This window comes from Capricornis sumatraensis, chromosome 18 (assembly GCF_032405125.1).
Source record: "Capricornis sumatraensis isolate serow.1 chromosome 18, serow.2, whole genome shotgun sequence".
Taxonomy (NCBI): Eukaryota; Metazoa; Chordata; class Mammalia; order Artiodactyla; family Bovidae; genus Capricornis; species Capricornis sumatraensis.
Window position 1 is genome coordinate 16086054 of NC_091086.1, and position 288358 is coordinate 16374411.

The following is a 288358-nucleotide window of genomic DNA, read 5'->3' on the forward strand; positions in this document are numbered from 1 at the left end:
TTCCAGTCGTGAAACTGAAGGTCACCTTAATCCTCTTGAACACAAAGGGCTGCATAATGTGCCCCCCTGGGGTGGAGTGGGACACAGCAGGTTCTGCTGCACGGGGCCAGGTGTGCAACCCGCCTTCATGGATTCAGATGGAACGGAGCTACAGAGCAGTCGCCTGGTGGGGCTTCCGCCTTCCTTCTTTGTGATGTCACTTGTAATTTGATGAGATTATCTTGCTGCCTGGGAGTGAGGGAGGTTTGGGGGATTGAGTAATGTGGTGATGCTGGGCTCTTCTGAGTGAGTCGCTTGCCTGACTTGGGGCAGGGAAAAGCGCATGGCGGAAAATGAGAGATATATGCATCATTTATCCGGCCGTGCCTTTGCCCAGGCAGGCCTACAGGTAACACACAGGATTCCCTGATGCCTTCCGGGCCTCATTCAGGGTCCCCGTGCTTTCTCCTCTCAGAGCCTGATTAAATGAGGCCTTCTTCACCTGTCCTGATTCACCCAGCCTTGGAGGGTTGCAGCTGCAGGGCAGTGATTAGCAGCCAAGCATGGTGTTCTGTTTTCCCCCTGAGCCTTCTTGCCCCAACCCCACCTTTGATCATGGCAGTAATGGTGCCTTTGAGGCCCCTGGAGTCCACAGCCCTCAGGACAAAGGTCACCAGAGCGAGGCAGGCAGCTGGGTGGGGTGGGCAGTCAGCAGCCTTTTGATCCTCCTTTATTAGCAGCTTGGAAGTTCCACCTGGAGCCCTTGCACCCAGCCCCTGCTCCGGGCTACTTCTGTCTCAGATTAGCTGAGGGCTGGGCAGTAAACTGAGGGTGGGGGTGGGAAATCCACGCATCAGAGCTGGAAGATAGAGGGGCTCGGCCTATACGGCAACACAGCCCACACCGCTTTCTCCAGCCGTCCCCTTCTCTGTGTCTGGACTCTGACAGCTGTAAAACTGGGATAGAAAGAGTGACGTGGTTTTGTGAGCAAGCTGTGAGATACTTAAAGCATATAGGGCAGGTGGTTCATATTAACTGAACTCTGCCATTAATTAGTTCATTCCTTCAAAAAACGTTAGCGGCTCATTGTATGTACAGTATTATGCTACACAGGTACTTTGGGGTCACACAAGACAATACAGAATACTCCATCCTTCCAGAGATACTAGATATACTGTAAGGCTCGGTAACAACGCAAGGCAACGTACTCTGTGTATCAGAGTGAGTGACATAGCCAATAGGTGCTATGAAAGACCGGAAAAGGTCCTCCTTTGAGTGTGCATGTATGTGCGCATGCACGTGCAGGCACATGCGCTGCTTTCTGTCTACGCCACAGGGTGACACGAGTCTCCCTCTGGACTAGTCGATCATGTGATCATGTGGTCATTTGCGCTGTCATCCATTTAGCGTCTGTTCCTCCTGGAGAATGCAAATTCCATGAGAACAGAGGGCATTTGTGATCCCCTTGTTCTTAACACCATGTTAATGAATAAAAAATATTTCAAACAGAAGTATACCAATACCATTCAATTTTTGTTCCGAAGGTATTTTTAAAGTGATGCCATTTAAGCCAACTTAGTTTGTGATCAGTTTTTTGTGCAATACAGTCAAACCATTTCCTTTTAAAAAATCTATTTGTACTTTTCTGAACTATTTCCTTTGAGATCCATTCACAATGAAATGGTTCACCACACATTTTTATGCATAATGCATATCAGATTTTACTAATCAGAGCTTCTGCGATTGTGATATTTTTAAATAGCTATTTTATGTACTGATTTTCATTTTGCCAAGTCTCTAGATAGAAGTGTTATGATGTAAATTTGAATCTTGGGTTAGTTTTTGTTAAGTGTAGGGCTATTGTACCACGTGTTGTTCTAGTTTTATATGGATATGTATATAATTTGGTGGACTTCCTTGGTGGCTCAGATGGTAAAGAATCTGCCTGCAATGCAGAAGACCGGGGTTCGATCCCTGGGTTGGGAAGATCCCCTGGAGAAGGAAGTAGCAACGGACCTCAGTATTCTTGCCTGGAGAATTCCACAGAGGAACCTGGTAGGCTACAGTCCATGGGATCTTGAAGAGTCAGACACATCTGAGTGACTAACACTATCACTAATACTGGTGATTTGAAATCACTAAATAGACACACTTTCCACTGTCTTAAATCATAATGCCCTGGGGCTCCTGATTCACTGAATCCATTGTAGGGCTTGGGAGGGTCAATCCGAGTGAGGGTCCTTATGAGTAGAGGCAAGTGGCAGAAGCACAGAACTCAGGGTGCCTCATGGGCACTGGCGTGACTTCAGCAGTTACCGTCTCCAGAGTCCAGGGACAAGGCCACACTTCCCTGCTCTTCCCTCTTCGCAGCAGAGACCAGAGAGGACCCAGAGATCGCATCTGAAGCCTGAACTTTTCCCATGCACATGAAGAAACACTAGCTTCCTCTAACACAGTGGTTAAAAGCAGTCTCTAGACTAGCAACAGTAACACCTGAGAGTGTCTTAGAAATGCATTCTTGGGCCCTACTCCATATCCGTGGATTCAGAAATTCTGGAGGTGGGGGCTTCCCTGGTGGTCCGGTGGTTAAGAATCTGCCTTCCAATGCAGGGGGATGCAGGTTCGATCCCTGGTCAGGGAACTAAGATCCCCCACGCTGTGGCAACGAAGCCCGAGTGAAACAATTAGCCTGCATGCTGCATTGAAGACCCAGTGCAGCCAATATATATATAATAAAGTTCTGGAGGTGGGGCTCAGCCTTCTGGATTTGAACAAACTCTTCAGGTGACACTCATGCTTGCTACAGTTTGACAGCCATTGCCTTTCCTCAGCTGTCCTCATGGCTCTGAAAAGGGATAAGAGGAAGACATCCAGAAAGATCACATATTTATCTAAAACGAAGCTTAAAAATATCCTTCAACCAAGATCAAATCTCCCATGAATTCCTCTCTTGGGTTCTCAGCATAACCAGAAAATGAATAAGAAATTTTTGTTCATTTGCTGAGGAGTAGAGAAATCTACAGTTTTGCCCACCTGAATTATAGCAGATAAATCTTTACCTCCCCATTATAATTTCCAAATAATATTCAATATGAATTAATTGAAATTTGTATTAATTTCTTGGGTGTCCTCAACAAAACTGTTAGCAGAAACGGCCCAGGATTGGTCAGTTTCACTATGAAGTCTATCTACCCTTCAGTAGGATTTTGATCAGTCTGTCATGAGTATTATCTATAGAAGCACCTGTGATTGATTCATGTCAATGTATGGCAAAACCAATACAGTATTGTAAATTAAAATAAAGGGAAAAAAAATTTAAAAATAAATAAATTAATTAAATTAAAAAAATAAAATAAAAACATAAAGTAAAAAAAAGTTAATAAAACATTAAATTTAAAAAAAAAAAAAAGAAGAAGCAAAGGGCAAATGCCTTGATCAAAATGTGCTTAAGTTCATGGCAGGATAAAATGTCCTGCTTTGGGAAAGGGATCATGTCAGTCTTCACCCTGTGGCAACTGAAGGGGCTTTAAAAGTGCCTTGTCCTTTGTAGATGCTCAATATGGATTTGGTGAATTAATGGATGGAGAATCCATGTGGGTTCTATAGCTTGAGAATGCCTTCTGGAAGAGATGACGCATGAGTTGCATAGAAAAGAGTGAATAGAGAAAGAATGAAGGCATTTTAGATGGGAGGAGAAAGGGATACATAATGGGCTGAGCAAAAGCTTGGAGCTCGGTCTAAATGAGTGGGACTAAGTGGATAGCACTGGAGAAAAAGCAATTTCCCAGGAGGTGACACAATGTGAATGAGGTAGTGAGTTAAGTGAGTGCTCATCCTCTGATACGTTCCCTACGGGCACACAGTGGAGGATAAGATAAAGGTGGCCCCTGAATCTTCCCTGGTGGCTCAGTTGGTAAAGAATCTGCCTGCAGTGCAGGAGACCCAGGTTCGATCCCTGGGTCAGAAAGATCCCCTGGAGAAGGAAGTGGCTACTAACTCCAGTGTTCTTGCCTGGAAAATCCTATGGACAGAGGAGTCTGGTGGGCTACAGTCCATGGGGTTACAAAACTCGGACACAACTTAGCAACTAAAGCACCACCAGGCACACAGAGGGGGATAAGATAAATGTGGCCCCTGAATCTAGTAAAAAATGGAAACAGGCAAAACAGGAGTGTGAGAAGTGTGTTGATGAGTGAAGTACAGGGACACATAGGTAGGTCCCCTTACCTAGACTTGAGGGGGGTAGCTGGATCCAGAACTTCCTAGCTGAAAAGATGTCTAAGTTATGACCTTAAAGACGGGTGGGAGGGAAGAAGGGGTGTGGTGTGGGGTGGGGCTGGATGGGCAAACCCGGGGCCAGATTCCAAAAGGCCAGCTACGCCATGCTAGAGTCTCTGCTTCACCTGGAGGGACATGAAGAGCCCTCAGGAGGTTTAAACAGGCTGGAGGTCAGATCTGTTTTGAAAACCGCACTGTGGCTTCAGTAGAGAGAAGAGCTGAGAGGCAGATGACTGATGATGGTGACTTTAATTAGGGAAGCAGCAATGGCAAAGGACAAATTTAAAAAGCTTGCTGGAAAAACAACCTGTGGTAGTTTAAAACGTGTCTGTGAATTCTTTGACCTCACCACCACTGAAAGGCGGAACGTGTGCTCCCATCCTTGAATTTGGCTGGGCCCGAGACTTGAGTGGAGGTGATGCACAGTGACTTTTGAGACTAGGTCATGAAAGTTACAGCTTCTGCCTGGCCCTCTGGGGACACTCACTCCCTAGTACCAGGCACTGTGCCGTCAGGGAGCTACGTGTGGACGTCCAGGCTCCAGCCCAGCTGAGGCATCGACTGCCAGGAACATTAACTGGAGAAGTCTTTGAGGTGACTACCTGGCTGGGCCCCATCAATTCTAATGAACTGATTGGTCTTGTTTTAAGCCATTAAGTTCTGGAGTGTTTTTGACACAGCAGTAACCAGACCACTGCCTTGGTATCACCCAATTAGGGAGATATCTTTTCATCTCCTTCTCAGCTGTACTCACCATGATTTTTGGCTTCTGTAGCAACAGACATTTACAGTAAGTGAAAATAATCTACAAAGGCACGTAATAGAATTGGGGGAGAAGATTTCTGTCCATCAGATATTCTCATTAATAGAATAAGTACATGCTTTAGGCAGATTGGGCTTTCCAGTTGGCACTAAATACTGGAAAGTATGTGGATGCTTTAGGTAAACTATTGATCACAGAGAAACACTGTTTTTCAAAGAAACTACTGTTTTAAAGAAATGGTCAATGTATACTGAGCATACTTTTTTTTTTTTAAGTCTTCAGAGTCCTCAATTATTTTGATGTAGAACATTATACACACCAGTTACCTCAGTATTGAGTTGCCCATCAGTAAGACTTCTGGGAAGAGGTCAAAGAGCCCGGTTTCAGAGTCCACAGAAAACCACAGCCACCGGCGACTCAAAGCAACAAGGCTAAGGAAGGTCATGGCTCCTATTCATTGTTCACAAAATTCTTTTTTTTTTTTGGCTAATGAATAGTTGTTAGCTAACAACCAAGGCCACATTCACCCAGGGCATTTTAATGTTCTCCATGGATGCTGGAGAAGATAAAAGATAAGTTGAGGGACAGGAAGCATGCCCTATTATTTCCCAGGACTTTGAAGACAGAGAAATTCAAATGCTTTTCTCTTTTACAAAATACCAGACTCATGTAAGATGTAATTAAGATTCTATGAAGGCAGAGAATTTTCTTTAAATGAAGCTTATGCTTCATAGAGCATAGGCTAAAGAAATTCTTTTGATATTTCTAAATAGGAGGAGGAACTCATGTGTTTATATATATAGTTCTTCAGCTAGGTGCAAAACTCTGAATGTAGTAATAACAGTTAACGGTTATACAGCACTTACTTTGTGCAGACAAAACTGCTTTGCCTTTATTACCTCATTCCATCCTCACAGCAAGTCTATGGGGTGGTGCTACTATTATCCCTGTTTAACACACAAGGAAAGTGAGGGGAAACCCTGGCCACACGGTGAGTCAGGGAGCCCCCAATGCCCGGGCTCTGTTGAGCCCCTTCTTTCTTCTCTGAGACACAGTGTGGCACAGCGGGGCGGGCAGCAGACTAGGAATCTGGATTTTAATCTCGGCTCTACCTGAGACTACTTTTGCCAGTTTGGACGAGTCATTTCCTCGACCTGAAGGGGAAACTTAGAAGATTCCTCCTACTCTGAGAACTTCTGGTTCTGTGAACAGTTCTCGCCTCAGAATAACATCAAGTGAGAGTTAGCCCTGGTTTTAGAGGCAGCACTGAATAGGGAGTCTGCAGCGCTCCAGGAAGATGGCTGGGAGGTCGCAGCACTGTGGAGCCCTCAGGAAAGGCATGACCCCTCAGGGGCTGGGCTGCAAACCTTCCAGAGACAGGTCTCTGCAGGGAAGCTCTGACCTGCTGTCATGATGTATCTATTTAAAAAATAAAAATAAAGCATCCAAGGAGAGAAAAGAGAAAATCATTAACAAATGAGACAAACTATAGGACCAAGTATTATGGCTTATATAGAGAACTGAAGAATACAGAGAGCGATATGAGGTTATATTGACTTTTATTTTGAAAAGCACCTAGATTGCCAATGACCACAGTGATAACCATCTGAATTTTGGCTTATTATCAGTTCTGAGAGTTAAATCCTGGTTTTGTTTGTCCTGCTGAGAAAACTCTCAGGACACTTTCAATTTCTTAATTTTTGAAAAAAGCTTGACCCTACTGAACCTTGAAGTGAAAATTTCAAAACAGTATGCAGAGTGACACAGGCACTATTATTTTACAGCTAGAAAAATGAGGGCTCTGGTGTCTTGTCCAGGGTCACAGGGAACAATGACAGCAGCAGTGAGAAAATCCTGGACTGTTTTCCAGGATGGTAGCGTAGGGTTTCAGACCTCCTTCATTCAGTAAGGCTATATTCTGCAAGTAATTACTCCCTGAAAATTAGTCAGATGGCCACTTACAGTGACATTCCTTCCTGCTAGTGCTTATTGGGTTCCACGCTGGTTCTGGGAGCTGGACTGGAGCCCGTGGCCATGTTCCTTCAAGGATCCTCAGCCCTTTTCACAGAGAAGCCTCCTTCCTTCAGGAGCCAAGCTTTCCACTTCCTGTGTCTAGATCTTCATGGCGGCACAAAATATGAATGTCTCAAGGCAGCATGCCAGCACTCAGTGAACTTGGAAATTCAAGGAGGAGACCAAGTGTTGATTCGCATAGTGCCCACTGGAATACAATGCCTGATTTCCTAGGAAGCCAGTGAGTCACTGAAGGCAGACCCCCTCCAACTCAGACCCACAGGAAGTTTGAACCCAGGGTTACTCAGCCCACAGGGACTGGCTGAGCGGCTGGAAGGTCCGACGGCTGACTGTCCTCTTGTTTAACAGCACTGTGTGGGACTGCCTGTCGCTGGGGGTGTGGCAGAGCAGGGCATCCAAAGTGTATGCGGTGACCTGTCCATTGGTGTGCAGTTTCTTGTTAAGCTCATCAAATTTGGCCAGGAGAGTGGGCACGTCCTTCACTTTTTCCCTCACTTTGACCAGCTGAAAAAAAGCAAGAAGAGTGTATAGTTACATCCCTGCAAGACTTCTTCCTTGTTCTTTTTATCCTCCAAAAAGCAGAGATATACATGCCAAAAAAAAGTAGAGCCTGCACTTAAGTGGTAAAAATGAGGATACTGGGGCAGAGGCATGATGATGATAAGGGATCCCACAAGCGTCAGACAACATTCAGATTAGTACTCGAAAACCATCCCTGATATTTTATAAAAGGGGGAGGGGTTCAAGTGGCGCACACTACACAGTGAAACATACAGGGAAAGGAGGGCAAGAGTGTGGAATCAGGTGTGTCCAATTTAACAGTAAGAGCAGGAGGCAGGGCCAGATGATGTAGGGCTTTCTAGCTCGTGGTAAGTTTTTTGGAATTATTCTCAAAGCCATCAGAGGGGCCATATGAGGACCTATCTGCTGTAGATTTAAAAAGGCTGTATGGAGAACCAGAGGTACAAGGATGTGGGGACTAATCCAAGAGCGCCCATCATCAGGCAGGTGATGGTTCAGACTGAGAGACGTACAGAAAAGATGGAGAAGTAGACGTACATATTAGGAATCTGTTTTGGAGATTAATTGTTGAAGGGGAGAGGGAGGCATCAGCGATGGCTTTCCAGTTTGGGCTTTAGTAACCTGGTGGTGGGGGTGCTCACTGTCTGACACAGGGAAGACGGGAGGGTGAGATTTAGGGAGGGAAGACCTAGAGCTGTGTTTTAGGCAAGACTGAGGTGTCTGCCAGACATCCAGGGTCTGAGGCATGGGGGCAAGGTCTAGACCAGGGGTGTGAATATTAGCATCGTAAGTATATGAATGGGATTTAAGTCTGTAGAAATGGGTGAACTCAGAATTAGAATGTGAAACTACCTTCTGAACGAAATCACCATTTTACTTACGTTAGTTCTTTTTAATGATATAACAACATTCTTGATATTGAGAACTAGCTCAAAAGCTGCTGGAGTTTTAGGGATCAATTCACTTCTCAAGCAGATCCCCAAGTGGCCTCATAGCAACCAGGGGACACAGTGAACCAGAGGGTGAGCTTTCTAAGTAAATCAGCCTTATAGGCTTAGAGGGGGAAAATCATAGAAAAACCATCAGTATTTTCCAGTGTGAAGTTTGTCTAGATGCTTTGAAGTGAAGTGAAAGTCGCTCAGTCGTGTCCGACTCTTTGCAACTCCATGGACTATACGGTCCATGGGATTGTAATCTGGGCAGCATATTGATGGGCCAGGTCTAAGGGAAGGGCTGATTAACTTGAATGCTAGTGAGAACGTGGAAGTCATGTCAGTGCTGCACACACTTGCACACGATTGTGTATGTTAAGGCCAGCTTACATCTCTGGTTTCCCTGCTTTTCTAAACATATTCCAAAAAGGCTTAGGTAAGTCACAACCTACAAAGAGTGAAGATCTCAGATAGATCTTTACATTTAATCATGACCAGTTAGCTTCTCCACAGGATCCCTCTGCCAGCCTTCAGCTGGGGGTGAGGGCGGGCACAGGGCTGGGACAGCCGCCGTGTGGCGGAGGGGAGGCCGCTGCCACTGTGCTCTGCTGCCAACCTGCCATCTCGGGTGCCAGCTGAGACCCAGCCAGGACCCAGCTGCCCAAGGCTGGGGAAGAGGGAGAAAGACGTGGAGGACCAACCAACAGGTCCCTGGATTAGTCAAAATGACATCGCCAGTATCATTACCAACAAAGTGATCCCTGCCAATAATTAATGATTTCTTTACCGTCTCTTTCCCCCTTTTAGGTTATATATGACTAGCAATGTACAAACTACTAGTTTCAAATGACTTGCGATAACTCCTCTTTCTGTACTTAAGCCATACTTTAAAACAAAAGTATGACATTTGGTTCATTTTGCTCTCAGTGTTTCGAAATTGCTTCTTTTTATTTAATTTTATTTTATAATCTTGCAAAACAGTTATATGGTTCCCTCAGTTGGTTTGTTCAGGAGCTTAGAGAAGCTTTACTCTGGTTTCATATCTGGCAGGTCTAGCACCTCTTCTTTCACAGAGTTTTCTCAGCTATTCTCGCTAGTTTGCTCTTTCTACTAAACCTTAACTACAGGAAAAACCTGATAGTATTTTTATCGGAATGTTACATTATCACGTCAGCTTGGGAAGGGCTGACTTTATGAGCTTGCCTCTTCCTATCTAAACACCTGCCATATCATTTCACTTGTTTAAGTAGGGGAGTATTTTTTGTTTTGTTTTGTTTTTCTTTTTGAGGATGAGAGATTACAGCCTACTGTTTGCCTGTGGGATGATTCACAGTGAAGGCAAGCGATAGAGATGATGCTCAGAAGAAGGTGATACCACTTCTGGGCTCAGGCCCTGGGCGGGGTCAGAGGGGCTGGGCTCCCAGGCTCTGGAGCGGGGCCCGCAGTCGCCACGGCTTCAGGAGGGAAGACGGGGGGTGCGGGAGAGGGGCAAGGAGGTGTCATTGTGGCAGCGGGTCTCCTCTGATTGCTTCTGTCACCTCTGCGTGACAGGAAGCAAGGTCATCAACTCAGAGTAAGGAATAGGGAGAAGGAATTGGATGCTTGAGGAGAAAGGAAAAAAAAACAAAAAAAAGAGCTGACACTCATAACACAGTGTGGGGAAACGAACAATGTAGAAGAAACGAGTTTTCCTAGAATTTCAGAGGACACGTCGTGTTAGAGGGGAAGTCTTTGCACTCACGTGTGGAAGTCTTACAGCAGGAATGACAGAGAGGCGGCCGGGTTTACCAGGCTCTGTAAGGAGGCGGCCTGCAGGGTTAAGGCACCAAGCGGGCCTCTGAGAGTGCTCCTGTGCCTTCACCTGAATCCTGCAGAAACTGCACTTACCACTTCTTCTGAGAATACATGTCTTTTCACAAATCTTGACCAATTTCCCTCTGTGGCATCCTTTAATATGTCTATTAGAGTTTCCAACATATTTGACTGGATATGGATCATAATCTGAATAAAAAGAAGAAACAAGAGAAATGAGACTGAGCCCATAATCAGCACTGAGAAACGGCCACCTACTCCAGTGGTCTTGCCTGAAGAATCCCAGGGATGGCGGAGCCCGGTGGGCTGCCGTCTGTGGGGTTGCACAGAGTCGGACACGATTGAAGTGACTTAGCATGCATCCATGCATTGGAGAAGGAAATGGCAGCCCACTCCAGTGCTCCTGCCTGGAGAATCCCAGGACGGCGGAGCCTGGTGGGCTGCCATCTATGGGGTCGCAGAGTCGGACACGACTGAAAGCAACTTAGCAGCAGCAGCATGAAAGCCTATGCTTTTCATGCTATTTCCAAATCATTTGTGTGCACAGGTTCAAAAGAGCTTTGATGAATGCCCACCAGCCAAAAAACATGTTTTCCAATAGCTAATAAAAACACCACAGCTTCGGAACTTGTCTCAAGGCAGAAACGGAGAGGACAGGGATCCTGCACCCTGACACACTTGGGTCAGAACCCTGGCACTGGCAGTTACAGCTCAGTGAGTCTTGCCAGGTGTTCGATCTCTCTTTCAGTATCTTTTTTTGTAAAATGAGGAAAGTACCTTTATAGCTCACATTTTGTGTTACTGTGAACATTAAACATCAACACACAGGAGGTCCTCAGTAAACATTACTATGAGTTTCTTCCTATTTCCTCTGTAGTCAGAGAATATGACAATCAGACAATCTCATAAGACTGGCTCTGGGGCAAAAGATTCCTTTACCTTTTTAACTTTTTTGGTTAGGAAATTGCAAGCATAGAGATTGTTCAAGCATAAAGCGAAAGCTGATTAGAGTCTTAATGAGGCCCTCCTATTTACATTATAGTTATCAAACTGGGTACTGTACTTGGCTTTCAAAATGATACCACTAACTACTTTCCATCATATACAATTAACATACTGGAAAAAAAGAACACATTTCCGCTGCACCCCATTACCAATGTTCATTGGTGTAATTTGAAGAATACGGTAAAGTTTAAAGAAAATGAGAATAATTCAGAATTCACCAACTAATGTTAGCCATTGTTTATAATCTCATGTATTATCCTCCAAATCTATTAATTTCTCCAATTCTGCTTCTTGATCAATTATTATGAAATGAATATTTTCCCATAGCATCAGGAAGTTTTAGAAAAAAATAAAACCTCATTTCTTTAATGATGAATGCATAGCAATCCATCATATAAGTAATGCATCAAACAGAGCAATACCATCTTTATCAATAAATGTTCAGGTATTTTAAAAAATTGTTACTTTCTTAGACTTGACTCCCATAAGTGAAATTATAAAATCAAAAGGTATAAACATTTTTAAGGCTCTCTATCTTTAGGAAAGAGATTTTCTGAAAGAGGAGTTCCATTTTTATACAAAAGTAGCTAAATTTTCTTACTAGTCCATTTTATAATATTGTATGCTTGCTGAGCATACAATCAGGATGAGGGGTTATCTTTGGTTCTACAGAACAGAATGAAATGACCCCACGTAGCCTAACTCCAAAGGACCTGATCTAAGTTTAGTGTTCAGAACACAGGCAGAATTCTTTGTCAGGACAGAACACTCCATGGGTTTCTCACAGTCAGGTGGAAGCACTGACTGCCTTTAGTCCAGACTGTATTTTCAAGGATCTCTGTATAACCAGCGGCGTGGGAGGACAGAGAGTGTTTAATGCAAAGCTGGTATACTTACTACCCATTTTAAGAGATTTGAGTTTTCCAAGTTCATGGTTCCTCTCTTAAAACGTAAACCCCTGTGTGTGCAAGAGACGCATGGACCTCTTCATGTTGCTCTGTGGGAACTGGGCTCAAGCAGCTGAAGCAAAGATGCTCATCCTCTGCCCGCTGCTCTTGCCCTGAGTTGTAAACCATCCTTCATCTCTTGGTGTCTCATGTTCTCTAACAGCATCCAGGAAACTGTGGCAGGCTGACTTACTAGCTTGGAAGTGGAGTAAAATCTCTAAGTCTTAATAGTTCTCAAACTGTTTTGTTAATAAAAACCAATCCCAATTTGGTTAGCAGTGGTCTCTTGTGTCAAAGCCAAGGACAAGTCTTATCTTGTTGATGCTACATCTGCAGTGGCTGGCACTGAGCAAACTCTCAATAAGAAATAAGAAAGGGAGTCTAGGTCCCCAAGCAATTTGCAAGGGTAAACCTCCTGGAGCTCATGCTAGAAACTACCAATGATATGCATCTGGAAGATTTCAGCTGTTCTTTCCCAGCTTCTCTCTTGCCTCCAGCAGCTATCTCTGATTCAATAGGGATTTCAAGAATGAGGTTCAGTACCTTGAACTGTATTGATGAAGGGCAACACAGATGAGGTGGTTACTGATGAAAGGCAAAGAGAAAATTTAAAGCTAGGAGCTTGTCTCAAACTGAAGTCTCAGGGTACAATTAGAAAAGCTAAATCAGGGTACAGTGCTTTGCTTTCATCTTACAGATTTCAAACAAAAGGCTAGGAAAATTGAATTAACAAGGAGCAGGGGGAATTTTGGTTACGAAAAACTACTCAAAGAACAGTTCCTGCCCCTCTGGTTTTCTGAGACCTCAAGAAATGTTAACAAGTCACTGGACACCTTTGACCAAAAAAGGGAACAGAAGTCCTGAACATGCAGAAATTTGCATTTCTTTTTTCAAGTTTGCTATATTTGAAGTAGAACAGCATAGTGTGGTAGAGATTGCTAATTTTCTAACCAGTATCCATTTTCCCTTTTTTTTTTTTTGATAACTGATGCCGTCATGTATAGAACTCAAAAACTGTATTTCTCAGGTCTGTGTGCAACTAGATGTGGCCATGGGTTTAAGCTCTTGCTAGTAACATGCTAGTGCAAGTTGTTGGGTGAGACATTTGGGAAAGCATTCTTTTTTTCTTTTTGGAGGATAACTGCTTTATAATAAGGGACCAACTTCTCTGTCCTCCTGCATTCTCCTATTTCTTGCTGAAACAGATGTAATGGATGGAAGTCATGTGCTTAGGATGGTGGTGTGGAGATACAGAAAGAGGCCAGGTCCCTGATGACATTATGGAACGTCATACCAGACCTATAGCGACCACCTCTGGTTTTCTACTTGGAAGAAAAGGAAAGCCTCTTATCTGCATAGACTTTTGTTATTTTTAGAGTCTGCCTTGCTTCCAATCAAATGCAATTCTTAAACATATTAAGTGAGATGATGCCACATAGGGTTTTATAAGAAATTATAATAAGTCCTGCCTCCTTTCCTACTTGAGCAGCCTAGTAGACTTCCCATCTGAGCTAGGACTTTAGGGCGGCCTTCGTGAGTAGAGAAACAAACATTAAAACATTCACTTGTGATAGATAAATGATAAAAGCAGTGAAATTTACCCCTTGGAAATTCCCCTGCAGAGTAATTCAGTTCCAAAATGGGTGTAGATTTCTGCAGAGATGATTAGAATTCAAATAAAATTGGTGCAAAACTCCCCTTTGGTGGCCTCTGCTACTTTCAGACATATTTGGAAGTGAAAAGCAGTCCTCTGACATTGAGCAGCGATGCTCCAGAGGCGGCTCTGGTTCTTCTGGGATTGATGAGTTTAAGTTCAGAAAGAAGGTCAGGGTCAGCACGCATGTGCCTCGGTGAGATCGCGTGCTCCGTCAGACCTGTGTGAAACGAGCATGAGCTGGGAAATGGGAGACCAGGTCCTCTGGGCTGTATCAGCAGCAGGAGCAATTTCAGTGAAAAGAAAATTAGGGTGAGGAGGAAAAATTAGGTAAGTTCAAATTCCAACTGGCAGCAAGAAAAGATTTTAGTCTAAGGCATGAATTTTTAAAGATCAGGAAAAAAAAACCAACTTCATTTATTTCTGCTGATACTGACTGAATGGACTCTCTATTCAGCCTACTTGTCAGGCTTCCATTTCTGAATAATTAACAAATCGCCCTTATGGATTCTAAGTAGATGACTCAGCCTTGGAGAAGCTAGGGCCCAATAAATTATTTTTTAAAGACCTGCTCTAATAGCAGAGACCCAAAATCTGAAAGATTTCTAAACATGAGAATGGCAACCATCTCTTTTTCACCATCCCCAAGAAGAGGAAGCAAGCTTATATTGAAATAGGAGAAATTTACAAAGGACATTGGAAGAATTGCCTGAGTGACAGTTTTTAAACAAGAAAACTCTCTAAGTGTCTGGACAGTGGATAATACCATGACCTAGTTCATGGAGGGGATGATTCATATTCAAGATCAATTCAAGGTTTCTTGGCGCATGTATTGGCTGTCTCCCCTAACCCCCTAGCTCCCCCAGGAGGAGCTGCTGGGCTGCCCTGGCTCACGATTGCACTCCCTACCATGCTCTGGATTTCTCTTCCGACTAAGATGGACACTTAGTCCTTGGCAGACTCGTGTTTTATTTCTACCACGCCTTTCTCATTTGGGGAAAAAAAAAAATCATTACTAGAGTCTCATAACAACTGTGAGAGCGAGCCAAGGATTGAACAGATGAGGAATGTAAATTCAAGGACATGGAATATGTGTACCAACAGCAGATTCATTTTTAAAAATCCAGTCCTGTGTTCCCTTCCTTATGCAGGAGGAGCAGTTTGCTCCAATCCTAGATAAAAGGCGCACAGTGCTAATCTCTGTAGGTCTGGAGTGGTGGGGAAACCCTAGGCTTTGCAGTCAAACAGATTTGTTTAATTAGCTGCAAGAAGAACCTAGGTAATGTTCTTACCCTTTGAATCTTCATTTTCCACATGTATAATATGGAGAAATACTGTTCTAACAATGTTCTATAAAGTAAGCCAATAGATATAAGTACCTAACATGGTACCTTAGCTAAAATAAACGAAAATTCTGCCAAGCTCACTGCCTTCCATTTCTCACCAACCCTTAATGATCTCCCCCACTAACTTCAACTCTAGAAAAAGCTACTAATGATCCACGTAAACCTTCTCTCTCACACTCTCCTGGGTTCCTTTCCCACCTGATGCTGTGAACCACCTGGAGCCCTGGCAGTTCTGCAGCTCTCCAGTCGTGAGGTGAGTGCATCTGCAGTGCAGGCACTCTCTCTCAGAAGCAGATATTTACTTAGAGACCCAGAGCCATTCACATCTGGTAGTAAGCAGAGAAGGAAAAAAAAAATCACATATATGTCTGCTGAAAGATCTGGCTTCCTAGTCTGTTGGGCTTATTGGCTCAGATGACCTGGGATTCTGGACTCTGGACCGTTGCCATCTTGGACTCCCAGATCTGCTGCAGCTGAGAGCTTCACAGGCTGGCCCGCAGTTTCCGCTCCAGTGCCCTGTCTCAGCCAGGGCCTGCCTGCAGAAGGTGACGGCACGTCGGGCTGTCAGCACTCCTGGGTGTCGACGAGAGGGCTATTCCTCCCTTGCCTTTTGCTGACGCCTCTTCTGCTTCACCACTGATGCCTTGTAAACTCATTTCTGGGAGCTCTTTCTCCCTTTCTTATGACGTTCACCAGTTTCTATCAGATCCATTACCAGGTTTTACAGATGAGCTCTTAACTGAGCATTGACACTCATCCCTGCTCGGGGCTCATGCCCTTTGCTAACCACAAGATCTCTGTTAGGGTATTTTTCTAATATTTAGTCTCTTCTCTTCTAAACCCACCTCTTTCTCTTTTTTCCAGGCAGGTTCTCTGCTATCACTGTCTCCATCTTTCTGGTTCCCTAGGTTCATCTTTCCCTCCTGTGTAAGCATTCTGAAAAGTAAATATGAGGTCAGATATATGGTCTTCTTATCTCAGACTTCTTGCTGGAACTTGTTACCCAAAGTTTACCATAAAGGCTTATCTAGTCCTTTTCTTGAAAGTCATCTGGGCACGGGTCTGGGGATGACATTTGAGGGTAATTATGAGCAGAACTAAAAGCATGGACGCTTGGAGTTCCGCCCAATTCCTATTCATAGGTCCTAGGATTTGTTACAAATAAATAATCCTTTTTATCTAACATATCTCATTCTAAACAAATCCTACTGGTATCAGCAAACATCACTGAACACTGACTGCACCAGGTGTGCTGTGCTAATCACTCTATATGCATTATTTATTCAGTTCTCATAATGACAGACGGCATGATTACTAGTGTTATTTCAGACAAAAGGAAAAACGGGGTCCATAGAGGTTAAGTACCTTTGACTAAGGAATCAGAGCTAGGAGGAGAACTAACAAGCTAACCTGCAAACTAGAACCCTCAGCAAAATTAACCTCCCAACAGAGAATGCCCTTTCCCCTGCATCCCTCCAGCCCACAGCCCTGTCCTCCTTCAGAACCTACTCAGCACTTCTCTCCTCCCCAGGCTTTAGCTCCTGCTGGCTGGCCCTTCCCTCCCCAGCCTGGAATACCACTCTGGCTAGGACCTGCGATCCCAGCTCAGGGCATCTTGGTGTTCACACATTTCTGTTCTTCTGACAATGTTTTCCTCATCTTGGTCCCTTGATGTTTCAGGAGACTGTAAGTTCTCGGGGCTTTTTTTTCAACTCCCCACAACACAAATGTAGTCAGCGTATAAGCAGGGCCTCAACAGGGCCTGGCTGAGTGGGTGCTGTGTGTGTCTTTAATGACAGGAGAGTCTCTTAGTCTTTTCATTGCCCCAAGAAGGTGAGGATGACTCACTGGGTAGACAGGCCACGGCAGGCTGGCAAAGTAAGAATGAGAAGAGCGAGCATTTACTGAGTGTTTACCAGGTTAGACACCACTTTATGCACTGCGGATATGCTGGCTCCGTGAGTCGGGTACCATGGATAGGAGGTAGTCAGCATGCAGGCTCTTCTTAAGAGTCTCAGTGAAGAGACTGCAGAGCCCATCCCCTGTCTCTAAATCGACAGCCTTCTGTAGTCCTGTGTTACACCTGAAGCGTTTAGCCACCTCTTCTGATGAGCATGTCTGTGTTTCCCACCTATTTCTAAACAACTGGAAGCTCATGTTGACTCCTCTCACAGGGCTCTACTATAACTTTCACACAGTGATTGATAAATGAACAGAATGAATAAAGACCTTGGGAGATCAAAAGTCATTTGTTGTACACAGACAAAAAAAAAAAAATCCCTTTTCAAGCCTTACTTTAAAATCATAAACAAGTTACTTACATTTAAATTAGTGCAGATTATGCTTTCTGGGTTCATGATTTGAGAAAAAATGGATATAGCTTTTGCCACCTGGTTCTAGAAGGAAGAAAAACAAGTCAGACCCTCAAGTCATATAAACATTACTCTGCTGTAATAAAGATGATTTAAAGATGTCAAAATAGTCCTATCCATGGTGCCCCAGGGTTTTGAAGTCCACAGAGAAAAGAATGTTTTCTAGTAATCAAAAATGAACATTCTGTAAAATGTTTCCACTGTGGCATATTTCTTAATGTTTTAACAACCTGCCTGAGTTCCACTTTTTAGGATGGAGGCATAAAGTTGGCATGTCCCCTCTCTCATTGGAATGAGCTCTCAAAAAAAAAAAAGCAAGTTTGAGAAATAGAAATGCAAACCCATTTTTGGCCTAATTAGAACACAGCAGAAACCTCAAACCAAAGAAGAGGTTTGCATTGCCAAAAACATTGGAGATAGAGCTTGGGTGAGCTCTGGACGGAGGAGTAAGAGGAGGAAATGGCTGCATATCCCAGAAGAAGCGCAGAGTTGTCCTCAAAAGCGAGGGCACAGCAAGAAGTACTCACTTTCTCTTTACAATGGTGGTAGGAGAGTTTAGGACTAGGAGCAAGATCTCTGGATCCCTTTGATGGCAGATGTGAGGCTAACTAAGAATTTATACAGATCAATGGAATAAGATAGAAAACCCAGAAATAAACCCATGCACCTATGGGTATCTTATTTTTGACAAAGGAGGCAAGAATATACAATGGGGCAAAGACAGCCTCTTCAATAAATGATGACACTAGACAGCTATGTGTAAAAGAATGAAATCAGAACACTTCCTGACACCATACACAAAGATAAACTCAAAACGGATGAAAGACCTAAACGTAAGACCAGAAACTATAAAACTCTTAGAGGAAAACATAGGCAGGACACTCAGTGACATAAATCAAAGCAAGATCCTTTAAGATCCACCTCCTAGAGTAATGGAAATAAAAACAGAAGTAAACAAGTGGGACCTGATTAAACTTAAAAGCTTTTGCACAGCAAAGGAAACTATAAGCAAGGTGAAAAGACAACCCTCAGAATGGGAGAAAATAATAGCAAATGAAACAACTGACAGAGGATTAATTTCCAAAATATACAGGCAGCTCATACAACTCAATACCAGAAAAACGAACAACCCAATCAAAAAGTGGGAAAAAGACTTAAACAGACATTTCCCCAAAGAAGACATACAGATGGCTAACAAACACATGAAAGATGCTCAACATTGCTTATTATTCAGTTCAGTTCAGTCGCTCAGTCGTGTCCGACTCTTTGCGACCCCATGAATCGCAGCACACCAGGCCTCCCTGTCCATCACCAACTCCCGGAGTTCACTCAGATTCACGTCCATCGAGTCAGTGATGCCATCCAGCCATCTCATCCTCTGTCGTCCCCTTCTCCTCCTGCCCCCAATCCCTCCCAGATCAAAGTCTTTTCCAATGAGTCAACTCTTCACATGAGGTGGCCAAAGTACTGGAGTTTCAGCTTTAGCATCATTCCTTCCAAAGAAATCCCAGGGCTGATCTCCTTCAGAATGGACTGGTTGGATCTCCTTGCAGTCCAAGGGACTCTCAAGAGTCTTCTCCAATACCACAGTTCAAAAGCATCAATTCTTTGGCGCTCAGCCTTCTTCACAGTCCAACTCTCACATCCATACATGACCACAGGAAAAATCATAGCCTTGACTAGATGGACCTTAGTCGGCAAAGTAATGTCTCTGCTTTTGAATATGCTATCGAGGTTGGTCATAACTATCCTTCCAAGGAATAAGTGTCTTTTAATTTCATGGCTGCAGCTACCATCTGCAGTGATTTTGGAGTCCCCAAAAATAAAGTCTGACACTGTTTCCACTGTTTCCCCATCCATTTCCCATGAAGTGATGGGACCGGATGCCATGATCTTCACTTTTTGAATGTTGAGTTTTAACCAAGTTTTTTCACTCTCCTCTTTCACTTTCATCAAGAGGCTTTTTAGTTCCTCTTCACTTTCTGCCATAAGGGTGGTGTCATCTGCATATCTGAGGTTATTGAGATTTCTCCCGGCAATCTTGATTCCAGCTTGTGCTTCTTCCAGCCCAGCGTTTCTCATGATGTACTCTGCATATAAGTTAAATAAGCAGGGTGACAATATACAGCCTTGATGTACTCCTTTTCCTATTTGGAACCAGTCTGTGGTTCCATGTCCAGTTCTAACTGTTGCTTCCTGACCTGCATACAGATTTCTCAAGAGGCAGGTAAGGTGGTCTGGTATTCCCATCTCTTTCAGAATTTTCCATGGTTTATTGTGATCCACACAGTCAAAGGCTTTGGCATAGTCAATAAAGCAGAAATAGATGTTCTTCTGGAACTCTCTTGCTTTTTCCATGATCCAGTGGATGTTGGCAATTTGATCTCTGGTTCCTCTGCCTTTTCTAAAACGAGCTTGAACATCAGGAAGTTCATGGTTCACGTATCACTGAAGCCTGGCTTGGAGAATTTTGAGCATTACTTTCCTAGCATGTGAGATGAGTGCAACTGTGCGGTAGTTTGAGCATTCTTTGGCATTGCCTTTCTTTGGGATTGGAATGAAAAGTGACCTTTTCCAGTCCTGTGGCCACTGCTGAGTTTTCCAAGTTTGCTGGAATATTGAGTGCAGCACTTTGACAGCATTATCTTTCAGGATTTGAAATAGCTCAACTGGAATGCCATCACCTCCACTAGCTTTGTTCGTAGTGATGTTTTCTAAGGCCCACTTGACTTCACATTCCGGGATGTCTGGCTCTAGATGAGTGATCACATCATTGTGATTATCCAGGTCATGAAAATATTTTTTGTACAGTTCTTCTGTGTATTCTTGCCACCTCTTCTTAATATCTTCTGCTTTTGTTAGGTCCATACTATTTCTGTCCTTTATCAAGCCCATCTTTGCATGACATGTTCCCTTGGTATCTCTAATTTTCTTGAAGAGATTTCTAGTCTTTCCCATTCTGTTGTTTTCCTCTATTTCTCTGCATTGGTTGCTAAGAAGGCTTTCTTATCTTTTCTTGCTATTCTTTGGAATTCTGCATTCAGATGCTTATATCTTTCCTTTTCTCCTTTGCTTTTCGCTTCTCTTCTTTTCACAGCTATTTGTAAGGCCTCCCCAGACAGCCATTTTGCCTTTTTGCATTTCTTTTCCATGGGGATGGTCTTGATTCCTGTCTCCTGTACAATGTCACGAACCTCATTCTACAGTTCATCAGGCACTCTATCTAGGCCCTTAAATCTATTTTTCACTTCCACTGTATAATCATAAGGGATTTGATTTAGGTCATACCTGAATGGTCTAGCGGTTTTCCCTACTTTCTTCAATTTAAGTCTGAATTTGGTAATAAGGAGTTCATGATCTGAGCCACAGTCAGCACCTGGTCTTGTTTTTGTTGACTAGAGCTTCTCCATCTTTGGCTGCAAAGAATATAATCAATCTGATTTCAGTGTTGACCATCTGGTGATGTCCATGTGCTCATTATTAGAGAAATGCAAATCAAAACTACAATGAGATATCACCTCACACTGGTCAGAATGGCCCTCATCAAAAAGTCTACAAACAATAAATGCTTTAAAGGGTGTGGAGAAAGGGAACACTTTTGCACTGTTGGTGGGAATGTAAATTGATACAGCCACTATGGAAGATGGTATGGAGATTCCTTAAAAATCTAGGAATAAAACCACCATATGACCCAGCAATCCCACTCCTAGCCATGTACCCTGAGGAAACCAAAGTTGATAGAGACACATGTATCCCAGTGCTCACTGCAGCACTATTTACAATAGCTAGAACATGAAGCAACCTAGACGTCCATCGACAGATGAATGGATAAAGAAGCTGTATAGATACACAATGGAATATTACTCAGCCGTAAAAAGGAACCCATGTGAGTCAGTTCCAATGAGGTGAATGAACCTAGAACCTATTATACAGAGGGAAGTGAGTCAGAAAGAGAAACATAAGTATCATAGTCTAACACATATATATGGAATCTAGAAAAATGGTCTTGAAGAATTTCCTTACAGGGCAGCAGTGGAGAAACAGACATAGAGAACAGACTTATGGACATGGAGAGAGGGGAGGAGAGGGTGAGATGTATGGTGAGAGTAACATGGAAACTTATATTACCATATATAAAATAGAGAAGCAACGGGAATTTGCTGTATGGCTCAGGAAACTCAAACAGGGGCTCTGTATTAACCTAGAGGGGTGGGATGGGGCGGGAGATGGGAGGAAGCTTCAAAAGGGAGGGGATATATATATATATATATATATATATATATATCTATGGCTGATTCATGTTGAGGTTTGACAGAAAACAGCAAAATTCTATAAAGCAATTATCCTTCAATAAAAAATAGATTAATTTTTAAAAATAAAGTTAAAAAAAAAGAAAAAGAATTTACACAGATCACCCATATTTGCAGGAATGGTATGTCACTTATAGCAGCAGTAGGGAAGAGACTTTTCATTCAGAATCACTTCCATGCCTATTCCCATTGGCCGGGCAGAAACAAAGCCTATACGTATTTGTAGAAAACTCCATACATAAAGAAAATGCCTGCTACCCAAGACCATGGCAGCATGGCTCGGGTTTCTTCTGACATGAGTCTTCTACAGATGTCTGGTCTAAGAGAGACGTATGTTCTTCAGTGATGAATAACCAAAAAAGAACCAGCATGTGATCTATCTAGAGACAATATGAGGGGGGAAAAGAAAGGATTACAGCAAGAAAAAGAAAAGAACCAACAGATGAAGAAATCCCAACGAAAACATGTTTCCATGGATATAAAGGTCAGAAATGAGAAAAATGAACAAGCTCAGATGACTCAGAAGTGGGGAAAAAAAAAATCAGGCAGGCCTCAGATTTCTCCATAGCAACATTCCACTCTAGAAGAGAGAACAATGCCAAAGAAAACCTCCAGGAAAGGAAATATCTCTTCACAATTTTATTTCTGACAAAACTGTAGTTCAGGTAAAACAAAAAAACCAAAAAAAAAAAAAAAGACAAATAACTTTAAATACCAGGAACTCAAGGAATACTGTTCCCCTGAAGAATTTATTAGAAGACACACCATGGAGAGCCTTAGATTGAAAACTGTTCTCTGAGCACATTACAGAGCAAATGAATCATCTGAAATTTAAACTTTAATTCCTTGAGAAATTTCTCCGAGTGCAGCCTCCCTCATTGATTTTCCACAGGATTCCCCCTAGTCCCGTGTAAACAGCAGTGCATGTTAGGCCCTCAGCTATGAATGAAAACACTCTCTGGAGGCAGGTTGCCATGGCACCAAAGGCACTGGTCTCCTTATGGGGACTTTTTCCTACGAGAGTCAGAGGCGTAAAGAAAGAAGAGCAGGAACACCTGAGGAGCCAACTTGCCCGCCCCCAGTTCATTTATGTGTACCCCACAGCCTCACCTGGTTCAGAGCTAATGCCACTGCAAAACAGGATGCTCTCCTGGAGAGGATTTCTCCTTTGATTAGGGCTTCTTCTCTTAATGTGGTACAGATTTGAAAAGATTCAGGGCTATTCTGGGGAAGACAGGATTGCTGGATAAATGTCACAAACCTTTGAGTTTAGTAAGTTGATTAGTGGTGCTCCGTGTTCTAGATTTCCGTTTGGGAGAACTTCCTGGAGCCTATCTGAAGCCACTTAAAAGACAGCTCCATATCGAGCTCCATTTACTTTTTGTAAACAGGCTCAGTTAGCTACACATTAGCAGTTCAAATCTAAATGAACTCCATCTTTAGCTCTTTGCCCGTTTCTCTGATTGGGGGCGGCTCTGCCCGCAAACACTCGGATTACTTTTCATCCAGGCAGGCTGGTTTCAGACACAGGTACCAGAGCAGACAAGTGTGAAGAGTCAGCCTGCTTCAGCCACGTTAGAGGACAGAGCAAAGCTCAGCAACACACACAGCTTTTCCTGAGGAGGTTTCCAATCCAAAAATATCCATTTTAAGTCAAATGTGTGAAAACATGAAAACTTTTTTGAATGTAAATCATGAAAGAATCCCATGAAAACAGAACCCAAACAATCTAACAACATAAGCGATACACAAACCAGCAGACAGCAGGGGTGAAACAGAATTCTCTTCCTTTGTGTTGACGGTGGGTGAGGCTTATGAGAGCAGCGTCAGCTCTGTACCTACGTGTGTGTCTGTTATGACGTGATTCACAACTCAAATCCTAAAGGAACACCTGAATTTAATGAGAGAGGACAGCTCCCCGAACTGACTTGCAGTCTGTAACGGCTGACCAGTGTTTCAACTCGTCTCCCCACTGAGTGAAATGAGTTATTCTTGGAAAAGTCCTCTGGCCCTTCATAAGCAGTAGAGTTAAATTCTCTCCACTTCAGTATATACTCAGGGAGGCATCTTAAAGAAGGTCAGGAAGCTGGGTGTCACAGTGCTGAGGAAGTGATGCTCAAGTGTGTGTTGCACTGGCCTGTGATTCACAGGTCATAAAGTGGTAGAGTTGGAAAGGATCATCTAACAGTCTGGCAGTCAGCAAACTATGACCCTGGGGCCAAAGCCAGCTACGTAAGACTGGCTCTTACGTTTTTTAAAAGGTCTGTAAAACTAAAGATGATGATGTGACAGGGACCATAAGTGGCAGAGCCCCAAAGTCTAAAATACTATCTGGCCTTTTAAAGAAAAAGCTTGCTGACTCCTGGATCCAAACATTTCCTTTCACAAATGAGGTAAGTAATTTCAAAACTAGTTCTTGCTAAAGTTGAGACTAGAGTTCACAATGTTCAATTTCCAGGCTGGTTTCTTTTCCCTGTAACCAGCTGACCCTCTTGCTTTGGAAAGTCTATACTGCTTTATTTTTCAGGGAATTTTTCAATACTCATATTCTACTTTGCTTAGTGTTCCTTCATTTTCAGTATAAGGAGGTTTTGTTCAGTTAAAATGGCAAGAATGTGTACAATAATGCATGGAACCTGGGTCCCTGTATTTCAGTTACCATTTGTGCATTCAATAAGTAATAAAGAAATCGTCTATGTGCCAGAAACAATCCTGATATAGTGATGAGAATAGGGATCTATGTCATGCTCTCTATTATCAAATAATTTCTTTTAATGTCACATACATTTATTAAAGATCAGCTGTGAACCCGACACTGTTCGGTGCTGGCATATAATGGTGCTTCAAGGAGTTTACCCTCTATGGGGGATGGAATGTGCATCTCCTTGGTGTATCAGGCAGTGTTATGAGTGCCATGTCTGTGACTACAGATAGAGCACAATCAAGGGATACCACAAGAGCGAGACGTCACTTCCAACTCAGTGATCACAGAAGAATCCACAGATGAGGACAAAGCAGCCCTTGAGATCACCCTCGAAGGATGCCAAGACTTCCAGGGGAGAGGGCCCCAGACATGACTGGTCTGGCAATGTCCAGAGGACCAACTCTCCAACAGAGTTTGAACCCGGCATCCTGCTTCTTGCTCTCATTATCTGCACAAATGCCAGAGAAGACTGAAAGATGATGAAATTGCCTTTCCCATGATAGGACTGTCTGGCATGGCTAACTTGGGTTTTCTAAAAATGAACATATTTAAAATGGAAATATCTGCACCAGATGGAAAACAGACTTCAGAGGAACTGAATTTTATTTGTAGAGGAGAAAAAAAAAAATTAAATCCTCTGTCAAACACAACCCAAAATGCTCTAAAAGTTTAGGGAAGACAGTCTTACCAGTTTGTAGCAAATTGCAAAAGCAAGGACATAGGTATCTTTGTTGAACTTCAGATCTTGGTTTTTCATCTCAATCAGTACTTCCAATGCACCTGCCAAGAACCAGGAGTGGACCACCAGTGTTGAATGCATTCAAAAAGTTCAGAGCCCTCTACTTTGACTCCCAGAGTTCAATCTGTTTAGCCCCATGTATTGAAAAGTATGCTTCGGCACAATAAAAACTTTCAAAGTCATTGAATAGTTAACTAAATTGTAAAATAAATGATCAAATTATACAGGAAGAACTAATATTTTAAACCTATTTTCACTGCAGCATAAGTAAAAACCGGGGTGTTTAAGACATGACATGATGCAGCACGGTAGCCACATTTAAAGAATGGGGTCTCCATAATTCAGCCACTCATCAGGAATATAAGGGTCACTTTTACATGGCCCATTGGTTTTCCTAACTGCTTTACCTGCAAAGACAGAATTTTTCAGCAAACATAAATTGTGATACTTACTTTTATATTTGCCTTTGATAAATAACATATCCATCAAAATATTGAATGATGTGGAGTCTGAGAAGAAACCTTGTAAATGCTAATGAAGAAAAACAATACAGTTTGGTTAAAAGTTAAAATTATTAAGAGAATACTTACACTGCATCTTCTCTGTCTAGGACTTCCTTTTGTACAAACTTCATTCATTTAGCAAAAAAATTTAAATACTGCCCACTCTTTGGGCATCATGCCTTTGGCAGTGGGCACAGCGAACAAGAGGCAAGAGATCTCTAGGTTTCAGAAATGCAGTGAAGAACGTCTTTATGCAGCATGGCTCTGCCAAGCTTAGAGGAAAAGAACCAGGCCGATTAACCCTGGTGGGGATGGTCCCGGAACCTGAAATGGCAGCCGGAAGTGCGCTTGAGGACAGAGGCAGGACAGGCTTACGCAACTATGATCCTCTTTTGGCAAACAGTACACAGTTGATTATATACTTTTTGAAATGACTCACTGACACAGTGGTTCTCAACATTGTTAATGCCATGACAATGTGACACGTGCTGTTCAAATACACCATCAGATGTCTTGTGCCAGTCTGCTATTTTCTGAGAACCAATTAGCCAGACCCTGTTCTGGGCACTGAGACTAAAGAAACGATGGACAAGACAAAGACCCTGCCCTAGACTCTAGTAGGGCTTCTTATCTGCAGGGGCTTATTACATCCTGGCAGAGGAGACAATGAACAAGTGAACAAAACAAGCAAAAAATTAAAAATAAAATTTCAGGTTATCAGTAGAGGCCAAGAAGAATAGTGGAACAGGATAAGGGACAGAAAAGATGAGAAGTAGTCAGGGAAGGCTCTCTGAGACAAGCAGACCTCAATAAAGTGATGCTATATAGAGCATTCCAGTCTGAGGTCATGGGCCTGACATGTCTGAGAAAGAACAGGAGGTCCAGAGTGGAGTGAGAAAGGCGGAGAGGGGCAGGACCTGAAATACCACGAAGGGCCCCTGAGGGCACGGCCAGGGCTCCGAGTTCTATGATAAGTGGGGTGGGAAGCCACCAGAGCAGCTCTGTCCATACGGAGCAAGTCTCAAGTGTGAGCCATGTACGTGGCTCTAAATTTTCAAGTACTGTCATTTAAAAAAGTAAAGAGAAAGATATGAAATCAGCTTTAATAATATGTTACTTAACCCACTAAATCCAAAACTGCAACATGTAATCAATATAAAACATTATTAATGAGATACTTTCCATTCTCCTTTTATGTCAGGTATTTAAAATCCATCATGTACTTTCTACTGCAGCACACGTATGTCTGAACTAGCCACAGTCCAAGGGCTCCGTGTGCATGGGTACCTGTGGGTTGTGGCTCCCTCCCTGGCAGCACTGCAGGGTTCTGGGCAGGGAACATGACAAGGCGGGGGGAAGCAGGATTAGGCTTTATGGCATGTGACTCAGATTCAGTTAATTCTACTGCTCTAGGAAACTTAAACACATACATGAATGCTTCATACTCAGGTAGGTTATGGAGAAGGCAATGGCACCCCACTCCAGTACTCTTGCCTGGAAAATCCCATGGATGGAGGAGCCTGGTAGGCTGCAGTCCATGAGATCACTAAGAGTCAGACACCACTGAAGCGACTTCACTTTCACTTTTCACTTTCATGCATTGGAGAAGGAAATGGCAGCCCACTCCAGTGTTCTTGCCTGGAGAATCCCAGGGACAGAGGAGCTCGGTGGGCTACCGTCTATGGGGTCGCGCAGAGTCGGACATGACTGAAGCGACTCAGCAGCAGCAGCAGCAGGTGGGTTAAAAAAACACTTTACCTCCATTTTCTTTTGGTTTCATTGTTATACTCATGGCTCTGATTTATCAGAGTGAAACTTTAATTTTAGTAACATATACTTATTACAAAAGTCAAATAATATGAAAATATATAAAGTAAAAAGTGAGGATTTCATCTAATTCTTCCCCCGAAAGCAGCAGTTTAATGTATATCCTTCTAGATTTTTAAAACATATATACTATAATGTAAATGTGGTATGTATATTTATCCTTTTAGGAAAAAATAGGTTCAAACTAATCCATACTGTTCTGAAGCCACCTCTTCTCAGCTTAGTAATATTATGGTCATCTTTTTAATACCCGTGGTCCTTTAAATAGGGACAAGCTGAGAGTTGACAGTTCCTCCATGGATAGCAACTTTATATGAAAAAAAGTAAGAGGCAAAAGGACAACCTAGTCATAGAGATTCCTAAAATTATTAAAATGTCCCGGGAGGCCAGCCCTAGTCCCCTAATTTAATAAATGTTTCTGACCATGGATAGATTTATAATGTCTCTGAGTTCTTATAAAATAGAAATAATAATACTGCCTACCTGGTCAGGGTAATTGTGGCAAACAAATGAAACGAAATATGTAGACTGCTTAAGCACAATAATGAGGACAGGGTAGATACTCAGTGCATAATTACAAAAATAAGTATTGTTACTTTTGCTTTTAGGAAAAGAAGATCAGATTATGTGAAAGCAGAAATTTTGAAAACAGAAAACCACTTGTCAACATAGCCTTCAGCCAGAAGTAAAAATACAAAAACAGGAGAGAAGCACAGGGGAAGAATGGGAAAGGCAGCCGCCTCTAACTGTCCCAACTGAACGCTCCTCAAAGGAGGGGATGTCGGTCCCCGGTGGACATACATCCAAGGAGGGAGATACCTTGGAATCTGTACCTGCACCTCTTCCACACCTGGTCTCACCTCTGGACGGAGAAACCTACGCCTCTCCATAGGCAGTGACTCCAAGGACACCTTAAAAATGCAGGGGAGAGCTCATTTCCTCAACCTAGGAGCCTTTCTCTGAAAAATCTGACTCAGGAGTAACGTGTACAGAAGAGCTGCCCTTCCTAACATCACTGAAAACACCCCCTCCCTCAGCACAAGGAAATCACGGTGGCAGGGACAGCCACCGGGAGACAGTAACCTGGTCTTTGATGAGCTCCACTGCAGAGTCCTCAAGATCCAGCTCATAGCACAACCTCATGAAAAGCGGCCCAAACTTGTACTCTCCCAAAGTGATGTTCCTGTTCTCTGCATGGTACCTGGTAATCAAAATAATTCAGTGAGCCAAACAGTGGGACTTGGGAAAAGGACAGGCAAACTGTGGCACGCATTCTGCTAGGTGCTGGGGATGCAGCAAAGAGTGCAGTCCTCTCACAGTCTGGAGGGGAAAGCGCAGAATTAAAGATGATCAGAAAATCCTGGAAAGCAGGAAAGCAGAAGTATATTAGGCATTTAAATAAACAAACAAGGTTCATGAGAGTCCCACCACATACTCTGAAGTTAAAAGAAGTAAAATACAGATTGTAATCATTCTCTCAAATTTACCAGCAACCTGCTAGGACTGAGTGTGAGCATATGTCAGGGACTAGCAGGGGTCCTGCATCTGTAAGCCCATCAGGATGGCCCCGTCTCTTTCTGTGCTCCTGGAGAGGAACAAGGAAAAGAGTGGGGTGATGCTCCATCTCCCTCATGTCTGGCTTTGCCCCCATATAGGAGAGCAACAACAAATGGATGCATTTTTTAATCCAGACCTATCTCTCCTTTTTTCTTGGCTCAGGGAAAGGTATATGTGAACCATAATCACCTAGCCAAACAAATTAAATTTGAAATTTTAGTTTTAGAAGACAGCTAATTTCAAAGACAGTGATGTTTTATATGTACGTGGCCTGGGATTTCTACAGGTAGCCAGTCTGCCGGTTAGAACTGCAGAACTGAAAATTGTTCACATATCTCTCCTTTCAATAACCAACTCTTTCTGCTTTAGACACCAGGAAGACAATTTGGTGACAAAACAAGTAACTCATGATTACACGTAAATCAGATTTTAGGAAGATTCATTCATTATGTGACTGAATCCCAGACGCCATGGGCAGAAGCTCTGATTTTAACAGACAGAGAATTTTTTAACCTTCTGCTGAAATCACGGAGGAAAGTCATAATAGCATTATGGATAGTCCCTTCTAAACATATATAGTACCAAAGAGAATGATGAATGTACCTTTAAAGATACATTTCATAATCCAATTATAAAAGTTATAAAAATACTCATTGTTTCATTTATAGTTGTTATGAATCAACTTATCATAGCAAAACATTAGGGGTTTCCCCAATGGCTTAGCAGGTAGAGAATCCACCTGCAATGTGGGAGACACAGGAAATGTGGGTTCAGTCCCTGGGTCAGGAAGACCCCCTGGAGGAGGAAACGGCAACCCACTCCAGTGTTCTCACCTGGAGAATCCCATGGACAGAGGAGCCCGATAAGCTCCAATCTACAGGGTCGCAAAGAGCCTGACACAGCTGAGCAACTAGGGACACAATGCACATTAAAACATCAAGCTGTATACCTTAAAATGTAAATTCATATATGTCATCTGAACCTCAAGAAAGCTAGAGGAAAGAAGAAATGAATATTAAAAGGCAGTATAATTAGTGATTAAGGTTTTAGGCTCTTGCTTCCAAAATAACAGTTCACATCCCAGCTGTTCTACCTACTGTGTCACTATGAGCAAATTAATTAACCACATTGTACCTCAGTTTCCTCATCTGTAAAATGGAGATAAGAAAAGGACTCAAAGAGTTTTTGTGAGGATCAAATGAGATGATATGCCTGGCACATAGGAAGTCTTCCACATACATTACCTCTTACAAAATGTAAGGCATGCTGAAGAAAATATCTTTAAATAATCAATGTATTTCAGTAAATAGTCTCAAGAGAGATGTGTATCAGATTAACAACAAAACTAAAATGAAAATTTTCCCAACTTAAATGACATTCACACTAATGAAAGTGCTAGAAAGTCACAGAGGTAATATGTCACCTCCTCTTGACAAGAGACATTCAATTTCGAGGATCTAAAATCCCCTATAGACCAAACAGCATGTGGTCAAAACCAGGAGGAGATTCAGTTGCTCCTTGTTTTTGGCTCAATAAAGAGCTTAAGTTGCAGCTCATTGCTCTTCTTCCCCAACGAGGGGCAGCCTGTCTCAGAAAGAAAGAAAATAGGTTGGTGAGGTGGTGGACCAACCACCGCCCCCCAACCCGCCCCCTGCAACACATCCAACTGTCCACAGATAGAGGGAAAGGACAGCAACTGGGCAGAGAGTTACTAGCATCAATAAACAAAAACAAGAGTGGAAAGAGTGTTTAGAATGTTACCTTATTTTGTTGCTCTTGTAAACATCTGATAGCTTTGGCTAGTAAAAAGAAAACTGATAGTAAAAGGAGCCAGAGGGTCTCAAATGATTCAACTTTATGAAACTGAAATAGCAGATTTAGGTTTGCAGATACAGTGTGACTATGAATTAGCATAATCCCTTTTGGAAAATAATCTGGCAGTCTATATTGACAAGCTTTAAAAGGTTCATGTCCTCTGGTCCCCGAAAGAAAAGTTTTACACGTAGAGTTTGCTCATCATAGTACTATTTATCCTGGTGAAAAATCAGAAATGATTTAGACATTCAACAGTAGGGGCACAGTTAATTAAAATACCTAACCTATAATGGACTAGTGTATAGTCATGAAAATATGATTCCTAGAGTGTTAACAAGCAAAAACATTTATGCTGCAATGCCAACTAGCGAACAAAATATCATGTTATATACACAGTAATAGCCACAACTATGTAAAATAAACCCTACCAAAACTGCAAAATCTTTGCATAAAAAAAAAGATTGGTGGGAAAACATATCAAAATATTAACAGTGGTTTCTTGGATGTGTTAGACAGGCCCCAAGGATGGCTGCCATCAACTCCTCATGCATATGGCTCCATCCATCCACAGGTAGAATCGTTTCCCTTTCCCCATAAATCAGGGGTGGCTAACTCGCCCTGACCAGGAGAATGGGGTGGAGCGAAAATATGTGCCAGCCTTGGGCAGCTCTGCAGGCCTGCAGCAGTGTGCTAGTGCCTCTCCGGCTGGACTTGAGTACTGCGGGGCAGGGGCCGGGGCGGGCGTAGGGACCCTGATGCATCGGAAGTGCCACTGAAGCCTTCTTGGACCTCCCAGCTCAGCCCACGGCATCTGACTGCAGTGCACAGGTGACTTCAGCTGATACTGTAAGAACTGCCCAGCTGAGCCCAGCCGCAGTTCCTGATTCACGGAATTGTGAGAAATAATAAGTGGTCATTTTAAGTCATTAAGTTCTGTTGTGGTTGGTTATGCAGGAGGAGACAATCAAAACCACAGAATGTGTAATATATTTCTTGTGTTTTTAAAATTTTCAATCAAATTTGTGTAATTCATGTCTCTTATAGACAAGTTTGAGAAATCAGAAAAGTATACATTTAAACAAACAATATCTATAATGTATAATTTCCAAAGAACCATGGTTAACCTAGGGTGTATATTCTTCTATCTACAAGGAACTCGTATTTTTCTCTGTACAGTACAAGTGCAGGTCCGTGTACAGAAATGTATCTTTAAAGAATGGTGAAAAGAAGCAATGAATCAGTTTTAGAAATAAAGCCTGTTGGTTTGGCGACATCCTGCTCCCAGAAGACACCTTTGCTGGGTTTCCTAAGAGTAGACTGTGATCACACATGAGTTCCTTCTGACATGGGAAAGCCTGATGAGGGATCAGAGACAGTAAAGAGACCTAAGCCCGGAGTAGCGAGGCTAGTCAGCAGTCCACTGAAGTGTCCAAGTGAGAGGAGTGAGGCCTGAACTAAGACATGGGTAATGGGGACAGAGAGAGGAAGGCTGGGATGCGAGACACCAGGCAGTGGACACAGGAGAGCAGATGAGACCAGGGGAAAGAAAGACTGGTCAGTATGAGAACAAACATAGCAAGAAAAGGTCTGTGTACACGGAATGTGAAGACTAGAGAACATGTGAGTGGACTCAGTGAGTAGTGAGGCTGGTGATCTCCTGGGGTGTAAATTATCTGCTTTTCCATCTTTAGCACCTGGCACGTAGTAGGAACCTAATAAGTTTTGTTAAATGAATGAATTTAAACATGTGGTGCTCAGGGCAGGCACCTGGACAAGAGACTTGGAAGTCGCCAGTGTAGAGGTAGGTGATAGCTGCAATCTTCCAGGTGTATGCGATTGCTCAGGAAAGGGAGACAGTGGGAAGAGAAAAGGCGGGCAGTATTCTAAGGAAGTGCCTCACCTGTAAATGACATGTTTAGCCAGCTCCACGTCGTCCCGGGATGCACACAAATGAAGTAGGGTTCTCAACTCCTCTTTCAGGATGAGCTTATTCTGGGTCAGTTTCTCTTCCAGGTTTCTCAAATAGGTTTCTGGAAGAAAGCACAGTGTAGAGGTGGCTATCACTTGGCTGACTTGGACTGTTCAGGAGTCTGACCTCAGGGAGGAGGGGAGGCCGGAAGCCAGCCCCTTGCAGAGGCCACCGAGCGGGGCTCACGGCCACGCAGCTCCATCACTGGCTGGTCTTGAGCATCAGAGATGGTGTGTGAAAGAGCACATCTGTGTCACAGGGCGCAGGCCCAGGCCTCACTCCAGACTCCCTGCACAGTCTCTGGGAGCGGGAGCACAGGAATGTGCATTTTTCACTACCTGGGTGATGCTTATGTAAAGTTTGAGAACTAATGTCCGAAGAGGCTTAGTCCAGAGAGCTCTATCTACAGGTGACCCATGAGGGGAAAAAAAGTAACCAAGATATCCAAACCATCAGTTGGTCGGGTACCTAGCAGGAAAACTGAAAGGAAAATGTGGAGATGAGTCACCCCACAGTGGAGGACTCCCACGATTCAGGAGCACCTCACATCGCTTCCACTTGATTCAGCTTCACCACTGTTTCATTCCTCCTGGTCCCTCTCTAATCAGTTGTTAGAAAGTGTGCCACGGTACTGTGTAATGCAGAGGGCAAACCTGTCCGCTAACAGCAGAAAACCGTCTTCTAGTGACCGAATCGTTTCAAGGTGATCACTGTCTATGTATCTGAAACTACTGTGGAGACAAACACCAACAGGAAGCGCTGCTTCTTGGCATGAGGAGGCACTGTATTCTTGGCAGAATGTGGGGTGAGAGGCAGGCACCAAGCAAGCATCTGCTTTCCAGAAGGCAGGGCTGTTCTCACTATCAGAAGCTGCCAAGAAAAGTCTACAGGATTTGTTCCAAGGCGCAGAGCTCTGAAGGAATGCTGCCTGAAGGACTGGCGGGATATACCTTAAAACACAAAATTGGGAAGCTGAAGTAGATATTGCTTTCGATTTACTAGAAAAAAAGGCCCCCTAGGTTTGGGTTAGTGCAGTAGACTCTCCAATCTTTATTTGCAGGATCTTGTAATGGCTAAAGGTTTTAGAATTGGGAAGACTTGGGCTGAAATCTCCCAGGTAGCACCAGTGGTAAATAACCCACCTGCCAATGCAGGAGACTTAAGAGACATGGGTTTGATCTCTGGGTCGGTAAGATCCCCTGGAAGAGAACATGGCAAGCCACTCCAGTATTCTTGCCTGGAGGATCCCATGGACAGAGGAGCCTGGTGAGGCGCATGGGGTCGCAAACTGTCGGACACAACTGAGGCAACTTAGCATGAACGCATGTGTGGGCTGGAATCTAGGCTTTGCCATTTGCATGCTATGGGGAGGTTTGGAGAGGCCTGTGTGTGAGACTTGATTCATGTGTAAAGTGAAGATCATGATGCTGACCTCATGGGATCATCCTGAGATAATGCAAGTAAAGTAAAGCCCTTATCACAGGGCCCAGCATGTAGTAACTGCCAGGAAATCACAGAGGTTATTGTTCTTCTTTCATTCTTCAGTCACGATTTATTCTATTAAATATTTCTAAACAATTTCCAACCTAAAAAGATTTTAATGGATGACTTTACATCTTGTTACTTCTCAATATGTCCAAAATTTCAGCAAATGTAATTTGTATTTTAGAACAACCAATAAGATTTAGGTGCTTATTGTATATTCGTATTCAGAGGTATCCTTCTTTGTGTGAGAGACACAGAGAAGGATAAGGTATGGTTCCTGACCTGAAAGAGCTTAGAATCTATTTGAAAAGACAAGATATATTTGCATAAAGGTATCTGAAAACAGTGACAGAGCAGGTGACACGTGACAGTATAAACATAACAGGAAAGAAGAGAGAGATCAAGCAGCAGAAAGAGACCAGGTGTGGTGGAAGCAGAGAAGCGGCAGAGCAGGGACGGGGCTGGGGAGAGTCGGCAGAGCGGACGGAGTCTGGCATCGCTCGTGCGGGAGTCAGCCTGAGACACGGCACGGAACTGCGGGGGAAAGGTGGTGAGAGGAGAACGTGACTAGACTAACGGGAGATTACACTGAATTCTAGAAAGGGCGAGATCAACTATGGAGGAGCTAGGAACCTGGGGGGAAGGGGGACGTTTGTACGTGATGTGGTCTATAAGACAGTAAGTACCACTGTGGGTTCTCATAAAGATGAAATGTGGATAGGACTTTATCTGTAAATACCTGACAGTGGAGTAGAGTGGCACTCATGATGTTAATTGCCTTTCAGAACAGATGCGTGACCATCACAGCCTTAGAAAGATTATGACAGCTGAGTAGCAACTAGACTGTGACATGAAGCCCTAACTGCACACTTCACAGAGCTCCAGACGACCTGGAGTAGGCAGCAAAGACTGAAGTCAAATCTAGATTGAGTCTACTAAAGTGGAGACTCAATTCTGTCACTCTTTATCTTCTTGCTCTGTAGATGATTTTGTGTAACAGTATGGCTAGCAAAGTAGTGAAGGAAGACTGGTTTCTGGAGGGCTGGACTGTAGAGGTGGGAGCAAGTGTTCATTAGGTGCTCACAACATCCCACAGTGAGAAGGAGGAAAGCTGAAAAAGTCAACAGAACATACAAAAGAGTTATTAAAAAAAGAGAGGGGTCTTACTCTGTTTATAAAAGAATTTGAATTACTGGGGAAAACTCAATGTGCAGGAGAAGAGGAAATGAATGCAACAAGATTTCTCAGATGCTGAAAGGGAACAGGGCCAGGGATGGTGGTGGTGTTTTTAGCTCTTTACAATAGAAAGTTTCAAACATACCTAAAAGCAGAGAGAAATCACCTCCCACATGTCCATCACCCAGCCATAGCAATCATCAGTGTTTTGCGAATTTTTTAAAGAAACCTGTTTTAGACTACTGATTCTTTCAGCACAGACTGGAAAATATGAAAATACATCATACATTTTCTGTTTCATTTGATTTATCTATAGATATGTATGTGTGTACTAGAGACACAAGGCAAATTGTAGTTTTTACTGAGGGTGGCATCAAAAGTGTGAAAGCCAGTCATGTGGCGCAGTTCTCCGACTTTACTGTGCAGACGAATCGGTTGGGGCCCAAGGTTTGGCGTTCCTATCCCTCTCTTACTTGCTGCTCACCCTTGAACCTAACTTTGAGAGGCACTGATCTGGAGGCTGGATGCAGCACTAGCTTCAGCGTTTCTCTGGGATCCTGGCTGAAGGGGTAAGAGGAGAATGGTGAAATAAAATACGCACATAGAGGCAGACTAGGAACTAAGAATAAACCATCTCAATTTCTTTTGAAATACAAAATCATTGACAGAGAGACTGAATAGGGATAAAGACAGAGGAAAGTTGAATGACAGATCAATGAAAGAATTTAATAGATTTGATTACCTTTGGTGCCAGGAAGATTACATGCAACAGCCACCTTCTTACGTTGAAATTCCTTTAATTTCACAATACTGTCTGTAAGTAGGTATCTTTTAGCTAAAAATCAGAGAAAGTAAAATCATTTTGACTATTGTATACTTAGCAAATAACGTGTAGAGTTTGACTGTCTCTTTCTAATAATTGATCTGATCTTCACTTAGTATAAATGATCTAAACTGGTACAATTATAAGTCACCCTCATAGGGAGAAAAAAATTTCCAAACTACCAGAGAATGCAAATCCTCCACGAGTCTTGTCTGTGTGTGTGAAAGGAGCTAATGATTGTGTATGGGGACAGGAGACAAGAATCTGGACTCCAAAAGACAGATAACAAAACAGATTTGGTTTAAACAGGTAGAAGCATATAGGATAAAAGTACCTATAGTGTGACCACTGGAATTCCCAGTATTGTCATTTTCCAAATGAGGAGCTGTGACCTCTCAGATCTGAACTCTCAGTATCCACTAGATACATCAGGATTCAGTCATCACAACTTAGCAGAAGTGAAGAGTTTGGGAAACATTATTTCTTTAAGATGCTGGCTTATGCATGAATTGGAGCATGGCCAAAGAATCGTCCACTATACGAACTCTGTGTCCAACAATAACACTGTAACAACAAAAATTGCTGCTGATTTCTATAAAGGTGAGCAGTGGTTACAGCAAGACTGCCTTCTGTTCAACCCTTCCTCTGCCAGTTTCTTCGAGCCTTGGGCAAATTACTTAGCGTCCTCCGTTGTTAATGAGGGCTTCCCTGGTGGCTCAGAGGGTAAAGCAGCTGCCCACAATGCGGGAGACCCGTGTTCGATCCCTGGGGGTCGGGAAGATCCCCTGGAGAAGGAAATGACAACCCACTCCAGTACTCTTGCCTGGAAAATCCCATGGACGGAGAAGCCTGGTTAGGCTACCGTCCATGGGGTCACAAAGAGTCGGACACGACCGAACGACTTCACTTTCTTTCTTTCGTTAATGAAGAGAACAGTACCTCTCTCACTAGGTGGTATGAGGAGAAGAGGAAAGAATGTATGTAAAATGTAGTAAAGCCTGACACAAAGTTTTAGATCTTTTATTATCATTCGCCAGCATTGTCAAATTTAATCATTTCCACAAAGATATCAAGGGATAATTCTGTAAATAAAGAAAGCTGCTCAGAGTCTTTCAGATTGTTAGTTAGAGCTGGACTCTATAGTCTTAGACCTCCTCCCATCCCAGACTCTACAGAACAGTAGGCCCAAGGCGGAGGGGGTGTTCCCGGGAAGCAGCACAGCTCCATCCAAGGGAATATTACAGCCCCAGGGTCAAGACCCCAGCCCAGCCGTCCTTTGATTCCCTGGGACACGGGTGTCTACGACAGGCAGAGACCACCACTGCACCCAGGAGCAGAGGGCGAGGGCATGCTCGGTTGCTCTCGGCCAGAGAGTGACTGGGGCGCTGTTATTTCTCCAAAGAGATGCCCACTGAAGTGTAAAGCTCCCTTCTGTCCCACCCATCCCCTACTTCAAGGCCCGAGGCCGCGGATACCTCCGAGAGGGCAGAGGCAGCAGGTAGAACCAGAGCCTCCCACCCAGGGATACACCAAACTCCGCAGCGCCTGCAGCACAAGGACTTGCTTCGGGGGCCTAAAGGCAGCCGCCATGCTGTTCCGGGCCGCACCAAGTGTGGGAGCCGGGGAGGGGGCGGAGCGTCGACCGTGACCCCACCCCTTCCTCTGCCCGCCTCCCCCGGATCAGCATTCCTTTTGGTATGCTCCAAGATGGCGGCCTCCGTGGTGCGGCGTGGGGTCGTCCTGGCGCGGAATGTGTTGCTGCCTCAGCTCTCTCTGGCAGGTTAGTGACTGCTTCTTCCGTGGGGCTGCTTCTTTAGGTCCCCTGAGAACTCTGTTCCCTGAGTAAAAGGAGTAATAGACTTCTAAGGAAAGAAGAAACCACTGGAGGTGTTTGGTACCACAGAAAGGGGAGGCAAGGTCCCTGACCCATCTCCCTCCCCGAAATAGTAAGTGTTTTCTTATCCAGAGGTGTGAGGAGCAGAGCAAGTTCTGGTATGAGAACTTCTGCGGCTGATTTCCGCGTTTATGTGTTCGGGTGGTGGTCTTTTTGCTGCCCCTGAGAAGCCCAAATGTGACCCCCTCGCCCTCCCTGGGGCTGTGAAATTTCTCTCGCTGTTGTGTTTTTAGAGGGGCGTCATAAACGTTCCGGAGAAGGCGATGGCACCCCACTCCAGTACTCTTGCCGGGAAAATCCCGTGGACGGAGGAGCGTGGTGGGCTGCAGTCCATGGGGTCGCGAAGAGTCGGACACGACTGAGCGACTTCAGTTACACTTTTCACTTTCACGCATTGGAGAAGGAAATGGCAACCTACTCCAGTGTTCTTGCCTGGAGAATCCCAGGGACGGGGGAGGCTGGTGGGCTGCCGTCTGTGGGGTCGCACAGAGTTGGACACGACTGAAGCGACTTAGCAGCAGCAGCAGCAGCAGCAGCAGCATAAACGTTCTCAACACCTGACGCGTGGCCAGACCCTGGTTTTCACTGGGTGGATGAATTTCTCATTACTAATCTCACTTTACCTGATGACCTTGGGCGCAGTTTGGTTGACCTTTCTTCCCCGAAGTTTTCCATTCAAACAGTAAATGCTAATAGTTTTGAAATACTTTGATATCTGGGTGAATGATGCCTCACGCAAAACCTGTTTAAAGGACCTGCTGATGAAGACATTGGGAAAAACTTTTTTTTTTAATTTACAGAAGCTAAATCCTGACAAGTGTATCTGATTATGTGATTCGGCTACAGTAATCACCATTGGTTTTTCCAATGCCTCCTATCGACTCTTTCTAACGTCCTCCTCTAGCCCCTGTTGAAAAGAAACACATACAGTTTTTCTCCACAGATCTTTAAATATCAACGTGAAACCTTATCATTGGCCACCAGAAGTTTTCTGAGGATTAGCTGGTTGACCTAGCTAATGAAAATGTTTCTTGCCACACTTTAGGTGAAGTAGTCTGCCCAGTACTTGGCTTCTCAGTAAGCATTAGGGTTGTAGCTGTTTACTAGTGTGTTCACTTAGGGTTGTTACTAAATGCTTTTCAATTTAAACAAGACCTTGTATTGTTAATCAGGGGAAGTATCATAGTTGCTTGGAATGTTTGGGACCAGTCATTGTAACCAGGGAATGGACGTTAAATAAAGGTGAATTGAGAGAATTTCCAGTTACCGTTTTGACCTAAGATTGAAACGGTGAACTTGAAACTTGTGATCGGTTACACCTGTGCTATCCCTCTGTCCTGGCCATGAGCTGTAAGTGGCTATTTCATTTAGTTTAAATTTAAAAATTCTTTTCCTTAGTCACATTGCTGGTGGTGGTTTAGTCGCTAAGTTGTGTCCGACTTGCAACCTGATGGACTGTAGGCTCCTCTGTCCATGGGATTCTCCAGGAAAGAATACTGGAGTGGGTGCAAGGGAAGCCCAACATTAGCTACATTTTAAGTGCTCAGTAGGCACCTGTGGCTAGTGGCCACTGTAGTGGCTAGCTCCTTTATTGCAGAAAGTTATATTGCACAGGCACTGGGTTAGACCACAGATGAAAGGAGTCTTGAAATCAGAAACTGGAGGCTGTAAGGCAAGTAATATAAGATGTTACTGTTTGGTCAGTAAGTTGTGTCCAACTCTTTTGCAAACCTGTGGACTGTAGCCTACCAGGTTCTTCTGTCAATGGGATTTCCCAGGGAAGAAAAATGGAACGAGTTGCCATTTCCTTCTCCAGGGGATCTTCCCAACCTAGGGATCAAACCTGTGTCTTCTGCATTGGCAGGCTGATTCTTTACCACAGAGCCACCAGGGAAGCCCCAAAATAAAATGCAGCCCCCAAATAAAATAGTACATTATTGACCTCTGGGGGTTTGAGAATGCTGATAAGGAGCTTTACTTTAAGTCGTCAAAACATCTTAAACCATTACAGGATAAAAGAGGAAAAAATTCAAACACACTCATGACAAATTGGTATTTGGAATATGTTGGAACTTCCATCAGTTCTCTGTACAACAGATAAAGGCAACAAAAATAATCAACAGGATGGAAGCAAGATTTATTGAGGTAAACCAAAAAAGGGGTTTCAATATAAGAAGAGGCTAGAGAAGGAAACTTGTTGAGCACTTACTACATAGTGCACATTAGGCAAAGCACTTACTATTGTATATGTCCTTGTTTAAATTATGATACAATATTTCCCCATTTTACATATGAAGGAAAATGCTAAGAGGCCTGGTGTAACTTGTCTAGATTTTCATAATATTTATGGAAGGCTAGGATTCACGTTTAGATTTTGTGACTCTAAAGCCTATCTGTTCACTATCACATTGCTTCCCTTTGGATGGGAAACATGTTTGGAGACATTTTACCAAAAGCCAAATTAACTATACAAAAAACAAGCTTTTTATCAATAAGTATTTACTAAGCTCCAAAATCCTGGTCTTTGGAGGCAGAATTAAGTGAGGAAATATTCATTTTTCAGTGGATAGTTATCTTTGAATATTGTTGCTCTAAAATTTGACTGCCTATAGGGTAAGCAGGTTCAAGATGGGTTTATCTGCTTGGGTGGCATAGTTAGAGTGGAGTTAAATGGTCTGAGAGAGCTAAACTTGTGAGGCTGATAACATCCTATCCCATTGCTATTTCAGTATTGTCTGAGGGTCAAAATCATCATCACCTGGGAACTTTCAGAAATGCAGATTCTCTGTTCCCGCCCCAGGCATGCTGAATCAGAATCTTCTTTTAATCAAGATTCATATGCACAATAAAGTTGGAGAAGCTGATCTAGGTTTTCCATTTTCATTGTCCACTCAACGTTCTTCCTGACTTCATAGAAATTCTTTCTGGTTTTAATGTTAATATACAGACCTCTCAACTACCAACTATCTTAGAAAGATGGATATCCTGATTTAAAAGGTTTACAGAAAATCGAATGTCTGTCTTAAGGTATAGTAATTTACTATTGCTGCTGTAACAAATCACCACAAATTTGATGGCTTGAAACAACATAGACTTACTGTTCGGTATGTCAGAAGTCTGGTACAGAGTCTTACTGTGCTAAAATCAATCAGGGTTTTGAAAGGGATGTATTCCCTTCAGGAATCTTTAGGGGTGAATCTGTTTTTTCTAGCCTTTTCCATCTTCTGGAGACCACTGCATTCCTTGGCTGATGGCCCCTTTCTCAAACGTCTTCAAAGTGAGCAGTGGCAAGTCAGGTCCTTCTCGTATCACTCTGCCCTTCATGCACCACACTAACAAAGTGTCTCCCTCTTCTACTTTTTAAGGACCTGTGATTACTTTGAATCTACCTGGGGACTTCCTTGGCCATCTAGTGGTTAAGACTGTGCTTTCAGTGCATGGGGCACAGGTTCAATCCCTGGTTGGGGAACTAAGATCCCACATGCCCCGAGGTGTGGCTAAAAAAACAAAGCATTGAGTCCACCTGTATAACCCTGGACAGTCTCCTCACTTAAGATCAGCTGATGTGCTGACCTTAATTCGATGTTGTTGTTGTTTAGTTGCTAAGTCATGTCCAACTCTTTTGCAACCCCATGGACTGCGAACCACCAGGCTCCTCTGTCCGTGGAATTTCCCAAGCAAGAATACTGGAATGGGTTGCCTTTTCCTTCTTCAGGGCATCTTCCTGATCTGGGGATTGAATTCTCTCATCTGCTGCCTTGCAGGCGGATTCTTTCTGCTGAGCCACCTGAGAAGCAATCTTAATTCCTTCTGTCACCTTAATCCCCCTTTGCCATGTACCCCAACATTCACAGGTTCTGGGGATTAGGACATGGATGTTTTTGGGGGAGACATTCTGCCTACAACACTGGATAACTCATTACTGTGTTTGCCGCTGGTTTCTATTAGGAAAATTTTCCACTTGCCAAGTTTAAATTCTTTATCCTTATACCCATTTCCTTTCATTCTGTCCTCAATGGAGATAGAAAATGATGTGTGCCTAGTTGCTCAGACAAGAATACTGGAGTGGGTTGCCATACCCTCCTCCAGGGGATCTTCCCAACTCAGGGATCAAACCCAGGTCTCCCACATTGCAGGTGGATTATTTACCATCTGAGCCACCAGGGATGGTAGGCAAACAGTTAAAATTCATATATTTGAAAGTTACTGGGCTTATCTTTCGTAAATTTACTAGTCCTGATTTATTTTGTTTCAGTTATCTGATGCCCTTGAACAGCCACACACAGGACATTCTGGGACTACTGTCTCCCCACCATCATCTCCCTGCTTTATGTCTCCCAGTACCAAAATCATGAACATAGTTCTAGATAACTGTTTTTTCTGACTTTAGAATAAGGAGGGCTGATGTCTTATGCTAGAATAAAACATATGTTAGGAGAAGAAATGGAGAATAAGTAAGAAAATGTAATAATAGGTAGAGAATATATAAGTCATTGGTGTCCTGGAATATATTGCTTAACAGTTCCCTCCTTGGGCTTTCTTTGGCCTCTCTTCTTTTCACAGCTATTTATAAGGCCTCCTCAGACAACCATTTTGCCTTTTTGCATTTCTTTTTCTCGGGGATGTTCTTGATCAGTGTCCTGGAATATATTGCTTAACAGTCCCCTCCTTGGGCTTTCTTTGGCCTCTCTTCTTTTCACAGCTATTTGTAAGGCCTCCTCAGACAACCATTTTGCCTTTTTGCATTTCTTTTTCTCGGGGATGAACCTCCATCCATAGTTCTTCAGGCACTCTGTCTAACAGATCTAATCCCTTGAATCTATTTGTCACTTCCACTGTAAAATCGTAAGGGATTTGATTCAGATCATACCCGAATGGTCTAGTGGTTTTTCCTACTTTCTTCAGTTTAAGTCTGTTGAACTTCAATTTAAGGCCTTACAAATAGCTGTGAAGAGAAGAGAAGTGAAAGGCAAAGAAGAAAGAAAGATATACCCATTTGAATGTAGAGTTCCAAAGAATAGCAAGGAGAGATAAGAAAGCCTTCCTCAGTGATCAGTGCAAAGAAATAGAGGAAAACAACAGAATGGCACAGACTAGAGATTTCTTTAAGAAAATTAGAGATACCAAGGGAACATTTCATGCAAAGATGGGCACAATAAAGGACAGAAACAGTATGGACCTAACAGAAACAGAAGATATTAAGAAGAGGTGGCAAAAACACCGCAGAACTATACAAAAAAGATCTTCACAACCCAGATAATCATGATGGTGTGATTACTCACCTAGAGCCAGACATCCTGGAATGTGAAGTCAAGTGGGCCTTAGGAAGCATCACTATGAACAAAGCTAGTGGAGGTGATGGCATTCCATTTGAGCTATTTCAAATCCTGAAAGATGATGCTGTGAAAGTGCTGCACTCAATATGCCAGCAAATTTGGAAAACTCAGCAGTGACCACAGGACTGGAAAAGGTCAGTTTTCACTCCAATCCCAAAGAAAGGCAATGTCAAAGAATATTCAAACTACCGCACGATTGCACTCATCTCACATGCTAGCAAAGTAATTCTCAAAATTCTCCAAGCCAGGCTTCAATAGTATGTGAACTTCCAGATGTTCAAGCTGGATTTAGAAAAGGCAGAGGAACCAGAGATCAAATTGCCAACATCCATTGGACCATCAAAAAAAACGAGAGTTCCAGAAAAACATCTGCTTTATTGACTATGCCAAAGCCTTTGACTGTGTGCATCACAACAAACTGTGGGAAATTCTTAAAGAGATGGGACTACAAGACCACCTTACCTGCCTCCTGAGAAATCTGTATGCAGGTCAAGGACCAACGGTTAGAACCCGACATGGAACAACAGACTGGTTCCAAATCGGGAAAGGAGTACATCAAGGCTGTATATTGCCAGCCTGCTTATTTAACTTATATGCAGAGTACATCATGAGAAACACTGGGCTGGATGAAGCACAAGCTGGAATCAAGATTGCCGGGAGAAATATCAATAACCTCTGATATGCAGATATCACCACCCTTATGACAGAAAGCAAAGAAGAACTAAAGAGCCTCTTGGTGAAAGTGAAAGAGGAGAGTGAAGTTGGCTTAAAACTAAACATTCAAAAAACTAAGATCATGGCATTCAGTCCCATCACTTCATGGCAAATAGATGGGGAAACAGTGGAAACAGTGAGAGACTTTATTTTTGGGGGCTCCAAAATCACTGCAGATGGTGACTGCAGCCATGAAATTAAAAGACACTTGCTCCTTGGAAGAAAAGTTATGACCAACACAGACAGCATATTCAAAAGCAGAGAAATTACTTTGCCGACAAAGGTCTGTCTAGTCAAAGCTATGGTTTTTCCCATAGTCATGTATGGATGTGAGAGTTGGACTATAAAGAAAGCTGAGCACAGAAGAATTGATGCTTTAGAACTGTGGTGTTGGAGAAGATTCTTGAGAGTCCCTTGGACTGCAAGGACATCCAACCAGTCTATCCTAAAGGAAATCAGTCCTGAATATTTTTTGGAAGGACTGATGGTCGAAGCTGAAACTCCAATACTTTGGCCATCTAATTTCGAAGAACTGACTCATTTGAAAAGACTCTGATGCTGGGAAAAATTGAAGGTGGGAGGAGAAGGGGACGACAGAGAATGAGATGGTTGGATGGCATCACTGATTCAATGGACATGAGTTTGAGTCAGCTCTGGGCGTTGGTGATGGACAGCCTGGCATGCTGCAGTCCATGGAGTCACAAAGAGTCAGACATGACTGAGTTGGACACAACTGAGCTGACTGAACTCGGCTTCCTAGGCGGCCGTAGTGGTAAAGAATCCACCTGCCAATGCAGGAGACATAAGAGACGTGGGTTCAATCCCTGGGTCTGGAAGATCCCTTGGAGGAGGGCATGGCAACCCACTACAGTATTCTTGCCAGGAGAATGCCTTGGACAGAGGAGCCTGGAGGGCTACAGTCCATAGGGTCACAAAAGAGTCGGACATGACTGAAGCATCTTAAAATGTTCGTCCCCTCCTCAGCTTATGCTTATGTAGAGAAAAGGGCTGTACTTGTTTCCCACAGAAGGGAGTGATCTACCTGGTTTTAGAAATTGAAATTCAGTTTGCATAGAAATGCTGTCATAAATTATGAATAGGTTATTTGAATTGTGTGTTTTGGCTCTGTGTCAGATTGTTAGAGCATGCAGAGACCTTAAATGTCACCCAGCCAACTCCTTCACTTAAAACTACAGGGTCTGGTCTGTTCACTCCTGACCTGGTGTACAGCTGCACACCTAATGCAATGCCATCAGTGCCGTTGGATTTTATTCATCCTTCTTGACAGATGCAGGAATGTAACTGACAATTTAGAACATCGTTTCTGTGAAAAATGTGTTCTAAGTTCCAAGCATCTAATCATTTATAGTTGCTATTTTAAAAAATATCTTTATTCCCTTTTGAGGCAATCTTTGGGAGCTTCTATTATTATTGCATCATTGCTTAAGCTTTAGACCTCAAACTTCCACGTATTATTCTAGTGAAGTCTGACTAGACTCCCTGCTGAAGACAAGGGAGGTGCTGGTTTGGGTATAAACACACACAGGTGTGTTTGTATTTGTTTTAGTTGGGAAATGGATAGAGAATACCAGCAGCGTCCTAACAGTGTGTGTGATCAGCTCCCATGCCTTCTTGTTGTGTTTGGTTATGGTCTGCTGTGACCTTTAGGTGGCTGTCTGCCATTCATTCCTTTTTAATTTTTTAAAACAGCTTTATTTAGATTTAGTTCACATTCATCTAACGTGGCCAATTTAATGCTTACTTAGTTTTTTTGTTACATACACAGGGTTGTGCAGCAGCTCTCACCACAGTCAATTTAGGAGATTTTCATCACCTGAAAAAACGCCATACCTCATTAGCAGTCATGCCCCATTTCCCCCCAGGTTTTCCTGCCCCTCTACCCTCTTGATCTAGGCAACCAAGACACCTCTGTCTCTATAGATTTCCCTATTGCAGACATTGCATATGATGGAATTATGTAACATGTAGTCTTTTGTGACAGACTTCTTTTTCCTTAGCATAATATTTTCAAGGTTCATCCATGTAGCATGTATCAGTACTTCCTTTATTGCTGAATAATATTCCTTTCATAAGAATATACCACATTTGTTTATCCATTCATAAATTGATGGATATTTGCATCTTTCCTTTTTGGCTATTATGAATAATGTTGTGTACAATTTTTTGTGTGGATCCGTGATTTCATTTCTCTTAGGTATATATGTAGAAGTGGAGTTGTTGGGTTACCTAGTAACTCCATGGTAACATTTTGCAGAACGGCCAAACTTTTCCAGTGTGGCTGCACCATTTCACATTCATACCAGCAATGTATGAGCCAGATTTCTCTACATCCTTATCAACAGCTGTTATCATCTGCCTTTTTGATCATAACCATCCTAAGTGGATGTGTAGTTGTATTTCAGTATATTTTGCATTTTCTTAATGGGAAGTGATATGAAACATCTTTCCATATACTTATTGGCCATGTATTTATGTGTGTGCTATTTATATGTGTGTGTATGTTTTAGAAATGTTTGTTCAGATCCTTTGCCCATTTTTCTGTTGCGTTGTCTTTTCAAATTTTAAGTTGTAAGAGTTTTTTTTTTTTTTTTCCCTTGTTGGTTGTTCAGTCACTCAGTCGTGTCCAACTGTTTGTGACCCCATGGACTGCAGCATACCAGGCCTACCTGTCCTTCACCATCTCCTGGAGCTTGCTCAAACTCATGTCCATCGAGTCAGTGATGCCATCCAACTATCTCATCCTCTGTCATCCCCTTCTCTTCCTGCCTTCAATCTTTCCCAGCATCGGGGTCTTTTCCAGTGAGCCAGTTCTTCACATTAGGTGGCCAAAGTATTGGAGCTTTAGCATCAGTCCTTCCAATGAATATTCAGGACTGATCTCCTTTTGGATTGACTGGTTGGATCTTCTTACAGTCCAGAGGACTCTCAAGGGTATTCTCTAACACCACACTTCAAAAGTGTCAATTCTTCAGTGTTCAGCCTTCTTTATGATCCAACTCTCACATCCATACATGACTACTAGACAAACCATAGCCTTGTCTAGGTGGATCTTTGTCAGCAAAGTAATGTCTCTGCTTTTGAATATGCTTTCCTTCCAAGGAGCAAGTGTCTTTTAATTTCACGCTGCAGTTGCCATCTGCAGTGACTTTGGAGCCCAAGAAAACTAAGTCTGTCACTGTTTCCACTGTTTCCCCACCTGTTTGCCATGAAGTGATGGGACTGGATGCCATGATCTTCTCTTTTTGAATGTTGAGTTTTAACCAAGTTTTTTCACTCTCCTGTTTCACTTTTACCAAGAGGCTCTTTAGTTCCTCTTCACTTTCTGCCATAAGGGTGGTGTCATCTGCATATATGAGGTTATTGATATCTCCCAGCAGTCTTGATTCCATCTTGTGCTTCATCCAGTCTGGCATTTTGCATGATGTACTTTGCACAAAAGTTAATAAGCAGAGTGATAATATTCAGCCTTGATGTACCTCTTTCCTTATTTGGAACCAGTCCTTTGTTCCATGTCCATTTCTAACTGTTGCTTCTTGACCTGCATACAGGTTTCTGAGTAACCTGAGATTCTGAGTAAAAGTCTCTAATCAGATAAATGATGTGCAGCTATTTCCCTCCTGTTCTGAGTTATCCTTTCACTTTGTTGATGGTGTCTTTGAAGGATAATAAGTTTCATTTTCAGTTGTCATTCCTTCTTTCTCATTTCTTCCTTGAGCTCTTGTGTACTGAGCAGTGTCGCGTGCCGGTCGTTGGACAGGCGTCATCTCGTGGGTCACCCCAGATTTGGCTTGTTAGACTCCTCTTATTTACCCACTGGGTGCTCAGTACTGTTGGCTGTATGTGAGATAAGGGTAAATGTGCTGATCCAGCTCAGATGGAAATTTTTTTAGGACTACCTAATGATAAACAGTCATTTAATGAGTTAAGCAACCATTCAGCAAGTATTTGGGGTTCGAAGAAGGAATCTTAAAGCTTATCTGGGCTCTTCGTCAGTGGAAACAAATGGCTCCTAGGTCTAAAGTATTAGGAACAGAATTAGCAGCAGTTTTACTAATAATGTTAGAAATTTGAACAGGTTTTCTGCCTTTTCTTCCTGTGAGAGGTTGAATGCATGGTGTCGTGAACTGAATTGTAAACCTGTGCAATATTGGTTACAGTTTCATAACAGATCTTTAATAGTCTAGTAAATGGAAAATGTGGCAAAGATACAGTTAATAAAAACAGATGTATAAACTGAACATGTATTGAAACCATGCCTGTTGAGGTACTTGTTTTTTTCCTCAGGTAAAAGACACCTACTTTCTGCAGCATATGTGGACAGCCGCAAATGGGAAGCGAGAGAAAAAGAAGATTGTCACCTGGGTAGGTACTCACCGTGCTGTTATATATGTCATTTCCAATCACTCCATGTTTGGTACTGTATATTCATGAGATAATTGAGAAATGCTTTTATAATAATCCAATCAAATAAGCCTATTTTAAGTCTTAAGAATTAGACTTGTTTCACATGTGGCAGAATTATTTTTTCTTTCTTGCAAATTTCTTTCATTTTTGCCGTGACAGTCTCTCTGGATTATGTAAACATTAGTTTGTCTTGTTTTCTGTTCATTTTTATCACATAGTTAGTTACCATGCATCCTGACTTTATTTCATCTGCAGAATCAGTCTTTATCATGATGGTTGAAAAATGATGATTTTCCAAATTCATTAATACCTCCACATTTACTAATTAGTACTCAGTATTTACTGTAAACAAGAAGCCTCCCTTTTCTCCCACTTCTTGCTCTTTCTCTGTTTAATACCAATATGATCTTGTAGATTGCTTTTTTTCTTTTAATGATTCATTACCATCCTTACCATTATTTTGTTGGTCAGATTCTCCCGAATTCTCTCACATTTGGCTAATAGAATCCCTTTCAAGCTGACTCCCAGTGTTCCATCTTGTACCTTTCCTGCTGTAACCCTGAAACCAGTCTCAACTAACCCATAAACAATGGGTTTGAATGGGGGTGAAGGGCACCCACCCTCAGCACAGAAATCCTCATATACCTTCTAGTTGGTCCTCCCTATAAGTGGTTTCTTCCAAGCCAAGTTTCTATCTACGGATTCAACCAACTGTGGATCATGCGTGTAATCCTATAGTTAGTACACGTTTAGTGAAAGAAATTTATGTGTAAGTGAACCTGCACAGTTCAAACCTGTTTTGTTCAAGGGCCAACTAAATTTCTCCAAAGAGCACTGGTTCCTTTTACTAGGGAATGCTATTGGAAACCAAGGTCTATGCACTAGGCATCCCCTTGCTACTGTGGAATTTTTGCTGCTTTGCCTATTTAGTGGACAGAGCTAGGAGAAATACGTATACATACACACGTAAACATACATATGTTCTTGTATATATATCTATATGAACTTACATGTACATATTTTACAAATGATGAGTTCATTCAGAAACCTCAGTTCATCTTTCTTCTTTGGCTTCCTGTCGTCTGTGTTTGTATCTTCCTTCTATACTGAACACACTGGCTCCCAGCAGGGCCAGTGTTTTAGTGTGGCTGTCACTCTTGGTACTGCTTGTTATCATTTCTGACTTCTACCCAGTGGAAAGTGAAAGTTGCTCAGTCATGTCTGACTCTTTGCGACCCCATGTACTATACAGTCTATGGAATTCTCCAGTCCAGAATACTGGAGTGGTTAGCTGTTCCCTTCTCCAGGGGATCTTCCCAACCCAGGGATCGAACCCAGGTCTTCCCCGTTGCAGGCAGATTCTTTACCGCTGATCCACCAGGGAAGCCCCTTAAGTACCAATAATGCCCTACAGTCATTTTGACAGTCAAAAAAGAAAAAATACCAGTATGTATTCTGAAATGTCCTGAGGGCCTTTTGGTACTCCTTTTGGGAACCACTGTTCTAATGATGAAAGCAACATGGGCTCAGTTAATTATATTGCAAAGCTTATTCTGATGTGCCATATATGAATTATATGAAAAGTGCTATGGAAGTACAGAAATGAAGATGAAGAATTTCATAAAAGCTATTATTAACACTTTCCTAGGTATGAAGGGAAAATTAAGAAACAGCCATTATATTTGGTGCTTTGGTATGGATCAGCTCTGTTATTCAGAGACAAACCTAGGAAATATTGTCATGGATTCTTGAGTGAGCAGATGCTCTTTGCCAAAGAATAAGCATAACAGTCTCCAGTGAATATATATCCCACGGAGGTAACTGTCTCCTCTCTGTTAAGATTAATGTACTTAGAAAAGCAGTACATACCAGCCACCATTTACTGAATACTATCCTGCCAGTAATCCTTTCTGTACATCCCAAGGCCCTATCAAGTCAGAAGTGATTTTTTCCTCATCCTGTATGTTACAGCACTTTGTACCTTGTGTGACGTGGTCAAGACTGTGCACTTGAAGCGAAAATGTCTGGGTGTTTTTCCCATCTCTGCCATCTTTCAGAACCTATGTCTCTTAACTGGGTTCCTGTACCTGTCAATTAGAGATGATGATAATGCCTGCCCCAGATCATACTCTGACATATAGTAGCTGCTGCAGAAATATGTGCAAGGAATAATTTGGGATGTGAAGTGAGATGAGGTTTTGAAACTCAAACTGCTTGGAAGAAAAGAGGCTAAGACAATATTTTCTTCCTACTGTGTAACAGAATATTCTTAAAACTTGCATTCATAGCTTTTCTCTAGTTGCGGCGGGGGGTGGGGGGGGAGCAGGCGGCACTCTGGTTGGCGGAGCAGGTGCGCAGGCTTCTCATCGTGATGGCTCTTGCTACAGAGCCTGGGCACGAGGGCGCACAGGCTTTAGTAGTCGCGGGGTAGGTGGGACTCCAGGGCTCCAGAGCACAGGCTCAGTAGTTGTGGCGCAGGGGCATAGTTGCTCCGCAGCATGTGGGGTCTTCCCGGATCTGGGATTGAACCCGTGTGTCCTGCACTGGGCAGGCGGGATTTTTCACCACTGAGCCACCAGGGAAGCTTCCAAATTCTGTATTTGACCCTTCTGGCTGGGATATGGCCCTGAGAATCAGGCGGTACACCTGGGACTGCATTCCCATGATCGGACAGTAGGTGGCAGTGTGGCTCCTCCGGAGACGCCAGAAGCCAGTGGAGCCGGGTGTTCGGGCATTGCCCTTTGGGAAGCGTTTCTTTTAGGACGTGCGCGTAGGGCTGCCTTCGGCATGTGGAGCGCTCTGATTGGGCGCTGTATTCTGGTGCGGGCTCGCTGATTGGGGGAAGGTTCAGGGGGCGATATGAGGCTTTTACTCCGCGCGTCCCCATTGGAGGGCATGGAGTGGGGTGCAGTGGATCGCGCTGCCGGGAGCGAAGATGCGTGGGTGTGGGTGTGGGGCTTTGGCTTCCCTCATCTTAAGTGAATTTGCTTCCACGAATACTGGTGGAGAAGACCTGGATTCTCTCGAATCGCTGTGCAGCTGCGGTGCCTCTGTTCAGTCTCATTAATGGTTTTGTGTTAGAGCTTTGGGTGAGGGATGGTGGGAATCTGTCCAGCTTCCCATCTGAGAGTAATTTATTATTGCGGAGGTCTAGATTCAAACCAGGAGTGCAGTATACCTATACTGTAGTCTGGAGGCGGGCAGGCCATGAGTGCACGGGTCCTCTGACACCAGAGTCGGAAGGCACCTTTTCTTCACTGCAGTGTGTGTGCCCGGCTTTGTGCTAAGCACTTCACAGGCACTATTCCATGTTACGTTCTCAACAGCCGGCTGAGGCAGCTGCTATTCCCTTAGAGTTGAGGAAAACGAGACCAGATCCTAACATTTGCTTAGGGCTATACATTCTGGAGAAGAGTAGGCAACCAACTCCAGTAGTCTTGCCTGGAGAAACCCATGGACAGAGGAGCCTGGCAAGTTACAGTCCATAGGCTCTAACAGAGTCGGACGTGACTTAAGTGACTTAGTACGCACACGTATACTATTCTTTTATTTTTCTGCTCAGAAATAGATTTCTTAGTGATTGCTGTAGTATTTGCAACTCTGCCTTACTGTCTTCTCTTGCACTGAAGCAGTGGCCCTCTTTTAAAAAATATTTTTTGATTGTAGTATAATATATATTGAAAAGCGCACAAATTGTAATGATGAATTATCACAAAGTGAACAAACGTGTGTAAAAGAACATTCCTACCGCTCCAGAAGCCCTTATTGTGGCTCCCATTCCCCTCTTCAAACCATTATTCTGACTTCTAATGAATGCCATTGGTTATTATTACTTTTAAAAATGTTTTGATAGAAAGTGTAAAACATACAAAGGTAGAGTGAATGGTATAAGGAATCACCTTTACCCATCACTTCTATTCAGCAGTTACCAGCGCATGGCCAGTCTTTACTTCATCTCTGCATCTGCTTATTCCCCCATTCTGATCTTGGATGATTTTGAGACAGATCTCAGACAATATATCATTTTACCCATAAATATTTCAGTACATACCTCTAAAAGATAAGGATATTTTTAATACTGTTATAGCACCTATAGTATTAATAATCATTTAAATATGAAATATCAACTCAGTGTTCAAGTTTCCTTAATACCGATACATTTTTTAATGATTATGCATATAAGGTCCAGGCAATGCCGCTGGTTATGTTTCTCCCCTTGTCTTACCTCTTTTTAAATCTTTTAATGGAAACATGCAGAGGTAGAGAGAATAGTATATAATGAACCCCCATGGTCTGTCACCCAGAATCAATGGTTATCAATTCCCTACCAGTCTTGTTTCATGAAGCTCCTACCACCTCACCAGATTACTTTTTCATAGATTCTTGTTATCTGATCATTTTATACTTATTTTGATATAAAAATAGGTAGGATTTAAAAATATATATATATAACTATACTATCATACTATTACTAAAAATTAGTAATTCCTTAACATTATTAAATATTTGCTCAATGTTCACATTTCCTCAAATGTCTTATACACTTATGTTTATAGTTTGTTGAAATGGATTTCAGATAAGGTCGGTACATTGCAATATGTTGACATGATTTTGATCTATAGGTTTCTCTTCGTTTATTTCTTGAAGAAAATGGGTCTTTTGTAGTTTCCCACATTCTAGATTTGCCGTTTTCATCGTTATGGTAGTATTTAATATGTTCCTTTAGCATCCTTATAAAACTGGCAGTTGAGAGAAAAGCTTGATCAGATTTTTTGTATTTTTGTTTTTTCTTTTGACATGAGTACTTCATAAGAAGTGTCATTTACTGTTATCAGGAGACACACAGCATTTGGTCGTCATGTTAATGTTAAAGGCCATTTGTGAACGTTGCTTAGATCCATTATTTCATTAGAAGCTGCAGAACGTTGCTATTTTATTTCTGTAATTTCGTCCTCATTTATTACCCAGAAAATTTTTGTTAAAGAATTTCTTTTCATCAGCAGTTTAGTTATCCTGAGTTATAGCTTGTATGGAAGAGGCAGCTTTGAAAATAATGAATTGACCACTTATCATCCTCCAAAGGTCATCAGTGAGGGTTTTAATTTTTTTTTTTAATAGCATGAATTCATGGACTTATGTATTCCAGGCATTTTAATCCATTGCAGTTGATATTTTTTATTGAAAGAGCCTTAGGCCCTGGGAGTTCTTGAACTTTGCAACTCAGATCAGAAAATTTCCATTTTAGACTGCTTCTGTACTTTGTCTCTGAAATTTCTTCGTTAGCTGTGCAGATCTCCTGGGGAGGTACAGAGTGAAAGTTAGCAGTATCAGCCAGGTAGCAGCTGTTGAATTACAGACTGGGGCTTGCAGTGCATAGGATTCAGGAGAAAATCATGCTGGGGAACTGGGTGGTAGAAGGGCAGGTCTCCTGGGGGAAGTCCCTGGGTTCCATGAGTTTGTTTGTTCACCCTGCCAGGGGCAAGGGCCTAGGTGACTTGAAGTGAATTGGTTCTTGAGCCCTACTGAATTAAATATTTTGTTTCTGATTTTTTTAAGGGATACCTTTTAGTTTTAGTTACTGCCTTTTTGTTTCTGGGTTGTTGTGTCTTTTTTGGCAGGAAGGTGGGGGAGCGAAATTCAGGCTGGAACCAAGCACTGTGACCTTCTCTCACGTTATCTAGACACTTCTCTCATTTGCTGAGGTTTAGTTTTTCTGTGTCATTTCAGCTGTGGAGCTTTTTGGCTTGTTGCCTTAGTTTTTCAAATCCTGCTTTTGGAGCTTGATGGAGATTTTCTGAGGCCTGCTTTCCTGTTCACATATCTGTGACATATATTCATTCACTAGATTTCATAATGACTGTCATTGACAGTTCTAGAGGTGGGTCTGGCCTGTGTACATCATCTTCCCTTAGTCTTAATATATATGTGTACAAAGCTTGTCTTCACATTTTTTCCTTTATTGTTTTACAGCCTCTGGTGACAGACAAATAGAAGAAAATCAAAATATTTATATTCAGAATGGTTCCTAGGTTAATTTTTCAAAATTCCTTCTATTATTTCCATACATGGTATGGGTCATCTATCCCTATTTTTCTTTTTAAATGTGGGAGACAAAAACAGAGTTTCAGCCTGTGTTTTCCAGATCACTTCTTTTAGGAAATAAAATAATGACTTGTACCTAGTTCTTTAAGAATTACATAAATTAGATAAGGTATGCAGATGGTCCTACATCCAGAAGGAGCTTAACATTGACTGAATGGTTAACATTGATGTACAGTTACACAGAAATCATGAAAAACTGAAACCATCTAATAATTTCTCACCTAAATCTCTCAGAGTTCAGTAGAGGATCCATCGTTCCTTCAGAGACCTTCCTCATCACAACTTTGACCCAGAGACTACCCTGCTTGATAAGAGGCTTCTTTCCTAGCACATTGCTACTATAGATTTTGTGATCATTAAAAAGATTATCATTTTCTTTCTCAGAATTTTATATAATTTGAAGCTGTGTTACTTTGATGTATACCAGGTTAAAATTATCTTCCTGGAAAAATGGACTTTTGATCGTTATGTAATGACCATCTAACCTGAAAAAGGAAAGCTTTTTACTTTAAATCTGTTATGTCTGATATTAATATAGCTGCACCAGGTTTCTTTTTGGCTACTTTTTTGCCTAGTACATTTTTCATACAGATATTTTTAACTCTTCATGTGTTCATATGATTTATATAGCTGGATTATGTATTTTTAAAGCTGATCTGACAATTGTCATGTTTGTAACTGGAAAGTTTAGTCCATTTACATTGTCATTTTATGATCAGAGGTTTATTTGGATTTATTTCTGCCATATTTTGTGATTTGTCCCATCTTTGTTCTTTTTTTTCCTATCTTCTTTTCAGCTGGTTGTGGAATTTTTGTTTTTTGCATTCTCCCCTCCAAAAATTATATCCTCTGTTTCTACTCTTTCAGAATGGTAGACTTTACCATTCTAACTCTGCATCTTTCAGACGATTGCTTCGTAACTTCCAGCAGACATGTTTACCGTAAATTCTAGGGTTAATCACACTCTGCTGTCCTTCAGTCCCGTCACATGGTCCCCAACAATATGTTACTAACATTAAAGTTTTGTCCTTTAAAACAGGTAAACACATAAGACATTATTATTTTAAACAATTTCCCCCAGACCAAATCAATTTTATTTACCTACCATTCTTTCTAGCATCTCAAGTCTTTTTTTAAAGGATCATTTTCTGTCTTCCAAAAACATGTCTTCTAAAAAGCACAACTTGTAAAAATCTTCTTTAGTGATATTTGTTGCTAATAAATTCAGTTTTTGTTTTAAAATGTCTTCATTTTTCCATTAAACTTAAAAGATAGTTTTGTTAGATACGTAATTCTCTTTTGATTGTATTTACTCCCAGCATGTTATTCTACTGTTTTCTCTTGTTTCTAGTGAGGAAACGCCTGTTGGTGTAGTTGCTTTTCTTTACCTTCTGGCTACTTTTACGGAGAAGGCAATAGCACCCTGCTCCAGTACTCTTGCCTGGAGAATTCCATGGACAGAGGGGCCTGGTAGGCTGCAGTCCACGGGGTCGCGAAGAGTCGGACACGACTGAGCGACTTCACTTTCGCTTTTCACTTTCATGCATTGGAGAAGGAAATGGCACCCCACTCCAGTGTTCTTGCGTGGCGAATCCCAGGGACAGGGGAGCCTGGTGGGCTGCTGTCTGTGGGGGTCACACAGAGTCGGACACGACTGAAGTGACTTAGCGGCAGCAGCAGGCTACTTTTAAAGTCTTCTTATTCTTCAGTTTAAGTGTAATGTATCATGGTGTGGATTTAATTTTACTTAATTGACTTGAGATTATTTTTGTTTCCTGAATCTGAGAATAGATGATTTCTATCAGTTCTAAAAAACACTTAGCTATTAGCTCATCATGTATCAACTCTCCCCATTCTCTTTATTAACAATGTCTTCTGGAAATTGAAGTTAATATATTTTAGACCTTACTGTTCTATTTTCTGGGCTTCCCTGGTAGCCCAGCTTAAAGAATCTGCTTGCAATGCAGGAGACCCCAGTTCGATTTCTAGGTCAGGAAGATCCCTTGGAGAAAGGATAGGCTACCCACTTCAGTATTCATGGGCTTCCCTGGTGCTCATATGGTAAAGAAGCTGCCTGTAATGTAGGAGACCTGGGTTGGGAAGATCCCCTGGAGGAGGGCATGGCAACCCACTCCAGTATTCTTGCCTGGAGAATCCCCATGGACAGCGGAGCCTGGCGGGCTGCAGTCCGTGGGGTCACAAATCAGACACAACTGAGTGACTGTAAGCACAGCACATTCTATTTTCTATATCTCTTAATGCCCTTTTTATACTTTTTGTTTTTATTAATCTCTGCTGCAGTCTTCTGTCTTGTAATTCCTTTTAGATCTTTCAGGTTGGTAATTCTCACCTTACTTGTATCTAATCTCCTCTTTAACTTACTGAATTTCTTTTTTACAACTTTGTCAACATATTATTTACATAGACTATACCACACATACTCAAAGTGTGCATTTTGACCAGCTTTGACATATGTGTGTGTGTGTCTGTCCATGAGCTCATCACTGTTGAAGATGAGCAGCATGCCTGTCGCCCAGCCCCACATTCTCTCCTCCTCCTCTGTAGCCCTTTCCTGCTCTTCCTGCCCACCTTCCCAGGAAACCGCTGGGATTGTTTGTTATCATAGATTAGTATGTATTTTCTATAATTTTATGTAGTAAAATCAACTCTTTAAACCACCTAAACCGCAGTTCTCAAGTTGGTGTCTCTCCTGTGGCATGGGAAGTGTGGATTAGGGCCTGAGAGGTGTGAGGGCTGACTGCGTGGCCTAGAATCCTCAGGGGACGGCATCCTCGCTCTTTCCCTTTGCAGGGTCCGTTACTTTCCAGTTCACCTTCTCTGCAGGTGTAACCCTAGGCAGCCCAGGCTTTACCCAGTGATCTGTGAAACAGCTTCCCACCTTACAAAGGCCTTGGTTCTGTCCCGTGCCCTGAAAGTCACTGAAACCACAGCTCTGTGTCACTGGGGCCTGCAGGTGCTCTCAGATGACTGCTACCCTCAGTAGTCCCTTAAACACACAAGGTTTGTGCTTCCGTCTTGCCTTTAGCCTCTGATGATTAGATCTATCTTCTTGAAAGCTCAGTTATATATTTGACAGCTTTTTCTAACATTTTATTTAGATGTTTTATTTTTATAGTAGGGAGAATTTTTTAAAGCTGTTCAGTCCACCTTATTGCTAAGATGGAATTCAGTTTAATACCATCTTCAAACTTAGCAGCAACATCTGAGACTTGTCTTGTGTTCCCTCCATGGTAGTTCTCAAACTAACTTACTCAAGTGCTTGCCAGGCTACCTCACAATCTCCTGGGGCTTTGTTTAAAAATTTGGGTTTTCATGGTCTCACCTCAAATCTATGGAATTAGAGTCACCTTCTGGGTGTGAAGCCTAGGAATCTGACATTTTAAAGTCTTAAAGCCTCTCAGGGTTTCAAATCCTTAACCAGGATTATACTTCGAATAGTGTGGGGGTCCTCAATAAAATCCTTTATGTCCTTAGACTATCAGTGAGTTTTTTTCTTCAAAAAAAAAGAACAGTTTTATACTAACATAAATTTCATTTTCTGGACATATTTCCACATTGTCTATACAGCTAGCTTTAAGCTTTGTTAAATGAAGGATTCAAATTTCAGACCCATTTTCCTTTAGAGTCTTTGTTGACCTCAACTGTCCACTGCAATGTGTATTCTTGAGGAGCTGAGTGACAGGCAAGAAGGCATCTTCTTTGGCACATCCCTTTGAATAAAACCTGGGCATCTGCTGGCCCCTCGCTGAACTGTGGCGTGTGGCTGTGACTGTCGCGCCCGCAGTCCAGAAGCCTGTGGCGCTGCCCCGCTGCAGGCCGCAGCTGCCCGGCTTCTGTGACCATCCCTGCTCCGTGCGGTTTTCTGCTCCATCCATCACACACTGCTATCATGAGAGGTGATTGGTGCATATTATATTTAGCAGTAAACCTTTCTCTGACTTACAGCATGCAGATATTATTCATCAGGTGCTGGCTCTACAGCTGTTGCCTTTTTTGAGGCCCCAGTTGATTTCACTTGACTGAAGATATCTTGGTGTAAAAGATTAAAGTGGAATCCTGACTCTACACTATAGAAGCCATCTCAGTCCAAGTGTTCAGCTGCATACTGTGCATTATATGAAACCCACGAAGAAATGGAGGTCATTTTAATTCGGCCAGTAGATCCAAATCTTGCATTTTTTTGGTTAAAATTTAAATTTTGAGTAAAGAGAGTTTATTCTTTATATTGTCTATCATCTCAACATAAGAGCCTTGATTATGAAGAGATCATAGAGGTTTGGTGTCTTGGGTATGCTGCTTAATGTCATTCTGTGAAGAGTTAGATTTAACAATATTAATTTGCCTTAGTGTGAAGAGGTTTTAGAGACTTCTTTGTATGTGTGTATTTGTGTTTTGAAATTTTTAAATCACGTGGTATCAACTCCTTTAAGATAGTCATAAGAAAAATTAGTAACTTTACATCATATCAGGTTTTAGTGGTTTTGCAGAGTTCCTTTCCCCTAATAGCTAGAGTCATTGAGAGCATTACCCCAGGGAAAGAAAAGAGAAAAATATTGGTTAAGTGCACAGCAGTAGGTCTTCAACAAATTCTTAGCAAGTGATTCCCTGTTGCCTTTTTGCTTAATGTTAATTTCTTTCACCAGGGAGGAAAAAAAATACTTGGAACTCCAAGTTTGAGAGTTGACTCGTCAACAGCATAGGTTTGAACTGTGCGGGTTCCCTTACACGTGGATTGTTTTTAGTACAGCTTTACACGATGCAGCTGGGTGAATCCTCAGATGCAGAGAGCCAGCGGTGGGCCTTGAGCATCTGCACGTTTTGGTACCTGCAGTGGGAACTGAAACCAGTCCATGAGGGCACCAAGGGATAACTACTTCTTTTTTCTTCCTCTCTTTCTTTCCTCCCTTTCTTACTGCCTTGCTTTATTCCTTTTATTTACTTAGAGATATTGAGTGCCTTTTATAGAACTCTTGCAGGAACTGAGAATATGTCAGTGAATTGTAAGTCCTAGCCTTCATGGTTTTTACTTCTAAGTATAAAAGAAAAAAACAAAACAAAAACAACAACAGCAAACATAGACCAGTGTGTGGGGGTGTTTGTAGATCATGGAAGACATTCTGGATTTTATTTTATTATTCTGTTTTAGTATTCATTTGTTTGGCTGTGACAGGCACTTGGAATCTTTTTGGTTGCCGCATGTGGGATCTTTAGTTGCAGCTTGTAAACTCTTAGTTGCAGCACGTGGGATCTATTTCCCTGACCAGGGATTGAACCCAGGCTGCCTCCACCGGCAGCGTGGACTCTTAGCCTCTGGACCACCAGGGAAGCCCCTCTGGATTTTATTCCAAGTGTGATAGGAAACTGTTGGCTGGCTGAGACAAGAAAATAACAGGATCTGACTTATTTCTTTTAAGAGGCTCAGTCAGACTGCCGTGTGGAGATGAGGTTGTAGCTGTGCGGACAGTGGTTAAGGTGACTGGTCAGGAGGTGAGAGGTTAGCTGCGGAAATGGAGAAACTCATAACTTTCCCATCTGACACTTATATGGTTTGCTGGTACGTGGTTACAGAGTATGAAAAAAAAAGGAATCAGCAGTGATGTCTTAGTTTTTGGCCTGAGTAAGCCAGTTAACATGCGGCCATTTACTGAGATGGGAAAGGCTTGGAGGAAAGCAGGTTTGGAGTGGAAGGTTGGAGAATTAAGAAGACAAGCAATGTTAAGACACCACATGGAAATGTCAGCTATGCAGTTGGAAGTGAAAGTCTGGAGTTACAGGCAGAAGTCAGGGTAGGCATATACGTGTGCAGTCAGTGGTCGGTGGATGATGATTGAAGTATGGGGAGGGAGAGAATGAGATACCCAGGGAGCGAGCAGATGGTGTAGAGTCTGCTCCTCAGGGCACGTCAGCATCAAGAAGTCAAGAGGAGGAGATCCTGTAAAGGAACCCAAGGAAGAGAAAGAGAATGTATCATGAAGGATAGAATGGTCAACTGTTGTTAGAGAAAGGTCAGGGAAGATGAGAATTAACCACTGGATTTAACAAAGTGGAGGTGGACTTTGGTGTCAGTAGAGTGAGGAAACCAAAGTCTGATTTGAGTGGGTTCAAGAGAGGATGGAACTAGGGAAGTGGTGACAGTTATATTGGGGAAGACTCCTTGGCAGCAGAGCAGAGAAGTAGCTGGAGAGAGACGGGAGGAGGTCACAGAGAATTTTTGCCGTTTTTGGTTTTTGTTTGTTTAATGAACTACATCCTTTGTTTCAGTCGGTCAGTCAGTTCAGTCGCTTAGTCATGTCCGACTATTTGCGACCCCATGAATCGCAGCACACCAAGCCTCCCTGTCCATCACCAACTCCCGGAGTTCACTCAGACTCACGTCCATCGAGTCAGTGATGCCATCCAGCCATCTCATCCTCGGTCGTCCCCTTCTCCTCCTGCCCCCAATCCCTCCCAGCATCAGAGTCTTTTCCAATGAGTCAGCTCCTCGCATGAGGTGGCCAAAGTACTGGAGTTTCAGCTTTAGCATCATTCCTTCCAAAGAAATCTCAGGGTTGATCTCCTTCAGAATGGACTGGTTGGATCTCCTTGCAGTCCAAGGGACTCTCAAGAGTCTTCTCCAACACCACAGTTCAAAAGCATCATTCTTTGGCGCTCAGCCTTCTTCACAGTCCAACTCTCACATCCATACATGACCACAGGAAAAACCATAGCCTTGACTAGACGGACCTTTGTTGGCAAAGTAATGTCTCTGCTTTCGAATATGCTATCTAGTTTGGTCATAACTTTTCCAAAGAGTAAGTGTCTTTTAATTTCATGGCTGCAGTCACCAAAGTGGAGGCAGAGTCTATAGACACAGACTCTGGTAGCCTGGTAGGCCTGATAGCATAGGGTTCCCATGACTGCTTCTGTTTATACTTCGGGAAATAAGACACAAACCGTGAGCTGAGGGTGAGAGGAGGAAGGGAAGGAGCGCACACACTGTTAAGTTCTAGAAGCTGCGAGAAGGCATGAGATAATTATTTTGGAGAGTATGTTGCCTGTTATTCTAGACCTTTTTGGACTCTGGGATAACAGTGTGATCTCAGGAATACCGAGTATGTGTATGGATGTGCTGGTGAAAGGAACCAGAATAGGAATAGCTGAGGCTGAAAATCACTCATTGTAGCCAGAGTGTCTTGCCATCTGATTTGTCCAGGGGGTGTGTAAAAGTCATTTCATAAATTCCAGCTGAAAACATTTTTGAACAGCTAATATCAGTTTATTTCTCTGGTTCAAAATGCAGAAGGAACAAATGTGTAAGCATTGAAGAATCTCCTTTTCTTGGCCACCTCCGTCTAATTCCTTTCCCTGGAGTCTGTCAATAATAACACTTTCTTGTGTCTTCTTCCAGAGATATTCTACAGGTCCATTTTGAAAAAGCTAAATCTATGCTAGGGTTTTTAAAGCAATCCTTTCTCCAATCAAGTAAATACTTTAAAAAAAATTATACTAATATTTCTCTATTCTCTTTAATTTACTAAGAATAATTTTTAAAAAGAGCATCCCTTTTAATACTGACTTCATAATGTTGACAGCCATCTGGCAGGAGCTGCGTCTGTTAGATTTTTCTTTAGAAATATGTATAGTTAACAAGGTTCTTTTTGCTTCTTTGTCTTCACAGCTGATCTAGCATCTTTGATGGATAAAACGTATGAGAGAAAGCTGCCTGTTAGTTCTTTAACAATATCACGGGTAAGAAAACTTACTTATATTTTCAAGGAAGGAGAAAGAAAGCAAGAAAGACTATTTATATAGATGAGGCTGTGTAAATAAAGACCATCTTTTATAGGAAATACTTTTCCAGAGTATTATATGTTTTTATAATTACTAATAGATATTTTATGATGAAGTAGTAAATTTCTTTGACAGGAACAAAAGGTAATAAATTTACCAGACTCTGATATCAGTGATCAGTGTTGTTTATCTAACTTAATTTTTCCAGGATATGATATGATACCATCATTTTTTTCAAAGTTGATAAACTTTTCAAAGTGGTAGTATTCTCTTGTTAATATGGGAAGTAAATTTGGTAATTGAGAAAGTCTGTAAAAGACTTTAATTTTAGGCTGCTACAGAGCATTAGATGGGAGAATGATCTTAGACTAGGAATCAAGAATAGAAATTGATCCATTGACCATTACTGACGAGCTTCTATGCCAGCTGTTGTACTGGTTTCTTAACATTATCCCACTATTCTCATAGCAGCCATATAAGATAAGCATTGTTATCTCCATTTTGCATGTAAGGCTCAGAATGATGACTTTCCCAATTTTACATGGTTCATAGGTGGAAAAATTGGGCTTTAAACCCAGATCTCTGTGGCATCAGAGTTCTCGTCTGTTGCCTCCCAGAAATAGACCTGATCTTGTCTTCATGAATTTCCTTTGTGACATTGGGCAACTGGGCCCTCTCTCAATTTGCTCATTCAGTATGGAGACAGTAGTATCTTCCTCACAAGGCTTATGTGATGCTAAACTGAGATCTAAGTTGTGAAAACTATTTCTAGAAATTAATGACACCATAAAATTGAAAAGATTGTTAAATCCATGAGAGGAAAAAGAAAGAAACCATCATCCCTTTAATCTCAGTGCTTTTTTCTGCTCCTTGATACTTTCCTTTTAGTGGGCAAACTGTTTAGCTTGATCATAAAGACCACTGGTTCATCCCTTGTATGATGGATAAAATCTCTGTAGCCATAATGCCTGCTGTTTGTTTAGGCTGCACTTCAGAGTGTGAAGAGCATTCATGTAAGAGCTTTCACATACATTTTCTCGTTGGAGCTTCACACTCTTCAGTGCAGGAGCCTTTATTCTGTGTATGCAGACGAGCAGCTAAGTTCCAGAGAGACTCTGTCATCTGTTTATGCCACACAGCATGCAGTCAGGAGAGCTAGTTTTCAATCTCGGGTCCTGTGTTTGAACCATATTTTATCTGCCCCTTAATAAGATTTCTAAATCAAATCTATTAAGTCCTCCAAAGAGGACTCAGAAGTCTCCCCTCTTTACTCTCCCCTCCATCCTCCTGAAGTCTTAACTTTATTCACTACATCCATTATTTCCTACTTCATCCTTTTTGCCTCTGAGTCTTTAGAGTAGAATTCATCCCCAGGCTTCCCTCGTGGCTCAGGCAGTATAGCGTCTGCTTGCCATGCAGGAGACCTGGGTTCGATCCCTGGGCTGGGAAGATCCCCTGGAGAAGGAAATGGCACCCCACTCCAGTACTCTTGCCTGGAAAACCCCAAGGATGGAGGAGCCCGGTAGGCTATAGTCCATGGGGTCGCGAAGAGTCGGACACGACTGAGCGACTTCACTTCACTTCACTTCACCCCCAGAAGAGTCTTTTCTGTTTCTCAGATTTAGAGTTAAGGAGCACGCTGGGGTATTTTGTGGGTCAAAAGGAGACTTGGTTGGTAGACAGTAACAAGTTGACTGGTCTGTAGCAGAACCAAATCAGATAGGAAAAATGGGTATAAGCCCAAGTTCTCTAAATTTAGATTTTCCTCTTTTGGGTCATGTTTTTTCAGCCATTAGAGTCTTCATCTTCTGAACTATTGTGTTTCCATGTATTTGGAGCTTGAAAACAGAAAGTATCAGGATTTAAAGATAAAATACAGTGACTAATTATAGAGTAAGAGGAGCCCTTTCTTGTTCGGAGCGGGGTTTGTGTTTAGTTTTCACAGTTTTTCTAACCAAGGGTGTTCTACATACAGAAAAAGAGAGGCCACTGTAGATTCTTTGCTGGTAGTAGGATAAAGTGGTATGAAGGGTGGAGCCACACTACCTGAACCCTGTCCTAATAAAACGACTGGTTTATCTTTAAGGTCAGTATGTGACTTAGGCGCAATGTATGACATAATTTGTATTCAACCAAAGGTTTCTTTTTCCATCTTTCAGTTTGTGGACAACATTTCATCTCGAGAAGAGATAGACCATGCAGAGTATTACCTTTACAAGTAAGTTTTTCATTTCATTTGACTGTATATTCTCATTTCACATCCCTTTTTAATAATGAAAGTTCATAAGTACTGTATATAATTTTCAGTATCTTGCTTTTAAAGTTTGTGCTTTGGCGATCTTTCCATATCAGTATGCAGAGAGCCTCGTCATTTTTTTTTTTTTTATAACTGCATCATATTCCATACTGTGAATATGTCACATTATTTATTTTTGGCTGTGCTTGGTCTTCACTGCTGTGTGTAGCCTTTCTTTAGTTGTGGTGAGTGAGGGCTGCTCTTTATTCTGGTATGCAGGCTTCTTGCTGTGATGACTTCTCTTGTTGTGGAGCACGGGCTCTAGGCATGCGGGCTCCAGTAATTGCAGCACGCGGGCTCCGAAGCTGTGGCTTGTGGGCCCTAGAGTGTGCAGGCTCCGCTGGTTGTGGTGCACGGGCTTTGTTGCTCTGAGGCATGTGGAATTTTCCTGGACAGAATTGAACTCGTAACCTCTACACTGGAGCTGGCTTCTTATCCACCGTACCACCAGGGAAGTCCTGAGTATGCTATTTAAACCAGTTTCCTACTGTAGGGCCTTTGTGTTGTTTTTACTTTTTGTATGATGTACAACACAGCCATTAATAATTCTTACGTAAGTAATTTTGCACACAGTTCTCATAGTATGTATATTTAATATATATATGTAGATGTAATGATACATATACATTGACATACATACATATTTAGTTTAAATAACTTTTGCCAAAGCTTGCCCAGTAGAGGTATTTTCATACTACCGAATTTTTGTTACTGATAGGAGAAAAAAATATGTCTATCTCTTCTCTCCCTTTTTTATTTAGCTGGAAATATACTTTTCAAGCCCCATTCAGCACTGATTTTCTTTGTTTTTTTTTTTAATTTTAAACTTTATTTTATATTGGGCTATAGCTGATTAACAGTGTTGTGATAGTTTCAGGTGAACAGCAGAGGGACTCAGCCGTACATATACATTTATCCATTCTACCCCAAACCCCCTTCCCATCCGGGCTGCCACATAGCACTGAGCAGCGTTCCATGAGCTGTACAGTTTATCCTTGTTGGGTATCCATTCTAACTATAGCAGTGTGTACGTGTCCATCCCAAACTCCCTAACTATCCCTTACCTCTGGCAGCCATAAGTTCATTTTCTAAGTCTGTAAGTCTCCTTTTGTTTTGTAGCTAAGGTCGTTTGTATCGTTTCTTTTTAGATTCCACATGTAAGAAATTCAGGTGGTATTTCTCCTTCTCTGTCTGACTGACTGCACTCAGTATGACAGCCTCTTGTCCGTCCACGTTGCTGCACGTGGCATTCTTTCACTCTTTTTAATGGCTGAGTAACATTCCATTGTGTATATGTACCACGTCGTCATTATCCATTCCTCTGTTGGTGGACGTTTAGGTGGCTTCCATGTCTTCTGTTGTAAACAGCACTGCAGTGAACATTGGGGTGTATGTTTCTTTTTGGATCATGTTTTCCTCCAGATATATGCCAGGAGTGGGACTGCAGAGTCATGTGGTAGCTCAGTTTTAGTTTTTTAAGGAGCCTCCATTCTGCTCCCCATGGTGGCTATACCAATGTACATTTCCACCCGCAGTGTAGGAGGGCTCTCTTCTCTTCACACCCTCTCCAGCATTTCTTATTTGTGGATTTTTTGATGATGGCCATTCTGGCTGGTGTAAGGTAGTTTTGATTTTGCATTTCTCTAATAATTAGCAGTGTTGAGCATCTTTCCGTGTATCTCTTGGCCTTATGTGTGTCTTCTTTGGAGAAATGTCTGTTTAGGTCTTCTGCCCATTTTTTGATTAGGTTGTTTTGATGCTGTTATGCATCATGAGCTCTTTGTAAATTTTGGAGACTAATCCCTTGTCAGTCATATCATTTGCAAATATTTTCTCCCAATCTGTGGGTTGTCTTTCTGTTTTGTTTATTGTTTCCTTTGCTATACAAAAGCTTTTGAGTTTAAGATTTGTATGGTGACACAAAAGATGCTGAATAGCCAGGCAATCTTGAGAAGGAAAAATGCAGCTGGAGGAATCAGGCTCTTGGCTTCAGACTATACTACAAAGCTACAGTCATCAAAACAGTATGGTACTGGCACAAAAATAAAAATATAGATCAATGGAACAGGGTAGAAAACCCAGAAATAAACCCATGCACCTATGGTCAATTAATCTATGACAAAGGAGGCCAGACTACTCAATGTTGGAAAGATGATCTCTTCAATAAATGGTGCTGGGAAAACTGGACAGCTGCATGTTAAAAATGAAACTTTTTAAAGATTTTTTTAAAGATTATTCTTTAATACCATACACAAAAATAAGCTCAAAATACATGAAAGGCCTAAATATGAGACTGGACACTATAAAACTCCTAGAGGAAAACATAGGCAGAACAGTCTCTAACATCACATTTTTTTTTTCAATCCATCTCTTAGAATAATGGAAATAAAAACAAAAATAAATGGGACCTATTTAAGCACTGTTTTCAACTAACACTATTCCAAAACTTCTACATTGCTGCGTTTGCTTCATTCTTTCTCACAACTGGGAACAAGTCCACTGAACCTCAGATATACTCACCCCTGTGTACAATCTATACCACTGAAAACTGGAATAACCTAAAGCTCATTATGTAAAAGATTGATCAGATCAGTTCAGTTCAGTCGCTCAGCCGTATCCGACTCTTTGCGACCCCATGAATCGCAGCATGCCAGGCCTCCCTGTCCATCACCATCTCCCAGAGTTCACTCAGACTCACGTCCATCGAGTCCGTGATGCAAATAAATTATGATTCATTCTTGTAGTTGATTTTTCATCTATCAAATAACTGTCGAAGTGATACCTTACAACTGACTTTTCATGTGATTCCTTATTGTGATTTTAAAGGCCTGATTTATGATTTGCTCCAATTCCTAGGCAGCAAGAAAAGATTCGGACTGAAATTTAAAATGTTTCCAGTAAGCGTTGCATTAGAAGTTCCATTTGATCTTAACACTGTTTTGATCAAGAGAGTTTTCAGTTATTTCCATCTGAGTATATTTTTTAAAGCCTTCTTTAGATTAGTGAAAATGTTTCCAGTTTTTTCATATGTGATATTGCTAAGTAGCAATGAGACTTCTTTTTGTTTTCTTTCTGAATTGGGTAGATTCTACCATCATTTTGGTGTTTTCTATTTAAATATAAATCTCAAGTAGATGAGATTCCTGCTGCTGCTGCTGCCAAGTCGCTTCAGTCGTGTCCGACTCTGTGCAACCCCAGAGACGGCACCCCACCAGGCTCCCCCGTCCCTGGGATTCTCCAGGCAAGAACACTGGAGTGGGTTGCCATTTCCTTCTCCAAGATGAGATTCCTAACCTTAAAAAAAATATTTTAAATCTCAGATTGCCTTTCAGTGTCCTAAGTTTAAATTCTAGGCCCTGAAACCATGATTGCAAGTGCCCTCCGACCCCTCCTGGGCTTCCCTGGTGGCTCTGATAGTAAATCTGCCCACCTTGCAGTAGACCTGGGTTTGATCCCAGGGTCAGAAAGATCCCCTGGAGAAGTAAATGGCAACCCACTCCAATGTTCTTGCCTGGAGAATTCCATGGACAGAGGAACCTGGTGGCCTAAAGTCCATGGGATTACAAAGAGACATGACCGAGTGACTAACACTTTTTTCCTACCCTTCATTAAGATAAACACAAGTGACTTCCTTGGTGAGCGCAAGGAATCTCCTTCCTTTAGTGGATCTTTGACACTGTAGGGCTCCTTTGGTAGTTGATTTTGCCTGTGGTGAAAGGTGCATTTGGGCTAGCATCTTTGTTTGCTTTGTTGATGGGAAAATGCAGAAAATAATTCCAATTTATAAATAGGAACCATTTTAGAATTCCATTCAGGACATAGTGCCATGGTCTTAGAAGAAATATGTCCCAAGTTTACCTCTACCTCTGAAGCATAGAACTCATTTCAGCGTGTAGTTACTGAGCACCCATCGTGTGCCCAGAATTTATCCAAAGTTCTAGGCATGTAGTGATGAATAAGTTAGACACTGTTCTTGTCTTCATAATTAAAGTGTAACTGAGAAATTTCAGTCCTCCCGAAAGGCCTTCTGTGATTAATTCTTCATATCATGTTCAGTTTTGTGAAACCTGGAGTCTTATTGAAAGTCACAAAATCTCTATTTCCTATTTTTAGTTAGGTCATGTAGGATACTCTTGTTCCTGTCCATCTTAAATCGAAGCTATTGTTTAATTTGACATTCCATCCTTTGCTTAATCAAAACTAGTGTTCTTACCATGACTTAATCACTCTTTTATTTCTGTTCTTTCTCTATTTTACTCTGCTTTTTTTTTTTTTAAAGAAACATCCTTGTGACTTGATGATATTGTTGTCTGTGTGTGAGACTTGGTACAGCACCATAAAGCTGCATCAGCTTTAGATGATGGAGGTTGGCCAGTGTTCGTTCATCAGCTAAGCATCATCTGCTTTCCAGCCTTAGAGGATATAAAAAATATAATAATGCCTCAGCAGAGTTACAGGTCAAGTTATGAACTCTTGGGGTTTCTCTCCTTGAATTGAAATCAGGAGTGTTAATCCTGAGGACCCCAAGAGCCTGTGGGATTTCCAGCAGTCTTCAGCATGCGTGGTTGCAGTGCCTAGCATTTTCACACTGGTGTCATCTCGGAGTAAACAGTGGAGGATATGGAAACATAGGAGCAAGTTATTAATCCTGCAACTAACACTCTATTGCTCACTGGCCTGGGGGATTTCTCATTTCCCAGGAGGTATCCTCCTTGAGGGGAACGCTGGCTGCCACTTCTGCCACTGGTGCAAATCGTTTCCTGCCTCAGCCTGTAGAGACCAGGCTCTGTGAGCAGAGTGTAATGGCTGCATCCCCACATCTTTGGTGATCAGATCTTCCCGGTGATTACATAAAGTCTGAGAGAAGAGGAGAAGTTTGAAAACCTGGAGTGGTCCATGGAGAACTGGTTGAGCATCTGCCATTAAGTCAGATGCAGAAGTAAGCAGTTCCAAGCCCCACAGTTCAGGGTGTTCCTGACACATGCCAGTGTGTTAACCATCCTCTCGTCCCAGCAGAGACTCAGCCTTTGACTCTCCTGAAGTACACAGGTTTAAAAGTTTGGGGTCATCAACATTAGAGTCCCAGGTATCTTTTAAGGAGAAATACAGAGGCTGCTCTTTAGATTGTGTGAAAGTGAAAGTTGCTCAGTCCTTTCTGACTCTTTGTGACCCCATGGGCTATACAGTCCATGGAATTCTCCAGACCAGAATACTGGAGTGGGTAGCCTTTCCCTTCTCCAGGGGATCTTCCCAACCCAGGGATCAAACCTGGGTCTCCCACTTTGCAGGCAGGTTCTTTACCAGCTGGGCCACAAGGGAAGCCCAAGAATACTGGAGCAGGTAGCCTGTCCCTTCTCCAGCAGATCTTCCTGATCCAGGAATCAGACCGGGGACTCCTGTATTGCAGGCAGATCCTTTACCAACTGAGCTATGAGGGAAGCCCCAGATAGCAGGAGGTGAGCAAATATTCAGCCACCCCTGTTTGGGCCCTAAGCCTCTTCTCTGAGGACCCACAACCTTTTGACCAACTTCTGCACTGCTACTTGTAAGTAAATGCAAATACTAAGGAAAGAAATCATGCTTTAAACAAAAGAATAATGTAAACTAAAGATGATTAAGTCAGTTAATTCTAGGAGCTGTATAGGTGGAGAATAAAGAAATTTTTTTCAAAAAAACTTGATTAATACTCTACAACAAACCCAAGAGTAAAAATGAGTAAAATAGTAAAAAAAAAAAAAGCTAAATTGAAGTAAATAAAATATGAAAGCTAAGAAACAAGAGAACAAAACCTGCTAAGAACTGTTGGGCTGTGCAAAATAAACATGATTAAAATAAGAGAATAAAAAAGTAAAAAGCAAAATAAATCAAGATAAGATTGACTTGAGCTGGGGATTTCATAAACTGTGTATACTGTGGTTGGGAGGTTAGGACAGCAGGCACAGGCCTGCTGTTGCAGGATACTCTCAGCAGGCTGAGTGATAAATCCCTTCATGAATGGCTTGCAAACTGTCCTCCGAGGAGCCCTCGAGCTGGTCCCTCACAGGGGCCTCGGTGCGAGGCTGGGAGAGCAATAGGCTGTGAGGGACAGGACAGGCAGCTCTGCCCCCAGCCCTCGGCTGCTGTTTCAGCCAGAAAAGCTGTGCCTCCAGCTGCTTTATGGATCATGTTGGCGGGAGAGAATTCAAGGGGGAGGTCTGTGAACCTAGATGAGAATAAAATTACATTTTTATTTTCACTCACCTTCCAGTAATATTTAGCATTGCCTTCCGTTGTGAATATTGACAGCAGACTACAGTAGTTAGTGTCTTTCTCATAAATAAAGATTTTTTTAATATCTTTTAATATTTTCTTATATCTCATTGGATTTGTTGCCAGAATCTTGACAAATTATGCTCATCACTGCCTAGAACTTGCATTTGTAATTAAACTGTTGCTGGCTAGTGTTATTTCCTTTATTAATGGAGAAGCACATGTGACCATATCTCAGGGACTTTTTGATGTTATGATAATTTTGTTTCACTATAACTGGTTTCCTTGGTAATCCTGTGTTTAAAACATTATGAGAAGGTGCCATCAGACTGCCTGAGAGTTCATGCTGCAGAAAAATGTTACAAACCTCACTGTGAAGACCGTTTACTTGGATTTATTCCTGCTTCTTCCCCTAGGCCTTTTGAAGTTTTCTAGTTCTTTTTTTTTTTTTTTTAATAATTCTATTTATTTATTTTTGGCTGTGCTGGGCCTTTCTTGCCACACTCAGGCTTTCTCTAGGTGCGGCGAGCAGGGGCTACTCTAGTTACAGTGTGCAGGCTTCTCGTTGCGGTGGCTCCTCTCGTTGCAGAGCGCAGGCTCTAGGAACAAGGACTTTGGTCGTTGCGGCACACGCGCTCAGTAGTGCGGCTCACAGGCTCCAGAGCACGGGCTTAGCAGTTGCTTCACACCATGTGGGATCTTCCCGGATCTGGATCGAACCCCTGTCTCCTGCATTGGCAGGCATATTCTTTACTAATGAGCCACCAGGGAAGCCCCTGTTGAGAAGAAGCCTTTCGTCTCTTATTTTAGATTAAACCTCCTAGAGTTAGGCATATGGGTGGGATATGTGTCAAGTTTAGATACAGGCAGTCTCTTGTCTCCCCACTGGAGCAGAAGAGGTTTGCTGAAACATGAGGTTTGGGGAGGCCCTGAGATGCTGTCCGAGCAGTGCTAGGATGGGCTTGGGCAGGAACACCTCTGCTTGACTGTAGTGTCATCACCTCTTGCCCCACTCCAGCCCCAGGTTGCAGAGAAGCCGCAGTGTTCCGCCCACAGTAGCAGCAGAGCTTGGCAGCCCGGAAGAGAAAGGTAAGCACAGCCCAGCCCAGGACAGCTGAGAGGAGGAGGCTGCTCAGTGCTGGTGAGCATGAGAAGGTGACTGCTGATCCATGCTCTACATTTGTTAAGCACAATTTTACATGTCCCATGTCAGTAAAAGGAATTCAGCGAATTTTCCCCCCTCCTTGGGCAAAACATTAATTTTTGCTTTCTGCCCACATGCCCTCTCATTGGCTTTTGAAGAAAAAGGGCTTCCTACCTTTTGCTTTACTATTAATTTATAGTGCTGTTAAGAGTCTGATCTGCATCTTGATGTTACTGACTCAAGAGACTAAGGCATGGAGATTCACTGAGCACACTCAGCATAGAAGGTGTGCAGGTAAGCCATGTCTGTCCTGCAGTGAGAAGGGAAACCACAAGGGCGAAATGTCAACAGCGGGACAGGGCTAGAAAAACCAAGGCAGTGCTTTCCCAGCGCAAGAATCGATAAGGGTTTCAGATGGGGCTGCAACTTATTTTTAAGAAAACTGAGGCAGAAGGAATTCCATGGAAACCAGAGTGGTGAGGGGGTGTGTCTTTCCTGGGCCACCTGATGAGCAGTTCTACGCTCAAGGCTCTCCAGGTTAGTGCATGGTGCCCACGTGCAGACGGGCGAGCCCTCAGGCAAGCTCTGGGTCTCCCTTTCAGGAGGTAAAATTGCATGTCATCGGTGAAATTGTGGCACCAGTAAAAGGTGTTGCTTTCATGGTTTATAACAAGCTTTAACAGTGGCTGTATTAGTATTTGATTACTGCATTAACAGAATGCAGAGCCAAGCCATAAAAGTTCCTTTTTCTGTGAGACATCCTCCTCTTCAGTGAGGATGTTTGCAAATTGCGTTTTTAAAGGCATATTTAGACTTTCAAATCATTTTAGCATGGTGGCAGTTTAGAGCTGCATGAAATTAAACTTGCTTCTTTTACTATTCATGCATCAATAATCTAAACTGATAATTTAATCTGCAACATAAATGGTCAGTCCTGAAGGATAAGTGATAGAAATTTCTAACATTTACTTAGCGTTTTCTATTTTAAGAATACATTTTTTAAAAAGGTAGCCTTTCAGGTTTTAGCAAAAATGTCAGGAATGCCGCATTAATTGTCACACAATAAGAAAAGATCTCTGCAGAGCTCCATGAGAAGGTCTGTTTTTCTCAGAATGCAGCTCTCTGTGTTGTCATGGAGAGTGGCGTGCCACCCATTAATGAGAGGAAATCAAGGTTGCGTAGCAGGCAGTATGCTGCCAACATTTTCATCCACGCTGTACCTGGGCCTCAGGCATCTTTCATCCATGGCTTAACTGACCTGGCATATACCAGGCGTCCCCAGTTGGAGACGGATGGCAGGTCAGGAACAGCTGGGGTGAGGCAGATGGCAGCCTGCACGTCTCCAGGTCCCAGGTTGGCAGCCAGCCTTGAAAAGGAAGGACCAAAATAGCTTCATTTTTCAATAAGCAAAAATATCCACATGGTTCTTTAGAAGGTGAGTACACTACCCCAGGCTTATGTTGTAAGAATCCATTTCTGCCTGTAGGAAGAAAGGAATGGGGGAGTTTATTAGGAGGGAACACTGTTCATGAGTTAAGCAGTAGTCATTTTTCTTTGAGGGCATAGAGATTGTGTTTTATAGCACTAAAAGGAAATTTAAAATCTTTCTGTTAGCATACTGCCAGATCTCATCATGTTTGAACGTTATTAAGGAAAGAGCAAAGAGCTCAAGGGGCAGTAAATGAGTCTTAGAGCATTTTTTATAAACAGTTTCATACTTTAAATAGCTAAGTGGTTTTTGCAGTTCTTATTTGCTCATCCTTACCGCAGGCCTGGGAGAGAGTTAACTGTTAATGGCTCTACATGAGAGGATACCAGATTGTCAGGAGCATCGTCCACACCTTGCCAAAGTCCCGTGGAGACTCCACTCCTGACTTTGCACTTCTCTCCCTATACTGATCTTGTTATTTCAGCCTGGAGCCTGGTAATAGGAGTGTAGAGGTAACCTTCAAGGGTGTTTTCCTGGCTTTGGTTCTGACGTTCCACCCAGCTTGCCCAGAGTGATCTCACACATTGCTCTCTGATTTCTCTGTGGTGATGAATGGGTCCCTGGAGACCCTTAACCTCGGAGTCCAAAGCAGTCCCTGCTGCTGCTGACATCTGTGGATAGGTCTTTGTAGAGACATATGCTTTCATTTCTTTGGGGTAAATATCTGTCTATGTGTGGAAGGCTGGAGCATGTGGTAGGTATACATTCCAGAGTGTTCATACCATTGTCCAATCCCAACAGCAATTCCAGGGCCTCCATATTTTTGCCAGCAGAGTTGACCATGCTAGCATGTGTTGTTTAATGGTATCTCACTGCCACTGTGATTTTAATTTGTGTAAATATTTGCCTGATATTGAGCATCTTTTCATGTGCTTATCTTCAGTCCTTACAACTCCTTGGTGAAATATCTGTTGGTCGCATCTTTTATTGAATCATTTGCTTTCTTATTATTGAATTTTGAGAACTTTTTCTCTTGTAATTTTGTTTATCTTTTTATTCACTAACAGTATTTTTCAAAGAGCAGTTTTTATTTTTGATGGAAGTCCAGTTTGTTATTAATAGTTTTTTCTTTTCTAAATTGTGCCTTTGGTGTCAAATGAGAAATCTTTGCTTCACCCAACATCACAGAGATTTTTCTGTTGTGTTTTGTTTGAGAAGTTTTATAGTTTTAGGTTCCATGATTAGGTCTGTGATCCATTTTAAGTTATTACATTTTTTTATATGGTATGAGGTAAGGGTCCAAGTTAAATTTTTGGCATAAGAATACCTAGTCCTGTCAGAACCATTTGTTGAAGACTATTCTTTCTGCATTGAACTATCTTTGAATCTTTGTCAAAAATCAGTTGAGTGTAGATGAGTGAGTCTCTTTCTGTGCTGTTTTGTTCCTTTGATCTCTATTCCGCTTCCTGTCTTTTCTCCCCCTTTGGCTGCTCTGGACAGCATGTGGGATTTCCCTGACGAAGGATAGAACGCTTGCCCCTTGCAGTGGAAGCACGGAGTCCTAGCCGTAGAGTGCTGGGGACGTGTCTCCGCTGTCTCCCCTGATGCCAGTGCTGCACTGTCTTTATGGCTGTCTTTTATAGTCAGTCTTAAAATTAGGTGGTGTAAGGCTTCCAACTTGGTTCTTTTCTTTCTTCAAAGTCGTTTTACCTAGTCTTTTGCACTCCATATCAATTTTAGAATCACTGTGTGTGTCTGTGTATGTGCACACATACATACATAAATATTTCATTAATAATAAGGAAATTAGGAGCAAAATCAATTCCAGAAATATGTATTGAATGCCTAGTATATGGTGATGGTTTAGTTGCTAGGTCATGTCCGACTCTTGCGACCCCATGGACTGTAGCCCACCAGGCTTCTCTGTCCATGGAATTTTTTAGGCAAGAATACTGGAGTGGGTTGCCATTTCCTTCTCCAGGGGATCTTCTGGGGATCAAATCTGGGTCTCCTGCACTGCAGGTAGTCTACTGCATTGCAGACAGATTCTTTACCTGTTGAACCACCAGAGAAGCCCAGTATATATTTAGAAACAAGACAGAAATAAGATAGCAGGAAGATTATAATGGTATGAAGTGAGATTGCTTTTGTGAAAGTCAGTAATCACTCTTTTTCCATTGAAGGCAAATTTAAACTGTCCTGACAGAATTTCGGATTTCAAGTCTAGAAGACAAATGATTCTCATCTCTGTTTATAAAAGGAAGTTCCGAAGCCAATAGAAGGTTTAAGAGAAGTACTTTTTAATTTGCCAGAACTGTGGTATGTTCAAAGGAAGGCTATGAATCACTACAATCAGAAGGTTTATAAATTGGCTGGGGATAACTAGATAAAATAGAGTGGGGCGAGAACTAACTTTATGGGGATTTACAGGGGCCTACCCGGAGTAAGGCAGGTTATAGAGAGAGCAGCATGCTGGCAGCATCATACATTGCTTATAGATATGTAAACTGGTACAACTTCTGTAGAGAGAACTTGGGCAACATTCCCTGACAGCTCAGTTGGTAAAGAATCCACTGCAATGCAGGAGACCCTGTTTCGATTCCTGGATTGGGAGGATGCCCTGGAGAAGGGAAAGGCTACCCACTCCAGTATTCTGGCCTGGAGAATTCCATGGAGTGTCCATGGGGTTGCAGAGTCCATGGGGTCACAAAGAGTTGGACATGACTGAGCAACTTTCACTCTCAAAATTATGAACACACATATCCTTTGACCAATAATTTCACTTCTCAGAACTCCTGACACACTGCATACATGTGGAATAATACCTGTTACAAACAGATTATGTCCATCAAGGCCTGTGTATATTAGTTTTTCAAAAAGTACTTTTAAAAAAAGCCTCAAGGTTATTCCCCGGAGGCTCAGACAATAAAGAATCTGCCTGCAATGCAGGAGACCTGGTTAGATCCCTGTGACTGGAGGATCCCCTGAAGAAGGGAATGGTAACCCATTCCAGTATTCCTGCCTGGAGAGTCCCATGGACAGAGGAGCATATTTTTGGGGCCTTCCCTGATGGCTCAGATGGTAAAGAATCTGCCTGCAATGCAAGAAACCCAGGTTCAATCCCTGGGTTAGGAAGATCCCCTGGAAAAGGGAATGGTAACCCACTCCGATATCCTTGCCTAAAGAATTCCACGGACAGAGGAGCCTGGTAGGCTGCAATCCATAGGGTCACAAACAGTCAGACACAATTGAGCAGCTAACACTTCTGCAAGAATGTTAGTTGTCAGTAGATTCCTGAGCAGTGTGTATCATAAAAGTATTTCAAGAACATTAGTAACAGTAAAATTTGGACTGAAGGAGATTAAATGTTGGAGGGAAATTTATTGTCTATACTTAAGGTGATAAAGGGGATTCCCTGGTGGCTCAGACAGTAAAGCGTCTGCCCACAATGTGGGAGACCCAGGTTCGATCCCTGGGTTGGGAAGATCCCCTGGAGAAGGAAATGGCAACCCACTCCAGTACTCTTGCCTAGAAAATTCCATGGATGGAGGAGCCTGGTGGGCTACAGATCACGGGGTCGCAAAGAGTCGGACGCGACTGAGCGACTTCCCTTAAGGTGATAAAAGGCCTGTCTTGTAGTAGTTGACAGTGGAAATGAAGAGAGATATTTTGCGCATAAGAAGGAAAAGTCAATAGAATTAGTGATAGGATGAATATAGTTAGAAAACAAGGTCAAAAATGAACTGAAATTGAGCCTCAGTTAATGAGGAAATGTCTGGTATGTTGATTGTACCAGTATTGTACAAAGTACATTTAGAAGACAGCAAGGGGGTGGGTTTTTCTTTTGCCTCTTCATTGTTCACATATCTGTTTCCAGGTTTGCTGCATCACATCTTATACCTACTGACCATAGATCTTCGGAGACAGACCAACTGCAAAACATACCTGCATTAGGGCCTGCCTGATAGCCTGGCACCGGGAGAGACTAGGTGCTCTCTAAAGTCCTGCTAACTCCCAGAGTCTGTGAAGTTAAGACTTAGCAAGACTAACCGGTTGTTGCTGTGTGACAGATCTGAGTTCTAGTTGTGGATGAAGGCCGGACTGCAAGTTCAGGGGCTCATCAGCTAGACCACCATGGCTCTTTGTGCTAGTTCTTTTTCCTGAGGCAGTTTAGGTAATAAACCAGAATATACAGTGTACACTAAATACCTCTTAACAAAGTGACCTGAATTTAACTAAACCCAGAAAAACCAAGCATATGCAGAGGTTCACCAGTTAAAAATACATAGTCACGGGGAAAAAAGTGCTGAAAAGACCCTGAAGGAATCACAGTGGGAGGAAAGGATCAGGACCTGTATTTTCAGGACCTGTTTCCTGGGTTGATCGGTAACTTGGAATTAATGAATTACCTGGACATCAGCTTCCTAGATGAGCAAATGATCCTGGATCCCTCTCAAGGGACCTTAACATATCTGAAACCTGTGTTTCTCAGTCTCACTGATGCAGAGATGTAGAAGTTGCTCAGTTGTATGTGACTCTTTGCAGTCCCATGGTCTGTAGCCTACCAGGCTCCTCTGTCTGTGGAATTTCCCAGACAAGAGTACTGGAGTGGGTTGCCATTTCCTTCTCCAGGGGATCTTCCCAACCCGGGGCTCCAACCCAGGTCTCCCGCAGGCAGACACTTTACCCTCTGAGCCACCAGGGAAGCCCATAGCGATGTAGACATTAGTATTTTATTACCAGGAGCTTCAGACTTTGAAAGTATCAGTTCAGTTCAGTTGCTCAGTCGTGTCTAACTCTTTGTGACCCCATAGACAGCAGCACGCCAGGCTTCCCTGTCCTTCACCAACTCCCAGAGTTTGCTCCAACTCATGTCCATTGAATCAGTGATGCCATCCAACCATCTTATCTTCTGTCGTCCCCTTCTCCTGCCTTCAGTCTTTCCTAGCATCAGGGTCTTTTATCGTGAGTCATTTCTTCGCATCAGGTGGCCAAAGTATTGGGGTTTCAGCTTCAGCATCAGTCCTTCCAATGAATATTCAGGACTGATTTCCTTTAGGATTGACTGGTTTGATCAAGAGCCTTCTCCAACACTGCAGTTCAAAAGCATCAATTCTTCAGTGCTCAGCCTTCTTTATGGTCCAACTCTCACATCCATACATGACCACTGGAAAAACCATCGCTTTGACTAGATGCACCTTTGTTGGCAAAGTAATGTCTCTACTTTTGAATACTCTCTCTAGTTTTGTCATAGATTTTCCTCCAGGGAGCAAGCATCTTTTAATTTCATGGCTGCAGTCACCATTTGCAGTGGTTTGGAGCCCAAGAAATAAGTCTGTCACTGTTTCCATTGTTTCTACATCTATTTCCCAAGAAGTCATGGGACTGAATGCTATGATCTTCGTTTTTTGAACGTTGAGTTTTAAGCTAGCTTTTTCACTGTCCTCTTTCACTTTTGTCAAGAGGCTCTTTATTTAGATTCTCTTCACTTTCTGCCATAAGGGTGGTGTCATCTGCATATCTGAGGTTATTGATATTTCTCCCGGCACTCTTGATTCCAGCTTGTGCTTTATCCAACCTGGCATTTCACATGATGTACTCTGCATATAAGTTAAATAAACAGGATGACAGTATACAGCCTTGATGTACTCCTCTCCCTGTTTGGAACCAGTCTGTTGTTCCATGTCCAGTTCTAACTGTTGCTTCTTTACCTGCATACAGGTTTCTCAGGAGGCAGGTCAAGTGGTCTGGTATTCCCATCTCTTGAAGAATTTTCCAGTTTGTTGTGATTCACACAGTCAAAGGCTTTGGTGTAATCAATAAAGCAGAAGTAGATTCAGAAGTAGTTCCAGAAGTTTTTCTGGAACTCTCTTGCTTTTTCTATGATCCAGCAGATGTTGGCAATTTGATCGCTGGTCCCTCTACCTTTTCTAAATCCAGTTTGAACATCTGGAAGTTCTTAGTTCACTTACTCTTGAAGCCTGGCTTGAAGAATTTTGAGCATTACTCTGCTAGCATGTAAAATGAGTGTAATCATGTGGTATTTTGAGCATTCTTTGGCCTTGCGTTTCTTTGGGATTCGAGTGAAAACTGACCTTTTCCAGTCCTGTGGCCACCACTGAGTTTTCCAAATTTGCTGGCATATTGAGTGCAGCACTTTCACAGCATTATCCTTTAGGGTGATGACTGAGCCAGACCTGCCTTTGAAAGTGTAAAGTTATAGCTTTTGTTTAGGTTCTCATTCAGAGCCTTATTTATTTAAATAGTTGAACTGAAGTTCAAATACTTTAACCAGGAATATCAAAAGAATAGCTAACAGATGTAAAATTAAACAGAAAGGATAGGGAATCACTCATTCTCTTCCCGATTTGGGAGGCAGGCTTCTTCATTTACCATCTTACCTGTAAGTACCATTGGCACGTTTCTTGGTATGAAAGTAAGGTATTCACTCTTTGTTTTCCAGGGAACTAATTTCTGTACTGTATATATTTGACATTTTCCTATCATGCTTGTCTGAAAAGCCCACAGAAATGCCTTGTGTATACATGGAATTTAGAAAGAGAGGGCTAAAGTTGATCTATTCCAATAGCTGCAGAAACTTCTGCAAATTAAACCTAAAGTCTCCTATGTTCCTATAACAAGATACATCCAAAGTTTTTTCTACAGTGTAGAGTCCTTTTAGCTAAAAATCTGTTTACTGGTTATTCTCATTAGCTGTGAAGTCATAATTACGGTGCCAGGAATTAAAGCTATAGGACAGAGAGAAAACTGAACAGATTTCATTTATTAAACAAAGAGACTTTGGTATGGTTTTGTATTGAGGTTTGATTTAAAGATAATTAAGGTCTTTTCAGGTGCTGGTGCAGTATTTAAGGGAGAGATGAGTAGATAAACAGAAGCTTCAGGAAGAGATTTTTGACAACAGAGGTTTCAGTTGATTGCATCATGAATTTTGAGGTCAGTAGCAGATGAATTCCCAAGTATTTCCAGATCCTGTGGGTGCAGACAAGAGAACATCTGAGAAACGAGGCGTATTTGATGTACATTCTCTTGAGTGCTCTTGGCTCCTGTCGTTTCCATGCCAGATTTCCTGTTATGTTTGTTATTTTTTTCAACCAGGCAAGAGTCTATTTTGAAATGTTCTTTTTAAATATAAGTGCTGATATTAAGACAAATGTATCACTAGTTTTATAGCTCATGGTGGGCAAAGCTGGGACTTAAAGCAGGTCTTCCCACCCCCAGCCACCAGAGCACGTGAACACTGTATGTATTGCATGCCGCCTGTTTTACAGCCAGCTCCAGGATGGATGCTGCTCGAAGGGGGGACTTAAATCAGTCATTAGTCTCTGTTGATAAAGCCCAGGCAGAGTTTTGAAGGGAAGGAGACCGCAATTATTTGTTAAAATGAGAACTTCGTGGAACTTGTACAGATAGGTTGTTATGATCCTCCATTTGCTGACTTACTAGCAGGTAGTGACCAGTGGCACTCTTCACGGTGTTTTTAGACTCAGCCATGATGGACTGCTGCTTTCTGAGTGTGCCCCCTACTCGGTTGTCTTTGCCCCTGTTTTCCCCTCCCTTCTCCTTCTCATCCTGCAACAGAATACAGCCTGTCTGTGAAGATCTGTCCTAAATTCAGCTGCATCCGTAAACTTGCTCTGATCTTCATCGTTTGATTGTGATTTCTCTGACCCCTTCTATAGAATGTTCTTTTCTCTCTTCAGGAGTGCTTATTTAGTTTTTTCCTCTGACTAATCAAATATATGTTCTTATTTTTCTTTACTTCAGAAACAGTATAATGTATTAGGTAAGAACATGACCTCTCTGGAGCCAGTCTGTCTGAATTTAAACACAGCTGTCTATGAACTGTATGATTTGGTGACTTACATTCTCTGTCCCTCAGTTTCTTTGTCCACAAAATGGGGATTAAAATAGTGCCTGTGGTTTAAGATAAGTATATGAGACTTGAAGAAGTGAATACAGTATGAGGTCCTTAGAACAATCTTGGGACAGAGGTTGATGTTCAGTTAACTAGGCTTTAGTGTTGATTGCAACATCTTGAAGAACAGGGACTGTCTCTTTCCCATACTTCTCTCCTTAGGGAAAATGTACTTTGACTCTAGTTTAGATTTCTAAGGTTAATATTCTCCCTCCATCTTCACCACTGCCACCCCCGAGGACATGAAGGTAAAAAGATTATCATGGCTCAGGGATAGGGAGGAATAGATGCTTTCAGGAGCATCTATGAACAAACAGGAGTAGTTAAACACCCAGATGGAAAGGACTTCACGTTTTTTGGAAAGCTGTCTAACCCTAAAATAGGAAGGGCTCATATATATATATATGTCCATGTTGCTTAAGCTTTACAGCAACTGAAACCAGAAGGGGGCAGCAGAAAGTTACCTGCTTCCCATCTGTGGCGACAAGGAGCCGCCCAAAGACGGTGATTTCCCATTAGGGACAACCTGCACCAAAACGGATCTCCAATATGATGTTATTGAATCGCCAATCAAGATGCAGATTAGACATAAAAAGAGAACTCTGTTCTGAAGGCTGGGAGCATGACAGAGAAACATTAAACAGTGAAATAGAAACTGAGGGACTGCTGCCAGTGATTTTAGCTCTGATACCTGTAGTACACAAGAACAGCTCAGAATGGATTAAAGTGCTTAATGTTGTCAGCATTCTCCATTCTTTATTTTGTTTTATTTGTCCCCACCCCCCACCCCGACCCCCTGCCCAGCAATAGAAACTTGAGTTTCTCTTTATGGAGTCTGTTATTATATGGAAAACCAGGCTAACCCCTGTGGCCTTACAGGATAGATTAGAACATGAAAAATTTGCCATATTTTTGAAAGTATATTTTGCTTATGAAAAAACTACATACTTTTTTCAGTTTTTATGAGGAAAAAAATCACTCACTTATTAATGTGCTTCCTACCACACTTTGTTACACCTTTCCATTTTATTTGTTTTAAAATACTTAACACTAACTCAGCTTTCAGCTATAAATTCAGTGTAATTCCAACTAAAATCTCAGCAAAAATTTTTTTGGAACCTGAGAAGATCCTAAAATTCAGTGAAAGAGTAAAGGGCCAAAAATACTAAGACACCTTTAAGGAGATTTAAGATAAGTGATTGCTCTTCAAGGTAGATAACAAGAATTAGTAGGAAGCTACAATAAATAAGAATGAGTTGTTGGATTAGACTTAGATAGACAGACTGGTACAACAGAATAGAGAGCCCAGAAATGTATTTATACACATGGAAACTTGAGGTATTTTATATGTATCACAGGAGAAGGACTAGTTAATAAATGGCATTTGAACAATTCATTATATGAAAAAAAGTTAATCTCAAAACATAAGTGCACACACATTTTTTTAAAGCTAGTTTAAAACTTAAATGGAAAAAGCAAAATATAAAGCTTCTATAAAAAAGTATAGGAACATATTAATATTTGTATGACTTTTTTGAATAAGACAAAAATACTGATGAGATTGATGAATTTTAATGAATTAAAGTTGTGAAGTTCTATATCACAAGAGATACCGTTAGCAAATTAAAAGACAAGCCAAAGATAAGGAAAAAACTCACAGTGTGTGTAACTGGCAAAGATGAGAATGCATCTATAGATGGATGAAGTAAGAAGACAGTAGAGAAACGGGTAGAGGATATTAATCAGCAGTTCACAGACTAAAAAGCCAGAGTGGGCATAAAGATATGAAAAGGTGCTCACTCATTATTAACTCTGTTGCAGACTGAAATGCTGCATATTCTCACACTTACCCAACGTGAAAATGAAGAGTTTTAACACTATCAGTTGTGTCAGAGAACAGGAGCAGTGGGAACTGACTGATGACTGGTGAGAGCTGAAAGCTGTGTAGCACCGTAAGGAGCAGATTGGCAGCGCGAGGTGAAAGTGAGGATGGCATGGTCTTCTGTGCGGGATTTCAGTAGTTTGATTGGACTTGGCATTAATTTTACAGATATGGTAACATGGAATATTGCTTCCTTTATTTAGCACTTCTCTTTCAGTAAACTTTAAACATAATTTTATTGACATATTTATGACTCTGCTGGGTCTTCGCTGCTGTGTAGGCCTCTTTTCTCGTTGCGGTGAGCACGGTGCTCTCTAGTTGTGGTGTGCAGGCTTCTTATTGTGGTGGCTTCTCTTGTTTCAGAGCACAGGCTCTAGGGCACAGAGACTTCCGTAGTTGCAGCAGGTGGGCTCAATAGTTGCGATTCCCGGGCTCTGGAGCACAGGTTCGATAGTTGTGGCACACAGGCTTACTTGCTCTGCAGCACGTGGGATCTTCCCGGATCAGGAACTGAACTTGTCTTCTGCATTGGCAGGCGGATTGTCTGCCAGTGAGCCGCTAGGGAAGCCTTGATGATTTTCTAATTGCATCTTTCTGTCTGTATTTTAGTTAGCATTCTGTTGTAAGAAAGAACTTGTCCTTTCCCTTCGCTTATTTATGTATTCGTTTATTTCTGTCATAAGGCCTCTTGATTGTATTTTACTCAGTTCTGATCCATTACTTAGTAATATTTCGATTGCCAGATTGTCCCAGATTTGGTCAGTAGGAGACCATCTCTCTTGTGTTGTTCTGTTACGTCTCTCGTTCTTTGAGCATTTTCTTATTTACTAGCACAGGAAGTATTGTAGTCTCATCTTATACTTTACCTGCCCCACTCCTGGAATTAGCCAGTTTGCCAGAGTCCTGGTTCTTTTTAGAGTAGAGTGGTATTCAGAAGTCAATATCTGGATGTCAGCTGTGCTCATTGCTATTGGAGTGTCATTGTACCCAGGGATTCTCGGTGGTCGCAGCTAGAAAATCAATCTATCCAAGTCTAACAATTCAGCTTTCATTTTGGTTTTATCCTTTACCTTATTTTGTAGCTCCCTTCCAACAGTAAATAATCCGATTCTCATTATTAGTTATTGGAGATGTTTTGCAGATATTTTCTCCTAGTGTAAGCTTTTCTCTTTAGTTTCTTAAGGTGAGTTTTGATGAACAGACGTTCTTAATTTTGATGAAATCTAATTTGGCAGTCTCCCGTGGTTATTGTTTTCTGAGCTCTAAGTAGTGTTGCCTGTCCCTTGTCATAGATACTCTTCTGTTTTCTTCTTAAAAACATTGTAATTTTAAATTGTAGTCTCAGTTTAATTTTATATCTCTGACTGATTCTTTGTATGGTATGAAATAAGTGTAAGCATTCATTTTTTCCATATGAATTTTTCTGTTTTCTCTCTTCTTTTCCATTGATTTGTCTAATTGACTCAGATGCTAATATCACATTCTTAATTATGTGTCCTGAAGCCAGGTACTGTGAGTCCTTCAACTTTGTTCTTTTTTCAGTATTATTATGGTTACTTAGGTTCATTACTTTCCATATACTAGAATTGAATTGTCAGTTTCTGTTACACAGAATTCCTGCTGAAATTCTGATCAGGATTTTGTTAAATCTATGGATCAGCAATATGCTTGTTGTTGTTCAGTCACAGAGTTGTGTCTGACTCTGCGGCCCCATGAGCTGCAGCACGCCAGGCTTCTCTGTCCATCACTATCTGCCTAAGTTTGCTCAAACTCATGTCCCTTGAGTCAGTGATACCATCCACCCATCTCGTCCTCCGTCGCCCTCTTCTCTTCTTGGCTTCAGTTTTTCCCAGCATCGGGGTCTTCTCCAGTACTGTTTCTACAAATATAGAGGCTGTCATATGGGTTATCTTCTCCATTCTGTTATAGTACTGAATTACTCTGATTCTTTTATAAATGTTAATCCACCTAGCATTCTTAAGATAAATAACCAAGAATGTGTTGTCTCGATATGTACTTAGTTTTTAATATTTGGTAGACACATTTGTGTCTTTGTTGTCAGTAATACTGGTCTAAATTTCTTTGCTTGTAACATCTTTGTGTGGTTTTAGCATCAGGATTAGATGATGTCATAAAATGTATTAGAAAGTATTTTCTCCTTTTATTGTCTGAAATTTTTATATAAGATTTATATTATTTCTTCCACATTTGAAAGTATTCACCAGTGAAGTCATCTGGGCCTGGAGTTTTCTTCTTAAGAAGATTTTAAATTATAAGTTAACATTTTGAACAGATACATAGCTTCTCAAAGTAGTTTTATTAGGCTTTTTTTTTTAAATATTGGTGAAGTTGACCTATTCTTACACGCATAAGTGTTCATATTTCTATGAACTTACCTTTTATCCTGTCTTTCTGCTGAGTTATTGGTCTCTAATTGATCTGTAGGACCTCTTGATGTTAGGGAATGACCTTGAATTGATTGATATTTTTCTTACTACTTTTTGGGTTTGTTTTTTAATTGCTTTATTTTATGATAGTTTCTGCTATGTAGACATTTTAATTTTTTATGTAATTCATTTGTTTTTATGACTTTTGCATCAGACTAAGAGTGGCACTCTGTCCCAAGAAATTTTTCCATATTTTCCATCAGTAAATGTATGCTTTTGTTTTTCATGTGTAAATATATAATTCATCTGGAGTTTATTTTGGTTTAATTGTGTGAGGTACGGATTCATACAAACATGGGCCCCCACACAAGCTTAAAGCAAATGGCTTCCTAGTTAACCTAATGCCATTTATTGAATAATCCTTTTTTTTCTTTTTTTTTGCCTACTGATATAAAATGCTGCCTTATCATACACTAATTTCTTATTTTGGTTTGGCCCTGTGTCTAAACTTTCTGTGTTGTTCCACTGATCCACCTTTTTATCCATTAGCATCACATTTGTTCTAATTAAAAGTCCGCAATTCTGTCCACCTCTGTTGAACCTCCATTATTCCCTTTTCTCCTGTGTTTAACAACCTTATCAACTGAAGTGTCTTTGAAAGACCTTATTTGAATATAAATTCCATCTTTCCTCTCCCTAGTAGAGAGGCTCAAGTGATGGTTGAAAGTCTCAAACAAGTGACCAGGACCTCAAAGAGCATTTAGGGCATCTTTGTGCAAATAAGGAAAAGACTGCCTCTTCTAGGTGGATAAATTAGAGAAAAGGCACCTTTTTCTTGATTGCGCAGTTGCTAGGGCTGATTTAGTCCCTGTTCCCACCTTTGGGCCACTTTACAAAACAAAACTGTACGTAACAATGTTGAAATGCACTGCACCGTATAAATCATGTAGTCAGTGAAAGAATTAGCAAGAAAGCACGTGCGTATTCCTTCCCCTGTCTTCTCCTTCCCATCTGAGCTGTTGGCTCCGGAGCTGGCTGGTTATATCCCTCAGTAACATGTTCCTTAAGTGGGAGTGCCGGAGACTGATCACGCTGACTCCCTGCCTTCAGGAATGCTCAGTCAGATTGGGATGAAGCTGAACAAACCTCTCAAAAGTCCATTTGACTACCCATCAATTGGAGTGAAATTGTGGGTCATCAAAATAAAGGTCAAATAGTAATTACTTTTTATCTGTGCAAAAGTACATTATTACTTCATTTTTTGTTTATCATCTTAATATGAGAGCCTGTAAAATTGAAAGGACAGATACTGATTTTGCCCTTCTTTTGTAGATAAAGGATGTAAGCTGGGGCAGAAACTTCTCCAAGGTCAGACAGCTAGTGAGTGACAGCAGATGACCTTGATCCTAAATCTTTTGAAGTTCTGATTCCTCCTCTCAGCCTGGAAGAACACTTACTTCTCATATCACCTAATCTCATAAAAGCATCACTTGTTAGCTCCACAAATATCCAGGCACGTTTAAATTTAAATTAACATGGAATTGTGGTGATGTATCTCATCCTCCTGAAAGTACACTCTCAGAAACACTCATGGGGTAAAGAGAATAATAGAATCTTGTTAGGGACAGAGGCAAAAGTTGCCCGGTATTTGTTTTGACTTGCTAGTAGATGTGTCTGTAAGCCTCTGGGCTTTGGGAAAATTGAAAGAAAGAATGATTTTTATATTCTGTTATAGTCCAGTGATAAACTGTCATGTTTATGATTCCAAAATTTTATTACATTTTAAGAAGCTTCCTTTTAGATTGTTTTCCAACGTAAAAAGAACATTTAACTCTGAATTGAATATAGGCTTGAAAAACAAGTCGGGAAACTCCTGAGGCTAGTTCCCATGCCCATGTTAGTTGAGGCTGGAGTCACCGTGAAAGTAATTATTAATGCCTCTATGTAATTCTTTTTTCCTCTCTCTTTTCTAAGTATTACTTTTCTTTGCAGAGTGTAATCGTTTGGACTCTACTGTAGATCTTCTTGGCCAAGTGCTTGGTAGTGATTCACATGGTTGACCTGGATATTTATTTGGAGAGTGGCATCTGAGTGCCTTTTTTTTTTTTTTTAAGATCTTGATATCTTATTACTGTAATATAGTACAGATTCTTTTTAATTTGTTTTGATATCTGCATCTTTGGCAGTAGTACATGTGATTTTGACTGCAGGCATTTTTGACTTTGGACAAACTGTGCTTCTGGAGAAAAACCAATCTAAGGTGAACTTTTTAAGGATAATGACTCTGTCTTATTTGATTTTGTATCCCCAGCACTTACCTGTGCCTGGAACATAGTTGAGCCTCAATAAGTGTTTTGCTGAATAAAGTCCAAAATCAAATTAATGTCATTTAAAACTCTGAACTACAGATACTTTGTCTTCCTCTGAACCCATTGTTTGAGCAAGTAAAGACATATATTCAGGCAATTACAAATGAATTTCATTATGAAACAGAATATCAGTCGAGGGAAGTGGTGTGGGTTAACAGCCCTGGACTGCGAGCTCCGTGTGGGTCCATCAAAGTGATTTTATGTTCTGATCCTTGTCAGGTCAGCTAGCCTTGCTGACTTCAGTTTTCTCATCTTTAAAGACAAAGTCATGTAAAGCAACTATACTCCAGTAAAAATTAAGGAGTACAAAAAATATTTTAAAGTCATGTAGGGAGAAGGCAATGGCACCCCACTCCAGTACTCTTGCCTGGAAAATCTCATGGGTGGAGGAGCCTTGTAGGCTGCAGTCCTTGGGGTCGCTAACAGTCGAACACGACTGAGTGACTTCACTTTCACTTTTCGCTTTCGTGCATTGGAGAAGGAAATGGCAACCCACTCCAGTGTTGTTGCCTGGAAAATCCCAGGGACGAGGGAGCCTGGTGGGCTGCCGTCTATGGGGTTGCACAGAGTCGGACAGGACTGAAGTGACTTAGCAGCAGCAGGAATCACTCAGCTCATATGTATAGAAACGCTTTGGAGACATTAACGCATTTTGTAGGTACCAAGGGACACCAGTGTCCAGATGCCTTTCCCTGGAGCTCTGAGCCCTGCTTTGAGAAAGTCTGGGGGCCCTTTGGCCTTAAATTGCAGCATGTTTTCTACTGTGAGGAAAGGCTCATGAACCTGATGGTAACACATAGCACATTTCTGGCTCCTGTTCTGCTGTAGGAGTTCCTTCTCCTGTAGTTCAGTGACATTTTCCTCGTCATTTCTCTGCCTGTAGCTAGGAGCTAAGTGGGCAGCAGATTCATGGAACACGAGAGGACACATGGTGCCACTTTAGGGACGTGTGTTCAAATCCAGGCCACAGGAAGTTGCTGTTCAGCCTCTTTGTTGGGGCAGCCATGTGTATACTCCATCTCGGGGTCCTTGAGGGACGCTCCCCTCTGTCACATCAGGAGCAGGCCAGAAAAGGAAGCTGTGGGTCTCCCAAGGAGGCGGCGGCACGGTAGATATCTAATTTTCTAGCTGCAGTGTCTTTTCAACTCTGTGAGAATAATAAGTAGGTCTGTGTCCTCTCTCAAATTTTCACTCTCTTCTACTGTTCTTCATGGTGTACTTTCACTATCTTCACATCTGTGGTTCACTCTTTAGCTTCTTCACCAGTGCCTTGTCTCCCTTCACATTCTGTGCCCTCTTCTCTTTGTGCTCTGGAATACCGTCCTAAACCAAGCTCTAACCTGTTTCCTATTTCTACTGTTTATATTCAAATTTTGTTCATAGCCAACTTTCAAAGAAGAGAAAATATTATTAACAAATTTCAAATTAGAATCCTGCTTTCACTTTAGTAGTCTAATCATTAGTTTAAAATGAGATATTTGACCTTAGTTAAATTCATAAATATTACAGTCTACTTGAAGTCATATTCTTAGTTTTTATAACAGAATCAGGCCTCTTTTCCAGTTAAGACACTAAATAGTGCTGTGTTTTGCAAGTTGTATTCATGGCTCCTTTGCTTTGCAATTTCGAGTTATAAAATAGAGATGTGAACATCATCATTCACTTATTTTATGACTCGATGAAGTGTCTGTCCAAGTAAACTTTATTAAGGTGATAAAACTCTGTGACTCATATGTTCTCATAGTCATCAGTAGATCTACTCTCATATACTAGATGTGAAGTTAGCCTTTCTACCCAGTAAGGGTCATTCTTCTTCTTCATGCCACATATTTCAAAAATAGCCCAGACTGTTTGTATAATTTGGTTCCAACCTAATTTTCCAGCCAGGTATCACTAATCCCTAACATAAAGCCTACGTTTATGGAATTAACTTTCCTGGCTCGTTCAGTTTTGCTTAATGAGTATTGATTGTATTTGATCTGTAAATTGGACCCTACTCTTGCCCTAGGGATTCACTTTTAAATGTCTGCCAGACCCCAAGCATCCAAACTCCATGATGCCATTTCAGATCACTCCAGCCAGCAGTAACCCTTGACTTGCCCACTGGTAGAAGTTAGCTTGCGCCACTCAGGTCACACTGGTCACACGGGACCTAGCTTTGTGATACTATCAATTTGTTGAGATTGTCTGCATTTTGAGTAAACCTTGTCCAATAAAACTTGATAATTAACAAAGGACCTTAAAAAGTATTCTACATGTAATAAGTGTTCAGTAATTGCCTATTAAATAAATGAGTATCTGCACCTCTTCTTTCATGAAATCTTACCAGAATCTTAAGCTGCAAGATGAGAGTCATTTTTTTGCAGTTCTCCCAAAGTGAAGTGAAGTCGCTCAGTCGTGTCTGACTCTTTGCGACCCTGTGGACTGTAGCCCACCAGGCTCCTCCACCCGTGGGATTCTCCAGGCAAGAATACTGGAGTGGGTTGCCATTTCCTTCTCCAGGGGATCTTCCCAACCCAGGGATCGAACCCAGGTCTCTCGCATTGCGGGCAGGTACTTTAACCTCTGAGCCAACCTGGGAAGCCAAAGAAGTACCCTGAATTTCATTTCTGAGCTCTCCTCACAGTCTAGCTGCTATTCCGTCTTATAATTTTTTTCTTCTCAAAGCCAGCCACCTACCTTGTTTTTGCCGTCGTCTGACTAACTTCTAGGTCCATCCATGTTGCTGCATGGAATGTTATTTCTTTTTTTATGGTTAAGTAATATTCAGTTGCTTTTATGTACCACGTCTTCTTTATCCATTCCCCGATGGGTTTCTTCGTCTTGGCTGCCGTAAATATTGCTGCAGTGAACATTGGGGTACGTGTATCTTTTCGTATTATGGCTTTCTCTGGATGTATGCCCAGGAGGGGGATTGCTAGGTCATATGGTAGTTCTGTTTTTAGTTTTTTGAGGAACTTCCATACTGTTCTCCATAGTGACTGTACAAATTTACATTCCTACCAACAGTGTAGGAGGGTTCTCGTTTCTCCACCTCTTCTCCAGTGTTTATTATTTGTAAACTTTTTGGTGTTGGCCATTCCGATCATGTGTGGGGTGATACTTCATTGTAGTTTTGATTTGCGTTTCTCTGATAATTGGTGCTGTTGAGCATCTTTTCATGTGCTTTTTGGCCATCTGTATGTCTTCTTTGAAGAAATGTCTATTTAGATCTTCTGTCCTTTTTTTTTTATTGGGTTGTGGTTTTTTTGTTTTTGTTTTTTTGTATTGAGCTGCATGAGCTATTTGTATATTTTGGAGATTAATCCCTTGTTGGTGCCTTTGTAAATGTCTCCTGTTCTGTGGGTTGTCTTTTCATTTTTGTTGACGGTTTCCTTTGCTGTGCAGAAGGTTTTAAGTTTAACTAGATCTCATTTGTTTATTTTTGTTTTTATGTTTATTATTCTAGGTCGTGGATCAAACAGGATATTACTGTGATTTAAGTCAAAAGATATTTTCCTCTATGAGTTTTGTAGTGTCCAGCCTCACATTTAGGTCTTTGATCCTTTTGAGTTTATTTTTGTGTATCATGTTAGAGATTGTTCTAGTTTCAGTATGTTATTTGTATCTGTTCAGTTTTCCCAGCACCACTTATTGAAGAGACTGTCTTTTCTCCATTGTATATTTTTGCTTTCTTGTCATAGATTAATTGGCCACAGGTGTGTGGATTTATTTCTGGGCTTCCTATCCCGTTCCATTGATCTCTATTTCTGTTTTCTTGCGCCAGTACCATGCTGTTTTCATTACTATATTTTTGTCATATAGCTGAGGTGTCAGGGAGTCTGAGTCCAGTTCCATTTTTCTTTCTCAAGATTGTTTTGGGTAGTAAGGGTCTTTTGTGTTTCCATATAAATTTTAAAAGTTTTTTCTCTTTTTCTGTGAGAAATGCCATTGGTAATTTGGTAGAGATTGCATTGAATCTGTACGTTGCCTTAGGTGGTATCGTCATTTTGACAGTGTTGATTCTTTCAGTCCAAGAAAATGATACATCCTCCGATCGGGTCTGTGTCATCTTCAGTTTCTTATAGGTTTCAGAGTAAAGGTCTTTTGTCTCATAAGTAGGTTTATCCCTAGGTATTTTATTCCTTTTTGATGCAGTGGTAATTGGGATTGTTTCCTTAATTTCTCTTTCTGATCTTTCATTGTTAGTGTATAGCAATGCAAGTACTTTCTGTGTATTAATTTTGTATCCTGCAACTTTACCAAATTCACTGGTGAGCACTAGTAGTTTTCTGGTAACATCTGTAGGATTTTCTGTGTATAGTATCAGGTCATCTGCAAACAGAGACTATTTTACTTCTTTTTTTCCAACTTGGGTTTCTTTTATTTCTTCTCTGATTGCCTTGGCTAGAACTTTCAAAACTATGTTGAATAAAAGTGGAGAGAGTAGAGATCATAAAAGCAGCCTTCCTTCATGTGCTGAGCACATGATCAAAATTGAGCTTCTTTACAAGCTTTTCAATGGATAGTCTTTATTTTTCTCATTTTATAGGTAAGAAAAAGGAAAATCAGAAGAAATTAAATAGCTTGCCTAAAAACACACAACAGCTCTCGAGGAAATAGCTGGCAATGAGATCAAACCCAGGTCAGAGAGTTGAAACCTGGCCATTTAACCATTATGCCATTTTTCTCAAATAGAGGTTAGTGAGTATAACATGCATGAGTGTATATGTTTGAACTTGCTGGCCAAAGAATTTATACATATGGCAGGTAACTTACCATGGTCCTGCCACTGTTGACGTCTGCTCTTGGCAGACATTCCTCTTTTACCATGGGCTTATTTCAGCTGTCATGACTTCACCTTAGAGTCTTCAGTATAGCGATATAATGATCATTGCTGGCAGACTGGAATAGCCTACAAATGGAATCTCTGTTATACTTGTCTAAAGGCCATGGTGGAGTGTAGGGTAATGGGCAGTGGTCAGGAAGGAAGTCCAACAAGAACTGTGATTACTATTCCTTGTTTTGCTTTGTGGTAGAGACATTGCTTTATAGTGGTTCTCTTGATACTGGTAAATACAATATGCGTATCACAGCTACTGCTGCTGAAGGTGTTTCAGTTTTTCCACTCTTGCTCTACTCTCAAGATCTAGTACAAAAATGCAATCCCAGCATCTGGAGTACACTAACAGTTTTTTTGGTCTTTTTTTTTTTTAACAAGTCTGTAGCAGGTGGGTAGTTTTTTAAAACACAGTTTCTTGATCAGCATTATAATTACACTAGTGTAGCAATCTACAGAAGCATGTGAAAGGTGCCACTTTAAATGTAAATACTTTAGTTAATTATTGCAAAAGGTAATATGAAACTTGGCATTTTGTTGCCCTGGAAACACAGTCCCAGCATTCCATGTATATTTTGAACCACTCAATTACTTGTAACAACATTTTGACTACTTGACTATTAAACTAGATTCTGATACATATTTTATTATGCAGTGATTTTACATTCTGTCAATGGATATTCATTTTATCTCTGTACTATTTTCAGCACAAAAGAAAAACAGATTTTAAAAAAATGTTTGTAGGTATAAGGAGCAGAAGAAGCCTTCTTCCCTTAATGCTTATATTGTGTTAAACTTTCCTGTCCATGATAGACACTTTTTAAGTGAAACCTTGTTTGACTCAGAACACAGCAGCTGAAAAGTTTGTGTGATTATCTTCTGATTACACGTCTGTAATTAGAAGAAATAAAACGGTAGGGGAAACAAAAATCAATGCATGGAAGACTGGATATATTACTAAGAAATACATGTCTTGGAGAAGTGTCTCCTTAGGTCTTCTGCCCCCCACCCCTTGTTTTTGAGCTGTTTGTATATTTTGGAAATTAATCCCTTGTCAGTTTTGTTTTCTCCCATTCTTTGGGTTGACTTTTGGTTTTTTTTATGGTTTCATTTGCTATGCAAAAGCTTTGAAGTTTAATTAGGCCCCATTTGTTTTTGCTTTTATTTCCATTACTCTCAGAGACAGATCCAAAAGTGTCTATGATTTATGTCAGGGCTTCCCTTGTGGCTCAGCTAGTAAAGAATCTGCCTGCAGTGCAGGAGACCTGGGTTCGATCCCTGGGTTGGGAAGATCCCCTGGAGAAGGGATTCTGGCCTGGAGAATTCCATGAGCTGTATAGTCCATTTTCACCTGAGGTCTTTGAGAGTCATTGAAATCATGATGATGAGATGATTCATATTCACTAAGACTAAAGAAAGCAAGAAATTTGTTGTCGCCCTTTGCTTTTTAAACCTCTTTAAAAAAAAAAAACAAGAAAACATGGTAGGCTTCTATATATCACACAGTAAATACTGGTGCATTTTAGAACAGCAGGTCCATTCTCTTAGATATATGGGGTTTCCTTGCATTTTCTCTGGTCAGAGTGCTTTGGGTTTTTTGTTTGGTTTTTGCTTTCGCTTTTAATTTTTATTGCAGTACAGTTGATTTGCAGTGTTGTGTTAATTTCTGCTGTAGAGCACAGCTTGTCAGCTACACATATACATACATCCACTCTTTTTCAGGTTCTTTTCCTGTGTCGGTCACTGCTGAGTATTGAGTAGAGTTCCCTGTGCTATACCATAGAGCCTTATTAGGTACTCATTGTGTGTATAGTAGGTCAGAGTTCTTCGATATCATCTCTTCGTTGTAGACTTTTGATCTTTGAAGTGCCATCATAGCAGGGACTCTCCAAGTCTTTGACCTTGCAGACCAACTCCTTGGGTGGATAAGCAGTGCATTCTGTGACTCTAAATAATCACAAAATCCCATCTCAGCTGAGACAGACAATTCTAAAATGTCTTCTCCTTAGCACCAGCACTCCGGTCCACACTGAATAAATAACAACAGTAGTGGAACACTGCTGTGTTTGGAGTGTCACAAAAATCTAGTTTGTATTCTTCCCACCACAGCTTGGGTTAAAATGAATGCACGTGAATCTACATGGAAGCAGGGAAACTACTATTCATTTGACTCAATTGGTTTGGGATTATGGGTGAAAGTAGCAGGCATGGTGGTCAGTTCCTCCCTAGCAGCCCATAGCGAGAGAAGAGAAAGACTTACCAGCGTGGGGGTGTGGAGGGGGTGTCTGTATTCATTTTCATGTAGGGAGAATGAAATAGTCTATTTGTGGACCTTCAACGACAGGGTTATGTTACAGATTCATAGTCTTATTTCAGCTGTCCAAGATAATCTAATTTACAGAGCTAGAAACTACGTCAAAAGGAATAAAAGACTTTCCCAAAGGCGTATAGTTATTTCTAATGGTGTGTAGTTGTATGAAGATTACATCAAAAATCATTACAATTATAAGTAGAATTGGATAGGAGGTAGAGAATCAAAGTTTAGATACCTTGTGGGATACCTCGTGGGTGATTCTCCTTCCTGTCAATGGGTATATAAACAACAGATAATTGCATAGATACTGTATTTATTCTTACATTTATATTTCTTTTGGAAATTATCTTTGGTACTGCCTTTAATCCTAATCTTATCAAAAATTACATGTCTGGTTGTTCTGTACGGGAACACACTACAGTATCTTACAAGAACAGTAATGTCCTCTAATGATTGATGGATGAATGCATTAGACTTTAAGAAGTCTTGTGTCTTCATCTTGTTCTTGAGATCTGATACTATACTCAGCATAGATGCTGAGTACAGAACTGGTGGGCATTATTACGGGAAAACGAACTTTGTAATAGACTCATTATTTTCAAGCTCTCTTAGACAGATGCCTAGAGTCAAAGACCATGGCAGAATTCCCTCTTCTTTGTGAGGCTTCTCTCTAAATTGTTTCCACTCCACCTCACCCATATATTTCTGCAGTTCCACCCACTGCAGTGACTTAGCATTAGGACTGCGGGGAGAAGAGAAAGAGGGCAGTACATTAAGGCTCAGTTAATATAATTTACATAATAAAATTGTCAAAGAGATCTCAGCCAACTTTACCTAATTGGTCCAAGCTCACTTTGCTTGTAATGAAGAAAGTGAAAGGACTGGATGGATACTTTGAAGAGCCCCTTTTCAGCTCTCTGTTTTTCTTACAGGATGCCTTGTCACTGAGTCAGCATGGGCCCTTTCTCCTACCTACCACCCCTCTTAAGTTTTATTTTACTCATTCTTCTATTTATACTTTTAGGTATTTACATTTTTGGAATGGCTATAGGTCTGCTTCTTAGCTATAAAATGCATATTATTCCATTTGATAGCATTTTCTCATGTGTGAATATATGTATAAACCTATAAGGAAATAAGGAAATAAGACACATAGTTCCATAATGTATGGAATGTATCAGATATACATGTCTGTGCAACCATTAGATGCATATAGTCATTGATGGGATATAATAGCAAATGGTGACACTTGATTGTCATTAGTGAATAAGAGTAGAAATGCTGGGATTGAGGAGCTTGCCAGGCATCTATTTATAATGTCCCATTCCAGAAGCAGGAAACAACAGTGGCTTTCATTCAGTACAATTCGTATCAAATGATTGTATCTCTAACTTCTGAAATCAGGAGTCAAATTTTCTAGCCAAATCCTCCTCCTTCTGGAGGGTAATCTTAATTAGAATGGACCTCCTGTTCTGTTGTTGATAGCCACCAGAGATGGTGGCTCAGCCGGTAAAGAATCCATCTGCAATGCAGGAGACCCAGGTTCTACCCCTGGGTTGGGAAGATCCCTTGGAGAAGGTTACAGCAACCCACTCCAGTATTCTTGCCTAGAGAACTCCATGGACAGAGGAGCCTGATGGGCTACAGTCATTGGTGTCACAGAGTCTGACATGATGGAGCGACTAACAGTTTCAGTTTTCTATTGTTGATACTCAGACTGGACCATTTAGAAGCTCCAATTATTGATAGAAAATTAAAAGAGACTTTGTCCCTAGAATCACCTAGTTATGGTACCAGGCAGTATGCTCAGTTGTCAAGAGCTCTGAAGTCAGACTGTCTGGGTTTAAATTCTGGCCTTGTTTTATATTAACTGTGTTTCCTTGGGTAAGTTATTTAACCCTTTGATGATCAGGTTACTTATCTGTAAGATGGGGAAAATATACTTACCTTATATCAAGTTGTTCTAATATATAAATGAAATAATCTTTAGAAAGCAATACAGTGACTGGAATAATAAAAGAGTTCAAAAAATGTTGGGTACTGCTTTTTTTTTTTTAATTAATAGTATTTTTGGCGGGAGAGTGCACACTGCACAGCTTGTAGGGTTTTAGTTCCCTGACCAGGGATTGAACCCAGGACCTCAGCTATTAGAGTGCAGAGTCCTAACCACAGGACAGCCAGGGAATTCCCCACATCTCCTACTCTTATTTCAGATATAAATGTGTATATTGAATGCATATCAACAAATGTATTCCATTTAGACATGAAAGAAAAGCTCTTCTCTACACCAAATCCTGCAAATTTCTTTGATTCAGTGAATAAAAGTGATGTTCACATTTCTTGGCAGCAGGTTCTTCGCTGAAGAAGAGAGTAGGGGTAACCAGAAAACAAAAAATCATTAAAGCATATCAAACAGCAGTCCTGACTTTTGAATGACCTAAATTCACTAAAGTTGAAATTTTAACTCAACCCTTTGAGTCTTTTTTATTCCTTGAGTTAATACAAAATAAAATATTCCTAAAGACATGGCTTGTATGTAATGTTACATCCCATGTGGCCCTTGCACAGAATGAAAAGTTCAGTCATATTTACTAGAGGAAGAGGTGGCATTATGTGTGATACCGTGCTGTAATGCAGATGGTTCTCCATTGTGTGCCCGGGAGGAGATGCTTGTTCCCTATTCTGATTTCACTAAACACTGACACGTTTCTGTTTGTTAGACTAGGCTGCCCCTCCGTGTAAAGCAGTCGTGTCCACACAGAGTTTCAGGAAGAGGGGACTGGTGTTTAGCTTTGTGTCTCTAAAGATGATAAGTTTGAAGATGATTATTGTATTTCCTAGGAAGCAAGGCTGTGATGGGATGTATGTTCTCAGTTTACCAGGCTTTCTGCAGATGTGCTCCAGGACATTGCCACAGAGGTTCCTTGCTGCTCTGCTGACCTTCAGCCTAGGTTAGATACTGCTTAGGTTGGTTTCATAATCTTGTGGGCTCCAGTCCTCAAGACCCTTCTTGACCCTTTTGTTATTGTTTAGTCACAGAGTCCTATCCAACTCTTTGTACACCATGCAGCACGCCAGGCTCCTCTGTCCTCCACTGTCTCCCAGAATTTGTTTAGATTCATGTCCACTGAATCAGTGATGCTATCCAACTATTTCATCCTCTGCCACCCTCTTCTCCTTTAGTCTTCAGTCTTTCCCAGCATCAGGGTCTTTTCCATTGAGTCAGCTCTTCACATCAGGTGGCCGAAGTATTGGAGCTTCAGCTTCAGCATCAGTCCTTCCAGTGAATAGTCAGGGTTGATTTCCTTTAGGATTGACTGGTTTGATCTCTTTTCTGTCCAAGGGACTCTCCGGAGTCTTCTCCAGCACCACAAGATGTAGGTAAAATGTTTTATTTTTTTGAAAATCAGAGCAGACAGGGTACAATGAATATGGCTGAAGTTTTATGCTTTAAGAACTTACTGCAGAATTATATAATGTACTCCTCTATAAGTAGGAATTTGCCAAGCTTGATTTACCTACCTTTCATTGCTGAGAGTAATCCTGAATAAAATTAACATGTGATTATCCTTTCTCCCCCCAGAAAAAAAAGAGGTAATATTTAGGGATTGTGCCTTAACAATACTGTTAACCCTTAGCGCACCATCCATGTAGGAGTCTTAATATGTGTGCACAAATGTTTTCAATAAAATGGTTTAGGTTGAGCAGATACAGTACTGTGATTTCCTTTTGGCCTTTGTTGAAGGATATTAGAGTTTAAAGAGTTATTAAGAAACTTTTTTAACCTTTTGTTTCATAATTTATTGAAAATCAGAAAGGTTAAGTATCTTCCTCAAGATGTTTGTTCCCTTCTTTTTTAAACAGATGAAATACATTTGAATGCTTTAAGTACATTTTCTTTATCATCATTACTTTTAGGTTATATGATCTATTGCCAGCCACAGAGAGCTCAAACAGCCTGTAGAAGTCTTCCGATAAAATGTGACAGATTGAACATGTGTGCTTAACCCTATTGCCTACCAAAACCTCCACAAATATGACCATAAAGGGTAAAAAAGACAAAAACCTACAAAATAAACAGAACGAGAGAGGAGGCAGTAGCGACCAAATCTTGAAAGCTAGAACCAGGTGAACAGAAGATAAGGCACTTCTTAGCAGAAAGAGAAAGCTGCAACTTAAACTGGCAGAAGAAATCCAAAAGCAAGGCAGTGTGTACCAGAGGACGCTAGAAAGGCTCACAAATAAAAAGCAGCAGGCACTTCTAAAGAAGAGATGTGGCCAGAACCAAGACAGCTGGGTTGGCGAGACGTTTTCCTAAGAAGCAGTGAGATGCCCAGATTGTTTCTCTCAGTGCCTAGCGAGAGATTGATTTTCTTTCTGGAGAGTTGAGGCAGAAAGACTCTGGACTTGAGGATACAAGGCTTATTTTGCCTCTCAGAGAGGAGCCTGGGAGAGTCCTCTCTGAGGGAACTGACCAATGTAAGGGAAAAGACCTATGCGTTCCTTGGCGGGGGTGGGGGTGGGGGCTCAAGAAAATAATGCTGCCAGGGTACCCTCCCAAAAACATGAGATTGGAAGGTAAGAACCTGTTTTCCTCATTCCTACATTTCTGCTGTGCCAAGTTAAAATTTAGTGCTCAGAGTGACACTTCTTTTTTTAAAGTAGGCTCTAAATGCAAAGCTGGCTACATCTGATGCTTAGCAACAACCAGCAGTCTGTTTCAGACACTATAGGAAAAACCACCTGTGTTGGGTTCCTTACACGCTCTTAGGCAAGATATTTATCCTCGTAGTTCCGAGTTCCTACTCTGCAGAAAGGAAAAAGTGTATAAAGTACTTAGGATAATGCCTAGAACATGCTAAGTGTTCAGTACTGTTTAATGAATAACACTGTTGTTCATTATCATCTTCTCATCGTCCATCTCAGTTAAAGATTTTGCACAAACTGATCCAGGAAAAGGAAGTGTCTCTTCAGTGTGACTCAATTAAAAACAAAAACTGAATACTCAAAAAACCAAGTGCTTTAGTATGTTGTAGCCTTTTATAAGCATTCATTCCTAGAAATAAAGTTAGTATAGTAAGTATATAGCATAGATATTGCTAACAAATCAGACTTTTCCTAAGGTTGTATGGGATTATGGGGAAGTCTTAGAAATGATAAAATTCTGTGGTTACTATAACGGCAGCTTGCCCCATCTTTCTAATTTTTGAGCTTAACACAGGATTCTGAAACACAGTTACAGTAGCTAGTTGTATGCACAATTTCTTTCTTTTCCAGTGTGAGAGAAACTATTGTGTATTTGCTTTTTCCAGATATTCCACTAACTCAGTGACCCTTGATTGTCATGTGTCTGTTGTCAGCTTGTTGGAAAGGACTGGTGTTGCCGTTGGGTTGGGGCCAGGATGGGAGCTTTCAGTCTTACCTTGTAGGAGGACCAAAAGGGGGCCCGTGGCTGCTTGGGGGCGGGATTGTGGGCTGAGGTTTCGGGTTAGGCAGTTGCTCAGTGGCAGATGCATTGCCGTGTTGCCCCTTTCTACTTCCTAGATGTAGATGGGTGTCATGTCCTATGTAAATACTGCTTGCTCCCCCTGAGAGTCTGCCCCACGCACAGGTCTTGCACCTCTGCGTGTTTCTGTGTATCTTCAGTAGGTGTCTGTGCTGCTCAGTTGTTGATGCCAGCCACAGGCTGTTGGGCGCTGAATGGACAGAGGACTCCAAGCAGGAATTCTATTGTGCTGTAACCCTGTGTTGCCAAGCTCATGAAAACCCGTCCAATGTCCGGAGAGCGCTAATTAGCTAAACTAACTCCTCGTTAGGTCACCCTGGACTCCCTTCTTTCTGCCTGGACATTTTTCTGTCATAATTAACATCAGATACGCTGCTACTAGTCGTTGGACTGAGCGGCACACCCTGTTCTGGTTGGCTTTGAGCCTTTGGGATTGGAAAAGCCTCTCTGTTCTCCCCCCGGTTCACCTTTCAGCTCCTCCTCTGAGACCATGTCTAGAGAAGCAAGGGGTCAGGGACCCTTCCCTCTCTCACCGAGACAGCCCGTCTTCCTCTGTTCCATCCCTGTTGGCTAGCAGCAGTCGAGTATTTGCCTCACACGTGCCCAGCGCTGTGCAGGTTGCGTCCTGTGTGGAGGGAACTGCTCCTGAGAGCTCCTGTTTAAATCAGTGGCGCTCAGCGTGGACCTGCTGTCGGTCACCCTGTCCAGGCTGTCTGGAAACGCTGTTGCAGCCATTGCACTAAGCAGTTTATAGGCCTTGTCTCTTCAGTCCTCATTTCAGGCAGGCGTTGTTTCACCTGAAGTGGGTACAACTTTTATTCATGTTTTACAAATTAGAATCCTGAAGTTTCAGAGTTTGTTTCGTGGGGTTATAACACAGGAATGGGGACTGTCTGCTGCCTAATCTTGTCTCTTCACTACTTCTCTGCTACCAAGGGCCATTCTTCATCAGGACGGCCACATTTAAGGCATGAGTAAGAAGCACTAGACAGAATGCCATCAAGTCCGGTATCAAGCACTTGTTGTCAGTTGCTAAGTCATGTCGGATTCTTTGCAACCCTATAGGCTGCAGCACGCCAGGCTTCCCTGTCCTTCGCTATCTCTCAGAGCTTGCTCAATTTCATGTCCATTGAGTTGGTGATGCCCTCCAACCATCCCGTCCTCTGTTGTTGCCTTCTCCTCCTGCCTTCAATCTTTCCCAGCATCAAGATCTTTTCCAATGAGTCAGTTTTTCACACCAGGTGGCCAGAGTATTGGAGCTTCAGCTTCAGCATCAGTCCTTCCAGTGAACATTCAGGACTGATTTCCTTTAGGATTGACTGGTTTGATCTCCTTGCAGTCCACAGAACTCTCAAGAGTTTTCTCCAGCACCACAATTAGAAAGCACCAATTCTTTGGCGCTCAGCCTTTTTTATGGTCCAACTCTCACATCTGTACATGACTGCTGGAAAAACTGTAACTTTAACTGTATAGACCTTTGTTGACAAAGTAATGCCTCTGCTTTTTAATATGCTGTCTAGGTTTGTCATAGCTTTTCTTCCAAGGAGCAAGCATCTTTTAATTACATGACTGCAGTCAACTATCCACAATGATTTTGGAGCCCAAGAAAATAAAATCTGTCACTACTCCAACATTTTCTCATCTATTTGCCATGATGTGATGGGACTGGAGGCTGTGAACTTAGTTTTTTGAATGTTGAATTTGAAGCCAGCTTTTTCACTCTTCTCTTTGAGCCTCATCAAGAAGCTCTTTAGTTCTTCTTCACTCTATACCATTAGAGTGGTATCATCTGCATATCCGAAGTTGTTATTTCTCCCAGCAGTCTTGATTCCAGCTTGTGATTGATCCAGCCTAGCATTTTGTAAGATGTATTCTGCATATAAGTTAAATAAGCAGGATGACAATATATAACCTTGTTGTGCTGCTTTCCCAGTTGCAACTGGGAACAACTGACTGGTTGTTCCATGCAAGGTTCTAACTGTTACTTCTTTACCAGTTTCTTTACCAGTTTCTCAGGAGACAGGTAAGGTGATCTGGTATTCTCAACTCTTGAAGAATTTTCCACAGTTTGTTGTGATCCACACAGTCAAAGGCTTTAGCGTAGTCAATGAAGCAGAAGTAGATGTTTTTCTGGAATTCCCTTAATATTTCTATGATCCAACAAATGTTGGGATGTTGATCTCTGGTTCTGCTGCCTTTTCTAAATCCAGCTTGTACAATTGGAAGTTCTTGGTTTACATACTGCTGAAGCCTAGCCTGAAGGATTTTGAGCATAACCTGTTATATCAAGTAGACTATGACAAAAATAATTCTTGCTTGTGAGCATATTTTTACTCTGCTTGATTCCAAAAAGGATTAAAAGTTGTCAACATACTTAATCCAATTATCCTTTGATTTTCATAGTAAACCAGTGATAAAGGCATTATCACCTCTATTTTACAGATGACAAAACTGACTCTTAGTGAGTCAGGGCTGGGCTCCAGTCAAATAGAGAGAGCAGTCACCTACCTTGTCAGGGATTTTCCTGGTGGCGTTGGTGATTAGTTTCCACAGTAAAGTGGTATCTGAGCCTCTCTCACATCCCAGATAACAGAAATTTTTATTGTTTCTGTCCCTACCCTTTTGCTCGCAGAATACCACACATACTACTATGGTTTGGCTGAGTTCTCTATCAGACAGACCCTTGAATACAGAGTTAAAAGGCACCCTAAAGTACTCAGCACAGGGCACACCTCTAGTAAATAAAGGTATAAAGCATGCCTTAAAATGATGTTCACCAACTTTCCTCCTCTGGAAAGTGGAAGGAGGAAGGCATAACTTTAAATCTGTAATGTTTATTTTTAAAATATATCCAAAGAAAACAAAAAGGACTATTGGGAAGAGGAGAGAAACATTGAATTTACTTTTCTATTGAGAGGCGATTTTCAGAAAATTGAGTACCATGTGTTAGGAAATAATCATTGTTATGTAAATGCGGGATTCCAGTATGATGATTATCAATTGCCTTCCGATGCCTGTTTTAGATGCTCGCAAGATGCTTGGTTTTGGTGATCCCAGTCTAGCCTCTCTGAAGGCAAGAAGTCTCTTTGCTTATCTTTGTCACTCAGTGCCCAGCTGAGCATCCTGATTCTTTGTAGGCTGGTGAATGATCAGATGCAGAAGAGAGCATTTTTGCCCTCACCACATGCCCTATTCTGTTGGAATAAGTGATTCTATATTGGTGTAGTAGCGAAACTATTCTCCCTAGTTTAACACTCAGCTTTTCCTTACTTATTCTCCTTTAAAAAAAAAAAATTTTTTTTAACTAGCTCCCTTGCTTTTTTGCCTAAGGTTAGTGAAAGAAAAACTGCGCCTGGCCACTGAAGGCTGCATGCACTGTCGCAGCCATGTCCCCGTGGGTCACCTACAGCTGCTGCAGGTGTATTTGCATTCGATGTACACTCGTAAACAACAGGCTCCCGCCCCTGCCAGCTCACTGTAATTGTTCAGCAGATGAGCTAATGACGTTTCGGAAGCTAGGAAGCAAAGATATTTTCATAGGTTGTTTCCCTCTCCTGTCCCACAAAGCACAACAGCCACGGTCTGGCACATGATCAGTGGACCCAGCGCTTGTTAGGATGCGGGAGATGCTTCCCCGAGTCTGTGGCTCACAGTGGCAAACAATGGAGACTTCTGCGATGATATTTTGCCTCCCTGGTGTTCAGACTTCTCCAGTTAAGCCTGTCTGGAATCGATTTAACTGTTATCCATCAAAGCTTTTTTTTTTTAATAAGAGGGGGAGTGAGTGGAACCAGAGGAAAGACTGTGTCTTTGCCAAGATGCGCTCTCCTCTCATGACTCATCCTTAAAGAAGCAGAGGGACTTTGAAAAGCTGTCTGCAGTTGGATTGAGACAGCTCTCCTGGCACTTTGAGTCATTTTAAAAAATTTTCTCAGGCAATAAAAGATGTTGTTCAAATTGTTCATTCCCTCCTTGTGGGCCAGCAAAAGAGCTTTTGTTTAACTGCAGTATGGTGGTTGTATGGATGGTTTGTTTTTGGAGTTTTATCAAGAAATTAGCTTCTCTCTGTTCAAAATTGGAAATCATTCTTATGATTGTTATCTTATTGCATTTGGTCATTCTTATATACTAAGAATTTTCTTGTGTTCGTACAATTTCAAATGTTCCATTATTTAAAAGTTTGGTTCTATGTATGGGAGTGCTAGCTTGAGCTAAATAGAGGAGATGCTTATTAAATGCAGTTATTCTGATTTTTATTGTTTGGCAGCACAAGAAAGAAGGGACACTTTTATTCTCTTCCATTCATATATAAATGAAGGTGTTTTAGTAATTGGTAGATTAAGGCTTCCAGAAAACAGTTGGACTAACAAATCTAAACCTCTGTTTTCAAATTTCTTTCTTTCTTTGTTTTTTTTTTTTTTTTGCTGCAAAAAGTGATTGTGTTCTTTTATGTTTCCAGAAACTGGCAAATAATTTCTTAATATCCCTGTAACTACTCCCAAATCACTCCCCATTTTTTGAAGACAAAAACTATATCTGCTCTAAGAATTGCCACTTAACAGGGGTTTGAAACCAAAAATAAGTTATGGCAGTGAACTATTTGTATGTTTATGATGCTTAGCAATAATTTAAGGAGTAAAAGGAAGTAGCAACATACAAAAACAATTTGTGATTTATAGAAAAGTTACTTTGAATGGCTGACTCTTAAATATAAATTGAATACAATGAAGTATTCGTTTGAGTAAAAAAAATCCTTGAGTAAAAAAATTTCAATGCTGAAATTTTTATTATCCTACAAAACGTGATCTCCAGTTAAAATCTACTTTTAAGGACCTTGACTTTAATTTAGTGATTGTATCCTTTCATCTTGAAAGCTTAGATGCCAGTTTGCAAGGTCTGCAGTCCCCATAATAGTCTGTACACTGCCAGCGCTGAGCGAAGTGACACTCGCCTGGCAGGGGAGCGAGGCTAGTGGAGCAGAGTCAGGTGTGGGCTGAGTGGGAGCTTGTATCTTTGAGTCTCTGTTCACTTCTTTGTATCAGGGCTATTTCTCCAGTTAATAGAGATGTGTAAATACAGTATGATGTTTTAGGAAGTGGATTAGGCATATTCTTCAGTCACTCAATGTGAGAGCTGGAAGGAGTTTCAGGGGTCTGGCCTAGTTGAGTTCCAGTGTATTTTGCTTGGCTCATAGAGTTTTCAAAAACAGTACAACTAGGAGGCTACTTTGCTTGATAATAATACAATCAGTTTTATACCTATTGTCTTACACGATTCTTCATGGACTTATATTGATAATAACTGACTAGCCCCTGCAGACATGTCACTTCATGCATGATCCAGATAATCCTGTCTCTTCATCTTACAGTCGTAAGAACTGAAACCCCAAGGATCGAGTGACATTACAAAGTTAGACAGCTGGTTCAGGGCAGTTCCAGAACTGTTTCAGAGCCTAAATATTTTATTTTTTTAGTAGGTTAGAGACCTTTGTCACACTGTAGAGATGTTTCTGAAAGATGTCTTACAAATAAAAGAATGGAAAGGCAGTGGTGGAATAGTAAGTACACAGCCTAGTTTATAGCACTGTTATCTGGCTTATCTTGGGAAAATCATTTCATCCCATTGGACACTGAGATTCCTCATCTATAAAGTAGAGAAATTAGACTAGATTCACATTACGCAGTACAGGACTTGATAAGTAGTGACTTCTCAATAAATAATTCAGTGAACAGGGGTTATTAAAGGTCCCTAGATTCTCTTAATTCTATATGAACTTTCCTTCCTTTCCCATCCCCAATTTACTTGGCCTAGATGGCTTTCAGAGTCTCTTCCAATCTTGAGAGGAGTCTAAGATTTTTATTTAGAATGTGTGTGTGTGTGTGTGTTGGGAAGGTCTTTGAGTCTGTATACTCCTGTTTTATTTTTCTGGGCTCCAAAATCACTGCAGATGGTGACTGCAGCCATGAAATTAAAACACGCTTACTCCTTGGAAGGAAAGTAACCTAGATAGCATATTCAAAAGCAGAGACATTACTTTGCCAACAAAGGTCCTTCTAGTCAAGGCTATGGTTTTTCCAGTGGTCATGTATGGATGTGAGAGTCGGACTGTGAAGAAGGCTGAGCGCCGATGAATTGGTGCTTTTGAACTGTGGTATTAGAGAAGACTCTTGAGAGTCCCTTGGACTGCAAGGAGATCCAACCAAGTCCATTCTGAAGGAGATCAGCCCTGGGATTTCTTTGGAGGGAATGATGCTAAAGCTGAAGCTCCAGTACTTTGGCCACCTGATGCGAAGAGTTGACTCATTGGAAAAGACTCTGATGCTGGGAGGGATTGGGGGCAGGAGGAGAAGGGGACGACCGAGGATGAGATGGCTGAATGGCATCACTGACTCAATGGGCGTGAGTCTGAGTGAACTCCGGGAGCTAGCTGGTGATGGACAGGGAGGCCTGGCGTGCCGCGATTCATGGGGTCGCAAAGAGTCGGACACGACTGAGTGACTGAACTGAACTGAACTGAACTCCTGTTTCGGGCTTCCCCGTTGGCTCAGTGGTAAAGAATCCATCTGCCATGCGGGAGACATGGGTTCGATCTCTGGGTCAGGAAGATCCCATAGAGAAAGAAATGGCAATCCACTCTCGAATTCTTGCCCAGGAAATCCCATGGTCAGAGGAGCCTGGCGGGCTACAGTCCACAGGGTCGTAGAGTCGGACACAACTTAGCAGTTAAACTCACACTCACACACACTCTCTCTCTTTCTCTTTTTTTCTCTCTCTCTGTCCTGTTTTTGGTTTCAATCTCCCATCAGCTTGTCTGTTCCCTGAACTTATTGCAAGGAGATGGCAGGGGGCAGAAGTGAGGAGTAGGTGGCTTTCCAGAATGACCACATTTTATTCCACTTCTCTGCCATCTCTGAACTCCACCTACCTTGAATAAAAAGGCAGTATTTCCTCCTGGCTTCATCTGTTTATAGGCAGGATAATACTTCAAAACCAGAGGTGGATTATTGTTTCAAATGTAAATATTACTCATGAGTTTCAACATACATTATTGGTAGTTATATAGTCCTAAAGGCCTAGTCACTATTGCTAAATCATCAAATGCCTACTGTTGTCGAACACACAAAAAGGGAAAACTTGTCCTCTGCCTTTGCTTAAAGGTTTAATATTGAAACCAGTAGAGCTACAGAAATAGAAACTAGCTATGAACTTGAGTTGTATAGCTGGAAGGAAATCCAGCCTTACCTTTTCCTATAAACAGAATCTTTTGAGATTTAACTTTTCCATGTATTAGAGAATCAAAATGTTTAAAACACTGAGATGCTTTTCTTCTTTATTAAAAAAAAAAATATATATATATGATTCTTAAGATACCCTGATTAGTGCTGAGCTTCTCTTCCATCAGAAATATCCCAAAAGAGATCCATAATCCCACACACAAAAAGATGTGTAAATCTGCTCAACATCAGCTTAACTCTTCTCTGCTTTTACGCTGGTGTGCACCATCCCCTGGGCCAGGCCTCTCTGCCTGCTCATTTCTTTGGTGGCAGACTTAATCCTGACACCTTCACTGAGCCTAAAATACTCCAGAAATTCTAAATTCCATATTTTGTTTGTTTTCCTCCTTTTGCTTCTGCACCTTCCCCTCCCTCAGAACTCTTCAGATATACAGCTTAGCCCTGCTTAATTAATGTATGTGATTTTCCTGTCTTTAGTGATCTTATTATTCACTATTTTGCAGAAGTTCTGTCTGAAGTTCCTAGCCAGAACTTTAGAAGACATCAGGAAATGTTGACATCTTTTTAAAACTGGCTCATAGATTTCCACTGAAAACCAAAAATACTTGCCATATCTCTGTCCAACTCAAGCCAGTTCCCACAACTCTGTGTGTTTTCATAAATAGGACTGGATCCAAAATCCAATTTTTTCAGCTTCCTGCTATTCTGAGAGAAAGGCCCTCTGCCTTTAGCTTCACCTTGCACCCCACCACCTCAGGCATGAAGGTAATCTGTGTGTCCAGCTTGCAAGTGGCTGGAGAAGCCCCACCAGACACTTCTGGATGCAGTTTCACTGACAGGTCAGTTGTTGGCCACAAAGATGGACATTGAATGGTTTTAGGACCTTCGCCAGGGGAGCACATCAGCAATCACCGTGAATACTTTTTTCTTTTCCAGTTCTCCCTGCAAATAATCCTCACCTGTTATCCATATTCATCACCTTTTAGAGGCTGATAAAAACAGTAGGCTTCAGACAAAGAGCAGTTGGCTTCATCTGACTGGCTCCTGTGCTTTGTAAACCATGAGAGAAAGAACAGCAAAGCATAGTCAGGCTATAGGTTTTCTCTTTCTGTATCTGGAAGGGCTTCTCTGGTGGCCCAGTCAGTAAAGAATCTGCCTGCAATGTGGGAGACCTGGGTTGGATCCCTGGGTTGGGAAGATCTCCTGGAGGAAAGTATGGCAACCCTCTGCAGTATTCTTGCCTGGAGAATCCCCATGGACAGAGGAGCCTGGCAGACTGCAGTCCGTGGAGTTGCAAAGCATCAGACTGAGCAACTAAGCACATCAGAAAGGAAGAGCTGTCATCCTTAAGATTGTTTGAAATTAGAGGAAACCGGGTGGACCAGCAGGGATAAAGTACAAATCATGTGGTACAGTGTAGCTACTTGCTAAATATTGACGTGGTGATTGAAAAATAGGTCTTTTATATAGGGTGATGTCAATCTGGCTAAACAATAGCCAGATCAGAGAGAAGACAGAATCATTTGGGGATGTAGGTCCTATTTGTCCTTGCATGGATGTGGAAAATAGAGTGTTTCTCCTAGAGTAGTTTCTCAATGTGAAGTGTTATTTCATTATTATCAGGTGAAATACAGGTGACCTTGTTTTTAAGCTCTGGGTCTGACAAATTTAGACTTCGACTTTGATATCTAACAAGTCCTTCTGTTATCCATCTTCACTTTTAAAAAGTGTTATTGTGCTGGATTTATTTAGCACTCCACATTTGTAAAATTCTATGCTTGTGTTAGTCTCTACCAAAAATCCACTTACTTTTTAGAATGGCAAACAGAAATATCAGATGTCTAATGGCTGTGTATAGGACTCAGAGGAAACTACTTGTACACTGAGTTTTAATTTTTTCAAATTCTGTTTTGGAAATTGGCAGAATGTAAATTACAAACTAATGGGGATTGCTTTTCCTCATAAAATTAATAACTCTAGGGTCAGAAATTAATAACTCTTTAGGAAGTATCTATATAAAATTTGCCTAAATTAGCCAGCAAACCCCAAAGAAGCTGACTCTAAGCGAGGCATTAAGAATTTTTCGGGGTAATAAAACGGTTCTTACAATGTGACCATGGTGGTGGTTATGCAACTGGATGCATTTGTCAAAAGTCACAAATACACTGAAAAGTGTGAATTTTACTGTTTGTATGTTATAGCTCTATAAACCTGTTTCTTAAAAAAGAAAAAAAGTGTTAAAACTTTTTTTAAAAGGCATTTTTATCTGCCTCAGAGGTAGATAATAAATTCATTGAAAATGTACAAGTCCCAACTGATTCAACATTTGCCAGGGGAATGTTTTGGAGGAGATTCTTGCTCTTGATGCATCACTTCATGCACAGTCAGGACATTTTTTGAAAGTTAAAATTGCCTGAAGTTCCCCTATGAAAGTAGGAATCTGGGATCTCAAGCAAGAAAGTAGTTTTAATCTGGAATATGGACGTCTCTATTATCAATTCCTATATTGGACTCCTCTGTTAACCTTGCAAAAGATATAATAGTCATTAGAAAACTGTTACATCAAAACTTGTTTTATTTGTGGTAGTTGAGGCCAACTAATAATTGATGAAAGCAGGATTTCCATCAGGATGGAAAAAAAAGTAATTATCCTAGTAGAATTAGAAAGTGGATGGCCATGATTGAATCAGATTCTGGTCTGAATAGTCACAGAACACTCTCTTGCTCGTTGGTTCTAGTTCAGGGAAGCACTCAAAACCTTTTAATAGTTACACACTTTGTGACATTGATAAGATTTCCAGTCCACACTGCAAGCCCTGGAACCAGCTGTGTTTTCTTCCTGGCGTTCTTCCTGTCCTCCTTTTACGCCAGCCCCACCCCCCTCCCGCCCCCCACCCCCCTCAAATCTCCATGTCTACCCAGCTCAGGGGCTGAGGTCTCCATCTGTAAAGCCTGTTGCCACAGGATACAGAATTCACTCGGGAGGAGGGAAAGCTGCATATGTATGTTTAAGGATGGTGGCTCTCATAATCAGATAAATGTTGTGGAAAGCTTGCTCATTCATATGGAAGAGCCAGCACTGCAGCTGAATGGTGGGGCCGCTGAGCTCCAGGCTCTGGCATCTGTGCATTAGTCCTGCTCAGCCAGGAGCGCTTTTATCTGTGATACTGAAGGAGCTGAGGCGCATCACCACTTAGGCCTACAACAGTAACCTTCAGTTGAACCCATAGAAGGAAGTCGATGGCATTTTTTTTTTTTAAATGAAATTGGTTACACATAGGAAATCTGGTGTGACTTGTACACAAAGTGAAGTCCCTCGTATGTAAATCATAATAAGTGTCTGGTGTGTTTCTCTTCACTCTCAACTTCACTTACAGAACTGCTCTCCTCTTCTAAGGTATCTCAAAGGGTAGCAAAGACTTTTGCCCCATGTCATGCATGCAATGTGACTCTGCTCTCCTTCCTTCCTGGTGACATCAGTCTTGAATGCAATGTAGTGATGGCAGATGCCCCGAAAAGTCCAGAATGTTGCTTGATTTTTGAGGACAGAAAGCTTCTCCGTACCTGCTGTTTGACTGGCCTGGGCAAGTTCTGGCTTCACCTGGAAACCCCACTTAGCACTGTGGACAGATGTCTCTTCAGCCATGGGATACCAGCTTTGGGAACTAATAGAGCCAGAGCTTGAGAGCATGCTTCATCCTCTCCTTCTTCTTTGTGTCCCTTCTTGCTTCCAAGAAAATACTTACATCCATAGAACTGTCAAGTTTGCTTCTGTTTTATAACTGGGAAGCTCAGAAGGTCTCTTGTGTTTGTGAGCACAAGCCTTGTTGGGGTTATTTGGGTTGCATCTGTTTATCTTTTCCACACTCACACGGTTTGCCTAGCTTGGCAGCCTGCTGGCGTGGACAATAATAAAGCTTCTGTCGAGGTGAGCAAACAGCTGATGGCATGGGGCACAGAGGGGACTCCTACAGTGGCTGCCTGTAATCTGCCAGGCTGGTGGTCCCACCAGGCAAGAACAAAAGCCAGTCTGTTTGCAGGCAATTTGGAAAATCAATGTGTTAGTTGTGTTCTTGTCTCTTTGCCTTTCCCTTGGCTGAAAGGGAGCATGCTGGCCTGGCAGTTTGCAGTCGTTCCAGGAGAGTACCCATTCCAGAGACTTACCTGGCTATCATATTACCACTGGCAGGTCTGAAAAGAGCCTGAGTGTTTCTGTCTGAACTGCTTAAAGAGTCACTGACAGAGAATTCTTAAACTCACCATCCAAAGTTGGACCCATCTCAGTGCTCTTGAGTGGTTTGTATTCTAGACGGTTGGATAAGTTGTGTGCTTTTTTTTTTTTTTTTTTTTTTTAATGCTGATGAGGACTTAAAAAGGAGTTTACTTGTTGCCTGGCTAGGAGATGTAGGAATTGCACTTTGAGCAGCGTATGTCATAATGTGTGTGTGCCTAATACATGTTTGCTTCTAACTCCTAAATTGATTTCAAGTTGTCACTTAGTTGAAAATGCCCTGGTCACAGCTGTGTCTGGATTATTAGGTCTCACAGAACAGAGATCACACCAAGTAGCCCTGCTCTAGGATGGGAAAGGGAGTTAGCTTAGTGAAGACCCATGTGAGCCTGTTGACATATCTTCCAATATTAGTTATGTGAGGATTTGAGTAACTTTCCCTTTAGACTTCTAAGAAGTAAAATGTGACAAAAGATTTGAGACGACTTCTCTGTTTCTCCATGTGTTAAAAGTTAGCCTCAGAAGGTTAGCGAAAGGCTGTACACAAATTTTCATCTCAGCTTTGAAGGTCTGTAGGTAGATTGTGTCAATCTTTGGTACTCTTTCAAAGCCTGAAAATAGTCTGCTGATCGTGAATAGAAGAAAAGGGTGTTTGGTTGGGTATGGTGACGGTGCTCTTATTTTAAAGTCCATCAGAAAGAAAAGAAATAACTTTAATGGTCACTTAATCATGGCATCCGGTCCCATCACTTCATGGGAATATATGTGGAAACAGTGTCAGACTTTTTTTGGGGCTCCAAAATCACTGCAGATGGTGACTGCAGCCATGAAATTAAAAGACGCTTACTCCTTGGAAGGAAAGCTATGATCAGCCTAGATAGCATATTCAAAAGCAGAGACATTACTTTGCCGACTAAGGTTCGTCAGGTCAAGGCTATGGTTTTTCCAGTAGTCATGTATAGATGTGAGAGTTGGACCAGGAAGAAGGCTGAGCGCCGAAGAATTGATGCTTTTGAATTGTGGTGTTGGAGAAGACTCTTGAGAGTCCCTTGGACTGCAAGGAGATCCAACCAGTCCATTCTAAAGGAGATCAGCCCTGGGATTTCTTAGGAAGGACTGATGCTGAGGCTGAAACTCCAATACTTTGGCCACCTCATGCGAAGAGTTGACTCATTGGAAAAGACTTTGATGCTGGGAGGGGTTGGGGGCAGGAGGAGAAGGGGAAGACAGAGGATGAGATGGCTGGATGGCATCACTGACTCGATGGACGTGAGTCTGAGTGAACTCCGGGAGTTGGTGATGGACAGGGAGGCCTGGTGTGCTGTGATTCATGGGGTCGCGAAGAGTCAGACATGACTGAGCAACTGAACTGAACTGGAGACAACCTAGAGCAGAAGATTAGGTTTAAATGAGATTGAAACAGCCGTGGGTAAAGGAGGTAATTGACAATTTTTTGCTTTTGAAGGAAAAATAGACTAAACGTAGCAACCACTGTTATCAAAAACATCTGTAACGTCTGTCAGCACCCTTTCTATCTTTAGCATTCATCATGTCCCCACCCCTTGTATTATTGTTAAACTGGTTTATATGGGGTTGGCCAAAAAGTTCATTTGGATTAATGTGAAAGATGGTACAGAAAAACCTGAACAAACTTTCTTTTGCCAACCCAGTATGTTATTTTTGTTGCTGTTGTTCAGTCGCTCAGTCCGACTCTTTGTGACCCCATGAACCACAGCACACCAGGCCTCCCTATCCATCACCAACTCCCAAGTCCACTCAAACCCGTGTCCATTGAGACGGTGATGGCCTCCAACCATCTCATCCTCTGTCATCCCCTTCTCCTCCTGCCCTCAATCTTTCCCAGCATCAGGGCCTTTTCTAATGAGTCAGCTCTTCGCATACTTCAAAGTATTGGAGCTTCAGCATCAGTCCTTCCATTGACTATTCAGGGTTGAGTCCTTTAGGATTGACTGACTTGATCTCCTTGCAGTCCAAGGGACTCTCAAGACTCTTCTCCAACACCACAGTTCAAAAGCATCCATTCATCAGGTCATAGCCTTCTTTATGGTCCAACTCACATCCATACATAACTCCTGGAAAAACCATAGCTTTAACTAGACGGCCCTTTGTTGGCAAAGTAATGTCTCTGCTTTTTAATACGCTCTGCAGTTTTGTCATAGCTTTTCTTCCAAGGAGCAAGTGTCTGTGGTGATTGTGGAGCCCAAGAAAATAAAGCCTGTCACTGTTTCCATTGTTTCCCCATCTATCTGCCATGGAGTGATGGTACCAGATGCCATGACCTTAGTTTTTTCTGGATGTTGAGTTTTAAGCCAGCTTTTTCACTCTCTTCTTTCACCATCAAGAGGCTCCTTAGTTCTTCTTCACTTTCTGCCTTAAGGGTGGTGTCATCTGCATATCTGAGCTTATTGATATTTCTCCCGACAATCTTGATTGCAGCTTGTGCTTCATCCAGCCTGCATTTCGCATGATGTACTCTGTATATAAGTTAAATAAGCAAGGTGACAATATACAGCCTTGATGTACTCCTTTCCCGATTTGGAACCAGTCTGTGGTTCCACGTCCAGTTCTAACCGTTGCTTCTTGACCTGCATATAGTTTTTCCAGGAGGTGATTAAGGTGGTCTGGTATTCCCATCTCTTAAAGAATTTTCCATAGTTTGTTGTGATCCACACAGTCAAAGGCTTTAATGTCGTCAATAAAGCAGAAGTAGATGTTTTTTCTGGAATTCTCTTGCTTTTTCTGTGATCCAGTGGATGTTGGCAGTTTGATCTCTGGTTCCTCTGATTTTTCTAAATCCAGCTTCAACATCTGGAGGTTCACGGTTCACGTACTATTGAAGCCTGGCTTGGAGAATTTTGAGCATTATTTTGCTACTGTGTGAGATGAGTGCAATTGTGTGGTAGTTTGAACATTCTTTGGCATTGCCTTTCTTTGGGATTGGAGTAAAAACTGACCTTATCTAGTCCTGTGGCCACTGCTGAGTTTTCCAAATTTGCTGGCTTACTGAGTGCAGCACTTTCACAGCATCATCTTTTAGGATTTGAAATAGCCCAGCTGGGATTCCATCACCTCCACTAGCTTTGTTCGTCGTGATGCTTCCTAAGGCATTATTTTTGTAATGAGATTATAAATGCCCAAACAGGGAATTTATAATTTTAAAATAACCATAGAAGTTAGCATAATGATCAGTGTTGATTAAAGCTCTTTTATGATTTGTTAAAAACCTATCATGGGCCACAAAATGTGTCAGGCACCAAGGAATCAGTGTTGAGCAAGGCAGTCACCCCCGCCCCGCTGGTCGCTGTCCAGGAAGCCTTCAGGCTACCAAGGAAGCATCAGCATCTTTAGGCAATACAGCTGGTATTTCACTTGACTTTAACAATTATAATAATAATAAAATTAGCTTTTAATTGGTTGTTACACTTAAAATCTCAGATTTTTCAGAGTAACAAGGAAGGAAGCTCAATTAGCTCAGCTACTGATTTTAAAATGTGAGGGAAAGCGTGAAATACTAAAAGGTATGTTTTCATTTCTATGCAGAGGATCTCATTATACCATATATAGGGCACTTATACAATGGCCTTTCTCTGGCCAGGTCACTCTCATCTTAAACATAATTTGACATATTTCTATCTCTCTGCTTTTAAAGGGGTTAATTCTGTAAGGAAAGATCAAGTGAGAAAAACTTTTCCAGCCAAATGTAAAGCATTCAAAAGAGTAGACAGGGCTGCATGACTAAATCTAAAACATATCTTCAAATCTTATTTTTGTCAAATCTCTCAACAGATCACTAATAAACAGCCTAAATTAAGTACTACTTCTCACTTGCTCTCTTTCTCTCAGCTTTTACTTTGGCAGAAAACCTAGTCAGCAGGAAACTATCCCAATACCAGATGGCAGGAAATAGCAGGTGGCACATTGAATAACTGGCCTCTGCAAACCCCCAGTATTAGCCTGTAGCCCCAACTCTCAAATATGGCACAACATTCTTTCACTTTAAGTTTTTGTCTTGCCTTTTGTATCTATAATAAGAAGACAAATTGACTTTTTTAGTTTTGTGGGGTCCAGAGATTGACCTGCTTCCACTTCCTGAAGGTTCAAAGAAAAGGTGCAGGCTTGAGCTGACATGAGATGATGTTCGAGGAACCGTCCAGGTCAAAACAGATAAGCAGCTAGAGGACAGCACAGCCCTTTATGTGGCCTCCTCATGCCCATCGCCCCTCTCCTCCCCTGTCACTCAGCCTCATGGCACAGACCCCAGGAGCAAGCAAAAGCTGCTCCAGCCAATGTGTGCCAGCTCATGGCAAGACTAGCATTTGAATTCCCTTCCAAGTTCCATTCCTTTGTGGGAATACTGGTACTATATACACCTCAGCTTGCACAGCTTAGGCCTTTAAAAACCATGTGGGGAGCAGCAGGAAGCAAGAGGAGGTAGACTGAAGTGCTGGAATGGAGCTGTGTGAAAGTCAGAATGATTGTGGATCCTGGAGGGCCTGAATGCTAAATTTTGCTTATTTCTTTAATTCTTTTTTTTTTTTCTTTCAATTCACTGAAGAGTGTCCCAATCTCTCCTAACTGCCTCAAGAAATAGCAATGTAACTCACAGCTGATTTTCCTCTACAATTGCTATGTTCTAGTTTTCATTTTTTGCTTCATCTGTTTTAAACCTCTAAAGTATGAGCTTCCATTGTTGTTATTCAGTCACACAGTTGTGTTGGACTGTCTGTGACCCCGTGGACTGACCACAGTCCGCCAGGCTCCTCAGTACATGCGATTCTCCAGGCAAGAATACTCGAGTGGGTTGCCATTTCCTTTTCCAATGAACTTCCATATCTGTCTTCTAGTATAGCATATTCCTGAAATCATTTTTCATAAATCTCATATTAAAACAAGATATTGAATTAGGGAATATAAATAAGGAGTAAAATTTTTATAATATTTTTATTACTGTTATTTTACCTTCTCTTTCCCATTTCAGATGTTAATGAGTTTTATCCTCAATTTTATTAGCTGTTGGCCTTCCTGACTTTTATGATCATATGTAAATTCCTCAGAGGGGGACCTGCTGATGGAAGATGGATTTTGGCGTTGACATCTAAGAGTTAAAACCAGTTTTTTCTCTTCTTGTGCTTTATTTAGATTTCGACACAGCCCCAACTGCTGGTACCTGAGAGACTGGACTATCCACACGTGGATTAGGCAGTGTCTGAAATATGGTGCAGAAGACAAAGCCTTATATACCCTTGTAAATAAGGTGAGTGGTTTGCTGGTATTTGCAGCTTATTCTCAGTATAGGCAAGATGGTGCCTGTACCATTACATGTTCCATTACATTACAGCAGAGAATAGTACAAGAAATAGCTTTTAAATTTATTTGCCCTCAGATAACAGAATGGGAAAGACTAGAGATCTCTTCAAGAAAATTAGAGATACCATGGGAACATTTCATGCAAAGATGGGCTTGATAAACGACAGAAATGGTATGGACCTAACAGAAGCAGAAGATATTAAGAAGAGGTGGCAAGAATACACAGAAGAACTATCCAAAAAGATCTTCACGACCAGATAATCACGATGGTGTCATCACTCACTTAGAGCCAGATATCCTGGAATGTGAAGTCAAGTGGGCCTTAGAAAGCATAACTGAACAAAGCTAGTGGAGGTGATGGAATTCCAGTTGAGCTGTTTCAAATCCTGAAAGATGATGCTGTGAAAGTGCTGCACTCAATATGCCAGCAAATTTGGAAAACTCAGCAGTGACCACAGGACTGGAAAAGGTCAGTTTTCATTCCAATCCCAAAGAAAGGCAATGCCAAAGAATGCTCAAACTGCTGCACAATTGCACTCATCTCACATGCTAGTAAAGTAATGCTCAAAATTCTCCAAGCCAGGCTTCAGCAATACGTGAACTGTGAACTTCCAGATGTTCAAGCTGGTTTTAGAGAAGGTAGAAGAACCAGAGATCAAATTGCCAACATCTGCTGGATCATTGAACAAGCAAGAGAGTTCCAGAAAAACATCTATTTCTGCTTTATTGACTATACCAAAGCCTTTGAGTGTATGGATCACAATAAACTGAAAAATTCTTCAAGAGATGGGAATACCAGACCACCTGACCTGCCTCTTGAGAAACCTATATGTAGGTCAGGAAGCAACAGTTAGAACTGGACATGGACCAACAGACTGGTTCCAAATAGGAAAAGGAGTACATCAAGGCTGTATATTGTCACCCTGCTTATTTAACTTATATCCAGAGTACATCATGAGAAACGCTGGGCTGGAAGAAGCACAAACTAGAATCCAGATTGCCGGGAGAGATCTCAATAACCTCAGATATGCAGATGACACCACCCTTATGGCAGAAAGTGAAGAGGAACTAAAAAGCCTCTTGATGAAAGTGAAAGAGGAGAGTGAAAAAGTTGGCTTAAAGCTCAACATTCAGAAAATGAAGACCATGGCATCCAGTCCCATCACTTCATGGGAAATAGATGGGGAAACAGTGGAAACAGTGTCAGACTTTATATTTTTGGGCTCCCAAATCACTGCATATGGTGACTGCAGCCATGAAATTGAAACACACTTACTCCTTGGAAGGAAAGTTATGAGCAACCTAGACAGCATATTCAAAAGCAGAGACATTACTTTGCCAACAAAGGTCTGTCTAGTCAAGGCTGTGGTTTTTCCAGTGGTCATGTATAGATGTGAGAATTGGACTGTGAAGAAAGCTGAGTGCTGAAGAATTGATGCTTTTGAACTGTGGTATTAGAGAAGACTCTTGAGAGTCCCTTGGACTGCAAGGAGATCCAACCAGTCCATCCTAAAGGAGATCAGTCCTGGGTGTTCGTTGGAAGGACTGATACTGAAGCTGAAACTCCAATACTTTGGCCACCTCATGCAGAGAGTTGACTCATTGGAAAAGACTCTGATGCTGGGATTGGGGGCAGAAGGAGAAGGGGATGACAGAGGATGAGATGGTTGGATGGCATCACCGACTCACTGGACATGAGTTTGAGTGAACTCTGGGAGTTGGTGATGGATAGGGAGGCCTGGCGTGCTCGATTCATGGGGTCACAAAAAGTCAGACACGACTGAGCAACTCAACTGAACTGAATCTTTTAGAATGGAGTTGGTATAAATTAATCAGCACATTAAAAATAAATATTCCTGTAGCTGTGGCTTTTCCAAGCATAGTGATTTAAAAATGGAGAGGTGAAAGGGAAAAGTTAGTACTCCAATCACAGAAACTCTGTTGGTGGGCATTTCATTCTTGATCCCTAAGTCTTGGGGTTTTTGCCTAGTTTCCTTTGGTGACATTTAGGGTAAAAGACGTGACCATTTTCTAGAGTACAGTCTCCAGAGCATTCATATCTCTTACACATTTTTGAAAAGACAGACTTCCTAGATTATTCAGAACATGTCTTCCTAAGTCCTCAATCCCCGGAAGCCCCTGCAATTAGACCTTTCTGAATGTTACAGTTCACCCAGCAACTGACTCTTCATTCCCCTTGTAGTATGAAATAAGGACAAAATAAACAAAAGTTAGAACGTTGTTATTGTGAATCTCAAGCTACAATCCTGGTTTGGCCTATAACAAGACTTTAATAATGTTTCTCTGGAACTGTATTATATCTGTAGTGTCACTGAACCTTCTGTTTTTTAACTCAAAAAGAAATACTGAATCTGTTTTGGGGAGTCTTTGTCCCTGTGACTTACTTGATTACCAGTTTAACTTGATATACATTGCGGACAGATTGTATGTGAGGTGTTGTGCTGGGCATGGCATTGTCGCAAAAATGGGCAACACCCTATCCTTACTCTTGGGAAGCTTATAATTGGATAAAGTAGATAAGCAGGTTCACTGATAAATCTAATATTTCTATCTTACTTTTTTTTATTACTAGTCTTTTAGTGAAGAACACACCAGACAGAGAGTCAGAAGACCCAAGGTATAACACCATAAATTCTACCAATTGTTCTTAACCTTAGGCAAATGGGCTTCCCTGGTGTCTCAAATGGTAAAGAATCTGCTTGCAGTATAGGAGACCTGAGTTCAGTCCATGAATTGGGAAGGATCCCATGGAGAAGGGAATGGCTACCCACTGCAGTATTCTTGCCTAGAGAATTCCATGGACGAGGAGCCTGGTGAGCTACAGTCCATGGGGTTGCAGAGAGTCGTACACGACTGATGAACTAACACTTTCACTTTAGGCAAATAGTAATTTTATTCTTTTGGGTCTTAGTTTTTTCAGCTCTAAGTCAAGTGAGGTGTACCAAATCAGTGATTTCCACCCTTGGCTGCCGATTAGAGTCATGTAAGAAGCTTTTAAAAATTATAGATGGCTTTCTCCACCCCCAGGATTCTAACTTAATTGGTCTTTCTGGAGCCTAGGCATTGGTATTTTATTTTAATTGGTTTTTTAAATTTTTTTTTAGATTTTATTTTTTAGAGCAATTTTAGTTTCACAGCAAAATTGAACAGAAGGTACAGAAATTTTCCATATGTTTCCTGTCCCTGCACTTGCGGGGACATGCCTCCCCCGTTATCAGCAGTCCTCATCCAAGTGAGCCATTTATTACAGTGATGAACCTGCATTGAAACACAAGTCACTCAAAAGTCTGTGTTTACTCTATGGCTTTGAACAAGGTATAATGACCCACGTCTACCATTATTGTATCATATGGGCTAGTTTCACTAGCCCCACCGCCCCCACCCCCTGATCCTCTGTGCTCTGCCCATTCATACCTCATTGGTGTCTTTTTAAAGCTTACATGTTGATTTTTGCAGCCAGGGTTGAGAATCACTGACCAGTTGATTCCTAAGTTTGTTTCCTTCCAGCTTTAATGAATTATCATTCTAAAATATTTTGTTTTTACCCTGCATTACGGATTATCGCAGATTGAATGATTGCTTTGATAAATTTAAACACTGCCCATGGGCTGCAACTTTTAAAACAGTAGCTTCTGAATGTCTTTGTTTGTTTGTTTTTTTTGGTATTTCAGCACATTTGAGGCATTCTGTACAGTCTGCTAGTAATAGTGACTCAGTTCAGCAGACTGACAACTGGGGTTTAGGATTATCAGAATTTCTCAAGGAGGATGGGTGTAATTGGAAAAAAAAATTCCTTGGATGTTTCTGGTGGTTGATGGGAGTGGGTAATCCTGCTGAAATAAGAATTTAAAATAAATATGTAACCACAGTTTAGATGGTTAGTAGTCAGACTTCATTGTGCATGAAAATCACACAGGAAGGCACAAAAATCTCTGGTTTCTTGGGTCTTTAAAAACTCAGAGACAAGAGATAACAGATGCTGGCAAGAAGAGGGCGAAAAGGGGGCACTGTTGGTGGGAATGTAAATTGGTACAGCCAGTATGGGAAATAGTATGGAGATCACTCAAGAAATTAAAAATAGAAATACCATATGATCCAGCAAATCCACTTCTGGTTATATATCCAAAGGAGGTGAAATCACTGTCTCAAAGGGATACCTGCAACCCCATGTTCATTGAAGCATTGTTAACAACAGCCAAGCCATGGAAACCTCAGTGTCCACTTACAGGTGAATGGATAAAGAAAATGTGTGTGGGGTGGGAGGCGGGCTAAACCTGGGTCTCCTGCATTGCGGGCAGATTCTTTACTATCCAAACTACCAGAGAAGCCTATACATATACATGCAGTGGGATATTTAGCCTTTCAAAAGGAACTTCTGCCATTTGAGATGATATGGACAAACCTTAAGAGCATTTTGCAAAGTAGAATAAGTCATTTAAAGAAAGACAAATACCTCATGATCTCACTTATGTGTGAAATCTGAAAAAGCAGAACTCATAGAAACAGTGTAGAATAATGGATATCAGGGTCTGGTGAAGGAGGGTGGAAATGGGGAGCTGGTGGTCAAAGGATCCAGACTTCCAAAGATGAGTCAGTTCTGAGGATCTAATGTATAGCGTAATGACTGTAGTTAAGAGCAGAGAGATGTTATGGGGAGGGAGGTGGGAGGGGGGTTCATGTTTGGGAACGCATATACACCTGTGCTGGATTCATGTCAATGTATGGCAAAACCTATACAGTATTGTAAAGTAAAATAAAGTAAAAAAAAAAAAAACAAAATTCCAAAGAAGGGAGAGAGAAGAAAGATTGCAGGAGGGGTGAGCAGAGCAGGCTGGAAACTCATCCAATACAAAATAAGGCAACAAAGGAGTAGGAAAAGTGTAATAGAAGGGCAGGTGGCATTATATATTTGTCCAAACTCATAGAATCTACAACAGTAAGAGTGGACAATAATGTAAACCATGGACTTTGTGTGGTTATAATGTGTCAGTGAAATTTCATAAACGGTAATAAAGAAGTCACTCTGTTAGGGAATATTGATAAAGGAAAAGACTATGCCTGTGTGGGAATTGGAGTTGTATGGAAAAATCTCTGTCTTTCCCTGAATTTTGCTGTGAATCTAAAACTGCTTTTAAAAAAGTAGTCTTAATTTAAAAAAAAAAAAAGGACAAAAAAAAAAGAGTACTGTATTATATTCTTGAAAGTTGCCAAGAGAGTAGATCTTAAATATTCTCATCACCACTGCCACTCAAAGAAAATTGTTATGTGAGGCAGTGAATGTGTTAACTAGCCTTATTGTAGTAATCATTTTGCAATATATATGCATGTTAAATGATCATGTTATACACCTTAAAATCACACAATGTTACATGTGAGTTATATTTTAGTAAAGTTGGAAAAAAAGCACACTAAGGACCAGAAAATGCTGCATAGTGTAATTAATGTGTGCCTTCTCTTGGGACTCCATTTTTGTGTTGATATTCATACTTTTTTAAAAGAATCACTGAACCAGTGGAGTGTGGTTGTTTTTTATTTTCTTGGTTTGGTTCGGGGTTTTTTTAGTTATGATGAAGTGTTAGAATTGAGCTTTATTTTTCACATCGGTTGTCTTGTATCAGACACCCACTCACAACTTTCTCACCCTGACCAGCAGTTCCAGTTACCAAACTGCATGAGTCACAGCTGCTATTTCACTGTCACAGGTGCTGTAAAATGATAGATATTTTAAAGCTAATGGGAACAAATTTTTTTCCTGAATAATACATAGGCATATATTATAAACTGAACTTAATGAATTTTTTCTCTTATTTTACTTTTATTTTTATTTTCATTGCAGGTCCAATATGGTATTTTTCCAGATAACTATACATTTAACTTACTGATGGATCATTTCATAAAGAAAGAAAATTACAAAGGTATGAAATCAAACCCGGGTCCATTTATAATGGATCTACAGTTCCCAAAGGGAAGTAAATATAGGCACTTTTTAAAAAATTTCTTAATGACATCTGTACATCACTCTTTCAGTCAGAAATAGATGCGCAGTTGATTGACCTTATCAGGTGGCCAGATAGGAGACTCCTATCCAGGTCTTCTTTCCTCTGAGTTTCTCACATGTATTTGTTCACATCTCTTTGGGCAAAGGACAGTGAATTTAGTTAATGCAAGAAAGCCGTCTGAGCTTCCACAGCTAGTTAAGGTTATATTAATTCAGCTATTAGCGTGACTTTGTTTTAAGCACAATTTGCTAACTTTGTTTTACTTACTCGCAGTTGTTCTAGCATGTGAAGTGTATAAGCCTGAAATCTTATACTGGAGAGAGTAGCATGCGCACTATGAAGGGAAGTCATTTTACCTCCCTAGGCTTTTGTTTCCCTGTCTCTGATGTAAGTGCAGTGTTCAAACTGCCATACAGTTGTGCTCAATTCACATGATAGCAAGATCATGCTCAAAATGCTTTGAGCTAGGCTTCAGCAGTACATGAACCAAGATCTTCCAGATGTCCAAGCTGGATTTAGAAAGGCAGAGGAACCAGGAATCAAATTCCCAACATCTGTTGGATCATAGGAAAAGCAAGGGAATTCCAAAGAAACATATTTCTGTTCATTGACTACACTAAAGCTTTTGACTGTGTGGATCACAACAAACTGTGGAAAATTCTTCAAGAGATGGGAATACCAGACCACCTTACCTGTCTCCTAAGAAGGCTGTATGCAGGTCAAGACACAACAGTTTGAACCGGACATGGAACAACAGACTGGTTCCAAATTGGGAAAGGAGTATGACAAGGCTGTATATTGTCACCCTGCTATATAAGTTAAATATAATTTATATGCAGAGTACTTCATGTGGAATGCTGGGCTGGATGCATCACAAGCTGGAATCAAGATTGCTGGGAGGAATACTAACAACTTTAGATATACAGATGATACCACCCTAATGGATGGCAGAAAGTAAAGAGGAACTAAAGAGCCTCCTGATGAAAGTGAAAAGGCTGGCTTAAAATTCAACATTCAAAAAACTAAGATCATGGGATCCAGTCCCATCATTCCATGGCAAATAAATGAGGAAAAAGTGGGAACAGTGACAGATTTTATTTTCTAGGGCTCTGAAATCACTGCAGACGGTGACTGCAGCCATGACATTGAAAGATGCTTGCTCCTTTGAAGAAAAGCTATGACAAACCTAGACAGCATATTAAAAAGCAGAGACATCACTTTGCCAATAAAGGTCCATCTAGTCAAAGTTACAGTTTTTCCAGTAGTCATGTATGGATGTGAGAATTAGACCATAAAGGAGGCTACGCCCTGAAGAATGGATGCTTTTGAACTGTGGTGCTGCAGAAGAGTCTTGAGAGTCCCTTGGACTGCAAGGAGATCAAGCCAGTCAGTCCTAAAGGACTCAACCCTGAATATTCATTGGAAGGACTGATGCTGAAGCTCCAGTACTTTGGCCCCCTGATGCAAAGAGCCGACTCATTGGAAAAGACCTTGATGCTGGGAAAGATTGAGGGCAGGAGGAGAAGAGGTGAGACAGAGGATGAGATGGTTAGATAGCATCATCAACTCAATGGACATGAGCTTGAACAAGCTCCAGGAGATGGTGAAGGACAGGGAAGTCTGGCGTGCTGAGTCAGACAGGACTTAGTGACTGAACAATAACAACAAGAGAGAAAGTGCATTGGTGATCTCTTGAGTTTTCTTTACCCCCAAAATCCTGTGGCGCCATGGAACTAACCTGAAGTGGCTCTTAACCTTCATCTACAATAAGGGGGGACCAAGGAAAGATGGGGATTGTGGCAGACCCTACAGAGCAGTCAGGTGGAGCCCTGCCAGTCTCCGTGGACGGGGAAGGGTGGTACAGCACGCTTGTGCTCTCAGCTACACAGACGGTGAAGAAGGAAAGAGGAGGCTGTGCCATTGTGTAAAGATACACTCTGGCTTCCCCTTCCACCAATTCATGTTCAAGCTTGGTTCTGAGCCTTTCCTGTGTTAGGGTAGTTACCGCAGGAACACAGATATGGACTGGTGGTCATTTTTCCTTTTTGACACCTTGATTCCTGTCATTGAGTTACATCCCTCGTCCCTCAGCCTTTTCCATTGCATCGGGATGCAGTGGTTAGACAGGGCACCCAGGACCTCCCTGCTTTCTCTTCTCTCTCACAAGACTTGGAGTTATTGACTGCCTAAAAAATTTGCTGTATATTATTTTTTTAAATACTTATTGTCCCTTGTCCATTTTCATTCCATTTTAAACATGCGTTTCCTAAATTGAACTAAAATTAAAGATAATTTTTAAAAGATAATTCTCTTTTGCATGTCTCATCTTCCATTCTCTGTGAACATCAGATTTTAAAATTCTTACTAGTTTATCACTGGAAAATTATGTAGTAGCAGTTTTCTCCCCTCTCTCTTGTTAAAGGGAATGTTGAAAGGGTAAAAGGAGTTTGGGGGTTCCCCCCTAAATTCAGAGTAAATAATGTTGAGAATTTTTGTAAATAAAGTTCTGATGAAGATTATTATTGTTTATGGCAAGAAATTAGAAAATATTATACCTTTGTTGTTAAAATAGGAAATATCAAAGTACATAAATAATTACGGAGGAACAGGAAATCTTATATAGATCAATCTAATTTCACTTCCCAAGCTGACTGAAATGAATATAAATTAGAGATGAATTTTATTTATTCATGTGTAATTTTGAATTCAGTATTGAACAGTTGGCAAAACATTTTTCTGAACTATATTTTTAGCTTTAACTTGTTCTTTTAAAATACTGGTTTGTTGGTAGGGTAGGGGACTGTTTGTTTGTTTATATCTCTTTGAGGCTCTTTTTTGCTACTGACTTACTGGGTGACTCCTTGATCTGCCTGTCCATCTCAGTTTACCCATTTACAAAAAGAATATAGAAATTCTTGCATTTGACCTCATTTAGAACCATGACAACACATAGAAAACCAGCTGGCTAGCAATAGCTACAAATGAGTGCTAACTCTTATAATTATGAGTATATGTAAAAACCATTTAACAGAGCAGCTGTTATTGAAAACATTATATGCAGGCACTATATTTTAAACCAATGTTAACATCTCTGATTTAACAACAAATAATAAGGGAAATTATTTGAACTTGATTTTCTTGTCTTCCACTTACGTTGTGGAATATTGAGGGGAAATAAATCAGATCTTGCTGAAGATCTGGTCTCCTGTGATCAGCATTCATGTGGAAACAAGAATCTTCTGTGTTAAACTCAAGGACTTAACAACTTATGAATATGCATTTCCTTTCCATTCTTTCAACTCTTTTAAATTGAACCTGATTGTCCTTTTTGTAGTCATCAGTTTTCTGTCTTTGAAATAATACCTAGGATTTAAAATTACCTTTAGCATTCGTCCTTTTTTTTCCAAAACAGAAAGTTCCAGAACATACAGTGGGGCATTCCACCCAGCCCTCTCTATCTCTTCTTACCAGGGTGACCTGGAAAATATATTTGTCTTCTTTCTGTACGCCTTAGCTCTTCTAGCTGATGGACATGCTGCCTTAAATTTGCTTCACAGTTTATGAGGCATTTTCATATGTATTGTTGGACTGTCCAACAATCTTGTGAAGTCTCTGGGACAAATGGTATTTTATCATCATGAAGGTGATACCGAGAAATCAAGTGGTTTATTCTGTGTCCTTGAGAACAGTGGTACAACAGCACCTGATTTAATACCTAGCAGTGTGTACAACAGAAGCTAAAGACAGGGGAAAGACCTGCTTTACAGAAGAACTAGGGCCACAGCCCACATTTAGCTTCATGATTCTTTGTGTTTTTCTATCATGCCTCACTTTTTGATTGCTTACAGTGGTGCTAGTGGTAAAGAACCCACCTGCCAATGCAGGAGACATAAGACATGTGGGTTTGATCCTGAGGTCAAGAAGATCCCCTGGAGGAGGGCATGAAAACCCTCCTGGAGAGTATTTTGCCTGGAGAACCCCATGAGCCTGGCAGGCTACAGTCCATAGGGTTACAAAGAGTTGGACACGATTAAAATGACTTAGCATGCATGCATGTATAGTTAAATACAGATTTGATGATGTTACCTAATTTCCTAATTTTTACATTGGTCTTCCTGTCAGATGCCTTATCCGTGGTTTTTGAGATCATGATGCAAGAAGCTTTTGAAGTTCCTTCCACCCAACTCCTCTCCCTCTATGTTCTATACCAGTGCCTGGCAAAGAAGACAGACTTCAGTGTAAGTGACCTGTCTTGAAACAGTACTAAGAGCCTTAGAGAAGCAAGCAGCAGCTGCTCAGTAGGGATGTGGGGGCCAGAGGAAAGCCCTGCCCTCAGCATCAGGGAAAAGATACCTGCTGTGAAGCCCTGTGACCCTGCACGACCAGGAATGAGTGTTCACCCATACATTTTAGGTCCTGGGTTCTAACAAAGTGGCATTGAACGTTCTTCCACTTGGAAGAATCTCAAGTGAAAGTCCTTATGTACATTCTGAAACATGAGCTATGCTGAGTGCGCTTCACACATTCAGAAATGGACAATTGATGATCAGTGAGAGGTGGACATGGCATGCCAATGAAGCAGTGAGGCAGCTAGCTTTAACCACAGCTTCAGGTATTAAATACTAGGGGTTTAATTTGTGTCAGTATTTTCCTAAGGTTGCTCTGGGTCAGTCCAGAATACCAAATTTTGGTTTCATCTCTTCATTGTTGTTGCTTAGTCACTAAGTTGTGTCCGACTCTTTGTGACCCATGGACTGTAGCCCTCCAGGCTCCTCTGTCCATGGGATTTTCCAGGCAAGAATACTGGAGTGGGTTGCCATTGCCTTCTCCAATTGTTTATTGCTCCCCTAAGAGTAACAGCAGTAATAACAGTAGCTAATACTTAAATAGCACTTATTTTACACTTCCTGTTTTCATGGTGTTTTAGATTTATTCATGTCATTCAGTCCTCTCAGCTCCATGCAGATGAGAACACTAGGGCACAGAGATACTGCCTAATAGTGGCTGAGCTCATAGGTGGTGAAGCCGGGCAGTCTGGCCCTACAGACTTTGCCCTTAACCTCAAATGTAACCTCAGAAAACACTGCTTTGGGTAGAAACTGGAAAGATCATCTAGTCTTGCCCCCACTGTAAAAAATTTATGGTGTGTTTTGTTTTTCTGAAATGAATGTCATAGCCTGCGGCATACCTCACATTCATTAGTTCATTAAATATATTTTGAGCAACTACTGTATTCCCTGTGTTTCACATGCTCGTTTTACGATGGTGAACAAATATCTCCTGCTTATAATCTAAGAAGAATATAGGTATTTAAAACAAAACAGGGAATTCCCTGGTGGCCCAGTGGTTAGGACTCGGTGCTTTCACTGCCATGGCCTAGGTTTAGTCCCTGTTTAGGGAACTAAGATCCTGTAAGTCCCGCGGCATGGCAGAAAAGAAAAACACTTGACTATACTGAGCACTATAAAGACTATATGGTAGGGAGTTTTTGTTTTTATTTTAAACGTAAGTTAGGGAAGACTTCCTTAAGGAAGTATTTCTTTAGTTAATATTTGGAGCATGAATAGAAATTAACAGACTAAAGAGGGGAAGAACAATCCAAGACAAGGAAATGTCACATGCAAAAGCCCTGAAGGAGAAAGAACATGGTCAGCAGAAAGGGGATAGAAGGTAGAGAGTTAGAAAGATCGTGTCACTGCCACAGAGAGGATTGTAGGATGAGATAAAAGTTAGAGGGTGGTCATGCAAAGCTGTTTCGTCTGGATCTTAAACACAGCAAGAAACCACTGAAAAGTTTGAAGCAGATGGGGTAACATGATCAGTTTTGTGCTCTGATCTAAGTACTCTGACCACAGCCACCCTGGCGCCCATCCAGTCTTAGCCACAATCTTCGTAGTCGTCTGAGCAAGAGATGCTGGTCATGTGGGGACCAGAACGTGCTGGGAGCTAGAGTAGCTGATTGCTGTGTCTAGGAGGCAAAGAACATGTTGGGGAGGGAAATAGATGTAGAGGTAAGGGGGAAAGCCGACCTCCGTTTCTGACTTGTGTGTGTTAAATGCTCAGTCGGGTCCAACTCTTTGCAACCCCATGGACTCTAGCTCGCCAAGCTCCTCTTATCCATGGGATTTTCCAGGCAAGAATGCTAGAGGGGGTTGCCAGTTGCTCCCCCAGGAGATCTTCCTGAGCCAGGGATGGAGTCCAGGTCTCCCGCACTGCAGGCAGACTCTTTACCGTCTGAGCCACCAGGGAGGCCCAAAAGAGTCGCTGGGTGTTTGCAAAAGGCATTCTGGGAAAAAGCTTCATTTGATGAGGAAAATCACTGATTTGGCTCTGAATGTGTTACATTTTGAGATACCTTTGAGACAGTCAGATTTCCCAAGGGAAATTGGCATCCGAATGGAAAAATCTGGACTGGAAATGTAACTTATAAATCCATATATAAATGTCTACACAAGAGCCACAGCCAAAAGGAGAATCAAGACTGTGTTGGGACAAACACTATGGGAAGATGGTCTGCATGTAGAATGCTCCCGAGAAGGTGGGTGAGATGAGGACTTTTATGAAGAGCATTTAACTTAGTGGTGTGACAGCCACATAATAATGGAGCCGGAAGCCAAGTTGAAGTGTGTTATGGAGTGAGTCAGAAGTGCAAAAGGAGACAGCAAGCAGATGTCTGACTGTGAAGGGGAGTACAAGAGGGAGGGAGAGAAGGAGGGTTTGCTTTGTATTAATGGGAGAAGCAGAAGCATGAAATGAGGAAACCTTGAAAATAGCTCCTTGTTTTAGTCCATAACAGTACATATGGTAGAAGGCTTGGAAGAGACCTAATATTTTATGTTAACACATCAGTGGCCTTTCATATAAACAGCAGTAGTTGAGTTTTTTGCAGACAATCATCAGAAAATGTCTAACACATTCGTTTGTTTTCATTCACCTCTGTCAAAGTCCTTTTGGAACCATCACCATTGCAGCCGCCATCACCACCCCCGATCGGTTCTAGCAGAGCAAGGATGCTGTTCATTTGGGCTTCAGCCCCTGTTGCATCCTGATACTATGGATCATGTTTTTCCCTAAAAAAAAGGAAAAACATCTTTAAGGTTCGATATTTATTATTCCCTGAGCCCCTTTTCAGTTTATGTGAAGGGAAATCAAAGCTGTGAGTGATTTGCTTTTGAAAGTGAAATGACCTCCTTAATTACCAACTCTCTTAACTGTGTGCTACAGAAGCGCCTGGGGAGGCTTTGTTTTTTTTCCCAAGGTCTTTGCTTGTTTCAAAGATTTAGTAAAACCTTAAGCAATTGCACTTGCATTGCACAAAGGTCATTCCCAAGAAAGAGGTTTTGGTGCCCATTAACACCAGGGGTGCCCCACTCACACCTGGCTGCAGGTGTAGCTTGCACACCTTGTTCATTCTCTGACCAGTTCAGGGCTACCTGAGCTTTGCGTTCTGTATTTCTAAGCCAGAACAAAGACTCAGGCTGCTGTGTACTCCAACAGTGCCAGCACCGAGATGATCAGGGCCCTCATTGTCCAGGGAGTTGCCAAGGCGCTCCTCGGGCCTGCAATCACAGTGAGCCCTGTCACTGCCATTGCTCCTCCGCAGCAGCCTCAGCAGTGCTTGTGTTTTTGCCTCCCCTTCGTTTCCCCATGTCTCAAAAGGCTTCAACTTTATTGAAGTGTAATGTTGCACCCTGGGTTGAAAGAAGTGATTGCTAAGTGTTTCTGATTGCCTAATTTATTTTTAAGAGGCATTAATCTATCTAAAAGCAGTCTAATAGTTGTATTTACTTGAACACTATGAAGTAGAAGGAGTCTTATTGCTGAATTGTTTAAAATTCAGAAAGCCTGCTCTGTCGTGTCATAGCAATGTGAGTACAGAGCCGACAGCATGGGTAATCTTTATTGGTTGCCTTGAGGCGGTGTTGATCCAGAGTAGGCTCTTTATTTTTGTTTTGCTTTTCTGATTGTAAAAGGAGCTGTTATTCACTGCCCCAGATTCAGAAAGGAATGGAAAGTACAAAGAGGAAAACCAGAATTGCTTGTAATTTCACTGCCTAGAAATCTGTTAACATATTGGTGTTTCTGTTCTGCATTTTTCATCAAACATATCTTTTCTTTACAAAGTCAGAATTATCATGTAGCTTTAGTATGAATATTTTGTTTCTTTTACCTAATGTTATAGCATATTCTTTTTCCCTCTGTCATTAATGCTCACATTTTTGCATACAGTAAACATTGCTTGGCTACACCATGATCTTCTGTATTCTGTTTCAGTGGGAAGAGGAGAGGAACTTTGGTGCCTCCCTGTTACTCCCAGGCCTGAAGCAGAAGAACTCAGTGGGATTGAGTTCCCAGTTGTACGGCTATGCACTTCTTGGTAAGCTGGAGGTCCTTACTAACATTGTTCTTTACGAATAGGAACTGATTCCTTCTTAATATAGTAAAATTATACTTCTTAATTATAATAAAATTATAATTTGATTTAGACTTGTGAAATTTCAGTACAGCTTTCATTTTTAGACATAAAACTGGACTTTGATGGCCTTAATAGTTATTAGGTAAGATGACAAAGTGGGATTTAAAAACCTTTCACCACTGGCAAGGTGAGAACTAGTTCTGGTGGCTCTTGATTATATTCAGTGGTAAGCAGTGTGAAGAAGGGATAAAGAAAGGAAAGTTCTGGTCCTCATTTAGGAGAACCAGCCAGTAGACTCTTTCCCAGTATTAAAAAGATCTTCCTGTCTTTGTAAACCCAAGTCCAGAAGGAAAAATATTGAATGCATATTGTGGGTATTGTTTTCAGGTGAGGGAAGAGGAATGCAGAGAGCACATCCATTGGCCCTTTGGGAGTGCACAGAGGGACTCGCTAGTGCAGTGTGACTGTGCCACGCACAGGGCGGCGGGCTTTGCTTTAGAGCCCCGACTGCATTGAAGCAGACAGTCAGGAGGGCAGGGCCTTTTGAGGAGCGGCCTTCACTCTCAGGGAATCTGAGTACATAACATTCAACCTAAAGTGAAAGAAAGTGAAAGTGAAGTCGCTCAGTCGTGTCCGACTGTTTGCGGCCCGTGGACTGTAGCCCACCAAGCTCCTCCGTCCATGGGATTCTCCAGGCAAGAATACTGGAGTGGGTTGCCATTTCCTTTTCCAGGGGATCTTCCCGACCCAGGGATTGAACCCAGGTCTCCCACATTGCAGGCAGACGCTTTTAACCTCTGTACCACCAGGGAAGCCCTAACATTCAACCTAAGTGTGCATCAAATGTGTCCTGATTTACAGAGTTAATTAAATTCATATTATTTCATTACCCTTCCATTCTCTCTCCTAAGCAGATAGGTATTTGGGAAAGTACCTTCTTCTAATCATATACTGTGTCTGCCTTTTACCTTTGTTTTCTGAAAATCATCTAAGTTACAGCAGTTTGACTGCTTTTGGAGTTACCTTCACCAAAGAAATGTAGTGTGGCATTCTTGGGTGCTGATTCTGGTAGAAACAGACTCAGAGGAGTTCATTGGGTGGCTCTCAGACTAACAAAAGAGTTGACCACACTTTTTAAAAATCACTTTTTCCAATGATCATGAGATCTCTTCAAGATCTTAATTTCAATTCTTTTGGATAAATACCCAAGAGTGCAGTTGCTGGCTCATATGACAGTTTATTTATTTATTTTTTTGAGGACACTCCCATCGTTTTGCATGGCAGTTAGTGCTATTTTGCATTCCCACCAATAATGCACAAAGGTTCCAGTTTCTCCATACTCTCACCAACACTTGTGTTTTGTTTCTTTGATAATAGCCATCCTGTCGAGTGTGAGATGATATTATGCTTTTGATTTTGGTTCTGTTGGTTGATGACATTGCTCATCTTGTCACATGTCCATTGGCTATTGTGTGTCTTCTTTGGAAAAATGTCTATTCAAGTTCTTAGTCTGTTTTTAAATCAGTTTATTAGTTTTTTTGTTGACGCATAGGTGTTCCTTATATGATTTGGAGATTAAAATGTATTTTATAAAATATATTGTGGAAACTAAAAGAAAAATCATTTTCTCTTACCATCTACTTTCAGTATTACAAGTTTTTGCATTTACCTTCAGAGGAGCACTCAGGACTGTTTCACTGCATGAATTGTCCAGGAAGTTGTCAGGGCTGAGAAAATATACTTTGTTGTTCCTGATTCTGAGCAGAGGCCTGAGTGCTTTGAATCTGGCAGCATCAGATTCAGATCCCCCTGCTCTCAGTGTGTCATGTGCGATGTAGCCTCATTTACCTCCGACATAAGCGGCTTCCTGGAACGTGACTGCAGCCAGCCCCAAGTATCTTAAAAGTCTAAAATTAGCTGTCACCTGATGAGCTTTGTCTGTTTATGTTCCACTACAGCTTTCCCAAATCCTCCTTCCCAGGAAAGATAAGTGAAGGTAGATTTAAGACCTGGCAGCTCAAGGTGACCTTGGTTGTTAGTTCAGAGAACATCTCTATTCCCCCAGGAATCCCAAGACAGCCCCCCTCCTCACTGGGGGACCCTGCTGTCAGCCAGCCATATCTTCAGCTCTAGTTACGATTGTTCGAGGTTCCAAGAGAAACACTCATGTCCTGAGACCCACAAGGATGACGAGGACTGTATAGTTAAAATGCTGATGCAGCTCAATTAAAAGAGTAAAGTGAGATTTTCTTCTTTTTTTTTTTTCATAAGGACAGTCAGTGGACTGTTTCGGAGCATTTTGAAAAATGTCAAACATTTCCTGGCAAGGAAAGCCTGTCAGATGTTGACAGAATTTTTCAGTGTAAGAAAGTTGTAAAATTTCTTTTATGGAGCAACATTTTGTCTTGAAACAAAAGTAGTATTTCAGTTGTTTGATTTGTTTTATAAGGGTAGCTCCACTTAGAGGCGGGCTTCCCAGGTGGTGCTAGCATTCAGGAACCTACCTGCCAATGCCAGAGATGTAAGAGACATGGGTTCATTCCCTGGGTTGGGCAGATCCCCTGGAGAAGGGCATGACAACCCATGCCAGTGTTCTTGCCTGGAGAATCCCATGAACAGAGGAGCCTGGTGAGCTACAGTCCATGGGGTCGCGCAGAGTTGGACACAACTGAAGTGACCTACCATGCATGCACACACACTACTTAGAGGCAGATAGAGTGACCTCTGTAAATTTCCCTCAGCCCTCACGATAGTCTCCAGCAGTCCAAATGAAAAAGTTTAAAAAGAAACATAAGTCCATACAAGTTTATATTGAAAAGTGTGTACCTTCACTTTTACCACGTTTTTCATCGTCCAGCTGAAATGTCCTTATTCACTGGATGGGATGAGTCTTGGTAGACGTTTGAAATGATCCTCCATTTCTCGAGCTGCCAGCTGAGTATTCACTTGTGTCTTCAAGTCCTCAGTCTCAGACGTAGTGGGAAGCCACGGCTAAGCCTTCTTCATTGTTCTTTTTGGCCACAGGGAAGGTGGAGTTGCAGCAGGGGCTGCGGGCTGTGTACCATGACATGCCCCTTATGTGGCGGCCAGGCTACCTCGACAGAGCCCTTCAAGTGATGGAGAAGGTGGCCTCCTCCCCGGAGGATGGGAAGCTGTGTAGGGAAGCGGTAAGTTACCCAGCCCTGATTCTGGGGGATTTAGCATCTCTTGTCCCTTATAAGTCAAGCTTTGGATTTGTTTTCATTGTCTCCCCCAGCCCCACCTTCTTTATCTCTATAGATTCATGTATTTACTCAATTAAAAAGGAATGAAAAAACCATAAACATTCTCAGTGTTACTGACAAGCACTAGAAAATAAGATTAACGTTGATTTTATAGTTCACTGTCTGTGAGGAAAACTGTTCTCCCAAGAAATTCAAACTAAGTTCAATAAAATAGTGTTTATTGCCCTCCACCACTACCACCACCAAAGTAAAAGCTCAGTAGAAGCTCAAGAGACATGCAGATTTTATTTTTTACTTTCGGCATTTCTGTATCTTCTTGTAGTCCTGAGAGACTGACTACCTGTCAGAGTTTTCCTAAACTTTCAATAAATGAGTTTCGGAAGTAGACATGGCACCATCTTTCTTTCTTCCCATTAAATCATTCTGTGGTGAATGCATGACGTGGAGGAGGTCTGGACCAGCTGTCCCTTTCAGAGTTCTAAAGCTTTCAGTTTGTCCAGACTAGGACCCCGTCCTCCCATCAGCCTCAAAGCTCATCCCCCGTGGTCACCTCGGGCTCTTCATTCTGCAGAGTTCCTAGACTTAGCTCAAGCCATGGGAAAGCATGTGGCAAGCTTATGCCCAGTAGGGAGCCATAGTGCTCACTCCTGTTCAAGCATCTTTTGTAGCCAGAGTCAGCCCTCAAAGGACATCAGTTATTTTGTTAACAGAGTGTGAAAGTTGACTTTGAGCTGTTTGTTTTGCCTTGACCCAATCACTCAGTCTCACCCCATGGCTTCCATTTTGGTCTCAGGATACAGAAGTCTGGTTCCTCTGCTGGCTCCTTATACTGATGTCTAGTGAGTCATTATGTTCTCTGCGAGACATTTATACCAAAGCACACACATTTCTGAATATATATTCATGTTTTAACCCTACTATAGTCAGTACTAGTGATTGAAGCACAAAATTAGACATAAATGCTCTGCCAGGGAAATACTTATTGCAGTTTGAGCCAGACTTGCATTCTTTGTGTTCTGACTTCATAGAAATGTGATTCAGATGTCAGCATTGAATGTGATATGTGTCAGGTTTGGCTATAATGTATTAGTGGCATTACAAAGCCTTGGAGTCTTTTCTGGATTTTTGTTCTTAGTTGACATGGACAGAATTCATCGGTATCATACTGGTGTTAATGCTGGCCTTGAGGCTGTTTCTGTCCCGTCTTTGATGATCAGGCCCTCCTCAAAGGAGGTTGCCCCAAAATGAAGGTGGTAGGGGAGGGGGTCAAAACAAAAAAGAAACCTTCTGTTTCATAATTTACTTACTTTTTAAGTCACAGAAATCCCCTGTTACAATAAATTTCATATATGCTGTCTGGTCTTTGTCAGCAGCTTATATAGATTGGCTGATCCCTAATCTCTGAATGTCCTGTGAGTCGAATTTTTCTCTGAAGGAGGCTCCCGCCTAGATTCAGAGGCTTTATCGTACTTTCAGAATGGCCCGTTGTTGGTTGTGGTCTGTAGTGTTTTTTCTTTCCCGTTCTTGCAATTCCAAACCAATTAAGGAAGAAAGACATGGAAGGGGTGTTACTTCATCGCCCATTGGGCATAATTCCTGGATTTCTACCTGGCTGATTAAAAGTGAAATCAAAAGCCACTCACTCACACAGATGATTCTGAGTTTGCTTATTGTTCCATTTGTTTTGTACTAAGTGTTCCATGCCATGTGACAAGGTGTTTCTACTGTAAAGTTACATAACCATTTCTGTTTCTGTAATTTAGTAAGAGAACTCTTCTCGCGATTTTTTAGGTCCCAGGCTTCCCTCCCTTTCCCTTCTCCAGCCTCCCTCCCTAGTGCTCTCAGGGCCACAGGGTATTTAGTCTCTGCCCCTTTCTGCTCCACAGCTGGATGTGCTGGACAGGGCACTGAAGGCTCTGACTGCTCCGGTCCAGGAGTCTCCAGAGGAGCAGCCCCAAGAAGGTGAGGAGAGCCCGGTGTCCGAGGAACTGATGGAGCAGCTGGACGTGGAGGAAACTGAGCGGTCCAAGCTTCCCCGATACCTGGAACGGTATGAGGTGAGTTAGGGCAGAATCGAGTCCCCTCAGCTGTGTGTTAAATGTGCTTCTCTGCCGTGGTGACAGACAAGCAGTCATTTCATGCATCAGTGTTGTACAGGAGGGCGTTGAAAACTTCATCAAAAATGATACTTTTATCTCTTTACACAGAAAGTGGTCTGAAACAAATGGAATTTTTATATCCCTTTTTGTACTTGAGTGAATCGGTCACAGTTTTGTTCCCTAAGGCAGCATGTCATTACCTACCACTCATCTCTGACAGGTGGGTAATAGCCTTCCTTCCCATAGCAAGCACCTGACTGCAGCCCTGGGTGAAGAGGAGCTGGAGATTGAACCCTCTCGATCTCCAGAAACCCAGGTAGAAACCCCAAAGCCTCATTTGAGTCTGCTGGAGATGAAATGCAGGTATCGTCTCTTGCTCGGCTTTGTAGCATGCACTAAGGCCCCTGGAAATGTCCTCTGGGCTCCATGGACCATGTTAGCAGGTTCCCACTGCTGTTTTTCAGGAGCTCTGGCACTCAGGCTGCTGTTAGTAGCCTTCAACTGTGTGTCTCAAAATGCTCTGTGGTTAGAGTCAGGGAGGAAGAGCCATGTTCAAAGTTTAAACCCCTGGCCTCTTCCTTGCTGTGTTTCTCGTCTGTCTAGAGCAAAGCAAAAAAACTGTGCCGCCTGAAGGAGAATTCATCATGTGAAGCAGAAAACCTCCCCTCCCTCCCCGCTGACCCAAGGTGGTGTCCTTTTGGTCCAGAGGGATATATACTTTGCCAGGCTGCCACATTTAAATCTTTGCAGGAATGGAACCAGCTTTGGGAAATCTATTTCCGCCTGTTCTAAGAAGGATTCTAGTACTTTTGGCTGTTTTCTCCAGTCTTCTCTAAGGTCATTGCTCAACTCCCCTCCTTTATAATTTAAAAACTGAAAAAGGAAGGTTAATCAATGTTTTCAGGGTACACAGAGAATTAGCGGCTATGTTAAGAATTTACATACTTGTTGTTTCCTCTTAACTTTGCCTAACTTTGCAGGTTTAGAAAAGCTAAAAAGCAAAAAACTCTGCTTAGCCCCATAGGTTATCATTTACCATATTCATATTGCCCACTCCTAAAACTTAGAACCTTTTCCTTGTTTCTTATATCTTTAATTTCAGAAAATAGAAATCTGTGCCTGCATTAAATTCTTAGCCCTTGCTCTTCCACAATCCTTCTTTTTTAATTCACAAAAAGAAAAGAGACCAGTATTTCTTGACTGCTTGCTTTGTGTTAGGCACTTTCTTTTCTTCCTGGTGCCTGATTTTTATTAGTCCCAGGTAATTTGGGGCTTATTTTTATATGACTGAACCATCACATGAGGCCTTTGGCTGCTGCTTGAAGCCCATGGACCCTTCCTTTCAGCCCCTGCTGTTAGAGCAGGCCTCATCACATACGCCAGTAAATCGCATTTATTTCGTGGAACATGGGGTATGTGGTATATGCTAAATCTGGGGCCATAAGTGGGTCTCTGATCTACATCTTGAAGCACTTAAGTAGATTAGTGGTTTTAGTACTTTACTCCTCCAGAAATATTACAATGCCGACCAAATCGAGCTGCCATTTCAGATGGAGCCATAAGCAGTCAGAGTGTCAAGGCCGACCTTTCATGAAGCACAGCACGGGGAGGCTTATAATAGTGAAAGCACTCATGGGAGCTGTTTAGTATGCCATTAGTAAGAAAGCCTTGACATGACTTCCATCTGTTGAAAGGAAAACTGGTTAGGCAAACATTTATCCCAGTTATTCTAAAGGAAAAGCTATGGATGGGTTCACTCCATTTTATCAGCTGCTTCTACCATTTTGTTTGCATCTTAGGGTCCTTTGTTCATGGGGTTTGCTACTTGGTGAGAAAGGAAATGGAGGTTCATTATACTTGTGCAGTCTTTGTGGTTTGAAACAAATTATACAGAGAATCACAGCATATGGAGTTCCATTTACTGTGTGTGAGTGAAGGGGAAGAAACCACATGTGGGGCATCTTAGCGGAATTGCTGCGCTGAAAGCAAAGAGCAGAAGCTATCAGTGCCTGGATGAGAGGCAGCATGACAGGCTTCCAGTAAAGTACCTTGTCCTGTGAGCAGAATATGTGCAGATTTTGCAATGACTTAATCTCTTCTCTTTTCCTCTTTGTATTTTTCACCTTCCTGCCCCTTACACATCTCCTTGTTTTTGTTTTGTTTTTGCCCTTTGTTCCAATAGGCCTTACATTCTAAGCTGCAGGCTCTGGGCAGAGTTGAGTCCGAAAGCCTTCTGACCCTAACCACCCAGCTTGTGAAGGAGCAGCTCCCCACCTGTGAAGCAGAGGATATCACCACCTATGAACAGAAGCTGCAGGAGTGGCATCTGGAGCTGGTAAATCTGATTCAGAGAGAAAAGGAGATGAGAGAGAAGGCCAGGCTCGAGCACGAGGCTCGAAGGGCAGCAAAGGCAGCCGCATAACCAGACCCTACGGGACCTCCCAGACCACCTCAGGATTCGTGGCGACAGCAGCCTCAGTGTCCTCCGTCCGCTGTCTCCCCTTCTTAAAGCACACCCCCATGGTACTGAAGCCACGTTGTTCACACATCGAGCCACGTAATCACCCACCCAGATGCCAGGGAGGCTATGGAACCACCAAAGTAGCAAGTGGCCAGACTGAAGCCACAGCTAAGTACCTTATCTAAGGGCTCTTGAGGCTTGTCGTGGAGTTCCTGGGAGACTGGTCGATTTTGAGCCTTGAAAGTCCCTGATACTTAGCGATGATAGTGGGAGAAGACGTGACTGAAGAACCCAGTCTCAAGCACAAGCTTTTGAAGGTTTCTCTGTCCCCTGCCAATGCCGCCTGCATGCGCTGAGATCTCCCTCCCTGGTCTCCTTAAGCACAAGCTCTCTTCCTGAGCTTGCCCTTCCCACACCTGAACTGGGAGAAGTTCAGTACAGGAGCAGACACAAGACCTTCTGGCTTTCGAATTTCAGAGACCCCAATGGCATGTAAAAACTTTGGAAGAGAGAGCTAGGCCTGGTTCTGCAGCCTCCCCAGCTAGGCTCCCCACCACTTACTTACAATGTGTTGTCTCAACTTCCCATCCAGTAGGTAGAGTGAGTCTTCTGTACATACTTGCACAACTTATGAACACACATTTCAGTTAGAGGCTGGAGAAAATGAAAGGTGGGATGGGGCTTGCAGTGCATTGGAAATGCAAATGATTATCAGACTGTCAGGAGGTGGAAAGTTCCTCCCTGGGGTTTCCTGTGGAAGGTGTCAGTGCAGCCGTGGCTTGCTATGTAATTTTGCCCTCGTGTGTACTGTATACTTTTATACAGGATTGTGCTCTTTTATCAAGAACCTGTGCAAATAAATGTTCTAGGATCATGTGGTGTATTCTTTGTCTTCAGAGTAAGGGAAGGGAGAGGTAGGGGATTTCATCGTCTTTATAGCTGCTGAGGCCTGGGATCACAAAGAGTTGGACTCGACTTGGTGACTAAACAACGACATAGCTACTATGATTTGGAGCAACATATTTTCAGTCTTCCTCCATCAGACTGGGGCATTCATGGTAATAAAAACAACCACCACCACAACAAACATCTGTCAAGGAGGCTCAGAGCACCAACTCCAGCAGGCCTGTGAGGGAAGTACTATTAGCCCATTTTTGAATGAGAAAACTACTCACTTACAAACTAACTAATGTGGGGTCAAGCTCACACGTATTCCCTCCATACACACCTGCAGTCAGTATCCAACACAGGGCCTGAGTCTTGCTCAGGTAGAGGATCATGGCCTAAAGTCAGTGCTGACATTCCGATTTATCAGGGGCCTTTTTCCCACTCCGTTACTTCATCAAGAGGCATGAAGCATCTGGTTGATAACTTCAGCTCATAGTTTTGCCTCCATTTTCCTTCTTATCTATCCTTGCTTTACTTCCAGTCTACAAGAAACCACCTCCCGTAGTCAGAGCCGGCCCGCCAGCCTCCTATCACTGACCCAAGATCTTAAGAGCTGGAAGTCCCATCTCCCTTTGATCATGTGACTCCTGCTGAACCAGCTCTTCCTTCCTTGTACTTACTTCCTACCTGCAAACCCTTTACGCTGTCACTGATCACCACCTGGATCTCCAGAATTCACACATTGCTTGCCCTCCCTCCAATCTGGGTCCCTGGATTGGCCATCCTGCTGATGCATCTCTATAATTTCTTCTCTTTCCCTTTATCCAGGCCCATTTGCCATGCACAGATCTCTATCCTTGGAGCCACATGTTATGGGGTTGAATTGTGGCCCCACCACCACCACCACCAGTGAAAAATATGTTGAAACCCTGACCCAAGTGCCTTAGAGTGAGTGAGTGAGTGAAGTCGCTCAGTTGTGTCCGACTCTTTGCGACCCCATGGACTGTAGCCCACCAGGCTCCTCCGTCCATGGGATTCTCCAGGCAAGAACACTGGAGTGGGTTGCCATTTCCTTCTCCAGGGGATCTTCCCGACCCAGGGATCGAACCCTGGTCTCCTGCAATGCAGGCAGACGCTTTAACCTCTGAGCCACCAGGGAAGGCCCTTAATTAGAAATAGGGTCACAAAGATATTCAAGTTAAAAGAATAAAAAGAATTTTGGACAAAAGATCGACTCAGAAGGAAAGCCGGGTAAAGACACCCAGGGAGAAGATGGCGGCACGAAAGGAGTAGCGCACCCACAAGCGGAGGATGGCGGGCCAGCGCCGGAAGCCGGAAGAGGCGATGGAGGCGTGGCTTCTGGAGCCGTCAGAGAGAGCGGCGCCCTAGCATCATATTGCTTGTGGACTTCAAGCCTCCGGTAATGTTCTGTTCTGTTAAGTCACTCAGTCTGTAGTCCTTTGTTGCAACAGCCACAGGAGACGGACACACGCCGTTTGTTTTCTGTCTGCTTCTGACCTACTAAGTTTGGTATACAGAGTTGTGAGATCAACCTGACTGGTTTCTCTATAGCTTTACAGGTGTCCTCTCAGCTCAGTAGCCTTTTCATTTCTCTTACTAACTCTCATTTTTACCTCAATAGCTTTTCAACTGGGTCTGCTTAAACCCTAGACCCTTGCCCCCCTCCCCCCTTCCCCCCAGAACTGTGAGCAGATGTTCTTGCCTCCTACTTTATCAAGAAGACATAGGTCACATAGTACAACCTCACAGCTCCCTTATTTCTGCAAGTCTACAGTCTTATCCAGGACTTCCTTCCCTTCCAGAAACTAAAAAGCCGTTATCCTGCCATCAGTCAAAGCTACCACCTTGTTATTCTTCCTTTTGTCTTCAAACTTCTTAAAAGGGTATCTCCACTTACTGGTTCACTGCTGGCTCATTAGATCCTGAGGATTTGGCTTTCATTGTGCTGCATCTCAGCTGCAGTGACCGTCTGCCGTCTGCTCTGTTTAGCGCCCCTGACCTCCCCCATAGAGGCTCGGTGACTATAGCAGGCAGTCTGTCTCTGTTCTGACATGGCTTTCCCGCACAAGCATTTGTGTGGCACGTGCTGTGTGCTGGGCATCGTAAGTGAGAGCCATGGAGTCTTCACAGATGAGTCAGCATTGGACTCTACCCTCAAATAACTAACAGAGGAGGCCAGCGCAGAGGCCCTTTATGATGGTGGTTGGTTTACTGAGCAAAAGTGCCTTTTGATGTATCTTGGATCTTCTGCTTGTCATAGTAAGGGAGAGGTTGAAAAAGCCCTGCCCTTGATAAACTAGTTAGTATCTTTAGAAACACAGAGTGCTGTGGGTGTTCACAGGAAGAGCACTTCAAGCCCAGAGTTAGGAAAGCTCTAATGAAGGGAAATCACCATCATCTGCTTTGTGCTTAGTCACATAGGTCTGGCTTATGCTGTCCTGGGGCAGATATGGTCTTCATCTTCTCTGTGGAGTCATGTAAAGTAGATCTTCAACAAAAGTTAGTTTAAACTGGACTGAAATGAACAGCCCACACCTACCCTGCACCTCCTTACCATGCCCACAAGCAAAAATAGAAAAAATAGAAGAAAAAGGCAGATTGTTGGAGTAAGAAGAAGCAATGATAAGGTACAAATACCTTAGTCTCCTCTCCTTAGGGATGTGTTACCTTGACACCAAATTTTGCATTTTGTCTTCATCATTCCTGGCTGGCTGTGAATATCAGATATGCATATAGGAAATTTGTCAATTTTCACTTCAGTCGCACAGTCGTGTCCGACTTTTTGCGACCCCATGGACTGCAGTACACCAGGCTTCCCTGTCCATCACCAACTCCTGGAGCTTGCTCAAATGCATGTCCATCAAGTCAGTGATACCATCCAACCATCTCATCCTCTGTTGTCCCCTTCTGGCACCTTCAATCTTTCCCAGCATCAGGGTCTTTTCCAGTGAGTCAGTTCTACACATTAGGGGCCAAAGTCTTAGAGTTTCAGCTTTGGCATCAGTCATTCCAATGAATATTCAGGACTGATTTCCTTCAGGATGGACTGGTTGGATCTCCTTGAGGTCCAAGGGACTCTCAAGTCTTTTCCAACACCACAATTGAAAAGCATCAGTTCTTCTGTGCTCAGCTTTCTTTATAGTCCAACTCTCACATCCATACATGACTACTGGAAAAACCATAGCCTCGACTAGACAGACCTTTCTTGGCAAAGTAATGTCTCTGCTTTTTAATATGTTGTGTAGGTTAGTCATAGCTTTTATTCCAAGAAGCAAACATCTTTTATTTTCATGGCTGCACTAACTATCTGCAGTGATTTTGGAGCCCCCAGAAATAAAGTCTGTCACTGTTTCCATTGTTGCCCCATCTGTTTCCCATGAAGTGATAGGACTGGATGCCATGATCTTAGTTTTTTCTGAATGTTGAGTTTTAAGCCAAATTTTTCACTCTTTTCTTTCCCTTTTATCAAGAGGCTCTTTAGTTCTTTGCTCTCTGCCATAAGGGTGGTGTCATCTGCACATGTGAGGTTTCTCCCGGCAATCTTGATTCCAGCTTTTGCTTCACCCATCCCAGCATTTCGCATGATATACTCTGCATATAAGTTAAATAAGCAAGGTGACAGTATATGGCCTTGACATACTTCTTTCCCAATTTGGAACCAGTCTGTTGTTTGATGTCCATTTCTAACTGTTGCTTCTTGACCTGCATACAGATTTCTCAGGATGCAGGTAAGGTGGTCTGTTATTCCCATCTCTTGAAGAATTTTCCACAGTTTGTTGTGATCCACACAGTCAAAGGCTTTGGCGTAATCAATAAAGCAGAAGTAGATGTTTTTCTGAAACTTTCTTTTTCAATGATCCAGTGGATGTTGGCAGTTTGATCTCTGGTTGCTCTGCCTTTTCTAAAACCAGCTTGAACATCTGGAAGTTGTCAGTTCACATACTGTTGAAGACTGGCTTGGAGAATTTTGAGCATTGCTTTGCTAGCCTGTGAGGTGAGTAGAATTGTGCGGTAGTTTGAGCATTCTTTGGCATTGCTTTTCTTTGGGATTGGAATGAAAACTGACCTTTTCCAGTCCTGGAAACTCAACAGTGGTTACTGCTGAGTTTTCCAGATTTGCTGGCATATTGAGTGCAGCACTTTCATAGCATCATCTTTTAGGATTTGAAATAGCTCAACTGGAATTCCACTAGCTTTGTTCATAGTGATGCTTCATAAGGCCCACTTGACTTTGCATTCCAGAACGTCTGGCTCTAGGTGAGTGATCACATTATCGTGATTATCTGGGTCATGAAGGTCTCTTTTGTATAGTTCTTCTGTATATTGTTGCCACCTCTTAATATCTTCTGCTTCTGTTAAGTCCATATCATTTCTGTCCTGTATTGTGCCCATCTTTGTATGAAATGTTCCCTTGGTATCTCTAATTTTCTTGAAGAGATCTCTAATCTTTCTCATTCTGATGTTTCCTCTATTTCTTTGCATTGATCACTGAGGAAGGCTTTTTTATCTCTCCTTGCTATTCTTTGGAACTCTGCATTCAAATAGGTGTATCTTTTCAATTTTAAAAGTAATCAAACTAGTTTATTAGTTATTTTTTCACTCTGAGTGAAATATTGATAGCATATTACTGAGTCTAGGGACACTATACTGCTAAAGCTTATTACAGCACACAGGGCCAGCTGCCATAACAAGAACTGTCCAGTCCACAATGTCAGTAATGTCAAGTTTACAAACCCTGCCCTGGGGTATGCAAGCTGGGCATCCACAGAAATTTTTGCAGTGACATAGATGAGGCCCAAGAATAATGTTTGTGTAAATGGTTCATTTACAAATGATGTTTCTTAGGCTAAAAAAATCATTATTTATCTCGTCTAACTGTATATGAGTATAAAATATGCAGTGATAGAGGGTGGGGCCATTATCCCTCCAGATAAAAGTCTGTTTGGGCAAGGATAAATGGTAATTTACAATGTCATGTTAGTTTTGGGTGTACAGCAAAGTGATTCAGTTTTATATATATATATATCAGTATATGTATATATGTATTTATATATGTATGTATATACATATGTATATATGTAAATGTGTATGTGTATGTATGTATTTATATATTTATATATATATAGCAGCAAATGTATATATGTATATTCTTTTTCATTACTAATTCATTATAAGATATTGAATATAGTTCCCTGCACTATACAGTGGGACCTTGTTGTTTATTTTATATATAGTAATTTATATCTGCTAATGGCAAACTCCTAATTTATCCCCCTACCTGTTTTTCCCTTTTGGTAACCATCAGTTTGTTTTCTATGTCTGTGAGTCTGTTTCTGTTTTGCTAATAAGTTCATTTGTATCATATTTAAGATTCAAAACCAATACAATATTATAATTAGCATCCAATTTAAAAAAAAGATTCCACATAAAGATCCCACATATAAGTGATATCGTACAGTATCTGTCTTTCTCTGACTTACTTAATATGACAATCTCTAGGTCCGTCCAGGTTGCTGCAGATGGCATTATTCATTCTCTTTTATGGCTGAGCAATATTCCATGGTGTGTATATTTACCCCATCTTTATCCATTCATCTGTCAGTGGACATTTAGGTTGTTTCCATGTCTTGGCTGTTGTGGGTACAGCTGTGGACATTGGGTTGCATATATCTTTTCGAATTTGACTTTTGCTGGACATATGTCCAGGAGTGGGATTGCTGGGATAATAGGGTAACTTCAGTTTTTTAAGGAGCCTCCACCCTATTCTCCATAGTGGCTACACCAATTTACATCCCCACCAACAGTATAGGATAGGAAGGTTCCTTTTTGTCCACAACCCCTCTAGCATTTATTGTGTAGACATTTTGATGGTGGCCATTCTGAGTGGTGTGAGATGATACCTGATTATAGTTTTTATTTTCATTTCTCTAATAATTAGCGATGTTGAACATCTTTTCATGTGCCTATTGGCCCTCTGTATTGCAGAAAGGTCTATTTAGGCCTTCTGCTCATTTTTTGATTGGGTTGTTTGGATTTTTGTTATTGAGCTGTACGAACTGTTGTATATTGGAAATTAATTCCTTATTGGTTGCATCATGTGTGAATGTTTTCTCCCAGTCCTTAGGTTGTCTGTGATTTATATGATTTTGTTTTCTGGGGGTCTGTACCTGGGACTAGGAGTCTTGAGTTCCATGAAGCTGCTTCCTCTCCAGAGTCAGCAGAACCTGACACCATTGCCACCAGTTGCGTGGCTGAGAGGGGGATGAGTTTGGAAATAGGTTCAAGCAAGCTTTGGTTTCAGTGAATCATAAAAGAAAGTGTGGTGTGATTTTCTTTTCATTCAGAGGTCATTAATAACCTTCAAAGATGAACTTTTCAAACTGAAAATGATAAGTTTTGAATCTTACTTTAGAAAACATGAAGAAGAATGCTTTTCAGCAAGCAAAGTGATGTCAGGAAAATCACCTTTTATTCCAAATAACAGCTTCTTCACTTAAGAATAACCTTTTCTTTCCCCATTGATTTGGCCTTTCGCTTACATTGCAGGCTGCCTTGAGGGTGTTATTACCTGTATGGTAACAAGGAAGTCCAGACTAAGGATGGTGACAGTACCCCCTGAGATTGTAGCAGTTATCACTGGGATCTTAGTTTAAAACTCTTAGGTTGTGTATTTATTATGCATAAACATGAGAATTCCAGATCTGAGCTGGACATGTTTATAAAGTGGTTTATCCTTACAAAAAGCATCTGAAAATAAATTCCATTATGAGCTTTAAATGGTAGATTGAGTACTTAGGGGAAGATTTATAAAGGATTTATAAAAGGGACATTATATCCTCTGATATACCCAGTGGTAACAGAACTTGCTTTGTGTTTTGGTTTCCAGGATGCTTCGTCTCTGCAGAGTTCAGCATTTTAGTTCTTAAAATGCTGAGGTTAGTGTGCCTAAGATTGTGTGTGGAATAAGCAAGAACGCTTGTTTCGTTTCCTCGGGTGATTGTCTGCTGGCCCACTGTCGGTGTCACTGTTGTCCAGGCTCTGAGTCACAAGCAGTCCTGTACCCATCTTGATTACACAAATTGTACTTAATAACTCTTTGTGGATGCCTGTTCCTACCTAATTAAGTCCTCTCTAATCCTTATATAATCCTGCAAGGCAGAGATTATCACCCTCATTTTGCAAAGGAAGAAACTGACTATGACTTGCCTAGGGCCACACAATTACCGAGTGGCAAGGACAGTGTTTGAACGCAAGTTTGTCTAATTACAAACCTCTTTTCATACAGCCACCCCATATAATCACTGTGCTGAGTGGAAACTTGTTTCTTATTTCATTCAGCCATTCAGCAAATATCTATTGATCATCTAGTATGTGTCAGGAATGACTAAAGTAGTCACTGAGGGTATAGAAGGGAACAAAACAGACTAAGATCCCTTCCCTTGTGTTTCTAGTCTTCGGAAGGAGACAGATAATGAGTGTATATGCCACGTGGTGATACAGAGAAAGCAAGGAAGAGGGAAAGAGAGTTCAGGTTAAGTGGCGGAGCTTGCAGGCTAATGTGGAGTGGTGAGGGAAGGCCTTTTTGAGAAGATGACATTTGAAAAGAGACCCATGTAGATGAGGTTGAGGATCTTGGAGTCTGCTGGGGAAAAGCGTAGTAGACAAAGACCCTGGAGAGAAGCGTGCCTAGAGTGCATGAGGAAGAGCAAGGCCTGTATGGCTGGAGCAGACCATGGAAGTGGAGGAGCCAAGGGAGATGAGGCCAGGGAGACCAGGGGCAAATGAAGGGATGGGTGCTGAAGGCCTGCTGCCCACGAGTGAGGACCTTGCCTTTTATTGCAAGATGAAAGCCACAAAAATCTGAAGGTTTTGTGCACTGGATGGCATGATATAACCTAGCATTCTTAGAAGATTACTCGACTTTAGGTGCAATGAAAAGCATAGGCTTGGAGGGCAAAAATAGGAAGCAGGAAACCAGTCATCCAGGGGAGAAATGACTGGCCTGGACAAGGGTAGCAACAGTGAATGTGAGAAGGAATGAGATTGGAAGTGTCTTGAAGGCAGAGCCCACAGAATTGCTAACGGGTCAAGATTTTTGACCTGAGCAACTGGAATGAAGTGTGTGCCATTTCCTGAGGTGGAAACGCCTAGGAGGAGAAGCAGTTTGGGGAGACTGGGAATGTATTTGGGAGCATGTTAAATTTGATTTGGGATATTTGGCAGTTGTGTGTATGAGTTTGGAGATCAGGGAAGTACAGACTAGAGAGAAATTATAAAAGCCATCAGTTGACACACAGCGTTTAAATCCATGAGACTGCATTTAAAAGTAGCGTGCATGATTGGTTTGAGTGGGGCACAGTCGAAGCTGTGAAATAGAACTGTGCCTATTTCTCATGCCCTATGATGACGTGCCACCATCTGTGAAACATTGCTGGTAACCCCCAGACAATTAGCCAGAACTGCTTACATGGTTCGGCAAGTAAAAGAACCCACCCGCAATGCAGGAGACATGAGAGACAGAGGTTGGATCCCTGGGTGGGGAAGATCCCCTGGAGGAGGAAAGGGCAACCCACTCCAGTATTCTTGCCTGAAAAATCCCATGGACAGAGAAACCTGGCGGGCTATAGTCCAAAGGGCTGCATAGTCAGACATGGCTGAGGGATTCAGCAGCAGCAGCTCATATGAAGGAACTGACTCACCAAAACTCAGTCTGCCTGTGTGGCTCCAGTGCACTGCCAAGAGGTACAGTGTAAGATCAAAGAGGAAATGGTGGGATCCAGGATTACACAAGAGACCAAGAATTCATGAGTCAAGAGTGTGTTGAAAGATGACTGATTATAAGGACAGAGAAGCATCTAGAATGAGCAATACATTTATAAAGAGAAAGAAAATGTAGTCTTAGTCCTGTAACACAACTTTGTTAATTTGCCTGCAAAATAGGGAAACAGAAACTGAAGAAAAGCTCCCTTCAAGGTGTGCTAGAACAGGACCAGCTGGCCTGGTGGGGGTGGAGGGGAGGCACAGAAACACATGGCCAGCACTAGGGGCTTCTCTGGGACTGAGGGTCTCTTGGAACTCAGGACTTCCTGTGCTTAAAGCAGGGCAGTCCTGGGCAAACCGGGTTGCTTGGTCACTCTTAAGTTCAGGCCAGAAAGACTTCCTGGAACCGAGCTGTTTGGCAGTAGAATAGAAAACTTATCTTTGTTTAATCTAACAGATGTAATTAAAATCGCTTGGTCATGATTTCCCACCCTGAGCACTCACATGCTTAACCCTTTAATTTCTGGAGGGATTTCAGAATGCCTTCTGGCATATAGTGACTTCTAATGGGACCCATCTACCAGCCCCATGACTTGGAGGCACAGTATAAGGTTATAAGGAGTTATTTGTGACAAAGGAACATCATTATGACTCCAGACAGGCTGCAGTGGGCATTTGAGGCCAAAGGACCATCTCTGCAGACAGACAGGACCAAGTACTGGCATGTTACTCTATGGGCAGGTCTTCTGTGGAGGGAGTTGAGGTGCTGGGGCCTCCCACCCTGCATCCTGCCATTCTGGGCAATCTGTGCTTCCCAACATCTCGTGAGCCTTCCTCTGAGCGGTTACCTCTGCCTGGAGTTTGCTTTGTCTAAAACAATGATGCACGTGCACCTGGCCTCAGTTTAGCCTAACATCTGGTGGTTTTCCTGTGGTCACCTACACTCATCCTTGGATTTGGGGAGTCCCCGTCACTGAGACCAGTTAGGGCAGGACTTAGTTTTGCTCACCTTTAAACAAACCCCATAGTCTTACCCACTGCTGTGTATGGAGTAAAGGTATAATCATCATTGAATGATTAAAGGGAATTCCTTATTATTATTTATCATCACTTTTCCTAAACAATTTCTAGTTCCAAGGTGTGAATCTAATCCACAGCATATTATGTTAGTTATACAGGGTTTATTTTGTAACTGAGCAACAAGCGAAGATATAATGACGAGTGTGATGGCTTTGTAGAGCTCCAGAAAGTCAGCCCTTGGAGGAATCATCCAGTTTGACCATCTTGTCAAATCTGCTCATTTTTTACAGGTAAGGAAGGAAATTCAGGACAGATTAATGACTGAGGTCACACACACAGCCAGGTATGGCAAACCTAGGATGAGAACTTGGTTTGGGGGTTTATATTATAATTTAGTAGGAAACCCTCTCAATATCTTCCTTCAGTTACATTGCTCTATTTACTTTTTCTTTGTAAGCAATAATTTTAACTCTATCTGATCTTCCAGTTTCTGTCCTTAGACCCCAAGGTCCTCTCGGGCTTAGCTATAAAAGATAACTCAACAGCAGTTGTTGGAGAAGGCAATGGCACCCTACTCCAGGACTCTTGCCTGGAAAATCCCATAGATGGAGGAGCCTGGTAGGCTGCAGTTCATGGGGTCGCTAAGAGTCAGACACGACTGAGCAACTTCATGCTCACTTTTCACTTTCGTGCACTGGAGAAGGGAATGGCAACCCACTCCAGTGTTCTTGCCTGGAGAATCCCAGGGATGGAGCCTGGTGGGCTGCCGTCTATGGGGTCGCACAGAGTTGGACACGACTGAAGTGACTTAGCAGCAGCAGTAACAACAGTTGTAAAAAATAGTAGCAGGGCCCTCTCAGAAGTTTACCAAAACCAGGGAACCCACTCTGCAAAGAATATAATCACCCTCGTGAAAGAACACCCCCACACACGCACATCTTTGTGGGCAGCAGATCCCAACTCTCCGACGCGCCCAAGAGCAATACACCCAAAGACAACACAGCACACACACTCACTTTTGTATTTTTATTGTGGAACTGATTTTCTTTTTTCTTTTACATCAAATATCCTCAATGGAAGAGGGGATATTGCACACAAATATCATAAAAGCACTACATATTACTTTCACTGGAAACTAATTTTCTACATTAGATATGACTGGATAGGATAGAAGTGATGCAGGATTATAAGACGTAATACCATACACAGCTGCGGACCGACACAAACACCATTCAGGACGAGAGAGAGGAGTGGGAGGTGCTTCTCGGCAGGGCCCAGGCCCCACCCTCCCAGGGGAAGGGCCGAGGGGCCTTCTGCTGGGCAGCCTGGTCTCAAGAGGCCCCATCTCAATGGCTCCTTTTTTTGGGGGAGCGCCAAATGAGTACAGAGAAGCTATTTTTCCCTTCCTTTTCAGTTTTTGATGCTGCCTTTTAAAATGAATAAAGTCACAGATTTTTTTTTCATAGTAAATAGTTTTAATACCAGGTGAATAACCTAATCGCCTTCAAAGAAGTGCTCATCCCTAGGCTGCTTTTGGTGTGTTGTTCAGTTGGTTAAATGATAAAAAGCTTTACAGTTCCTTTCAAATGGAAACAGGATCGTTTCTTCTAAATCTGAAGTGCAAAAAAAAAAAAGTTATTAATCTAACTCACCATATCATTACTGAGCAAGAACCTCCTGTGACAGGTGACTAAAGAGGCAAGAAAAGCAATTTCAGAATTGCAGAACAGCTCCTGAGAGCTGAAATTTGGTAACAGGGAAAATGAGAAGTGGTAAAATTTCCATTAGCAAATGATTAAACCTTATTAAATGAGTATTGGAAAGCTCCTAAACTGTGTAAGCTATTGGAGACACTTAAAACATTCATATACACTGGGGAAACCATTCACTATGATATGTAAGGTTAAGAAAAAAAAATTTTTTTGAACTCCATGGGAAATGGCATTTAAGGGTTGGGGGAGGGGTGAAGGGGAAGGTCAGTCATTGTATCCAGTCCCACCACAAGACTGAGAAAAGCATGCACAAGGATTGGGTTTTGAGAAAAGGGATAGAATTAGTTGAAATTGAAAATGGAGGATCATCTCTAACATTTAGTCTCTGTAGAATTTTAAGAATACTACCAAAAAGGTCATGATCATGAGTGCTATATCTCGATGGAATCCCATCATTTAAACAGAATGCAAATTGCTTCCACTCAAATATTCAATCTATACAATTGGATTACATAATCAGTATGAATAAAACTCCTAGAAGTCTGTGTCAATCTTTAGCTCTCACCATGAATGTACATGGTACATTGTGATGGCTGTTTCTAAACTAATTGTATATTTATGGAACTAGCAAAATTAGGTTAGTCACACAGGTAGGAAAGGTGTCTGGAAGGACAGGAGCAACCTATAATATAAATATTGGTTTTCCTGTGATATTTGGGCTCTGTGGTCATCACTGAGAATAATGGATGGAGAAAGGTACTTATCTATTTAAAGAGCCAGCTGATCAGTGACAGCTTTTGTGTATTTTTTCCACTAAATTCCAAAGCAAAAAAAGAAAGAAAAAGAGTGGGATAGAACGGTTATATTTGAAGACTGGCTATAATTCTCCTAAAATGTTTGGTTTTTTTCTTAAAGCAAAATTATGTACATGGTAAATTAATGTAGGAAATTGGAAAACAATTCCATCTTCTATCAAAGAAAAATCAACCAGAGGTCTGAATTTGGCAAGAAGGCTGGAAGTCTGTTTCTCTTCCAATGCATTTTGTGAACCAACTCAACAACTAGTTATTAAGAATTATCTTGAGTATCGTAGGTTGGCTCTTAAAACACCTTTGAAGTAGATGAGTTTATACTCATTGAAATCCATTTCTGTCAATGAGTTTCCTATCATGTGTTCACTTTTTGTACCCTTAATCAATGTGTTGTTCTTAAGGACTTCCAAGAAATAGGGTAATAAATAAAAGTTGCATTTCTAGAGAAGCCTAAAAAAAATAGATTAATTTTTTAAAAAAATTAAACATTTGAAAAATGTAATTCACAGCATTAAGTAGACTGCATTTGGTCCTCAGTGAAGGGACCCAGAAGAAGCATTGTTTAAACCCTCATAGTAATTAGCAGTGCAAAACACACACTTATCAGACAAAAATAAACTAAAATGTTAATTCTGAAATAAATAACTACATAGAAAATAAAACGAGGTGATTGTTGACTACTCCGTAGGTCTTAGAGTCTGCAGGAGACGCAACGCGACAGAGCCCAGAACAGCTGTCACCGAAAAGTTTGCCACATCTGAACACTGGGTGCGTTGATCTGCAACTTGAAACTTGACATCAGTTTTTATCATGAACTGGCTTCCCAGGTTCATAGTTCAGTGATAACAATGATGAACATGATCTCTGAACTCTACATAATAAACCGTAGGAGCTGTAAATTCATTTGCTTTCAATGAATTTTTTTTCCCCGAAAAGAAAATCCCAAAGCAAATTTTTTGCTAGGGTCCTTTGAACTTGTCTTGGTTCTTTTACCTCATGGTTGAAGATCTTGAAAGAAGTATGCAGGATACCACTGATGTACTTGTGATGGCCTAGAAAAGTTTAGCCATTCTGCCCCACTCTCAAATAGCACATACTCAGATTTTTGTTATGGGACTCAAGGGGTGGGAGTTATCACTATTCCTGGTAGGATGGACTTTTAATAAATATTATTACTGCAATATCAGACTTCAGTTTTCACCAGAACTTCAAAAAACACTACTCATTTTTTTGTCTTACGAAACAGTTAAAAAAAAAAAAAAAAGGACTGTCACTTGAAAATTTTCTGTGCATTTTCCTGTAAATGAAAACATCTGTTAAAAAGTTCATCTATGAAAAGTTCCCACATATCTTAAAAAAAAATTCTTCTGTACACTTGTTCCCATAATTATGCTGAAATTAATGGAAAATTAAAAAAAAAAAGCCACTGTAAGACAAAGGAAGCTAAATACTGTACACTTGCTGAGAACCTCTTCCACCATTAAGATTCACTGTTTTCCCAGTTCTGATCATAGAAGCCGTTTCAGTCTTGAACTTGCAGTAGTAAAGAAGCTAAGACAGGCTCAACTTGTTTGGCTGAGGGGCCTGAGGTGGTATTCAACACACAATGCTCAGCATCAGACTGTTGCACCAATCAGGTAAGCTCCAAGTACCCCTCCCACATGCACACACATGCTCCTGTAACTGGAGTATCTATAATCCTACACGGATGTTTTATAAACTTGCTGTCTCACATTAAAAAATAAGTGCATCAAGTATCTTTGTACATTCAAGTCACTTCCTAAGGCAAATTGTCTACCTATGTACTCCCAACTGCTTTGGTATTTGCTTGTTAATTGGGGTGGACTTGGGTGTCTCCGCATGCAGGTTAATTGACTCAGAGTGGACTAACTGTGTGCACAGATGCTGGGAACATGCCTTAGATCAATCTACTTGTGTGTTTGAAGAGTCTGAGAGTTCTGAATGGGGTTCAGACCACTTGTATGTCCAGTCTACACTCACTACACTATGTCAGTGTGCAGCCTTCAAACTGAAGGAGCTTAATTAAGGCGTGAAAAATCTCACATGCCCTCATAACAAGTGTTGTTCTTTTCTGTTTTCTTCCAGCCAACTTGTTTTAGGAAATTAAGACCCTTTTTGATGACTCAGACTGACACAAGTTGCAAATTTTGCAGACAACAGAATAGACAGAAAATGCAGACGTGACTGTTGGTTATTTTCTCCTCCCTGCCCCACCCTGCTCTCTTTCTCTCTGGTATCTTACCAGCACTCTCTACCATTACATCTCCTTCTCTTGCATTCCTTTTTCCTTCTCATTCTCTCTCTCTCTTTTTCTCTGTCCTGTGTTCCCTCTTTTGTGCACGCGCACTCTCTCTCTCTCTCTTTCTCTCTAAGACAAATGCCTCTACCTTAGCAGAAGTCAGTTGGGTTTGCTAGTGCATGGTTTCCAAATGTTCAGCAGAGATGAACTGGGGTAGGTAATTTTGCAGTAACTTGAACCCTAGTGTGGGAAGACTGCCGCTTCCCTTAGCAATCAGCAAAAACTGAGAAATATTAGTGACTTGTATCACCATGACACAGTATAGTGTTTGGCAGGTAACAGTTCAGCGACTTATTTAGATGAATTGACTTTTTTCTTTTTTTTTTAGAAAAGGTGGTTTCAAATCGAAGAATTTCTGGAAACAGAGTTCAAATCCTGTGGTGTGGCTGACCTTGGTTGTTACAGTTCGATCTTGCATGCAGGGAAGGATTCATCTTGCATAACCACTGTGCTGCTGCTTGCTAAAACCATGATGTTGAGGTCCTGCTGTTTCTCATGGGTCTCCTGGTACCATTCCCTCATCACTTCTGAGTCATGAGTCGGGATCAGGGTCACCTGCAGGGAGGGAGAAAACAGCTGCTGAAGAGCAGAACCAGAAATGGGGTGGGGAAAAAATAGAACAGCAGTAAGGTATTAGACCATTAGAAAAAGAAAGGGAATGAGAAAAATATTCTATTCTCCTTAGAAAATCCAAAGGACTTTTCAACTTACATTTTCTAGGAACCAGCATAAAGCTGCTAAAAAATTAGTTTTCCTGGGGCAGCTGAAGACTAGAACCAAAAGCGAGTCATGACTAGCCAGTTAGTTCACCTGTATCAGTCTTCAGTTCTTTAGCGTTATGAGAAGTTCTTCCGTTAACGTGGAATTTCTTGTATTTTCTTTAACACACTGATAGATTTACATTAAAGATACTGCATATTTAAAACAAAGGGGCTTTAGTTATTAAAACAGCCGAAAACCTTCTAATTGCGTGTTAACTAACATTTCATCGTGAGAGCAAAGATTTATGTCTTTAGTTTGTGTGTGTGGTTGGGCACAGAGGAATGGGGTGGGTAAGTGATTACTAGCTTAAATTCTACCTAGTATTCAGTAAGAGGCCACTGAGTGCTTCTCATTAGATTTATGATGAAATAACCAGGATTTCTATTTAATGTTATGAAAATACAGTTTACTAGATCACTATACAAAACCATAAGTAAAACTTAAATAAAATCCATAGCTGAACTAATGAGTGGTTTATGGCTCATTCCAATGTTCGGGAGTTGGGAGTGTCCTGCTGAGGACCACTTTCAGCAATGCTCCTCCTGCAGAATCTCATGTGGACAGCTGATTTTCTAAATGGCCATATCTCTAGCTTTTGTCTACTTGGAAAAGACGAGTAAAGGCTAATCTTTATCCATCTCACGTGTAAATATGACACTTGGTTACATTGCTTATTCTTGGTATGTGAAGGGTGTGTAATCTTGGGCCCACTCTGCAGATTATGCTTTAGGGTGGTAAAGTGGCATTCCTCCAAGTCCATGGTGGCTGGTGGCAAGAATACTTTTAGACCAGCTTGTGTGTGTGAAATCCACTGTGTCCAAGTGCGCACTGTGTTCCAGTGCGGCAGGCCCCCTGGGCACCTCATGGGGATCCACGGTGGTGCCTCATTAAACACGGTCCCCTCCCACTGCCTCCAGACACAGCTCCATGTGTTGTGCAGACACCGTCCTGGAACTCTTACCTGCATGTTGCTGCCCCACTGGGCTTTCCCTTCCAGCAAGGCATCCAGGACAGCCCGGCTGGGCTCCTCAGCAGCAGGGTCGTTCCCACTCACCACGTAGTAGGACGACCTCACTCTCTTGAAAAATTCAACGTCGACATTCTTACTATTGCTATGGTTGGGAATATAGCATAGGTCCAGGTACACAGGGGGACCTGGGGGCACAGCTGAGGGTTTGGACGTCTTGGTGGTTCCTGGCCCTTCAGTAAACAAAAACAGAGAAGGCCAGGGTCACAAAAATGCGAAGAGACTCATCTGTCCAGCACACCTTCCCTACTTATTCCCAAGAAGGCGCTCTGGGCCATGGGAGGGGGTGTGGGCATTACCCTCTCTGACAGAGGGCATTTGACACTGGCAGTTTGAGACAGCATCACCTGGCTATTTATCATCTCAGGAGAAATGAAGGATGGGGTGTTTCCCTTTGTGGACAATTCATTAGCAGTTAAGAAGAGTTGCCAAGGCTTTCCCCAAAGATAGAACCAGACGGTAACACTCCTAAAAGAGCTGCTAGTGTGTCTTTTAATTTGAAATGTGATCTAAGAAATAGATTTTAAAGGACAAAGGAAAGCATCTGCATTTGGTAAAGCACAGTTAAACCATCTTAGTAATTCACGTTAGGATTTCATTTAAAAGCAATTTGGCCCACAGCTGAATATTATCCCCTCACATTTGATCTAGCCAGTGGTCAGATCTTAATGTCATATAACCTCCAAGACCCTCAGCACCTCAGTCTCATGCATAAACTGATGAAACACTGTATTCTCTCCTTAGGACAGTCCTCTAAATGGTAGCCGTCTCTGCTTAGACAAGACTGGATACCAAACTTTAGCAACAGGAGGGTTCGGAAAGACTCTGCTTTCTCTAGCCAATCAGAACATACCGGACTGAGGTAAGGGGTATGTCACAGCCAAAATTCCCCCCAAGTCAGAAAGCCTGGGCAAAGTGAAGGTTCAGATTAATCTCAAAGTTTCTGGGTACCTTGTTTCTAGAACTGGCTTTCTGATTTGTCCTAATTAGAAGGTTGAAACATTAACGGAACTAGCATTGTAAGGCAGTGGTTCTTCCTCCTGGCCACATGATTAGAATCACTGAGCATGCTTAATACAGATGCCCTGGCTTCAGTGGGCTGTGGTAGGGCTTCACTGGCCAGGGTACCATCATTTTTTAAAAGCATCCCAGCCCATGCTAATGTGTATCTGGTTTGAGACCACTGCTGTGAAACCACTTAAAATACTAGCGAGATCCTCTATATTTAATTCTCTTGCCTTTCTCCATGGGATGTATAGAGACTGTCATCTCACAGTCAAAACCACCCATGAACTGGTTTATTTTTATTTTGGAGGGCAGGGGGTAGTGAGAATTGGCCAAACTGGTATTTGGATAAACTGAATCATTTCATGAATAGATTAACCAGGCATTATAATGAGCCTAAGCTAAAAGCCCTAAACGTATTCATGTGTAACTCTCCCAAAGAATTCTGACTTGTAGCAGAGGTTTGTGAATTACAGTTCATCTAATATTTTTAAATGCCTGCAGTTTCCACTTGCACCTTGAATCACTCCCGTTGACACCAAATGAGCATTGCTCATAGAAGCCCAAACTGAGAGAACCACTAGAAGTTGACCCAGGTTTGTTTTAAAATTAATTAATAGTGCAGTTTTGTCTTTTAAAAAAATCTGTTGGGAAGGCATCCTCAATGTAAATTCAAATTAACTCACCTTACCTCAAAATTATCTTTAAATGACCAAAAAAAAAAAAAAGTGATAAAATCAATTGTGTGGGCTATAGAGTAAGTTTCATGAGTTTGGTAGCAAATTTCAGTTGGGTTTATATCTGATTGAATGGATTTCATGTTTTCTCCTAAGTGCAAGGTCACTGTCAAGTCCTTTAGATCAAGATTTATTATCTGGTGGCTCTTTACTAATTCTAAGCATGAACAAATTCAGTTTGTTTTCCATGTGCAAATAAAAGGAAATCTGAGTCTTGAAATTGATGCTTCACGTTGCTTAAAAGTAAAAACTTGTAACTAGTACTTCCTAAAGTATACTGAATTTTAAAGTCTCAAAGGTTCATCTATCAGATTTTCCTTAATAAATCCAGAAAGTGTTGCTTATTTTTTGCTTTACATGTTTGTGAACTGTGATCTAAAACCCTCAGGTAACTATGTAAAGCAAATAAAATATATGAATTCAAATCCCTGTGATTGGTTTGAAGCAACAAAATGAAGCTGGGTCATCAGAAACCCAGACTCATCAAAAACCCAGACCATTGCCAAGAACTTGATAAGTCTTAAGAATCTTAAGTCAGGGATGCCTGCTCCTGCCAAGCTGAATTTCAACCTAAAACAAAATGTTGAGTCTGTATTAGTGAGGCAATGTGGTCAGAATGGAATAAGTAGTCTTGGATGCTCTTTTCTCAATTTGTACTGGGTACCCAGTGGTCAGTTGACCTCACTGGTTGATTAAACAGAGCACTGCCTTGAATGAAGATGCATCTCCAGCCAGGTGATTTTTTTAATTTAAAAAATGTTATCATTTTAATTAAAATATTTTTATTTTTAAAAATAGAACCTAAACCTTGGACCCATGCTGTGTATTCTAGGCTTGCCGTGGAACTCTAGTTCTCCCTAGGCCTGTGGGAGCTCCTGGCTCATGGCACCTCAGCTTGATTCTGGGGCCAGCATGGCTGAAGCTAGTGTCAACAGAATCTTCCTGAGGAGCCTGAAACACACATCCTTGGTTCTGAAGATTGAGACAAGGCTGCAGTTTTGCAAAAGGGAGCAAACCCAGGGGTCACATCTGGGAAATCAGAGCTGCCCTGGGCTATATGCTGAGCTCCCCCCAAGGCCTATGGGCTACACTGGGCGAGGCTCCCTACCTTGTGGCAAAAGAAAATGGTAAAAGGAAGGAAGAGCACTAAGCTGTGCTCTCTCACCTCCCCAGTACAAAGTCAGGTGGAAAGGCAGAGGCTGGAGCTAAAAGTAGAATTGCAGTGTCCTGTCCTGTTGGGATGCCAACACCTCCCACCTACCTGCAGTTGCCGTCTTCACCGATTTGGATGTGGAGGCGTTGGCAGCATTCTTGGTCTCCTTGTCTTTCTCTTCCCCACGTGCAGCTTTAACCTCAGGAGTGGTGGTAGTTTTGGTCGCTTTTTCCACAGATTCTTTCTTCTTAGGAGAAGCCACTCTGGACACCTTATCCGAGGACTCCTTCAAGGCCCCCGGCTTGGGTGACGCCGCAGAGGGCTTGGACTTCCCATCACCCTTCTTGACGGGGGAGGATGACTTGGTCTTGGTACCAGGCTTTTTGGTCTTGGTCTTCTCTTTCAGGTCTTTCTTCAGGGCTTTGCCCAGGTTTTGCTCGATGGCCAAGGCCTCCGGGTCCATCATGGACACATCAGGGTGGCGTGGAGAAGGGCTACGGTCCTGCATGGGGGCCGGAGGTGGATCCATGTGTTTGTAGGTGACAGTTTTATCTGTGGGGATGGTTTCCGACTCATCTTCAGAGTCAATGTTGGCATCAGCTGTGATGGAAGGGCACTCCTCAGTCTCTGGAGGGACGTCAGAGTCAGTCTGGGATGGGGCGGACTCGCTGACTGAGGTGGGAGGGGTTTCGTCACATTGTCGGCCCTGGGGCTTCCCTCCAGGAGGCGGCGGGGCGCCTCCTGACTGGGTGAGGGGCTTTTCCGATTCTTCAGTTGGCTCTTCACTGGCAAACCACTCAAGAGGATTGGGATTAATGAAGGAGGGTGAGAGCTCCGTCTTGGGATGCTTGTATTCGCAGGAGGACACAAGGCATAAGTCCACATCCTGGCGAGCCTCGGAGGGGGACTTCTTTTCTGCCGTGTAGCACTGGTCTGAAGTCTCATAGGCATACGAAGACGCCTGGGGGGCTCGAGTGATTTTCTCCGGGGTCTCATAACAGTATGCAGAGGCATCTGGGGATCGAGTGGTTGTTGTCGATGGCTCGTAGGAGTAACTTTCAGACTCAGGGAAACCGGCAGTTTTCTCAGTGGTCTCATAAGAGTAGCTGGAATCCCCAAGTGTGTGGCTGCCCTCTTCAGAATCATCATAGCCATTGCTGATGTCATCCAGGAGCCTTCGAGACCGCTCAGTCTTTTCGTAGCTGTAAGCACTCACTTCAGGGGTCCTTATGGTCTTCTCACTTATCTCATATGCGTACCCAGACTCTTCCGGGCTCCGGGTGGTCTTTTCAGTAATCTCATAGGCATAGCCACCATCTTCAGGAGTCTTGCTGGTCTTCTCCATGGTCTCATAGGAGTAGCTGCTGTCACATGGGGATTTGGTGATGCTCTCGGTCTTCTCATAGTAATAGCCACTCACATCTGGGGTCCGGGTGGTTTTCTCATAAGCCTCATAGTCATAACCTTCTTCGTCTGGGGACCTGGTGGTTGTCTCAGGCTTCTGATAGGCGTAGCTGAAGTCTCCAGGTGTCTTTCCTCCAGTATCCTTCTCCATGCCAGGTGTGGTCAAATCTCTATTCAAGGCTAGATGGTGCGGCATCGTATCAAATAACATGGAGGCACGGAAGCCATAGGGCTCTGCGGACACTGCATCCATTGGTGGGGGTGAGGCAGTGTGGCACGCTGCTGTGCTCTCTTTGACTGCAGAGGTAGAATCTGAAAAACTAGGGGAATACAAAGGAGAGGATTCTCTCGGGGTGAGTGGAGAGATATCAGATTTAGGGGAGAGCTTCTCAGCATCCAGACTTTGCACTTTTTCAGAGGTGAGTGAGGCATACAAGGATATGTCTCTGGGAGGAACAACATCGGACAGAGTATCTTCTTGGAGAGGAGATGCTATCTGAGAAGGGGTGTGAGCAGAAGAGGTGGATGGGGAAGCCTCCACCTGCGACACTGAGATGAGCTCAGAGAGATCATTATCTTGGGTGTAGGACGGCTCCTCTGTTGGTGGGATCTTATGGGATAAACTAGAGTCCTGCATGTCAGAAGGACTGTAGTCCACCTCAGTGGGCCCGTTTTCAGTGATATGAAGCATGCCTGCACCCACTGTAGGGTGATCGGGAGACTGACGACTGAAGTCCATAGCAAGGGAGTGCTCAGGGGACTCCTGGCCAAATTCAATAGACATTGAGGATTGTTCTGACCTGTGATCTTGAACTGGTGTCTGAGACTTGGCTGTTTTAGGGGAGAAGTCTGGTGGAGAAATTGACATTGGTCGTGGGCATTCTTCTTTTGATGGAGACATTTCTGTTTCCTGGAAAGTGGTGGGCGTTTGCACAACAGACACTGAAAGAGAGTCATCTACTTCAGTGGAGTGTGGGGATCCAACCTCAGCGTGCAGTGAGGGAGACACGTCATCTGTCGTTGGCTCTGGGAATGAGCTCGTAGCCACAGAAGCTGTGGAGACCGAGGCCACACCCTCCATATGAGAGTATGTGTCTTCGACTACCCCCTCATCGACAGGGGTAGCTGACTTGTCAGAGACGGTGCCTTCAGAAATGGACATCTTAGTGTCTTCTTTAAGAGATCCAAACTGACTGACATCTATTTGTGTAGGAGAAACATCTCCTCCTAACTTCCTTTCATCTAAGGTCAGTCCTGCTTGAGAACTCATGTCTTCAACATCATCAGTTTTCTTTTCTTGACCAAAGTCTTCCTTTATTGGTATAAAATCTGTGCTTTTCCCTTCCTGTTTGTCTTGGAAAAGCCCAGTGGAAGTCATGTCAGAAACTGGACTTATCTGGTCTGGAGAGGCTTCTTTTCCATCCTTTCCTTCAAAGGGGCTTTCGGTACCTCTGCCAGGAGCCTTGTCATCTGCACTTAGGAAACTTTCATATGTGGACTCGGATCCAATTAGGGGAGGGCTCCGTAATGGAGACAAAACTTTTTCAATAGGAGATTCTGAGTCAGGCACAGGTTCATCCATGGGGCTTATGGAAGCCCTTTCACTTTCATCTTTGGCATCACTGAATTCAAAGCTCACCGGGACTGCTGCTGGTTTCTCAATGACCTCTGTGGGAAGATGACTGGATTTCTCTTCAGTTGGAGATTGGTAGTATGGTGTGTGGCCAGCACTGCCAGTCACAGACTGAGATGGAGACACCACTTCCAAGGTCTTATCCTCAGGACTGGCACAGTGTTCTTCCACTACTTCTTGGGTCACCTCAGGAGACACTGGGGCAACTTCTGCCTCTGCTGAGACTTCAATCTCATTGGGTGTCAGGGAAAAGTTCACGCTACGTTCACCCAGGGGGGTCTTTTCTATGGGCGATGGCGGAGATGGACTCAGGGATGGGCTCTTGGGTGGACTGAGTTTTTCATCCAAAACTGGTGAGACGGTGTCTTTGATCTCCAGCGTGGCACCAGCTCTCACATCTTTCTCTTCAGAGTAGTAGGCATCGCGTAGAGCAGATCTGCTGAATTTGTCTTCCTCCATGGAGGAAGGTGGTGAGATGGTGGAGGCTGAAGCATTATAGTCCCTCCCATCAGTGGCATCTGTTTTTGACCCATCAGAAAGTCCATTGAGAGATGTCACAGCAGGTTTGGCATATTCCTGAGAATACAGTGAAGACTCGTATTTGGTGATGTTTACAAATTCTTGAGACGGGGACTCGGTCTCTTCATTGTTGGTCTCGTCACTCATCACGTCTCGGGGAGTAGACATCTCATCCATGGGGGTTGGCTCGCTGGATATCTCAATGGTAGACTGGGTGTAGCCGGAGGTGGCCGTGAATTCTTCAGGCTGGTCTTCCCGATTCTCCTCGTCAGAGGCAGTGGCCTCACTCTCCGAGCCTCCAGGTAAAGTCTCATCGTGAATGGAAGAGGCAGGTTCTCGGACGGGAGACTGGGCTCCCCCCGGCTTGGGGGCCGCGGTGAGGAACCCGTACTCGGCCTCGGCGCGGCTGGCCTCGGCGGCCTTGTCCACCACAGCCCTCACGTAGTCTTCCGCTTCCGCCTTTTCGGGCTCGTAGTCTTCCTCCCTGGCGTCCTCAGCTCGGTCCTCCTCTTCTGCCTCCTCCTCAGACTGCTCGGCCTCTCCCTTCTCCAGGGCCTCGTCCATGTCTTCTTCGGCTCGGTCGTCACCACTGGCCACAGACTCCCTCTTCTCCTTGACGTGCGCGTCTGCCTCAGCCTTGGCACTCTCCTCCTCCTCCGCCAGGCTGTGCTTGGAGGTGCTCACACGCACGTGGTCCTCTGCGTCCTCTTCCGGTTCCTCCGCCTCTTCGGTTTCTGCCTTCTCTTCATAGTCTCCGGTCTCAGAGGACTCCTCGAAACCTGCTCCCTCATCTTCAAATTTTTCGGTGTCCTCCACCCCCTGCTTTTCTACCGGCTCCAGCTCCTCGGGGGTCTGCTCACACTCCCCCTCCCCTTCAGTGGTGGTGATTCCCTCATCAGGGGACTCGGCGGGGCCTTTGATGACTTCGGTCTCTTTCTGGATGACATAGGCTTCGACGGGCTCAGTTTGCTTCAGTTTCTCTTCATCCTCGATCAGCTCCAGCTGAGGCTTGATGTCTTTTGTGACGTCGACCTCTTCAGCCTTCAGCTCCTCAAAGTCCTTGGTCAGATCCTCAGGGGACGACATGAGGGACCTCTCGGCCTCGAGTTCTTTGGTGGGGCCGGTGGTTGCTAACCCAGCCACGGCTGCGGCAGCGGCCACGGTGCCAAGGGCTGCAGCCGCAGCCTCTGCAGTCTTGCCTTCTTTCTTGACCACTTTAATCTTTCCCTTCTCCTTTGGCTTCCCAGCAGCCACAGACTCTTTCTTGACAGGCTCTTCCTTCTTGGGTACTTTTGGTTTTAATGCAGCCGGTTTTTTCGCTTCCGCTACAGGAGTAGGTGATTTCTTTGTGTCCTTAGGAAGTTTCTTAATTTCTTTTTTGGGTTCCTTTTCCTCCTTTTTAATTTCCTTCTTTTCCTCCTTCTTCACTTCCTTCTTGGCTTCCTTGAGTGGGGTTTCTTTCTTAACCTCTTTTTTGATTTCTTTTTTCTCTTCTTTCTTGATTTCTTTTTTGACTTCCTTTTTCACCTCTTCCTTTTTTGGTTTTTCCTCCTTCTTGACAGGTGTTTTGTCCTCCTTCTTAGCCACTTCTTTCTTTGGCTTTTCCTTTTCCTTCTCCTCTTTCTTCTCTTCGGGTTTTGGCTTTGTCTCCTTCTTCACCGTCTTCTCCTTGGCGACTTTGGGTTTGACATCTGTGCCCTGCTTCTCGGCGCCCTCAGCTTTGGCCGGGGGCAGCTCTTCTTTGCTGGGTGTCTCCTTTTCTGTCACTGGAGGTTTGGTCTCGGTTTTCACAGGTTTGTCTTTTTTCACTGTCACCTTTTCTTTGCTTTCTACTTTGGGTGCCTTTTCCAGCCCTTTTGTGACTTCAGGGGTTTCTTCTTTTGATTCCTTTCGCACAGTTTTGCTGGGGAGTGGTTTTGCGGCTGGTTTCAAACTCTCGCGGCTGTCAGCCCTCTGTTTCAGTTTTACTTGTTTCACAGCAGGGGTGGCCACCTGGCCCGTGAGATCCTTCTGGGTGGCCAGTGGCTGCTTCAGGAAGTCCAAATGTTTGAGCTTTTCCAGTCCTTCCAGGATATTGTATTGGGTGCTGTTGCCAGGAAAGAGAACTCGGATGATCTTCTCTGCAGGGTTCGCTGGATGCCACACGATCAAAGATGAGACTGACGTTAAATAGGAAATTGGGATGTCTATTTCTTGACCATTAGGCAGGATTAGTTCAGCCTTGTCTTTGTTGGTGCCAGTCCACTGCTGCATGAAATACTGCATCTCCTTGCTGTTCTTGACTGGGTTAAGCACATACATCTCCAGTTTACCAACTCCCATTTTTTGGAAAAGAATGACAGGATCGATGGTATTGCCTACACTTCTGAACAGAGGTTCTGGCTTCATGGACAATTTGTTTAGGTACTGGAGAGTGAAGCAGGCTTCTTCTATGCTTCTCTTCATCTTGATGTTTGGCTCTGGGTTTTTCAGATTTTCAGGTACATTGAGAAATACAACTCCTAAGTCAGGAGAGATGAGGTTTTTCATCCAGTCACTATTGGTGGTGGAGCCCTGAGACTGTTCCTCCTCGAGCTCTGCGATTTTCCGTTGGAGCATGCTGTTTATTCCAGGCAAATTGTCGTCCCCAATGTGGGTGAGCAGGATGGAGTCCACTCGGTCCAAGTGTCGGATGAGCTTCCAAAAGCAGGATTTTCTTTCTGAGCCTCCGTTGATGAGCATATTGAATCCATTCACTGCAAACAGTGCAGAATCGCCTCTCCCTCCTGGAAAAATGTAACAGCAGGGCTTGGAGAGCTTTAGAAATCCACCTGATGTGGGGGGTTCTAGGATGTCAAAGGGAGACGGGACTTCCACAGATTCCGAGAGATACTCAGTAAACTCAGAAAGTCCTTCCATTTCTGGCAATATAGATGCTGAGTTGAGTTTAATATTGATGAAGTCTTGGAGATTGTGTCTATCAAGATTGGAGTTTTTCCAGTCCCCTTCTTCGGGACAGAAAAGGGTTAAGCTGGCTTTGTTGGCAGGATGGGTGGTACTCAGTAATTCCCCAATCTGGGATTTTAAAAAAAAATCATAAGAAAAAAAGACAAGGTTTAAGTGACTGTCATCACTGATCCAGCCCCTCCATCTATTACTAGGTATTACAGGATCATTGGATGCACACAGGGCAAATGTCAGGTGTTGGTAGGTAAATATTTCCATACTGGTAAGCTAACAGCCTCTGTCCTGACAGCTCCTTCCATTCCCTTCTGCCTTCTCCCTGCTCCCTGCACCCCCCACCTCAGACCTCGTCACCATCTGTTCTTGCCCCGCAGGGGATCTTCAGAATTCTGCTCCACTTCTAAGGCCTATGACCGTCTGGATGATCAGTGCCTAGGTGGTTATGAAACACTTTGCACAGCACCCCTGGGTACTTGCCATGCAAAAATGCCCTTTTAAAAAGTAATAAACTATCACAGGAGAAGGCTAGGTGAGTCATTTCACCACTGATATAAAATGTTTTCTTTTATTCCACTGGGCCTGGAGCAGTCCCCAGAACTGACTTCCAGACCTGTGCCAGCACGCACGCTGGAGAGAGGGGGGCCTCAGGGGCAAAGACTGGGTGTCACAAGTGCCCATTCAACCAAGGAACAGATGAGAGCAACGAAGAAGAGCCAACAACATGTGAGTGACAAGGAAACCTGTGAATATGTCTTAGACTTGGAAACTGAGGCTTTCTCTGAAAGAATTTGGAAATCATCATCATAGCAAATGGTAGCTAGTAGAGCCCATTATACCATAAGTTCCTGAACAGGAGGAAACACATCTGTCTCTCTGTATCTCTTTATCTTCGTTTCCCCAGTATACCACCAGGTTCACTAGATGCTTGCTGAACTGTGCTGAACTTGGCCAATTCAGTACATGCTGTCCTCCTGAGGTGGACATTTGAGAAGTGACCACAACCCAAGAATACTTCTCAAGAACATTGATTGCTACCCCCCAAACTTGTTCTTACAAAAATGGATGAGAGACAGGACTGGAAGAAATACTGCTCAGATTAAAGATAGTCTTTTTTGTTAATTGCCTTTTCTAATTAAGTGCAGGCATACTGGAAGAGGAAGGAAGATATAGGAAATAAGTGACTATGCAGATAATATTAATGAAATAAGAGTGCAATTTCTAAGCCATACCCTACTAACTACATTTCCTTTTGATTAAATTATGTGTTTGGCTAATGAGGAAATACAGCAGAAAGCATATCTCTGGGATTTAGCAAGATGTTTCAAAGGATCTCTGAACATTGTGACAGTAGCTGAATTTATAGCTGCTGGTTTGCGTCAACCTGGAAAGCGGTCTGTGATGGGCTCATTTATGTCCTGTTGGTACTGATTTGAATGGTGGAGGCAGGCTTATCAGATCTGTGGATAGCATGAAAACAGGAGGCCTTGGAAATGTGGGATGGCAGAATTGAGAAAGTTAGAAAAGCTCTTGACATTGGAATGATGATGGCTAAGTCAACTCTTAATGGAGGCATTCTAAGGGATAAATGTAAAGTTCAATAAACCAGCTCAGAAAGCAGGATTGGGAGAAGCGGGGGGGGCGTATCAACAATATCCATAGAAAATACTCAGGGATTTTAGTTGACAGTGAAGTGCCTTTATCATAAGGCTTAAAGAAGCTTAAATCTCAAGGCTCCTCAGTGGTCTGGTCCCCTCCCAAAGTCCTGTACTTAATTGTGTATCAATGATTTTCTTCTTTTTCTTAAAGGGAGCTCCCCCTAAAAAAAATTATGTTAATTACAGAGCTCCTCAGAGCCTCCCTTCTTCATTGACATTTAATTGTGGATGGTGATGGTCAAAAGTTACTTTTAGACTTATTGAAGATTGTATTGAAAACTACAGAAGTCACTAACTCTCACAATCCCCGGAGTTTGGTATCCAGTGTGTGTCATAACGTTTTAGACAAACTGGACCAAAAACAAACTAAAATCGCTGGTTCCTTCTCCTTGGCCTCAGCCTCTAAATGCTAGACCTGGGCCCCTTTCTCTGCTAACACATTTCTCCCTTTAGATTATGTCATCTGTTTTCTAATGTGCTGATGGCTTCCACATTAACATCTCCAGCCCACTCTTTATTCCCCAAGCTCTGGACTCCTGTATGTAATTGTCTGATAATAGTGCCAAGACTGAGCTCCTGAATTTCACCCATCTCCACCTCTGTGCCTCCTTCCTACCAGCGGACAGTGATCAGAGAATGTAAGAAACTTTTAATATCTTGTTTTATGAAGAACACTGAGTAGAACTGAGAATGGTAAATCTGGAGGGGAAAAAAATTGGCAGTAAAGGGTGTCTAAGATCTAAGACACTGTCAGGTGGAAAAGGGATCACATTCCTTCCTTGAAGATAGGATGAGACATATAAGGAAAAACTTTCCAACAGAGAGACTGAAAAATGTCCCCAGGAGATGGTGACTTCACCATCCTCCCCTTGCAGGAAGGGATAGATTAGCCAGATGACTGTTCTATCTGTAGGTTCTGGTTTTGTAGTTGATCACCAATGACTAAGACTCCCCAAAGCTGAAGCTTAAAATGTACCCGATAATTCTGTTATTCAGCCCATTTATTTTTAGCTATTCTTGCTTTTTTTTTTTTTTAAGTGTCATTTTTGTTTTTGCCAAATTGTGTTTCTGGTTTCTCTGGAGTGACTAGTATGTTTCAAGGACTAAGTAAAAGGAACAAAAGTAGACACCAAAGGGCCTTTAAGATCCATTAGTTATTGAGTCATTCTGGCCTCAAAACCTTTTCCCAAGGCAACAATAAGGATCAGAGCTCTAAAAAGCCGCTAACCATTGGCCTAGTCCCATGGTTTCCAATCTACTTTGGCTATGTCATCCTTTCTCCAAAGTCCAGAATGCAAAGAAGATAAAGGCCCAGGTGCTCTGGTTGGATCAAGGGGAAGAAAGTAAATTCAACCGTATGTATTCCCCTTTTCCTGTCTTCCCACAGCACCCCGATACCACTGACCTAGTCTGTAAGGGAAAATCCTAGAGATCTTTTCATGTGTGTTAAGCAACAGTGTTCACAACACTGTGCCTTATTTAAAGACATTTGGGGTCCAGATGGGTGGGTTGTGATGCCTCCAGATTTAAAATTCCAGCAGTGACAAACCCTTTCCTTTACATATGTCCTCAATTCCATTTAACTGCCCAAAAGACAAACCCATGACACAGGGGTAGAAACTGACCTGGAACAGGAAGGCAGGAGCGGCACCCATGTGCACATAAATAAGCTGAGGGTGCAGGACTGAACCCAACACGGGGAAGCCAGTCAACGGCCCGCCTGCACATGGCACTGGGCCCTGGGGCTGGCTCCAGGCCCCTGCAGCCCTGTCTCGCCAAGGTGCTGACAGTGTGTGTGACCTCCTAGCTACCAGACAAACCCACAACATGAACCTGGGGACACAATCCTGCAAAAGACTCTGACTTTACGGTGCTCATCCACCCATCTCAGGGCAGGGGGCAGAGGGAGACAGTGCCCTGCCTTGGGCTTCTCAATGCCACAGAACAAGGTTGTGCCGGGCCATTCCTAGATGTGGGTGCCACAGATACAAGACTATCAAGACACGCAGCCTGCACTCCAGCAGCCCTGGAGGAAGACAGTGGACAGCTCTGCAGAGACACAGGGCGCAGGCCTCCCTTGTGAGGAGGCAATGGCGGGACCAGCTGTAGGGAGAGCCTGGGCTATCTGCCTTGGGACCCAGATGACATCACAGCTTCTGAAAGCCGGAGCTTCAAATGCCAAGTGAAATGTTCCTTTTTATTTTTCCCCAGTGAGTGCAGAAACACAGTGATGTCATCCCACCAGTCTTTTTACAAAAAGCCTCCAGGTGAGCCTAATGAAGCCTATTTACAGCTCTTGCCAGTGATGGAAAGCACACAGAGACCTCTCTGTGATTTGCGGGGCCCAAGGAAGATTAAATGCAGAAAGACAGATGGCCCTTCCCAACACCCCCGAGACTAAGAGGCTGCTCTCTCAGGAAGTTCCCAGGAAGATGGTTTTAAATAGATGCTGTAACTCCTCCTGTCAGCACGTCCCTCGACCTCTCACTGTAGAAGTCTGCTATCAGCTACAGGCAGCCCTAAGCGGCTACGCTGACAGCCTTGAGTTGTCGCTCTAACTAGGAGACAGAGGTGCGTTATTTTGGAAAGAGAAGCTTCCCAACCAGATAAAATTCTCAAGCAGAAATAACCAAATTAAAATCTTTGATCTGATTTGACCAAATAATACTATCATCCTGTTAGTTTCAATACTTCATCATGTATCACCTCGAGTAAGATATACTCGTTAGAAGTGTTAATGCTCAGGCTTCAGTCCAGCTACTCTAATCCTCTTTCTCTTGGGGCATGGATGTGTCCTATGGACGCACCCCATTTTCCTACCTGCCTCCTTTCTTGGGCTACTCAAGCAGCCCAAGCTCAAATACTGGAGCCAGGCATTAAGAGAAATCAGAAATAATTTGACCAGGAAAAGTAAGTTACATGCACTGAAAGAGACCAAGGCAGTTAAATACTACCCCTAAAGAGATCTTTGGAGTATTCTTTCAGAAAACAGGCAACCTGGGCTTTCTTGTGGACTCTGACATTCCGAGTTCCTCCATCATCGCTACCATCTGTAAAATGATGACTGTTCCAACCCCCACCTCCATCGGGCAATCAGAATGGTTCCAATTAATTATATACATGAGTGCTCTAAATTCCTCTGGTGATGAGCCACAGGACCCTGCACCACGTGGTTTTGCTTATTTCAAAGGAGTAGGACACCCCATCCCCTCCTCCTATCTCCCGTGAATGCTTTCAAAGATCAGCCTAAGGCGACAATAACCGAGCAACTGTAAGACGTGGATACTACCAGACAGGAGCCTACCTCTTGATCGGTGAAAATCTCTATGAAGTTCTGGAAGGAAAAAGAGCCGGACTGGAGAATGAGCTCTCCGGTATTCTCAAAGCACTGCCCCGTCAGCACGAGCAGCTTGTGTCGGGCGGCATCCGTGATCATTAAGCGCACCTGAAACAAAGCATGGGGCGCACTGAGCTGTGGTGGGCGCTGGCCTCCCACCCGCAGGACCGGGCTGGCCCTTGGAGCACTTCAGGTTCCCAACCAACAAGAATCCCGCACTTCCCGGTCTTCACACCACCCTGGCGTGTTGAACAGAGCCAGTGCCTGCAATCACCAGCTGCCCATGTATGCCCTTTTCCAAGTCTGGCTATGACTGAGACAGTAGCGGTAGCTGACTTTCTCCCCTCGGTTTCCATGTCTTTTCAAAGCAGTCTCCACAGCTGGCAACCATTTATTGCACAGTTGTGCCTGCTGGCAGTGTGCAGTCTGTGAGACACGAATATCTCACAGGCTGACTCACCAAGTTCAGGGCAGGTTCCCCAACTGCTGCCTCAGGAATCAGAGGGCTTCAAGGAAGGCTTCAAGGAAGGCCCCAAGTCAGCCCCTCCCACCCAGGACCCCTTTCCTGCCAAGCCGACACAGCTCCAAAAGCAGTCTCCACTGGCATCAGGAAGGTGCCTGACACTGAACTTGAACATAAACAAAAGGCCACCCTGATTGGGAATCTTTTAAACAGATTTGTGAACCATTTGCACGAAAGGACTCTCTGTTCTTTTAAATGGCAGGGAGCCAGCCTGTCCTTCAGCAGAACCACTGCTCCAAGCACCAAGGTTATGCGTTCTAAGCCCAACTCAGTTCAGCACAAAGTGACTGCCAGGCATCATGCGAGGCACTAGGGGAGGGATAAAAAGTAAACAGGACGTGACCCACTGTCCCCACGAACCCCACAGTCCAAGGAACCACACATGTACCGAAGTCACTGTTCCAGCCCCATCTGTTCCACAGGTGAACCTGGGCTCTGCAAAGAAATTCCTTATTTTTTCCTTCTCCATTTCTCACAGGCGATATGCCTGTACATATATTCAGCCTCCAGCTTTTTCCCAAGTTGTCTCTACTTTCTGATTCTAATAGCCAGGGAGACCACTAGTGCATCATTTGCCTCAATCTTGTACCTTCATGGATTGTCAAAGAGGTCCTGCTCAACCAGAGAAGACGACATGGGATCAAAGCAGGCTATGTGACAACAGCCAAAAAGGGCAAACAACCCAAATGTCCATCAACTGATGCATGGATAAATAAACATGGTGTACTTGTACACTGGAATAGTATTCTGTCATAAAAAGGAATGAGGTACTGATATAGGCTACACATGGATGACTCTGGAAAATACTATATTAATTAAGTAAACTCAACACAAAAGGCCACAGATCGTATGATTCCATTATCTGAAATATTCAGAACAGGAAAATCCATAGAGGTAAAAAGTAGATTAATGGTTGCCAGAGGTTATGGGGGGGATGGTGACTGCTAATGGGCTTGGGATTTTGGGGGGTGATGGATATGTTCAGGAATCAGATGTTGATGACAGTTCCACAATATTATGACTATACTAAACTCCAATGAACTGCATACTTTAAAAGGATGGATTTTATGGGTGTGAATTGTATCTCAATCTAAAAAAAGAAAACAATCTACAGTCACAGAGATGCTCAGTGTGGGCAAAAGAAAGGCCATGGATAGAGGAGGTGCCTGGGTCTGCGGCTATTCTGACATCCAAGAAAGCAGTTCAACCTCAAAGGTGCTAAATTGCAGTAAAGGCCCTGGGAAATGGAGATGCATCAATTCCTCTGGCCTGGGAGACCAAAGATTCTTGGTGTTAGCCTACTGATCTTACAGTAGGCTCTGAAATACCCAGTTACTCTCTCTGGCAAGAGTTTTATATGGTGGTAATAAAAACAAGAAGAACGGCCAGCACTGATGTTTTGGTTGCCATGTGCCATGCCATGTTCTACTCACGCGACACTTCTGGACACATCACTAAACGCAAGCGCTATTATCATCTTCATTTCACAAAGACAGAAACGGAGACAGAGATGGTCAATAACTTGCCCAAGGCGACCTGCTAGTGGGTGGCAGAACCCAGTCAGTCTGGCGGCAGAGCCCATATTCCTGACTGCTGTGCTATCCTGGCTTCCAACTGTGACCAGGGGGTGGGCAGGATGTGCTGAGAGAGCTTGTGTCTGAGAAGCCTTTTTCCTCCACATTTGGGTCACAGCCGTCTCAGCCTGAAGGCTTGCGTTTAATCACCCTGCGACATCCCAGCCAGACTCCGTACCAGCAGCACGCCTGCTGGGTACCCCCAGCATTCCATACCCCTCACCTCTACAGAACCCTACGGTCTGGCCAGTGTCCTCCACTCCGTCCTGATTGAAAGGGGCAGTCTCAGGTGGTGCTGATGCAGAGAACCAGCCTCTGGCTAGGGACACAGACGCATCCCTGGACCCAGCACTTGCTCCCCCCGGCCTTGTCCCTCTTCACCAACTGCCCCATCCCCTCGCATCAGCTGGGGCTCTGTCCACTGTGTGAGGCTCCACAGATCCCCATGCTTACCTCAGTGCTGACGGCTTCATCTGAGGGGTTGATCAGGACCACTGTTTCTAAAACGTCACTTCGGTGATGAAGGATCTTTTGTCCTGCAGGCACAGAAACACAGACAAAAGAAGAGACCTTTAGCTTTTTCCGGATTAAAACCACCCCGCCTGCCTCTGGAACAGCAGAGGCATTGCTGCTCAGGGTACCAAGGCTCTCCGCTGTCCTGGGAAACACAATGGGTGTTACTAAACAAGGGTGTAGCCCCGGCAGGCTCCTCCCGAGCTGGGTCTGTGTGGTCTGGGGCTCTGCCGGCTCTCACAACCCTCTAGTTGTCAGGCTTGATCGTCAGGCTGCCTGTGTGTGAAGGGCGGGTTTCATCTGAGACAAGGGGTGGATGCCAGGAAAACTCAACGGGGCTCTCCACATCCCCTTTCTCATGGTAATTGGGGATGTTTCTCCGTATCAGCCTTTCTTCTGGTGAGAACAGTGCTGAGATTAATTAGGAGCCTTACTGTGAAATGAATGACATCCAGAAACCCAAGCTAACAATTAGCCCAACAAGCAGAATGGCTGTCTGAGGAGGGTTATAGTCTGCTGCAGTATTTATTCATTAATTCACTCCTGGAAAACTACAGGAACTGTGAGCAAATAAAGAGGGAAGAACAACTCTCCCTTGGGACAGGGCGGACCAAAAAAAAAGCAAAGTGGATGAAGAACATGAGACCAAGGTGATGGGAGAATGAAGGAGCCTGTCTAAGAAGGGCTGAAATCCTTGCAGGACTTCCGGCTCCACATCCCTGGCTCCCCACACCTGAAAGGTTTCAGGAACAGCATGTGGCTGAAGCCCCCTCCAGCAGGGGTGGTCTGGGACCTACGGAGGACGTCCTACAAGCCTGTCCTTCCTCAGACAGTGAGATGAAAGGGGTCAGGCGGACGTGTGGTCAGGGTGGGTGATGCATGCACTGGCAGTGGGTGACGGAGCAGAAGGGTGTCCCTCAGCCAGCCAGCCGGGAGACGTGGCTGGGGGTAGACAAGGGAGGACAACAAAACTCTGGTGGCAGGAGGAGATGGAACGGAGTCTGAGGGAGACAGACGGCAGAGGACAGAATGACGGAAAAGCAGCTGCTTTCCAGGAAAACATCAACCACTCTTCCAAAAGTTAACACAGAATCTCTACATGGCCTAACAGTTCCATTTTTCAGTGGACTGAAGTATTAGGTTGGCCAAAAAGTTTGTTTGGATTTTTCTGTACCACCTTATGGGAAATCCCAAATGAACTTTTTGGCCAATCCAATAAGAACTCGAAAAGGTACTTGTATATCGATGTTCACTGCAGCCTTATTCAAGATAGCCAAAAAGTGGGGCCCACCCAGGTGTCTACCAGTGGATGACTGGATAAGCAAACAAATTATGGTTTCTCCGTTCAGTGCAGTATGACTCAGCCATAAAAAGGAACGAAGTTCTGATTGTTGAACCAATGTGAACCTTGAAAACATTATGCCAAGTGAAATTCACTAAAGGACAAATAACTATATGATTCCATTTACATGAACTACCTAGAACAGGCTAATTCACAGTCAGAGAGCAAATCAAAGATTTACCAGAGGCAGAGGAGGTGGGGATGTGGAGTGACTGCTTCATGAGCACAAGTGTCTCTTTGGGGTGATCAAAAAGTTTGGGGAAAAGCAATGATATTGCATAACACTGTGAATGTAACTAATGCCATCTAGAAATCGTTACAATGACAAATTTTATATTTTTATATATTTTACCAGAAATTCTTAAAAAATAACACAGTGTTATCAAAACCATTGAAGAGCTTACTTTAAAGGGGTGAATTGTATGGTGTATGAATTGAATCTCAACAAAGAGGTTAAGAAAAACAGAAAGCAGCTTTAGTTAGGGCTTTTTTGCTTCATATCATCAAGTACCAGAAGTACAACAGAAACAGAACATGTTGAAATACTTAGCACCATCACACTGACAAGTCCATCCTCTCCCATGGTCTTATCGCTGCTGCTGCTGCTGCTGCTGCTAAGTCGCTTCAGTCGTGTCCGACTCTGTGCGACCCCAGAGACGGCAGCCCACCAGGCTCCGCCGTCCCTGGGATTCTCCAGGCAAGAACACTGGAGTGGGTTGCCATTTCCTTCTCCAATGCGTGAAAGTGAAAAGTGAAAGTGAAGTCACTCAGTCGTGTCTGACTCTTTGCGACCCCATGGACTGCAGCCCACCAGGCTCCTCCGTCCATGGGATCTTCCAGGCAAGGGTGCTGGAGTGGGGTGCCATTGCCTTCTCCGCTTATTGTTGCTAACAGCTGATATTCACCAATAAAGCCCACATTAGAAATGGAAGCCCAAACTAAACAATAATGGTGTCAGGCACTGTCTCAAGCACTTCTCAAGTATGAACTCATTTAGTCCGCAGACAAGCCCTGTGACATGGGTGCCACGCTTATCTCCTGGTACTGCTGAGGACGATGGAGCCTGTAGACCTAGCCCGAAGTCGCAGAACTAAGACGTGGTCAAGCTGAGCCCTGCACCCAGGCTACTGAGTCCGCCGCTTCACTGCTCTGTGGATGAGGGTTTGGAAGGGCAGACATGGCACAGACACTGAATGCCAGGGGAGAGCTTGGCACTCAATGCCAAGTGGAAAACCCAGAGGAGTAAAATCAGAGATGTGCTCAAAGAAGCAAGCATTCAAAAAGCATCAGGAGAAGAACGTCAGCAAAAAGAAGCGGGGAAAGGGCGAAGACAGAACACCCACAAAAAAAAGAGGGTAAAGTTAAGGAAAAGTATATGATGTTTCACTCCAAACGCATGAACGTGAAAAATAACGTCACACAGTTTGAACAGGTGAAGGACTGAGCCTCGAGAAAAATAATTCAATTAAGCCATGGGAAAGAACATTTGTTTATCATGAATGTTCAAGTGTGTAATTTTCTGGACATGGCTTTCTGGCTTAGTTGTTTTTGCTTTTGACGAGCATGTGTATTTCAAGCTAAAGCAAAAGAACATCAAACTGAATAAACATCATAAAATAAGAAGAAAAACATAAAAACCCCTCCCTTTTCCAGGTCCTTCCATCAGTGGCCTTGAAACAAAGACTTCAGGAGCTTCAGGGACACTTAAGTGGAAATAAAACTAGGCAAAAGCTTAAGACTAAGCAGAAGTGAGTGTTCATCTCCTTGATCAGACTTTTGACTCTTTCCTGCACCCAAAGCCTCAGAAAGCATGTTGCCAGGGAAGGACAGTGGTCATGGCTATGTTCTGCAGGAGCCCTTAAAAGCAGATCGAGCAAGGCACCCAGAAGCAGCTCCCTCTGCAGAACTCCTCTCTTTCCTAAGAGATCTTACATGATACCCAGACCCTGCAGAGCACACCCTTCCCAGGGCAAGTCCAGGCACAGCCCAAGCACGCCGTGAGGACCTGACGCTGAGCTCCCCAGAAGCAGGTTCTTACCATCCTCAAGATGCTCCTCTCCTCTTTGGCTTCCTCACTTGCAAACAAAACAAACGCCAAGTGACAGCTGCCATTTACCTCTGTTCGGTCCAAGTCAGTTTGGGGGCCTGTTAACTCAGGAATTCAACCAAGGAAGGTTTTTCTGCCCATCTTTGGAAATACTGACAGCAATGACACAGACGTGCACCAAGATGCCATGCCTGCTTCTTCAACAAAAGCCTTTTTATAGGATCAGATTTGAACGAAGGAGGGGATTTAGAGACAGAAAGCTTCGAGCTCTCGTCACGGCCAACTGTTGGCCAGATTCTCGCCCCAGACGACCGGTGATGTCACCGGGGGCCGGGCCTTCCTGGCATCTGGCGAACCCCGGGCCCGCACCGCGCCCCCACCCCATGCCAGCTCTCCTGGCGGCAGGCGGCTCTGGGCTCAGTCTGCTGGGCCGCTCACAAAGTTGCATATTTGGGGAGTGTTTCACCCTGGGAAACAGGCCAGGCATTCTGAAGGAGAGGCCACCACCCTCGCCTGCAAAGGTCTCATTCAGCTGCTTCAGAAAAGAAGTTCCCAGGAAGAGAGAGAGCAGGGTGGCAGCCTCTTTCAGCCCCCAGAGCCAGCATTCTCCAGCAGCAGCTCACAGGGGTACCGTCAGGGGCCCAGATGGATGGTTAGGTCTCCTCAGCCCTCGTCTCGGGAAAGCAAAAGCAGGAGTTGGAGATGGACCGATGGGGTCACTTATTACTGTGACAAGGAAAAGTCTTTGAAGGCTTCCATACGAAACTCAGGGCAATTATGAAGGCTCTATCTGGGCGGCAGGGAGGGGCTGTTATGCGACAAAAAGGGGTCTGCTCCACCTTGGAACCAAAAGAGGAAGGCCCAAGGACCCCCGAAGCTGCAGGGCCCTCACACACAATGAGACTTTTGTCTGTGTGCTCCCAAAGGCTCTGCTTAAACTCAGTAAGCCTGTATGTTTCAGTTATTGTTGGGCCTTTTTTTAATTATTGAAATTCTGACTGACTATGTCTTTTAAGGATGGGCTGTTTCAGTGGTTTGTGTTTGACTATATCCAGGTGATGCGGAAATCTTGAAAGCAAAACGTCATTTTCTAGGTATATAATTTTCACATGCTTATAGGGTCTCGTCTCCACAGAACTAATATTCATCTAAAGACACACACAGGCTCTCTCCTGCTTTCAGAAAGGGCCAACTATGGCTAAATTAAAAAACACATGCACTATCTATCGAGGCACAGCCATATCCAAGCCCCATAAAACCCAAGAGCCCTCTCACCTGCACACAGCTGGCCCTTCTCTCCCACCACCTCAAATGTTGGCCTCAAAACAGCGGTCTAGGAGGCTGCAGCATCCCTGATGCCAGAGCAACACTAGCAATGGTCTCAGCAGCTGCTTAACGAAACAGCCGAGCACAAAGGATGGAGTGCCGGCTGAGCTGCAGGAGCACTAGGGGGGAAAGCCTTGTCAAATTAACAACTAGCAACGCTACAACCTCTCAAACTGCCTTTAAGAGGATGACAACTGCGTGTCTTGAGGATGAATATGTAATTTCCACTTCCATTAATGCTGACAATGCAGAACCTTGCTTTTCCTAGAAAAGCAAGACTGCTTTTCCTACAAAACGAACATTTGCAAACATAACCAAGAAATGGGTGTGAAGAATCAAGACTGATTCCGTATACTGATTTCAGTATGGAGTGGGTGACGAGGAGGGCCCTGCATCCCCGATACAGGTGGGCCAGTGATGGGGACGGGCCCTGCATCCCCGATACAGGTGGGCCAGTGATGGGGACGGGCCCTGCATCCCCGATACAAGTGGGCCAGTGATGGGGACAGGAGGAGAAGAGGCCCTGTTTCCACCCGCAAGTCCTCCAGCTCCTGGCCCTGGGGAAAACCAGAATGGACTCTTGGGTTACTGGTACCGGCACTTCTGCAAGGCCATGAGAAATGATGCCTCTCACAGGGGTGCCCGTGGGAGGACTCAAGGGAGGACCTGGGAGGAGACCCAGGAGCGCACCTAACCGAAGCCTCTCCTGGTTCACTGCGGCGAGAAATCACCTCAGACGGGGGGAGGATGTGACCGCGAGGCAGGCTAGACAAGGCAGCCCTTCACCCCCGCCACTGTGCTCAGTTGCTCTGTTGTGTCCGACTCTTTGCGACCCCATGGACTATAACCCGCCAGGCTCCTCTGTCCATGGACTTCTCCAGGCAAGAATATTGGAGTGGGTTGCCCTTCCCTTCTACAGGGGATCTTTCCGACCCAGGGATCAAACCCCGGTCTCTGCACTGCAAGTGAATTCCCTACCCTCTAAGCCACCAGGGAAGTGCCCCCTGCCACTGAGACACCCTTAAAACACAGAGGTGCTAGGAGACTCGGTATCGCCTGATTCCACAGTCCCCAAAGACCCACAGTGTCCGTGCAGAACACAAGAGCACCAGCCATCAGGGAGACAACACACACACCCCTTCCCAGGGCAGTAAAACTCCGGACACTGGAGAGGGCGTGTGATTACACAGGGGCCCTCACACATCCAAATCAACCCTTATCTTTCTCATCTTTGCTCTTTAGCTCTCAGCCTGGGGCTGGGAAGAGGACTCTTTCAAGGCTGGGTGTGTCCCAGAGGTAGCAGGGAATGAGGCAGCAAAGAGAGCGGGAGCGTGACCCGACCCTGCCAGCTGGTTTTCAGGTCACACGTGTGGGAGCACCTCCCGTGTGCTTCATGCTATCCCACCTGGATCAAAAAATATACCTAAATTAAAGCAGATCTGTGGAAGCGAGAACATCGCACTCTGATCAGCAGAGAGCCCATCATGAGAACACAGCAATAAGCCCTTCTGGTGCAGACAGCTTCAGAGTTTTCAAAGCATTTTGCCCTTTGGGTGCTGGTGCCTTGCCCACTGAAGTGATGGGAGCAGACACCCTGCTCCCCTCTTGATGGACCAGACATTCGAGGTCTCCTGACTTGCCCATGGCCTCAGACAGACAGGAGAGCAGGCCTGGGACCCACGTCACACGCTGTGCTGCCTCACGGCCAAGGCCGAACACAATCCTCTGCTCCCTCTCTTCCCCATCCACCTCGTCCAAATAAAGGTTTTCAAGTCATGATGCCAAGACTCTGGTTTGTGAGCGGTAAACAGGGAGCCTGGGTCAGCCCCTGGCCAGCCAGTGCCTGCCCACTCACCCTGCGGAGGGGCGCGCTGGCTCCCACACACAGCCCCCGGCCAAGCCCCTCTTTGTTTCCTATGAACAATTGGAGCCCAGTTCTCTCCCACCTTCTCCCTGATATTCCTGGAAATGGCCTTTCTTTTCTGTTGGAAATAAATTTGTTTTGTTTCTGCATTTGTTTCAGCTCTGATATATGCTCCTGAGTGTCGTGTCACTCTCTAAATTTTCAGTGTCTTTTTAAGGGAATAAGAACTCCAATTCCATTATAAATAAGGGTTCAGGAGACTTCATAAATATTAAAATTCAAATAAGTTAATCATTGCTTGGGAGCTTTTCTTTTTCGGAACTTTAGATATCTTTTACATTACAGATAACTCAGTTATTACAGAATGTGAGTCTATTCCTGTTTTTCTCCACATTTCCTGGCCTGAACTGGTTTTCTTTTTTGTTGTCATTTGGTTTTTCTTATGTCTGCTGGCCCTTCCACCCCATCATTCTCTCGGGTTCTCTGCCATCTTCTGTTGTATGTTTCTCTGTCCTTTAGATGCCCAGAAAAGCAAACAACCCAAACTGCCCAGATTTCCGAGGCTCTCACATCCCAAATATGTTCACCGCACAAAGATGTGTGCACCCTTGGCCCTGGGGACAAGGGGAGCCTTCTTTTGCATTCCCACCCCATCCTGTCCCAGCTGCTCACGCCAGGAGCACAGCTTGTGGGGAAACGGGGTGCCAGGGGCCACAGGTCTGGATCCTTCTGCAGGGTTCTCAGTGCACCCTTTTTCTAAACTCCCCTTCGAGGCTTTCTCCTACCCAATCCCGTTCTCCTCGGTAATCTTCCCTTTCCCCACTCCCTTTTCTAAAAGGTCTCAAGCCAGAGAGATGAGAATGCTGGCTATCAAGGCTTAGAAGTGGAAGAAAGTGGAAGAAAGGCATTTGTCTACTTTTTCTTTTTCTCTACTTTATGCTCCAGCTAAAAGAAGTAGAAATAAATCTTAGAGATGGTGTTGATGAAAAACCACCATAATATTGTAAAGTAATTAGCCTCCAATTAAAATAAATTAAAAAAAATTTTTTTAAAAGAGAGAGAGATGGTGTTGAAAGTCTGCTGGCTTCCTGGAAAACATCCACAGAGAAAACAGGAGTGCCCAATATTGCCACCAGCTGAGGGTGGTAAGATAACCTGAAGGTTGTTTCTTCACAATGTAGAGATGCTACAGATTTGGGAAAAAAAAAAAAAGCACACCTTGTGAAAGGCAATGTAGTAACCTGCTTGGGGCGCCAACTCCAGAGATCAACAGCTACCTAACACTCTACCATTTGCAAAGTGCTTTCCTTCCTGTTTGCAAATTTAAACCTTGAGGGAGATGTTCCAAGTCTATGGACCCGGTTCTCTGGGCTACCAGAGAAGGCAATGGCACCCCACTCCAGTACTCCTGCCTGGAAAAGCCCATGGACGGAGGAGCCTGGTAGGCTACAGTCCACGGGGTCACGAAGAGTCGGACACGACTGAGCGACTTCACTTTCACTTTTCACTTTCATGCACTGGAGAAGGACATGGCAACCCACTCCAGTGTCCTTGCCTGGAGAATCCCAGGGACAGAGGAGCCTGTTGGGCTGCCGTCTATGGGGTCGCACAGAGTCACACGTGACTGACGTGACTTAGCAGCAGCAGCAGCAGCAGCTCTGGGCTACAACAAGGTAAGAGGTTTGACTGCCCTGTTCTCAACAAAACCTGCTGCAGATGAGAAAAATGCATATGCTCCTCATGCATGAGACGGGAGTCCCTTCTGCCTCTAGATGTAAGGCTGTGTGCTGTGCTTACTTGCTCAGTCGTGCCCGACTCTTTTTGACCCCAGGGACTGTAGACCACCAGGCTCCTCTGTCCATGGGGATTCTCCAGGCGAGAATACTGGAGTGGGTTGCCATGCCTTCCTCCAGGGGATCTTCCCAACCCAGGGATGGAACCCAGGTCTCCCGCATTGCAGACAGATTCTTTACCACCAGGAAGATGCAAGGAGTCAAGGAGAAAACCTCCTACTCATGAGCCTTGAGAACTTGCAGTCCTGTGGTAGAAGGAATTAAAATGTCCTCTTCTCACAGAATGGGGGAGACTGAAGGAGTCCTGGTGATGTTCCACCTACTCCTCCCTCTAGGGGAGAGAAAGCTGAGCCTCAGCCCCACAGCCGGCTATCACAGGTGACTGATGTGTTCGTTCAGCTGCCAAAGGCAATTCCTCTGCATACTGCAGACAGTTGTTCTAGCTAGTATGTGGGGCAAATGCTAGAAAATTAACACTCCTTTTCACTGTGATGCACTTCATGGCTTATAAAATCTTCTTATTTGACTTATCTCAGAGCATCACAAAGATCAGTTCAGTTCATTCGCTCAGTCATGTCTGACACTTTGCAACCCCAATCACAAAGATCAACTATTATTACAGATCAGGAAGCTGAAGAAGTAAGTTGTTTCATAACAGTTAGCTGTCGTACCCAGCATCACAGAGATAAAATAAGCCGTTGAACGAGGCTTTCAGTCTGGCCTGTCTGATCCTGATCCCCACTCCTGTCACTGGGGGTTTACAAGGTCTGAAACCTTGCTGTTTAAAAACAAGGTTTATATAAGATACATTTTCCTTCGTATATTGTAGAATACTCCCAGAATTTTAGATCTAGGTTTGGGAATTATTTTTGTATTCAGGGATACCTGTCATGTGCCAGGTACCCTACCAAGAATTAGGTTCAACCGTAAGATAGTTAATATCAGCTACTTCTTAACTAAATGAAACTTTTCTACGGGTCAACAATTAGACCTCACTTTCTTGAAGTCAGAGGAGGTTTTGGAGAATGTTTTTTAATCTCACTGGTTCTTTTCTTTCCTTTGTAAGAGATGTTCTATTCCCTGTTTAAGACAAAGTGAATTACTTAGAGAACACATCTTTCTAAAGTTTAATTTGGGCAAATTAGTGCTAACTCCATAAACTAGTATTGAGATTAAAACATGGATGAGACCTGCCCTGAAGGGAAAAGAGTTTAATGGGGAGACTTTTGAGTTTTAACAGTGTCTAATTTGGGAAATGCAAGTCAGGAGAAGTGTCTGATACACAGCAGGAGCTCTATCAATATTTGATAAAGGAATGAATAATAAAAATGGCTAAGATATATTGAATACTCGCCCTGAGTCCAGCTCTGACCTAAGTTATTTATGTGCAGTTATCGCATTTAACCTGCACCTGAACCCTAGGAGGAAGTCATTACTCCCATTTTACAGATGAGAAAAATGAGGCACAAGGCATTTATGCAATAGCCCAAGGGAGAATTAATGAAGGATAGAAACCTGGGTAGTTAGTGTCCAGAGCCGAGGGTCTTAGCCAAAAAGCCATTTTAAGAGTCAGGCAGGAAGACGGCAGACATTGAGCTAGATTTGAGGTACGCTGAGCTTGACGTCTCTCCCATGGGAGAGTCTGTTGGCTCGGTACAGTGGAGAGCAGAAATGTGGATCTGATGCTAAAGCCATAGGTGGGGTCAGAAGCACAGATCTGGAAGGCATCAGTGTATTTTAAGCGATGCTCTGGAAGAACACAGAGCGAGCCTTTTTCTGAAAGGGGTCCTGGGAAGTGTCACTACTTAAAGAGCAGGTAAAATCAGGAAAAAGCTGGTGAAGGTGACGGAGAAAAGCCCCTCATGGGACCTGTAACTGCAGTGCTGTCCTGGTTTGCAAACTCCAACCACCCCCACACAAAGGGGAGTCAAGGCAGAATATTCCAGAGATGCTAAACTAATCCAGCAGTAACTAACACTTGTTTTACAAATTCAACCCAAAACACACTGCGCATCCACTGCCACGATACTCGGCCTATCCGTGGGCATGGCCTTATCTTCTGTCTGGGGGACATCCGCCTGCAGGCTGACAGCTCTCAGAATTTAATATTCCTCACAGTCGCCTGAGATGCTGATAAAAGGCAGCTTTGCAGGGCCCACACTCAGGCAGTCTGATGCAGGAAGCATGGGTGGAGCCTGGGACTCTAATGCAATCTCTCAGGTGATCTGACGGTTGGTTATGTGGTCCCTTGAGAAACAGTGCAGATGCTGAATATGCTATCGATCAATAACAACATAAGTGATCTTATTTTAAATCATCCTCTCATTGTTTTTATGTATTACTATCCTAAGGTCTGAAAAGACTCTAGAATTATTTCTCTTGGGAGTCAATGTGATCATTAAAGTTTCAAATAACTTTTCCCATGAAGCATCGATTCTCAGAATCATTTGACCGTTTTATCTGGCATTTAATTTGCCATCAAACTCCTGCCATTGATCAGATCCAGGGAAATGGGTGACCTTTCACCCTCTTCTGTTACTGTTCAGAACCAAATCATCACAGGACTCAACCTCAAAGCCAGCTGCCTTAAAAACGAAAATCAAATCAGTCCTTTGGGTTATTGGCTATTGAAAAGGAAACAGAAGGAGAAAAATACAAGTAACTGAGACAACCACACCTGCTACCTAATAATCACTAATCCCTTGGAAGCTCTTAGCCATACACCAGAGAGAAACCGCACGAGCTGAATGGTTCCCAGCAGTGTCCCAAGGGGCAACGCTACCTGCAGTGGCAGAGTCAGGCTGGGGATAGCAACCAGCTTGGTGATCAGCCAGGAAGGGGCCTCTGAGGCCCTGACCCGGACGTATGAGGCTCAAGGGACCTGGGATCTGGTCTTAGCTGAAGTGGTGCCTCAGCTGCCATCGTGTGTGATGGGAAGGTGGGTACGCTGTCGCATGTTGCAGCTGCTATGAGCAAAGCTGGTCACATCTGTTAGGGGTATGGAGACTTAGCCCAACCCAAGGGAGCCGTACTTTTGTTGCTTGTGTTAGTTCCGTTTATGTATACGCTGACTGCCTCACTCAGAAGCTGCCCAGGGAGACGTACACTCACCTCTGGCTGACCTGGGTCTTCCCTCTCCTGGGGCTGAAGGGCGGTGCCCAGCACACCAGGACCAGAGCTCGGCCGCCTCTCTGCCTTCCTGTTCTCTGCTCAGCTACGTGCCCGGTCTGCTGAGCCAGGACATGAAGGTGCACGTACAGCCTGGTCCCCAGCTTCTCTCCCGCAGATGCTCTGCTCACGCGTCACTGGCTCCAGGGCACACTCCTTCCACTTGCAAAGGTCTTTAAACCCGTGGACCCTAGCCAGGCTCTCACGACCTCTGCTGCTCTCAGATCCCTCACCATGCTCCCCAAAGGGCCCAGACCAACACCTTGGCTCACATGTGCTTCCCTTAGTTTGTTCCTTTTCTCATTCTAAGTGAGAGAGAGGCAAGTCTTCCCAGACCCCTCCCATGTTATCCCTTCTACTCTGGTGTGTTGTTCGAACAGGCAGCAGCAGCAGAAGAATGTCAGAAGTTGCTTGTGTCTGTGTTTTTCACAAGCGCACTCAATTTTGCCTCAGGGCTTTCAGCCATCCTCTCATGATTCGTTAAATAATTAAAACAGGGGATCACTGGGAAGATTTCACCTTGATTCTCTACTCATCTACTAAGTCTTCATAAGGTCACCATCAACAGGATCCCACAGCATGTCCCCAAACCACACCTGACCTTCTGGGGGAGACTGAAGGTGAGTGACTACCTCTGTGGACTTAGAAAAATTTAATGTAGGAAACAAGGAGTAAATTCAGGGCCCTATAATTAAATATGTACTTAGCAGAGATTCGTTTTTGACGACTCAATTCAATCTGGCTGAGGGGCATTTTCGAGGCATTGTTAAGTGTATTCTGAGCCAGTAGAGGCAGCTCTCCTGAAAGACAGTCCAAACCTTACCATGCAGAAGTGACTCCAACAGGTAGTCAGTCAAGCAGTTCTACCCTCTTCGATCATCTTTTAAGAAAGACTGAACTTCCAGTTTAGAATAAGTTCAAAGAGGAAGTCAGGCAAACTGGGGACTTTGAGAAAACTTGCTCTTAAGAAAATCTCCAGATTTTAATTTTGGTGAGAAGTAACAGGTTCTCATAAGAAAATTAGCATGCATAAAAATCGCCTTCTACATTCCTATCTTGTATTATTCTCTACTGGTTAATGTATTTATACACATGGAATATATGTAATTTTCACATGTATACTAACCAAAGTTCTTAGAATGCACTACTCTCTGTCCTTTCACAGATAAAATACTTTAAGTTGGGAGTATGTTTTGACCTTAGTGACCCTAGTCAAAACATACTCCCTGCTGGCTCAGACGGTAAAGCGTCTGCCTGCAATGCAGGAGACCTGGATTCAATCCCTGGGTTGGGAAGCTCTCCTGGAGAAGGAAATGGCACCCTACTCCAGTACTCTTGCCTGGAAAATCCCATGGATGGAGGAGCCTGGTAGGCTACAGTCCATGGGGTCGCAAAGAGTCAGACACGACTGAGTGACTTCACTTTCACCCTAGTGAAAAGTGCCAACAAGTAAGCCAGCTCTTGGAGAAGGGACAGAATAGGGCTCCCCAGAACGTCCTCTGCTAGAGCTCCGGGGTATAACTGAAAGCAAGCAAGCTCAGATCCTGCTTCAGAAAACAACACACTGAACACCTTTGTTTTGGAGTAGAGACTGTCCCTGGAGAAGCTAGAAAGGTGAGATGGGCACACGACGGTGCAGCGGGCTCCGTGGACTGAATGTAAACTGAGATATTGGGGAAAAATGCAAGGACTGAAAATTAAGGGTTGGAAAGGCAGGAGCCAAGAACCCCCGGGCCCTCCTTTGCTCACAGCCAAGTGGAGCAGCCTAAGCTAGACAGGGATGAGGGCAAAGTGGGTGAGCAGTGCTTGACGCTTTCTGAGGGTGAGCAGTCCGATGAGAGGAGATTCTAACCTTGTTCTGGTGGCTCCAGCTCCTTCGAGGACAAAAGGATTCTAGAACCGAGGAAATTTGTGATGTGGGTCCCGACTAGGTTTGGAGGCTTGGGAACCTTTTCTAAAAGAGACCAGTGCATTCTGGTACACTCCTAAGTGTGAGGCTGGAGTGTGCTGGTTGTGAACAGGGGCCACACAGATCACATGAAGGTTCCTGGCTCTCCCACAACTCAGGTTCCAGAATCTGCAGTACAAGTCTGGTCCTACATGGAGGGCAAGGGCCAGTGGGTTTACTGCAATCTGGACAGTTATTGCGCCAGCCACACTGAAGCAGAGACCACTGTTCATCCAGCCTCCGGGCTGAGCCGATACCCTCCCTCTTAGCCTGAACTTTTTCTAGAAGAGGGACCAGGATCCGCTGATGTCTTCCCTCTTTCAGAGAAAATTCTTCTGGGTCAGCGTGTGGATGCGGCTCTAGAAGCAGGTTCCTAGCTGCATTCAGACTAGATACAGCCCCAGATGAAGAGGATGCTCTTTCTCTTACATTTAGACTTTGCAAAAGGAATCTGCTCTCAGACAACCAGGACTTGGGGAGGGGGAAATGGGCCAGAAGAGGATTTCTGTATAGAGGCCTGCCCACACTGGCACTCGACTATGTAGCCAGTATCTTCTGTGCAATGCGGCTAAATGTTTGCTCCTGGGACAAAAAGCCTTCTAGGAAGCTTAAAACATCTGAAAAAGAAGCTTAAATGTATGTCACTTCTTTCTTACAACTCTTAAAGAATAAATATGATGCTTTAATGTGTTTTCTATACTGTTCTGGAAAATATCTACATTGCCTTGTTATCAGAGCAATCAATTCATTATGAAATTCCCTAAACGTCTGTTTCCAAAACTAAAGAATTATACCTTTTTATAATAAAAAATTAAGCATTATTGGGGTAAAGATAAGAGGTCTACTTATCAGTACTTCAACCCTTGGGATTTTGATGTCACTGATGAAGAAAATATATTTCTCTTCCCTAGTTTATTTTTTTTTTCAGCGTAAAACGTCTGTGCACTCTGATAAGCTTCATTAGAAAAACCATCATTTTATTATGTTGGTTTGTTCTTACTTGATTTAATGAATGACCATCACCCAAGGGTATCTAATGCAACACCAGAGTTACATGGTTTGACATGTGGAAAAAGATACTGGGAGAGTCTTTCCTATTAATGGATAATTATCCAAGTGAGCTCAATCGCAGGCCCTCCTCAGTTCATGTCTCAGTCTTGTGGTCTACAGAGAGGTGCCCTGAAAAGTCGCAGAGAGAGAACCAGCTCACACTTACTTATTCACATTTGCTGGAAGCCACGAGAACTATTCCAGAGTCTCATCTCGCTAACTATATATTCTTTCCAGCTAACAGATTTCAGGCTCTGGGAGAGATGCTGCCAAGAACATCACACATAGGCAGCCTGTGTTCTTCTCCATCAGGTTGAAGGAAGAGGGCGGTGCTGAGAGAGCAGAATGCTAAGCCATTTTGTAAATTCAGATTCCTGTTTTCCTTTGTTCCTCCTCTCCTTTATGTAATGTCTACATTTGGGCATTTCTGCATTGCCTCTGCTTTCAAAGCTTTCCAACTGAGCATTTCCCGTGGAAAAAAAAAAAAGGAAATATAGCAATTAGCATACATTATGTGTCTGTACCAAACCAGCACACTCACAAGCATGCCTGTGTGACAGACAAGTCGGCCCTGTTTTGTCTCGGTTCCTGGACCGCCCTGCCCTGTTCACAACCTGCCATTTGCCAACAAAGATGCCCGCCCCTTCCCCTCCTCTGCTCCCAGCTTTCCTGGCCGCTGCACAGCCCAACCAGCCTAACTGGCTCGAAGTATTTAATGAGTTTCTAATTCAGCTTTGGGTCTGGAAGTTGGCCAACTACTGATGCCAGGGACTTGCACTGCTCTCTCTACGTTATCAGAGGGTAGTCACAGAGACAAGTCTTGGCACCGTAGGGCTTCCAAGGCCTCACGTTATCATAAGGCCTTGCTGGCTGCAAACAATAAAGGAGCTAAAGACAGTCACCCCAGAGAGTCCAGGAAGGGGGAGGATCTGGAAGACACCTCCGGGAGCCTGGAAGTGATTTCTAGGGGGTGAACGCTGCTCTGTTATTACTGGACCCTAGTCCAGCAGGAGAGAGACAAGTCCACACTGAACACTTTGGGCCAAAATCACATGATCACATGCTTTTTATACACAGATGCCTATCATAGAGCAGGGCCCTGGAACACTCTCTACGATGGCCACCTAATGCAAAGAACTGACTCACTGGAAAAGACCCTGATGCTGGGAAAGGTTGAAGGCAGGAGAAGGGGACAATGGAGGATGAGGTTGTTGGATGGCATCACCAACTCGATGGATAAGAGTTTGAGCACGTTCCGGGAGTTGGTGATGGACACGGAAGCCTGGCGTGCTGCAGTCCATGGGCCCTCAAAGAGTTGGATATGACTAAGTGACTGAACTGAACCATTCCAGTGGCCAAGTCTCTGAAAAGCCAGAAATGGGTCTGCAGGCTGCCCGTCCCCTGGACGCTCGTGTGGGTCAAGAAACAGCAGCACTGCTCGGAGGGAGGTTCTGGGGGAGCCGTAGGCACCAGGACTCTGGGAGGAGCTTGGGAAAAGGCTCTGAGTCTCAAAGTGCTTGGACGTACCTCATAAACTGTGCAGTTTTTACATCATAGTTCCACAGACCATAGCTAGGATGTTTCAACCTATTCTACCCCATCTTTCTGGGTTTTTTCTGTCTTGAAGACTTGTCTGCTCCTATTTACAGGGGAGCCGCCTATGCTCCTTCAGGTCTTGGTGACACACCACCACCTTTGGGGGGTCTTCCCTGAAGGGCCTAGCCCCAAAGAAAGGAATTCATGCCTACAGTCATAACCACCACACTTAGCTTCCCCACATGGCCGGTGCAGAGGCCCACTCTGATGTCAGAAATCTGGTTTCAAGATGGGAGCTCGAGCTTTCTTACAGATGGATGCTCGGCATTTATTTATTATTCATCAGTGGAGATGACGGTGCCCCCAAAAAAGCTTCCTTAATGGAAATCATAGTTCACAGAGGACAGTAGTATTGATTGAATAATGGCGGTAGAATCATTAAAAAGAGGCTTTGCAAATGACGCAGCTAGGAACAGAGAGAGATTTAGACTACAGCTATAGTCAGATATTTTAAATAGCTGCATAAAGGTGTCCCACATAAGCAATGATTCCACCTATTCATAAATACCCGAGAAGTTGTTAAAAATTGGAACCTGATTTAATCTAGTCATTAAATAAATGACTTTTTATTTTACCTATAAATATGAGGTTTTAGATATAAGTAACTGATCATTTCAAGCATTTTAGAGTCAAGGCACATTTCCAGAGACTGGCTGAAAGAGGGTGGTTATCTCAAGAGGTAGTGAGACTCCCACTGTAGAGATGGATGTGAAACCAGGATTGATGGTCCACCAGTCAGCAGCCCTAGAGCAGAGGATCCTGGTGCTGGCTGGCCACGAGAAGCACACAAGGAGATTGTGAAAATTACACATGGCAGACCCCACTTGTTCATTCGCTCAGTCGTGTCTGACTCTTTGTGACCCTATGAACAGCAGCACATCAGGCTTCCCTGTCCTTCACTATCTCCCCAAGTTTGCTCAAACTCACATCCATTGAGTCAGCAATGCCATCCAACCATCTCATCCTCTGTCCCCACCTAGACTTACTAAATCAGAATCTCTAGAGCCAGGGTTGAAATCTGTGATTTAAAAGCACTGGGTGGAGACTTCCCTGGTGGTCCAGTGGCTAAGACACCACACTCCCAATGCAGGGGCCTGGGTTTGAGCCCTGGTCAGGGAACTAAATCCCACATGTTGCAACTAAAGATCCGTCATGCCACAACGAAGACCTAATATAGCCAAACAAAGAAAAAATTTTAATAAATATTAAAATAATAATAAAAGCACTGGGTGCTGATTCTGCTCACCAGGCAGATTTGGGAGGCTCTGCTCTAGGGACTGTTCTGGTGCGGGGGTGGGGAGAGGGCTGACCTCCCTGAAAGCTTCTTTTGTTGCTGCTGTTGTTTAGTCACTAAGTCCTGTCCAATTTTTTGGTGACACCACAGACTGTAGCCTCCAGGTTCCTCTGTCCATGGGATTCTCCAGGCAAGAATACTGGAATGGGCAGCCATTCCCTTCTTCAGGGGATCTTCCCAACCCAGGGATCGAACTCGTGTCTCCTGCTTGGCAGACGGATCCTTAAGTTCCAGTGATTTATAACCACATTTGACACTGTAACAAGAAACTCCTCTGAGAAAGTCCACCTCTTATCAACATATCAAGATAGTCATCTCTAAGGCTTTGAAATGGGAGATGATCTATGGGGCTTTTACAAGTTAGACAATAAAAAAAAGAGGTGGCATTCTAGAAGGAAAGGAAAAGATGTCCAGCCAGCAAGAGGCCAGGAGAGCAGAGAGTCAGAGTCTAGAAAAGGGCTGGAAGCCAGTGTGAGAACAGGAACAAATGACTGGGCAGAGGCCATGTGTTCACATCACGATCAGGTATAAACCCCACGCAGCACATCCTGGCAGAGGGCTGACCCTGGCATGAGGCTAGAGCCATGGGGCAGTGGTCAGCAAGAAGGGCAGGACGGCCCTGGCTCCAGGGCACACACCCCGGCAGGGAGAGGAGGGGCTCAAGGGAGTCACTGGACGGTTTAGGAAGGCTTCCCTACTAAACAGAAGATGGCATCCAGATGGGGGCTAAAAGATGGTGGGGAAATGAAGCAAGACGGTGTACAGCAGGGACCCCCACGCCCTGGAAATAGGTTATCAGGGATGAGGAGATCCAGTCCAATCAGAGGCCTACAGCCAGTAATCCAGGTCTGCAGAAACGTGAATTTGGATGGATCTATTCCAAACCCCTGTCTTAATAGATATAGACATTAAGGTTCAGAGAGGCTAAGTGACTTGTCCAGAGTCACAGGGCAAGATAACGGAAGAACCAAGAGTTGAGCATGGGTTTGAGTTGAGCATGAGTATCCCGACACCCAAGCACCTTCCTCTCCTGGAAGGACCACGGCAGAGGCTGAGGATGGTCCCACGGGACCTCCTGACGCCACGACTCTGGGGTCCAGACGCCTCCCTCCTGCACCTGCGTTCTATCACAGAGCAAATGGAAGCATCCTGTAAAGTGACGGTAAAGGCGTCTGATTCTCAGTCTAGATGTTGCTCAGATTCCTTACTGAAAGCCAAAGATGGGCTGCAAATAAGCTCAGTTCTTAGGTTACCTACCTGAACCAGTGATGGCCAAAACAGAGGATCTCATTCACTAAGGCTAACACTGTTGGGTCACACGTCCTCCATTTTGTAGAAAAATAAGACTAGAAATCATAACTGCCTTATTTACAAAACAATATGGCGCAGAGCCAGGGAACTATCCCAGAATGTCCAGAAGTCTCCTCTCCTCAGACTCCTCTTTTCCTGTCTTCAGAGACCCCTCGTGGCAAACTCAGGAGGATGGATGAAATGAAAATCCTCTCCCCCGGCACTGAAGGCTTCCAGCCGGGTGATGTCACCACCCTCAAGCTACACTCGCTGGGCTACCATTAATTACTCCCCCACCACATGCACTCATAAGACGGCAAGGTCTCAGAGTAAAGTGGGAAGTGTTTTTTAATGGCAAGGATTTGATATTTATGAAGTCCCCACTGCGCTGGGCCCCTCACAATGCACGTGAACAGCAAAGCCTCTGGGCTCCACTGAAGCCTTAAGGAGGAAGTTATATGATCATCCTAACGTTTCTTTAGAAATATTTCCTAATCACGACCGTAAGGTAATGCACGTAACCACAGGCAGTAAGGTGGTAAGCTGTTTACAAAGAGCTATTACCTTTTGTTTTTTCATTAACTTTTTTTTTTTAAGAATTTTTTTTTTTTTCCTTAGAGCCCTTTTAGTTCCATCTCTTCTCCAAGGAGTAAAAGGAAAGAAAAAGAAGATGCCTTCCTCCATCAAGTCCTGGCCCACACATCAAAGATTTTTTAGGTTAGTCACTTTGAAAAGATCTGAGAGGAAATGAAAAGGTCTTTAAATGGCCAGATCAAGAATAACCTTCCTAGGAGGGAAAAAACTTCAGCCTCTGTATTTGGTTCTACCCTTTCTTTCATTGCAGGCACATAAGGAATCTGCCTGCAAAGCAAGAGACCTCGGTTGGGAAGATCTGGAGGAGGAAACGGCAACCCGCTCCAGTATTCTGGCCTGGAAAATCCCATGGACAGAGGAGCCTGGAGGAGCTGCAGGTCATGAGGCTGCAGCAAGTCAGACACGACTAAATGCCTTTCACTTCACTTTTTCTTCCTAACTCAGACAGTCATCTTGTCATCGTACCAGCTGCGGCCAAGACAGGCCACACCCTCAGTCACAGAACGTTAGGTCTTAAACGCCACAGCAAATCCAGCGCCATCCACCGTGGAGGGACTGACGCTGCCTAGGGTATGTCTCAAACCTGAAGACCCAGAGGGTCTCTGAACTGCTGTCACTTCCGGTTCTTTCAACACCTGCTTTTTCATCAACAAAGAGCCACGTGTGACGTGGAGTGCAGAAATCCCCAGAGGTAGGTCAGAGGAAGTCAGGGACATCACCAGTCACATCCTCCACCACTTTCTCAGTCCGTCCGTCTGCTGGGCTCCTGGCTACGAGGAGGCAAGAGGCCCGTTTAGTTTGAAAAGACTCAGAGACGGAAGCATTTCAGTCCATTCATCCCTTCACTATAGCACCAGCGCTAGCACTTAATTAAGAGATTTCTTCCAAGAAATGTTGCCTGTATACCTGACGAGCCCTATGCCCTCTACAACAGATTTATAATAATATATTCTAGAAGAAGACTTCATTATAAGGGTACTGAACTGATATAAAAGCAAGCACCAGGGACCTTTATGAACCATTTCCACCAGAAGAGACTGCCAACAAAGGGGTTTATTTCTAAACAGTGTAATCAGCCAGTCTATCCCCAGCCCACATCCAACTCCTAGACAACAGTCATGGCTGCTGAGATAACTTCAGCTATTTCTAGCCCGGTAAAATAAATATAGGCTCAAAGAAAAGTATAACTTATAGTAAAAGAGCTAATACTATTGCTCTTGATTAAAGATGTTATTCTCCTTTCAGAGTCTTTTCAAAACCAGCTGGGAGACGGCTGCAGGAAGTAGGGTTTAGTTCCAACCCCCCACCCGCCCTTTCCTCTAATTCACAATAACATCTTCCCCCATCCTGCTTCCCCAACATCCTTGTGCTCAAAGTGAAAATGGAAGTATACAAGGAAGATGAAAGAATGGGTTCAAACCTTACCTTGCTCAGTTCAAAAACACGTTTTTCGCCCCTCACAAAAGCTAAACAGTCCTTACATTCTGACTCGACATGAAACCACAGGAAGATGAAGAAGCAGCAAAGGAGCAAACTGGGTATGATTCTGCTGGAGCCCATCCTCTACCAGGCGAAAAGCAAGGTTTGCTCTGGACAAAGATGGCAAGCGCCCCACTTCTCAAGTTCAAACATCCACGAGAACAGGCTGGATCTCACACTACTCATGAAAAACGGTTTTCCTGAAAATTGGACTCAGGCTCAGACACGAATTTGGTGTGAAACGCTAGTTCCTACAGGGCCTTGAAACCCCTACTGACTCTTCATAAATGCTCCTTTCGTTTCCATCATTCAATGACAGGAGCGCTCCCTTGAAAAGCCATCAATGCCAACTTTAAGAGAGGCTAGAAGGCACTTCTTCCCTCCAGGACGTTAACTAAAGCACTGGTATACTGATGTTTATCAACAACATAACACAACATGTCAACTTAAAACAAAGAATTTCATACACACAGCCAGGCTCAAAGATGGCCTGTTGTTAATTACTTACCAGCCCTCAGGAGGTGAGCACCATGCAATACTCTTCACTGTGTTAACATATCCTACCCGCCTATCCAGGAACTTCGGGTGATGAGAGACTCGGACTAGAAGGTTCTCCAGTAATGAAACATTAGGGGGTGACCATGAATCCCAGGTACAGGTAGAGAGCAGGTACAGGCTCTCGAGTCATTTTTTTCCAAGTTGAGGGAATGAATCATTGATTCCTTTTCAGGCTGGTTGTCTACTTGCTCCCAGAGCCTCCCCACTTCCCTGCAATCCAAGCCCTCCTCTCCCCAGTCAGTGCCCTGAGAGGGTGTGGGAGCCCATGGTTGGCTGTCCTCGGATTCCATCTCCGGGTCCCTTGCCTCCCACTTTCTTCAGCCCACAGCTGCAGCTGTTGACCTGTGTTTTGCTACTATTTGCATTTCAAATACATTAATAAAAAAACAAGAAATTAAATAACAAATCGGAGATTTGTGTCTAAAACAACAAGGACAAAGGCTTTTGATTAACCCAAAGTACCACAGAAAAGCAGCTCAGTAGCAGCCCTGATGGTGCTTGATGTGCACACAGCGCCTCTCAGCTGACTGTCGTGGGATTTCTATAAACATCACCGTCTTAATTCAGAGTGAAAAAAATTACATCTTTGGGTAGGAAAACTAGCTCAAGACAGATAAAGAAATGTACTGATTTAAATCCAGTTACAACTGAAGTCAGTCAATCAGTCATACATCTATTCAACACACATTTCCTAAGCACGGACCAAGTACTCTGGGCTTCCCTGGTGGCTCAGTGGTAAAGAATCCACCTGCCAATGCAGGAGACGTGGGTTCGGTCCCTGGGTCAGGACAATCCCCTGGAGAAGGAAATGGCAACCTGTTCTAACATTTTTACCTGGAAAATCCCGTGGACAGGGAAGCCTGGCAGGCTACTGTCACAAAAGAGTCAGCTACAACTTGGCGACTAAACACCACCAAGCGCTGCTCACTTGGCCCCTAGTCAATCAGGGTGCGTGTGGGGAACCCAATTCTTTACCCAGTACAAATAAGCCTAGAGAGAGTGATGAGGAGCCAGGAAGGCGGAAGGCCTGCTCTGAGATGCAGCTGATTTTCTGTTCTGACTCACTAGGTCTCTCTGGCCTTGGCTTCCTCATCTGTAAAATGGGAGTGGGTGGGGAGGGTGTCTGTACCGGCTGCTCTCGCGAGTCCCTTTCTGCTCTGACACACTGGAGGAGCAGAGGAGCTCAGGAGCTCTGGTCTTGCTGTGTCCCTGTGTGCGTCAGAGAAACACTTTCCCATATTATGCACGGAAGAGCCCAGCAACAGAAGCTGGAACCAGAAGAGCCAGAAAGGCCCTAAATCTTACCAGGTCCTGGTTTCCTGGTATACAAAATGCAAACAAAGACGATTCTTATCAGAGTCACTCCAAGGTTGGTAACATGAGCACCACACTGGAAAGCACTGTAGGAATACAAGCGACCACTCACATCCCTGAAATGTGACAATCATCCTCAGGGTCAGGAACTGACAGCTCATCTTTTCACTGTGCTTAAGCCGCTCTGTCATATTTTATGCTTATGCCTTTCAATTAGCACACAGTGGCTCTCACCAAGCAGCCATGCTACATTCCATGAACAGGTGACCTTTCATGTTTAAGAAGGTCAGTTTTTAAAAATTTTCTGCCTTCACCGACTGTCTCCTTGGTCCATAAGTAAATGTGAGCCTAGCCAGACATATTTCTGTTTTGTCTCCTGAATTGAATGCATCTCTCCAGAAGGGCTTAAGAAACTCCATAGAAAAGAAAGTCAGGCTGAGGAACAGAAAGGGGTGGGATGTCGTGAGTAAGGTCCCCACTTCCCAGACTGGCACTTCCCGCTGCTGCCTTCGCACAGCCTGGAGAACTGAGTGTGATAGCACACAAAGGCCATAAAGAAAATGCAGTGTTTCAAAAGCAGAGGAAGTGATAACCAGCGTGTGTGTGTGACAGCGTGTGTGTTGGCGGGGAGTGCTGCAAGCCTGAAAATCCTCCAACAACCTCTGTATTCTTCCTACTGAATATTCTACCGGAAAGCCACTCAGCAGTGAGGGGGAAACTCTCAAGAAACAAAGTGATTCAGGACATGTTTCAAAAGGGCCACCCATAGAAAAGCAAAGTTTCTGATTACCAAGGGAGAAAGGGGTAGCGAGGGATGAATTCGGAGTTTGGGATTAACAGGCACACATCACTATATATAAAACAGATAAGCAACAAGGACCTACTGTATAACACAGGGCTCCATACTTGTCTCTTCTAATAACCTATAATGGAAAATAATCTGAAAAAGATATTTACACACACATACGTACGTATAACTGAGTTACTTTGAGGTACATCTGAAAATACATAAGTCAACTATACTTCAATAAATAAACACACACATATATATATATGCCTTTAAAGGGAAAAAAAGGCCACCATAGACCAGAGAACATCACTGCTCTCCCAAGTCTGCTGATGCTGGGAACACAGAGTGGAGACCCTGAATGTGGCCTGTGAGCCTTGAAATGATGGCTTTGCAGTTTCTTGACGAGGGACATTGCCCTTTACAGACTTAAACACTCTGTCCTACTTACACAGTGGTTTTCACTGAATCCATAACATATTTTTTGTTGTTAGCATAACTACCAGAAACTTCCAAGAACAGGAATACATAAAACCACAACCTCTGTTTTCAAGCCATCACGCTCTCACAACATCATATTCTCAATCACCATTTTTGTTAAGTCAGTCCACAGCTCAAGAACCACCAATGGCTCCCCAGTGCCCTCAGGATTAAATCCAAGCTCCTCAGCCTAGAATTTAAGCCCTTTCCCAAGCTGTACTCTGTCAGGAGCCACATGAACAAGACATGGGATTAATTACCACGTTTGATGAGTTTAATATCCTAGTTGGTGAGGCCAGATTTTTGTATCTAAAATATTTAGAAAATAATATATGCTAGCATATAGTCAAGTGCCAGGCCAGTGAAGAGACACGATGGTAGGGACATGCACTCATTTCCAATTCACCAGACTGTCCAGCACCTCCGTTTTTATTCTTTCTAGAAAAATACCTAATCTGTGGTCCAACCTGGAGTCTAGAATAGTCTAGGTTTTGGACCCTGATGACACCCAGGAATGTGCCGTTCAGCTGGAACTGTCAGGGCAAAAGCTCCCCCGGTAAAAGATTCCCAGTTCAGAGGACACTCTCAAGGTGTGTGGAGGCTGACAGGAGCTGTTAGGAGGCCTGTCCACAGTGTGAGCAGGAGCGCACGAAGGGCGCAGTCAGAGAGCTCGGTCCTGCTGGGCCCCCAGAGCTGGGGGACTTGGGGCACAGAGGGCGCCCTGTGGGGATAGGCCACCCCCAGTTCCCCAAGCCTGGCCTCAGAGACTGGCACAACAGCTGCCTGGAGGCCTGTGCCACGCATACCCTTCCACCTGCCAGGGGCCCTGAGCTTATTTCAGAAAGCCCTGGTCAGCAAAGCTCACGAGCTCCGGCGGGCAGCGCACTGAAACCACAAGGCCCATGGCTCCCCGCTGCGTCCCTCTGACTCTTGCCTGTCCGTGGCCATCTGCATCGGCCAAATTAACTACAGGTTGTCAAACCTCCCTTCGTGTTGTAGAGACACCACCTCTATGTCTATTGACAAATAGATAAAGCTGTTAACAGCAAACTGGAATGGGACCAAAAACACTCAATTGATCCAAAAATATGTCAGCCGAGCATACACTTGGAAGAAAGTCACTCCGTCTGTGTGGCAGGACACACGGGCCCTGAGTGGGGATATCCCCATTCCCTGGCCCGAAACCCTGCCCCCTCGGCTCATGAGAACACTCCATGTACACACTGTTTCTGGAGTATTCGACGGGGGTCAGGTCCACTGCAATGAACACCCCAGGATGAGTGAGGAAGAGGAAACAACCAAGAAAATGAAACCCCTAGACGCAACATGCACAGTTTAAAAAGTAATAATAATTCCACACCAACATACTTGCTTCGGTTTTGCTTTTGTTCAACATATGAGAGACCTGCAGGACATTTAAATCAAGAACTCCTTCCCAACTATAGTTACAACCTGCAAGTTTTAGCCAGAATTTGTGTTTTGAACGTCATCTCAAGAAAAAGTTTGTTATTTATTTAAAATTTTTATTATTGTGTAGTTGATTTACAATGTGGTCTTACTTTCTGCTGTACAGCAAAGTGAATCAGTTACACGTATACCTATATCCACTCTTTTTTTTTAAGATTCCTTTCTCATACAGGCCATTACAGAGTACTGAGTAGAGTTCTCCGTGCTGTACAGTAGGTCCTAGCTTTTATTCATTTATTTGGCCTCACCATGCAGCACGCCATATCTTAGCTCCCCACCCAGGGATCGAACCCGCAACCCTCTGCAGTGGCAGTGCAACCTCTTAGCCGATGGACCACCAGGGGATTCATTGTGAAAGCAACAGCAGGGCTTTGGGAGGGAGTCCGTGCACATGGGCGCTGCCCCCAGGGTCCCACAGCTGAGAGCTGGTGATGTTCTGGGAGTTTCCATCCTTATCTGCTAGCCAAAGTCTACCTGTGGTCTCTAAGCTTGGGGTAAAGGATACCCCCTCTCTCTCGTTTCACGACCCACAGAAAGGAACCCAGGGAATAAAGAAGTAAACTGATTCTGACATCTTCAAGGGTTTATATTCCTAATTGCCTCTCTTGTTTATTCACCACCACCGCCCAAAGCCACACACCACCCACTCGTTGTGTGTGGTCCCGCCCACATTCAATTCCAAATCGCCCAGATAAATCACCACCACAGCAGCTCTGAGGCTGCAGTTCTGCTTGTCTTCACTTCCCTTTTGAGTGAGACTATAATGGAAGACTGGTACCCACAGAAATGGCAAAAGACGATTGCTTCTACCAAATATTTCCTGGCTTGAGCCAATTAAAAGACCTCGTACCTTCTCAAGATCAAGGGGGTGATTCTGGTCAAGTCAAACGTGGCCCCTGCTGACCTGTGAACTGGGGGGTGGGGTGGAGGGGGATGAAGGGTGGGCTTGGCATCCGCGCGCTCCCTGCCCCCTCCCTCCTGTGAGAACTCGAGGGATGGGCAGCACAGCCTGTTGCCATGCGACGGAGCAGAGATGACACGTGGTCTCATGTGTGTCAGTGGCACAGGAAGGAAGACCGATCTGTGAAAAAGACTCAGCAAATACCGGGTAGCTGAACAAATACTTGTCTATCGTCTGGCCAGAATCTAGAGAGCCAGACGCCAGACACAGCCACAGTGCAATTTCCGGACTGATTTCGTTTTCTTGCGCTCAGTCCCGGGACTCTGGACAGGCTTTCTTCACCCACTGCTGCATCAGAGTGCATCCAAGTTGTGGCCATTCGGTTAATACCACAGGGTTGGCTTAAGAGGACAAAAAAAAGTCTTTTTATTCAGTTCTCTCTAGGTTTAAGTTACTCCTCACTGCTAAATTAGGCACAACAGGTTGTTCCAGAATGTTTGGGTTCATTTTGGCCTTGTGGTCATTTAATGATGCTTAGAATAAAATGCCAGTGACCACCACTAGAAAAATCTCAGACCATAAGAACAGAGAATGCAAGTACCCTGTGTAACGTGCTAAAATCTTCAATGGATTCTGAGTCAGAAATTAGTAAATAATAAGATAAATAAAATAAAGCAGCAAACATCAAGACCTAGAAAACCATGGTTGCGTTTTAAATGAGCCAGTATGCTTGTGTTACATACTAAGTCAACACAATCACTTTTGTAAAAAACTAATTGGGAATAAATATCAGCCCGATACTAAGAAATGAGTGAAACCCTACATATGTAAAAGACACAAAAACGGCATACACTTAGCTCCTACTAGGAAAAATGAGATCCCATGTGATACACACACACACACAGCCAAATCCTAAAGTAAAACTTAACCCTGCCAAGATTTCCCTCCCATGGTGCACTCAAGTGGCTACGTCAATATTCAAGGGGAAAAAAACCCACACATAGAAAGAGAAGTTGCCTCTGAGGCACAAATTTAAATTCTTATTTTTGAATTTCACCTGTCCGACATCCTCCCTTCTGGCTGTGGGTATATGTAGGCTGCTCCCCATCTCCTGCCCTTACCCACACCCCACTTTCTGTCCCAAGCCACTTGTCTCCACGGCTCTGAATAACAGTTCAGAGGAGTGACAGAAGAGGGCACAGCCATCTCCAATGAGCAAACCGCCTAGAGGACATCCTGGGAGACTTCCAACAATCTGTTTGGAAAATCAAGTTCTCCCATCTTAGGAAGCTGGACCAGAATCTTACTAACAAGCTAACAATCTTTTCAACAAAAGCAACAAATTACCAAACTCTTTTCCAGGAATGCAGTGTTCACCAGATATGTCAAATGTAGCCAGTGAAGTAAATACAGTATTTTGAGAAGGGGAAATGGGATTTTGTTTACCAGCTCTGTTAACATGCTTAAGGAGTACATTTTCCCAAGAGGGAGGAAATCATGGGGTTAGAAGTAGAAAATTTCTTCCTTGTTAGTTTGAAGGAACAGTGATGCTTAAGACCTCACAGATCTTAAGTTCCTTAAGACCATGCTGCTTTATGAAGTCTAGGAAGAGCAGAAAACTGCTCTGATAAGCACTGGAATCTGGGGAGCTTCTTCAAAATGCAGATAACTGGGTCCCACTTGGAGGCTCTGGGACAAGACTCAGGAATTTGCAGTTTCATAGCTGCATTCTCCTGCCAAGTAAGTGTGGTGAAGATTTTAGCTATCCTGGCCCTTCTGCAATTAATTTGAAGAGGAAATACTGAAAACTAGCAGGGTAACACTGAGGTGGTAGTGGTGGTGATGTAGTCGCTAAGTCATGTCTGATTCTTTGCAACCCCAAGGGCTGTAGCTCACCAGGCCCCTCTGTCCATGGGATTCTCCAGGCAAGAATACTGGAGTGGGTTACCATTCCCTTCTCCAGGGGATATTCCTGACCCAGGGATCGAACCCATGTCTCATGCATGGCAGACAGATTCTTTACCACTGAGCCACCTGGGAAGCCGTGGCCAATTCCTTAGTCAGTGCTAGCAAAGACCTCCTTGCATGAATGCTCTTCTCTTACACACCTCCACTGGTCTCCCAGAACAGAGGGGCTGAGGAGGTGTCCCCTGAATCCCCAGGGGACTAAAAGGTGAGAGGACTTTGAGGAGCCCTGTGCAGCCTCAGAGTGAAATGAAAAATTCCACAGAATAAAGCTTCGTAAGTGGCTTCACTCAGCTGGCTATGTTCTTTGGTTCCCAGGAGCATTGCAAAAGAAATAAGTATTTCACGAACCAATTCCTATTTTTAAAATCTTCATACCCCTCATAACTACCATAAAATTTATTTATGATTAACATGGGTCACTTGCTATAAACTAGATAACATCTTAATATGAAATCGTTCTTCTATGTAAGGAGACTTACCATTTCCCTAATTTGAGCGATTTTCCCCTCCTCTGTTCCCAGGAGACATTTAGGAAACCACTGTCCAGAACACCCGTTTTGATTCTCACGTTAACTGCCCACTGAGGTCCGGTAAGAAGGCTTTGTTTTTCAGTCTATAAATCTGCCAGTGAAGACAGCGAACTGGCTGCTCCTGGTCCACTCTGTGGTCAGCAGGGTCTCCCAGGCAACAGCCACCAACCCCAGTCCACCCAACAGTCACCGATTCTCTCTCGTCATCACTCCCACGTCCTCCCCTCCCCGCTGGCCACCCCCACCCACCACTGATCGCCCGATGGTGGGAGGGGGGGACCGGCAGCCCTGGGTGGACACGTCACGTGAACGCCGGCCAGTCCATCACTCGGCAGGGTGTCCTCTGTGGGCCGCACCCTGGGCGCTGGGCTTCCCGGGACTGCGCCTGCCTTTCCCTCCCTTCTCTTTTTTTAGTCACTAAAAGGGATCCTTCCAGTAATTCACCTAACCTGGATATAAACAACTACAGAGCCAGTGACGAGGCACACGTGTTCTTCAAGACGTTGGCCCAAGGGCAAAAGACAGGCCTTTCTGCTACAACTTTAGAGAGAAAGGGGCAGGCAGGCTGATCCCAGACTGTGCTCATTAAAGAGGATTTTGATACAATATATGCTTCCATCAGCTGTGTATGCAGTATTCTTTAGCACATCCCCTCACCCATTATACTCTGCTTTTAAAAAAGAGTTTTAGGTGACCCAGAAAGGGGCTGACGCTGCGTATCAAGTGTATGTACTTTCTGTGCTTGGAATCCACTTGCCCTTGACCGGCAAGGTACTCAGAGGATCTGCCTTGGGGTGCACTTGTTTATTTTCACCTAGAAAATACTTTCCCCTGGTATTTGAAGGTTCTGAGAATTGAGGAGTAGGCCCTGGTGCCAAAGTACTGAAGTCTGAGCCCCATCTGCACCACTCACTGGCTGTGTGACCAGTATATGTATGTGTATATATATATGTATACTTATATTTAATACATATATACACAAATACACCTATAAATGAATCTTTTTGCTATACACCTGAAACTAACACCTTATTATAAATCAACTATACTTCAATTGAAAAAAAGAAAAAAATGAGAACCAAGGCAGGCTGACTTCATGGAGCAAAGGGGAACAAACACAGACTCCAAAGCCACCAGCTCTGTCTGCGAAAGGCAAGGATTCTTCCCTAGAACATGATTCACCACAGAAATCCCTAGAAAGGTGGCCTGCCTGGAAGTATTTTTAGATTTAATGAAAAAAGCAATCTAGTCCAAATTAGATGGGCGGGAGGACTATGAGATCCAACCCTGGGGCACTGTTCAGATTTTTGGGTTCTGGTGTCATGCAGGGCTGACATAAATTGACTTAAATGAGTTAATGAAAAACTCAGCCTCCCTCTTTGCAACAGGTATTACAAGGCTTTATGAAATAGTTCAACTGAACAAGCTCCTTCCTTGTAAATGACACCCTCTCCTTCAGAAAGAAGACTACGCATTTAACTTATGTAGCTTTCCCCAAAATACTCCCAGTGAGTTTCTGATTTGGCCCATCTCTTTATTCAGCTTCTGCCTTTCTGTCAGGATTCCCGGCAAACTGACCATATTTCAGGTCTAACTTAACTGAATGGAATTTAATGGACTTGTTTGGTCGTTCCTCCCTGGACCCATGTGGTACCATTATCATGCTTCATGCATAATAAATAAATGACATTTCTAAAGCAATAGGGGTGAATATATCTGAGATTTAGAGCAAAACCCTCTAAGTGCTCATTGGGCATTATCATAATTAGCCCATGATTTATTGTCATTGTTTAGTCACTAAGTTATGTCCAACTCTTCTGTGGCCCTATGGACTGCAGCCCACCAGACTACTCCTCTGTCCATGGGATTTCCCAGGCAAGGATACTGGAGTGGGTTGCTATTTTCTTCTCAAGGGGATCTTCCCGACCCAGGGATCAAACCTGCCTCTCCTGCATTGGTAGGTAGATTCTTTACCACTGAATCACCAGGGAAGCCCTAGGACACATCAGTCCCCCATCATCGATGCCTTGTGCCTCAGGAGAGCCGCCGACACGTCACTGCTCCTTGAAGGACATACTTGGAGTCTGAATGGAGTACTGTAGGTGAAGTTAGGCCACGTCTGAGTTGTGCAACATTCTCTCCCAAAATCTTGCTGATGATGCAAACACTGAAATAAGGACTCTGATTCATGCATTATATTCCATCAGAATGACAGAACAATCGTACTGGCACCCCATTCCACTCTGCTAATGAAAAACAGCAAGCTTTTAAGACCACCATCCATCAAGAGTAAAAAAGAATTCATTCAGAGTAATGACAGGTGCATGACAACGGAAACGAGATTTTTCTTTTAATTCTTTTAAGTATGTGGGCCGCTGCCAAAGATTAAAATCATTCTGTGTTTAATATCATTCTCTTTGTTTGTGTTCCTCTGAGGTTCAGTATTTACTTTTGGCAGAGAAATAAAAAGGTTGGTTGCAAGGGCTCCCAAGTTCCCGGGAGGATCTTCCCGTAACTTCATACTGTGTGGATGACCCTTTTCCACTGGGGTTGTTCTCATTCTCCTTAGAGGCCAATGCTCTCACTGTCCACAGTCCAAATGTGCACAAGGGTAGTTCTCAAAACATATTCACAAACGCAGCTGAGGAGGGAGCTTGTCCCAGACAGTGTCCCCCACAGCTGTGCAGAACGAGGCCTGCACCGACAGAGAGCGTAATTCACAAGGTGGCACTAGAGCGAGGCCGGGACGGGCCCTCCTCTAAAGCCACACACAAGTGCCCACGGGCTCTGCAACTCAGATGGCCAAGAGAAAGAGGCATCTGTGCTTCAGCTGTAAGAAGGAATGCATTCTAGGACTTCTCCCGCATAGCCTCTTCTCGCCCATTGCTGGTCATGGCCTCGACTACCTCTCAGAAGTATGACTTGGCTCATTTCCCCCTAGTACCCTACAAAGCTCGGTCTGAAAGATCCAAGCATATCGCATCACGTGTTCAGAAGGTCTTTATCCAGCTGTCTCCACTACAAGACATTCAGGCTAGAATCCAGGAAAAAAGAAAAAAGAGCTCTAAAACAGACACCGCTAGTCAAAGCACTAAAGCTCAAGCAGACTTTATTCCAAGGAAATCCCTCACAGTTTAACACACAGGATCAAGTCTCTCCTCCTTTTTTCTCCTTTAGAGACAAGGTCTAATAGGCTTAGTTGCTGGGTTTTTAATCTACTGTGGATTCAAAGGAACAAACCAGAAGGAAGAAGAGAGTTCCACCAAAACGCATGTCTACCTGAAACCTCAGGATGTGACCTTATTTGGAAACAGGGTCTTTGCAGATATTATTAGTTATGATGAGGTAATATCAGATTAGGGTGGGTGGGCCCTAACCCAATGATTGATGTCCTGTCGAGAAGAGAAAACAGAGGCAGATGTTGGAGTGATCCATCTGTAAGCCAAAGGCTTCAAGGTTTGCCAGCAGCCACAAGGAGCCCAGGGAGAGATGTGGGGCAGATTCTTCCTCAGAGCCTCCAGAAGCAGCCAGCCTAGCTGATACCTTGATTTCACACTTCTGCCCTCCAGCAGCGTGAAAGAATAAATTTCGGTTATTATAAGCCACTCAGTTTGTGAACCTTCCTTAGGGCAGGTATAGAAAACTAACACGGAAGAGTGTTTAGAAACAGCCTGCAGCATGAATCCAGGGGAGCAGACCAGATGGGTACGTTTTCTAAAAGGCCATGAATTAAAACACCAGAGCTGAACCTATCTGGGTGAAGAATCTAAAAAAGAATAGACAGATGTACATGTATAACTAACTCACTTTACTGTACCCCTGAAATGAACACAACACTGTATATCACCTACACTCCAATTTAAAAAAATTTAATAAAAAATAGGGCTTCCCTGATAGCTCAGAGGTAAAGAATCCACCTGCCAATGCAGGATACGGGTTCAATCCCTGGTCCAGGAAGATCCAACGTGCTGCAAAGCAACTAAGCCTGTGCACCACAGCCACTGAGCTGTGCCCCAGAGCCCGGGAGCTGCAGCTACTGAAACCTGAGTGCCCCAGGGCCTGGGCTCCGCAACAAGGGAAGCCACCACGACGAGAAGCCTGAGGACTGCCACCAGACAGCAGCCCTCGCTTGCCACAGCTAGAGGAAAGCCCACACAGCAACGAAGACCCAGCAGAGCCATAAGGAAATCAATAGAAAGCAAAAAAAAAAAAAAGCCATAGCTGAGACCATTTAGTGTGATGGAAAAACCAACAGGTCCTCTCCACTAGGACACTGAAGGCATAAAGACGTGATCCAACTGTAGATGTTCAAAATGACCACCTTGAATTGCTATTTTAAAGGCTCAAATCTGTTCAGGATGTTCAAACAGGGCCTCATTGCTCTGCCTCACCCGAGTCCTAAAAAGGAAATGTATTTCTTTGCTCCTTGGATTGCACTGAGTATTCTCTTTTATACGGCATCTCAGCAAGGCAATGTATTCTTCTGTTACTAAATTCTCAGGACCAACAATTCACATTTTCTTGTCTAGGAATCCTGGTCAAACTATACAACTTAACTATAGCAACATTTTCCACACTTAGTCAACAGTTTTGTTTCTACAGAAACCACACACACACACACACACACCCCTTAAGAACACAACAGAGGAAACCATCATTAGAACACCAACATATTGACACGTAGCCAACCCAACTTTTCACTATGGATTTCATACAAGAACCAGAAAATCTTATTTCTGAGGGAGAACTATGCAGTTTGGCTTAAGATGATTTTATCTTTCCTTCAAATCACTGAAAAACTCTATGCCTCAATCTACCTACCTCCACCCTCCCAACCTATTAAGAAATATAAAATAACCAGAAGTTAAAAATGTTTAGATATAGATTATAACCCATGTGATTATAGCCCATATAAAAATGGCCCATAACAGTTCTAATGTGTATGCCTTTGATTGTTATGCTGGAAAATTTCTCCTGCTCCACTTGGAGAGAACCTCTTTTTTTTCCCCCTGGAAAATCTGTTTTCCTTTATTTCAAATCTCTTTTGACTTGAAAAATCTGTCTCTGCAAATCATCTTTGAAAATCAGAAATGCACAGCTTTAACTACATTTTTAAATGATCCATTTAAGGTTGGATATTGTATTTGTTTACATGTTACTATTTGTCAGTTAGCTCCAATATCCTGGTTTAGAAACCCCTAGGTACAGTTCTCAGCTCTTGCTCCCCCATTTGTTAAAGGACATCGGGAGATCTCACAGAAAGCCTGACCCTGCTCCTCGCGAGGAGGAAGATTCCAAAAGGCAGGCAAGGCCCCACCCACTGGCGGGCATTAGCATCTCATCGGCATCATAAGCAGAGCCCTTCTTCCCTCGGAGAGACTTTAATCACCGCTCTTCACTGATTGGCCCTACGCCCCCAGTCAATAGGATAGCTAGGAGGGCTGGGGACCCACGGTGGGCACAGAGAGGGTGGCCCAGCCCCCTAAGCCAGCCCACAGCTTGTCACTCCCTTCTCTGGGCATGGAGCCAGGTTGGAGAGGGTCAGCAAACTGTAGCTGGTTAAGGCCCCCACACACCTCCTTTGCTTTTGCCTTGTCAGCATTCTAAGATTTAGGGCTGGGGGCTGCGTTCCAGAAATAATAAAAACCGCCCATGTGCAGAAACACGTGGCAGGACTTCCCAGCCTCGCAGCCTCCCTTCAGCCCGCGCTGGAGACAGGGGCAGACAGTATCTCATCAGGAAGGGCTTCTCTGGTCCAGGGCGTTCAAGATGCAGGGAAAGGTCAGCCAGAACCAGTCCAAGTGATGGATCTGCCGTCTTCCCCATGGTAATCCAGAATTAGGGTGGAACGGATTGCAAAGGGTAGTTTTTGTGTGTTTCTTTTTTTTCTGTTTTAACCAAGCCTCTTAGTAATATGATATCATTGCCTTGCCTTAGGCTTTCCTTTCTTTTCTTTCTTTTTTAAAGCTATGATCCTCTTACAAACCAAACATAAAATAGAGTCTCAGAACCTCTCCATATAAGGAGTTTCAGACAGGCTGATCCTACACAATGTTTCTTGAGCTCAATGGAGAAAGTCATTTTAGGGCACTTTCAAGCTTTCTGAGTCATGCGGAGTAGGGAGTTGAGGGGTGGCTCACACAGGAAAGAGCTTCACTTTTCCAAGCTCCAGGCCGGCCTCGAGTGGGAAAGGTCAGTCTGGCTACTGGTCCCTGCTTGATGCATTAATGATTTCAAGAGACCCGTTTGGCCACAGACTGGGCTGGCCTGCTGATAAAATGCCCCGGACAAGGGCTCTGAATTCAGGACTTTTCATTTGTTTCTAACTGGGCATCAGAGACCACTAAAAACCTGCTGAAGCATTTGTGTGAAAGTGAAGTCGCTCAGTCTGACTCTGTCACCCCGTGGACTGTAGCCCACCAGGCTCCTCCGTCCATGGGATTTTCCAGGCAAGAATACTGGAGTGGGTTGCCATTTCCTTCTCCAGGAATCTTCCTGACCCAGGTGTTGAACCCAGGTCTCCCACATTGCAGGCAGACGCTTTAACCTCTGAGCCACCAGGGAAGCGTTTGTATACATATATACAAATTGATGCTGCCATTCAGTCACTCACTCATGTCCAACTCTTTGAGACCCCATGAACAGCAGCATACCAGGCCTCCCCAGCCATCACCATCTCCGGGAGTTTGCTCAAACTCATGTCCATTGAGTCGGTGATGCCATCCAACCATCTCATCCTCTGTCATCCCCTTCTCCTCCTGCCCTCAATCTTTTCCAGCATCAGGGTGTTTTTCAACGAGTCGGCTCTTCACATCGTGGCCAAAGTATTGGAGTATATAAATAGTAAGTATAATATATATTTTTTAGAAAATACTAGATTCTAATTTTAAAAAATAGGTATGCAACAAGCAACAAAGGTTTACTGTATAGCACAGGGAACTCTAGTCAGTATCTCGTAATCTGAAAATAATCTGAAAAATACTATGTGTATGTGTATGTCTGCATCACCTTGCTCTGCATCTGAAAAATTGTAAGTCAACTACACTTCAATAAAATATATATATTAAAAAAAAAAAAAGCTGGTGAAAAAATCAAAGACTTGTGGCTACCAAGTCCTGTGCAAAGACCTCCAACCACTGACATCCTGGAGGGCTGTGTCGCAAGTGCTCAGCCTTACTGGCTATGCTCTGAGCTATATCGTGGTCACCAGGGCCACTGGCAAATCAAAGGAAAAGATGGGAGGAAAGCAGGAAAAAAGTTAGCAGACAGGAGGAGGCAATGTACAGCAAGAAAGGGCCGGGAGTCACATGGTGGGCGTGGATCCCTGGGATGTAGGGTACGCCCTGCCACACCGGCCGAGGGTGCCCTGGGAGACAGAGACACCAGAAAAGGCACGCGATGTCATCGCGCCCCCAGTAACTGAGTGGTCCAGGAGGCAGACGGAATCAGACAGTGTACTTCCCCCACCCCCAGGAGTGGCTGCCTAGAGCTGGTTTATTGCGTCATCCTTTCAACCACAAGGGCCCATACACTCCACTGGGCTTGAGACAAAAAGCAAAAAGAACCAGACGGACACTAGAAACAAAGCCAGGACCACTTAGGTCTCAGCCTTTTTCTTTTCCCTAGTTGTCTAAAGTTGGTGGCAATCTCTACCACCTGCGCAGGTAAAAAAGTCATTGCTTCCATAAGCACCATTTTAACCTCTTTTCAGATGCATTCTTCTCACCTGCAAATCACTGGATCTGTGCAAACTCCCTTTTTAACATGTTCTTCCACGTTATTTGTGTCCTTATTTCGTCACAAGGAGCTTAATACAGAAAGGATCTATTTTCCTTCCCTATTTCTCTGCAAAGAAATTTGTTAGTGGTATTTAATAATACTCAAAGATAGTTAACAGTTTTTCTTTCCATCCTGGGCACCTCTTTAAAAAGTTCTATAATACCTGTGTTCTTCCGAATGAAGTTTGCAATACTTCAGTGTGGCAGGAAATCACATTTGTGACTCACCAACCAGTATTTTTTAATAGAATACAATAAAATGATAAATACCCTAACAAACTGCAAATAGGAAGGACAGGTATTGTCTTGTGAGAATTTTATTATATTTAATTTTATATGTACATGTTTGGGCTCCACATATTTTTTATATTGTGGTTAAAGTAAAAGTCTATAGCACATTCCTATATATCTCTGAATATGTTCGTCTGGGTTAAACAATAAAATCTCCAGCACTGGGCGCTCCTTACACACCCGTGTGCTTACCGCATGCAGGTCTGCTGCCCCTAAAGTCTCAATTCTAAAACCACCTTGACCGCTGATGGGATGAATATTAATTTGATGATAACTGCAAATTTGAAAGTTTTCTTTTCCCTTATTGTTTATTACAGGATACTGAATATTGTTCCCTGTACTATACAATAGGACCTTGTTCTTTATCCAATCTATATGTAATAATTTGCATCTGCTAGTCCCAAACTCTCAGTCTATCCCTCCCCCGTTCCTTCTCCCTGCCTTGGCAACCACCAATCTCTTCTCTATGTCTTCCAGTCTGCTAACCTGAATTTTTATATAAGTGAAAAATATATTATTAAAGTACACCGGCTTGGTTCACATTCTGTGCCCTATCTCTGCTTTCAGTTTATGAGCTCCAAGAGAGAGTAAAACTGCCTTTTTGTTGTTGTTGCTTAACTTCAACTTCAATCCTTCTGGGGGATTTATGTCATAGTAACTTATTCTAAAATGACAGGACCAGGATTACATCAGAGGCATCTGATTCAAGGGTGTGACCCTAAAGGGGCCTCAATCTGTCTCAGCATTGACCAGACACCACAAGAGACTCACCTCATGGGGCTCAAAACTGTATCACAACGCCAAACTGCAAAAAGGAATCAATATCCAGCCCTGGAAGAAAACTCAAAAGTTCTCCAAGTTTGGTGACCTGCCCAAGGTTAAATACAAAATGTATTAGCAGAGCGCCCAGGAGGAGAAGCCAGGCCTCCACTTCCCAGCCCAAGGGCCATACACCTTGATACAGATTAAATACGGCGGCACAGACTGACCCTAAAGGTTGCCAGAGCAGGAGATAAGAGCTTAGTGAGTTTTTTCTTCTAGTGGCTGTTTTATGTATTTACTCTAAACTCCTTAACTCAAACTGACATCTGTGGCTTTGCGTGCTATGTCATTATTCCACTACATACTAGTTTGAGGTTTCTGAGGTTAGTGTTTGTAAGAGCTTTCCAACCTCCAACTCAAATGAGCTCTATTTTCCCCAGACACAGAACTTACTATTGAATCTCATTTCCAGGAGAATCACAAAAGCAACAGTGATTCGTGTCTCCAATGCCAGGCTTACCATTTTTGAAAATTGTTTTAGTGACTGTAAAATACCATGTGTCCACTGTGGAAAATGTAAAAAATACAGTAAAGGATAAGGAAGAAAATCAACATAACCTGTTGACCTATTATTCAGTGATTATCCATATTTAAAAAGTGAGTATATTTTGTCTATGGATATACAAAAATTCTTTCCACACAAAATTGTGATCAAACTGAAAAAAAGTTCATACATCCTGAACTCTTCACTCACCATTACACATCACTAAAGATTCTTTAAACATATGCTTTATAAAATGGGCCAAGTGGCGCATCTTACTGATGAATCAATATTCACAACTCTATTCACTATTATTGAGAACTTTGGGGTTTCTTTCCCAGCTTTTCACATATATAATGTGGCAGTAAGCATCTTTTTACATAGTTTTTTTTTTGTGTGTGTGCATGTATGCCTGTCTCTGCTTATTTTCCATAGAACAAATTCCTACAGGGAATTACTAAGTAAAGGGTGTGAGCACTGTTAAGATTCCAGATATATATTAAAAAATTCCATTCCAGAAAGGTTATTTACATCCAAATAACAGAATATGAAGTCCATCTTATCGTCTTTGCCAATCATGAGTAGTGTAATTTTTTAAATTATATTAAATTATTATTAAAGCCTTATAATTTATAGGTTAAAAAGTTGTACCTTGTTTGTATTTCTTAAATGATGGAGAGGTGGAATATCTTGTTTACCTTATTTTATGTTACTGGCCATTTTTTATCTCACTTTTTCTTGACCCTCCTCCACCCCTTGCTGTGTATCTGTGTACATGTGTTTAAACCGTTCTTATCTACCCATTTCTCTACTGAAATTTAAGGATTTACTTTTAATTTGTAAAAGCTCTTTATATAATACGAATGTTAAATTTTGACTATTTCAAGCAAATAATTGGGAATCACTTTTAATTGTTAAATAATTTAAAGTAACAAGACACATTGGTTTTTACACTGTCACCAGCATAGCAATAACTCATGCCACCTGCTGGTAAAAAAACAAAACAAAACAAAATAGAGGGCAGTTCTCCACATTTCCAAGATAGGATGCAGAGTTAATATGTTTTCCATGCTGATTATATTAAAGGGTTGGAAACAAAAGGCAAATGGCGGACTGAAGTGACTTACGACATTTTTATACATGTGGATCTTATGACTAAATCTTTGTTCACTAAATATTTTTAAAGTTACTTCACTTAAACAGACAGAAAAGGCTTTGACTCATATTAGTTATTATTAACAGAAAGCAAAGTTTAGTTCTCAATCATCTCAAAGCCATCTCTGGAGTCAATTTTAGACACAGGTATATACCCCTTGTTTTACAACAAGGAATTATGATAACTGAAAACCCAAATTTAAATATTAGATGAATGGAAAGATGTGGCCTTATTATTTTTTCTCCTACACCATGATATGTACTAGTTCTAGGTCACTTAAAATCAATATAGGCTTGATTTGGCCAAGTTGGTTAAGGGAAGGCGCTGCTACTTCATTTTGATGAAGATGAGTCTTACCAATTCAAGATCAGAAGGTTTTCATGTAATTCAAATGGAAAACATGGTCAAATGTGTGGTTTTTGCGAAGCCACAGTTATGGAAGCCACAGTTTGTTGCCTGTAAGTTTCCCCAAGGAAATTGATCCAGGAAATACAATCCTCTCCCAAGATTCTACAGAAACAGGCTGTCAAGATGATCAACTGCTTAAATGAGAGGGCCAACAAGTCCTTGATTTTACGCCTATGCATGGAGGTCAACAGCCAGGCTACAGGACCTACCACCAAATGGTCTGACACCCCTAAGAAGACAAATGGAAAAGCTTCTTTGTAAAAAGACATCCTAATGCGTGAACTGAACTGACTGTGGAACTGTGAACCATCATTCAGCCCCTGACAGTGCTGATGTAAACAAAAATGCCCGTCAGTCTAAGAGCCTCTGACTCAGTGTCACAGACACAGCCTGCAGTAACAGCCAAAGTACTCAGTGCTTTGGGTGGAAGAGGCAGAAATCTGAATCTCTCTACAATCTGTAACGACTGAATGTAAAATACTCAAAACCGAATTCATATTATTTCTAACAAATGTTTATTGCTTTTGCAAAAGACAAAAAAATGCATGTATTATTCACTCATCTTAGCAAACTATGGACAAGATTTTTCTTGTAGGCTGACTAAATGGCAACCCACTCCAGTGTTCTTGCCTGGAGAATCCCAGGGAGAGGGGAGCCTGGTGGGCTGCCGTCTGTGGGGTCACACAGAGTCGGACACGACTGAAGTGACTCAGCAGCAGCAGCCGCAGACTTGGACTCAGTAGACAAAATCTGTAAGTTTGTAGTTTATAATCAGGTGAGAATGCAAAACAACTCAAGAACATCCTCTAATTGGAAGGGAAGGGAGTGTCTGGCCAACAATTAAGTACAGAGAACAAAGCATTAGAGCAGGTCTGACTTGGGGTAACTGAGAATGTTTCCCTCCTCCTACCATCTCAGCTATGAGGTCTGGGGAGATGGGGGCAGTGGGGTGGAAAACAACTATTTATCCTAGAGAACCAAACCCACAGATGAGTCTAGATGACAGCACCATGCTGAGAGCTTGGAGAGGACACCATGAGGCACTGGGAAGATGAACCATCTGCCCCCACCCAGCCACCCAGCAAAGAGCATCTTGCCACCTAGAGAGAGGAATTTCAGCTTCCGAGAGCAACTGCCAATTTCCTACTAGTAATACATCTCCTATGAATTCCATTTACATTCAGGTAACTTGTGGTAAGAGCACTGTCCTGCATTTCAGATAATCCAAGGAGTACTGGAGGTGGGGGTGGAGGTAGCAATGGCAAAGTTCCATAAACTCAGGAGAGCAACTCAGGGGAAATTGAGAGCACTGGTACCCAGGTATGTCTAGTGCGGTAACTGGTACTTTACGTTGCAGGTAAAGTTGGTGTCTTCTCCCTTCCTCTCATTCCACACAAGGGCGATAGGACAGGAGACTTGATATTTTTCTAGAACACTTGCCCAGAACTTGGCACACCTAGATCCCCTTCCAATCAAGACAGTTGAACACACTGACCTTGAAGACTTTTGGTCCAACCCAGCTGTACTACTACTACATACATCTCAAAGTCAAGTGTGGTGCAGGATCTTGCTTCTAACGTATCATTCTAACAAGCAACAATCAGCTAGGTAATTGAACCTGAAAAGTCAGATGAAAAAAGAGAATTAATTAGCTTACCAGTGGCCTTTCAAAGCAAGATAAAAATGAAAATGGGAAGGCCCCAGGGCAACGTGGATGGAAAACTATCACTGGGCCAGCGGGCCTGATTTAGACTGGATTTAGCCTCCTTCACAGGAGGACTCTGTTCCAAAGAAAATGGATGCTAAGAAAATTCTGATGTCCAAATATAGAAAACTGAGAAACACTATAAGGGTTTGAAAAACTCCCAAGAAAAATCTGTGGGAACTTTCAAAATTCTCCCAATGCTTTGGCAAAATTCAAAGAGTGAAATTCCAGCGCCTATCTAATCCAGGGACCCTTGACCTCCTCAGTCTCACAGCTCCTGGGCCGCGCTCCAGGGAGGGACTCTCGACTGAGGAGAATCTAAGTCTGGGTCTGAGGCCCTGAGAGAAGTGGTGAGACAAAGGAAAAGAGGAGGCTGCCTCCTCTGGTCACTGGTGAATAAGGTCATCTCAGAACTATCGTCTGAAAGGAAATCATTCTGGGAGATGAAAAATAGCCAGAAGGTACCAGGCACAACTCTACAAGGCGTAGACACTACTGCTAGGCAATCCCACTGTAGAGATGGGCAAACTGAGGCTCAGAGCCATTCAGCCACCCAAGGTCACACAGCTAAGTCAGAGCCAGAGCTGGCGCCTGAAGCCAGCTTTCCTGATGCAGATTATCGGCAGTCTGCTCCAAAAGAGGAAAGGACTCCCATTCTCAAGTCTGATCATGATTTTCTTCCTATGCTTATTTTTGCTGGAGGCACTAGAAATGACTGATGTAAATTATGTTCTTCCATGGCCTCAGCTCTGGACCAAAGCATCCTTCACAACAGGTCTCTCCCTGACTGATTTATTTATTTTTTCCACATGGGCCTGGAACTAAGCTTTCCCCTAAGATGCAAGGAATGAGACTTTTAAGACATCCTCGATCAATGCCATCATGAAAAAGGGGAACATTTCAGGGGTGGGTGGGACCGGCCGCCTGCACACCCTTTCAGCTCCAGCCACAGTCTTTGCTTCCTTTTTTCCAGGAACATTTTCTACAGCCAGGGCCAGGCCATTGTGAGCTTTGAGAAGAATGATATTCTGCTTTGGTAAGAAAAGGAGCTGATTTCCCAGGCATGCTTTGTGTCCCAGACTCTTTCATTAATTGATAGAGCAGTGCTACTGAGCACAACTCCCATTCATGCAGTCAGCCCATGTCCGCTTCTACGCTCTCAATTTTTTCTTTTTCCTCCTTTTAAAAAATTTCTCCTATGAAATAACAGTTCCTGTTAACAAAATGAAGTAAAACCAAATTCTTCTTAATGAAAATGAACATGTCAGTAGGATTTCTCTCTTCATGCTAATCCCCTGTTTGACAGGCAATGACATCATCCCACAGAAGCCGGGGACAAATGTACTGTCTGCTGTAATTACAGGCTTAATATGCAGAGTGAGGGAGGTGGCTGTTGAGGTGCAGGCAAGCCCTTCCCACTGGGCCCTCTCTGGAATACAATGGGGCCCCTGAAGTCTTGCTGGGACAACAGTAAAAGCAGCAGAAATCAAAGCACTACCTGGGCCATGGATTCAGGCTTGATTTTCTGATGCAAACTTTTTGTCCCCACATGAACATTTAAAGAAAACTGCATTTTTCTGGTTCAGTCGAGTCATACTGGAGTGTCACAAAAGACAACATGTACAGACATAAAACTCTCACAGACATGCAGAGTCTAAAGGTAAAAAAAGAAAGCTGTAATTCACAAGGTTTTCACAAAGTGACAAAAAAAAAAAAAAATCTAAGATTTTGGCAGAAACTAGAAATTGCAGGAAGGGATTGTCTCCAAACTGAAGAGAGAGATTTATACAAATTTTTGAAATGTATAGAGCCCTGATTAAAGAAGGATAAAAATATTTAGCTCTAGGGAACTTCAAGTATACAGAACTGATAATATTATAAAGAAACCATGTTGTCTAGCTGCACAGTCGTGTCCGACTCTGCGACCCCATGGATTGTAGCCTGCCAGGCTTCTCTGCTCATAAGCCCAAACAAATCATGCTTGAATAATACTGCAGATTTTATAGAGTAGCAAATGTTACAGGCCATTTGAACATTACATAAAAATGAATCAGCGTTTCCTGCGAACATTTTTAATTCATTTCCTTAAACAGCAGATTAAAAGCATTAATCTTTAACAAAAATTTTATTTCCCCCCAGGCCATAGAAAAAGTTTATTAGGATTTGTAGAAGCATGAAAGGATTGGTTTGATGATAAACAGCATACCATTCTCATTCTAAATAATGTATATATATTTTGTACTCTAAACCAATATTTCACTTTACCAAATATGTTACACTAGTGTTTTTTTTTTAAGTAATTTTCAGATAAAAGTGCTTAAAAATGAAAAAAAGAGAAAATCTTCCTAGGAGGGACCCAGTCAACTCACCACGCCTGCCTGGTGGTGAGGGTGGAGGAAAGGAGACCTGCCCCACCCTCCACCTCATACACAACACACAGCAAGCACAAAGCAAGTTTACCAGAGGGTATGTTTCGTACAAATGACAGGTACAACTCGGTCTTAAAAATATGATTTTGAAGTATCCAAGATAACAAAATGGTACCACATCCTGTATGCATTATAGGTTTTCACAAATGAAGATTGTATCACTTAACTATTACTTTAAGTTGGAGTTAGGAAGGCTGGTGGGTTAATGTGGTAGCGAAAATGCCTGATATATCCTTATGCAGATTTATGAATTTTGGAAACATTCATGAAAATATATAAAATCAGAAAATTGACCATGGGGATTTAAAGAGATGGCCATGTGCCGAAAGGCTGGGGGATAGAGGGGTTCAGTGGGAGGAGGGGGAACCACACCAAAGGGAACGAAATGCACATTTTCGCACACTCTTGAACAGTACCGAAAGAATCCACCTGCCAACGCAGGAAACCCAAGAGACGTAGGTTCGATTCCTGGGTCGGGAAGATCCCTTGGAGAAGGAAATGGCAGCCCGCTCCAGTGTTCTTGTCTAAGAAATCCCATGGACAGAGGAGCCTGGCAGGCTACAGTAGATGGGGTTGCAAAGAGCTGGACATGACTGAGCTACTGAGCAACACTATTAATACTGTCAACAATAGCTAACACTTGTAGAGCACTTAGTATGCTCCATCCACCCTTTCAATGCTTTACATGCCCTAATACCACCAAATTTTCATAAATCGTCTTTAAAGACGAAGAACATAAAACCTCTGAAGGTAGGTTTACAGATGAGGAAACTGTGGCACAAAGAACTAAAGCATGAGGCAGAGCCTGCGTTTGAACTTGGGCACTCCAGCTCCTGAGTTTCTGCTCTTCACCATTTTACTGGACTCGCTCTTTCAATATCTGCCCCTAAGTCTAGGAGGCAAAGACCAGTAAAAGGAGTCTCAGTCCCTTACTGCACGGTAACCGATACCTTCGTTCCCCCCACTCCCCACACCTCCTTCAGCTCTCACCTTCAGAACTCCAGAGACGAGGGGAAGGAAACTATCGCCAAGCTGCCTTACAACTTGAGCTGAAATGCTTCTAAGGAAAAGCACTCACAAATAGAAGCAAAGAGAGGAAGAACTCAGAGGAGCCCACGCTGTGCACGGTGGATCTCACATCTTATCTGTACAAAGCAGAACCCCAGGTCCCATCTAATTCTCAATCAGAGGCAGAAGCTCTGACAGCAAAGACACATCATCACTTCCTAGGCCTGCATCCCATGTCACGTCCTGGGCCACAAACACAGAGTGGGAATATGCACTTGAATCCGACTTCCAGGGCCCAGTTATGGAAGGGTGAAACTGCCAGCACCCAAGTGGGCAGCGGGGATCACTAAGGAGTCTCTGCAACCCTCTGTTAGCAAATGCTGTGCCTCGACAGACCTTTCTTTGTGTTATAAGAAGAAGAAAATAAACAGAAAAAAATGGGACCTTTGAGAAGACTACAGCACAAGAAAAAAGGAGCAGTGTCTTGAGGCTTGGTGGAAAACATCTCTAAAGATGAATTTCCATAGGGAACCAAATAAAATTTTAGAAAATGACACGGCACAAAAGATGGCAGATATCATCTCTGTGAGATAACTGAGAACAGTAAAAATAAGAGTGGGCTGAATTATAGGTAGAGACTGAAAAAGAAGCCAGTGGAATTAACAAAAGAATTCCGGGAAAGATAAAATGCAACGGCAGAAATTAAATCAGCAATAGAGCGAAGAACAAATCCTGCAGGAACACTGACTGTGACGCACAAGGCAAATGTGAGGTGTTCTAGAACATGTGGGAAAAGATCAAAGAGAAAATTATGAGACAGAGGATAAGAAGTTATACTGTTAATGTTGTAAGAATTCTATATATTCTTAAGGCTGAAATCAGAACAGGCACAGAGACAATGATCAGGATATACAAAAGAGAACTTTGCACCTGAATAAAGACCAAAGTCTGCAGTCTGAAAGGGTTTGAGAGCATGTCAGGAAAAAAAAATAACGAAAAACATTCTGTCTCAACATTTCTTTACAACATATTTTAATTTCAGATAGCGTCAGAAGACTAGCCAAGATTTGGGAGTAAACACATGACTAAGAGAGTTAATCTGCATGCAACTGAATTTTTAATATCTTCACATAAAATCCTATATAAAAAAGAAAACCTGTTCTATACTAGACTTAATGAAAAAGTCAGGTTTTATTTTTCCCAATAAGGGACACTGGTTTCAAGTAATACATGGATGATTTGTTATGGTCATATCCTCCAGGTTAAAGAAAAATTATTTTTATACATAAAAGTTGAGATTTTAGATACTTCATCAAGTAGGGCCAAGGGATAGTAATTGCCACGCAAAAGAAGTAGACATTGAAACCAGAAGGTAAAGGACAAATGATCAGATATGTGATGCAAGAAAGTTACTTATAATTGATCTAAAAAAAAAAAAAGGCAAGAGAAGAAAACATCAGTAACAAATGCCTGGCCTAACACAGCCCTGCAATTACCAGGTGAGCATCCCTCCAGGAAGCACAGGGAAGATGCTGGGAAGAAGGTAATGAGTGAACCTCTAAGCACCATGTATATGAAGGATGTTCCTGAGGGACTCAGGAACCATAATATTTTGTAACACAAATCTTCAAATTCTGATTCAGAAATTTTAGTTGCTTCAGTTTCCTCCCATGGGGATTTTTGCAGCCCAGCAAACCTGTCATTAAGCCCATGCTTTTAAGAGGTCAGTGAATATTCAGATAGTTTCCTCTTATTTTCATTCTTAACTCAAAGTAGTGGAATCCTTACAAGGATGCTAATACCCTCATAGAAACATTTTAAAATCATGTCTATTTAATTGTTCCTATTCTTAACAAATGTGTTATGGTAACCTCACATTGACCTCTGCAAAAGTTAAAAAATATCTGTATACTCTAGAACCTGTAAAACTAGGCTGAATTGCTAATGTTGCATTCAAACGGAAAGATAAATACAGTGTCTAATGTTTAATATAAAATAAAGAGCATTCATCACAAATCTTAGCTCTATAATTCTCTCACTTTCCCCTTATAGGTCAATTTCCTCCTTTATGCCCTTATATAGCACCATCTTCTCTTCCCTGGTACTTAGCACAGATTGTGATACATATTTATATGACTGATTAATATCTGCTTCCCTACCTTGACTGAGAGCTCCATGGGAGACCCTGTAGAGATGTGGATTTATTTATTTTGCTTACTATTGTTAACCTTAGTATCTGACACAGAACCAACCCCATCAGACAAGCAGCATCTGTTTGTGAAATGAATAGACTGAGGGTTTCCCAGGTGGCTCGGCAGCAAAGAACCTGCCTGTCAATGCAGGAGATGTGAGTTCGATCCCAGGGTCAGAAGATCCCCTGAGAAGGAAATGGCAACTCACTCTAGTATTCTTGCCTGGAAAATTCCATGGACCAGAGCAGCCTGGCAGGCTATAGTTCATGGAGTTACAAAAGAGTAGGACACAACTTAATGGCTAACCAACAACAATATGTTTTCTTGCACTGCTCAGCCAAGCCAAGTTATTGTATCCTAAGAATTCCAAAGGACTTTACACTAACAACACATCTTGGATTTACACATTAGCTATGCATATCAACTTTGCAGGCACACCATTTTTTAAAATATGTAAATCACTCTTTTTCACTATGGGTTGGTATTATATTACAAGTACTGAGCATAAAAGTAATCTTAGAGATAATGAAACTGAAGTTCATAAATGCTAAAGAACTTGTCCACAAAAGCACAATCTACTTAGCAGTAAAATTGGGATTGGAACACATTTTATGTCCCCCGCTTCCATCCTCCAAGGATTCCGTCCATTGCTTCTCAAGACGCTGCTAACCAGAGCTTCTAGGCTACCAAGTTTCTGAAAGCAATCAACAGCTCATAAATAAATGTTTTGCCATACCTCAATATTTAAAGGAAATCTGTAATAAACTGCAATCACTACAAATTTTCAGATTTCTTATACAGCTTATTCTTCAAACCTAAGAGCTAATTATTGGTTCTCAAACCCATGACACCTCTTCATCACTGTCACACTAAGCCAGTACGATGTGCCAGGCACTGTTTCATGGTTCTTTACTAAGGGATATTAGCGTAAGGCCTTAGTTCTGACGTTATGACATAATTGCATTCCTTTTCTCTTATCAGTCAGTTGTAATTGGGAAAAAGCCATCTCTGACAAGTTAGAATTCTGAAAGATTAAAAATCTAGCCCTACAATTACTTGGTTCAAGGTCTTTGGTCTCATTTTTTTCAGTCAAAGTAGGTTTTTGCTTGGTTGGTTTTCTTTTCATTCTTCTTAAGCTGTAAGTTGAAGCTTGGGTTTTTTGTTTGTTTTGTTTTTTAACAACTGGTTTCATATTTTTGATGAGTCTGCTTACTAAGCATAGAAAATCCATTTGCTGGCTAAAGGATTCCAACAACAGAAATTTCCATCTGATGACAGAGTCATATTTCTAGATGACCCCAGAGTGAGTTAATTTGCCACATTATTTCATTTATATTTATCTGCTGGAATGTTATTCCAAAGACTCCAAATAGTCTCTGTTCTACATATAAAATAATTTTAAAAAAGACATGTTATAATAATATGTATAACAAATACACAATGCTTTTTTTCAAGACAATGATCTTGTTAGATGTTTTAAAATAACTCATACCAGCATTATTGGTAGAAAAGACGACTGTGATTGGAGAGTGGGGAGGGGCATATTAGGAAAAAGGGGAAGAAAAAGAAAAGGGAACCTGGGGAAATAGATGACATTAGATTGGGGAAAAAGGCCTGAGTGATACAGATGATAAAACAATAGAAGCTGATAAACAACAGAAGTAAAGGAGGTGAACCCCCATGAAATAGTCACTTTTTCACTACAAGGCATTTATTTGGCTGTTGGCATGTATCTTTAAGTGGAAAAGATGTTTTTCAAATAATACAAAAGCAAAATCATTCCTGTGTGCATGCTTAGTCACCTTAGTCGTGTCCAACTCTGTGACCCCATGGACAACAGCACACCACGCTCCTCGGTCCACGGGCTTCTCCAGTCAAAAATACTGGAGTGAATTGCCATGCCCTTCTGTAGGGAATCTTCCCAACCCAGGGACTGAACCCACATCTCTTCTGTCTTCTGCATTGGCAGGCGGGTTCTTTACCACTAGTACCACCTGGGAAGCCGCACACATGTAATTAATTACCTGCGTGCGTATAAATGTTACACAACCTTAGCTGCGCAACCTGTCTATTCCAGGGATCTAAAGCTATTTTGGATAACCTTAAAGTACAGGCATTAAGCCTTTAAAAATAATCTCACTTCTCATTTCCTTTACTTGGTTGGGTTTTTGTGTTTATTAGCTCATTAGGAGGAAAATGGTATAATGGAGAAGACAGTTTTCTATTTAAAAAATCATGTTTTCAAATCATGAGACACAGGAAGCAGAAAGGAAAAATGGTTAGGACTTAGGAGTGGAGTGGTTGTATATGTAACAGGACAATGTAAATGCAGTGGGCTAATGCGTATTTTGCAAAATCACATTTTTTTTTAAAGCTACCTAAAGTTTGTGAAGAATTGATGCTTTTGAACTGTGGTGTTGGAGAAGACTCTTGAGAGTCCCTTGGACTGCAAGGAGATCCAACCAGTCCATTCTGAAGGAGATCAGCCCTGGGATTTCTTTGGAAGGAATGATGCTAAAGCTGAAACTCCAGTACTTTGGCCACCTCATGTGAAGAGTTGACTCATTAGAAAAGACTCTGATGCTGGGAGGGTTTGGGGGCAGGAGGAGAAGGGGAAGACAGAGGATGAGGTGGCTGGATGGCATCACTGACTCGATGGACGTGAATCTGAGTGAACTCCACGAGTTGGTAAAGGACAGGGAGGCCTGGCGTGCTGCGATTCATGGGGTCGCAAAGAGTCCGACACAACTGAGCGACTGAACTGAACTGAACTGAAAGTTTGCGTCCTCTCTTTCTCCACCTCCCCTTCTTTCTATACAGCAGTTCAGAGTTCCACTTCAATATTTAGAATCAAAGACTCTTTTCAAGAATCAGTATAATTTCCAGGGAAATCGCTGTTTTATATAGAAAGACAATCATATTAGTATTGAGGTGTCCACTTGGACAACTCAACGTAAATGGTTTGCTCACTAATGTTTCAGTAACAAGAACTTACTTCTAATCAGCACACCCCTATGTAGACCGTGCAGTGACCGCTAGTGTTTTCCTCCCAAATCATCTAAGGAAAGCTCACCTGGAGTGTTTGGAGTTTGGTTTCCAAGTAGGAAGCAAAGTGCGTTCTCTTGTATAAGCGCAACTCTCTTGGCCTTTGCTTCAGTAAAATACTAATATATGCCCCTAAAGTACAATAGTTATTAAAAACTCCCTTTGAAAATATCATCATAATCAGAAGGAAAAGGGAACAACAGATTTCTAAGTGCATGTTTTTAATAAATAGTTTAAAAATATCCTGAGCTAAGGAAACAAATTTGGTTTAGGAATTCTAAGTCAATTCTAGATACATTTCAGGATATATATTAAAGAAAGGACTGTATAATTAGCTTCTAAAATTTGCAACAAAAAAAGTATAATCTTTTCTTATTATTGGAATATAAGGAATTATTGGCAAGTCTCTCTTACCTAGAATATTTGATTAACCACACCACCATTCTTCTCATCCATAGAGATATTATCAATAATGTTTTTGGTACAAAGCCTATTTCATTTGGGTTTAGAACACTCTATAAAGTTTGTCGTAAAAATAATAATTACACGTAGGTCATAGGGAGTGAATTAAACATTTTTTGCAAACATGATCAAATTAGAGAGAGGTTAAAACTGAAATTGTTACCTCAAAGGTATTAGGTACCAAGAGTCAACCACATGACACATTATCATAAAAATCACTTCTCCTTCTGGATAATCATGGCTTTCTGATCATGATTACCTGTATGCAAGCTGTACACTGTCAGTAATGATTTGAGCATTGCTTCCCAAGGGTGTTCGTATCTGCATGCACTGACTTGTGAAATTGTGTTGTGCTAATTGATGGTTCACAGGACAAGATATGCATAGCTGATCATGCATATTAAAATGCAGGCCATCCTCAATTATCCAGAACAAACAAGGTCCCTGGCGCTTTTAACACACACAACCTAGAGATGATCCCCAGAACTCAGGAGGTTCAGTCTTCAGCCTCCTCCCAAAGATGTGTGAATAAGAAAATAATCTGAAGCTCAACGCAGCACCAAACATCAATGTGGAAATTCTAATTTTAATGGAAAAAATGCAGCTATTTCCCATTTGGCATTACATAGACAACACACTCAAGAATTTGACTTTTGAAATACTTTCCATGCAGGTGTTTGGCACTGTGCAAACACAATTAAGTTCCGTCTTGTTGGGTCTGTCTGGCAAGGTACAGACAGATGGGAAAAAACAAGGGCCAAGAATTCACAAACTGGGACATTAGCTGAAGTGTCATAAGGCTGTGCATCTTCACCTAAAAATGAATAATCCTAGCAGATGCGACAGGCAGATTTTCTAAACTAAATTCTTTCACTGACATTTTAAAACCTGGGTTAAAAACCATTTTAAGCTAAACAGCAAATAGAACAAGTTCCCTTCTACATTTCAGAGTAGAGACAATTTAGTAAAAGTTCATGAATCACAGAATACGACATCTGGAAGGGACTCAGAGATCACTTAGTCCATCCTTTCCCAAATTGTGTTCTACAGAAATCAAGACCCCTGGGAGACAGTAGTAGCAGAAGTGACAGATCAAACAGGAAAGGACATTTACGGTTATACAAAATTGAACATACTTTAAGCTCCTCAAAAAATAAGATCTGCTATAAATTCTCAGGCTTATTTCACCTTGAAATTCTTTCCTGCTGGCTCTCTAGTAAAGTTTTACAGAACTAACAGCAGACAGAACAAAGTTTCAGATTCCCTAATCTAGTCTTTGTTGCTGTTTCATCGCCAAGTCGTGTCAGACGCTCTTGTGACCCATGGACTGTAGCCCACCAGGCTGCTCTGTCGATGGAATTCTCCAGGCAAGAATACTGGAGGGGGTTGCCATTTCCTTCTCCAGGGGATCTTCCAGCCCAGGGATTGAACCAGTGCCTCCTGCCTGGCACGCAGATTCTTTACCACTGAGCCACCTGGAAAGCCCCAGTCTAGCCTGGCCCCTTAGCTTTGTGAGAAACGGAAAGGCTGCAGAGCAGCTTTTCAGGGGGCGACACGGGCAGCGGTAACTTCAGGTGTGGCCCAGAACTGCTTAGAGAACTCGGAGGTGGAGGGTCAAGGGTTGGTCCTGGGAAGCAGCTCACAACAGACATCCCCTCCCTGCTCTCTCCCTGCTCTCTCAGAAGTGTCCATTCTGGCCTGGGGCAGTGAACCAATTACTTCAGATTTATTTCCATAAAACCTTTCACTTTCACAATCTCTCCCAAGTGGCTTGAGTCTGCCAATGGATAATTTTTCCAGCTCTCAAAGATGAAGACAATCTTGAAATCAGGCCTTTACATTCTGTTCAGCAGTTCTGTTCTCATAGGATCTTTTTGGGGAGACAGAGAAGAATCCTAAAACTTTCAATCTTTTCATAATTAAATTGAAGGCCTTAAAATGTAGCTCCCAAATAGGGTACAATTAATTCAGTATGAATCCAAAATTCCTTGATCACAGAGGGAATCCACTGCATTAGATCTGCTGTACTTATGCCTCAGTTTGTATAGGTAATACGATTTTAGTGCATATTCTTATGCATGTATATTTTTTAAAATAGCTTGAACAAAGAAAATTCACAGAAGGGGTCTCACTTGCAAAAGTCTCATTTGCATATTATTATACCCTAGCTTATTCTGTTTATCTTATTTTCATGCTCTGTTGTAAACAAGTCCCAGGGACAGTTTTACTTACACTTCTTATGGCCTGCAGAACTAGGAACTGGAACTGTGTCTTGCTGCAGGAAATACCACGTAAATATTTAATGACAGATTGGCTGATACTAGGGCATCTTCTCAAAAGACATACCATATAATGTGAAAAGATTATCTCCTTTCCAATCAATTAGAATATAAAGGTATGCGTGCATGCTTCAGGATGCAACTTTACAGTATGCTAAGTTGCTTCAGTCCTGTCCAACTCTTTGAGACCCTATAGACTGTAGCCCTCCAGGCTCCTCTGTCCACGGGATTCTCCAGGTAAGAACACCAGAGTGGGTTGCCATGCCCTCCTCCAGGGGATCTTCCCCACCCAGGGATTGAACCTGCCTCTCTTGCGTCTCCTGCATTGGCAAGTGGATTCTTTATCACTAGTACCACCCGGGAAGCCCTATGAGAAGGTAAGGTATCCTTCTCTCCATCTCTCTCCTCCTCTCATCCATGCACAAAATATTAAAAAGGAGGAGTTCCATCAGTCAGTTTTCACGCCTATTTTGCTGGTCTTTTACACAGGTCTCAACCTCCAAATAAGAATTTAGAAAGCAGAAAACAACTGCTCAAAGGCTGAGGAGCTCTGTACCAAGAGAGTGTCACCAGCCTGAGATGCAGAATTTATTAAACATCTCATCTTCAGTTTTATTGCTATCTATTACTTCTCCAAATGTGACATTTCCATTGACTGACACTTCAGCAACCAAAAAGCATCATATGGAGAAGCATCCTAGGGGCAAACCAAGATGCAGTGCCCCGAGGAGAGCAGTTGTCCCTTCTCCAGAATCTAAGAATTTGATCCAAAATGCTCCACTGTGCCTCACTTACTCAGACTCCAATGAAAATCAGTTTGATTAAGAAAGAAAGGGCCAGCAAAGGGCAGGTTTAGAGGGCTTTCCAAATGCAGGCAGCCCTCAGGACATTCATATTTTATCTCAACCCCTCAAGCTGCACAAAGCAATTTTTTTTCAGAGCCAATTCAGTTGGCGTCTTTAAAATGACAGATGCTGTAACTGGGGAAACTGCTGTAACCTCCCACAAAATGCCACCTTCCCTGGGCTTTAGTGTTCATTATTAATTAGATAATTTTATTTTTAAATCATAGGTAGGGTTGCATTTTCGGTCAGCAGTCCCCTTACCAGTCCTGACTGGAGGTGAGTCTTTGACACTGGTTGAAACAGCTTATTAAAACATTATTTTCGTCTCATGTTTGTGTTCATCTCTCCCATCCCCGTGGTCCGTTTTTAAGGGCTCTTCCCCAGGGACACTTCTCACTTGCTCACATTTCTCGAGGACCAAAGAAATCTGACTTCACATGCAATAGAAATCACCCATAGACCGCAGCCGAGAAAACCAAAGGCGTCAGCCCTGGGGCACGATGTTTGGATGCTTGCTGTTGCCCGGGTAACATTTAATTAGGCTCGGATTGCGGCTGGGGTGGGGGTGCAGGTACCTGGGTAACCTTTGTCACTGTGACTAAATCTGTGGTTGAACAATCAAAATGCAATGCCTGCTATGATCTCCATTTCTCACCCTCTCTCTTCTTTAGGAACTGGACTAAATCTGCCCTCACACCCCTCCATGTGTGTGTCTCTCTCACACACACAGGTCTTAAAGGAAGGAAGCACTATTTGTGTTCTTTTTAAGATGTGAACGACTTATTTTCCTAACTAAATTATGACCAGTGGGGATTCCTAGTTCTTCCATGGATCCCTTTACAATTCCTGGCTTCTTAATAAACACTCAAAAATATGACCTGACTTCTTAAAAAAAGATGTTCTTCTTAAAAAAAGCTTAAAAAGCTTCTTCCTCATCTTCCACCATTCTTTCTAGCCTGTTTTCATAGATGCTGAACAAAATACCCTACAGAGAACACACAAAAGCAAGCAGTAGAAACGTGAAGGGGCTTGAGCCGCTGGCTGTGGTGGCCAGCTTTAAAACACAAACGAACAGCCATCCACCACCACAACAAATCTAGCAGAAAACCGGGGCTCTCTGGTCTCCGGAAATGAAGACAAAAGCACTGACATTCAGCGCTAAGATGCCGTCCTTGGTGGGCTACGGGAGCAGCTGTTCTCGGATGCACTTAGTCAGATTTAACGGCGGGGTTATTGACGATCCCCCAAATGGCTACTGGGCCCAGGCAGCCAATTTTGTTCCCCTCCTGCCTGTGTTTGCCTGTGCTGAGTGGCTCCACATCGCTCATGAGGAACCGCTTGAGAGCCATTACAGCCAACAGAGTAAAGCATCCTTTTGACTTAAAAAAAAAAGTGAGATGAATGGGTATTTCTAGGATGGTCTGAATGAGCCTTCATTAACAACCCTGGGGAATGACAGTGCCTGCACAGGGCAATGAAACATCATTTTATTCCTCTGACCACACCTGCACCAGAAAGAGAAAAACAATCACGTGCACTATAAGGATCTATGAATATAAACGATCGCTAAATCTCAAAGTTGAGCCAACTGTAAACCTCACAGGAATTAGCGCCTAGTACTGCATACACTACCAAATTCTGGATCTTCTCCTCGGAAAGTCTGGACCTCTCACTGTTCCAAAGGAATGCGAGTGGGGGCAAGCAGGCAAGGTTTGCTGTAGCGTGTGAATGGGAGCACTGGGGCGGGAGCATAGAGCGGGAGGGGAAGGCTCCTGGGAAGGCTGAGGGCAGGGGGTGAGCAGAGAAAGGCGAGCAATTTGCATTAAAATGGGAGTCCCCCTTCCAGGCGGCCGGCAATGACCTCAAGGGATGTTAAACAGAGGTCTGGTTACTTCCACAAAAATAAGGCTCTTTATTTGCCATGTTTCTTCTAAGACCAGGATTCTTCCTCTAATGTCAAATGACGATGCAATGAGAAAAGATGAGCCCGATGGGCCTGTGGGCAAGTGTCTGAACCTGTGTGTGTGCTGAGAGGGAAAACAGGAGAATAAAGCATCTGCTTTCCCTCAGAAATCACAGGGTCCCTGAGGGTTAAGTCAGCCTCTCAAATGCAAGTGAAAGTATAGTTGTGTGCTTTATCTTTCAAAGGTTAGGAGCAGAGCTGAAAACACATTCATTACTGGCTGTCATAGAGGGCTGATGTATTCTAGGCACATACAATTAGGCTATAATTCTGTACAATGACAGACTAAACATACAAGTCTAGACAGAGAAAGAAGATGACTGCGAACATTCTTAGACCTTTTCTAAGAGCATTTTAGTATTTTCTTATCAGTCTACCAGCAAATGTAAATCCTTGCCTCATTAATGTCAAAGGGAGGAGGGGATTCACATGAGTTAAATTCAAAGGGCTTGATTTCAATTCTCCATCAAAAAGCAATCTTGAGGCCAGATATTTTTAGCAGTCACTCAGCACAAATCTGTGGTTTATTTACCTTCGGAGAAAAGGCATGGATTCTTAAACAGAACCACCCATACCCACATCACAAGGTCAATCATACCACATAAAGCTTTTTGTGAATGTGATCTAGGAGTTGTGAAACTAGCGACAAAATGTAAGCATGCCAAAGTCCCACTATTTGTTCAGTTGACTAAGAAAATAAACTACAAGAAATCTGCTTCTTGAAACTGGCAAAATCTATAGTCACTTGTTTGGAGAGAAGAGAAGAGAGAAACAAGGAATAGGAAGGATCAGAAGATGTTACCCATGGAGGTATTATCACAGCAGGAAAGCCAGCTAGCACCTTTGCCCACATCAGCATAGGCAGGGACAGGACCATTTTGCAAACAGTCTTCAACCATGCCCCGAGGTCCTGCTATGTCAGCACCTTAATGCATCTCCTCCATTTGCTCGACCTCAGCCCACCAGGCTCCTCCGTCCACGGGATTTTCCAAGCAAGAGTACTGGAGTGGGGTGCCCTTGCCTTCTCCCTCACACCCAAAGGACTTTCCTAAACTCAGCCATGCAAGGTTGCTGCCCCCTACACATAACCAGCAACCAGCCATGTGCCTTCTGACAATGCTGAAGGCAACTGTTTCTCTACGAAACACCTTAAAATAAATTTTTAATTATTACAAAAAGGAATCCAGCCAATATATAAAGCCACCACTTCCCCTAGATAATAATAATCAGCAGATATACAAGGCTCATAGATTTTCACCAAGGGAGACAATTTTAATACTAGTTTACATGTATTGTTTTACTGTGTGATAAGCACTGTTTCAAGATCTTGATACAAATTAATTCATTCCACCTTCATAAAAACTGTGAGGTAGAAGTGATCATCACTGTTTCACAAACAGACTGAGGCACAGGATGGTTAGGTAACTTGTCAGAGATCCTACAGCAAGTAACGTTTAGAGCTAGGATCTAGGCTCTGCATTATGTTGCTGGCGAGAATCTGGGTTAACAAAAATGTTTAATTATTATAGCAGACAGACGTAGCAAAATGATGGGAAAAAAAGACTGAAATTAATTTTCATTCTGGTATCCCTCGTCCTAGGAATCATTCGTATTTGTTTGTTGTTTTGAAATGATGTCTAACACAGGCAATCATGAGACACTTTCCATGTCCCCTCTCTGCTGTTAGGGGCAGACAGATCTAAAGTTAAGTTAGGGAGAGAAGCAAATAGGAATGGAGAGTGAAATAAACGCCATTCAGCATGGTAAACCTAGCTCAATTCTCATGATAAGATTTATCAAAATGATTTGTATTCAGCATGATTAAGGTACAAAAAAATACATAGAAAAATTTAAAAAATTTTTTATGACAGTATTTGAATTTGGACACATAAGGAAATATAAGACTGTTGCTCTATTGTGAAAAGACTCAATTGTTGAACTTTGGCTTGAGTGAGAACACTGGGCTGTGTTCATCAGACAACACCTAACCTTTTCTCTCAAGAGAACTGGTCTCACTTGAGTCCACCTTAGATGTGGCCAGGAGTGGTGGTATACCAGGGCTAATCAGCAGGGACCGGCCCCTGCCACACAGACATCTGTTGAAGGATTTTTAGGAAGTCGATGCTGCAACAGCTCTGAGAGAGTAAGATGGCCCGAGATGACCGGCCATTCCAAGAAACAGAGTATGCCAGAGGCAGACAGCACTTGGCGACCCCAGGGCTCACATTCTGGGGAACTGGAGGACTCCTGACCTCATCATTCAGTAGATGACCCTCACCTTCTGCAGAGAAAGTAACACATTCCAGTGTCCTGCTCAAAGGATATTTGTTCAAGATGACTAAACCATTCCATAAGACCTGCAACCTTCAAGAAACAGGCCAACTGAACCTCAAAACCATATTTAAAAACTAGTACACGGGTTGAACAAGGACTCGAGCACAAATCTGGTTGTGCTGCCGCACAATCTATTACCTGCCCTGGAGGCTATCACCAGCCTTTCATAAGGGATCTCCAATTCTTAAAAATAGCAACAGAGGTATTAATACCATGAGTGTAAAACGGGCAGAAGAGCGATCCTAGCTCCCCATCTACAGCTGGGCCTTCGTATCCACAGGACCCTTCTCTACAGATTCAACCAACTGAGGATTGAAAATACACACTTAATTCTAGAAAGTTCCAAAAAGCAATACTGGTATTTGCCACCGGCTGGCAACTATTTGCATAGCTTTCAGGTATTACACATTGTATTAGGTATTATAAGTGACCTAGAGATGACTTAAAGAATATGAGGCTGTGCACACACAAATATGAAGCCGTTTCATGTAAGACTTGAGCCTTAGCTGACTTTGGTATCCTCAGGGGTCCTGAATCAAGTCTCTGCAGGTTCCCGTTGCCACTACATTGTGTCAGAGAGGACAATGAATAAAATAGCTCTGCTAGCCTACACAAAAGGAAACAAAAACTGTTTGGACATGATGCAGAGTGCAATGCTATGCTAGTCTGTATGTGACTGTTAAATGCCTGCTCTTCTCACAAGAAGATAAGAGTAAGCACAGCAGTGACTGGTTTGTTTTTTTTTTTGTTCATCACTGTGTGTTCACCGTTCCCCATCCCACAGTGCCTGGCACACTGTAGGTGCTACCTAGGTTTTCTTTTTTAAAACTGGCTGAAGAAACAACTTTTTTTTCCCCTCTATTTTTCTGGCCACGCAGCATGAGGAATCTTAGTTCCCCGATGAGGGATTGAACCTATACCCCCTGGAGTGGAAATGTGGTCTCTTAATCACTGGACCACAAGGAAGTCCCAAAGAAGAGCTTTATTTTTAAAAAGATTTGACCTTCCTCTTGTTCCATGCCTAAACTCAGTTAACTAAGATTCCTGAAACTCTAAATGCAGAGGTTCAGCTGCTCCATTTATGGGCTTGAGGTATATGGTTCAGCTTCTACAAGTGCCAGGAGTGGGGAAGACACACAAGATGTGGATCCATTTAAAAACAGATCTCAGACTTTCCCATAAAACCCTTCAATCAGTTCCGGAAAAGCTAAAGGCTTCCTTGGGTCCATCCAGCGATCACCCTATTGATCTCTGCTCACCCCAATTTTGCATCCTCCTCCAAGATAACATCTCTTCTCTCTAAAACACACTCACTTACCTGAACTGAACCTGAAGTGTGCTTTTATCATCTGTGGTAGTCTTAGTTAGAAACCTTCACCCCACTCTGAAGGGGAAGGTTCACAGGGCCTCACCCTCATGGGCTGCATTCTAGATGCTTGTCCCTGCACCGTGCACTCTTAGGCTGGGGAGCGAAGCTCATACCATCTTCTTGGAGTTGGCAAGAATGGGAAGGTGCTGTGTGTCCAGGGGCCAATCTCTGGACACACAGCAGGAGGTTTCAGCGGGAAAAAGAGGGATAATGGGGTACATAGGCTAAAGCAGTGGTTTGGGGGACCAGAACTTCCTAGGCCACAAGAGTAATGCCAGGTCTCTGGTTCAAAATGGTTCATTCTTCAGCAATTCTTGCAGCCTTTCATTTTGCAATACACTGTCATTCTATAAAGTCAATCCAAGTATGAATGAACACAATGAGCACCATAGGATTCATTTACCAAAAAAAAAAAAGTCATAGTAAGAAAGCCAGAACAACCTACAGAGAGAGGATAAAAGCTTGAATTTTACATTTTGAAACATACTTGTTGGAAAAGGGTACTTTCCTTATTTTTCTTTTCATAAGATGATTTTAAAAGTCATGGAAATGTGTAAGACATAAAAATACAACATAACAACGAGATAAATAACCACATACTGTACCTTAATTTCAGCAAATCACATGCTATCTGATAGGCTCTGGACCATTCCCTTTTTTTCTCAATGCAAAGTTACTTAAGAGCTGGTTTTCATATGGCTTTGCAGCAATTTTAACTTTTAATGAACCAGCTCTTGTTAAGTTTTTCTTAACACATTTACTCAACTCCATGCTTGAAAGCTATGATTCATTTGATAACTGCAAAGTATGGGATTTTATTCTAAGATCAAACTCAAAGAGGAGAATGATTCCAGTCTCATGGGCATACTGCTGCAGTCAAGTGTGATGCGTCAAGAGGCTGACATCCTGTACATGGCTTCAAATCTCGGGAAGTACAAGGCTAGTGGAATGTGATCACTCAGTCATGTCCGAGTCTTTGCGACCCCAATGGACTGCAGCCCACCAGGCTCCTCTGTCCACGGCAATTCTCCAGGCAAGAATACTGGAGTGGGTTGCCATGCCCTCCTCCAGGGTATCTTCCCAACCCAGGGACTGAAACCAGGTCTCCCACACTGTAGGCAGATTCTTTATCATCTGAGCCACCAGGGAAAACCAAGAATACTGGAGTGGATAGCCTATCCCTTCTCAAGGGGATCTTCCACACCCAGGAATAAAACACGGGTCTCCTGCATTGCAGGCGGATTTTTTACCAGCTGAGCTATCAGAGAAGCCCAATGGAATATGATGTAATCAGGCAAAAGGGCTGAACTTCATTGCTGATTTTTTATCAATGCCAATAAAATTTGCAATCATACAGCAAAATCATAAAGACAGAAAAGAGTAGTCTCTATTTTACATAATATTTAGGTGATATTCAAAAACTAAAATGCCAAATGGCAACTGTGATAGATCAATGGCAGAACTTTCGAGAGACACACCCCAGGTTGAGTCTTTACAGACCAGTAACTGTTCATAATCCTCAAATGTGACCAAGTGGGAGAAGCATGGATCACCCTCACAAGAGGAAGACAAGGCGGGTGAGTCTGACTACCTCCTCAGTGAAGTAGCTGGTTAGCAGCAGCATCTTCATAAATGACGAATTTTTGTGTCCTTACCTTTCATTATCCAGTAGTATTCATTTTCATCTCTGAAAGAAAGGCTATCTTAACAGTAATTTGGAATTCCAAACTCTTTCACCCACACTAAGTGGGAGATAATGCAATGATGAAATGATACATATTTCACTGAGATAGAAAATTCAGAAACGCACATATTTCGTTTTCTTGAGAGGGAGGGTGCTTATGGAATTCTGGGAGCATCCAATTTGTATTCATAACTTCATGTGAGTAAAATTCACATTTAAATAGACTACAATCTCTTAAGCTCAGAGTACAGTGAGATAAGTATGAAATTTTTAAATTTACCCTGGAACTTAAAATCTTTTAAGACACCACGAAATAGAAACCCACACAATGACAACTTAAGAGTTAGCTGACTTTCTTAAAAGGTGGCTTCTTGCTCACCTAGTTGATAATAACAAACACAAGAGAATCCTTTAGCAATAAAAGGAAGTCTTTTCCATGCTCCAGGCAAAGCTTTCCAGCCAAGCGCCTGTTTCTTTCGAATTCTAGGATGACTACTACCGAACTGAAAGCCTCACCTGGAACTTCAGGAGAGAACCTTGCTGAGTGTCGAGATACAAAAAGTTTCAGTTCTTGATCCAGATTGCATTCAATCAGGTTTGTGTCCCATGATCGGATTCCTAAGGAAAGAAAGGAAGACAGATGACAGACCACCGGTTAGTCATTTCACTGTGGTTTGGAAACCATCACTGTAGCATTTCTCAGGCTTCAAGGAAGGGAGTGGAGGTTCTTTGGCTGAAGAGCTTGGTGACCAGCAGTGGATGCCCACAAAATGGGAGGGCAGGGGAGGTCTCTCCACCAGGCCACAGGGGAAGGATAACTAGCAGTGTGGACTGAACTTCTGCCCCTCATAACATGTAAATGCAGCTCTTCTGGAAGAGTAAAAGAAAACAGCTATTAGGAAAATGACAGGCTTTACTCCTGAGAGGGAGCAGAAAGGACAGGAAGATGGTGAGCTCCGTAGCAGTTAGGGGGCTACTAGACAATCGCTGGCTTTCCCATGGTCCACTTGTACATGGCTAGAAAACGGAGAATGAGGGTGGGAAGTAAATACGGGGGCTGGCATTCAAGTCCACGTGTCTGTTTTTAAAGCTTTTCGCAGTGTGCACGTGCATTTTGTAAGCACATCTGGTTACTCTTCTTTACTCCTCCCATTTTTGACCTTGATTTCTCAGCCCCTGGATATCAATCAAAATGTGTGTAATCTTTGCTAAGAAGGCAGATCTGGCCTATCTGTCCTCCCAGGCATTTACCTAACTAGCTTGGCAGACAACTCTTTCATTCACAATTGTTAGTTGTCCCGCATTTTCTTATCCAGAGGCAAAGAGATGTGGCAACTTTTTATACTTTATAAAATTCTACTGAGTTGGGGGCCGTGAACTGTCTATTCCCATAAAAGTTCACAAGGCTGGAAGGTGGGGTGAGGGGTGCTGACGCCCTACCTCCCTCCTCTCTCCTGACCTTCCAGAAGAGGTGGCTAGAGGGGAACCCAGAGAACAGCAGAGAAGGGAGGGCCAGGCAAAACTGAGGAATCACAGAACTCTGGAGTGTATTTTTATATCTTCCCAAATACATGGCTCGTGGGAGAACCATTATGTAGGCAGTATCCTTGACTCTACCCCTGCATGGAGCATCCTCAACCACCAGAGACAAACCTCTGGAAAGGCAATCTTTTACTCTCTATCTACTAAAGGCAGGGACTTGAACATGTAGGTGTATCACACAGGTGAACTATCTCTAAATAAACACTTGATCGTTTAATCATTTTTGCTGGTCATTAGTCATGCATACAGACTTGGGAGTATAAATGGCAGTATGTTACTTAAACATACCTCTTAAATCCTCAAAGTATATCTGCATTTACCCCTATTTAAATCTTGTTCAGTTTCCCTATTCTGCAAAGAATTGATGTATATACACAAACTACAAAGATTCTGTAAACTGAGTTGACTTTACATCTAAAATATCTTCAGATGATACACCAAACACCTTTCCGAATTATGAGAAATATTTTCAAATAGATGTACATCCTCTTCCTCTAAATAGAGACAGATATTTCTCATACAATCCATGGGAAGGATTCAGGTGTGCAAGAGTTAACATTGCTAAAGAGAGGCTAAATTATAAGGGAAAATTTTATGGGTCTCCCTGGAAACATTAACAGCCTCAATTTGCATTTGTGCTAAAGGAACACTTAAATTTTAACAAGAAAGGCATGTTGTGATTTTGTGAATCTTTTTCATGCAGAATTGATAGAGGTTTCCTTTTTGTTCCACAGAAAGCTTGACAGGTGAAGAGGTCTGAATTCATTAAAATATTTGACTTCCACATATATATTCTATATATTCAGCTAGTGTGGAAAATCATCAAGCCCCTGTCTGAACTGCTTAATTGGAAATTAGTGACCGGATTATCTGTGCTCCAGGTCTGAGCTCCACTTTGTCTTCTGGCTTGTCAAGTAGGGTCAAAAAGTTAATAACGAGACATACGTATTTAAATTAAATTCACACGATTCTTCTGCCTTTGTTCTAAGTTATGTCTAAATTGCTACATTATTTGAATGGCTTCATCTAGGGCTATACATAGACTTGTTCTAGATTGTTCTTTGCCATTTTTCCCTTGACTTCAATTAACTTGTCATGACACAGGCAATTAAATGTTTGTTTTTTCTTTCATAAACTTCTGCTTCTATGATTTGTAATTTAAAAGTGGAAAAAGTAGAAAAATCATTCAGTAATTTTTAAGTTCTATTAGCAAACAACTGATACAATGATTATTTCTCTTTTTTATACTCCCAGTGAAATTAAAAATTCAGGTTCTCTTTTTCAAGGGAGCAATTTCCAGCCAAATTACATCTTAAGAATGCATAATCACTACTACCACTTATAAAATAAAGGTTACAATGGATTTACCAGTTATTTTAGTTGAAAAGGAAAATTTTGGAACCAGGCCACTTTCTATACCAATTTTAGAAAGAAAATACTGTAATTACTTTGTACCTTCTACTGGATAATGTCAGCAAAGGGAAATAGTACCTCTCAATGAAAGCTGTTACAGCATTCCGTTGGCTTATATATCTCCCCTTTGTGCCTAAGAGGAAGCCAGCAGTGGGTCCTCTAAAGCTCATAGGACCAAAATAAAGTCTTCTTCGGCCCTTCTCACACTGACCCCTCCCTGAGTTCATGACTGGAGGGGACAGTGGGGTGCTGGTAAAGAAGTTCCGAAGAGGCTTTCAGAAGGAGGTCATTCTGGGCTCTGGTGAGGAGCAGAAAAGCCATGGAATTTTCTGGCCCTTTTTTTGACTATCCCCCCAAACCACGCCAGGTCGAGTTCTTCCCTGGGCCTTTGCTTCTCCAGCAAATCTGTCATGACTATGCCCTTACTGGCTTTCTCAAATGGGGGCAAAACAGCTCCACCAGTTGGAGGAAATCAACCTGCACTTCCCTCTTTTCCCAGCCATCCCCCACATCTTGAGGCTTGAGGGAATCTTAGTTCCCCCGCCCAGGGATCGAACCTGTCACCCCCTGCATTGGAAGCATGGAGTCTTAACCACTGGACCACTAGGAAGTACTTTTTAAACTGGGCCCAGAGAGCATCTGCCACCCCTGGGCAGTTGGCCTATGGCAAGGCACCCTGAGAACTCCCCTGCCTGACCCGGGGCTGTCTTCCAGCCCCAGAAGCTAGTACCATCTCTCTCTAGCTTGATGACCAACGGGGAACAAAGGACCTTTCCATCTCAGTTCTGATTCCAGGGCAGGCAGTGCACAAAGGGAAGGCTAAGTGCACGTGAAGTTGACAGATGAAAAAAAGAGGGGAAAAAAAGGTGTGTGTGGCAGGAGGGTAGGGGGCAGGAATCCCAGGACAAGTCAGGGTGAACCAAAAGGAAGAGCCACATCCTCTTACTTTACACAGGTTAGACTTCACCAAGTTTATTGATGATGCAAGCATTTTATAGGATTATTTAATAAAAGCAACATTTTTTTAAAGCCTCTCATTTAAAGGCTAAAATCTATATCCTGAAAGAAACAACAGATAGAAAGCATGAGGAAACGGCCATGCATTGCGTGTTGAAATGGTACCTGGGTTCCATCTGCTTACTGGGACCTATGAAAAGTTGATTTTTTTCCATGAGCTTTAGTTGCTTCCTCTCAGAAATAGACTTTTGACTATTTGTTGCCCAATTTCCTGAATTATTTAACTACAATCATAAAATTCTATTTGTAAAACTGCATTAAATAGTGATCTGAAGTCAGATTAGACTCATAAAGAAATAATTAAAACAAAGGAAAAGCTAAATTCAATAAGGTCTTCTTTTTTAGAGAAAAAATTGTCTTACTTTTTTCCCCTTGACCTAACCTTCAATTTGCTTTTTCCCCTTTGTTTTAAGCCAACAAGTTAATGTTCATAATTTATGTGTTCTGTGTAATGCAGGCTAGGGAGGCCCATCTTACACACAGTTCGTTCATCATTTCAAAGCATTGATGATAAATAACTTAGGTCTTGGCTGGCATCTTACATTAGAAACAAGCAAAAGAAGTGATTTATAATAAGTTATTTATTGGCAGTAAAAGTTGGAACTTATTTAAAAGGTAAACCTTTACAGAAGATTAACAATGACTCATCAATTTAACGACCTTAAGTTTGGGGATTGGCTTATATTTGGATCAGAGAACTCTTTTAGTAGGTAATGCCAGTTAAGCAGCACAAGCAGAAATCCATCTGTCTTTTGATTTTGAAAAGTATGAAGATGGATGGATATAATAAATATATCATTTCCCAACATTTCTTTTCATTCCCACCACCCCTTTGTTTTCCTGTTAAAACAAAATGGAAACAAAGCCCTAACTCTTTCCTGGGTTCTTAATTCTCTTAACCAATTTAGACTAAAAGTATTCAATAAATGACAATGCAATTAGCAAAACTTACATCTAAAAATCCAGGGCAGTAGATGTTACACACATCTATCTTTCTGATGAACAAATCCTGCTGATTCCCAATGTTAACCAGAGGAAAGTTACACTCTAACAGCAACTGAAATCAAACTGACAGTGTTTTTTACATGTTTTAGTTTAAAAAAAAATAAAATAAAACGAAGCAATGAAAACTTTTCACAAGGCTCTAGAATTAGTTTTGCAAGACATGAGTGTATGTAGTCTATGTCCCAAAATAAATTGGAGGAGGGGAGACTCTGCTAAAAATGGGGATGACTGTTAAGTCTCTGTTGCAAACTAATTAGGAAGGGGGCAAAGGAGGTGCCAAGGAGTGACAATGGTTTGGCATGGAGTCCTGCATAACTAACTAAATAAAGCTAGACCAGTCTGAGCAAAGACTGTTGCTTCAGAATTAAGAAATGACCAGACCCTACATTATGCATTTTGAATGCAGCTGAAGAAACGAATGATGGTCTTCTGTCCTTGTGTAACCAAGCAGGACCCTATGGGACATTTCTGGGACAGACCCCTCCCCTATACCCTCTGCTTTAGTTCCTCTCTGAAATACCTAGATATCAGTATCTGAAGCATATTTCCTGAGTTATTTTTCAGATGCTAAAATCACCATCAAATGGAAGAAACTAACTACTTGATGACCATCAGCACATAGTCCTCATTAACACAGTCTTGTGCTGTGCCTAGTCACTCAGTCATGTCCAACTCTTTGCGACCCCATGGACTGTACCCACCAGGCTCCTCTGTCCATGGGGATTTTCCAGGCAAGAATACTGGAGTGTGTTGTCATGCCCTTCTCCAAGGGATCTTCTCAACCCAGGGATCGAACCGAGCTCTCCTGCATTGCAGGTGGATTCTTTACCATCTGAGCCAGCAAGGAAGCCCAACGTAGTCTTGCTACCTCATCATCAATCTAATTCTCAATAGAGAATGGTGCATGAGCTGATCACACACTCTGGGACACCCTCCCTCACACTGCCTTTAAAAATGCTTTGCTGAAACCCTTGGGGGATTTCGGGGGTTTTGAGCACGAGCTCCCTGTTCTCCTTACCTCAGCATCTTACAATAAAGCTGCACTTTCCTTCACCACAATCTGGGGTCAGTAGATTGGCTTTACTGCGTGCAGGTGAGCTGCCTGGAGTTTGATTCAGTAACACTAGGTTTCAAGAAGCATGTACTCAGCCTCCTTGGTGGGCTGATTCAGGCCTATTGATGTACTTGCATTTCCGCCATCTTCTTACAGATTTATTTTCTGGGTTTCCCATAGAGCCTTAAATCATCAAATGGCAAAAATCCAAGTTGCCAGGGTCTCCAGACTCACAGAGCCTCCTCAGGATGAGAGGGGAGATAAGCAAGAGGGGCAGAAGATGACGCTTTCCCTGCGGAAAGGCTGCGGCACACAACCAGGGCCGAACCCCCGGAGCATCTCCATCTTGCTTCACACAACCGGCCCCATGGGCACCAGCCACCACAGCTGTGGTATCAGAGTGACCTCTGGAGGAGGAGGCCCTGCTGGAACCCGAGAGCTGAGGAAGCATCACATCAGGCCAGGGCAACAGCCAGCCTGCCCTGTTGCTAAGTCATCTCTGACTGTCAAAAAAGCTACGGGAGCAGTATTTCCACTTAGCACTGGAAGGCCCTGTGGTTTGAGCTGCATCCAAGACCCCAGGACCCAAGAGAGTTGATCTCCAGAGGAAAAGCAGCATCTGTTACTGTGCCTTAGGAAATGGCTTTGCTCATTCACTCGGTTGATTCTTAATGGGATCAATACTGCTATTTCAGAGTTCCCTGCAAAAAAGCTGACTAAATCAGGGCACTAAAAAACCAGGAAGGCATGCTGACTGAAAAGGAAACCTGAGGGGGCTTCTGGGGGGGTCCCAGGAATGTCCGTTTCTTGGTCAGGATTACACAGGTATGTCTTTTTGTGAAAATTCACCAAGCTCCTCATTTATGATTTGAGCCTTTCCCTCACTACATAATACATCAATAAATTTTAAAAAAAGAAAAGGGGCAGGAAGACAAAATTGAACCTGATCACTAAGTTCCAGTAGTGTGAAAAATAGCCGAGACCACGTCATAGTGACCGATAACTTGGGTGAATCTAGTTTATCCTCAAACAGAAGCAGCTTGAATAAACCCCCTGAGAAATAGGGCACTAAAAGGGTGATCAGCAGAGTAACAAAGCAGGAAGATAATTACATGGAAGGTGATTGCTGAGCCACCTCCCTGCATGGGGTGCTGCCCACAAGTGGATGACTACTGCCTTTGTATAAAAGCAAGCTCTAGAAATTGCTCTTTGATCTCCCTGTGATGTTAGCCTGGCCTGCACTAACATCATGACGGGGCCAGAAAACCAGTGATGCCGCAGTGCCGACATTCTGTCACTTATGAGTGGTGTGACCTTGAGCTGGTCTCCCTATCCTTCCTGCCTCTCTGGGCCCCCGTCTCCAAAATGGGGATGAGGGTCCCTCTCCTCACACCACATCGGGTGGTTATGCACCTTTTATACATAGAAACACACCTCCTGCTTTATCATTACTTCCCAGCAAAAGTGCTGACAAATAGTATTTTTAAAAAAATCCAAAGTCATAGGTTCATACAGCAGCCACACCCAGTCAGTCCATATGAAATTTTCCAAGGAGAAAATGTGCAGATAAACTAAATTAGTACTGATCAAATTCAAAGGACTATAGTTTGACAAATGAAGGGTTATTAGATGCTCAAATGAGGCATTTCACTATTGACCTAGCCTATTCTTCAATTTTTTTTTCCGAATAAAATAACAAGTCTGCTTTCTACTCACATTTTTTTCTTTCTTTTTTTAAGCCAAAAAGTAACACCAGTGCTTTAAAGTTAAACAAAAGAACCAGGTCTGCAACTCGAGTCTCCACCCTGCAGCCTTTTGTTCTGGGTACAGGCGACCGTTTCCAAATGCAGAGGCAGACCACTAGAGCTTAATTTTTTTTTCCTCTAAAACAAGCTTTTCTCGCGTCTTTCATGGGGAGTAGGGGGCGGGCGCGGGGAAAGAGGGCTGCGTGAACGCCCTTTGTCCGCCTCGGGCTGCCGTAGAGACCGCAGTGCGGACTGCACCACGCCCACCAGCCGGTGTCTCGGGGCAGACGCGCTTCAGCACCACCCCGAGAGAATAGAGCACGGGCTGGGGTTGTGGAGGGACCGGCGACCTCGGTCAGGGAGAAGGGGAGGTCTGCGATGCCGGGGTGGGGGGTGCGGAGGAGGGAAAGGCAGAGGACAGAGCTGACCACCCGGGGACTTCGCGCGCAACAAAGCCGGGTTGAAGCAGACGAGGGGCACGCTGCACCCCCAAGCGCCGGCGGAACGCACGCCCGGCCGGGCGCGCCCAGTGGGGGCGCCGCAGTGCGGGGGGCAGGTGCATCGGGCGGGGGCACTGCGGCAGCCCGGGTGGGGCTGCGGGGCGGGTCGGTCCGCGCGCCCGAGGCTGCGCCCGCTGGATCCTTACGGCCCCGCCCAGGGTTTCCCAGCGAACCGCTATTCGGCCTCTGCAGAGCGCGCTCCTACTGCCCGCACCGGGCCAGGCGCCGGCCCTACCCACCACCCCACCCCCAAGCCATCACTCCCGAGGAAAGACTTTTAAAAGGAGAAGCCCCACCCCGCAACTTGGGGGTCCCATTGTCCTTGCTGAAAGCTGCAACCGAGGCCCCAGGGGCAGTAGAGAGGCAGGCGCCGTCTGGGAACGAGGCGCAGGCGGTTCTCCATCTCTGCGTCCCGGGGGGGGGGGGGGGGGGGCGGGGGGGGGGGGAAGGGGGCGGGCGTGGCCCTAGGACTAGCCTAGTCATTCCGAGGGAAGAAAAGATGGAGAGGTTTTAAGCTAGCAAAGGCACTTCTCGGGGCTGAGGTGGTTGTGGCTAGAGGGATTCCCACGCGCGCCCTGGCACATGGTACTTCAGCCTCGGGTCTGCTGACGAGGGGCAATCCCAGCATTTTGCTGTGGCGGGGGGGAAGGGGGAGATAAAAGAGGTAATTGCAACGTTCCCCCCACCTCCCACACACACACACACCTTTGGTGTCCTGCGGTTGCGGCTTTATTGCAGCCTCTGCCCCTTTGACACCTGCATCTCATTTAGCGGGAGAGGCGGTAGCCAGCTGGAATCTGTAGAGCCAGCCTGGTGACGGATCCCTCAAGGTTAGGAGACTCTCCCACTGGGTCGCAAATCTAATAATTTGCATTATTCTCCGAAATGAACCTGGGGCGGGTGGTGGGGGGGAGCAATCTGGACAGAGTGTGGGAAGTGGCGGGGAAAGGCGTGGGTGCGGGGCGTGCCGGAGGAGAAAGGTGGCCGTCGTGCCCTGGGTGGGGTCGCGTTTGCGCGTCTCCCCGAACGCGTCCCCTGGGGGCGCAGGGCCTCTTACCAAGCTCGATGTTGCCGATGGCGCGTCGCAGGTGCTCCTCGGTCACAATCTCGCCGACGACCACCAGCAGGTAGAATTTGCTGTCGAGGAAGCGATGCGACAGGCTGGGCGAGGTGGTCGCCGCTGGGTTGGCAATGCTGCCGGACGGCTCAGGCTCGGCGGCTTCCACCACCACGGTCGCCATCCTGCCGGCCCGTTAAGCCTCGGCGAAGTGCCCGGCTCCGGCCGCTCCGCTCGTCTGCGGCAGGAGAAAGGATTATCTCCGAAGGTGCTGTTTCCGCTCCGCCCCCTGCGTCTCCCCTCCTCCTGGCGCTGCGCGCCGCCTCCCCCTCCGCCCTCTCCGAGAGCGCGCGGCGGAGAGGAGCCGGGAGTGAGAGAGGGCGGGGAGGCGGTGCCTCTTTTATATGGAGACTAGGCAGGGCGCAGGGGAGGAGGAGGAAGAGGAGGGGGAAGGACCACCCGGCACATCCTCGCGGGGTGGCTGCCTCCGCTCTTCCAACCGTTGGCCCAGGGCTGATGTCATCTGCAGCAAATCATCTCGCCCGCGGCCGGGAAGCTGGAGGGACGAGGTGTGTGGACAATGGTCAGGGTAGGGCCGCGAGTCAAGGGGCTGGAGGACTCGACGGGGGGAAAACACTCCCAACCCACGCCCCACCCCCAGCCTGCCGGCTCCAAACCCTCACCCCGCCTGTGCAGGAGAAGTGGATGGGTTTCCATTTTCAGAGTCGGGATATTTACCCTGTCCTAGGTGCACAGGCCAGGCCTCTGCCTTGGGTGCTGTCTGCGATGAAGCCAGGTCCTCAGGATCTGTGTTAGCACAGCGGACGTGGGGCTGAGGGTACCCCGCCCAGGAAGATGGAACCTGTTTTTTCTCTGATGTTGTGGATTTCGGAAGACATATTTACCACCACCTACACATGAAGAATACACCAAAGATGCAAAACCTCAGCTTACCATTGTTCAGTCTTTGGAACTTATTCTGAAAGACCCACTGGTGAAAAAGTACTGGCTTTGTAGTGCTCATGGGCAATGAGAAGAGTACAGATGCATTATTCCAGATACAGATTTCTGGTCTTAATAATATGCTGAACAGATAGTATCAGGCATAACAATAAAGAGAAGATACTGTCTCTATCCAGCAGGATTATAGTGACTATAGTGTACTTTTCAGTTCCTTGGGGAACACACAAGCAAAATTATTTCATGTAACAATGATGTCTTTTAAAATTGGGGATTTTTATTGCCTTTGTCTATGTTTAGAAGAACTCATAAAAAACGTTTAAAGGCAGCCCATCTACAACCATTTCTCACAAACACATTGAATATAATGAATATAACTTATGTCCCAGGAAGGGATTGGTGGTGGTGAAGAAGGAACAAAATGGTCAAACATGGTACTATCATCAAAGACTGGAGAACTAGAGGCTTAAGAAAGAGGAATGAATGGAAACTAGAGCAGCCAATATAGTTTTAATACTAGATTGCATATAAATAAAAGAAAAAAAATCACCTGGATATACTAAGATTTCCAAAAAGCCTATCGTCATAGCTGTTAACCACCCGGACTTATTGGTAATGTACTCTGCTCTTATCTCCTTCCTGAAACCCTGACATGGTTTTGGCCCCATCATATATGCAAGACTGATCGATGGGGACTAAAGTTACTGGTGAGGTGCTTTCACCAGTGATCAGTGACAATGAGTTTTCAGGTAAGATGGTAACAGAGAAAGCATTCAATTTCTGTTAGAGAGATAAGGCCATAATAGGGAGAGGAGATGTAGTACGGAGCGGTGTTTTCCAATTTCAGCCATTGAAATCAGTGTCAGCTAGTGATGGCCTTCCATTTCTCTGAACCATCTTTATTTTTATTTATGTAACAGTTTTCATGAGCTCCATTTCTTTTTTTAAATTTATTTTAAATGAAATTGCTGTTCTATAGGTGGAAACACTAATTACTATAAATAGAAGGTATCCCTAAAATAAACATAATGAAAATAAGTACCATGACAAAAATTCCTGCTCTACACTGTTGTTATTTGCTGAAGACTCTGACCCTGAGGTATACCCTAAGTTAAAAACAGAAAGTGTTAGAAAGTTATTGAAGACATACCAGCACCTGAGTTGTTCTCCATTGTCATAACAGAAGGTTGGATGAAAACATCAGAAGGGCTTTCCTACTGTGTGAGTTAGTGCAATTAAATACTATGACAATGAACCACTTAAGTCATTACCCACACTTTGAAAAAGAGACAAAATGGAAGAACACAGACTAGAGATGCTGACTGCTATTGTCCAACTTTGTAACTCTGGGCAAGTGACTTATTCTTATCTTCAGTCTCTTCATCTACATACTGAGTGAAGAATGCATTTTCAACAGTGTGAGTACCTCTGTAAGAGTACAGGATAAGAATGTAAATGCCTAATACAGTGATTGGAAGATAGTAAGCACTCAAAACATGATTGATGACCTGTTTTGGCCAAGTTTCTTGGATAATAGAATGAAAGCATCTTACAAAATGTGTAGGTGACATCACGTTGGGCACAACTACAAACACCTCCGAAACAAGAACTGAATGTTGACACTACAAACTAGAAAAGTAGTTGCTCCCATCCCCATCTCAAGAAAAAAAAGGTAACAGTTGTAAGGAGGAAGGGGGAAGCTAACATGTAAGAGTGCCAGTATTACCTGCTGCCACTTAACATTACCTAGGTATCCCAAAGGCCCCTCAGGCTCAACATGCTCCAAACCCAAATCATCTTTGACCTCCAAACCTAGTCCCCTCTCACTTTCCCTATTTCATCAAACATTATCACCACCTATCCTACCGTCAAGCCAGAAACCTCACAGGCATCTCGGACTCCTCGCAGACTTTAGCCCCATATACAGTTTAGCGTGGAGACTGGTCAATTTTACCTCCTAAGTATCTCTTCAGTCCTTCTACTTCTTTTGACTATCCCCAACCTAGTCCAAGCTACCACCTTCATGAGAGGTAGTAGGGTATAAGTTAGAAATTGGGTTCTGTAGTCACACTGCCTGCTTTCAAGTCCCACCACCAAAGTTTGTTAGCTTTGTGACCTTGGGCAAGATGCTTAACCAGTCTGTGCCTTAATTTCATCATTCGCATAATAGAGATGAGTGCCCACCTCCCAGACAGGGAAACAGCTTAAATATGCAAAGTGCTTAAAATAGGACCATGCCTATAATAAGTACTCAGTAAGGGTTAGTTGCTCCTTCTATTACTATTTGACACGTTACTGTGGAAAATTTCGAACATGTATAAAAGCAGAGAGAATAGTATAAGAAACCTCTATGTACCCATCATTCTAATCAGATGATTTTTACAGTTTGTTTAAATCAAGATCCAAATGAGATCTATATGTTTTGATTGACTGGATATGTCTTAAATCTCTTAATCTATGTGTTCCTATTCTTGTTTTCCTTTAAAATTTCTTGTTGAATTATAGAAACATTTGTTCTGCAGAATTTCACAGTCTGATTTTTGCTGATTGACTGTTGTATTTAACATGTTCTTCCATCTCCTGAATTATCTATATACTGATAGTTGAATGTAAATGCTTCATCAGTTTCAGGTTTTGTGGGGTTTTTTGCAATTATACCTCTTGGGTGATATTGTGTTCTTCCATCAGAAAGTACATAAAGACTGGCTGACCTTGTCCTGAGGTCTTGGCAACCATTGATGATCATTACCTAGATCCTTAATTTCATTAAATGTCAGAAAATAATATTCTAATTTTATTATCCTTTCTTCATTTGACAGCTGGAAGACTTCTGTTAGGAGAAATATCACCCTGTCACTTGGTTAGCCTGAGGTACACTTATGGAGGAAGGGAACAATAAACACACGATTCTTTGTCTTTATTTACTAATTTTGAAAATAACTAGTTCATCCATAACATCCTCCAATGGTGATTAATAACTTTTTGTATCATTAAGAATATAACTGGAGGTTATATTCATATCGATATTTTGATTCATATTGATATTATTCATATTGATATTTTAACTTTTCCGTCATTGGGCAGTGATATGATGAGAAATTTCCAGCTCACCTTAGAACATAGAATTAGCCATTTCTCTCATGAGGAACTAAGGTTCCTCAAGAGGGAAATGATACCTAGAGACCACAGTCCTAATACTGGGAGTCGCTTTTTGGTACTACCTTAGTCATTGCTTCTAGATATTTTCAGTGGACAGAAATAGACAATAACATTTTTTTCAAGATCAAATGTAAGTTCATACCAATATTGCCAATTCAGGAAGGATCAGAGATTTTGCTCAACCTCAATTTTGCATCTGTATTTCCTTTGTCTTACACCCAAAATTTCAGTTCTCAAAGACACCAAAGGTGATAGAATTAGACAAGCAGGTAATTTCTCATTTCTTTATCTGGAAATAGATACAAATTATACTCACAGTAATGCTGGGTCAAAATGGAACATTTTTTCCAACAACGACTACTAAAGGCAGTTTAAGCTTTTTGCTATTACTTTTTCCTTAGAATGTATCACAGTAGAGGACCAAAATTCCCAGTTGCCAAAAACACTGAAATGGTTTTTTTGTTGTTGTTGTTTTATTTTATAATTTGTAGATCACACTCTCAGAATAATAATAAAAATTCTCCTAATATCAATGGGATTACTGAAAGCAATTTAGGACTTTTTTCTTTTTTTTTGCAATTTTCTTGTTATTAGATATATGCCACAGAGATACAGTTTTAAAGTCTCTTGAATTAATTCCTTTTAATATATTATGCCACTAAATACATAAATAAGTTCCATTGTTATATTTTTTTTCAGCTTTTACAAACTGATTTTAAATTTTTTCTCTTATTATAAGAGAGATGGACCACCTTTTCACATGTTTAAGGGTCTTCTGCATTTTATTGTCTATGAACTGTCTCTTTATACCCTTTGCCGATTTTTCTATTGTATGGTTGGTGTTTTTCTTATTGATTTGTGCATATTCTTTTGCACATTAAGGAACTTTGCTTTTTTCTATAATATGATTTATGAATATCTTTTTTATCAGTTTGACACTTGATTTTTGACTCTATGTATTGAAGACCTTGCCATGGAGAATATTTTTTATGTAGTTAAATTTAACTATTTTTTCATTTATACTTTATGAGTCCTATGTTATATTTAGAATGACCTTTGCCATTCTGAGATTATATAAGAAAAATTCTCCCAGGGGTTTTCTAGTACTTTAAGACTTTATTCTTAATGATTTGGATTTATCCAGCTAAAGACTGGGAGATATATATCCACTTATTTTTCCTCAACTCCACAGCATTTTACTGAAAGAAGATTTTGAAGAATTTTGTAATGACTTGGTAACCTCTCTTTCTTCCCAATAGATTCTGAGTATGTAACAACAGAAAGTTTGATTTCACGCTTTTATTCCCTCATCTACCCTGCCCTTTAACCCTCTTCAACCTCAGCCCCAAGTTTTACCTAGCTATTGTATAGCAATTAAGCAGTTCTTACGTATGCATTTCTTGATGGCTGGAGGTAAGATTCTGCCTGTGCTGAGGTAAGGCCTACCCAGGGAGTGACTGAAAAGGAGGCTGGGAAGCTCTCGTCTGGTGCCTTTTCATTAAGCTCAGGCTCTTACCAATTACAAGCGCCAAGTGAGTCATACCAACACACGCAGAGGATGGCATCCTGAGGGGAACAGAATTATAGTGGAAAAAGCCAAGGCTGCCTGGAGACAGAGCTCCTCAGCTGGCACTGCAGAAAAAGCACCGGGCCCATAGCGAACAGCAAAGCAACAAGAAGCCGGCTTGCGCAAGGTGGGAAGCTGCAGACAGACGTAAATGCATACTCCCTTCCTGGACCACAGGCAGCGACCTCTCCTCAGAGACCACTGTCGTCTCAACAGCTGGACCCAAGCAGCTCACGGTCAGGGAAGCCATGCCCCTCTAGCAGAGGTGCTCTGGGGTAGGGGTGAGCAGTGCTGTCTGCGGACAGTGGGGGAAACCTCCAGACAGCCCCAGGCCCACGAGACGTGGCTCACGTGTCCTCTCCTGAGCACCATCAGCTGAGCACCCACAATCTGCCGCAGTGTTCTAAGCCCTGGGAGGGCACAGGGTTGGCTCCTGACTCAGGTCAGTCAGGAAAGGAACAAATGAACACTCCAACATGGTGAAAGGAAGCAGAAAGGAATGCTGTCGCTCTCTGTGTATTAGGCTAAGGCTACAGGATAAAGGAGAGAGTTAACCGTAGCATCCACTACTCTCCAAGCAGTCTCCTGTACAACACGCACGCCCCCTTTCAGCATATGCAGTAGGGTCACAGACTCTAAGAAGGTCCAGGTTGCTCAAAGGAACGAGAAGGGAGGAGAAGGTGGCATCCAGATGGGAGGACTAGGAAAACTCAGAAGAAGAAAGTGGCAGGAGGCCTCCAGCAGCCTGTGAATCTGCTCAACCTTGGGAGCGGGGAGGCCACGAAGGCCACTTATGAGGAACAAAGCAGGTGGGGTGGGGACAGTCGGCAGAATAATGCCCCGCACCACCAAAACATTCACATGTCAATCCCCAGAACAGGTGACTATATTACTTTTCCTGGCAAAAAAGACTTTGCAGATGGTGATTACGTTCAGAATTTTGAGATGGGGAGACTATCCTGAATTATCTGGGCGCGTAAGTGCTCACTTGTGTCCGACTCTTTCTTCGTGACTCCGTGCACTGTAGCCCACCAGGCTCCTCTGCCCGTGGAATTTTCCAGGCAAAAACATTGGAGCCATTTCCTTCTCCAGGTCCCAACCCAGGGGTTGAACCTGCCTCTCTGGTGTCTCCTGCATTGGCAGAAGCATTCTTTACCGCTAGGGCCACCTGGGAAGCCCAAGTGGGCCTGGTATAATCACAAAGATCTTTATAACAGGGAGACAGGAGTTTCTGAGTTAGAGAAGATGTAATGACAGAAAAGAGATGTGATGAGGTGAGAGAGCAAGTGAGAGAGATGAAGGAAGACAGACAGGTGAGACGTGAAGGTCTCTGCTAGTTTTGAAGATGGAAGAAGAGGACTACCAGCCAAGGAACATAGCTGCTTGACACCTTGATGTTAGGGCTTCTGACCCCTAAAGCTGTAAGATAATACACGTGTGTTGTTTCAAGCCACTAAGTTTGTAATTGGTTAACACAGGTGACACTATGGGAACCTAATTCCTGGTGCCATGCCTATCTGGAAGCTCCCATGTAGTCTGGCATCCTGGATGGTGGTGCCCCAGTCCTGCCCCACGCTGTGGGCTGGCTCATGGGGAGAACAGGGCTGCTTATGAAACTGCCTGACCCAGCATCAGTCATCTTCGTGCTTCTCAGAGAGTACAGTCAGGGTACACGGTGTTCACCCTCTAAACAGGTTGGAGCTGGACAAGAACACCTGAAAATCACTGGGATTTTAAAAAACAATACAATCAAAATTGCCCTTTGGAAAACCATGGGCCATCTCTCTCAAATCCCCCAGTCAGCAAGTATCCAATTTCCCGATAGATGGTATTCAAGTTTTGCCATTTCTGAAAGGAGTTTGGTTCTGTTCAGAATTCCACTGTTGCTTATGGATTTGTTACTTCAGAGATGGGTTCTTTCTGTGTGTATGTATAAGAAGTTTTTAAAAGTGATGGGGAAAAAGGCAAATTATATACAGACAAGCAGCACAAAAGAAAGTTTTCCAAGTTGTGATGTCAGTGCAGAAAAGAGTTAATCCTTTATTAAGTCACTCATACATTCATTCAGTCAGCGTGCCTTTAATAACCATCTACCATGTGCCAGATACTGTTGTAGATCCCCAGGAGGCCAGGATAAGAAAAGCATGCTTGATCTCTATCTTCAGAGAGCTTACTATCCAGATGGGAAGAAGTGCAGATACAGAAGTTCAGGGAACGGAGAGAAATGGCATCTTAAACACTTTTTAGAGGATAAGACTTTATTTTTGGGTGCTTCAAAATCACTGCAGATGGTGACTGCACCCATGAAATTAAAAGATGCTTACTCCTTGAAAGAAAAGTTATGACCAACCTAGATAGCATATTGAAAAGCAGAGACATTACTTTGCCAACAAAGTCTGTCTAGTCAAGGCTATGGTTTTTCCAGTGGTCTTGTATGGATGTGAGAGTCGGATTGTGAAGAAAGCTGAGCGCTGAAGAATTGATGCTTTTGAACTGTGGTGTTGAAGAAGACTCCTGAGAGTCCCTTGGACTGAAAGGAGATCCAACCAGTCCATTCTAAAGGAGATCAGCCCTGGGTGTTCTTTGGAAGAAATGATGCTAAAGCTGAAACTCCAGTACTTTGGCCACCTCATGCGAAGAGTTGACTCACTGGAAAAGACTCTGATGCTGGGAGGGACGGGGGGCAGGAGAAAAAGGGGATGCGAGAGGATGAGATGGCTGGATGGCATCACCAACTCGATAGACGTTTGAGTGAACTCTGGGAGTTGGTGATGGACAGGGAGGCCTGGCGTGCTGTGATTCATGGGGTCGCAAAGAGTCGGACACGACTGAGTGACTGAACTGAACTGAACTGAACTGAACTGAAGGAAGGTTCCCTGGACAAAAGGCAGCTGAAAGAACTGTGAATGGCACAGATTCAGGGTGGAGTGAGATGGCATCTTGAATGCCCTTGAACCACTGTGTCTTCATCCATACCAGGGAGTGAGAAGATGGACATGACATAAGAAATATCCAACTGGCAGTAAAAAGTGTGGAGAATCTGCCAGAACCAAAGGAGCATTGGATGCAAACCAGAGTCAGAACAGCCCCCACGTAACCCGGAATTTGTACTCCCTTCACAGTTTGTAGCAGGCTTCAGAAACATTGTCTCTCTAAATCTCCATCCTTCTGTTTTCCAGGATGCAAAGCTGTGGCGCAGGAAGGTCACTAGTACTACCCCAACAGATATTATTATAACCTGGGGGCATCATGACTATACTGTCGTTTCACAACCCTTTAACCTGTATGCCCTCCTGTGGCAAATATAAAAATCGACTGTTTTTTAAGCATTTGAAATTTCAAAATGTATTAATCACCAGGATTACAAATAAACCAAACCAAGGCATAACTGTAAAAGAAGGTTCTGTTTTGATCTGGAAGCTGCAGGAAGCAGGGGCACACAGTGGGCAAGAGGGGACTACTTAGATCGTGCTAACATTCTGAAGGCCAATGTGCTAATCTTTGAGCCACACGTGCTGCCCCCTGAGATTTTGACCCATCATTCCTGTTACCATCACCAATGAGATGATTCCAATAAGTGATTACTGAGAGTGAGGAAGATAGACCAATATTTGTGAATCTGACTTCTCATCCTAAAAAATAATTATTAAATATTCAATCACCATATTTGATAGGAAAATGTTATGTTACCTAAATATATATCATCTCCAGAAAGTTCACTAACATTATATCCAACTGTGGCACAGAGGTTTATCCTGTGAGTTTATGTTAAGGTTGCCTGACTTCATCCAATCCCACCTTTTATTAGCTGTGTGTATTAGACAAGCTACCTTACCTCATTTGTCTCAATTTGCCTGCCAATTCAGGAGACACCGGAGATTGCGGTTCAATCCCTGGGTTGGGGAGATACTCTAAAGGAGGAAATGGTAACCCACTCTGGTATTCTTGCCTGGAAAATCCAATGGACGGAGGATCCTGGTGAGCTACAGTCTATGGGGTCGCAAAGAGTCGAACACAACTCAGTGATTGAGCATGCACACACCACAGTTTCAGAGTTGATCTTACTTTTAAAGTACTTAGTTTTGCTGACGTGACAGATTTTTGTTGCTTTTTTGTTTTTGTAGGGCAGCCAGCAGCAGTGGAGAGGCCAAGGGGGGCCCTCGACTCCTGGGTAGCGGGTTGGCTTTTTTGGTTTGTTTTTGATAATACCTTAAAGTATTGCTGTTGTTTAGTTGCTAAGTCATGTCTGACTCTTTGCAACCCCATGGACTGGAGCCTGCCAGGCTCCTCCGACCAGGGGATGTCCTAGGCAAGAATACTGGAGTGGGTTGCCATTTTCTCCTCCAGGGGATCCTCCCAACCCAGAGATCGAACACATGTCTCCTGCACTGGCAGGCAGATTCTTTACCACTGAGCCACCCGGGAAGCCCTTTCTTAAAGTATAATAGTGAAGTCGCTCGGTCGTGTCCGACTCTTTGCGACCCCATGAACTGTAGCCTATCAGGCTCCTCCGTCCATGGGATTTTCCAGGCACGAGTGCTGGAATGGATTGCCATTTCCTTCTCCAGAGGATCTTCCTGACCCAGGAATCGAACCTGGGTCTCCCGCATTGCAGGCAGACGCTTTACTGTCTGAGCCACTAGGGAAGTATACACTATAAAAAATGTCACAGTATAAACCACCCATGGTTGTATTATCTTGTCCTTTAAGATTCTGAGGGGCCACAAAAGATAGACAAATAAGCAAAACAATATGCAACATATAATGCAGAAGACATATTTGATAAAGCAACCTGCGAGTAGGCTACAGACAGAAGCTAACTATTTTCTGGAGTGCCCCAGAAATGTGTCTAAATAAATAGAGCCCTTCAAACAAGGTTTGTGAAGTGTAGCAATACAGCCTTGGCCACTGCATTTTCCTGACAGTGAATCCTAATTCTATAATACGTAACAGCAGCCTGCCATCCAAAGACGGCAGTCACGTGATTGCAGGTGGCTTTCTGTTCCAAGGTACCAGTTATACTGAGCCTAACCTCTGAGCCAGAGATATTTGTTTCTGCTTCTTCTGAACTCCTACAAAAAAAAGAGAAAAATCTACTCTCAGAAGCTTTATTCCAGCTCATGAATACCCACGGGATAGACCAGGGACTTTGAGTGTGAACATGCGTCTTAGAGTTGCTGATTAACTGGTTTTCAGGATACACGCCTACCCTGGCTTCTGCCAAAACCTCACTCCTGGGGAGGTTTCCAGGGCATTTGATTGAAAGGCTTTCTTTAGTGTGATGTGAAGACAGTATTAGAGAGAACAGAAATGGAAAAACAGGAAACCATGACCATATGCAAAGAAGCCACCAAGATGTAGAGAAGCTGACATTACAATCTATGACTCTTATAGAGGAAATCATTGTTGGACGTGATCCGAGCTCATGAGAGAACCACCACTGATCCGGATGAAAAAAGTATTTCTAAAGAACATAAGACTTTAAACTTGAACATGTAACATTTCAAAATCAAATCAGACTTTAATCTCTCATTAGAATTATTTTAAACCCCAAAAAAACTTTAAAAAATAGTCTGAATTTTGGCTTATGTTTAGAGACATTATGGAATGTAGATTACAACTTCTAATTAAATATTTGTGCCAATTTATTCAGGTGGTTCTTTTAAACTTTCCATAAATATTTACAGTATGCCAGAGACTATTTCTAGCTTTTCCACCTTTCTTAGGATTATGTGTCTTGAGAGAGTTCATTTTTAACCCTTCACTGTACATATATGCTTATTTTACTGAAATGATAATATAAGCAAAACAGTCTTCTGGGTTAGGGTTAGGGGCTTCCCAGGTGGTGCAGTGGTTAAGAACCTGCCTGCCCTAGCAGAAGACCCAGGTTCAATGCCTGGGTCAGGAAGATGCCCTCGAGTAGGAAATGGCAACCCACTCCAGTGTTCTTGCCTGGGAAAACCCATGGACGAAGGAGCCTGGTGGGCTGCAGTCCATGGGGTCACAAAGAGTCGGATATGACTGAGTGACTGAGGACAGCACATCCTGAGAGAGTTCATTTTTAATCCTTCACTGTACATAAATGCTCATTTTATTGAAATGATAATATAAGCGGGAGAGTCTAGGTTATCACAAACTAGTCTCTAGCTCCACCAAGTAACTTTGATATTCATAAATGAGCCATACTCTCCCTTCCCTCTGGACCTTTGCAAAAGCTCCTCCTCCTATCCTGAACATCATACCCCTCTTACTATGCTAACTTTTCACCCATCAAGCCCTAGCATACAGATAACCTTCTCAAGGAAGTTTTCCCTGACTCTCCAAGACTGCCCTGGATCCTCTAGCCCCCCATGTTATCTTGTGTTTCTTCCTATCAGAGCCCTTATAGTAGTAGGTTAGAATTAGAGACTTACAAGTCTGTGTCTTCTTCTTACACCACTGGTTCTTTTTTTTTTTAATGATTTAATTAACTAATAATTTTTGGCTGTACTGGGCCTTCGTTGCTGCCTGGGCTTTTCTCTAGTTGCAGCAAATGGGCTAATCTCTGGTTGTGGTGCACAGGCTTCTCATCACAGTAACTTCTCTTGATGCGGAGCCTGGCCACTAGGGCACGCAGCCTTCAGTAGCTGTGGCTCCCAGCTCTAGAGCACAGGCTCAATAATTGTAGCACCGGGCTTAGTTGCTCCAAGGCAGGCAGCATATTGCATCTTCCCAGACCAGGGATTGAACATGCGTCTCCTGCATTGGCAGGTGGATTCTTTACCACCGAGCCACCAGGGACGCCCCTAGACCATTGATTCTTAAGGTTTTTGGACTGAGGCTGATTTTTACTCTTAAAAATTATTAAGGACCCTGAAGAGCTTCTGTAAATGTGGATATGACTATTGATATTTATTGTATTAGAAATTAAAATTGGGAAATTATTAAAATATTTTTATCAGTTCATTTAAAATAATAATAAACATTACATGTTAATGTCTAAGAACATAGTTTTATGAAAATCATATTTTTCAAAGCAAATATTTCAGAGAGAAAATGGCATTATTATACATTTTTACAACGGGCTTTCCTATATGCCTTTGCATTTGGTATGCTGCAATAAATTGTTTTGGCTTGAAATAAATGAGGAGACTCCAGTTTCATATAGATAGTTGAAAAAGGGAGAGTTATGTTTATAACCTTTTCAGGTAATTGTGGATATTCTTCTTTGATACTATGCTAAAACTCGACAAATGGTAGATTCTCAAAGTTTACTTTCAATATGTAATCTGAAAGCAAATCAATGAAATTTTTGTATTTTGTTACATACAAGTCCACTTGGTCTATTCTTCACTTGAGTGAATTTTTTTAATCATGAATGATTTTGTAACATACATTTTGGTAATTTGGAAAAGATAGGTTCACTGAATTATACACATCATTCTAATCTGATGATTTCATTATATAATAATATATATTAAAAGACCCAACTTGCTAATACCATTCTCATCAGACAAGCCTTTTATTATTGCGAAGCTGCAAATTCTAGTTTTCCAGAGCTCAAAGTTTCTTCTGGAAGCTCAAACTGTATTACTGGCAACCAACACTATAGTTAGTTTTGTTGAAGTGATAAGCACATGTTTCTCACTTCTGACAAAACTTCTGCCAAATACCCAACTTTGTAGTTTGTATGTCAATCATCAAGTGAAATTTTTGTACCACTAAAAAAGTAGCTATTTCAGCTTCCAACTCCAGCAATCACACAAGTGTTTTTCCTCTAAGACAACCATCATACTTCGACAGGCAGCAAAAGTGATTCATGCATAACTTCCATTTTATAACACAGAATATTAAACACGATATATTCCGAGTTGAAATTTAATGAAATCATTTTTTCCTACTTTGTCAAGGACATTCTACAGTGATAGTAGCAGGAGTTTCATGTGTTTTTGCTTTCTACTGTGCATGTATTTTTCTTCAATGATGACTAGTAGGTTTGGCACCACTGTCTTGATTCATGCTAAGGAACCAGCAACTATTTCAGTTACAAGCTGAAATAGCAGTCGTACTCACCATTACTGTTGCATTATAAGTGAAAGTGCCAAAACAATGGGAAATAAGCAAATGCCATCTTAGTATGCATTATTAATAAAATAACTTTGACCTTGAACATAGCCTGGAAGGATCTTATGGACCTAGGGGTTCCCTGACCACACTTAGAAACCTGACTTAAAATGTGAGTTTCTTGAGAGTCAGAACTGCTGTGTGTTCCCAAGACCTACCTAGCACAGTATTTGGCACATAAATAAAAACATTCAGTAAAGATTTGCTGAATGAATAACTCCGAATAGCTTAATTTTCTGTTTGGCTAAACACTTCTCTCCATTTGTACACAGAGTGTTCTGAACCTAACTTATCTTTCTTTGATGACTCAGGTTTCTCATTGTGACGATTAGCTGAAACACAGTGACAGCTCTTGGGATGTTGTCCTTGCAGTGAATTGTCAAGTATCTACTTCGTATGGGCAACTTTACCGATTGGTTCTTGGTTCTTGGTTTGGTTGCCTCCTTCATTACTGATGAGCTGTCGGCTATCACTTACTGATGACAATATTATAACTTTGAAGAAATATCTCAAACTCCCTCCTTTTTATGTAACATTTAATCAGTAAGTTTAGAATGCTAAATCAAAAAGGCCAAAATAGATTCTGAGTTGCCACTTAAATAAAGTGCATGAGCTTTAGTGTATACATTTTCCAAAATCTATTTGGCTAACCAGAGGCCTCTTTAAAAACATTTTTTTTTCTTTCTGATGGTCTTGAGCCAACACCCCTTGTCTCCCTGAGATTTCAGGATAGCTGAGTTTTGTATAGAAAAAGTTTTGCTGTATGTGTGATTGAAAAATTCCAAAATACACTAACATATAATTTAAGGTAAACAAATTGTGTTTGCTATTACAGATGAAGGTCAGATCTTATTTTGAGAACTCTTCAAATTGCTGTAATTAAAACAAATTCAAATTATCTGAACAGGAGAAGAGGAGCAGAAATACCAGAGTACCAGAAGATACAGAAGATCTCTTAAACAAAACTTGAACTTCATGGCTTGCTTCATCTTTAATTTTAATTTCTTTAATTTCAAACTTGTGAACTCAGCTTATATTGTATTACTTTATATCTAGCCATATTGTTTTGTCAGGCGGTTACAAATTAATAGCACTTCAAACTCATTTTAAAATGCCACTTTTAAAAGTGAACTCAAGGTCTCCCTGGTGGTTCAGGGGTAAAGAATCTGCCTGCCAATGCAAGACACAGCGGTTTGAGGTGCAACTACTGAAGCCGCCTCAATGAGAATCCCCCTCACTGCAACTAGAGAGTAGCCTCCACTCACTGCAACTAGAGAAAAGCCCTCGCAGCAACAAAGACCTAACACAGCCTCCCCCCAACAAAAAAACCAATCAGGTTTCCAAGGGTTGGGGGTCTATTAGCTGGTGGGAAATGCTCAACCCTAGATTTTGATGTAATTTAACAGAGCACTTGACAGTTGAGCTTCAATACTGCAGGTTGACTCAACAAAAAAGATGTGTTTTACCATGAAAGAATAATAAAGAGATTATTTTCTAGATCAGGATAAAGTTTAAGGGGCCCCATCTTGCCTGAACTCCTGTAAACCAGAAGCTGATGCAAATTCTTAGGGTACAAATATGACATGTCCTGGGTTGTGAAGCCCAAATCAAGAAAGCACAAGAGTTTGTATGGGTTTGATGCCAAAAGCTCAATTTTTAATAGTAGTCACATCTTAATTTTTACCAAACTATTACAATGTACATGGCACTTATGTCGTTTATGGGGATTATCTCATTTGAATCTTCAAATATCCCTATGAAGTGGGTGCCACTCATGAACTGAATAAATGTTTCTTGAGTGCCCTTATGGAGTTGTGACGTGCAACAGTGAACAGGGGATAAAATGCCTGCTCAAGTGGTGTTGACCTGCTGGTGAAGACAGACAGACAATGAGCAAATAGATCCTGCTCTCCAGTAAGCACTGTTGATGGCCTACTACGTGTCAACTGTCCTGCTAGGCACTCAGGATAAAGCAGTGACCCAAATAAACAAAAATGTCTGCCTCCACAGAGCTATATTCTAGTGGGGAAAAGACAGGCGACAAACTAAAGAAACTGGATTAAATAGTATAGCACACGTTAAGTATCAGTAAGAAAAAGCAGGGAAGAGAAATAGGGGAGAGATGGGGTACACTTTTAGATAAGGAGGAAGGAAAATGCTTGCTGAGCGAGTGTCAAATCAATGTGTAAACAAGACAGTTTCAAAGAGGAGCAAATTTTGTGAAGACAATAGTTCAGAATGAAAACGCAACCCTGAATTTGGGGGAGAAGCTCCTTGAGATTGTCTGGCCAAGGAGGGTATGACTGTATGGCTAAGGGGGATATTTGAGTGAAGACTACAGGGTGGAAAGAATGGTGGGGAGAGCCTTCCAGAGGTCTGAGACGGGACTGAGTTCAGGGTGTACTAGAAACAGAGACAGGGCCCGTGTAGCGCGCATGACGCACACAGGGAGGAGGGGTGCGACGCACACAGGGAGGAGGGGTGCGACGCACACAGGGAGGAGGGGTGCGACGCACACAGGGAGGAGGGGTGCGACGCACACAGGGAGGAGGGGTGCGACGCACACAGGGAGGAGGGGTGCGACGCACACAGGGAGGAGGGGTGCGACGCACACAGGGAGGAGGGGTGCGACGCACACAGGGAGGAGGGGTGCGACGCACACAGGGAGGAGGGGTGCGACGCACACAGGGAGGAGGGACACGACATACGAGGAGGAGCGCGGCGCACACAGGGAGGAACACAACGTATGATGAAGCTGAGGAGGCAGCAAGGAGCACATGCCCTCCTGAGCTCGTCTTCCAGGTGAAGAAAATGAGGCTCAGAGAAGTGCCGTCAAGGTCAACAGCGCTGGGATCCCGCTGGCTCTGAGGCTCTGTTTATAACCATCTGCATATGCTCACCCTGTGCCGGCCGCACACGGCTAGTCAACAGCTATAGGCTCCAGAATAGCTGTGTAAGCCAAGGTTACCTGCCAGGCCAGTTGCCCCACGGGGAATCTCAAACAGAAATACACCCAAGTCAGTGGCTCCCATGCAGGCCTACCCAGGGGAGGGCTGAGGGGAGGCCTGGGTGTCTAGTCTCTCACCTTGAACAGGGTCCTTCATTGCTAGTCTGGCCTTCTCAGCACCTGAAACCCCAGTCAGGAGGAGAGATCACTGGGAATCTGGTCATGTCTAGTCCCAGGCCAGGAGCCCTCCAGCTCTTTGGCCAATTTGTGCACACGGCATTAACAGGAGGTGCAAGTAGGACATCCGGCAGCCCCCAGGCCCTATCTGATCATCCCAAGTGGGGCTGTCCTGGTGCTGTACGCATGTGCTAAGGAGAATGAGCTTCAGAGGGCTGGAGGAATCACCTTTTGAGCCCCTGACTCCCTCTGGACCGCCCTCTGCGCTCTCAGAGCTTTCCATGGAAAAAGTCCTCACTAGACATTGAGTAAATGAAAACACTTTTTTTTTTTGCTCCAAAATGGAGGCTTCAGTTCTCTGTTGTTACTCATTTCCTTCTGCCTTACCTCTCTTTACTCACTGTAAAACACTGTGTAACCCTGCACGTGTGCTTCGGGGGCAGTCTGGCTACTGCAGGCAATTCCAAGTCTTGAATAGAAGACAGAATTTTTGGCCCTTTTATCTAAATCCCAGCTCCTCCTGGTGATGTTAGCTGTCTGTAGGCTCCCCACTCCCCCTGAATCAGGCGGTGGATTGGTAGAGATGCCAATCCCATAGAAAGACTGTCAGTCACGTGCAGCTGCCCCAAGAAGGCTAGGCTTCTTGCCTCTGACTTGGCTGACATATTTCTCTGGGGCACTGATTACACCCAGTCCTTTCTCCTTTTGCAGGCTTTGTATCCAGAAGTCCCTGATGTCCTTTTGTACCTTTCTTCCCAACCTTGAGCCCTGAGCACACGCTCTGAAATGACCTCTTTTCTCAACAGGTCTCTGTGAGTCTGCGATTCTGAAGTGAGCCCATGTCACTGTCCTCTCTGAATCTCCCTTTGGCCCTAGAGCACTGGGAATTAGGCCCACTGGCCATGCCAATCAAACATGACTGCCTTGTTGATTCCTGATCACTCCTTTTCTGAGGGGCTGTGTCATCAGCCCATGTTTTTATCCTTCTTTCATTTGGCTTCTGATAAAACTTACCCTGACCCTACACTTACCCAGCTGTAGCTCCACTTTGGGAGAGAGAATGGATACATTTTATTTTACATTATCTTTCAAACACAATGGCAACCTAATCTCAGAAATGTTCACATCCATAGAACAGGGTAAATAATGCAAGAAGTGTCTCTTTTATTCCATGATGGAAAATACAGTCTTTGAAAGGGAATAACCACCCCCTTGCAGGTCAGAGGTTATAAACAGAGGCTCTGAATTCATTCTGGTTCATGGATCCAACAGCAGAAATGGCCATGGGCAAGTTGCTTAACATCTCTGTGCCTTAATTTTCTTATCCCTTAAAAGGGGTGACAGTAACTTATTTCAAAGGAGTATTGAATGACATTAAAAAAAATCAAGTCCTTATCACAGTGTCAGTCACATAGTAGGTACTCAATAGGTATCACTATAGCTACAGGAAGCGCTGAGAGCATCTCTCCTGTTATCACCTTAGGACATTCTGCAAGCCTCGGGCAGTAAGGCTTATTTCTCTTCATTCTATTTTCACTGGACTGAGTCCCCACTACACCTTGATGATGAGCTCATCATGGACATATGAGTGTACCTTTGAGTTTCCTATCACTTAGCCCATACTTGGAAGTTATTTCTAGACTGTCATGTCTGACTCTTTATGATCCCATGGACTGCAGCCCACCAGGTTCCTCCGTCCATGGGATTTCCCAGGTAAGAATACTGGAGTGGGTTACCATTTCCTTCTCCGGGGCATCTTCCCAACCCAGGGATCGAACATGGGTCTCCTGCATTGGCAGGCAGATTCTTTACTATCTGAGCCAGCAGGGAAGCCCATCACTTCACCCATACTTGGAAGTAATTTCTAGACTGTGCATCCCAGCCAGCTACATTTTCAGGCTTTCGTGTTGGTCACAGTTGAGCAGAGCCTGATGTGTTCCATAAATTTCCAGCCACCTTAAGTTTCTCATGGGTTCTATGTTTGGATCCTTCATTAAACCCAGCACTCATGGTCATTGCTGATTTTCTCCCTGAAATGACCCTAACTTATCCATGCTCCATTTTTCTACATCCCCATTTTTGACCTTCAGTGTTTGTTTTTACTTTCTTGGCAGGCTATTAAGTAGTACAGGAATTCAGTCCAAATGATTTGCTATTTTTCAGAGACAGTTTGCACCCCAAAGAAAAGCAAAAAGTATCTTTTGCCTCAAGGGTTTATTTGCATTTTAAATAGAACTTGATTTTTAGAACATGTGTTTGGCTTGAGCCTATTTATTCTGTCTTTGTAAAATAACCTTGTGTGTAGGCATACTCAGTCCCTTCAGTCACGTCTGACTCTTTGTGACCCCATGGACTGTAGCCTGCCAGGCTCCTCTGTCCATGGGGTTCTCCAGGTGAGACTACTGGAGTGGGTTGCCATTTTCTTCTCTAGGGGATCTTCCCCACCCAAGGATCAAACCTGCGTCTTCTACATTGCAGGTGGATTCTTACTGCTGAGCCACTGGGGAAGCCCAAAATAAGCTTGTCTATTGTTACTTTTTCTATGCTCCTGAAAGCAATCTAAAAAGCTGTTTGAAAGCCTGTCTGCCCCGTTAGTGTATAAACATTGGGAGGCTAGGGGATCTGCAAACAGTATCTGGCTGATTCAGTTTGTATCTGTGGAGCTGGTACAGAGTCTGGCCCATAGGAGGTTCCCAGTAAGTGTTTGTTGAATGAATGTGTGGCCATTATAAAGACTGATTCTTCTATTAAAAAGAATCCTATACTTGAATATTTTGCATTATTTAATCTTCTGGTAACCCTGTGAACTGAGGGTCAATATGAAGTTTTTTTAGTTGAAGTGGTTTTCCCAAGGTCTGGGATGGCAGACACAGTCAATGTTTCTGCCGGGGGCTTCATGTTTGTCTGATATGTTGGATTCCAGATGCACGTTCTGGGGAAATTATTCAGTGCGGAAGTGTTGGAAGCTGTAAATATATAGACTCTAACCAAGTCCAGAGAAATTGCAAATCTAACACCAAATAAGTAAAGCCCCCACTGAAAAGCCGATAGGTCACTTGGGATAAATTTATAAGAGACGAGAAAAGATGATTAAATCAGAGCTAATAATACATTTGACATTTTTATAGAAATAGCCTGTGTACATGACAAAGGAGTTCACTGGTTTTATTAACCTCATTATTCAGTGTGTTGAGTTTACAAAAATCTGGAAAGTTGATAACAGTAATTAACTGGAGAAACAAGACAAACTGGAGCATGTAGGTGAACTGCAAGGCCTTGGGCCAAGGGCTTTTAACCACCTGGCAGAGATACTTGTTAGGAGACAAAAAGATAGGAAAGTAGAGAGGAAGGAAGGGAGGGAAGAGCGGAGGGAAGAAGGGAGGAAGGAAGAAAATGAGGGGGATTAATTTGATTTGCGGGGCTTCCCTGGTGGCTCAGACAGTAAAGAATCTGCCTGCAATACAGGAGACCTGGGTTTGACCTCTGGGTTGAGATCCCCTGGAGAAGGGAATGGCAATCCAATCCAGTATTCTTGCCTGGAGAATACCATGGACAGAGGATCCTGGCAGGCTACAGTATGTGGGGTTGCAAAGAGTTGGACATGACTTAGCGACTAAATCACCACCACCAATTTTATTTGCTTTCAGCAAATTTCTTTTCACCCATCTTATCTCCAACCTGCAGCCTAATGACTGGATTAGCCTTTATTGCATTGAAAGAGATCCTGGACTGGCCTGGTGGGCTGCACTGTGGCTGTAGCCTCCAGCCTGCCCTTGCCACTCATCTTCTGCCTCATTCTCCAGAGGACCCCAGGCTCCCTTCATCAGAAACTCAAGCAGACCAGAGTGGTGGGGATGTGGTAAAGCACTCCCTGGGGTCTGGTTCCAAATCTTTGCATTGTGTTTGCTAAAGTATATTCTACAGAGTACTCATCCCAAAAGATCCTCCATAGAAGAAAGACTTCAGAGGGCATATGATTGCGCCAAGAAATAGACCAGTGCACGGGATCATAAAAGATCCTCATAGGAAATATCAGGTGAGGTTCAGAGATGGCAGAAGACACAACCTATTGGGAATCTTCAAAGAAGAAAAGACTTCAAAGAGGAGGTAGCCTGGAGAAGAGCTTTGAAAGGTGCATAGATTTTAAATGATGGAGAAGGAGGATGTTGAAAGCAAGAAGGCATTTGGAAGCAAGAGGCTGCATGTGGCTGGATATAGAGGTTACGCATGCTAAGTTGCTTCAATCATGTCCAACTCTGCGACCCTATGGACTGTAGCCCCTCAGGCTCCTCTCTCCATGGGATCTCCAGGCAAGAATACTGGAGTGGGTTGCCATTTCCTCCTCCAGGGCATCTTCCCAACCCAGGGATTGAACCCGTGTCTCTTAATGTCTCCTGAATTGGCAGGTGGGTTCTTTACCACTAGTGCCACCTGGGAAGATCATAGAGGTCACACAGAGGATGGTAAAAGAGAATCCTGAACAGTTTAGCTGCAGCCCTAGTCCAGCAATGCTTGCATGCCACACTGAGACAGCTGGCTGAATTCCATGGACAATGGGCAACCACTACAGGTTTGTAAGTATGAGAATGATCCAATGGGAGCCTTGTTTTAGGCAGGATGGGAAGCTATGAGAGCTATGACCAGGATATGACAACAAAGGTAAAGGGGAAGCAGAGATGTCAAGTAACATTTCATCTGAGCAGAAGTCCAGGGGAACGGTAATAAGAGCCTACTTAGGGGAGGGGGAGGTAGAGGACACTGAGAACACATTGGTGGCTTCCCTGGGCCAACATTCCCCACGGTCTGTCCCCTGCCTGTTTGTCCAGCCCAGTATCTCACCAGACTGAGGCTGATCACAAGTTTCCCCCTGCCCATTTGTCCAGCCCAGTATCTCACCAGACTGAGGCTGATCACAAGTTTCTTTAAACTCCTTGACATGCCATGCTATCTCTCTTCCCTCCAAACCTTTGCATGTGCTGTCTCTTTAGCCTGAAACAATGATAAAGACAATGATGATAACTGACACCAGGTGCTCACTATCTGCCTGTCTAAGTGTTTTCTTTTCCAGAAAAAAAAAAACCCTCGTTTCTTGGAATAGTGCTATCCTTCTCTCATCTCTCATTGGGAGCTGGTACCACTATGGAGTACTAAATTGAGACTGAAAGTAGAGGGTTTCCAGTCATGCTAATGTTTTTGAGGCATAGATTTACTTGTAATTGAATTTTACTAGAAAGGTAGAAGATTGCTAGCCTGTATAATTGGGTGTATGTTTCCATGTCTGCCTATTTTTAGAAAAGTTACAACTAAACTAAATATGACCAGGAAATGATCTCACTGTATTACGAATATCTAAATGTAATCTTTCTATCTGCTTCATCTCCCTTTGTCTGTATCCACAGCATGTAAGTTTCTGGCACATAGTAAGAACATAATATGTATTTGTTGAATGCTTGAAAAACTGAATGAGAGAGCAAATGAATAAATGAATGAAATTCTACAGACATATGCTGTGGTCCCCAAGCCAGCTCTTAACCCTCAGCTCTGCTTTTTTTCTCTCCTCGTCAAATCTCCCAGGACAACAGCCACCCACTCACAGTGTGGTCTTCTTTCGGGGTCACAGAGAATACACCAGGACAAGGGTAGTGACCTCAGGACAACATAACTGCGGCTGCCTCCTGCCCACTTCTGTTTGCTGGCCAAAGGATGTAGAGGCGGCTGCAAAGGTCTACAGGTCGAGCTCTGAGAGTGAGGGTATGGAAGAGAGAGAAAGAGCCGTGCTCGACATAACATGTCACCAGATCTTATCGATGAAGGTAATTCTAGGACTCTCATTCTCAGACATTCTAATAGAGACTTGAACTTAGCCTCTGCTTTCCTGAGTTTTGTGGACAAAGACCTGAAGGCCAGCTGTCCCCTCTATGACCCCAGAGTTTCAGATTTCAAGTTCCTTAGCAGGTGATGCTGAGAGATGTGAGTTGGCAGGGCTGAAGGCACTTGACGTTGAAGACAGAGCGTGACCAGGTGGGTGAGGGGCTCAGAGACAAAACCTGGGCAGTGGGAAACAGAAGCTCTTGACTCTTATCAACTTCCTGCAAAAACCTGCCAAATAGCAACGTGCATCCTTCCGTGAATATGAAGATGTTAACCCAGAGGGAGCCAGTTTCGCTCATATATTTTCATTTCACTTCCCCAAGTTAGAGTTATGATTACCAGGAACCTGAAAAGGCAATTTCATTCCTAGTGCTAGATGAAGAGAAATTTATTGCTAGACTGGAAGTAGACGTTTAGTGGGAAAAGATTAGTAAGTTCAGAGAAGTACTTCTTTATATGGGAGAAAAAGCAAGTTTTAACGTGGTACTAATTCACTTGATCATTCCAGTAAAATAGAAAATAGCAGATTAATTAATAAATAGCCACTTTCAGAGAATATTGACTTGAACATTTTGGGGATATACACTTCCTAACTTGTGGGTATATTTGTGTGTGTGTGTTGCACATATTGGAGAAGGAAATGGCAACCCACTCCAGTGTTCTTGCCTGGAGAATCCCAGAGACAGAGGAGCCTAGTGGGCTGCTGTCTATGGGGTAGCACAGAGTCGGACACGATTGAAGCCACTTAGCAGCGGCAGCAGCAGTTGCCTATATATACGTTATTTTTGAATAGAATTTTTCATTATGAATGGAAATTAAAATTTTCATTTTGAAAATAGAATCATGTTTATATGCTATTTTGTACCCAGAGAAGATATAGACCTCATGGATCTGAAGCTTATGAAATTTGAGGCCTCTTTTAAGAAAACATAATAAAATGATGTATATAAATATATTCACAGCACCTTGGAAGGGGCTGTGCACATGAACAGTCCTGAAATCTAAGCTTCATTACCTTTTCAGTTCAACCTCCCTCTTTAAGGTCTTCCCGAGTGGTCCAATGGTTAGGAATCCGCCTGCCAGTGCAGGAGATACAGGTTCAATCTGTGGTCCAGGAAGATCCCACATACTTCCAGGCAACTAAGCTTGTAAGTCACAGCCCCTGAGCCTGTGCACCTTCGAACCTGTGCTCTACAAGAGAAGCTCACACACTGCAAGAGAGTAGCCCCCACTTGCCACAACTAGAGAAAATCCATGCCCAGCGGTGAGGACCTAGTGCAGCCTAAAGTAATAAAAATAAAAGAAATAATAAATTTTTAAAATTCCTCTTCTTTATGCCTCGGTTGGTTGGTTTTGTTCCCCTCTTGACAATACGTGGTAAACATCCATAAACTCCTTTACTGTCTCATGCCCACAGTGAGGCCACTGAGCACAGCTCAGTTCAGTGAGCACACACTGAACACCAAGTGTGCCTGGCATGGGAGCTACAATGAAAGGAAGTTGAGTCCTGGCCTCAGCTCTCATCCGTAAAGGAACTGTGGCAATGTGGCCCCTTGGCTGAGTCTCTGAATGGCCCTGTGCACAATTCAGTTACTTCGCAGGATCCTGAGAGTTGAGTCCTGGGAAGAGCACCACTCACCGTGTTCTCACGTATAACCCAACCCAATCATTCATCCTGGTGATTTATTTCAAGTCTAACTCTTATTTCAGGAAGATAAGTTATCCTATCTGCTGTCAGTTCTGCAGTAATATTGTCTTTTTTTTTTTTTTCTTTCTTTTTTTCTCAGCACATGTTCTGAGAGCCTTTATTCTCCCAATATGGTTGATGGAGCATGGTCCTGAGATCTATCAAAAATAGATGCTATTATGTCAGTGACATAAATAATGTAGCTTCAAAACTGGGGGAAATGGATTTGAAGGCTATAATTAAATATAGTTCAAATGTTGTTTAAAGTTAATGACTATAGCTTCAGTTTGAATCTTTAAAGCTCCAAATTAGAAGGCAATTAATCCTTTTCTGCTGTATTTCCAATACACACCATAAGGCAAAGGGAGTGTTACCCCAGTTAAGTGCAATGGCAGAATAGAGCAGATGTCAAATGTTTCCTATTTTAATATAGTAACTATAGTGGTTTCAAAGCAAACATTGGAATAACCCTCATTTAAGCACACATGGACATTTATCTATCTTATTATCAAATGCTATTGATTAATGTTTTGCACTCATTTTTTTTAAAATGCTGTAAAAGTGGGTAAATCCTTCTTAGCAACCACCCAGTGCCTTATGGAGTGCTGGGGCGGATTCGCGAGTCCAAGTTTGCAGGAATCCTCAGCTGACACTAGTCAGAGAAAACTGTCTCATGGGTATCACTCAAACTGCTGTGTGATGAGAACTTACTTTAAAATACCTCCAAGTAGGTAGATTTTCAGTGCTTTCATTGATTAGTCAGATTTTAATGGTCAAAACATAGAAAATTATTAATCAACATTGGGGACAATATAAAAAATTAGTATATACACTGAGTGGAATACTATGTGGTCATAAAAAAATGGCTCTTTATGTACTGATATCGAAGATCTTTAAAATACACTGTAAAATGAGAAGCAAAAAAAAAAAAACCAAAAACCCCAAGGTGCTGAATACAACAGGTTATTATTTTTTGGGAAAAAGTAACTAGATTTATACATGTCTTGCTTGTACAATAACCTTCTGTATCTGTGGGCTCCACATCAATAGATTCAACCAACATTAGATCGAAAATACTTGGAAAAAAAGATATTCAGAAATTTTCAAAAGGCACTACTTGAATTTGCCATGCACAGGCAACTATTTACATAGCACTTGCATTGTATTAGGTATTATCAGCAATCTAGAGATGATTTAAAGTTTACAGGAGGATTGCGTAAGTAAGTTACATGCAAATACTATATCATTTTGTATAAGAGACTTGAGCATCAGTGGATTTTGGTGTTCTTGAGGGTCCTGGAACCAATCCCCCAAGGATACCGATGGATGACTGTATATGGAAAGAATATCTCCAGAAAGATACACAGGAGAGGAGAAAGCCCAATGGCTAAGGCACAGAGAAGTGGGAAACATTTTGCTGTATACGTATTAGAATTTTGACTCATATGAGCATATGACCTATTGGAGAGTTAACCATAAAGTGTAAGTAACCATCACCTATGGAGCACCTGCCTTTGTTATGCTATAATTCAGATCTGGTCTCTGGGCTTCAAAGGCTTCCTGTGTTTTCTGTGCCTTCACTTGGAAAAAACAGACCATGGGGTAGGGATCGTCTTGACTTCCCCTTACAAACACGATGAGAATTTTGTCTGATAGCAAAATTAGCAGGAAGAAAAATTAGGGCACATAGTGTCTGGACCCTTGAAAAGAGGACCTTTGCTTTTTGGATCATCCATTCAGTTTTCCCTGGAGAGGGGAGGACAGTGACTGCAGGCTTCTCAGGCAGCGACTATAAGTTACCAGCAAGTGAAGTCCAGCCAGATCCCAGATCGCCTTTCTGAGCTGCTGTCACGACGAGCAGCACCTCACTGTCCCAGGGGCGGCAAGGGGAAGAGCAGTTGCTCTGTGACTTCCTCCAACGAGGGCTGAGGGGTTAACGGGGCCTGAACCTGTGAGTGTGGCTGGTCAACCCTTCTGGGCAGAAACCTTTGTCCTCTGGAGGAGTCAGGCCAGGAGGACACACAGTTACAGCAGCTCACACAGCCCTGATGCTGAGCAGAATAGTTTCAAAACGTAAATCTCTACAATGCAGATGGAAACCACAAGCTCTTTTTCAAAAACATCTGGAGCTTTGATATTGAAAAGTCCCACCCCCAAAAATCAAAATAGGACTGCAACCATCTGTATAAGTTAAGAAAAGATCTCCTTGAGAATAAATCAAAGGGCTTTATTGTTATTCATATTCTGTTTAGTGGATGTGGTGGTGACATTTTATTCTCATGATATCTTATTTACCTAAAATAAAGAGCAAAAGATGGCAGTATCAATGGAAAATAAAAGACATTTCAGTTCATCAATAACTGGACAGTGATAAAAATAGGCACTTAGAAGCCACGGCTAAAACGTGCTCTCAACGTTCTATGCTTGTGGGAGGAAATGGATTCTCTGGCTGGTATCTGAAAACTCCTCAGAGGTGGCTGTTCTTTAAAGAGGGCCCCTCAGATCTCAGGCTCTTCTAAATATTCCCTTCTTTCAATGCATCTCAGCCTTGCTCAGGAGCTCAAATATGAAACCAGCGTCGGCCAATAAACCTAAAAGTCCTGCTCCCTCTTCTCAGCATCAGCTGCTGACTAAGAAGACATCTGACCCCCAGATGTTGACACAAACCCAGAAACTGAAGTTCATGGCAATTAGTTGTTTGTCATTTCTTTCAATAAGAGTATAAGCGCCAGCTCTAGAAAGTTGAAGTCGAGAGGGTTGAAGAGCAAGGCAAGGGCCTTGGGGAAGAAAAAGAACGTGCAAGGAGAAAAAGAAAAGCTCCAATATTCTGCTTCACGTGAGCACCAAACATCCATTTTATCCCAGCCACTTCTTGAGCAAATTATCTAATCGCTACACCTCCGACTGCTCCCTTGTAAAAGTGAGATAAAACTCATCCATGTTGCAGGGCAGTTGTGAGGATGAGATAATCAAGGCCCATAAAACCCACAGACACTGCATGGCCTGGAGGAAATGCTCATAAATTGGGAGCCATTATTAGCATGCGGAGTTTGGGGAAGAAGCAAAGTGTCTAGTAGCCTTGCCTTGGAGTGGCCCAGTTATATGGGGGCAGGATCACATTCTGTTTTCCCAAGTGCAGGTCTGGCAACCAAATGGAAAAATCAGCAAGAGAATGGCTGTGTCTTCAACTTCCCTGGTGGTCCAGCGGTTAAGAATCCACTGTCCAACGCAGGGGACGTGGGTTTGATCCCTGGTCAGAAAACTAAGATCCCACATGCTGCAGGGCAGCTAAGCCTGCACGCTGCAACTAGAGAGTCTACGCACCACAATGAAAGATCCTGCATGCTGCAACTAAGACCCAACATCCCGTCCACCCATTCTCTGGAAGACTGCCCCCACATACAGGCCATAACTCCTGTGTGACTCCCGTCACCCCCATCTAATAAACATCTTCCTTGTTTATCTGCAGCTCCTTCCCATGCTGTCATCCAGGTTATTCCAGACTTGATTTGTGTCCAACACGACAGTAATTGACACAGTTATCGCACCATAAAACCCCAGGTCACATGGAGGTGAAGATGGGCTAAAGAATCTATTACTCTCAATGAAAATAATCTGAATAAATCATCCTGATTCTAGAAAATGGTTATAGGAAAACACATAAATACAGGCAACAAATTCACCCTTCCGTGTGATCGGATGACTGGCTTCCCTCCATTGAGGCACAGTGGCCTCCCCTTGACCAAGGCAGGGGTCCTCCTTTGTTGCCTTCCACAACAACAGCAGAGAGAGCTGTTTCGGCGAAATATTTAGGGACCCATAACATGTATAATCAGAACATAGATGGATTGCAGTTAAATACCTTCTTAAAGGGAGGAGATTGCTGCCATCAGTTTCCTAGGCTACAAGTGTCTTCCCCTGAGAAAACTGAAGATGGAACGTGATGGTGCAGCAGAGGATGGGTTTCCTGCCCTCGTCTGTGTGCACAGAGACACTGGACCAGGAAGGGGAAGAATCTGCCTGGACTTTGTAAAGGTCCTTAAGACAACTTGGGAGTAGTTTTAAGTTCAGCAGCAAATCCACAACTACTCTGTGTTTCGAGCACTCCATCTCTCTTGAACCTGATGTGAGTGGACATCACAGAGCAGGACAAAACAGCAGGACACGGAAACGGAGAGTGGGGTAAATATTACAGGGATCTGGGTTGCCTGGACCATAAAGACAGCTCTTCAGCTCCAACAGGGTTAACTTGCTTGGTGAGTTCCTTAGACTGTCTGAATTACTTCAGACAGTTCAGACAAGTCAGAGTCATCCTGGTGGAGGTATTTCTTTACCTTCCTGTTGCCTAGAACTGATCCCCCTGTTCCAGGATTCCTTCCAACCTCAATCGCTTTCACAAGGTGGGGCCTAATGATCTCCTGTATGTCACCTAAATAGCAGCAATATAAAGAATAATATCACTATTACATGTTTTATCCTGTTATATACATTATATATTTATTTATTATATTTTAGTATATTTTATATTAGTGTATATTTACAGTATATCTTATATCTTATTATGAGTCTTTCATTGCATACCAAGCATTTTCACGTATAGTTAGAAGCATATTATTGCATTGTCCACATTGCTGTTGCCCCTAAATATTTATACACATGGCCAGTTTAAAGGGTCCTATAGTTTATTTTACAAGCTGTTCTAAATTAGTGCAGCAGAAGGCCAATGTAAGGAGATAAACAGATCCTCATCCACCTCTGGCCAGCCATGCTCCAGGAAAACAACAGTTGCACAAACAGTTGCACCTCACGCTGGCATCCTACCACTTGTTCCGGCCTTGCATAGGGCTGCTTCAGCACTTTGACTTCTTACGGCAATTTTTGTTGAATTGCTCAGCAAGGGGTTCAGATTTGTGGGCTTCTTTTAAGGGCCAGTATCAATATAATTCCCCCTGGCTACAGTCTTGCAGCCAATAGGGGACATTGGATAAAAGGTTTCCAGTCCTGAGGGAGCCAGGTAGTTCCATGTTTTCAAATGGTTGGGGATCCAGCATCACTTACTGGATTGAAGGGATTTTCTTTTTTTTTCTTTCTTTTTTTTTTTTCCCCCTGACATTGTGTTTCAGTGTCCAGCAATGTGTTTGGTTACAGGAGCTCAAGAGTCCTTTTTCCCTATTAGGAATGTCGGTGAGAAAAATGACAGGTGTGGCAGTTGTATCCGTGTGGCTGGACATCTGACAAAATGTCTCTCTGTGCGTTTGCATTTGTGCAGGAATTTTCTTGAAAATGTAGTATCCTTTAGGAGAGACAGAATCCGTGACCTCTTATATAGCTATTATTTTTATATGAAGGGCCTCAGTTAGCTAAATTCGGTGAGACATCTCTAATGTTGAGGAGGATTATTCCTGGAAATATTCTCACAGAAAAAAAAAAAAAAGTAGTCGTTTCTGCCTCCATTTCCTAAGCTTGTCACCTCGTTGTCTTCATGGCTCTTAAAGGGCTACAGAACATTTGAAGCTTGAGCAGACAACCATGCCTCCCAACACAATTTAGAGAAGGAAGGCACTGTTAGCAGAGAAGCTGGCATTTGTGGCACAGACAGCCACCTCTGCTCGCCACCAGGATGGGCCCTCCTCCGTAGGAAAGTGGCAGCCACATCAGGAAAGCAGTTCCAGTTTGCTTAAGTTCTTATTTGTGGCAATGGTGTTGTGCCTTCATTTAAGAAAAAAATGGCCAAAAAAACAAAAACACAAAAATATGTCTTGCAAAACATGTTAAGCAAGTGACATATTTTGAATATAATAGTACACATTAATAGTATTTTTTAAAATAATTTTATTTACTTATTTTTGGCTGTGCTGGTCTTCTTTGCTGCAGGGCCTTTCCTCTGGTTGCGGCAAGTGGGCTTCTCATTACGGCGGCTCCTTTTGTTGCAGAGCACGGGGGCTAGGGCACGTGGGCTCAGTAGTTGCGGTTGCCAGGCTCCAGAGCACAAGCTCAGTAGTTGCGGCACACAGCCTAGTAGCTCCACAGCATATGGGATCTTCCTGGATCAGGAATTGAACTCATGTCTCCTCCATTGGCAGGTGGATTTCTAACCACTGCGCCACCAGGGAAGTCCCTAGTATTTTTCATTTTGGAAAAAAAAAAAAAAAGCAAAGTGGCATCTGAGAATCTTACAACACAGTGAAAACTTCATGCAAATTTTAAGAGTGAGTGTGTGTGTCATACATGTATGTTTCATGTATATATTGGCAGATGGGATTTTTCTTATTTATGCGAACACTGCACACAAAGCATTATTACAAGTATTTAAACGGCACATAGTTTACCTTCTCTAAACCTATGGGTGAGTGAGGCAGAAGAACGTTCTATGTTCCAGTAGGATGGACCTCCTGACATTAGGCAAAGTCTACTTCACCTCTATAGCACGGCTGACATCCTGGATGTATCTGCAATGAGCATTAGTACTCGTCTAACAGTGTCCTCAAGCGCAGGTGGTATTGATCTGCTTGAGTTCCAGCTCACTAACCCCAGCTGTTCCCAGTGTCAGGGGAGAAGATGCTGAATAACCAAAGGAAAGAGGTGACAGGTGGAGGGGACCAATCCTTTGCTCTCACTTAGGACGGCTTATGTGACCCTCAACTACAGCAACAACAAAAATCACAATGCAACCTGCCTGCAGTATTGATCGTGCTTTGGAGGTCACAGTAGGGCCCCACAGCATCTGTACATGACCCAGGCCCTGCATTTATCTCTGGCCGCTCCTCTTACCCTGGGATTCCAGAGACAGTTATCTTGCCTTTGTTTTCTCACAGCCAGAGACAGATGGAAGGCACGTGTTCTGGAGACCTCTGTGTGTTGTTCTACCACTTCCCTACGGGTGTCTCAGTTCCCTCATCTGTAAAGTGGACAATGTACAACTCACCAAGTGTGGTGATGATTCAGTGAGACACTGCCTGCATAGCATGTGGTGTATTGCCCAGCACAGGGTTACCATTCATGCCGGGAGAAGCAGCAAAAACCTCAGACATGCAGATGACACCCTAATGGCAGAAAGCAAAGAGAAGCTAAAGAGCCTCTTCATGCAGGTGAAAGAGAAGAGTGAAAAAGCTGGCTTAAAACTCAACATTCAAATAAGATCATGGCATCCAGTCCCATCACTTCATGGCAAATAGGTGGAGAAAAAATGGAAACAGTGACAGACTTTACTTTCTTGTGCTCCAAAATCACTGCAGATGGTGACTGCAGCCATGAAATTAAAAGACTCTTGCTCCTTGGAAGAAAAGCTATGACCAAACTAGACAGCATATTAAAACGCAGAGACATTACTTTTTCAATAAAGGTTTGTATAGTCAAGGCTATGGTTTTACCAGTAATCATGTACAGATATGAGAGTTGGACCACAAAGAAGGCTGAGTGCCAAGAATTGATGATTTTGAGCTGTGGTGCTGGAGAAGACTCTTGAGAGTCCCTTGGACAGCAAGGAGATCAAACCGGTTAATCCTAAAGGAAATCAACCCTAAATACTCATTGAAAGGACTGATCCTGAAGCTGAAGCTCCTATATTTTGGCCACTGAATGCAAAGTCCCTGATGCTGGGGAGGATTGAGGGCAGGAAGAGAAGGGGATGACTGAGGGTGAGAAGGTTGGATGGCATCATTGACTCAATGGACATGAGTCTGAGCAAATCTGTGGAAGATGGTGGTGGACAGGGAACCCTGGTGTGCTGCAGTCCATGGGGTCGCAAAGTCAGAAAGGACTGAATGACTGAACAACAATAACGACTAGTGTTGGCTGCTGCTGCTCTTACCTTTAGTCTCTGAGCTGATGATGTAGGGTCACATCCAGAGCTGATGGGGATTCCAAGGATGGAGAAAATATGAGCTCCTCAGATGGTCTTACTGAATGCTTCCATTTCTCTGCACACAAGTGAAAGACTGTTAGGGCTCTGTTCCACCTAGCTGGAAGCCTCCAAGGAAGGGCTGGAGTATCCATTGGTTAGTTTTCAAGGCCCTATTGGTTTTTTTCAGTCTGCCATGTTAAGCTTTATTATTTTATGTCTCACAAATTTTTTAAAAAAATATTTTTAGCTGAGAATTTGTTCTTCAAGCAGTTTTGTGTAGGACAGCATTAAGAGGGGAAAATACACGCATATGTATTCCCAAGCAATTAACTTGTGAAAATGGATATGAGCAAACCCAGAAACACAGTGCATTTTCCACTTAAAACGAGAAACTGATTTTTTGATTTAACATTGCCAATGCTGCCTTGTGGCCCAGTATCCAGAAGCCTAGAGACAAGCATCTAAAAATAGAACCGAGGTTTATTGGATGATTACTGTCTGTATCCTACGTAAACATGAAAGCTTCTTTCCCTCCGAGTGGTTAAATATGGAGAGATGCTGAGATAGATGAGTTTCACGTCTTATTGATGTGACAGGCGCTATCTCGAGAGGTACTTAATGCTATGGTAGATTAAGAGCACATTTCTTTAAATGTTCATAGCAGATCCAACAACTGGCTGTCTTCATCTTCCTTAAAAAATGCGCGAAATCCAAAGCTAATGTCCTGAAGGCCAAAGGACCCATGTGGATGTCTGGTTTCATAACTGGTGGCACAAAGCATGGTCTTCCCTGTGGCTCCCGCCTCTGTTCAGGGTAGGAGGCATTTAGCGCTCCCAGAGAATGGAGTGGGTAGTTTCTCCTCCACCACCCGTGCCTCTTGGTTTCATGCCTTTCTCCTATTTCTCTTGTTACTTTTAACCCCTTCAGGAACTTCCCTGGCGGTCCAGTGGCTAGGACCTCATGCTTCTACTGCAGGGGGCGTGGGCTCAATCCCTGGTTGGGGAAATAAGATCCCACATGCTGCACTGTATGACCGAAAAATGAGAAGAAAGAATCCCTCCAGTCTACCCCATCCTCTGTAGCCCAGACACACTTATATGGAAATCACAGTTTTCCCTGCAGCAGGAGAACTGGGGCATTAACACTTTCTGCTGCTCCTTTAGTCAGGCATTGGATCTGGTGCTTTCCAAACAAGGGCATATAGTGAGGTCACAGAGTCATGTGGACGTGCTATGGTGCTTTCCATGATCTCCTGATCATGGCACCTTTAGTGAAAGAAGGCCAGAGGTGCCCCAAAGGGGTGCTCCAATGCCCATAGAATCCTCATTGCTTCTAGACTCTTCTAGACCCTAAGGCATTTTGTGCCGACTGTAGGCCTCTCTTCCCTAATCTATGACTGATCTGAAGGTCACTGACCCCTCTTTGAAGGCCCTCTGGCCCCAGAAACTCCCTCCTCACCCCATACCTACCAGAGACCTAGGGTGAGCCCCCGGTGGTAGTGTCAGTTCTATGTGTAACGTAGCTTCCAGTTTGGGCAAGAGCCAACTATAGCATCTGACCTCTTGCTGATGATATTATCATTTAGAGGCACAGAATGAAAAAAGTACTGAGGTTGATCATCTATAGTAGCCAAGCCTCAAGTTCCCTCTGGCTAGAGCAGTCACCTCTAATCCTTGATCTGTGACCCTCTTCTTGACTTGGTCAGTGGCTTTGTCTGTGCCGTCCTTAGCTTGATTCTGACCACTTGTCCCCAGTTCATTGGTGTGGCAGTCTTTTTTCTACTACTAGGGACTTTCTGCCTGGACTCTAAATGTACCATTCTGGGCTTGGGCAAGAAATGCTCCCCTAGTGAGGTTACCTCTGAGTGGAAGCATTCAGTTCATTTCGGTTCAGTTCTATTGCTAAGTCATGTCCAACTCTTTGTGACCCCATGGACTGCAGCACACCAGGCTTGCCCGTCCTCCACCAACTCTCAGAGTTTGATCGAACTCATGTCCATTGAGTCGATGATGCCATCCAACCATCTCATCCTCTGTTGCCCTTTCTCCTCCTGCCCTCAAATCTTTCCCAGCATCAGGATCTTTTCCAATGAGTCAGCTCTTCTCATCAGGTGGCCAGAGTATTGGAGCTGCAGCTTCAGCACTGGAAGCATTATAAACAGTTTTTATTTTCTCTTAATAAAAACCATTCTATTTTATTTTTTTAACAATTTATATAGTCTTACACTCTCTCTTAATTGCCTTTTATTTTTGTCTTTAGTTACAGAAGGAATATATAAATACTGTTTTGTTACTAAAAAGAAATCTAATAACTTAGAGGTATTTAAAGTAGAAGGCAATCATTCCACTTCTCTCAACCCCCATTTATTATTTTCCTCTCCAGAACTTGCTATCAGTTTGGTGTGTATTATTCCAGAACTTATCTATGCTTTTACATAAAAATATTCACATACCTTAGTAATAAACTCAGGGGAAAAAATGAATGTTAACAAATGGTCACTTCTTGGCAGCCATGTGGCCCACCATCTTGGTTAGTCTCCACTATAATCTGTCTATCCTGAGATTCCTTGTCTTTTGGTTCAGGTTCCTACTCTGCTTTCTCGGGGTCTGATTGCCCTTCTGTGGATCCATTCTCCCGGCCACTTTCACATCCTTCAGAGCCACTGCGTCTCTCAACCTCACCCCTCTGCCATGCATATCAGCATGTTTGATGAATCATTCCCTGTTCATGTGGCACCAGGTTCCTTTCTAAGGAGCAGGCCAGGAGTCAGATATTAGACAAAACAGGCAGGGAGGCGGCCACCATCCTTCTCTGGGAATTATGCCTTATAACATACTTTGCATTTCATCACATACTCCCTATAGGGTGATAGCTCAATCATAACAAGTTTTAGGGGAGGTGAAAAACATTTTTACCACAACCTTCCATACTTTACAAATAATAAGATACTATGGTCAGTTTTTCAGCCCCAAGGGAGATGCTGTCCCCTTGGACACATAGCTGAACACCTGATTTGTGGAAAAATCCAACTGAGAAGCAACAGCTAAAAATAGAATTTAGAGAAGCAATGAGTCATGGCCTAAATGAACAAATATATTAAACGATATATTAAATAGAACAAACTTGCCGAAGGAACGCTGAGGCTGCTTAAGCTAATCTTCCCTGTCTCAGAATTGTAGATGTTAGAGGGGCTCAGGAATATTGAGAATCAACAACAGTTTTGGGGTAACTTTATTATTTGCATTTTTTTTCCTTCTTAAAGATGTAATCTGAACTCCCCTCTCCTTAACCCCAACATATAATTATTTTAGTCTTAAGATTGTTTCAGACTGATTTTTTTCCTCCCTTAAATGATCATAAACCTCTCTTAGAAATAGATAAACAAACTAGCTCTGTGGGCTTAACAGGACAGTAACATCTATGTTAATCCCTGATCAGCCGGGTGCTTGCCCCCTGGATGACCTTGAAGTAAAACCAGCTTCCCTACTCTACCTGTTCTCCAGTTACTTCCCCAGACAGTAACACTAGCCTGCTCTTCTGCCCTCCCTGGCTGCTGGGCAGGCTGACAAATGCAGAAAGGAAGCCCTTAGTGACACAGGCATGATTAGAAGAGACAGGTCATTTCAGACAGGAAGCTCTAAATCCTGAGTCTGGCTCCATCCTCATCGCAGAACCCAATCACTCCAAGTTGGGTTTGAGGCTCTGTGCTTGCAGCTGGGAAAGAAACAAAGATAAAACCAATTGGTCTGGCTGGGCAGACCAGACTAAACCACGTGAAACACCAGACAATGGTACTAGAAGATAAATGATGCCATCACCACGTGTCACAGGATGTGATCTCTGTACTTGGTGTTTAAAATATCTCCTCTGCAAGACTTCCCACCTCCCCAGGCTGTGTGCCTTCACAGGATGGCAGTTCTTAGGTCTCAAAGCAACCTCTGATTCTGGCCCACTGGTATTGCTTATTATTTCATATATGCTTGTCTTCCCTATTGATCTGATAACTCCCTGTGGGAGAGAGCCACATTTGGATTGTTTTGACTTTGGGGCTATTATGGAGAATGCTGCTACAAACATTTGCATGCAAGTCTTTGCATGGACACATTTGCATTTCTCTTGGGTACATAGTCAGGAGTGGAATTGCTGGTCATATAGTAACTCTATGTTTAACATTTTGAGGAACTGTTAGACAATTTTTCAAAGTGGCTGCTCCATTTTACTCTCCCTGTGTCTGAGTATAAGAGTTCTGATTTCTCCATATCCTTGTGAACAATTATTATTATCTGACTCTTTGATTCTACCATCCTAGTGGGTGTACAGAAGTATCTCAGTCTGGTTTTGATTTACATCTTTCTGGTGGCTGATGATGTTGAGCATCCTTTCATTACAGCTATTTGCATATTTTCTTTGGAGAAAAGTCTGTTCAAATCCTTTGCCCATTTTTAATTGGCTTGTATATCTTTTTAGTGTTGAGTTGTAAGTGTTCTTCATATATTCTATATACAAGTCCCCTGTCAGATATATGATTTGCAAGTATTTTCTGCATTCTGCGAGTTGTCTTTTCACTTTCTTGATCATGCCCTTTGAAATACAAACATTTTTAATTTTGATGACACCCAGTTAATCTATGTTTTCTTTCATCATCTATACTTTTGATGTCAGATTGTACTACTCCATTGCCAAATTTAAGGTCATGAAGATTTACACTTCTGTTTTCTCCTGAGAGGTTCATACTTTTTACTCTTATGTTTAGATCTTTGATCCATTTTGAGTTAATTTTTGTATATGGTTATAATGCTCTTTAACATGGCTGTTAACTATTTATTACATAATTGAAAGAGAGCTCATTTAGAACTGCATGCGAGCAAGGTTCAACTGTTTTGCCCACTCGCAAGTGAGTAGGCCCACATTGAGGGCCTACTATGTGCCAGGTACTTGCAAGTGGGCAAAACAGTTGAACCTTGCTCGCATGCAGTTCTAAATGTAGTGGGAGAGACAGACAGTAGCATTTCCCACAAACAGCAGTAAGGGCTCCGAAAGGAAAGTACAAGGTAGTTTAAAAGAGTTCAGCCTAGGGACCTGATCTGACCTGGAAGGCCAGGGGAGGCAGTGATCTCAAGGTAGGGTGAAGCCTGGAAAGAATGTTCCTATCAGAAGAAACAGCACTGGAAGGGGCGGGGTGATGGGAGGAGTCAAGATTAGAGAGACAGGCAGCAGACAGAGCAGCAAGACCCTTGATTCAACACTTCCTAGAGTAATATGCCCTTCCACATGCTGCATTTTTTCAGAGTTTTCATTCTAACCCTGGGAGACAGGGTCATTATGCGTTTCTTAAATGAGGGAACCATAGCTCAGAGAGGTTAGGTGACTAGAAAGTCAACCCAGCGAGCAAGCGGCAGAGCCAGGACATGAACCCAGCAAGTCTGCACCCTGCTCTTATCGCCTCTGCTCAGGTCTAGAGTCATCCTAATTCAGCCCTAATTCAGGCAACCTCCGAGGTTTGATTTTAGGAAAGAGCGGCCTTCACTGAGATATCTTAGCAAAGAATCTTGGAAGAACTAGTCTGGGAGGAAGAGGCTAGAGCACACGTGTATAGGGCCAGAGTCTCCTGGCCAATGAAAATGGGGAAATACCAGCTGCTCTGCAGGTCCTCTCAGGGTCAGTCACCCGAGCTTGAATGTCACTCACACATAGAAGACATGTTCTAAGACCCCTCTTAGAACCCCTCTGGGGTTTCATGGCCCCAGCTTGGAGATCACAGATTTTCTCTAGAGGAATTAGGTCTGACTTCCTTTTCTGCTCACTCCAAGGACTTTACAAACTGCACCCCAACACTGAACCACCCCATGATGACTCTTGCCTTGACCAGGGTGGCTGATTCTCCTGGTTAAAGAGAACCAGTCAACTGTTTATACTCTCCTCTCACCTCCACCTCTAAAAGGGCAGGACTGCTGGTGTGGGTGCATGAGCCTGAACTCTGCAAGAGCCTGGGGAAGACTGATACAGCAGGAAACTCTAGACTCAGATGAAATTTCCCACCTGATAACCCAGAAGCAGGCAGGCTGGTGTGGCCATATAGCCATAGTGGCAGCCAAATGCCCTCCTTCTCTGTAAGTTGCAGGCTTTTAGCTTTCGGATTCTGTCCAGCTGGAAGCTCAGGCAGGAATGATAAAGCAGAGCTACGGCAAAGCTTTATGAAAAGCAATCAGTTAAAAGCAGACAAAGAAAGTTGCTTGTCTCAGAATACAGAGCTTCCTGAGATTTCTGTGCATCTGTCCCCTTCCCTGAACCAGCTTTTCTCTGCTTATCTGTGAAAATTAGACGAGGGACCAACTGGCCTCAGTGATGAGCTTTTGCTCTCTGAGTGTGTGGCTGAGCCCAAGGATGCTTGCTCATGTAACTGAGCCTCACCACCTCCTTCCTCTATTCCAGCTTTTCTTCTCATTTGATGTTTTTATCCTAGTCTGCATTCTGGGAGCCAATGTCACAATCTCAAAATGCTAACAAGGGTCAGGTAAGTTCCACAAATGATTGAAATGAACTAGGAGATAGGCAAGAAGGAGCAGAGTAAAAAAAATGTCTCCAGGGAGATTGAAGAATTCCCTTTCTAGAAGGGGCAGCATTCACTCAATTTTATTGCCATGCAAAAAACTGGGCCACTGTTGGCAGGTCTTTTCTTTTTTTTTTTTCAAGAAAATCTAAATTTCTGAATTTTAAGGGACATGTCCATTTTGTAAATGTGGGGACCAGACACATAGAAGAGCAGGTCCCGGTTCATAAGCCACCAGCTTACAACCTCTGCAAAATAGCATGGGCCTTGAAGGCACGAACTCAGGATCCAACGAAGTAAATTTGCGTTCTATGCTAACTGTATACCTGGAGTGAATCACTTAATCTTTTATCATCATCATCAATTTTAAATTCCCTCATTGAGATGTTTTGAGAATTAAATGTGCTGAGCATAATATCTGGGTTTCCCTGGTAGCTCAGCTGGTGAAGAATCCACCTGCAATGCAGGAGACCTGGGTTCAGTCCCTGGGTTGGGAAGATCCCCTGGAGGAGGGCATGGCAACCCACTGCAGTATTCTTGCCTGGAGAGTCCCCATGGACAGAGGAGCCTGACGGTCCATGGGGTTGCAAAGAGTCAGACATGACTGAGCGACTGCACAGCACAACAGAGCATATCTAACATATAGTAAGCTCTCTATAAAGACTGTTCCTATTCTGCCTTGATTTCCTTTGCAAAGACAATCCTCCATCCATGAATAGCAGCTTTGCAAAGACTCCTAGTGCTGAAAACTGCCCAGCAACAGGCCTTGCTGGGAGTGGCAGAGCGAGCAGCAAGCTCAGTGAAGCAGACACTTGCTTTCCTGCAGCTCATCCAAGGCCAGACATCCAGCCCCTCCCCCACCAGGCATGCCCAGAAACTCCATAGAGTCTGCCTTAATTACCAGCAATTAAGCCAGCTTCAACCTGCAATGCAGGATCAGGCCCAGGACCTCTGCCTCCTGAGGCTCTTATAGGAATATGGCTCAGACCTTCCAGAGCCACCTCCTTCCACAACCATTTATTAAGTCCCTGGGCCCCTCCCCCAACCCCACGCAAACCTCCCTGCTGTCAGAAACAGCCTGAGCCACAGAAATCTGAAGACCTGGACAGGGGTACACCGTTAGCTGCATTCTACATCGCCACATCCAGACATTTCTCAAGGGCAAACCAGAGCTCACAAGATCCTTTTCAGATTGCATAATGAAAAGTGGCTGGAGAAAGGAGTGGCTACCCACTCCAATATTCTTGCCTGAAGAATTCTATGGACAGAGGAACCTGGTAGGCTACAGTCCATGGGATTGCAAAAAAGTCATCCACAACTGAAGTGACTAACACACACATACACAATGAAAGATGGAGGCCCCTGTCCTTGCCAGAACATTTTCTCTATTTGCTAATTTTCTTACAACCAGTAAGAACTCATACATTCCCTGGAGTGGAAAAGGAAATTGAAAAGAAAAATAAAAGATCTTCTGGTATGGCAGGAAGGCAGGGTCGCAAAGGTAAACACATTTCTGTAGAGGAAGATCTTTTCCACAGGAATTGAGTGAGTCAATTTGGGGAGTAAGAGATGGAGGGAAACACTAGCCATTTAGACCATTCTTCAGACACACCCTCCCTGTCTCAACTGACACGTGTGCAGACTTTAAATAGCATATTGATGAGAACCTCAGGACTCAGGCTTAGAGACAGACGCTTTGGTGAAAGCATCTTCTGAATCTGAAGTGCTCTTGCACACAGGCAGGTAGAGGGTGTTTGAATAAGGCTTCCCTCCCCTGTCCCTTGGAGCCCTGCACAGGCTGAAACAGCAAGCAAAGGCCTCTTTACTGGCTTTTGTTGGCAGTGTGGTTCTCCGAGCTGCTCTTCCTGGCCCCTGGGGAGACTAGGCATGGGACCCACACCTGCTCTTGGCTCTGGGGCACTGAGGCAGATGAAGCTGGTGCTCAGGGCAGCTGAGCCACCTCCATCTGTGACCCAAGGTTACAATGAACCTCTGGGAGGGTGAAGTGGGAACTTCTATGCTCTCCGATGCCACAGATGGCTTTGTTCTATTTACAGATCAGGAGTCAATGGCATTTTGCAATTCACTAGTTCAGTAGTTATTAATGTCAGCCCAGTTAGAAACACACACACTTAATTAGCCTTTAATAAAAATTTAAAGTGAAGATTTAACATAGCTTCTTCAGGTATATATATAAATCTTATCTCTCAAGCACCTCTGTGTTTACTTAGATAATTTAGATAAGGAAACTCCCACCAGCTTAATCAGCATGATTATCCGTCTCAGCAGATTCTAGGCCTGTCTCTTCTTTTGTACAAGTTAATAAATCATGGCACGAGTTCTTACTTCACTGCAAGTCTGCATCGCTGCTTACTGGGTGCTTTTCCCTCTCTTCTTTCCTCTGTCCTTCAACCTCATTAACTGTATTCAAAGGGCAGATCTACAGCCTCACTGAGCACAAAATCAACCACACAAGGACAAAAATAACATATAAAGGCACATCAACCTCTCTCAATCTCTCAGAAGTCAATTCAGACCAATTAAAAGCTTGGAAAATAAATAAAAAGTAATGGTCAGTTGCAGAAGCCCAGAAAGTTTGGGGGTGATACCAACCAGCAGCTCCTTTACACTTGCAGATATAAAGTCCAGATTGGGGGTTGCCAGGTATAAACACATTGCACAGAAAAATTCATGCAAAAATGCACAGTTCTGAGGATACTTTTTCATGGGGGTGTCACATGATAAGAGAGAATTAAGCTGGTAGAAAATTCCATCAGAAGTGTTAAAAACAATCCCACAGGACTAACCCTCTCTTGTTCTATCCCGCCCTAGCTTACAGTGGGCTGTGGGTCTCTACTACTAGCATTTATGTGCTTGCTCTCTATCTTTGTTTCCTCTGTAGATAGGTTAAGGTGTTGGACTAGATATTTCCTAAAATTCGTTCCTGCTGTTATATCCTGAATTCTAAGACACTTTCTTTTTATTTGTTCTCAAACCTCCCCAGACCACCCCATCTATACCTCATGTGACTGCACAAGCCCAGTAACCTCACCTCCAAGGAGGCTGAGACACCTATTTGAGAGAATACCATCCCTTCACTTCGGGGTTTCAGCACCACGGAGAGCAACATGCTCTAAACTAACCCCACCCATTACCTTCAAACCCTTTGAGGTAAATGTCTATGCCAAGTAAGTGTGTAAATATATATATATGTACATACATACATGCATACATATATATACATATAGAATTATATTAAGGCCCCCTTAATGAGCATTAATATGTTGTATATAATACTAGGTATTACATATACTATATTATATCCAAATATAATTATATAATTTTATGTAATTTAATATTTATATTGAATTAATCTAAGAAAAAAACAACAGAAATGAAGCCATTTTAGTAGATATATCCAACCCTATTTGCTTCCTTAGCCTCAGCTCAGTTGTCACATTAGAACAGATATTTTCCTGTGTAACCAAGCCCCTATGCCATTGTAGAATATTAGAGGTCAGTGGATATGAGCTCCTCCCAGCAGAAGAAGCTCTTCCACAGTATCTCTGATGAGTGGCTATCAGGTTTCTCACTGATTATATCCAGGCCCAGAAAGCTTGGTACTTCATTGGAGATTTTTAAATCTCTATATTAGGAAGGTCTGTCTTTATTAAGCTGAAAGCTGCCTGCTAATCACAATTTTACCACATTCATATCCAGAATACGACCACTTCTTATCCCTCCAGCAGCAGCCCTCTTATCCTAGTCGCCACCATGCTTCATCTGGATTACTCCAATAGCCTCTTAATTGGTCTTTCTGTAAGTGCCTTGACCCCTATTGGCCCCTAACAGTCTATCTTTACAAAACACCCCTTTTAAAAGGAGTAAAAGCTTTAAAAATCTGTTATATTTATGTCACTTTACTGCTCTATAGCCTCCAATGGCTCACCATTTTTCTCAAAGGAAAAGTCAAGTTCTTTATAATCATCTGAAAGGTCTTTCATGATTTGCCTCTCACCCCCTCATCCATCTCTGACCTCATTCCCTGTGACTCTCTTCTTCACTCTGCTCCAGCCCCTTGAACTCCAAGCACACTCTTGCATCAGGTGCTTTGCTTTTGCTGTTTTCTGTGACAAGAATGCTTGCCCCTCAGATATCTACGTGCTTTATTTTTACATGTCTTTCTAGTCTTTTCCTAACTGCCACCTTATTGGAATTCTTCCCTGACCTCCTATTTAAAGCCCCCCACACTCCCTAGCACTATCTCACTCTTAGCCAGGAACTGGTAAATGCTGGTAAATGTTTAACAACTCCTGGGTGGGGGGAGTCCCTGATTTGTAACATTTGCTCATGTATGCCGCGGTCAGCTTCATGCTACCGATTGTGAAGTCACTGAAGGCAGAGATGGGAAAGGCTAACGATGAGCTCTCACCATCTGGTACAAACCGGCTCAGCACACTACTGCAGGTGAAGGCGGGGAGGAGATGCAACAGAGTCCTGGGGCTGAGTGCCCTGGTGGCTTTGGGGTTGATTCAGGAGAACCCCAAAGGAAGAGCCTGCAAGTTCTGTCCACTCCTTGAACGTCATTATGTTGAAAGGCAAACCCTTGAGTACCTTTCCAAACCAGCATTTGA

The 288358-nt window shown here is 43.0% G+C and overlaps 3 protein-coding genes across 5 annotated transcripts; 1 reads left to right on the plus strand and 2 right to left on the minus strand.

The window, feature by feature from the left end:
• Positions 1-6616: 6616 nt before the first annotated feature.
• On the minus strand, positions 6617-38142 carry PTCD2 (pentatricopeptide repeat domain 2). Of its 2 annotated transcripts, XM_068990593.1 has the most exons (10): positions 38028-38142; positions 36472-36564; positions 33000-33129; positions 28811-28928; positions 25850-25928; positions 25347-25438; positions 23065-23178; positions 17594-17668; positions 10396-10509; positions 6617-7558 (listed from the first exon to the last, which is right to left on the minus strand). In XM_068990593.1, exons 1-10 carry the CDS (start codon positions 38140-38142, stop codon positions 7334-7336), a joined length of 1155 nt encoding a protein of 384 aa, XP_068846694.1. In that variant the 3' UTR covers positions 6617-7333. The 2 variants fall into 2 exon arrangements, with proteins under 2 accessions (XP_068846694.1, XP_068846695.1); XM_068990594.1 differs by lacking the exons at positions 28811-28928; positions 33000-33129; positions 36472-36564; positions 38028-38142 and adding an exon at positions 25988-26081 and having other exon boundaries at positions 25850-25906.
• Positions 38143-38259: 117 nt separating this feature from the next.
• Positions 38260-140949, plus strand: MRPS27 (mitochondrial ribosomal protein S27). Of its 2 annotated transcripts, XM_068990568.1 has the most exons (12): positions 38294-38332; positions 48802-48879; positions 62702-62772; positions 64974-65032; positions 117775-117889; positions 120536-120580; positions 123800-123878; positions 128085-128200; positions 132237-132339; positions 135403-135545; positions 137489-137659; positions 139884-140949. In XM_068990568.1, the coding sequence occupies exons 3-12, from the start codon at positions 62719-62721 to the stop codon at positions 140121-140123; spliced, it is 1125 nt and encodes a 374-aa protein (XP_068846669.1). In that variant the 5' UTR covers positions 38294-38332; positions 48802-48879; positions 62702-62718; the 3' UTR covers positions 140124-140949. The 2 variants fall into 2 exon arrangements, with proteins under 2 accessions (XP_068846668.1, XP_068846669.1); XM_068990567.1 differs by lacking the exon at positions 120536-120580 and having other exon boundaries at positions 38260-38332.
• A 15032-nt stretch (positions 140950-155981) lies between these two features.
• Positions 155982-245044, minus strand: MAP1B (microtubule associated protein 1B). Its single transcript, XM_068990640.1, has 7 exons — positions 244861-245044; positions 236044-236145; positions 174421-174503; positions 171838-171978; positions 160488-166989; positions 157419-157657; positions 155982-156250 (listed from the first exon to the last, which is right to left on the minus strand). The coding sequence occupies exons 1-7, from the start codon at positions 245042-245044 to the stop codon at positions 156095-156097; spliced, it is 7407 nt and encodes a 2468-aa protein (XP_068846741.1). The 3' UTR covers positions 155982-156094.
• Between the last annotated feature and the right edge of the window lie 43314 nt (positions 245045-288358).

Coding starts and splice junctions, on each gene's coding strand:
- PTCD2 (XM_068990593.1), bottom strand. CDS start 38,142: ATGGCGGCTGCCTTTAGGCCCCCGAAGCAAGTCCTTGTGCTGCAGGCG. Junction 28,929..32,999: donor GCTAAACATGTCATTTACAG/GTGAGGCACTTC, acceptor TTTGATTACCAG/GTACCATGCAGAGAACAGGA. Junction 7,559..10,395: donor ATGTATTCTCAGAAGAAGTG/GTAAGTGCAGTT, acceptor GCTTTTTTTCAG/CTGGTCAAAGTGAGGGAAAA.
- MRPS27 (XM_068990567.1), top strand. CDS start 38,260: ATGGCGGCCTCCGTGGTGCGGCGTGGGGTCGTCCTGGCGCGGAATGTG. Junction 48,880..62,701: donor AAAAGAAGATTGTCACCTGG/GTAGGTACTCAC, acceptor TTGTCTTCACAG/CTGATCTAGCATCTTTGATG. Junction 62,773..64,973: donor GTTCTTTAACAATATCACGG/GTAAGAAAACTT, acceptor TCCATCTTTCAG/TTTGTGGACAACATTTCATC.
- MAP1B (XM_068990640.1), bottom strand. CDS start 245,044: ATGGCGACCGTGGTGGTGGAAGCCGCCGAGCCTGAGCCGTCCGGCAGC. Junction 171,979..174,420: donor ATGAAGCCGTCAGCACTGAG/GTAAGCATGGGG, acceptor GCTTTGTTTCAG/GTGCGCTTAATGATCACGGA. Junction 157,658..160,487: donor GGTGAAGACGGCAACTGCAG/GTAGGTGGGAGG, acceptor TGTTTACTGAAG/GGCCAGGAACCACCAAGACG.